The sequence below is a fragment of the Camelina sativa genome, chromosome 4 (assembly GCF_030686135.1).
Source record: "Camelina sativa cultivar CO46 ecotype springtype chromosome 4, ASM3068613v1".
Lineage (NCBI taxonomy): Eukaryota > Viridiplantae > Streptophyta > Magnoliopsida > Brassicales > Brassicaceae > Camelina > Camelina sativa.
Genome location: NC_141883.1, coordinates 20,706,408 through 20,944,999, shown reverse-complemented (window position 1 = coordinate 20,944,999; position 238,592 = coordinate 20,706,408). Strand labels below are relative to the sequence as shown.

General features: G+C 36.1%; 23 protein-coding genes, 2 long non-coding RNA genes, 2 other non-coding genes and 12 pseudogenes across 47 annotated transcripts; 21 read left to right on the top strand and 18 right to left on the bottom strand.

The window, feature by feature from the left end:
- The first annotated feature begins 4,421 nt into the window (after positions 1–4,421).
- On the top strand, positions 4,422–6,988 carry LOC104780806 (U-box domain-containing protein 30 pseudogene; annotated as a pseudogene). Its single transcript, XR_015596949.1, has one exon. The product of XR_015596949.1 is annotated as a U-box domain-containing protein 30 pseudogene (transcript).
- Positions 6,989–7,467: 479 nt separating this feature from the next.
- Positions 7,468–9,665, top strand: LOC104780804 (uncharacterized). Its single transcript, XM_010505345.3, has 3 exons — positions 7,468–8,199; positions 8,410–8,597; positions 8,870–9,665. Exons 1-3 carry the CDS (start codon positions 7,596–7,598, stop codon positions 9,395–9,397), a joined length of 1,320 nt encoding a protein of 439 aa, XP_010503647.2. The 5' UTR covers positions 7,468–7,595; the 3' UTR covers positions 9,398–9,665.
- Positions 9,666–12,328: 2,663 nt separating this feature from the next.
- On the top strand, positions 12,329–14,266 carry LOC104780803 (protein PHLOEM PROTEIN 2-LIKE A10). Of its 2 annotated transcripts, XM_087510448.1 has the most exons (2): positions 12,330–12,816; positions 13,000–14,266. In XM_087510448.1, exon 2 carries the CDS (start codon positions 13,238–13,240, stop codon positions 14,009–14,011), a length of 774 nt encoding a protein of 257 aa, XP_087366574.1. In that variant the 5' UTR covers positions 12,330–12,816; positions 13,000–13,237; the 3' UTR covers positions 14,012–14,266. The 2 variants fall into 2 exon arrangements, with proteins under 2 accessions (XP_010503645.1, XP_087366574.1); XM_010505343.3 differs by having other exon boundaries at positions 12,329–14,266.
- Positions 14,267–16,533: 2,267 nt separating this feature from the next.
- On the bottom strand, positions 16,534–17,665 carry LOC104780802 (phytosulfokines 3). The gene is made up of 2 exons (XM_010505342.3): positions 17,469–17,665; positions 16,534–16,869 (listed from the first exon to the last, which is right to left on the bottom strand). The coding sequence occupies exons 1-2, from the start codon at positions 17,583–17,585 to the stop codon at positions 16,747–16,749; spliced, it is 240 nt and encodes a 79-aa protein (XP_010503644.1). The 5' UTR covers positions 17,586–17,665; the 3' UTR covers positions 16,534–16,746.
- Positions 17,666–29,830: 12,165 nt separating this feature from the next.
- On the top strand, positions 29,831–32,551 carry LOC104780801 (uncharacterized). 4 transcript variants are annotated; one of them, XR_015596939.1, is made up of 5 exons: positions 29,831–30,306; positions 30,428–30,560; positions 30,913–30,983; positions 32,101–32,217; positions 32,301–32,551. It is a non-coding gene; the product is annotated as an uncharacterized LOC104780801 (long non-coding RNA). The 4 variants fall into 4 exon arrangements; XR_015596938.1 differs by having other exon boundaries at positions 29,865–30,306; positions 30,374–30,560; XR_015596941.1 differs by having other exon boundaries at positions 29,884–30,306; positions 32,098–32,217.
- On the bottom strand, positions 30,663–30,995 carry LOC147946033 (uncharacterized). The gene is made up of 2 exons (XR_015596942.1): positions 30,886–30,995; positions 30,663–30,716 (listed from the first exon to the last, which is right to left on the bottom strand). It is a non-coding gene; the product is annotated as an uncharacterized LOC147946033 (long non-coding RNA).
- Positions 32,552–34,599: 2,048 nt separating the features above from the next.
- Positions 34,600–35,412, top strand: LOC104780800 (basic leucine zipper 4-like). Its single transcript, XM_010505341.3, has one exon. The coding sequence runs from the start codon at positions 34,704–34,706 to the stop codon at positions 35,253–35,255; it is 552 nt and encodes a 183-aa protein (XP_010503643.1). The 5' UTR covers positions 34,600–34,703; the 3' UTR covers positions 35,256–35,412.
- A 16,701-nt stretch (positions 35,413–52,113) lies between these two features.
- Positions 52,114–53,542, top strand: LOC104780799 (receptor-like protein 44 pseudogene; annotated as a pseudogene). The gene has a single exon (XR_015596948.1). The product of XR_015596948.1 is annotated as a receptor-like protein 44 pseudogene (transcript).
- Positions 53,543–53,745: 203 nt separating this feature from the next.
- Positions 53,746–56,179, bottom strand: LOC104783966 (pentatricopeptide repeat-containing protein At3g49740 pseudogene; annotated as a pseudogene). Its single transcript, XR_015596945.1, has one exon. The product of XR_015596945.1 is annotated as a pentatricopeptide repeat-containing protein At3g49740 pseudogene (transcript).
- Positions 56,180–56,366: 187 nt separating this feature from the next.
- Positions 56,367–58,525, top strand: LOC104780798 (pentatricopeptide repeat-containing protein At3g49730 pseudogene; annotated as a pseudogene). The gene has a single exon (XR_015596947.1). The product of XR_015596947.1 is annotated as a pentatricopeptide repeat-containing protein At3g49730 pseudogene (transcript).
- Positions 58,526–59,308: 783 nt separating this feature from the next.
- LOC104780797 (GTP-binding protein At3g49725, chloroplastic) lies at positions 59,309–62,663 on the top strand. The gene is made up of 13 exons (XM_010505337.3): positions 59,309–60,016; positions 60,115–60,179; positions 60,279–60,341; positions 60,435–60,524; positions 60,603–60,715; positions 60,802–60,876; positions 61,014–61,158; positions 61,247–61,302; positions 61,393–61,443; positions 61,527–61,581; positions 61,671–61,727; positions 61,828–61,947; positions 62,036–62,663. The coding sequence occupies exons 1-13, from the start codon at positions 59,476–59,478 to the stop codon at positions 62,480–62,482; spliced, it is 1,878 nt and encodes a 625-aa protein (XP_010503639.2). The 5' UTR covers positions 59,309–59,475; the 3' UTR covers positions 62,483–62,663.
- Positions 62,664–62,693: 30 nt separating this feature from the next.
- On the top strand, positions 62,694–64,971 carry LOC104780795 (putative pectin methylesterase CGR2). The gene is made up of 7 exons (XM_010505334.3): positions 62,694–62,919; positions 63,344–63,504; positions 63,598–63,637; positions 63,731–63,769; positions 63,903–64,277; positions 64,364–64,419; positions 64,630–64,971. The coding sequence occupies exons 2-7, from the start codon at positions 63,382–63,384 to the stop codon at positions 64,780–64,782; spliced, it is 786 nt and encodes a 261-aa protein (XP_010503636.1). The 5' UTR covers positions 62,694–62,919; positions 63,344–63,381; the 3' UTR covers positions 64,783–64,971.
- On the bottom strand, positions 64,630–67,253 carry LOC104780796 (pentatricopeptide repeat-containing protein At3g49710 pseudogene; annotated as a pseudogene). Its single transcript, XR_015596946.1, has one exon. The product of XR_015596946.1 is annotated as a pentatricopeptide repeat-containing protein At3g49710 pseudogene (transcript).
- Positions 67,254–71,258: 4,005 nt separating this feature from the next.
- On the top strand, positions 71,259–73,295 carry LOC104780793 (1-aminocyclopropane-1-carboxylate synthase 9-like). The gene is made up of 4 exons (XM_010505333.2): positions 71,259–71,531; positions 71,624–71,755; positions 71,848–72,008; positions 72,106–73,295. Exons 1-4 carry the CDS (start codon positions 71,385–71,387, stop codon positions 73,076–73,078), a joined length of 1,413 nt encoding a protein of 470 aa, XP_010503635.2. The 5' UTR covers positions 71,259–71,384; the 3' UTR covers positions 73,079–73,295.
- Positions 73,296–80,325: 7,030 nt separating this feature from the next.
- On the bottom strand, positions 80,326–81,771 carry LOC104780792 (transcription factor RAX3-like). 2 transcript variants are annotated; one of them, XM_010505332.2, is made up of 3 exons: positions 81,495–81,771; positions 81,221–81,350; positions 80,326–81,096 (listed from the first exon to the last, which is right to left on the bottom strand). In XM_010505332.2, the coding sequence occupies exons 1-3, from the start codon at positions 81,628–81,630 to the stop codon at positions 80,430–80,432; spliced, it is 933 nt and encodes a 310-aa protein (XP_010503634.1). In that variant the 5' UTR covers positions 81,631–81,771; the 3' UTR covers positions 80,326–80,429. The 2 variants fall into 2 exon arrangements, with proteins under 2 accessions (XP_010503634.1, XP_087366572.1); XM_087510446.1 differs by having other exon boundaries at positions 80,326–81,058; positions 81,495–81,745.
- Positions 81,772–87,255: 5,484 nt separating this feature from the next.
- Positions 87,256–90,171, bottom strand: LOC104780791 (branched-chain-amino-acid aminotransferase 3, chloroplastic). 2 transcript variants are annotated; one of them, XM_010505330.3, is made up of 10 exons: positions 89,871–90,171; positions 89,656–89,753; positions 89,380–89,560; positions 88,798–88,977; positions 88,558–88,689; positions 88,352–88,450; positions 88,162–88,278; positions 87,936–88,031; positions 87,714–87,826; positions 87,256–87,584 (listed from the first exon to the last, which is right to left on the bottom strand). In XM_010505330.3, exons 1-10 carry the CDS (start codon positions 90,003–90,005, stop codon positions 87,467–87,469), a joined length of 1,269 nt encoding a protein of 422 aa, XP_010503632.1. In that variant the 5' UTR covers positions 90,006–90,171; the 3' UTR covers positions 87,256–87,466. The 2 variants fall into 2 exon arrangements, with proteins under 2 accessions (XP_010503632.1, XP_010503633.1); XM_010505331.3 differs by having other exon boundaries at positions 89,380–89,557; positions 89,871–90,161.
- Positions 90,172–94,108: 3,937 nt separating this feature from the next.
- Positions 94,109–97,671, bottom strand: LOC104780790 (leucine-rich repeat receptor-like serine/threonine-protein kinase BAM1). Its single transcript, XM_010505329.3, has 2 exons — positions 94,877–97,671; positions 94,109–94,798 (listed from the first exon to the last, which is right to left on the bottom strand). The coding sequence occupies exons 1-2, from the start codon at positions 97,452–97,454 to the stop codon at positions 94,377–94,379; spliced, it is 3,000 nt and encodes a 999-aa protein (XP_010503631.2). The 5' UTR covers positions 97,455–97,671; the 3' UTR covers positions 94,109–94,376.
- A 2,341-nt stretch (positions 97,672–100,012) lies between these two features.
- On the bottom strand, positions 100,013–101,886 carry LOC104780789 (COMPASS-like H3K4 histone methylase component WDR5A). The gene is made up of 2 exons (XM_087510453.1): positions 101,041–101,886; positions 100,013–100,688 (listed from the first exon to the last, which is right to left on the bottom strand). Exons 1-2 carry the CDS (start codon positions 101,713–101,715, stop codon positions 100,401–100,403), a joined length of 963 nt encoding a protein of 320 aa, XP_087366579.1. The 5' UTR covers positions 101,716–101,886; the 3' UTR covers positions 100,013–100,400.
- Positions 101,887–103,613: 1,727 nt separating this feature from the next.
- On the top strand, positions 103,614–108,316 carry LOC104780787 (kinesin-like protein KIN-8B). The gene is made up of 15 exons (XM_010505326.3): positions 103,614–104,038; positions 104,135–104,206; positions 104,351–104,467; positions 104,646–104,731; positions 104,844–104,988; positions 105,104–105,199; positions 105,475–105,566; positions 105,760–106,002; positions 106,081–106,231; positions 106,317–106,379; positions 106,458–106,691; positions 106,765–106,863; positions 106,948–107,061; positions 107,159–107,722; positions 107,830–108,316. The coding sequence occupies exons 1-15, from the start codon at positions 103,991–103,993 to the stop codon at positions 108,163–108,165; spliced, it is 2,460 nt and encodes an 819-aa protein (XP_010503628.2). The 5' UTR covers positions 103,614–103,990; the 3' UTR covers positions 108,166–108,316.
- Positions 108,317–109,016: 700 nt separating this feature from the next.
- Positions 109,017–111,469, top strand: LOC104780788 (uncharacterized; annotated as a pseudogene). The gene is made up of 7 exons (XR_015596943.1): positions 109,017–110,070; positions 110,181–110,248; positions 110,331–110,471; positions 110,657–110,698; positions 110,834–110,969; positions 111,067–111,168; positions 111,261–111,469. The product of XR_015596943.1 is annotated as an uncharacterized LOC104780788 (transcript).
- Positions 111,327–114,186, top strand: LOC104780784 (uncharacterized). Of its 4 annotated transcripts, none has more exons than XM_010505323.3 (9): positions 111,327–111,761; positions 111,886–111,991; positions 112,508–112,646; positions 112,745–112,853; positions 112,937–113,073; positions 113,164–113,300; positions 113,432–113,538; positions 113,617–113,744; positions 113,961–114,186. In XM_010505323.3, exons 1-9 carry the CDS (start codon positions 111,717–111,719, stop codon positions 114,040–114,042), a joined length of 990 nt encoding a protein of 329 aa, XP_010503625.1. In that variant the 5' UTR covers positions 111,327–111,716; the 3' UTR covers positions 114,043–114,186. The 4 variants fall into 4 exon arrangements, with proteins under 4 accessions (XP_010503625.1, XP_087366577.1, XP_010503626.1 ...); XM_087510451.1 differs by having other exon boundaries at positions 111,570–111,761; positions 112,494–112,646; XM_010505324.3 differs by having other exon boundaries at positions 111,573–111,761; positions 113,852–114,186.
- On the bottom strand, positions 114,162–116,758 carry LOC104780786 (homoarginine-6-hydroxylase 2-ODD-C23.3-like; annotated as a pseudogene). Its single transcript, XR_015596944.1, has 12 exons — positions 116,601–116,758; positions 116,356–116,471; positions 116,135–116,253; positions 115,726–115,789; positions 115,601–115,668; positions 115,363–115,421; positions 115,132–115,279; positions 114,996–115,015; positions 114,856–114,902; positions 114,687–114,767; positions 114,512–114,601; positions 114,162–114,422 (listed from the first exon to the last, which is right to left on the bottom strand). The product of XR_015596944.1 is annotated as a homoarginine-6-hydroxylase 2-ODD-C23.3-like (transcript).
- A 16,380-nt stretch (positions 116,759–133,138) lies between these two features.
- On the bottom strand, positions 133,139–142,314 carry LOC104783965 (homoarginine-6-hydroxylase 2-ODD-C23.2-like). The gene is made up of 12 exons (XM_087509090.1): positions 142,185–142,314; positions 141,938–142,053; positions 141,729–141,847; positions 140,966–141,029; positions 140,791–140,858; positions 134,219–134,277; positions 133,964–134,108; positions 133,844–133,863; positions 133,731–133,777; positions 133,582–133,659; positions 133,397–133,486; positions 133,139–133,308 (listed from the first exon to the last, which is right to left on the bottom strand). Exons 1-12 carry the CDS (start codon positions 142,312–142,314, stop codon positions 133,153–133,155), a joined length of 1,092 nt encoding a protein of 363 aa, XP_087365216.1. The 3' UTR covers positions 133,139–133,152.
- Positions 142,315–145,640: 3,326 nt separating this feature from the next.
- LOC104780782 (uncharacterized) lies at positions 145,641–146,567 on the top strand. The gene is made up of 4 exons (XM_019244304.2): positions 145,641–145,772; positions 145,860–145,949; positions 146,120–146,226; positions 146,312–146,567. The coding sequence occupies exons 1-4, from the start codon at positions 145,766–145,768 to the stop codon at positions 146,441–146,443; spliced, it is 336 nt and encodes a 111-aa protein (XP_019099849.1). The 5' UTR covers positions 145,641–145,765; the 3' UTR covers positions 146,444–146,567.
- Positions 146,568–146,780: 213 nt separating this feature from the next.
- Positions 146,781–152,097, bottom strand: LOC104780783 (homoarginine-6-hydroxylase 2-ODD-C23.2). The gene is made up of 12 exons (XM_019244303.2): positions 151,979–152,097; positions 151,761–151,876; positions 151,551–151,669; positions 148,675–148,738; positions 148,506–148,573; positions 147,990–148,048; positions 147,769–147,913; positions 147,656–147,675; positions 147,522–147,568; positions 147,359–147,439; positions 147,176–147,265; positions 146,781–147,089 (listed from the first exon to the last, which is right to left on the bottom strand). The coding sequence occupies exons 1-12, from the start codon at positions 152,013–152,015 to the stop codon at positions 146,937–146,939; spliced, it is 999 nt and encodes a 332-aa protein (XP_019099848.1). The 5' UTR covers positions 152,016–152,097; the 3' UTR covers positions 146,781–146,936.
- A 19,369-nt stretch (positions 152,098–171,466) lies between these two features.
- On the top strand, positions 171,467–172,242 carry LOC104783963 (putative B3 domain-containing protein At3g49610; annotated as a pseudogene).
- Positions 172,243–175,010: 2,768 nt separating this feature from the next.
- Positions 175,011–176,976, top strand: LOC104780781 (uncharacterized). Its single transcript, XM_019244698.2, has one exon. The coding sequence runs from the start codon at positions 175,011–175,013 to the stop codon at positions 176,832–176,834; it is 1,824 nt and encodes a 607-aa protein (XP_019100243.2). The 3' UTR covers positions 176,835–176,976.
- Positions 176,977–177,245: 269 nt separating this feature from the next.
- On the top strand, positions 177,246–183,997 carry LOC104780780 (ubiquitin carboxyl-terminal hydrolase 26). Of its 2 annotated transcripts, none has more exons than XM_010505319.3 (15): positions 177,246–177,453; positions 177,745–177,854; positions 177,969–178,565; positions 178,717–178,972; positions 179,353–180,032; positions 180,303–180,411; positions 180,656–180,834; positions 181,085–181,369; positions 181,450–181,657; positions 181,924–181,995; positions 182,473–182,688; positions 182,945–183,208; positions 183,297–183,438; positions 183,519–183,683; positions 183,770–183,997. In XM_010505319.3, the coding sequence occupies exons 2-14, from the start codon at positions 177,775–177,777 to the stop codon at positions 183,611–183,613; spliced, it is 3,183 nt and encodes a 1,060-aa protein (XP_010503621.2). In that variant the 5' UTR covers positions 177,246–177,453; positions 177,745–177,774; the 3' UTR covers positions 183,614–183,683; positions 183,770–183,997. The 2 variants fall into 2 exon arrangements, with proteins under 2 accessions (XP_010503621.2, XP_010503620.2); XM_010505318.3 differs by having other exon boundaries at positions 183,767–183,997.
- Positions 183,998–184,301: 304 nt separating this feature from the next.
- LOC104780779 (autophagy-related protein 13a) lies at positions 184,302–187,077 on the bottom strand. The gene is made up of 3 exons (XM_010505317.3): positions 185,324–187,077; positions 185,043–185,224; positions 184,302–184,807 (listed from the first exon to the last, which is right to left on the bottom strand). Exons 1-3 carry the CDS (start codon positions 186,650–186,652, stop codon positions 184,477–184,479), a joined length of 1,842 nt encoding a protein of 613 aa, XP_010503619.2. The 5' UTR covers positions 186,653–187,077; the 3' UTR covers positions 184,302–184,476.
- A 2,222-nt stretch (positions 187,078–189,299) lies between these two features.
- Positions 189,300–189,803, top strand: LOC109132604 (protein RESPONSE TO LOW SULFUR 1 pseudogene; annotated as a pseudogene).
- Positions 189,804–202,201: 12,398 nt separating this feature from the next.
- Positions 202,202–204,821, bottom strand: LOC104780778 (chloroplastic import inner membrane translocase subunit HP30-1). 3 transcript variants are annotated; one of them, XR_015596935.1, is made up of 7 exons: positions 204,151–204,708; positions 203,927–204,042; positions 203,645–203,768; positions 203,395–203,543; positions 203,256–203,318; positions 203,065–203,149; positions 202,202–202,682 (listed from the first exon to the last, which is right to left on the bottom strand). XR_015596935.1 is itself a non-coding variant. In XM_010505316.3 (6 exons), exons 1-6 carry the CDS (start codon positions 204,463–204,465, stop codon positions 203,119–203,121), a joined length of 798 nt encoding a protein of 265 aa, XP_010503618.2. In that variant the 5' UTR covers positions 204,466–204,821; the 3' UTR covers positions 202,844–203,118. The 3 variants fall into 3 exon arrangements, 1 of the variants encoding a protein (XP_010503618.2); XR_015596936.1 differs by having other exon boundaries at positions 202,202–202,664; XM_010505316.3 differs by lacking the exon at positions 202,202–202,682 and having other exon boundaries at positions 202,844–203,149; positions 204,151–204,821.
- On the top strand, positions 202,350–202,743 carry LOC104780777 (protein RESPONSE TO LOW SULFUR 3). The gene has a single exon (XR_015596937.1). It is a non-coding gene; the product is annotated as a protein RESPONSE TO LOW SULFUR 3 (transcript).
- Positions 204,822–205,146: 325 nt separating the features above from the next.
- On the bottom strand, positions 205,147–205,843 carry LOC104780776 (uncharacterized). Its single transcript, XM_010505313.3, has one exon. It carries the CDS (start codon positions 205,795–205,797, stop codon positions 205,357–205,359), a length of 441 nt encoding a protein of 146 aa, XP_010503615.1. The 5' UTR covers positions 205,798–205,843; the 3' UTR covers positions 205,147–205,356.
- A 2,782-nt stretch (positions 205,844–208,625) lies between these two features.
- LOC104780775 (uncharacterized) lies at positions 208,626–209,490 on the bottom strand. Its single transcript, XM_010505312.2, has 2 exons — positions 209,217–209,490; positions 208,626–209,130 (listed from the first exon to the last, which is right to left on the bottom strand). The coding sequence occupies exons 1-2, from the start codon at positions 209,310–209,312 to the stop codon at positions 208,786–208,788; spliced, it is 441 nt and encodes a 146-aa protein (XP_010503614.1). The 5' UTR covers positions 209,313–209,490; the 3' UTR covers positions 208,626–208,785.
- A 1,679-nt stretch (positions 209,491–211,169) lies between these two features.
- On the top strand, positions 211,170–213,688 carry LOC104780773 (NAC domain-containing protein 62). The gene is made up of 6 exons (XM_010505311.3): positions 211,170–211,660; positions 211,847–212,127; positions 212,223–212,444; positions 212,532–212,822; positions 212,919–213,110; positions 213,236–213,688. The coding sequence occupies exons 1-6, from the start codon at positions 211,483–211,485 to the stop codon at positions 213,437–213,439; spliced, it is 1,368 nt and encodes a 455-aa protein (XP_010503613.1). The 5' UTR covers positions 211,170–211,482; the 3' UTR covers positions 213,440–213,688.
- A 209-nt stretch (positions 213,689–213,897) lies between these two features.
- LOC109132683 (F-box protein At3g49510-like) lies at positions 213,898–229,705 on the bottom strand (annotated as a pseudogene).
- LOC147946032 (small nucleolar RNA R71) lies at positions 226,895–227,001 on the top strand. The gene has a single exon (XR_015597818.1). It is a non-coding gene; the product is annotated as a small nucleolar RNA R71 (small nucleolar RNA).
- Positions 229,706–232,413: 2,708 nt separating the features above from the next.
- On the bottom strand, positions 232,414–233,574 carry LOC109132636 (F-box protein At3g49510 pseudogene; annotated as a pseudogene).
- A 2,762-nt stretch (positions 233,575–236,336) lies between these two features.
- Positions 236,337–237,929, bottom strand: LOC104780772 (F-box protein At3g49510 pseudogene; annotated as a pseudogene). The gene has a single exon (XR_015596934.1). The product of XR_015596934.1 is annotated as an F-box protein At3g49510 pseudogene (transcript).
- Between the last annotated feature and the right edge of the window lie 663 nt (positions 237,930–238,592).

Sequence of the window (238,592 nt, the reverse complement as noted above, 5' to 3'; positions counted from 1 at the left end):
GTCACGTGACATTCCGAAGCTAAAATAGTTAAAATGGCTAAAAAGAATCAAAAGATGATAAATAATAGAATACGCATAGCAATGCAGTATATACCTTCTTTTATTCCTTCGTGCTTCTACTTTCGCAATTTTTCTAAAAAACTAAAAAGCTTGTTTCACACTTCTCTAACGTTATATTCAATTCGCTAAACTGCTAAAGATATAAACATATGCGTAGCAATGCAGTATTCATGTTTGTTGATGTCGTCATGGCCTCGAGTAGTACAATCGCGAATTTTCTCATATCATTAAGTTGATTTTCTTTTCAAATATATGTTTTGAGTCTGCTATGCCACAATGTAATCTCATAAAATGTTAAGACACAATTACACAAACTGAAACTTTTCTGTAACGGTTTCAACTTTGTTGTGTACAATAATATTTCTATTGCATTATAGTCATCATCATCATTGTAATTTGACAAACCAAAACCGCATTACGACAGTCAAGATTCGCATAGACGTCAAGTTTCTTTCTCATAGTTGAAATATGTCTGACATCACAAACTTGCTAGTTGCTACCATAAAAAGTTATGAGTGTTATACTGCCAGTCCAGTATTTTTTTTTTTAACATCTGAAATTTTATTGATAAACTTGGTTTCACACCATAAAAAGTTATGAGTGTTATACTGCCAGTCCAATATATATACCATAGAATGAGTACAATTTTTAAGGTTTTATATGATAAGTGCATCATGTGTTTAGAGAGCCCACTAATCTCAATCAAGTGTCTTTTAGTTATATTTTTTAGCTCATAAATTAACTTAGCCTATAGTCTTTTCCATACTCAAAACCATGGATTGATATGAGTATACAACGTGGACATGCGTAAATATCTTGTCCCAAACAAAAACTTGAATCATGAAATATAACTACATCTTTTGAAAGGTCGTGTCTACCACTAAACTACAATTTAATTGGTTGGTGTCAGTTCATTCTTATATAATTTGAAACCTATTCTTCTAACTTTGATTAAGAATATGAACTCCCAACCATTTATGCGTTGGAGAAAAGACTGTTTCTCATTTTGTGCCGAACAAGAACACCTCACATATTTACTACGCCTTAGACTATCAGTTTGTAGAAGAAACATAAACAAGTTCAACACAGCTACTTGTATAAAAAAAATTGTTCATTCCAACAAGGAAAAATACAACACAGAAATAGTAGTTGAATGTTTCGTCACTTCGTTTTCATGAAATTGTTACGCTTTTATTCGTAGGACCCTTTATAGTCACCACCACCACTAATAGTAAAACTCTCACCAAGTCATTTAGCACTCTCGGGACCGTTTTGTAAAGAGTTAATTCATTACATGTAAAATCAAACTATATATCCTATCTACCTATTGGTAATTAAATAATGATATCCCTATCAATCTCTCCCATCCCAAAGACTTCAAAAAAAAAACTTGATTACAAAACACGTCATATCACAAACATTTAAACACTTGCCGGTCCACTTTAGTATAATCTTAGTTTGACTAGCATTTTTATTTTATTTTTTTGTAATAATTATCATCAACTATGAAAATAAATTAATTTTGAATCTACAATTTCTTTTTTAATTTCAAAACTCAAAAGAATGGGTCCAGTAAGTAATTAATATATATATATATATATATATATATATATATTATTTGTGTAAATAAAATGAATTGAGAAATAAAATAGTAGTATAAGTTTTGGACAGCAAACTATGCAGTTATGGGTCAGTACTCAACTGCAACAAAAACAACACATGGTCTCTCTCTCAGATCTCTCTCTCTCTTTTTTTCTCTTCTCTATCGCCACTCCCATCAATTTCAAAGTTATTATTAATTTATCTTGATTTGGTAGAGAGAGAGATATGTTTATACTTTTAAATTCGAAGAAAACAATTTACTAAAAAATTTAAATTATAAATCACGGTTGGTTGGGTGGGGGGGAAGAGGCAGATGTGGACACGTGGTGGGCAAGGAGTGGGTAAAAGGAACAGTCAAAGGAGCCAAGAGAGGATGATCTGAGTCTGAGAGAGCGAGAGGCTTAATTAGTCAAAGAGAGCAAAGACAGTAAGACACTGTCACGGTCGAATACGGGTCTAGCTGGCTCTTTTGTTTCTCGTCCCCACCTCACTCTTCTCTTGTCTTTTTTCTTTTCTTTTTCTAATTCCAATTCCCATTTTTATAGTATAAATCTATTTAGTTACTTACTTACTTCCTTTTTAAAAAAATTTGAACCTTTTATTCAACTAAATTTCGTATCTAATTCAGCTTGAGTTTACATATACGTAATAGTATAATACTATTCATTGCATAAACTATGGTAACATGAAACTAGTTATAAAGAATTGAATATTAACAATGTTATTTTATAAAATGTTTAATTCGTTTAAAGATTAAATTTGTTATTTCTTTATTTTGTAATCGATACATTTTTAATCTTTCTACAAAAAAAATTGACACGCTCTTTTCATTATCTGCCAAACTGAGAAATTATTTCGCTATTTTAGAGAGACGATTGATTATTTAGCCATTTACAAAATTGTATAAATATTAGAAACAATTGTTATCATAAGGATGTGTCTTTTTTAACAATAAAACTACATTATGAACTGCGGTATATAATTTTTACATAATTTTTACATAATTTTTTTGTTAATATAATATTTTAATACTAATATTGCTAATGTACTATTCTGTTAATTTAGTGATTTGGTATATAATTCGTGGTATACCGCATACCAATTTTTGTTTAATATAATCTTAACTAAATCAGTTTGATTCGACATATTTAATATTGATGTTGTTAAAATTGTAAAATAAAGATTTAATCCGTTTTGAAGTATCATATTAATAATATTTTATTTTTTAGCATTATCAATTCAACCATGTAATGTCATATAACCCGTTATGTAATATAACTCACTTGTGTTATTTTGAAAATTTAATATGTTTGAATATTCATAAGTTTAAACTTTTCATTAAGTTTAGATATATCAGTTATAAATTATAAACTTTTTAAAATTCTATAATTTATTATATACGGTAAATTAACTATATATGTATGTTGAACTCACAATATTATATTAATTTAGTAATATATGTTCGTTTAAAAAAAATCAAATCACAATATATGCAGAAAAATACACATATTTATTCATTTTTTGTATTATACGATGATTCACTACATTTATTTTTTAAAATCAAAAAGAGATGATAAGAGAATAATTTTTTAATATGGAGTAAATCTTTTAAATATATATATTAATTATAGAACATTATATATATGAATATTTAAAATATTTTAATTCTGTTTGGTTATAAAGATAGTAGAGAGAATTAAATAAACTTGTTTGGGTATGAACATAAGCATTAAATGGCATTTAATAGTAAATGTTTTCGTAAATATATTTTTAAGCAAAAAATACTGCAAAAATATTAGTATAAATGGATACAATATAATAGTATTAAAAAAAAAGGTATTGGTTTAAGAAATTGCTTTGTTGGTGTTAGTAACGATGATGGAAATGATTAATTAAGAAATTAAACATAGCGATTATCGTCACACGTGCCCGACCTGTACGGGTTACTCTTCCCCGTGGGTCTTTGGAGTTTAGTGCTAAACTCTCTTTAGCTTTTTTGACTACGTGCCGTATTTTTCTTTTATATTTTTACTACTTTACCCTCTTTTTTTGTTTATCTTTTTTTTTCACAAACATCTTTAAAAAAAAAATTGGTAAAATTGATGATAATATAAAAAGAAAAAAGATGTAACAATATTTTGGGAAAAGTATTTATCCTTAGTTAGCGTGGATATTAAGGAAAAAAATAAGCTTTTTAGAAAGAGGGTTTAGAATTTTACTGTTTTCTTTTGACTACTTCAAAGGATATTCTGGTTTTAAATTTTAAATCCAAATATTTATTAAAAGGAATTTAAACTATTCAGTCAAAGTGTTTACGGATATTATTCCATACCTTATTTGAAAAACATATCTCATATCTCATCTCTTGTCTATTTTGTACTCCATACCTTATTTACACCTTGGGTGCTTTTTCATGGAAACATTACGTAACTTGGTAACTTGTAATCTTAAAGATAGGGACGAAATTGGAAATCTAAATTACTAAACTAAAGTTTTTCAAATGGTAATAAAAAAAGTGATATACAGTTTTATAATAAAACCGGGAGGTGAAGGCATGTGGTGTAGCTTGCACGTGTGGTGCGCGAGTCGAGAGGACTAAACTTGACCGGCTATAGCCAATGAATTACCCGGTCACCTTATCTTTAAATTTTTTTTATTAGATTTTCCACCCTAATCTTTCAACAAATCTTTAATTTTTCCCTTTCTTCTTTGTTATTTTTATTTTACCCCTTTTTATAATAATATTTTTATTTTGCTATGAAACAAAAACAAAACAATCAGTCACACACACTACTACTACTACTACCTCAGAAGAGAGGGTAAGAGAGAAACAAGAGAGAGTAGTACGAGCTCTTCGTCATTCTCACGAATTTTTCTTTCTTGTTTTCGTCATCTGTGTTTTCACAAATTCTCTTCCTTTTTTTTTTATTATATATAAAAATCTTTCTGAATTTGCAAAGTGCAAATCTTTGTACTAACTGGGGTGGGTTCTTTGATTTTTGTTTTTCTTCTTCTCATTATTAATGATTTCTCCTTTTCCTATTTCTCGAAATTTGTGGTGTAAAAATTTCACATTTTTGAGGGCAGTTGAGAGGAGGAGGGCTTCTTCAATCATGTGTTTATGATGTTATACATCATTAACAAGAGTTGAATGAATCTCCTTTTTTGACCGTTGAAAAGAGAGAAAACAAACAGTTAAAGCAAAGGAAGAAGATTTGTGTTGTTGTTTTGTTGAAACGCTTCTTTCTTGAGAGTTATAATAAAGAGACATGCGTTTCTTTTTGAGCTTTCTTTGTGGCATTGTTTTCCCCAAAAATGTTGTGAGTTTTGAGAGTCTGTAAACAACAAGAAAAATTGGATCTTTTTTTGTTTGGTTTCTTTAAGATTCTTTTTACAAAATGCCGATGTTTCAGCCGTTAAAGAGAGATGGGTTAATTGGATTTGAAGGTGGTGGTGATGGGCAAGTCTTAGATCTGGATACTGCTGTGAAAGATGGAGTTCTCGGTGGTGTTAATGGTGGTGGTGTTGTTGATGAGAAATTGGATCTGAAGACCATGGTTAAGGAGCTAGATTTACAAGATATACCTTCTGTTTTCATTTGTCCCATCTCCTTAGAGCCGATGCAAGATCCTGTCACCTTGTGTACTGGTCAAACCTACGAAAGGTCCAACATTCACAAATGGTTCAACCTAGGTCATTTGACTTGTCCCACTACAATGCAGGAGCTTTGGGATGATACGGTTACTCCTAACAAAACTCTTCACCATTTGATCTACACTTGGTTCTCTCAGAAGTATGTGTTGATGAAGAAACGCTCCGAGGATGTGCAAGGGCGAGCTATTGAGGTTTTGGGTACTTTGAAGAAGGCTAAAGGTCAAGCTAGGGTTCATGCGTTGAGTGAGCTTAAGCAGATTGTTGTGGCTCATCTTATGGCCAGGAAGACTGTTGTTGAAGAAGGTGGTGTCTCTGTCATCTCTTCTCTTTTAGGTCCTTTCACTTCTCATGCTGTTGGATCTGAGGTTGTTGCGATTCTTGTGAGTCTTGATCTTGATTCCGATTCTAAATCAGGGTTGATGCAACCTGCTAAGGTTTCTTTGATTGTTGATATGTTGAATGATGGATCCAATGAGACCAAAATCAATTGCGCGAGGTTGATTAAGGGATTGGTGGAAGAGAAAGGGTTTAGAGCTGAGCTGGTCTCGAGCCATAGTTTGCTTGTTGGGTTAATGAGACTGGTTAAGGATAAGAGACATAGAAATGGAGTCTCCCCTGCACTTGGTTTGCTTAAACCAATCTCTGTTCACAAACAAGTTCGAAGCTTGATGGTTAGCATTGGAGCAGTGCCTCAGTTAGTCGATATCTTACCGTCTTTAGACCCGGAGTGTTTGGAATCAGCTCTTTTTATTCTTGATGCTTTAAGTTCAGACATGGAAGGAAGAGTTGCTGTCAAAGACTCTGCAAACACCATACCTTATACCGTTAGGGTACTGATGAGGGTGTCTGAGAATTGCACTAACTACGCGCTGTCTATTCTTTGGTCTGTCTGCAAATTAGCTCCTGAAGAGTGTTCGCCTCGTGCTGTTGAGGTTGGTCTTGCTGCTAAGCTGTTACTCGTGATCCAGAGCGGGTGTGATGCAGCGTTGAAGCAGCGGTCAGCGGAGCTACTCAAGCTCTGTAGTTTACATTATTCAGACACCATGTTTATTTCCAAATGCAAACTCACAAGGACGATTCAATAGCAACAGTTTAAATCTCTTTGGCATCGATTGGATCATACAACACATATCTCAGCGAATATGAAATGGTAAAATGCGAGTTGCGAATTTGCCCCTACACCAATGTATATATAGATGAAGAGTTCGGAAGAAGCAAATCCACAGGGGAAGAAGAAGCTGGGCGGGTATGTAATGTTTTCATGTCGGTTGGGTTTGCAATTAGCATTGGGAATTAGAAAACTTGTGTAAAGTTACCACCTTTGGTTCAATCAATTTCAGAAAAAAAAGGAAAAAAGAAGAATTTGAAGAAAGGAACCATATTGTTAACCTCTCTACTTGGGGTTCTTTTGAGAGGTTGTTTTGCTTTTTGACCATTCACAACAGAAAAAGAAAAGAAGCAAAATCTTTTGACCTGAAGTTGTTAGCCTCTTTTGAATCTTTTGAATCCTTTGTTCTTTTTTTCATTCAAGCTTTTCTTAGATTAGGAAACTAGACTATAATAAGCCTTTGAGCTCATGGTTCATCATATCATTATTAGTTCATCATTGTTTCCCCAGTCTTTTCATCGTCTTAAATGTGAAGTAAATATCAAAAACGTGATTCTTGAAAAATCAATCACTGTTATTGCATCGAGTGACATACCAAAGTACAGTTTGATGTGAATTTTGATTCTTATCGAATAAGTAGAGCAGAAAATGTGGTGGAGACCAAAAGTCTGCATACATTGTGGTCTGAGCTACCACTGTTGTAATGAACAATTGAAAAGAAAGTGCGATTTGACAAGTGAATCATTCACAACAATTTCTACTGTTTTTTGCGCAAAAAAACACAGACTTGTATATCACTTGTGTCCTGTTTTGGAAATGAGAGACTGAGCAAATCTTGTGTATATTATACACACTGTGATGTGAGAGCTTTTGTCTGGACATAAAACTCTGTAAACAGAGTGGCAGTAACCATAACCTTTAGATGGGCTGGAATTTGACTTTATGGGCTTTTTAACAACGAAGCCCCGTAGAGTGACAGTAACCAAAAACCTTTGTCCTCTTTTGAAACGAGAGTGAGCGTTAATCTTATGGGCTTTTTTTAGCTACGAAGTCCATTTCATTGATTATACGACGACGTTTTCGTTAGCGGTAATGTTGTTGTTTAAGGTCACGATTGAACAACGAAACTTGAGAGACTTGCTTGTGAGAGAGAGATCCCAAAACTAAAACTATGGCATGGTTTGCTAGATCCATTGCAAATTCTCTGAAGATGGATGAGGATGAAGATGATGAAAACGAAACGACGAAGGCCAAATCGATTGAAGATTCCGGTTCAGATCAACCGTCTTCTTCACCATCGTTGTTGCAAACACAGTCTCCACGAGGCGTGAAGGAAGACATCTCCGAACTCACCAAGACCTTCAGAAGTCAGCTATGGGGTGTTGCTTCTTTCCTCGCACCACCACCGCCTTCTTCCTCTTCTTCTTCTTCCGATACGGCGGATCATGTTGAGGAGACTCGGAAGTCATCGGATCTCGCGGAGGGTGATGAGGATCTGATTGCTGGGATTAGGAACGATTTCGTGGAGATCGGAGGTAGATTTAGGACCGGGATCTCGAAACTCTCTGGGAACTTACCTGTATCGGAATTTACGAAGATGGCTTCTAATTTCTTGCAATTGGGATCGGAAGGTACTGATTCGAAGGATCGTGATGTTGCTGTTGGAGATGCGATTGGTGTGACTGAGGAAGTAGTTGTGTTCGCTAGAGATCTTGCGATGCATCCTGAGACATGGCTTGATTTCCCTTTTCCTGATGAGGATGATAACTTTGATGGTACGTTTTTTTCGAATTCGCAGTACATTGTTAATCAGAATCACACTTTCTGATTTGAATCTGTTAGGAAAATTGTGTGAGTAATTGAGGTTATTCATGGTTTAGATCATTATGGTTAGTTGGAATTGTTATAGATTTTGGGTTTTATTTTACTTTTGTGAAGGCTTTTAGTGTGTTTCATCATTGTGAAAGTGTTGTTGTTATCTTCAGACTTTGATATGACTGATGCTCAATTTGACCATGCGCTGGCCGTGGAAAACCTTGCATCGAATCTGGCTGCGTTGAGGATTGAGCTTTGCCCTGCATACATGAGCGAGTATTGCTTCTGGAGGATTTACTTTGTACTTGTGCATCCTATTTTCAGCAAACATGATGCCTTGATTCTCTCAACTCCTCAGGTAAGCTTTGATTCTCAACTCCACTGGTGTTCATTTTTTTTTTTTTTTTCCCCTCTGTTTACAAAGTTTTCGAGCTATATGGATGTTAGCTATGGTTTATGTTTCGAATTGATGATCCTTTCTGCTAATAATGAACTTTAATAGTAGCATGTGAACTAGGTCTACAAGTTTTAATGGTAGATTTGCCGTTTTTGTGGATTGCTTTAAATTAATAATGAGGTAAAGAGTGAAACTTCTATGATGTAAACCACTGATTTGACCTTTTCTTAAAGGTACTTGAATCAAGAGCACTATTATCTCACGAGCTGCTGCATAAGAGAAACAAAAGTCCAGTAGTGGTGCAAGAGAGTAGTGATACAGAAGCTGCTAGTGCGAATGTGGAACCTCTTTCTCTACCTACTAATCCTGCACCCAAATCAGAACCAGAGCCAGAACCTGTCAAGACCATCGCTGTCGAGACAATACATTCGAGTGAGACGTCTGAGTTTGAGACAGAGAAGCACACAGTCGAGAGCAAGGATGTACAAGTTGTCGACAAGCCTGTCATCGAAGAAAGACCAGCAGCAGCGCTTCATGACAAGCCGGTGCAGAGCCCAGTCACTGGTTCTTCACCTAGAGTAATTGATGTCCAAGTGGATGATGATGATGATGTTGATGATTGGTTGAAGGATGAAGATAATGCAGGAACTGTTAGCACCGCCACCGTCACCAACCATCTTGTGCAGGATGAGGATGAAGATGTAACCTTCAGTGATCTTGAAGAAGACGACGATGACGTGCCTGTGAGTTACAAGAAATGACTCCTAAATCCTTCAGACCACAAAGTCACTCACTATTACGCAAAAAAGGCTGCCACTGGAAGAATAATGTCCCACGGCTGGTCAGGTAAAGCGAGACGCAGAAAGAAATCAAATCGATGGGGCTTAAATGTTGATGACGAACAACATGATGCTGTATTTGTGTTTGTGACCCTCTCTATATGTTTTATTAAAATTAATGTTTTGTGAATAGATTTTGTAACACTGCCGTTTCAAAAAGAAAAATGCATGGCTTGTATTGTAAATAAAACAGCTCCAAATTGTGATGACGATGGTTATGGTGGCGGAGGAAATGTTATAGAGATGTCACAATATATTTATAATTTGAGCTTTTTTTTTCTTTCTATACGATTCCATGTTTGCCATGCTACACATTTTATAAAGTTAAAAAAATCTTATTTTCTTTACAAATATCAACAACTACATAGTCTGCATTTTTGGTCTGGAGATCGGGTTAACCAAAAAATAAAGAGAAAAAGAAAAATAATATGAGAATGCTCCGAATACATTGGAACTTTGATATGGTCGAAGAGAGAAAACATATATACTACTCCCTCCGTTTTAAAGTATAAGATGTTTTAGAGAAGTTTTTTGTTTTATAATATAAGATGTTTTAAGTTTTTATGCAATTTTTAAATTAATTTAGTATTTTATATTATGTAGTATTATTTCTGATTGGTTGAATTTATTATTAAAAATAAAAACTTTTTAATTTATATGTTTTAGTTAAAACATTTTATATTTTAAAACAGTTAAAATATTATTTAAATATGATGGAGACTGGAGGACGTCCGGAGAAAAAGAAGAAGATGCCGCGTGTTGCAACACGTGGAACAGAACTCTCTATTGGCGGTGAGAAATGTAGCTCTAACTTACAAGAGACGCGACGGCTCGCCTCTTCCAAGGCGTTTGGCAACTTACCGTCCACGTGTCTGTCTGTGATTTCACATTCAAATCTTTTCTTTTTGCTTTAAAATTATTTTGTTTTTGCTTCATATTCATTCATTATTTTCATTTATGGGATACACGAAATGGCCACCGCCTTTATCCACTCGCTTCAACTTGTAAGAATAGAAAGAAAATAAATTTAATTATGCATTATAAAAATATGAAAAAAAAAATACACGTACGTTTCTGCATTAAGTTTTATTTGTAAACAACTTCCTTTTTAATTGACTTCGTTAAAAAAAAAAAATGAAAAAACTATTGATTTAAAAATAGAAAAGGAGGTCATGAATGCAAGGCCGGCCTATTTACAATAAAGATCAAGAATTTATTCCTCTTTCTGTATCATATGAATTTTTAAAAAATCATGACAATAATACAGTATTTGTGATAAGAATATTATTTTGGACTTGAAAAATAAGTATGTGAATTTGGTGTATTCTTAAGCTCTAATCCACCGCTTCTCTATTCTTCTGTGTCGCTGCTACTGCTCGAAATCAATGATAATATTCAATGCTTTTGCTTTTCTCATTATATATATATATATATATATATATATATATATATATATATATATATTTTGTTTCTCTTATTATTATACTAGTAAGTAGTAAGTATACATCAAACATTTACATTTTCGAGTTAGATAAAATGACTTGTAAAATTCTACTTCCATTTCTATGGAAGGTTAGGTAAGAGTTTTCCATTTGACTAGAGAAAACTGCGACTTTTCGGCTCTACCACTAATTGTGGTAATACTAAACAGTCAATATGTGCTGCATCAGCATTATGGTAAGAAAAATAAGAAACAAGCGAGGAAAAAAAACTATGTAAATATATACCAAAAAAATAGGAAAAAAGTCAAAAATATCTTATCTATTTTTATTTAGAAATTTAATATCTATTTTTTTATTGGAAAAATAATATTCATATTAATAAAAATGTACAATTTAATAACCAAAAAAATAAATGTTGTCATTTTTATACCTACGATCTCTAACAAAAAAATATATTCTAATTATATCCTTATTCATTTATATTAATTATTAATATATAAATGAGATGAAATTAATTTTAGTTTTAATTTTATTTGGATAAAAATAATTATTATTGATATTTCATTTTATCATTATTTTATTTCTTTAACTAAAATTATATTACATTTTATTATCAAAATAAAAAAATGTCTTTGAAGTTTTTGAAAATTTGGAGATTTGTTATGTTAGTATAATTAGTTTGGTGGTTTAGAAGGTTAGTGTAATAGTTATAAGGTTTAAATCGTTACCTTTAGCCACTTTGAATGTTAATTATAAGACTTACCTGTCTTTGTTTTAAAAACCTAGTTTAATTGACTTTTTTTTTTTAATTCAGGTTTGGATCTAAATTGTAAATATTTTTCACAAAAACAACACCGAAAGACTGCCGAGCTTACTTCAAACTATACTCGAACAGAAATGGGATGCATCTTGGTCAATTGAACCAACAAGACAACTGAATGCATAGGGAGTCAGACTTATTAGCTGATAATGAAAGAATTTCTGTTCAAAAAATAATGAATACTATATCCAGAAAAGTATTAGTTGATAGTGTTTTCAAAGATTTTTTTATTTGATAATAAAATGTGATATAATTTGAGTTAAAGAAATCAAATAATGATAAAATAAAATATTAATAAAATTATTTTTATTCAAATAAAACTAAAAGTTAAAAAATTTCATATCATTTATATTTTAATAATTAATATAAATGAATAAGTATTATTTTTACAATAAAAAAAGATTATTTACTAAACTTTTAAATAAAAAATTAATGAAGTATTTTTTTTTTACTTTGTTGAAAGAAAAAAGTATCATACTATATCATAAAGTATTATTAGCACGCATCTATCACGACGACCATGAACTTTCTTGATAAGGGCTTTTTAATGAGTATATATATAATATAAAAATATTCTTTCCTTTAATGGATTGAGAGAGATGTGAAAGAAGAAGATGTTGAACTTTAAAAGACTCCATAACTGACTTATCTATCACCCAACAAAACACACCCATGCTTGAACCTTCCAATAAAACAACCCAATGGCTAGCTTACTTCTTCTATTACACGCATGTATTTGTCTGCATCATATCATATCTACTTGATTGATCAGATCAGATACCTGCACCTTCCAATAATTCACAATCTCTCTCTCTCTCTCTCTCTCTTTTGTTACAAATTCTGTTACCAACTTTGACGTCACCATTTTGAATTCTTATCCAAATTCCATTTCCTAACAGAATTTTCCTTTTTCTCTCTTTCTCTTTCTCATTCCTTCAAGATTATTGATTCTCCCACTTCTTAGTTTTTTGCTCTGTTTTCAAAATACAAAAGTTGATTCCTTTTCTCATTTATTTTCCCGGGAAAGTGCAAAAAGAGCTCTCAGCAGCTTAAAGGGTTTATCATGCTTAAGTCTCCGGGTACTAAAACTTCTCTCAAATAAAAAAAAGTTTCCATTTTTATCTTCTCGTCTTCTTCTTCGATACTCTCTGTAGTTATATGGATAAACTAGGAGTGTTGAGCAAAAAAAGGAGCTATTTTGATTTTGCTCTCAAGAACAAAAAGTGGATTTTGTTAGCAGTTTCTGGTTATGCTGCTTTCAGGGTTTATCATTCTCCTTCAGTCACCCAGAAAAGGAAACGTATCTCTAAGCTCTTCTCTCTTCTTCTCAACCTCGTCGAAGCTGCTTCTGACTCAGCCGAAGCCGTTAGCGTCATCTCCAAGGATCTCACTGAGTTTCTCAGATCCGATTCAGATCAAATCCCAAACAGTTTCAAACAGATTTCGAAGATCGCCAAGTCCGATGAGCTCAACTCTTCTTTGATCAGATTCACACAAGCTATGACCGTTGGATTGATCCGTGGAATTGATGATGATGATGGATCCGGGTCGGGTTTTACGAATCGGGTTTTGGATAAGCTGTTTACGAAATCCGGGTCGGGTTTTGCTTCCGCGATCGTTGGTAGCTTTGCGAGGAACTTGGTCGTCGCGTTTTATTCTTCTTCCTCTAGCGGCTGCGGGGGTGGATCTCCGAAATTGTTTGACGCGATTTGTTCCGATGATGGGAGGAGATTGATCGGCGATTGCGTTCAGCGTTTCGTGACTACTGCGGTTTCGGTTTATCTCGATAAGACGAGTGATGTCAACGTTTTCGACGATTTGTTCGCCGGTTTAACTAATCCGAAACACGAAGATAAGGTTAAGCAAACGCTAGTGACGGTTTGTAATAACGCGGTCGAAACGTTTGTGAGAGCGTCGCGAAAACCGGTTCAGTTGAACCGGTGTCAGGATTCATCTCAATCGCTGACCGTTGGATCAACGAAACAACAGACCACGTGGATCGATCGGGTATCGTCGTCGTTATCGGTACCGAGTAACCGGAAATACGTGGTGGATTTAACCGGGAGGGTAACGTTTGAGACGGTTAGATCGTTGTTAGAAGTGTTGATCGAGAGAGCGAATGGTAAAGTAGAGAGTTACGTGGAGAAAGTGAGAGAGAGAGGGAATGAAACGAGGAGATTTGTGAGAGTTAAGACATCACTACTTCATAGTTTATGTTTGTCTTTGTGTTTACAGATTGTTGAAGCTCCATGGATCCTGACTCCAAGAAACTGATTGTTATACAAGTTCAGGCTAAAAGACAAGAAACACTTTTGTGTTTGTTTGTTTTGTTGTTGGTTTACATTCTTGGATTCATCAATCAAAATTTGATGTAAAATTGTTTTTTTTTTTAATTTTTTTGAGAAGATATTAAGATTGTTTTTGACTTTTTTTGTTTTTTGGATAGAAAGAAATGGGTTGGTTTGAATGTTTTTTTTGGATTTGGATATTTGGATAATGATAAGTGTGGGACATTATTATTTGTTTACACTTTTGTGGATAATATATGGTATGGATATAGTTGCTGAGTGACGTGGTTGAGCCAAAGGCCAATACATGTTGTTTTATGAGAAAATAACAAGTTGATAACTCTCTCATCTTCAATTGATCTGATCATCTAACTTCCGCTCATACTTTATATACTACAGTACCAACTACACTCTCAAGTTGCAACATCTAGAGTCTATGTACACCCGATATGATTCTTTCCATATATATAAAATGAATCATTCTTTCCATAAATGGCAATTTCTAGTCGCAAGTATGGCAGCACCAACACACAACACACAGTATTGGAAAGTCAATTACAGCCTAAAATGTTTGAGACCTAAAGGCTTTAATTTGAACTCTTTTGAATTTCCATAACAAAACATAATTATATCCTTTGCTTATGATGAAACAACATGTGAGGACCTTACAGGAAGGTGTTACCGATACATGGTTTTGGTTCCATAGATCCAAGAGCAACCTTTTGATGATAGTTGTGGCGATTCTAAACATAAATCATCACTCTTTTCCAAATATTGCATCTATGATCCGAGCTTAAACAAATCAAGGACTCGCCAAAATTTTTTTTGAATATAATATTAAATTAATTCAAGAAAAAATAACGTTTATTTTACAAGTGGCCTAAAAGTATTCTGGAAAAACTAAGAAAGTAAAAACAAAGCAAAATATTCAAACTTGTACAGATTTCCCAAAGTTTATAATATCTCTAGGGGTATCAAAATAGTTGATCCAATCCAACTTAATTCATTATCCAATTAGTTAAAAGTAAAATGGATTTATGAGTTAACTCAACTCATTTAACAATTGGGTTGGATCAACCCATGAATCCATTTAGTTAAATGAGTTAGATGAATAATTGGGTTAACAAACTATAATATAAATTAATTATATTTAATAGGAAATAATTATAATTAATATTTATCATCATTTTCACCATCATCATCATTATCACCATCATAACTTTCTAGGTGTGTTTTGGCGAGAAAAATACAGGTTTGCGTTTTTGGCGAGAAATTTACGAATTTACGTTTTTGACAAAAAATTTACGGATTGCATTTGACGGGAAATTTATGGGATTTTTGCAAGAAATTTTACGGGTTTTCGTTTTGGCGAGAAAATTACGGTTTTGCATTTTTGACGGGAAATTTATGGGTTTGTGTTTTCGGCGGGAAAATTGCGGATTTACATTTTGGCGGGAAAATTGCGGATTTGTGTTTTGGCGAGAGAATTGCGGATTTGTGTTGGCGGGAAAATTATAAGTTCAAAATTTTGGCGGGAAAATTGCAGGTTTGGGATTTTGGAGAAAATTATAAATGATGATGATGACATCATGTTGTTGACTATGATATATATGTTGATATGATGTTGGTGATGTTAATATGATTATGAATGTATGATGATAATGATGATGATAGTATAACAATGTTAATGATGATGATAGTTACATGATGGTAGTATGATGATGATGATAATATGATGATGTTGACTATGATATATATGTTGATATGATGTTGGTATTATGATGATGATGATAGTATGATGATGTTGATGATATTAGGTTGATAATGAAGAAATTGATGGGTTAGTGATTAACTCATAAACCTATTATAACCAAACTCATTTGACTCATGAACTTATTTAATCCATCAACTAATTAGGGTCAAAATTTTCAACTCATTAAAATTCACAAATTGAGTTGAATTGGGTTAGCTCATTAATCTTGACTCATTTTGACACCCCTAAATATCTCCTAGATGTAAGCCAGACCGGTAAAGCCGCTTCATACCGCTCGCCAAAAAAATTAAACCAATCAATAATTTAAATATTAAGCTAACATGATGGCTCATTGGCTCTGATCATCTTTGCAAATCAACAACAGCTTGTCTCATTCTTATACTCATTTTCTAATGTCTCGCCACTCAAAATCACCTAATAAACTAGGAATCCAAATTACAGTTTTTTTTTGTTTTTCGTTATCAGAAGGGATAACAAAGTTTTGATTATTACAAATTTTGTTCTTAGAGGGCCTTGGCCCATAATGATTTGCATCATTTACTCTATCGGCCCAGTCAAAAGCTGCCGAGTCATAGAGAGGTGTCTAGAAAAGTAAAGTCTTCACTTCACAAGAAAAGTCAACTACTTATTTTTTGCCCAGTCAACGCGTCTAATTTTAGGACCAAAATACAGCTGGTTGCTACAACCAAACTCGAAAGTTCTTGTTCGCCGCAGAATCAAATCTTTGTTGTGACTTTATACAAAATAAATTACTTATTATATAGCTATATTAAAATCCATAATCATACAACAACGAGTGTGAATAATAAGAACTCTCTCAAATTAACCCAAAAACAAAACAAAAAATTAAATAGCAATAACAAAAACAAAACAGAAATTACAGAGTGATTGATATAGGTTCGATAATGTAAATATATAGTTAATTAACTGCTTTAATATATATAAATCTAAGGCTTGTGATTCTGAGTGTAAATATAATCGGTGTGCACCACAAGGGATCGTCTTATAAAGCATTCTTCTTCTCCAATTCCGTTGCAGCTTTCTTCTTCAACCATGTCCCCCTCAATTTCCTATACGTAAAAAGAAAAAATGTGCGTCATTACTAAATTCAAAGTTACTTCCGGTAAATAAATTTAGTACTCTTGTGATAACATAAAACCTATAACATGAGACAAATCGAAAGAGTGGTATATCAACACTTTAAAAATTTTAACGGGTAAATTACAAATATAGTTTTTAATAGATATTTATCGGAAAATTTTAAATTATTTTTTTTTATAAAATATATACGTACTTTCATACAAAAATACGACGAAGGTTTTGAAAACTCATCGAAAAATCAATCAAATGTTTTTTTTGGAAATTCTGTTAGTAATTTTTCATAGTTCCTTGAACATTCCTTCTAATGACCTGTGTTTTTTTAGTGATACTTCAAAAATCACGCATGCAAGTTTTTTTTTAAAAATTGTTATATAATACTTTAGAATTTTAGAGTAAGGCTTAGAATAATCTAGGTATTTGCAGCTTTCATATTTATAAAAATTTCATCTAGAATCGATCATGTATTCTTTCCATGCTAATGCGCCGAACATACACCGATGGATTCTTGGTTCTTGAAATATGTTTCGAGTTGAAAGATTCTGAAATAGAGATAAAGAAGTTAGCAAACCTTGACGGAGTTTTCTCTGGATGAAGCGGTGGTTGCCGTGGGAGTCAGCCTGGCTGCGTAGGTTAACGTAGAGCAAAGCAAGAGAGCGATGATGAAAATGGTTGTGAACTTAGCCATATTGATTTGCAAAGGAGAGAGAATGGTAGAGGGATGGAGAATTATTATTAGATGTGAGGAGGAATAGAAGATCAAGTCAAATTAGGTGAATTTATAGTGAAACTGAAACTGAAACACGAGTTGACAAACAGGGAGATGCTGCCAAATGTGAACCATAGAAACTTGTAAAGTATAAAGTTAACTACCTTTATGGCGTCATAAAACGATTCATATATATCGCTAGCTCAAATTAATTTAATTTAGTTTTATGTTAATTAGTAATAATTATATAAGAAGATTATTCATGCCGTGTTATATAGATTAATTTATGGCCCTACTAAATTATTTGATGTTGTTGTTGTGTGTGAATGATTGCTCAAAAAAAGCAAAATATCATGTGATCAGGGGGAAAAAGGTAACCGTTGGATAAGAAACTTTTTCTTTTTAATTTTGGAAAACATTGTAAATTAAACAGTGAGTGGGTATTAAACTTCTTTTTGCCGCTAAAGTTTTCAAAATATAATGTTTTAATGCAAAACAAAATGTTCATTTAATTTTTCGCTATGTTTTGCTTGTAATTAATAGGAGGAGATTTATAGCCGACCTAAGATGTATAATATAATGTGGAAATTAATCATAGATTTATATATAATATTATAAATGTGTGTTATTAAGAAAACATTTCGTCGAAGGTTGATGATGTATATATGAGCGGAAAAGATTCACCTAATGATTCTCACGTGCAGCTGAATGGAATTGAGCTCTGTGAAAAAAATAAACTGATGTAATCATAATATTTGACCAATACTTAGTTTTTTTACTAAACTAACCATTTTATCAAAAACAGTTGATAGAGTAGTTTTCATTTCCAGGTTATTCTAGAACGCCGTCGAAGATAGATAATAGAAGAACGTCATCCCACATTATTCCCACGTCATAATTGAATGCTGTTTTTGTTTGTTTCCACAATCTTTTTTATAGTAGAAGCTAACTACCTAAGGAACTGATCATATCAAACAAAATAAATATAACGAGCATATGCATAAACTCATATGTTTTGCATGTAATATGTAGTAATTAATAATAACATGTGATCTTTCTTTTGATAACCAACAAAAATGTTTAAGAAATAAAGATCATAAAGAAATGTAAAGGGAATACAATACTACGCAATGTTTATCAAAAATAAAATAGTGGACAAAGAAACAAAAGATAAACGCGCATGGCATCTTAATAATTAAGGCATTTGGTGCAAGATTCTGGTCAAAAGAATAGGGAATAGAGAGGTTAGCAAAGTCTTGTTACACTTTTCATCAAACATATAGTGAATATTTTAATTCCATTCACATTTATGCATACATCACAGATCCGAATCGAAGATCCAAACCGAATTCGTATCCGAAATTGTAAAATATCCTAGCGGATTCTAAATCTCTAAATCTGAAAATCCAAACCCGAATCCGATCCGAACCGAAATCCGAACGGGTATCTGAATATACCCATATTTTTAATATATAGTAGTAATATTTATAATTTTAATAATATAAGTGTCCAAAATATCTAGATTTTTAGATATTTTCGATAATTTGAAATATTTAAACTGTTTATTATGTTGTAAATCACTTAGGATAGATCTCCATAACCGGTCCATATATATGTCCAAGTCCACAAGGCCCATCGGCCACTTTACATATTCCTAGTCGGTTTTGTACTTAGGGTTATCTATCCCTATATATATATGTATTATTCGATTGAATCATTAATAAGAATACAAGAGAATACATTCTTCGAGTAACTCTACTTTCACAACACGTTATTAGCACGAGTTTGCCCTAAACTCCAACTGAGAAAATCCCTAAAACCCTAAACCGCCGCCGCACATAAGTTCGTGATTGTTCAAGCTCGGCGATCGGTTCTAGTTCGTGGTCAATCCGTGTTCATGATCAGCTTCCGTTCGTGATCAAGTTTTGTTCGTGACTAATCCGAGGTTCGTGATCAAACTCAAGGTATATTCGAGGTCTTTAGCTCCCGTATCAATTCCAGTCAACCCCCAAACGGTGTTAAGGTAAATAAATCGAACCTATCGGACATATACATATCGAACCTGATCTTAAATCTATTGGAACAATAAAAACTGCAATTACACAATCAACAAATCAAAACCCTAAAACCCTAAAAACTTTAAAATTCGATTGCTATGAGGTTTTAGGATTGTTTAGATTGTTTGCAATTAAACTGATTGTGCCTTGTTTAAAATCTGATTATTATTGATTGTTTGTTTAAAATCAAAACCTTAAAATCGGAATTGTTCTATGTCTTGCATGAAACCCTAAAATTAAAACCCTAGAAAAATCAGAAATTTAGAGAAAATATTTCCCTAAAACTTTTTTCTTAATCCTAAACTAGAAAAAGAAATCTTATCTAGAGAAAAGGAAAAATTGAAAACATAAAATTATTTGCATATTTCCTTGTTCATACTAGATTATATTTTTGTCTAGGATTGTTTCATGCATATATTAACTATGTATTAAAAGAAAAAACTATGTAATAAAAGACAAAAAATTATTTACTAAAATTGGCATAGTTCGGTCTTAAATACCGCATGGCCTAGACAAAATTAATTCCATGGTTTGGTCTTAAATACTGCATGGCCAAGACTAAAACAATTGGCATGGTTCGGTCTTAAATACCGCATGGCCTATACTAAAACAATTGGCATGGTTCGGTCTTAAATACCGCATGACCTAGACTAAAAACGATTGCATGGTTCAGTCTTAAATACCGCATGAAAATAATCGGGTACATGTTTTGTATTTTATAGATGTCCAAGATCAACAATCTCCAATATGCTGCACTTAATGTTTATGGAGACAACTATTTACAATGGGCATTGGACACTAAGATTACCCTGAAATCAAAAGACCTATGTGAGTGCATTGAGGATGATAATGATTGTACTGAAAAGAGTAGGTACAAGGCGGTTTTGCTAATACGCCATCATCTTGCTGATAGTCTCAAGAACCAGTACCTTACCATAGAGAATCCTCTTGACCTTTGGACATAGTTGAAAAACAGATATGGACACCAAAAGACGGTGCTCCTACCAAAAGGCTCAATTCGATTGGAAAAATTTAAGGATCCAGGATTTTAAATCCGTGGAAGAGTGTAATTCAGAGCTATTTAAGATAGTCTCGATCTTGAAGTTGTGTGGTAAGGAAACATTCTCAACCTTTCACACCAACAACATACTGCTTCAACAACAATATCGTGAAAAGGGTTTCAAAACATATGCAAGTCTAATCTCTTGTTTGCTACGTGCTGAGCAAAACAATGAGTTATTTCTAATGAACAGTGCAATGAGACCTCCTGGTTCTGCTGATCAACAGGTCAATTAAACCCAATGTGTACTCCACCATGATCTAGTGGTATCGTTGTAACACTTCAGGATCGAATCCACAGAGACCAAGCGATGCACTATGAAATTGTATAAATTTGAATTTAGCTAAGGCAAAAAGAAAGATTGTGTTTCAAGTAACCGATTAAAAACAGAAAATAAATAAGATTTTTGCAATCAAGGAAGGATATTGGGCGTGGGGAATCAGTTAGGGGATTACAATCACAAATTTAGTTGATAGATTGGAAAGCATTAGAAACCGTTCTTGAACTCAAATCACGAATGTAAAACTAACCTACTGTCGCAGCGTTAGTTATCTATGCAATGAATTGATTAAATTCTAAACCGTCGTTTGAATCTAGCAATCCTAACAAGCAATAAGTTCAAGTTTGATTTTGTTCACAAGGTGCCTTAACTTCATCTTTTGTTGGCTAAGGATCACCTTGCTCACATATGTTTTTTTCAAGCAATTCAACAACACTTTTGATGCCTAGATGAATTAAAACTGCAATCATAAACTAGGTAGCTAATCTAGTTTAAGCATTAAGCACAACTATAGATGAAGAACACAAAAGATCAATCCCAAATCTAACAACCTAAATTTAGAGAATCATAAAACCCCTTTTGAAACCCGAAACCCAACAGTAAACTACACAGAGATGGAAATCAAAGAACAGCAAATCAATGATGAAGAAAACATAATTGAATTGCAAAAGAATAGAAAATAGGGTTTAGAAATCTTCTCCAAAGTGTCAAGAAGGATTAGAGATCTTTTCCCAAAGTTTACAAGTACTCAAAAGCTGCATAGAATAAAAGTTATCTCTCTAGAGGTCGAGCCTCGTGCTTAAATAGTAAAAATAAAACCCTAAAAGTCGGTTTAAAAAAAAAGGAAAAGTTGCTTCGGGTACGGGATTGGGCGATCCCAAATGTAGATCGGCCGATCCTAGATGCTTTTCTGTGTTTGCTCCATCTGCTTGCTAGTCCGATCAGTCTTCACCAAATTAGCTCCAGATGTATGTCTTCATCCCCAAAACACTCAGTTTCCTTCCAAAGTAGCCTAGAACCTGTACAGACTCACAAAAGACTAAAAAGAATCTAAAATCTCACTTTGACTCAACAAAAGACTCAAAAACAAACCTTAAAACTATGGTTAAAACCTATAAAATACAGACACATCATCTGCCCCATTACCAGAAACTCACAAGGTTGATATGGCCAAGAAAGAGCCTAAAGAAAATAAAGAGTCCAACTACGTCCCGAGAGACAAGTATCACGGCCGTGGCCGTGGTAGAGGACGTGGTGGTCGTGGCAATTACCAAGGAAACAATTATGGTCATGGCCGTGGGAACCGATCAGACTTCGGTCGTGGTCGAGGTAGAGGCCGCAGAATTTTCAAACCGGAACATAAGGCCAAATCCATTTGCCATAGATGTGGTATGGAGAATCATTGGGTAAAGACATGCAGAACACCTAAGCACCTTGTTGATCTCTATCAAGAGAGTTTGAAAAAGAATCCAGGAGCTAACCTGGTTCATCTCGATGGTGAAGGAGATTTCGACCATGAGAATGAAGACCAATTGGATTATGAGACTTCGGATTGTCTAGGAGATGATAATTAAAACTATGGTTAAAACCTATAAAATACAGACACATCATCTGCCCCATTACCAGAAACTCACAAGGTTGATATGGCCAAGAAAGAGCCTAAAGAAAATAAAGAGTCCAACTACGTCCCGAGAGACAAGTATCACGGCCGTGGCCGTGGTAGAGGACGTGGTGGTCGTGGCAATTACCAAGGAAACAATTATGGTCATGGCCGGGGGAACCGATCAGACTTCGGTCGTGGTCGAGGTAGAGGCCGCAGAATTTTCAAACCGGAACATAAGGCCAAATCCATTTGCCATAGATGTGGTATGGAGAATCATTGGGTAAAGACATGCAGAACACCTAAGCACCTTGTTGATCTCTATCAAGAGAGTTTGAAAAAGAATCCAGGAGCTAACCTGGTTCATCTCGATGGTGAAGGAGATTTCGACCATGAGAATGAAGACCAATTGGATTATGAGACTTCAGATTGTCTAGGAGATGATAATTAAATTTAAAACTGTCTTAATTTAATTTCTATGTTTTATGCTTTGAATTTTATTGGATTATTATTTTGAATTATAATTTTGGTTTAAATTCAATTATTTTATTTCCTTCAATATATATATTTGTTTGTTTTATTCTTTATGTCTAAAACATAATTCTTGTCCATATTAAGAAATGGACGAGGAAAAGAACATACTTGTGGTGGATAGTGGATCAAGCCACTCAATTTTGAAGGATAAGAGATACTTTGTTAATCTCATTTTGAAAAATGCCAATATTAGCACAATAGCAGGTATAGCAAGCCTAATTGAAGGCTATGGCTGGGCTCATATTCTTTTACCTAATGGCACACATCTTGAAGTAAGTGATGCTTTATATTCACCCAGCTCAAAGAGGAGCTTATTAAGTTTCAAAGTTATTCGTTTGAATGGTTTCCATATTGAAACTAAGGGTGAAGGGAACCAAGAGTTCCTACATATTACTGAAATCACCCAAGGATCTAAGAAAATCCTAGAGACTATACCCGCATTATCTACTGGTCTTTACCATGCTAAAATTAATATGATAGAAGCTAATATGGCAATGAATAAGAAGTTTAATGAACAATTCACTTTATGGCATGACCGGCTTGGCCATCTGGGTTCTAACATAATGCGTAAGCTAATTATGAATTCAAATGGGCACACTCTTAAAGAGAGACGAGTTATCCCTAAAATTCTCACGTGTGTAGCATGTGCAAAAGGGAAACTCATTATAAGGTCATCACCAGTAAAAGTCACTAAAGAGACTTTAAATTTTCTGGAAAGGATACAAGGAGATATATGTGGACCAATACACCCATCTTGTGGGACGTTCAGATATTTTATGGTCCTTATTGATGCATCGACCAGATGGTCGCATGTTTTCCTATTATCCACTAGAAACCTTGCCTTTGCTAGATTGCTGGCCCAGATCATACGTTTGCGAGCCCACTTTCCAGATTTTCCACTTAAGACTATACGTCTAGACAATGCTAGTGAATTTACATCCCAAGCGTTTAATGATTATTGTATGTCCATGGGGGTAAGTGTGGAACATTCTGTGGCACATGTACATACACAAAATGGATTAGTTGAATCTTTTATTAAACGTATTCAATTGATTGCTCGATCATTACTCATGAGGTCGAAGCTTCCTGTGTCGGCTTGGGGACACGCAGTATTACATGCAGCAGAACTTATATGCATCAGGCCATCTAGTGAGCATAAATATTCGCCATCCCAATTACTAACGGGTCATGAGCCAGACATATCCCATCTAAAGACATTCGGGTGTGCCGTTTATGTACCTATTGCTCCACCACAGAGAACTAAGATGGGACCTCAAAGAAGGATGGGAATATGTGTTGGATATGATTCTCCCACCATTATTAAGTATCTAAAGCCAACTACGGGTGATTTATTTAAGGCTAGATACGTGAATTGTCAGCTTGCTGAATCCGAATTTCCTTTGTTGGGTGGAGAGACAAACAAGCTGGTCAAAGAAATATCATGGAATCAAACATCCTTGAATTGGCAAGATCCTCAGACTCTAGTATGTGAGGCAGAGGTCCAAAAGATTATACATTTACAAAAGCTAGCTAATCAATTGCCAGATTCCTTTGCTGACCCAAAGAGAGTTATGAAATCGTACATACCAGCTTGTAATGCACCAGTACGTATTGATGTTCAAAAGGAACACAATCAAGTTGCTACAAAGTCTAAGGTACGTTTGAAACATGGTAGACCAATAGGTTCCAAAGATAAGAATCCTCAGAAATCAAAGAAAGGTGCAAATCAAACCACGGTTAAGGAAACCATAGACATGGCCACGGCAAATCCTAAGGTACCGAATGAGGTTTGGGACGCTGAACCTCAAGGTCCTGAAGGTATTGATAATAATGAGATCTCAATAAACTATATCATGTCCGGAATTCAATGGAACTTAAAAGATGTCGACATTGATGAAATATTTGCATACAAGGTAGCACTTAAAATAAATGAGGATCATGAACCCACGTCCATATTAGAGTGCACTCAAAGACCAGATTGGTTAAAATGGAAAGAAGCCATTGACGTTGAGTTAAATTCATTAAAGAAAAGGAATGTGTTTGGTCCGATCTTAAGGACACCATTCGATATAAAGTCAGTTGAACACAAATGGGTCTTTGTAAGGAAGAGAAATGAGAATAATGAAATCGTGAGATATAAGGCCGGACTTGTAGCACAAAGATTCTCTCAATGACCAGGAATAGATTATGAGTAGACATACTCCCCTCTGATGGATGCAACGACTTTTAGATTTTTAATAAGTCTGGCTATAAGACAAAAACTTGACTTGCGGCTAATGGATGTAGTGACTGCATATTTATATGGTCCACTGGATAATGAAATTTATATGAGATTACCAGAAGGTATTGAGCTAAATGATAAGAAATGTTCTCGAGAACAATACTGCATAAGGCTAAACAAATCCCTTTATGGACTGAAACAAAGTGAGCGTATGTGGTACAATAGATTGAATGAATACCTAGCTAAAGAAGGCTATAAGAATGATCCCATCAGTCCATGTATTTTTATAAAGAAGTTTGCAAATAAAGGATTTGTAATCATAGGAACGTTGGATTTGGGTTTATTTTATACTAACCATAACAAAGAAGGTTTAGTTGGTTTTGCTGATGCAGGTTATCTATCCGATCCACATAATGCAATGTCTCAAACCGGCTATGTGTTTACACATGGTGGTACAGAAATTTCATGGCGTTCAATGAAGCATACCATTGCGGCCACTTCATCTAATCATGCAGAGATTTTGGCTATGCATGAAGCCAACCGTGAGTGTGTTTGGTTGAGGTCGATGACTCAACACATCATGACAGATTGTGGCATGGCCAATGACAAGGAAGCGACTATCATATATGAGGACAATACCGCTTGCATCACACAGCTCAAGGAAGGATACATCAAGGGAGATTGGACGGAGCACATTTTACCTAAGTTCTTCTGCACACATGAACTACAAAAGGCTGGAGAAGTTCAAGTGGTGCAAGTTCCATCTTGCGACAATTCAGCCGATCTCTTCACCAAGTCATTACCGACATCGATATTCAAGAAGCTCACGCACCAGATTGGAATGCGGAGACTCAATGACTTTTAGTGATGCTTAGAACAGGGGGAGTAATACGTGTTGTACTCTTTTTTCTTCACCATGGTTTTGTCCCAATGGGTTTTCCTGGTAAGGTTTTAATGAGACAGCGTCCCCAAGCGTATTACGGTGATCTCTTAGCATTTGCACGGTTATGTTATCCAAGGGGGAGTGTTGTAAATCACTAAGGATGGATCTCCATAAACGGCCCATATACATGTCCAAGTCCACAAGGCCCATCGGCCACTTTACATATACCTAGTCGGTTTTGTACTTAGGTTATCTATCCCTATATATATGTATTATTCGATTAAATCATTAATAAGAATACAAGAGAATACATCCTTCGAGTATCTCTACTTTCACAACATATTAGTAAATTTGGATCAAAAATACTCTAAATTTTCAGATATATTGTGTATTATAGATTAATTTAAACTAAATTAGATACTAAAATTTTTAGTTTTGTTAATTTTGGGTAATCCGAATTTGAAACCCGAAAATCCAAAATACTCGATCCAAACCCAAACGGATACCCGAATGCTCAGGCATACATCACACGTATCGTAAGCTTATTATTTGACGATTTCGATTTTATTCTTGTGATCACACATCTCATATACGAGATCATTGATTAAGTGAGTCGGTTCTGAACCGATCAATATATTCGTTCTTAAAACCAGATATGGTTGCGATAGTCGATCGATATATAAGTTTAGTCTGATATCTTTGGTTACACTGTTACGATTGAATTCAAGAACTAATTAAAATGGATTTACCGATATGAAAAATAAACGAGGAATATTATAATGTTGATGAGCATCTTCCAAAACCGAAAGTTAAAAGAAGAAAGTATTTTCAATTATTGTTGGATTAAGACTAAGTAACCCAAACATTCTTAATTGGGGTTAAAATCCAAACCCCAAAATATTCGTAATTATCTTTCTTTTTATCCAACAAACGAACAAACATATTCTTCTTGGGACGTGAATAATTCTTTCTTTTCTTTTCTCTTGCCATGTTTTAAAAAATACGTGAGTTTTTCTTACCAAATTTCGATAGCTATTTTCTTACTTAATTTTTCTCTGATTTTTTAATAAAAATTCTAGATAGTAAAGATAAATGTCATTATTCTTGATATGGTACGTTGAATTTAGCAAGAATAGAAAGTTCTTAATATAAATAATTATCTCATATCCGCTTTAGTCTTCTAGATAGATTTCGATGACTATTATGATTATCTAACGTCGCTCCAAATAGTTATGTAACTGCTGTGGTTTGATATTCAATGGTCAATATATATACGTGAGACAATTAAAACCACATGAAAAAAGTGAGGAAAAATAATGCTTATATCACAAATCGAAAATTGATTGACATAGATTGTTTTCTATATGGATAATTCATAAATGTCACAATTAATGAGAATGTATGACCAATTCTAAATCCATTTTGGACTTTTATGAGTGTTTATTTTATTTTTTTTGTTATTTTTTGGGTTCATGTCTTATTGTATTACTTAAACAAGAAATGATGAGGAGGTATAAGAAATTTTTTTGCCTAAAAATCTACCAACACATTGGCCGAACCTTGGAATGTAATGAAAAAACAAATTCTTTGATTACACTGAACTGACTGAAGGGTGAGAGAACCAGTGTCGGGGAAAAGATCTATAAGCTCATTCACGCAATTTGAAAAGAGATAAAACCATTTGAAACAGGGTCCTTGCGTTTATTGAGATTATCCAAGGCATCATGATCTTTCCGAACGTCCCAATAGAAGACTTTTTCTCAGTTTGTTTCTTGGTCTGAGATCGTCTTCCTCTTTCGTTTACGTTTTTCAGAAAGGGTTTAATTCTTTTTTGAATTTATGACTCAGCAAAAAGGGTTTCTCTATATACAGAACAAAATCGTATTATCTGTACCCCAATTTCTTATTTTTGGCCGGATCATTGCCATTTCAGCTTGTTTACATTAAAAAGTAGACACTTTTGCTAATGTAAGTTTGGAACCACAAGTTTTTGTTTATAAGGGGACTCGTGGGGTTAATAGGTTTTGACGTTCTGAAAATTCCCGCTTGCATGTGAACACACGCGAATCATAAAATGGTTCAAGAAGTATGAGAGTTTGATGACGTTCACATTGGTCAATATTACCTTATTCTAAAGAGATAATAATGACTATAAAAGTTTCGTAATCTTAAGACTTTTATTGAAACGATCAAAATGAAACTATATAAGATTAGATAACGATGTTTACATTAAGGAGAACAAATTATCAACATTTTGATAGTTTAGTGGTTTGCCTCGTTGGACTGTTTTGACTTAATTACTAAAAAAAATTCTACAGATCAATATAAATAAATAATTTCTCCGGATGAGAATAGAATTATTGAAGGAAATACCACAAACCCAATATTACGTACCTATCTCTCTTAATAAGCTCAATTGAGCATGATCTATCTCTTTGCCTTGACACTGCTAACAAGGAGAAGCAAAGGACCTTTCTGTCGACAAATTGTTAGATTAATTTCTCATAATTGATTCAAATAGTGATGAAAATAATGCATTAAATAAATATGTAGCATATGTTCAGCAAAATTTAACAAAATAGTTACAGTTTTTCCAATTTAGTTTTCTGTAGACTTGTATATCATTCGGATTAGTGAAGAGAGTGTATTACTAACTAAATGTAAACTAGTGACTGACCCGCACGTACGTGCGGAGTTAATTTTAAAAGCTGAATTTGTTATCACGTTTGTATTATATTACATATATTTATAAATGTACTTTTTAATAATTTTATTAAATTCATATTCAGAATTCGTACCAGTTAAGTAAAGAACATTACAGGAAAAAAAAAAGTAACAGTAAGGTGGTATGACTATTTCGGATCAGAAAACCCATTTCGTCCCATATATGAAATGTTTTTTCATCTCGTAACCGTTGTTTTAATACCCATTTGAAATTATATATTTTAGTCCAACAAAAAAGAAATATTTAAGAGATTTGGACCTGCACGTCGTTTAGTTTGCTTTCATCAAATTTTAATATGTGAGAAATGACAATCGCTTTAGATCGACACGATAACGAAGCAAGATCAGTGTGAACTGGATTAGTAATAAGCCAAATTAATTTTTATAAAACTCATGAACTATCAAATTGGATAAAAAAAATAACGCAAAACACATAAAAACTTCTTGAACCGGGTGACCTAAATATAGTTGTCAAGCAGGTCAAACCCGTCCACTATGATTGGTCTGCAACGGATTAAAGTAAAAATTATTTTTTGGTATTATTTCATATGTCATATAACACTTATACTATTTTAATTTTGCATGAAAATATAGTCTCCTAATCAGAGCCTAAATTAGAAAGAACTATAATTATGTGTTTTTCTGTGAAAATTAATAGTATTTATTATTGAATTTATGTTTGTTTAATTAGAAATACCTATAAATTAAGTGTGTTTTAATTGTATTTTTATTAAGCTTAGCTTTGCTAAAAGATATATATTTATAAAATACATCTAATAAGTTATATTTATTTGATTTGAGTTTTTCTAATAAATTTTCTAAATTGAAAATATGACTATTTTGTTTAATAAATAATTTTCGATGTAATGTAAATTTGTCACAAGTTATAATGAAATGCCAAATAATCTCATTGGATCTATGGTTAGTGATGACGCTTTGTCATACCCGTTACGGTGGTTCTTCTCAGCCTATGTCCTTTGAGTTTCTTTTTCTTAGATCTGGGTCGGTTCTTGTCTCTTAAAGATGGGTTTTGCCGGATCGGTTTCTTATCAACTCGGTCAAAGAGATTTCGATATTTTGTTGAAGATAGAAGTTTCTTCTGTTGCTTATCTCAATGCCTTAAGTTGTTACCTTTAAATTGGAGCTTCGATGTTTTCAATTCGGTGGTAAACACAAGAGTCATCGCACGATTTCATCTCGGCGAGAATTTCTCACCGGAATCGGCGCTCAACGGCTAAGGTTGTTGCCGAAAATCTTTTGATCACTCATCAGTGATAGCAAAATTATCTCATGGAGACCCGATAACAACTTATCAGACATGAATAAAATTTGATCGCATAGGTAAGATAATTTTATCGTTACTTTTTAGTAATTCTTTTCATCAAACTTAATTTTTATTTGCGAATAGGAGTTGGATATGGAAATAGATTTCTATGTTGCATCTCTCAAATGATATTTTTAGATCTCCTCATCGATCTCCAATCTCGCCTTCTCCAATACTACTGGATTGCTCGGTAAATTTCGCCATCGGCCACTCTAGTGTTACGGTAGAGATTTCAGTCCCAGGGAACATCATTTCCTTCACAACAAATCAGGTATAGAGGATCTTACCATCAATGATATGGTCGTGTAATACCCAAACTTTTAGTCAAAAGTTAATAATGTGGTGTATGTAAAGACTATGAACATGTTGCATCTGCAAAATCTCCTTCAAAACTTCTTCTCAACATATTTTCTTGTTGTCTATTTTGCTGATAATCAAATAGGAGTAGTCAGTTGTCCCGTGGTGCACCATATAATGTATCCTTAGCCGAAATAGTATCATCATAGATGTTGTAATGTTAAACAAAAGAAAAGAGATTATACATTACTTTAATATCAGGTGCATTAAAATAAGATATAAGGTCTACTTTTTCTCACCACTTCTACTTTCTGACGTATATGCAGAGGAGAGTTGATGAAGGCTTCAAAGAGGTGAAGGCTTCAAAGAGTGTGGAATTGTTCTCCTCTACTTTGGGGTAAGATTGTTATGCTTCACTAAACCCTACAAAAAGCAGATTGAAGAGGAACAAAACCACATGAATTTGATTGCGATACTTAGAAATCTGACTGTTAGAACTGCTAGATGATATATGACGCGTTGAAAAAAAAAATGTATAAGACGCAAATTCTTCACATTTTGAGAATTTTCGTTTTTGTCACAGAAATAAAATTCAGGCTTCTTCATTATAGGTTGAGAGATCTGTTTTTTTTTTTTTTTTTTTAGTGGGTTTAGAAGTCCATAGGGATAGAGATGAGTTAGGGGGAGGTATTGGTTTAGGATTTAGAAAGAATTTTAATGATTTTATGTTCTTGCTGATTGTTAGAATCATAGAAAATTGAAAGTTAAAAATGAAAGATTCTAAGAGATTGTTTAGGAAGTTTTTTAAAATCTTGATGATTTGTTTTTTCTAATCTCGTAAAATCTTTTTATTTGATGAAAGAGTTTTCATGACTTTTGTTATGAAGGAAATGATATAAAATCCTAAACCAATAACATAAAATTTGAATTCATTAACAATCCAAGATTTTTTTGTTTTACTTGAATAACATAAAACTTTTAATGACTTTATAAAACTCTTAATCCAATAACACTAGATTTATCAAGATTTTAGATAACTTTTTACAAATCCACAACCAATAACACCAAATTTTTAAAGAGTTTTTAAAAATCTTGATTGAATAACAACATATTTTACCTAACTTTTAAAGTCATTAAAATTCTTTCTAAATCCTAAACCAATACCTCTCCCTAAGTAGAGAAATTATCGGTGAGCAAGTTTAAAATAAATATCTAAAATATGGAATGTAATTAAGATTTTAGTTAGGGAATATGCCATAGATAAGGGTAAGGTGTAGTAATTAGGGGCAAAATTATATACTTTGAAGGTTTTAAGAATAAAAATCGAAGTAATTATGGATTCCCTTTAATGAAATTGACATTATGGTTTTCCTTATCTATATAAATCATAGTTGCGAATGTTTTGCTTAGTTTCTATTACATATATTCTCAAGATTTTTTTATATATTAATGATTAATATCTGTTTTCCTTATCTAAACTCTCATTTTCGGTTGAAATTAATGATTGATAGCAGAGGTAAGTTATTCTTGTCTCTGTTAAAAATCAAATAACAGAAAAGGTTTTAGCATTGAAGATGGAGATAATTTAGGAACATTATACCTCACTCAAGATTTCCGGGTAGATATGGCAGGTACAGTATATCGGTAATACATAATTTATTATGATTAATTAAAATATTCTTTCTTCCTAATTATTTTTTGAATTTGCTTTCAGGTTTTATGTTTCAACAATCTTGGACTAATGCCATAAGATGTATTCGTTTTATGGAAGTATTATGGGCCATATGTTTTAGCATTAACTGCTCTTCAATAATGCAATCAAGATGAGTTGTATCTTTATCATAAAATTTATGACAAAATTTCTTTCTTTTCTTTGAGAAGTCAGAGAATCCAATAGATCACCAAAATTCCAGTATTTGTATTTCTTCTGACTAGTTTTATATATTAAACGGATTTTTAATCTGATCAATGGTGATACAAACAATGACAGTAACACATATTTTTGGGTTACAAGTTATGGTTTATTTATTTCTTATTTAAACGTATTATTTTAGTGAAATAGACAACTAAAAGAAATTACATTCTCTACTGCTTAGAAAACTTACAAGTATAGCTTTTCCTCACTAATTCATGAAAAACACATACCTAATACCTTAACCGGTAGAACATCTTATTCGCACAAACACCTGCCTTATGTTATTTTCAGAACTATAAGTTGTTAGTGTTTTTTTTTTTTTGCATTGTATGAGTAAGTTGTGACCATTGGTCAGTTCTTTATAAGAAAGTTATTCTAACTATTGGTTGCAAAAAACTTTAAACTAGCTTTTTATTTACAAAAAAAAAAAGTTAAAGTGGTCGTGCACATGAAACATGATCTCCAACAAACTTGAAACATTATAAAGTCAGAAGAGTTTGATAATTAAGCTATGCTTTTTTCTGTTTGCAACTTTTGTGGTATTCCTTAGGAACGGCTTCTTTAAAACTGCTTTGCTGTTAAGAAAACTACCATGTAGAATATTCTCTATCTCTAGTCCCTTTTGTTCGTAGAATAATCAGCAATCATAGTAAGTATCAATCAAATTAATTCATCAGTCACGAAGAACTAATTTTTGTTTGTTTGGTTATTAACGCACATGATAAGCAACAACATTTTTAATACAAATTACTCAAATATACGTTTTTGATTCACGTCAATACTTAATTACACCCACAGACGCGCAAGAAAATATATAGTCCATCGAACTTTGAAGTTTGAAAGCCATCTTTACGTAATAGATAAAATAAAATCTTAGGACCGTCAATTTACTAAATATATACGACAACTTTTCGAAAGACATGTATTTAAAAACAAGACGTAATAACTAATAACATCGATTAAATCATATCACATATTGAATTTAAAACTCAAGATAAACGTTTTGTGATATAAAATTCAAAGGTGTATAAGCTTCTCTAATTAGATAGATCCAAATTCCCTTTTCTTTTGCCGCTTTAGTAACAATTTTATATTTACCCTAGAATATTAATCATGATTTTAAATACAAAAGTATGCCGACCAAAAAATGAAAATTTAAAATACAGTGGTATATATGCGTGCATATAACTATATCTGCATATTTATATTTTCTTCTTCTTTTATCCTATAGGTATAGGATGCTTTTTCATCTTTTGTTGGTCCATAACTTTATCTCCTGTCTCAGAACGTAGATTTCACTAACTATATTTGCAGTTACATATACCAGAAAAGAAAGGAATCTTACCCCCAAAAAAAAAACAAAACGAAAATATAAATAAAACATATGATTCCATTGTCAACTTTTGTAACGAGATTTAGACTTGCACATGTTGCAAAAACAAAGAACACAGCAAAAACAAAACCATACAATAATACCACAACTTACAAGACTTTACCTAAACCAGAATAAAACATTTTCTTTTAACCAATCATACTTTTAGCAAACACATGCATAACCATTTGAATATTAATTAAACTCTAGTATATACTATACAACAAAGTATATTTACCATATATACCACATCTCTTTTAGTCTTATTTCTTTTAGTTTCATACACACAAAATGATATTTTCTGTTAAAAAAAAGTCGAGTATTGTATGACAATTCTCTTAATTTCGAGATTTCAGCAGAGTCATGGTCATTTGACCAAATTCACTTGAATCTTTTATACCAATGTGCTTTGAGTTTGAGTTACACAAAAGATAATTACTTTGAGCAATCTGAGCCAGGTATGGGATCTCCAAATTACTTTGAGTTACATCTAATCCTGTGCCGACACGTACCCAACAATTTGTCTGATGGCTGATGCGACTAATTTTCTCATTTTTGGTCTTTCTCTTTTCTTTTTTAAGGGAAAAGAACTCAAAAAAGATAAAAAGAAAAAGAAAAGTTATTAGGAAAAAGTAACCATCATCAATATTATATATATTTTTACTACTTTCTGACCAAAATACCCTCGTGTAGGCTTGTCCATAAATACGAGCCTCCAACAATGCAATTCTTCCCTTTTCCCCTTCTAATCTCTCTCCCATCTCTTCAATTTTGATATCATTTGTGTGTTTTGTCCTTCTCTTTTACTTTCCGGTTAAGCATTAAAAACCATGATGTCTACTATTTCTCCGGTTTTCTCAGCTGAACCGAGTCTAGCAACCTTTGTCCCAGCTTTCGAAACCGGTTTCACCCCATGGGACATTTCACACCTCTTCTCGGTCTTTGACTCATCATTGGATCCAATACAGAGTCCGGCCCATGATTTTGCTTCTGTAAACCGGACCAGCTCAGACGTTGCTCCGACGGAGGAGAATACCCATGAACGTAAAAAGAAACGGAAATTATCGAACCGGGAATCGGCTAAACGATCAAGAGAGAAGAAACAAAAGCACTTGGAGGAGATGAGTATCCAGCTAAACCAGCTTAAAACTCAGAACCACGAATTGACGAACCAGCTCCGGTACGTTTCGTACCATTGTCAACGAACAAACACGGAGAATGAACGTCTGCGTTTGGAGAACCGTATTCTCCAAGATAAGTTGTTGAACATCAGACAAGTTTTGATGTTTCGTCAGATCGAACGAAGCTTAAACTGTTCCACTTGGCCATGCGACAACAGTACTGTTGTTACCGTCCAACAGGATCCGTCGATGATATACTAATCATGTAGTTTGAGATTATTAAAACGGGAACACCTTTGTAAAAAAAAATATTTTTTAAAATGCATGGATGTCTTATAACGTACGTTAGCAAATTATATTTCTCATTTTTATATCTATGTTTCAATTAAATAAAGTAATTAAATTTTCGTGATTAAAATTTTTAACAAAGAAATGGGTCACTGGCAGAATTTGTCGAGAACCTTTTTCAACTTGTTTTCTTTTTCAATCTTCTCTTTTAACTTTAATTTGTGTGAATATAATTTAACATAGTCATTGTATTTTCAAAATATAGCACGAGCGAATTATTAAATGAATGTAATTTCATTGTTTCAACATCTATATATACGTCATATAAAGTTATATCGCGTTAGTAAGGCCTCGTAAAATAATTCGATCATCAAAGGTGATTACTTATAGTAATTTAATAAGACGAGAATTAGGAAAACGAAGAAGAATTTGGTCAGCACAACTAACCATATATCCAAGCATAAATTCTAAAACGTCACTTTAATTTATAAAAGATTAATTATCCTACAACTTACTAGTGATCAAATTTTTAAAAATATTCCGGTGAAAATGATTAAAATGACGCGTGTGTCGACAAAAATAGATTGGTCTTGGGATCGTAATATATAATTTTGTTTTGTGGTCTAAAATACAGATTGCGAGACCTATGTCTTAATTAATTAGAGACCTATGTCCTAATTAATTAAAAATATATTTATTTGATGTAATGCTTTGTTTGAACATGATTATATGTATTTCGGTCTAAGTTAAGCCAATAAAAGCAAAATAAATGGGCATAATTAGTAATTGTAAGATATACAAGGTAAGAAATTTGGCTGATAGCTATAGAGTCGAAGAGACAGAGTTAGGTTGATGATAATGATGGTTTTATGACCAAATAGGTCCATTAGGCATTAGTCATGTACTAATTGACTACACTTAATTAAATCCTAATTAGCTAAATTATAGTCTTAATACACATACAAGGGCACATATATGTGTATATATATGTTCAGGAGCGGAAGTTTTAGGCTCTCACTAACCTTTCACGAGATATGGAGGCATGTTAGTAATAATACAAAGGTTATTTAATTAAATTATTATAATAATTTGCACATTAAAATACGAATGTTTATTTACTTTGCGGTAATGCATGAGAGGGCGAAATGAGGATTATAAAAACAAATAAAGATGTGGCCATGATTTGATTTAGATAAATAAAGATTACGGTGTAAATCACGACACGTGTTTATGCATTATTGTGTATTTTTCTACTTTTTTTGGTTCTCAAATGTCAGTCTAACCTATAATCGGCTTGATTGCAAACATTAGCTTAACTTTAAAGTGATAAAACAAATTTTCAGTAAGCTCTTTCCAAAACATTTGTAATTACTTTTTCTTGCGTAAGCTTTAATGGTTGTGATATGATATTTAAGGTTTCTTATGCACTGAATAATATCATCTGTTTCTTTTGATTATGCGCCCTCAAACTCTTTGTTATTGATGGATATGTTAAAAGATGGTGTCACGCTTTAAATCAGTTAAAATTTTAATGGATTATTGACGATTACACTCGTCCATATACTGTATATTGGTCAAATTTTGGTCCCACTTTCCATCTATTAACAAAAAGATATTTCTTTTTGTAATATTTTTGGTCATCTTTATGCTTTTGTGGAAGAAAAGAAAGATAAAAAGAGTAAATAAAAATCTGATTTTGATATTTAGACAACTTGAGAGATATTTTACTTAAGAGTTTGGAACCTTTTACATGATCTTGTAATTCGACGACAGATGGAAAAATAAAAAAAAAGGGGGTAAACTCAATAACTTGAAGATCTTTTTGTGCTCGTGATGATAAGACGCTTTACTCACTTTCACATTCAAAATATATATTGGAATAAGTAAGAAAAATTAATAGAAGAAAAATGAGATACAATGACTGAAATTAGAATGAGAATATTAATCTTTAACAGAAGGAGCTTTGCAAGAAACTAGTGATTTAAGACTAATCTTCTTCCCTTTAGAGACAACCTTATCATCGTCAATATTCATTTGAGTTGAACATTTTCTCATCGCGATAAGAAAGGATCATTATCATCATCATCATCGTCAAGTTTAATATCATTTGAACACTTTATCAACGCCATAAGGAAGGGATCATCATCGTCTTCTTCTTGTCCCTTTCCCCTCTTTTTCCATTTCATCATACATGATGATTTAACTACCGAGGAAGATCTAACCAACCGTTTAGATGATAACGGATATGATGGTGGCAAAGGTAGCAATGATGGTACCACCATTTTGTCATCGATATTTGACGTTACGTCGTCTATCTCTAATTCATCTTTATTTGATAGTGATGATGAATCTTGAGGCAATGATGCTGACAAAGGCAATTTATTTTCGTGAGAGGACATGGTTTTATTATGTGACTAGTAATCAAAATCGATGCATGATATACGAATAGACTAGCTAACTATATAACGTGTCTATATATTATACGATTTAGTTAACTTTTGAGTGGGGGATTGAGACAACAACTTGAAAAAAAAAAAAAAAAAAATTAAGGAGGTGATACACGCTTGTTATAATCTTATGGTTACTGAAATAAATTTTAGAAGGGCATGCACGGGACTTTCTTATTCACATTCATTACATAACGCATATCATACTTATGAGTAAATACAGAATTGGGCAAGTAATATAAGATCATCGCTTCTCCAAGAGAGCACATCATGATAAAACATAAATCAGTGATGGGTAAGTACTAACGTACGTATCTCACTTAGTGTAAGGACTAACAACCAAAACGATACCATTTTGTTTCAAGGCTCAAATTGTGCAAAGCCCAATAACACAAAACCTTCTCATCATATGCTCAAAGCTGTGCAACGGCTACCTACAAACGATAAAAAAAAGATAATTGCAGAGAAAGACAAATCCTCAAGTTATATGGCAATGACACTGAAAAATAGGTTTGAAATGTTTGGATCAGACGATGAAAATTGTGCCACGTGATGGTCATCAATCTCACAGCTGGCTTATTCAAGAACAATCTAGAATCTAGGTCAAGAACCTTGTCTCACTATAAAAACAGAACAATCCTGTAATCTCATCTTTAAACATCAATAGCAAAGAAACAAACTTATACATTTCGTTTCTTTTCTCATGGTATCAGAGCCAAATGGTTCATGAGTTTTACCTTCACAAGTCCATAGCTTCCGCTCTTTAAAAGAAGGCTTTCACCAAGTGTCTTGTCGGCGAAATCAAAACCGAACCGACACCAGATCTGCGAGTTCCAAAGTAAGCTCCATCGTCATCTCCCTAGACCATGTTCTTCTTTGTTGACTACTAGAGATATATCAAGTCGCGAGCTGAGATGAAGAGAACAGTTTTGGTTTTTGAACATCACGGTAATGTTTCTATATTCCCCTTTGGAGACAGAACATATGTCATGGTGGCTGGTTATAGATTCTAGGTCTGGAATCATGTTGGTTTGTCGTTTATTTGGTGGTTTTGCTGGCTGGTTTAGAATATAAGATTGAACTCATGAAGCTAGAATGCAAACAAATGGTCTTGGATTTCACAAGGATGGGTTTATGGCTGATTTTTTTTTTCTGGTTTTGTTGAGAGCACACAAGGTGTTTGTTAAAATGTCAAAGAGAAAGACATTGGTTTTATGCAAATTGTGGTTGGTAAATGGATGAGAAGCAGATAGCAAGTAGGATTTACGTAGTTGTGGGAAGCGAATTCTTCTTGTTCATAGACAGCTTAGGAGAGTTAAACGAGGTAAAGAAAACCCGGACTCTTTGTGAGACAAATAGGTCAAAAGAACCTGAGAAGTTCTCACACTAATGACTGGTTTTATGGTAAAGAGATGCTGCTATCTACATCACAACGATCTTGCTTCGATGACACATTCTCATGTAAGTATAGGACAGCCATCTTCAACCTATCTTTTGACCGTTTCATAGGTACCATGTCCTTGAGCTTTTCTCTCACTTTTTCACGAGTAACCTTCAACGACCCACAATGATTCTTCACGAAGTTATTCATAAAGGTCTTACTTCCAGCTTTGTTATAGTCAATTGGATAGTTGCGGCAGTTGAATCCTGTTATCAAGGCGTGTTCCCTGATACCATATCGGACGGGAACTCCATTTACAACGAACCAAACTTCCCTTTTCTTTTCAATGCATGTTGTTCGGAGAAGGAGCATCCACATGCCCATAACCTTGTAATTTCCGTCCCTTGGCAAGTGCCAAAAGTGTTTGAACTGTGAATGGTTCTCAAACCAATTCCTCTCAAACGTAGTGAGCGGATGCTTCAATTCATCAAAGGTTGTCAAAACTTCCTTTATATAACACCACATAGGTAACTTAATCTTCTTGTTATACTCCGCCGGTTTGAAGTGCATTTTTATAGGTTTTAGTGCTATCGGTTCATCATCATCGGAATCCTGCAACAAACAGTTGTATCAAGTATTACCAAGTTATACCAAACACTTAGTTCTACCAAGTAAAACCAAGTTTTCTAATACATATAGTTTTACCTAGATATACCTTTCAAACAGTTATACTATGTTATCCTAGTATTACAAACCCAGAAAAAAATATGTTTTCCCTACTTCTACATGGTCAATCAATCGGTACTACGTACCATTGCCTCGGTGGAGTCGCCCGAATCTGTCTCTCCCAAGGATGCGTCCAAATCTACTTCTCCTTCGCCAACGAGATCTGGCTCGCTCTCTTCTTCTCCTTCGTCACTTCCGACATCCTCCTCGTCTCCCTTCTCATCATCTCCCGAAGTCTCTGAGTCGACTCCCTCATCCTCTTTATCACTCCTTTCGACTTCATCCTCACCATCTCCATCACCAGCCGCAGGGAGATCCGCCGGCTGTGAACTCTCCCCCGGCTCCGAATCTTGTTCTTCCTCGGCAATTTTTCTCTTCTTATTGTTCTTCCTCATATTCATCTAACTGCTAACAATCGATGAGTCTCCACAATCGATCGAACAACACAACAATCAAACAGAGCAAATGATCTCTCGATTAGTAATCCCTAGTTTTTCAAGAAGAGAGAGAGAAAACCATTGTTTGAAATTAAAAGAAATAGTGGGGGTAAATAGATCCGAGAGAGATCCGATTGGGTTTGTGTTGGGTTTGTGGGTGGGGAAAAAACCATTAAACATCAATTGGTAGGATTTTATAAGGATTATGCAAATTACAAATATTTTTAAGGGTTTTCTGCAAATTACAAATTACAAAAAACCTCGCAATTGATTGTTCATATTGTTATAAATTGATTTGTCCTCCTCTTTCTCACGACCTTTCGATTTCTTCTCTTTTGTTCTCTCTCTAGAAAACGCTGGAGGAGTTGCCAGTCTAAGGTTTCTGCTCTTTCTTCCTCAGTCTAAGGTTCACTTCGAAGCCTTATTATTCGGATTCTCCGAGGCTTATGTTTCTTGTTCTCTTGCAATTGATTGTTCATAGTGTTATAAATTGATTTTTTTCTTCTTCTTCTTCACTCTTCTTAATCTTACCTAATTTGTTGCTAAATTTGTGGGTTTTTGTCTTCTTTTATTATCAACTCTTCACTCTTCTTCACTCTTGCAATGTTGCCACCAATTTTTATCAAGTTTTAAGAAGTAAAACAGCATAGCTTTCCGAAGTTTTACCAAGTTACTCAAAACACAAAACTAATTTCTCGCAATTGATTGTTCATAGTGTTATAAATTGATTTGTCCTCTTGCATTTCGATTTTGTAAGATTGGGTGGATAGTGTTATAAATTGATTTCTCCTCTTCTTTCTCACGACCTTTCAATTTCTTCTTTTTTGTTCTCTCTATAGAAAACGCTGAAGGAGTTGCCAGTCTAAGGTTTCTGCTCTTTCTTCCTCAGTATAAGGTTCGCTTCGAAGCCTTATTATTTGGATTCTCCGAGGCTTAGGTTTCTTGTTCTCTTGCAATTGATTGTTCATAGTGTTATAAATTGATTTATCTTCTTCTTCTTCTTCTTAATCTTACCTAATCTGTTGCTAAATTTGTGGGGTTTTGTCTTCTTTTATTATCAACTCTTCACTCTTGCAATGTTGCAACCAATTTTTATCAAGTTTTACGAAGTAAAACAACATAGGTTTTCGAAGTTTTACCAAGTTACTCAAAACACGAAACTAATTTAAGATATTACTACCAAGTTTACCAAGTATGTCAAATAAAAATCAACACAACATAGTTTTTAGAAGCATTGATAAGATTGGTTTTAGAAGCATTGATTTGTTCTCATTGCTTCACTCATATACTTGACTTGTGATTTTCAAATTGTTTATGTTGTGAGAATTGGTCGATTTTGGCAGGTGCAAATTGGGTGAACCTGAGATTCATTTGCCTCGTCCTTTTCGACCAGTGGAAAATGAAGGATCAGTCAACAATTATTCCAATTTTACTTATGTGCAGAAAGTTAAAGAGATTCTCCCTGAATCGTTGTTCACTCAGCTAGAAGCTACATTCCTTGGCCCCATCATCAAAGCGACTTTACGCAAAGGAGGTGGTGCACAATCAGAAGATGGCTTGGGGTTTTCAGGAAAGTTTCTTCATTTTCTGATTTCAAGACAGCTTAAGATGACAAGGGAAAATGAACTTTGGTTCCACTTCAACAACCAACCAATGAGATTCTCGATACAAGAATTTCACCTTGTCACTTGTCTGCCTTGCTCGGCAGCAGAAGTTACAGAACGGGTGGAAAATGTGTTAAAATGACATTGGCCTCTCCTTGAAAATAATACTCACCAGTTAAAAGATTTGGTAAACCAGTTAGAGGTCTGGTGTGAGAATGTTGAGGTCTTGGGTGAGGATGCTGAGGAAAGCAAGCTGAGGCTAGCTATGTTGATTGTTCTTGAGAGCATATTCCTGTTGCCATATGACCGTAGTAAGTTTAAGTTTCCGGAGATTATGTGACTGCTGCCAAACGGAATATCCACACTTATCTATGGGGAAAAGATTCGTTCGAGTTACTGGTGAATTTTGTAAACCGACTTCCAGACGACCTTATCACTGTTTCGAAGCTACATTTTAAAGGGTTTCCGATGGCTTTGTAACTATGGATGTTGGCTTCTGTGCCAGCATTAGAATCTACTTTTGCTCGATCCGATAATGCATCAGATTCTTTTCCTGTTTGTGGCAGGTACATATCTACTTCTCAGCCTCCTTATGCTCAACTCTTGAGTATAGAAAGAGAAACTGTTAATGTAATCAGTGTTCTTGGTGAAATCAATGAAGAAGAAGATGATCTTTTGCACTTGTTGAAGAGATGTTACATAGTTTCTAAGCTAGTTTGCAACAGAGGTTATATACTTGCTCAAGAATGCTTTTCTCAGCACCAAAAAGATCAGGAAGTTGGTAGACAAGTGGGTGATGATCAGGAAGTTTCACCTAGCCTTGAGGGTTCCACCCACTAGCTGGGTGATGAGGTTTCCGTGGGTGATGATAGAGGAGTTGAGGTTTCCGTGGATGATGATAGAGGAGTTGAGGTTGATGTGAGTGATGATCTGTCCATGGACAAGAACCAAGATGAGGATGGTCAGTTAGACGCAGACTTATTAGTTGAAGAATTCCAACAGCTTAGACCTCTTTCAGACATATATGCTGAATCTTCTGGGGGAGAACCCCTTATAGGAGAGGTTGATGTGGGTGATGATCTGTCCATGGACAAGACCCAAGATGAGGGTGGTCAGTTAGACGCAGACTTATTAGTTGAAGAATTCCAAAAGTTTAGACCTCTTTCAGACATATATGCTGAATCTTCTGGGGGAGAACCCCTTATAGGAGAAACTAATACTTTCAACCCTGCATTACCCTATATAACGAGATATGGACGTGTGACTAAAGCAGTAGTTAGATACTCTCCTAGTCGTAAACCAACAAAATCTCGCAAGGTCACAAAGATAAAACTAGTACAAGTGAATACTTTTTTGTGGTTTGGTACAATTTGCATTTACCTATGTCATATTTTTTGAATTTGCAGGATTAGAGAGAAAGGAGGGATCATTGAGACTCTGCAGTTTAGGAGGTGGTGGCATGTCTTTCCAGTCAAGTCGATGTCCTTGAAAAATTGTGTTTTGATTGATATCTTGTTGGTTGTTTAGAACATGTTGAATGATGAAGGATGTTCTTATCTTTTTTCTATGAATTTTCTTGTAGAAAGGTTCTGTTTTGTTTTGAAAGATACGAAGTAAGTGTTTGGTTTGCAGGAAAAAAACAACTCACTTTTACATAGTTTTACTAGTAATATGATGGCGAGGAAAATAACAGTCTCAACACCGGATTAGTCTTGGACCTTGTGGTTATTTGGGGGTCGTTGAGACGTGTAAATAAAGCAGTAGTTAGATACTCTCCTAGTGGTAAACCAAAAAATCTCGCAAGGTCACAAAAGTAAAACTAGTACAAGTGAATACTTTTTTGTGGTTTGGTACAATTTGCATTTACCTATGTTATATTTTTGAATTTGCATTTACCTATGTTATATTTTTTGAATTTGCAGGATTAGAGAGAAAGGAGGGATCAATGAGACTCTACAATTTAGGAGGTGGTGGCGTGTCTTTCCAGTCAAGTCGATGTCATTGAAAAATTGTGTTTTGATTGATATCTTGGGTGTTGTTTAGAACATGTTGAATGATGAAGTATGTTCCTATATTTTTTCTATGAATTTCTTGTAGAAAGGTTTTGTTTTGTTTTGAAAGATACGAAGTAAGTGTTTGGTTTGCAGGAAACAAACAACTCACTTTTACATAGTTTTACTAGTAATACGATGGCGAGGAAAATAACAGTCTTCACACCAGATTAGTCTTGGACCTTGTGGTGATTTGGGGGTCGTTGTCGTTTAACACCCCTCTTCCTTCTGCTATTTGCGAAGTACTCGGAGGATTTGTGGTGACTTGCTTTTTGCCAGTTTTATCTTAGTTGTGCTAGTTTTACTCTCTTATGTATACATCTGCGAGCAATGTTACTATAGTTAAAACTCCAAATTAAAAGCTAATTTTGGCTACACGTTGGGCTCACCTTAGCTGCGGTAGCTTCTTGTTTTGTGGTTGGACGCTGAATGAATCATCATCAGCTCAAGTGGAGGACTTTAATCATCAGCTCAAGCCAACTCTACTTAGATGATTAGGATTGAATTCTGGCTTGAGGTTGTATTAAACTTATCGGCTTTTTGTGATGAGTTTTACTTATGGAGTTTATAAGCTAACTAGTTAGTTTTTGAAAATGGTATATAACTAATCGGATGGGATGATCGATTACTTGAGAAGAAACATGAAGAGTTAGTGTACGGAAGTTTGTGTATTTGTAAGGTTTGAAAGGATTGCCTAAGATTCCTCAATATAGCTGTTTTATATTGGTACTCTTCACCATAGCTTTGGTTTGTTTGACTCTTTCACCATAGCATTGGTTATTCTAACCTTGGCTCTCCGTCTTTCCACGGCCAGATTCTTTGCGTCTTTGCCGTCTCCATCTCACAACTTCTTTTTTCTTATTTGGACAGCTTCAAGATACCTGCAACTCTCCAAAAACTCCATAGAATAGCGTCTCCCTAAGCCATTGGTATTAATATCTTAGGAAAACTATGTTGTGTTCATTTTTATTTGACATACTTGGTAAAACTTAGTAGTAATATCTTAAATTATTTTCGTCTTTTGAGTAATTTGGTACAACTTCGGAAAACTATGCTGTTTTACTTCGTAAAACTTGATAAAAAATTGTTTGGTAAAACATGATAAAACATAGAGAATTCTTAAGGGAAGTCTTACAACACATAGATAAAGAAAGATACGGAAGTCTTACAACGATGATCTCGCTCCGGAATTCAAAATCAAACACACCAAAACATTACTTAGATCCTTCAATTGCTTAAATATACATCATGAAAAGAAAAAAAGAATCTAACTTTAAACACCTGAGCATTGAGTAATGCTAGTGTGTATTGAGAGCTCTTTACCTGACGTGATTCTCTACCATATCCTATCCTCTAATTCGACTAAGTCCGCGATCAGAACCTTTGTCTTGTCCAAACGATGGAGGTATGTATGGTGTGAGACACTTTCTCTCTCCATTGATTGTCATAGAGCCAACCCTAATTAGCTTCTCGGCACCCAAGATCACCACTTTTCATCTCCATACAAGCTTGCACAACCGGGTACAAGCTTGCGCAACGATAATGTCTTAATTGTTGTTTGATCAGTCTTAATTGTTGTTTGATCAAGCAAAAGCCATTGTTAAAGCTTCAACTGGTTTGTCTTATGCTATTGATCAATGCTTGTGTTCGGTTCTTTTAAAACTTGAATCGGCTTGTGTTATGTGCTTTTGTTTGTATTCTGTTATTGATCAATGCTTGTGTTCTGTTCTTTTAAAGCTTGAATCGGTTTGTTGGGCTGATCAATGTAATCTATGTGTTTCTACCTTCTTGTGTGAGGTTAATTGGAGCAATGGCGACAATGATATCTGATTCATTGGGAGTATGTGAGGTTATATTTTTGAATGCTTGTTAGATATTTGAAGGCCTGTTGAATGCGTGTTCAGAATATAACCTAAGAACTGATCTATTTTTCATAATGTAACTAATGGTAACATTGCTCGCAGATGTGTATAGAAGAGAGTAAAACTGGCACAACTATGATAAAACTGGTAAAAGTGGCAAAACTGGTACTACCGAAAATAATAAAATTGAGAAAGAATTACAAAAAATGAATAATTTTTCAAAATTGATAATACATAATGTGTAAATGTTCTATAGGTTTTTATACTATAGATGAATAATTTTTCAAAATAATGAAAGAATCTCAACAAGTGTTTCCTTACACTTTTAATGTCACTTTGTAAATAATAACCAAGTAAAGATACAAAGTTATTGATTTACAAGTTTTAACATATGAATGCACAAAAAGCTTGTAGTTGTATGTTAATTAAGTTTAATCAACTGTCAAACTAAAAGAAATAATTTTAAGGTTTGGTATAACTAATCAAATTGAAAAATCCCTAAAGTACAACTATGGTGCAACTGCATTAATCGGTACAACTATGTGTGAACACGCAGTGTCTCTCCCGCAATGACTTGTGTCTCTTCATACTTAGTGATTCTAAACCTAAACGTTTGACTAGCTATGACGTAGTTTTAGGTATGTTTTTAAACAAATAGACACAACAACACAATGACTTGTGTCTCTTCATACTTAGTGATTCTTAAATGAACTAACACAAACCATTCTCTCCTCCTGACACCCGGTAAAACTGGAACAACTAAGATAAAATTGGTAAAAATGGTAAAACTGGTACTACCGAAAATAATAAAATTGAGAATGAATTAAAACTATGTTGTGTTCATTTTTACTTGAAATACTTGGTAAAACTTGATAGTAATATCTTAAATTATTTACGTCTTTTGAATATCTTGGAAAAACTTCGGAAAATTATGCTGTGTTTTACTTCGTATAACTTGATAAAAATTGGTTGGTAAAACATGATAAAACATGGAATGAATTAAAACTTAAGGGTTGTTTTACAACACATAGATAAAGAAAGATAGGGAATGGTCTCTCACCACTGAAGATTGTCTTATAAAAATAAAACCTTAAAAAATCCTACCAATTGATGATTATGTTTATGTTAATTTGGCAACACTAAAATTATTCTCAAAAATACAAAATAGATTATTCTAAAAAACTTTTCAACATTTTTCACTCTGCTTGTCTTCTCCCACGTTATGAGCTCTGCCTGGGGGAACTGGCGCACTCGTTCTTCCCTATGCAAGAAAATTGAAGGTTTTTACATTAGACATATGTGTTAACAGAACAGAACTAAACTAATATCTAGCAGCTTGGTAAAACTTGATAGTAATATTTTAAATTATTTTCGTCTTTTGAGTAACTTGATAAAACTTAATATCTTAGGAACACTATTTTGTGTTGATTTTTATTTGATATACTTGGTAAAACTTGGTAGTAATAATCTTACATTATTTTCGTTTTTTGAGTAACTTGGTAAAACGTTGGAAAACTATGCAGATTTACTTTGTAAAATAAGTCTTTTGAGTAACTTGGAAAAACTTTGGAAAACTATGCTGTTTTACTACAACAGAAAAAATGTTCGAGGTTATTACATAAGAAAAACTTTGGCACCCTCGTTCTTTCCTATGCAAGAAAATTGAAGGTTATTACATTAGACACATGTGTTAATAGAACAGAACTAAACTAATATCTAGATATCTCACTAGATCAACAGCAAAAATGTTCATGAGGCATAGAATTGCTTACTTTGAACATACGGTTGTGCGCATCTTGATGGAATTTGTTAGCGTAGTCGTATTTTACCGTCAGCTCCTTCAGTTTTTCTCTTACCTTTTCTGTTTCTCCCCTCATATCGGGAATGTTATGCGCTTCAGCTTTTCACACATGCAAAATATTTCCTTCTCCAATTCGTGCACAGCATGGAGGGTGTTCAACAGCTCAAGTATTTTCATATGCAACTCCGCTTTTTCCCTCTGTGAAATAAACCAAAACTTGAACATTAGTTACCCTTCAAGTGAATGATTTTACAGACAATAAGCAAAAGCCTACCTGATGCTGTTCTACAAATCTCTTGCTCTCTTCATCAGCATCTTTTTGTGCTTCCATAGCCATTAATTTTCGCTAACCAAAAGAGAAGATCAGAGGAAGAGACAGAAAAAATAGGAATTTATGAAATGTACTATGTAAAGAGTGGCTTAAAACTTAACATTAGTTACCCTTCAAAGTGAATAATTTTACACACAATAAGCAAAAGCCTACATGTTGATGATCTACCAATCGCTTCATTTCTTCATCAGCTTTCTTATCCTCTTGAATAACCATTGAGTTTCGAGAGAATATTAGAGGAAGAGAGAGAAAATAAGAACTTATGAAGCTTCGCTAGCCAGAAGAAAAGATCAGGGGAAGAGACTGAAAAAATAGGAAGTATGAAATGTACTATATAAACAGTGCAAAACGTGGTGACGTTTGGTGGGTGACGTTTGGTGAGTCAACATTTACATTAAATTGATTAATTAAGAACTAGAACTTCTTGGAAATTTGTGTTTCAACGCTTGAGAGAGGGAAAGAGGGGTTTTATGGTTTACGTTTCTAAAGGTCATGACGTTTCGGTTTGTGTTAGTTCATTTATAGAATCACTAAGTATGAAGAGACACAAGTCATTATGTCTTCCCATCTGATGTTGCCGACTCGGCCACTTTTGTTGCTACGTTGACAGCTTTCTTAAGGTTTTGCTCTGCTATCTTCTTTTGAGCTTTTTGCACATCATTATGCAAGGTCCAAAAAAAAAATACCCTGCCAGTTTCATATCCTGTTGATCGGAAACTACAGCAAAGTGAAGACAAAAATAAATAAATAAACGTATACCTGAAACAGAGTAAGCTGCCCCGGATGGACTACTTCCCTCCAGCCTCTCCAGCCTTCCCTCGAGCCTCTCCAGCCTTCCCTCCAGCCTCTCCAGACTCTTTTCTTGCCTCTCTAGCCTTTTCTCCGCAACATTATGTTGGCCGTGAAGTGATTGTCAATATACATTATGTCAGTATGTATTCTCAATATTATGTTATTTCAGATACCCTTGTTCTGTCAAAAGATCATCAAGATGAATATTAATGCATTTTCTGTCTGTGACCTCTTTGTTTATTCCATGGATTTTCCGAAAGATTGTCAAGCCTGCGTCCAAAAAGATATTTTAATACAATGGAATGAAGAATCATTGATTTGTGGTAAGTGCTAAAGTTTCTCTTAATATATTTTGGTATAGATTCATTGAAATATTTACAATCATTCTTCTTATTGTTAGATTGTAAATTTTAAGATGAATCATCATCAGCTCAAGTGGAGGACTTTAATCATTAGCTCAAGCCAACTCTACTTAGATGATTAGGATTGAATTCTGGCTTGAGGTTGTATTAAACTTATCGGCTTTTTGTGATGAGTTTTGCTTATGGAGTTTATAAGCTAACTAGTTAGGTTTTGAAAATGGTATATAACTAATCGGACGGGATGATCGATTACTTGAGAAGAAACATGAAGAGTTAGTGTACGGAAGTTTGTGTATTTGTAAGGTTTGAAAGGATTGCCTAAGATTCCTCAATATAGCTGTTTTATATTGGTACTCTTCACCATAGCTCCGGTTTGTTTGACTCTTTCACCATAGCCAAAGCCATTGCATTTGCGGTTACAAACTTAGCATCGTTGCTTTCACACCCTCTGCTAACTTTGCGGGGGAGTATTAGAGCCCACAAGAAAGACAAGCCCAAGCCCAATGTGATGACATGTAACTAGGGTTCTTAGCAAGATGAAAGTCATATATATAGTGATGTAATGAGAACTTAGATAGTAACTTTGAGAGTTGTCTCAAAACAACTCTCCCCTCTTCAATCTTATGAAATATCAAATATAGTATTGTTTGCTCTTGGTGACAACCTAATCTCTCTTTCCACTTTCTTTAGTTTCTTTGTACAATAAAGCTCCTAATGAGCTATGTTATATCTCTAGCTTAATAAGCTCTTTAAGAGCACAAATCTTCTTGTTTTGAGATTGTTATCGAATGTGGAGCCGTACACCACTATATAGAGCCTGATCAAACAACTTTCAGATGTCTCCGAAACTTGTGCTCCCATTGCAGTATCACAGCAAGCTCCTGCAACATGAATCATTTCAGACACAACGATAAACAACAATGCCACTCCAAATGATACATCAACACAAAGCATGCCTGACTCCAGAAATGAAACTGGTGATGAGAGTTTTGAGTGTACGGCAAGCTTAGATCTTGTTCCTATAGGCAACAACTCTCAATCGCTCAGCCACCAACGATGACATCTGCACGACTGAAGCTACAAGTGACTATTCTTCGAACATTTCAACACACCCGATGACAACACGATCAAAAGCTGGTATTAGCAAACCAAACCCTCGTTATGCACTACTTACACACAAAGTCTCATATCCAAAGCCTGCAACGGTAACTGCTGCTCTAAAATATCCTTATTGGACAGCAGCAATGAATGAGGAAATGAGTAATTGCAAAGAAGCAAACACATTCTCATTAGTTCCTCAAACACCGGATATGCATGTTTTAGGCTCAAAATGGGTTTTTCGAGTCAAACTCCATGCATATGGCTCTTTAGACAAGTTCAAGGGCAGACTCGTTGCTCAAGGATTCAAACAGGAAGAAGGCATTGATTACCTTGAAACTTATAGTCCAATGGTTAGAACAACAACAATGAGAGATGTTCTCCATTTTGCAGTTATGAACTGGGAAATTAAACAAATGGATGTTAAATCGCATTTCTCCATGGAGATCTCAATGAAGTTGTGTACATGAAGCAACCTGCTGGGTTTATTGATAAGAATCATCCAAATCATGTTTATCTTCTCCATAAATCTCTCTATGGCCTCAAACAAGCTCCAAGTGCTTGGTTTGATAAATTCAGAAACTTTTTGCTCAACTTTGGCTTCACTTGCAGTCTGAGAGATCCCTCTCTGTTTGTTTGCTTTAAAGGAACAGACATAATTATGAAGGATCTTGGCAAGCTTCACTATTTCCTTGGAATTTAGATACAATATCATGAAATTGGTTTGTTCCTTTCTCAGCAGAAGTATGCTGAGGACCTTTTGGCTGCTGCTTCTATGTCATCATGCAATCCTGTTGCCACACCACTTCCGCAAGGCTTGAATTGTGCAAACAATACCGTTTTGTCTCAAGCCTCAAATTGTGCAAAGTCCAACTTGACGTTGGTGTGCCATCAAACAATATTGTTTTGTCTCAAGGCTCAAATTGTGCAAAGCCCAACAACACAAAGCCTTCTCATCATATGCCCAAAGTTGTGCAATGGCTACCTGCAAATGACAAAAAGAAGATAATTGCAGAGAAAGACAAGTCCTCAAGTTGTACGACAATGACACTGAAAAATAGGTTTGAAGTGCTTGGATCAGTCGATGAAGATTGTATCACGTGATGGTCATCAATCTCACAGCTGACTTATTCAAGAACAATCTAGAATCTAGGTCAAGAACCTTGTCTCACTATAAAACAGAATAATCCTGTATTCTTATCTTCAAGCATCAATAACAAAGAAACAAACTTTCTACATTTCGTTTCTTTCTTCAAAAAGATCAGTAAGATATGTATTTGAGAGTCTTGGGTACATTTCGTTTCTTTCTTCAAAAAGATCAGTAAGATATGTATTTGAGAGTCTTGGGTGGTGGGGGGGGGGGGGGGGGGGGATAATACTAAGTTATACATAGACGTATTACAATTAACGTGGTCTACTACTACGCACAAGAATGAGGTTTTGCATTGGGATTTACAAAAGTTATGAACGGGCTGATAATGGGCTCACAAGTAAAACGATTCTTCGTAGAAAACTACACATCTGCATGATGTCAACTATTCAATTCAAAGAGGTGTTTACAGAACAATTTAAAAGTAAATCTTATTAATGAATTGTAAATGGAAAGTGAAAAGAGTGTGACGCAACTAAGGACCACTCCTACAAAAAAAATTATGTGAAATTGGTTTAGCTAGTGGCTATTTCTTGTTCGGTAAACAATATGCTTGTGTATGTAAAGCTTGTTTTAAACTCGCTATATCATATATGATATGACTCTCTCTACACATGGTTCCCAATTAGTGGACCAAAAATGAAAAATCTATAATTTTTTTATATAGAAAAAAACTTAGTGAATGGATGTCATGATTTTCTTTTTAAAACGATTTAACTAAATTTATTCAAAAAGTTGAATCTGTCACACTATAAAGATGCACATACTGTCCACTGCAATATTATTGTTCTTTAACAAAAAAAAAAAAAAAAAAAAAAAGAAGTACTAGTTACTTTTTAAGTAAGAAGACCAAAGAACAATTCTAATTTCTATTGTCAGTTGATCTCCTTACTAAAAAGAAAATGGATGGCATGATTAAGATCTAATCATGACTGTTGATTCTACACAATTTATACAATAATTAAAGTTGAATATATTCAGCTGAGTATAATTCACACCAAGGCAGAGACCAGAGACCAGAAGACCCAACACAACCAAATTCAATTTAATTTTCCCACCTCTTATCCTACGCATAATACCTCAGTCCCCTGCTACGACACGCCCTTACCCATTACAATTTTCTTCTGTGACCGTTTTTTATTTTTTTTGGGGTTGAACACACTAACCTCACCACTCACATGAAAGTTCCACTTTCTTCTTCGTCAACCATTTCGAAACCTCTCTGAAAAATCAATGGCGAGGAGTCACCGGTTTAGCAACCGGTTACTCCTTTTTATCCTACTAACATTAGAAACGGCACAACGTCCAACAACAGCCGATCCAAACGACGAGGCGTGTTTAAAAAACCTCCGTGAAAGCATACAAGACCCGGCGAGCAACCTCCGTAACTGGACAAACTCCGTCTTCTCAAACCCATGCTCAGGCTTCACCTCATACCTCCCCGGAGCTACCTGCAACAACGGAAGAATCTACAAACTCTCCCTCGCAAACCTCTCCCTCCGCGGCACCATCTCTCCGTTTCTCTCCAACTGCACAAACCTCCAGTCCTTAGATCTATCCTCAAACCAGATCTCCGGCGTTATCCCGCCGGAGATTCAGTACCTCGTCAACCTCGCCGTCCTTAACCTCTCGTCTAACTATCTCTCCGGCGAAATCACGCCGCAGCTCGCTCTCTGCGCTTACTTAAACGTGATCGATCTCCACGATAACCAGCTCTCCGGTTCGATTCCTCAGCAGCTAGGTCTCTTAGCGAGGCTGTCTGCGTTTGATGTTTCGAACAACAAACTCTCCGGTCAGATCCCGACGTATCTGTCGAACCGAACCGGGAGTTTCCCGAGGTTTAACGCGAGCTCGTTCGTAGGGAACAAGGGACTGTACGGGTACCCGTTGCAGGAGATGATGATGAAGAGTAAAGGCTTGTCTGTGATGGCCATCGTTGGGATTGGGTTAGGGAGTGGCGTGGCGAGTTTGATGATTAGCTTTACTGGTGTTTGTTTATGGTTGAGGATTACTGAGAAGAAGATGGTTGAAGAAGAAGGTAAGATTAGTCAATCTATGCCTGATTACTAAACTAATTTACGGCCAACGATTACTAAACTAAAATCATTCTTCATTTGTTGAGTTTTATTTTATTTTTCGTTTCCTATATAGTTTTTGTTGTTGTTATTATTTATGTTTTGAGTTATATTTTAAGGAATGAGAATATTCTTTATGGGAAGGTGAAGCAGAAGAAATAGGATAATGAATTAATTTAGTTAAACTGAGATATGTTTCGAAATAACAATGGAAAGGATTTGTGTATTATTGGTACTAACGGATAGTGCGGGATTTATTTTTTTTGGTTTGTTGAGAGACGAACAAGTGGACCAAAATACTGATTTGGGTACCTTGATGCCAGTACGTTGTGTCAGTACTCAGTAATAGATGAAACGGTGTGTTTTGTATTCTATAGATAAAAAAAATGATACAAGAGCTACTTATGATCATCATCATTCATCATTATCCCTCCCACTCAATCAAGAAGAGAACTCATGATTATGCTTTTTAAAAATTTTGAATTATCTTTCGAGTAAATTTTGAATAAATAGAATGAAAAATAAACCGGGTCGACCGGTTAAAACCTAAGTTTATTCGATTACAATCTCATCCAGCTGCAACCTCGTTGCTTCATAGCTCCTATTGAGTTCATAGCTTCTCTAGCCTCTTCTGCTTCTTTCCACAAACCAGCTCCTGCGTAAATATTCGACAGTTGGACATAAACCGATGGATCATTCTTCTCTTTCTCCATTAGTAACTTGGCAACCATCTTCCCAAGCTTCAAATCTCCATGAGCAGCACAAGCACTAAACAATGCCCACCACACATCTACACGAGACCCGATGCTCTTCTCGCTGATCTTTACCAAAGTTTCCGCTTCATCGAGGTGACCAGCTCTACCAAGAAGGTCAACTAAGCACGAAAAATGATCCACGTTAGGTACTATCAGACCGTGAGACTCCACCATTGAGTTGAAAATCTCGAGTCCCTCTTCGACTAAACCGGAGTGGCTGCAAGCAGAGAGGACCGCTGTGAATGTGGCTGCATCGGGATCTACCTCGCCTTCATCTCGCATGGCTTTGTATGTTAAAACCGCGCTCTCCCCTTCCCCGTGTCTAGCGTACGCAGAGATCAGAGAGTTCCACGACACAACGTCTTTTTCAGACATTTGATTGAACACTTCAAGAGATTTTTGTATAGTCCCACACTGAGAGTACATGTTTATAAGGCCATTACCTATTAATGTCGTCTCCTTGATTTGGCCGTGTCTAAGGACGTACGCGTGCGTTTGACTCCCGAGTATCAAAGATGAAATGCTTACGCAAATGCTCAAAAGGGTACTAAGAGTATAAGCATCAGGTAGGATCCGGACCTCTGACTCTAGCAAGCACGAGAACCTTTCCAACCCTTCAAAGGGAAACCCGTTATGGTAAAACCCCGAGATTATTGCGTTCCAAGAGATTAGATTCTTCTTCAGTGATCTTTCAAATATTAGGTCAGCTTTTTCTATCTGACCAATCTTCGAGTAAGCAGATATCAAAGCATTGGAAATTTCAATTTTTGAACTAAGCCCGAACTTGATTATACACGCTTGAACCATCTCCAGGGCATCTAAATCTAGAGAGGTTGCTAAAAGACTTCCGAAAGTAAACTCATCCTGTTTAACTCCTATTCTGTGCATTCGTTTGTATACAGACATCGCAGACTCGCCCAATTTTGCTTGGTTATAGCTGGAGATCATTGTATTCCAAGTAACCAAATCTTTCTCTTCCAATGAGTCGAAAACCTTATGAACAGCATCAAACTCCTCAAAAGAAGAATACATTGTCATAGTGGAATTGTTAACCAAAGTATAATCTTGATACCCTGTCTTGATGGCTAATCCATGTACTTGGTGTCCCATACCCACACATGAACACGAACTCATCACGCTAACAAAGCTTAGATCGGTTGGTCTAAGACCAGCTTCTAGCATTTGTTTAAACACTGACAAAGACTCTTCTCTTTTGAAACCAGCCAAACCATCAATAACCACATTAAAAGTGACCTGATCACGAACAGCAACATCAGCTTCTTCAAACACCAGACAGGCTTCACAAACAACTTGGCAATTGAAATACATTGTAATCAAGGCATTCACAACAGATGAAGCAACCAAAAACCCAGCTTTTATAACCAGCGGATGCACCTGCTTACCAAAATCCAAAGAACCATAGTAACACATACTCAAAACAGTAGCAAAGCCAAACTTGTCATGACTAACACCAAGCTTGTGCATTTCTTGAAACAACTCGAAACTCGTTCCGTAATACCCACTCTCTTTACAACCAGTGATCACAGCATTCCAAACAGCAACATCATCTCTCTCGGGCATTTTATCAAACACCTCAAATGCATACTCTATATCCCCAAGCTTAAAACAAGCACTAAGAAGCGTCGTCCATGAATAAACATCAGGCTCCTTAATCTCTTCGAAACTCTTCTTCAGTAAAACTAAGTTCCCTAATCTCGCATAGAGCGAGAGAAGCGTATTGGAGACGTGAGAGTGACACAATAAACCAGAGCGAATCGCATAGCTATGAACCTGACCACCAAAGTTGGTATCACGGAGGTGCCCAGCAGCAGTAATTGCTACGGAGACACTGTACTGGTCTGGTCTCAGAGTTGTGCAACGGTGAACATCGGCAAAAAGCTTGAGCGCGTTTCTGTTCTCGCCGGAGCGAGTGAGACCCGTTAGTCTCCGGTTTAAATTGAGCAAAGTAATCGAGTTCTCGGCTATGGCTGGTAAATTCTCTGTTAAACATAAAGCTTTTCTCATCAGTCATCTATAAGCTTTGAACCATATGCCAAAAACAGAGCAAAAACAGAGGAAAAAGGAGAAGACTTTATAAGACGAAACGGCAAAAACAGAGGAAAAAGGAGAAGACTTTATGAGACGAAACGATGTCGTTTTAGTGAGAGCTGTAAACTAAGCAGACGCTGTGTATTAAACATAGAGCTTTTCTCATCAGTCATCTATAAGCTTTGTTGTTGAATTGTTGTTGTTGAATAAAACAGAGCAAAAACAGAGGAAAAAGGAGAAGACTTTATAAGACGAAACGGTCGTTCTCGAGAGGGATGAGTAGATTCTTAAACCTAACCAAACGCTGTGTTCTTCTCTTACCATCGTCTCAAGCAAAGTCTCGAATTGATCTCATTTGCAAAAGGTTTCACATTTCCAGAGTTCTTAAAGACGGTTTCGTGGAACCAACAGAGAGAAAGGAGAATGGGGTTGGCTTAGTTTGTCCAGAAGATGAATTCGCCGGTGACGTCGAGAAGATATACAGGATTTTGCGGAATCACCATTCTAGGGTTCCGAAGTTGGAGCTTACTCTTAACGAATCAGGTATTGATCTGCGACCCGGGTTAATAGTAAGAGTGTTGAGTAGGTGTGGTGATGCTGGGAATTTGGGTTATAGATTCTATCTCTGGGCAGCGAAGCAGCCTGGTTACTGTCACAGCTACGAAGTGTGTAAATCGATGGTGATGGTTCTTAGTAAAATGCGGCAGTTTGGAGCTGTTTGGGGTTTAGTTGAAGAGATGAGGAAAGAGAATCCGGAGTTGATTGAGGCGGAGTTGTTCGTTATACTGATGCGGAGGTTTGCTTCTGCTAATATGGTGAAGAAAGCAGTTGAGGTGCTCGACGAAATGCCAAAGTATGGGTTAGAGCCTGACGAGTATGTTTTCGGGTGTTTGCTAGATGCTTTGTGTAAGAACGGTAGTGTTAAGGATGCTTCAAAGCTTTTGGAAGATATGAGAGAGAAGTATCCTCCGAATTTGAGGTATTTCACTTCGTTGTTGTATGGTTGGTGTAGGGAAGGGAAGTTGATGGAAGCTAAAGAAGTTTTGGTTCAGATGAAGGAAGCAGGGCTTGAGCCTGACATTGTTGTTTTCACTAACTTGCTTAGTGGGTATGCTCATGCTGGCAAAATGGCGGATGCTTATGATCTTATGAAGGATATGAGAAAGAGAGGGTATGAGCCGAATGCGAATTGTTACACGGTTTTGATCCAGGCGTTGTGTAAGACGGAGAAGAGGATGGATGAGGCGATGAGGGTTTTTGTTGAGATGGAAAGGTATGGATGTGAGGCTGATCTCGTGACTTACACGGCGCTGATAAGTGGGTTTTGCAAATGGGAGATGATCGATAAGGGTTATAGTGTTTTGGGCGATATGAGAAAGAAAGGAGTCATGCCATCGCAAGTAACGTATATGCAGATAATGGTGGCTCATGAGAAGAAAGAGCAGTTTGAAGAGTGTTTGGATTTGATTGAGAAGATGAAGCAAGTAGGTTGTCATCCTGATCTTCTCATTTACAATGTAGTGATCAGGTTAGCTTGTAAGTTAGGGGAAGTGAAAGAAGCGGTTAGGTTATGGAATGAAATGGAAGCTGATGGTTTAAGCCCTGGAGTTGATACATTTGTTATTATGATTAATGGATTTACAAGCCAAGGTTGTCTGATCGAAGCATGTAATCGTTTCAAAGAGATGGTAAGCCGAGGAATATTCTCTGCGCCTCAATATGGAACGCTGAAGTCGTTGCTGAATAACCTTGTTAGAGATGATAAGCTTGAAATGGCGAAAGATGTTTGGAGTTGCATATCAAACAAAAGCTCTTCTTGTGAGCTTAATGTAGCAGCTTGGACAATATGGATCCATGCTTTGCTCGCAAAAGGTCACGTGAAGGAGGCGTGTTCGTATTGTTTGAATATGATGGAGATGGATTTAATGCCGCAACCTGATACTTATGCGAAACTTATGAAAGGATTGAATAAACTGTACAATAGGACGATCGCTGCAGAGATCACAGAGAAGGTGATGAAGATGGCAAGTGAGAGAGATATGAGTTTTAAGATGTATAAGAAGAGAGGTGAGGAGATTTTGATTGAGAAAGCTAAACCTAAAGGGACTAAAGAAGGGAAGAAGAAAGGGACAACTCATCATAGGCTTAAGGGAGGAGGTGAACGAAGTAAAGCTAAAGTATTGTAACGTTATAACCTAGAGTTTCCAAAAGAAGCAACTTTAGATTCCTAGTTAAATCAAACGTTCATGCTTTTGCTTTGTTTCATTACATAGTTCGATCTATTTGTTCTCTTTGCTAAGAATAAACATGTAGTTGCATTCATTTGATCTCTTGAACTTGACTAAGATCGAAAGTGGCACTGTTGTTATTCGGAAAAGGATACATTCCTACGTAGCTAATTCCTTTGTGACGGTGTTATTTAACACTAGCCAAAATCGTGATACTAAAACGTTGTTGTTCATGCTTAGCATCAGAATCGGCACGAACTACCAGTTTTACGCACATTGTATGAAGTTTTTGGACAAACATATTTTACTTCAGGTAGGAGTTTGACATTTTAAGTATAGTTTATGTATCATCATCACAACAACAATCGTTCGTCTAGGAACCGCCATTCTCAATGTTATTTATTCTAAAGATGCTTAAAGTTAAGAATTTGGAGGCATTTTAAGTGTTAAACTGAACCGAGTTTATTAATTCAAATTCAAACTCAACTAATAAAATCTCAAAACCGAATAAATTGAATATGAAAAGATCTCAAAAAGCATAAACTTACAAAACTATTGATAAAAAGATGAACATTGCATATAATTAATTGTTTGAATTTTTTTTTAACTTTCCAAATAAATCACAAACTTTTGTTGATTATATCGAATAAAAAACGATATTAGATATCCGAAAATTTAACTTTTTATTCTCTATTAAGTATTAAAAATTTTCATTAGATAGTTAAACAAAATTTTGTGCTTTATTTGGTAAGTCAATTTAACTACTTAGCATAATTTTGCTAACACTGTGGTTTATTAGTAAAATCAACAAATATTTGTAATTTATTTAGAAAATTGATGGAACTTATATATTTAATTTACCAAATTTCTTTAGTTTTTTGTTAGTTGATGACTATTTTTGTGTGTGTTCTTTTTGACATATTTCCCAAATCAAAATAGACAAACGAACCGACCTAAAGTTTTAACACAAAGTCACAGCAACAAATATACGACGAGAAGCTTAAGATGCATTGTTCCGATGACGAGCAGACTTGATTTTTCCGAATGAGTAGTACAACAAGTGTCGCACTTTGCCTGAATCACTTGAACTTTGGTGATCAAGCAAGTCTTTTGTACAAGAACACCAAGATCCCACTTTGGAATCGTCAAAAACTTTCAAATCGTACCTCAATGTTGAGGACATTGTCTCATGCTCGGGACCGTCTTAGATCCGTAACGACATCATCGCCCCTTGCTCGTAACCATCTTAGGTCCAAAACGCCACCTTTGTCTCCTTTATCTTCTCCATTCTCTTCGAAACGGCATGCTCCTAAGACGACGAGCGAAGTAGAAGAAGACTCGCGTTCGAAAGATTCCGTTTTGCTATACCCTAAAGATCCTTCGAGCGCGCCTAAGCTCTTTCTAGTCCAGCCTCGTCTAACGCCGCCTAAGTTTCTTCAGGCCAAGCTTAACGAAGCGCTCTGTCTCGCGAATTCGCTTGAAGAACAGAGATATGGCTACTTTGAATCTGATTTCTTCGAAAAGGAATTGCCTTCTCATGTTGTTGTTCAAAACCCTGTTCGTAGATCATCTAAACCTCGCGCAGGTTTGTGTGTGTTTAGATTTTTTTTAAGAATCATGCCTTCCATGTGTTCGACGTTATTCCTGAGAGACAGATTGTTAAAAGTGTGTTTCGATTTTTAGATACTTATTTCGGGCCTGGGACTGTAGACAACATCAAATGCCATCTAAATGCTGAAGATTCTAAGGCAAGCAGCTAAAACATTTCTGTTTTTTCTTTTTCCTTTTTCTTTGGCTGGCTGTAATGAAAAGTTGAGTCATGCTGTTTACAATCTCTTGATGCTCAGGAAGAAGTTGATGCTGTTTTTGTAAACGCCATGTTGACTGCTATTCAACAACGGAACTTAGAGGTAATGCCACGAAACCCTAAGTTTCTTCATTTTTGTTTGTTTGTTTTCCTTATGTTTAAAGCTAATGTTGTGTCTTTGCATTTGACTCTTCAGCGAATATGGGCAAAACCTGTACTTGACCGTGTAGGCCTTATAATCGAAATATTTAATGCTCATGCGCATACAAAGGAAGCAAAACTACAGGTACTGGTGACAAGAAAGTTTTGTCTTTTACATACTAGGAAATGTTTACTGATAGCTGCTTGGTTCGTCCATTCACAGGCTGAGTTAGCGGCTCTGATGTACAAAAAGAGCAGGCTGGTTCGAGTGCGTGGTACCGATGGACGCCACTCTTTTGGGCAGTTTGGAGAAGCTGAAGTTGTCAGTGCCCGAGGGTGAATGATTTGTCTTGCTACTTTGCGTATTCCCTTTACTCTTTTGAATTTTGAGACATTGATGAACATGTAAAATTGTTGTGCAGGAGAGCAGCAAGTGGAACCGGCGGTGGTTTTGTAGGTGGTGCAGGAGAAACTGAGCTTCAGCTTCAACGCCGAAGGTAAGTTGATTTCCAAAGCTTTTCTCAGACCACATTTGCATATTCTATGTCTAATTGCTGGTTAACCGAAAGACGTAGTGCAGAGCTCTCTTTTCTATTATTTAATCTATGCGTTTAACAAAATTTTGATGCACCAGGATAGCAGACAGGAGGCTTCGCTTGTTATCCCATATTAAAGAAGCCCAGCGAACACGACTATTGCAACGTGCTAGACGTCAGAAAAGAGCGGGGCGAAAGTATGAGAGTGCAGCTACCATTGCTGTTGTTGGTTACACAAATGCTGTAAGTGTTTGAATTTTTCTCCCAAGGAGTTTTCAGCTGTTTTTAGTCTACTCTACTCTCTGAGTATTAATTAATCTGCTTTTGTTAGGGAAAATCGACTCTGACAAGTGCATTGTCAAAGAGTGCTCTCTACTGCAATGAGCGGTATAATTCAAATGGTTTCAAAACTATCTTCAAAATGTCAAATTTGAAACTGAATTCATAACTTTTGAATGCTTGGTCTGGTCTCTGCAGATTGTTTGCCACATTAGATCCTTCACTCAGGAGTGTCTATCTTCCTTCTGGGTAAGTTGATTTGTACTTTGGAAATCATAACTTTATGGTGCACATGAACTTGTATTGAATCGCAAGAGTTGAGTTCTTTTCAGAAATTTTGTGCATCTTAGTGACACTGTTGGATTCATATCAGATCTGCCTATACAGGTAATATATAACCTACTTTAATATCAATTATTCCTTTTCAAGTGGATATTTCACTTACTTTTCTTTTCGTGGGTGACGCCTTTTTGCAGCTGGTGGAAGCATTTCAATCGACTCTAGAAGAAGTTGTTGAAGCTGATATACTTATAGTAAGAGCTAAATAAAGAAATAAAAATCATATTCTTAAGTTATAAGTAGTAGTGAAAACTTCCGAAAGATCTTGGCGTTGATGTGATTGGTTGCCTGCAGCATGTGGTCGATTCGACAGCTCCAAATATCGAGGAGCATCGTGCAACAGTGTTCCATGTCCTTAAACAAATAGGAGTATCTGAAGAGAAGCTTCAAAATATGATTGAAGTCTGGAATAAGGTAGGATTGAAATAAACCTGTCTATACCAATACAAGTAGAAGAAACAAACCACCTTCTTTCACACTGGGGATTTTTTTTTTCTTGTAGATTGATTATGAAGTGGAGGACGAGAAATTTCTAGATGATGGGGAAGGAGAAGAAGAAGAAGAAGAAGAAGAAGAAGAAGAAGAAGAAGAAGAAGAAGCTGAGTTAAACGACGGTTTAAAAGCTGAAGAAACCGTTGATGAAGAAGACGAAATCAAAAACCAAGATGATGACACTGATGGGTGGCTATTGTGTGAAGATGAAAACGTCAGTGAGTCTGCTGAGATCTGGAAGGTTCCAGAAGTTGGTAAACTAGATGCTTCGGAGAAGAAAGGACCACACGTTAGAGTTTCTGCATTAACCGGAACTGGTTTGAAGGAGTTGATATATCTGATTGATGAAAAAGTGAATGTTCTAATAAAGAAGAGGCTCGACCATCATACGATAGTCGAAAGCAGCGAACTTGATAAGCGTAAATGGAGACCACCTCGTGAAGATGATGCGAGATAACTCCCCTTAGATCAACGATGAAAGAAAACAATGTTCTGTTTGTTTTTTTTTTTGTGTGCGTGTGTGTGCCACAGAACAAAAAGAAATGCATGTGGTTTTTTTCGAAACTGTGCATGTGTAATAAAAACGGCAAGATGTTTGGGTTGTTCTTTTTGGTTATATTAAAGGAATGGCTTTAATACGCCGTCGTTCTCGTAACAGCGCGTCGTAGAATCATAGCCATACGCGCTTTTAACAACAAAAGGGCAAGTGTATATAAATAAGTAGATAGCGATATTGGGGCAGTGATGTGATAAAAATTAACACTTCGAAGTCCCTTCTTCTTCTCTCCCTTTTAGTAAATTCATTCTAGTGAGGTGAAGCTCTCTCTTACAAAAAAAGTGCTCATTTTCTCGGATCTCAGATCTTAGATCCAAACCCTTTCCATTGATCCAAAGGTAGATTTTGATTTCTTCCTTCTTCTCGATTTGGGTTTCCCTTTTTGCGAGCTGGATCTATCTGTTGAAAATTTATGAATTGGGTAAGATGTTGCTAAATTGGGTTAACGAAAACGTAGCTAAAATTTCATGGTGGGATCTGAATAGGTTTCAGGTTTTATGTGTGTTTTGTTTGTTTCCAATGGATCTGTGTTCTACGTTGATGGGTTATGTATGTGGGAGAAATTAATTTGATTGCTTTATTCTTATTCCATGTGGTGAGTGTGAGTGTTAGCTGTGTTGATTCAAAATCGATTTGTTTCATAGTGAAATGGCAAAGAGCGTTGTTCTGCTTTGTGTTCTCTGTCTGGATGTTCAGTTCAATATAAAGGATATTGATTGATCCAATTTAGTGGGTGTTGTTGTTGCGTTTTTTTTTTTGTAGATCTATTTATTAGCTTGAGCTTGTTGGGATCTTTAGTCATGGCGAGACGGCAAGTAGGTTCAACAAGACGTGTAGGAGATGGTGGAAGCTTCCCTTTTGCTGGAGCTTTGCACTCAAAGTCTCGATCTTCTCCACTATTATCTATTTGCCTTGCCCTTGTGGTATGGTTTTTTTTCTTGCCCTTTTGCTGGATATCAATGTTTTATATATGGTTCTAACTATAAATTGTTGTTTTGTGTGTTTTCAATTTCTAGGGGGCTTGCCTTCTCATTGGTTATGCTTACAGTGGTCCAGGTATGTATATGATCATCTTAGTATTGTATACTATGTCTTTTTGCACTCTGTACAGCTGCTCTATTAACGAATTCATATTTTACTCCATCACAGGTATCTTTAAAAGTATCAAAGAAGTCAGCAAAGTTACTGGTAATCCTTATTTCTCATTGTTCACTACATGTGCTTAAGTTAATGCCTTCATTCGCAATTGCAGTTTAACCTGTTCAAATGCTTGACTCTCGGGTTTGACATTTTTTTGTTGCAATTGTTTATGAATTCGCAGGTGACTATTCTTGCACAGCAGAAGTCCAAAGAGCCATTCCTGTTCTTAAGAAGGCTTATGGAGATGGCATGCGCAAAGTCTTGCATGTGGGTCCTGACACATGCTCAGTGGTTTCCAGTTTATTGAAAGAAGAAGAGACTGAAGCCTGGGGTGTTGAACCATATGACATCGAGGATGCAGATTCGCACTGCAAGAGTTTTGTGAGCAAAGGTCTTGTACGTGTGGCTGATATCAAGTTCCCTCTGCCTTACCGGGCAAAGTCTTTCTCTCTTGTCATCGTGTCAGATGCTCTGGATTATCTCTCACCCAAGTACCTGAACAAGACTGTGCCTGAACTCGCAAGGGTAGCTTCAGATGGTGTTGTTCTTTTTGCAGGTAAACTAACATAAAACTTGGTAAAAGGTGTTGATAACAAAAGTATATGTTTTTGGTTTCTAACTCTTAAAATTCAATTGTTCTAGGTCTCCCTGGTCAGCAGAGAGCTAAAGTTGCTGAACTGTCTAAATTTGGCCGACCCGTAAGTTTACTATACCCTGTTTTTCTGAGTCCTGATGACTAGATTAAACCATCCTTCCTGTTATTGTTTAGTGGCATTAGCGTACTACTACTATGTAATTAGTCATTAGCACCTTTTCATGATTCAAACATTGACATTTTACCTATCTTTCTTTAAGACAGAGACTATAAGTACAAGACCTAATACTAACACTCTTATTATTGTTGGCAGGCTAAAATGCGTAGCGCGTCGTGGTGGAACCGCTTTTTCGTCCAGACAAACCTAGAAGAAAACGAAGCACCAAGCAAGAAGTTTGAACAGGCTGTTTCCAAAGGATTATACAAACCAGCCTGCCAAGTCTTCCACCTCAAGCCATTACACTAACCAGCAGCCTCCAAAGCCTACTGGTCCACACTAAAGGATATTCACACATCACACGTAGAGCCGCACCCAAAAAAGAATAGCGTAATCGATATTCTCCTTGTATTTTGTAACAAGTCAGTTTTTTTCTACTTATTGTTTGAATCCGTCAACACAAATTTTCCTATTCAATTAAATCATAATTATTATCAATTTATCACCAGTAATCACCACATGAACACTTGCCGTCTTTGAAGCAATGAAACCTAAGGTTATCTCTTACAATGATCTCTCTACCTGCAACTGTAGACATAAACTTGATTGCATTGTGACAATCCCCACATATTCTCAAATTCTTCACCACAACTAATTCCTCTCCATCTCTTGTCGACATCAACCCAAAAGCCACAGCTAGCTTCTCGCTGTGATGTCCTAACCGCATCTCTTCTTCTCCTTCGCCTGCATCATCCTCCTTCACCATTGCCCATTTCTTATCCATCACATACCCAATTTTCTTCATCTTCTTCATCATCTCCTCTAGATACTCATTCACTTCCCGTATCATCGGATGAGACCAATCTTCTGCCACAAACACATGCTTCTTCTTCTTCACTTCAATCCAACTACATCCCGGCTTCTTCCTTATCCTTTTCCCCCTCATTGATTTCCTCACAGAGGCCATCTCTTCCCATTTCCCTGCATCTGCATACATGTTTGCTAGCATCACATACGGTGTGGCAGCTAATGGTTGCATCACCATAAGCTCATTAGCTGCTCTCTCTGCAAGAGCCATGTTTTTGTGTTTTCTACAAGCACCGAGCAACGCGGCCCAAGCAACAGAGCCTGGCTTATACGGCATTGCATCAATGAATCTCTCAGCCTCTTCTAGCTTCCCTGCTCTGCCTAAAAGATCAATCATACAAGAATAGTGCTCAGCCTCTGGTTCGATCTTGAATGTCTCCTTCATGGTGTTAAAGTACTTCTGACCCTCCTCGACTTTACCACAGTGTGCACAAGCAGAAAGAACAGCTACAAAGGTTATATTGTTAGGTGCAATACCCGAGTCCAGCATCTGTTGGTATAAAAGCAAAGCTTCTGTTCCATGTCCGTGCTGCGCATAACCTTTAATCATACAATTGTAAGACACGGCATTAAGTTCCATCATTCGATCAAATACACGCCTTGCATCTTGCAGGTTTCCACTTTTGTAATACAATGAAATCAATGCGTTGTGCACAGAGATTCTATTCGAAGGGATGTGAGATTTGATAGCCAAGCCATGAATCTGCTTTCCCTGAGAAGGAGAGGAGAGATTTGAGCAAGCGCTGGTGACACAGACAAAACTGCAATCATCAGGTCTGTGTCCAATACGTTGCATCTGTCTAAAACTCTTCACAGCTTCTTCAGAGAGTTCCTCGTTCATTGAATATCCAGAAATCATCGTATTCCAAAGAACCAAATCCGGCGATAGGATCTCTTGAAACACCTCACATTCAGACATACCGTCACGACCCCCACATTTCGAGTAGAAATCGATCAAACCACTTCCCACGTGTGAATTCTGGTGAAACCCTGCCTTGATCAGCTTACCGTGGAACTGACGTCCACCTATCAAACAATCCAAGCTCGTGAGAGCATTTAAAACACTAGCCAATGTAAACATATCGATCTTGAACCCTTTAAAGATCATTTCTTTATACAAATCTAAGGCCTTTGCTCCTTCCTTGTGCTGCCCGTAAGCCACAATCATCGAGTTCCACGAAACTTCATCTCTTAATTCATCCATCCCACAGAACACCGACACGGCCTCTTTCAAAAGCCCGCCTTTACTGTAATACGTAACAAAGGCGTTATTCACAGAAGAGTAAGAATCAAACCCTCCGGAGACAGCGAAACAATGAAGCTGCTTTATCAATTCAACACGGCCACAGCAAGCTGCTATCAACCCTGATAACGTAAACCCATCAACCTCAAATCCCAATTCTCTCATTCTCATAAACAGAACCATCGCTGCAACAGTTTCTCTAGTATCAGCGTAACCCGAGATGAGGATATTGTAAGAAACAGTGTCCGGTTTCGGAATTTCGTCGAACAACTGACGTGCAATATGGATTTTGGAATCTTTCGCGTAAGCTTTGACGATTACATTGTAAGAGAAGACATTGGGTTCTTCCGTGGAGTCGAACGCGGCTCTTGCGTAGGAAAGACAACCACACTTGGAGTAAAGATTCACGAAGTGGTTTGAGAGGTAAGTGGAAGAACCCACGATGGACTTCACGTAGAGCGCGTGAAGTGATTTCCCAGTGAAGAGATCTCTCTCCGCTACAGATTTTAGTAGAAGGTCTCGAAAAGATTTGAACTTCCATGGCGTCTGGTTCATCTAATAGTTACTACTACAAGTGATTCTCAGAGATTGTATGTAGTAATCACTAATCACTCGGTTTCTACTTTCTCGCATTTGCAGTTCAAATTTTTTGGGTTTACATTTAAAGGGTGGTCCCTTTACATTTATTCACCTTTTAACATTTAACCAATCAAAATCTATAATCTAATAGAACAAATACAATATCTATTTTTTAAATATTATCTATATAAAAAAACTAATAATATACTATCGAATTTTTATTTTACAAGATTATACGGTGGGTTTGAGTTTATAAAAAAAATAAGGTTTATATTTGACAATCAAAAAAAGTTTATATGTGGATTTAAGTTTATAAATGAGAATTAGAGTTAGATTTTATAACCAAAATAGATATATGACGGATTGGATTTATAAAAGTGGAGTAGGATTTAGATTTTACAATTAACGAGATTATGTGTCAGTTTAAATTTATAAAGAAAAATTAGGGTTTAAATTTTACAATTTTAAACGTGATTATATGTTGCTTAAATGAAGAATAAAATTTAGATGTTATAATTAAACAAAGTTATTTATCTGTTTGGGTTTATAAATGATAATTAAGATTTAGATTTTATAACTAAATGAGATTTTATGTCGGTTTGTTCAACTAAATTAATATTTTTATTATGATTTTTTTAATATGCTTCATTTGTTTAATTTATGTTTAAATGTAATATGACATGGTGCAATATTGCAATTCCATTAGCTGATAAAACAAGAGGGGGTAACGGTTCACCACTGGGTGATAAACCTAAATATTAGTCGTTCTGTTTTCAGAAGAAGAGAATTAAACAAAGTCATAGTTTAGTTTCGGCTCTTAGTCTTTTCAGTTTAAAGCATATATTTTATAGATTCATTTACTTTTCTTATTTTTTGTTATTACTATTTTGCACATCAATTTCGTTTTTTTTTCTAGGGTAAATTTAGAAAATATCCTCTTTTTATTTAGATTTTTGCAAATACCTTTTTTATTATTATTTTTAAAACAATTTTTAAATACGTAAAATTAATAATATAATCTTTTTCAGCCCCGACGCTGACCCAATGTAAGCACCATGTCCAATCCAAATTCATTTTTTTTTGTTTATATTTTTACCCTAATTATTTAATAAATCTGAATTGAATTAATAAAACTATTTAGATTTTAACCTAAACTTAAACATGTTGTTACCTTCTTCTTTTTTGGCAACTCATCATTGCTTTTCCAGTTCTCTTTAAAATCTAGTAAGTAATTCCAATATCCAGTGAGTAAAAATTTTATTTTTCTCCTAACAATGTCTTATTTTTCCTAGTATTTTTTTTTCTATAAAATCAGTTATATCAATCGATGAGTTACGATAGAAGGATTGGCTAAAAATAAATTGTGACGATGATGCAAAAGAACTATCGCATCGGATGTAGACGATGTGTAAGTCAACCCTGATTTTACTTAAACAGTAATAATTAACCAAAAAACTATATTTTAAATACCAAAACAATTTATTGGTAGTAATTAAATATTTAATTTTTACAAAGTTGTTATATAATTAACAATTTTAGAAATTTATGATCCTAAATATTTTTTAGAAAATAATAATGAATAACAACATTATACCGATATTAATTCATGTGTTATTATCATGGTATAGATTTTAATGATTTATTATTAGTAAAAACTAAAAACACATTAAATAGTTTAATTTGTAAGTTTTTGTAAATGAGAATCATTTAATTGAGGCAAAATTTGGTGAAATGTTGTGTTGAAAAATGGGCTTGGAGCGTTGATTATTTTTCTTTATATAAAATGAAATATATTAAGCGATAGACTTTCTAATATATTTATGTAGATATTATCTTGTATTTTTAAATATATAAAATCAATAAAACATATTTGTGTTAATATATATATATATATATATTACTATAATAATTATTCTTTCGAATTTTGTTTATTATTTATTTTTTAAATTCGATTTTAGTGTTGATTACTAAAAATGTATGTTTAAATTTAAATATGTAAAAAACTGTTATTTTAAATATAAAAGTTTTAATTTTTATTAAAAATAGAAAATGAAGTATTTTTCAAGGTATAACTCAAAAACATATACTTTTCAAAATGACTCTTTTTCTATATGTGGATTTATTCTGAATAAAAACAACTGGACAACAAAATCACTCTATATGTGGGATTACCCTTTTCTTTTTTTAATAACATCCATCCACAATCTATGTCTTAAATCTCCAGTATGCTATTTTGTTTTCAAAATATTGGTTTTATCTGAACTATGATGACAAAGATATATACATTCTGACTTGATTGAACGAGGAAAATTTTATTGAAAAAAAGACTCAAATCAAATCTACTTTTTATGTATGCGGATTCATTCAGAATAAATCCACATAACTCTCAAATGATTTTCTAGTTAATTATGATGCAGAATTATTTCCATGCACTGTCCTTAATGAGGGATATTTCCATGCACTGTCGTTAATAATGGTTTTATTCAACTCATTAACATTTTCAGAATTTGCCCTAATAGATTTATAATCATAATCATAATCATAATCATATAATTTATTGAAGGTGTTTTTGAGTTCATTGAAAGAACTAAGAAAAGACAACTCATTCATTGGGTTTATCTTGTTATGTCATCGTTAAATCAACAACAACACTAATAGTAATTGATCCAAATTTTGCAAACCTAATCAAAAACTAACTAAACAAATAGAGAACATCTATATCTCTTCTTCTTCGATCACCTTAACCATAATGACTTTATCAACTCTGATTAAAAAATAGAATATATTTTATTCGTCTAAATCATCACATTAAAAAGATGGCTGCCAACATATTTTGTACAAAAAATTCTTAAATTGATATTAAGGATGTATTAAACTTTTAAAGAGATTTTGAGGCTAAATTTTATATGTTTTCTGTATATCATACTAATAAAGAATATTCAAGATCTTTAATCTGACTTTCTTGTTATGTTATTGTTTTATAGTTTGATTAATAATTGTATAATTATATGGAGCGGATTCCTTTTTTTATGGTTTACGTTTTCTTCGGCAAGGTAGCCAATTTTTCAAAATATCCAAACTCGATCTTCTTGATATTTTTTCCAACAATTAATTTAGATTACGTATTTTATCCATAAAAAGTTGTTTAGAGATTACGAATACATATATACATTTATATATTTAATAATGTGTAATTCATGTATTTTTGGTGAGTGGAAATTAAAGCATCTGTAAAACAAAACTAAAGTCATGGTCTTTTGGGTTTAGTCCCATATCTGTTCTTTTTTTCTTGTTTTTGGTCAAATTTCCCCCACTAATTAAAACCGTTTATTGAACTCGAGCTTAATTAAGTATACGACCATACCATAGTAACAATTATAAACATTTCAGATTATATTTCAGATGATCCCCGAAATACAAGGTGAAAGTACCCCCAACACATTATCATGACATTCGATCTAAAAATAGTTTTTGTATTGTTTTGGTCGCTAATTCACTATCATGCAGTATGGGCGGTGACAGAAAACGCGTTTTATGGAAACATTATTTTTATTTGACTAAGTGTAAAGCTTCACCAATCATTATTGTAGACTTTATAGTTGTTATTTTATCTCATGTGTTTGTGTAATATAAAAATTTCATAGTAATATTATTAAACTTCCTCCGAAATTTTAGAACATTTTAGTCCAGTTCTATGTATTAGCTATGCCATTTCACACAAACTATTTTTAAAATGAAATGATTGAATTTAACTTTATATATATAGACGTAGACATAAAGATATGTTTAGATTTGTATAAGATTAGCAGAATATATAAGAGTATATGTAATTAGGTATAGAACTAAAACAGCAAATCGACACTTTCAATAATAGTATGTTGAATATTCTTTACTACCAAATCTTTGATTTTTTTAAGTTCATGAAAACAATAAATGATAACTGATAAATTATTAGTTACGTCAAGTGAAAAACGGAAGTTGTCTCTCCCACATGTACATGACGAGACAATTAAACTAACTTGTTCAAAGGAAACAAAAAAAAAAAGTATATATACCTCCCACAAACCTCAAGCAACTACACTCCACATCTCACTTTTCACCAACTAACTAAATCCTAATTAATATAACATATCTCTCACAAGACCGTTCTCTCGTCCTTCATTACCATCTTTCATATCAAACCAAACATTCTCTAATTAGTTTTCATTCTTCTATCAAGAAAATGAAACAACTGTCGACAAAGGTGACAAGCAATGCTCATGGACAAGACTCTTCCTACTTCTTGGGATGGGAAGAATACGAGAAGAACCCTTACGACGAAATCAAGAACCCTAATGGGATTATTCAAATGGGTCTTGCGGAAAACCAGGTAACTATAACTTCGTGTCTTTGACCGATATCGACAAATCTTTGTTGTATTTATTTTTGTTACTTAATCTATATGATATTTTTTGTATGCAGCTATGTTTTGATCTCATAGAGACATGGTTAGCTAGGAATCCGGACGCAGCGGGACTGAAGAAGGACGGCCAATCCATTTTCAAAGAGCTTGCTCTCTTCCAAGACTATCATGGCCTACCCGAATTCAAGAAAGTAAGTAAATGATGTTTTTCTCTTGAACTTATCAATAATAAAAAATATGTAACTTAAGACACGAGTAGCTTAATAGTGTCTTTTGTCTGTAGGCTTTGGCAGAGTTTATGGAGGAAATAAGAGGAAATAGAGTAAGATTTGATCCAAGCAAGATTGTCCTAGCTGCTGGTTCAACCTCTGCTAACGAAACTCTAATGTTTTGTCTCGCGGAACCCGGCGATGCTTTCCTCTTACCCACTCCTTACTATCCAGGGTAATTTTTACACCCTAATTAATTAAGTTAAAGATATTCACTTTCTTATTTCCCAAGAAACATGAGCTGACAGTATTTTATTCGCTTATGTATACAGATTCGATAGAGATTTGAAATGGAGAACGGGGGCAGAGATCGTACCTATTCATTGCTCAAGCTCTAATGGGTTCCAAATAAAGGAGTCAGCTCTCCAACAAGCTTATCAACAAGCTCAAAAGCTTGATCTTAAGGTCAAAGGAGTTCTGGTTACAAACCCGTCTAACCCTCTTGGCACTATGTTGACCAGAAGAGAAATTAACCTTCTCGTTGACTTCATTTCTTCCAAAAACATTCATCTCATAAGCGACGAGATCTATTCAGGTACCGTTTTTGGGTTTGAACAGTTTGTGAGTGTCATGGATGTCTTAAAAGACAAGAACCTTGAGAACAGCGAAGTCTCCAAACGAGTTCATGTTGTTTATAGTCTTTCCAAAGATCTCGGTTTACCGGGTTTTCGTGTTGGTGCAATCTACTCCAACGACGAAATGGTTGTTTCCGCTGCAACAAAAATGTCAAGTTTCGGCCTCGTGTCGTCTCAAACACAGTACCTTCTCTCTGCATTGCTTTCAGACAAGAAGTTCACAAGTAAATACCTCGACGAAAACAAGAAAAGACTCAAGATTCGTCAGAAGCAACTCGTCTCCGGTCTAGAAGCTGCAGGGGTTACTTGTCTTAAAAGCAACGCTGGTTTGTTCTGTTGGGTTGACATGAGACATCTCTTGGACACAAACACATTCGAAGCAGAGCTTGAGCTCTGGAAGAAGATCGTATATGAAGTCAAGCTAAATATTTCACCCGGTTCATCGTGCCATTGTACTGAACCGGGTTGGTTTAGGGTTTGTTTCGCCAACATGAGTGAAGATACACTCGATTTGGCGATGAAGAGGCTCAAAGAGTACGTAGAGTCAACAGATAGTAGAAGAATGATATCTAAAAGCAGCCATGAAAGGATCAAGAGTTTGAGGAAGAGGACTGTCTCTAACTGGGTTTTCCGGGTTTCATGGACCGACCGTGTACCTGTTGAGCGATGAAACTAAATTCATCTTCCCAAGTTAAGACAAAGCAAATCTTCCTATACCAACTCATTTTAAAAAATATAATTCGTTTTTTAATATTGGGAAAATGTATATTACATTATATACATTTTCTTGAATATTATTCACTATATTTTTTTTTTTTTAATATCACTATATTATATTCATTTCTTTATACTATATATGTTTGGCTGAGAATTTGTAAGCCAGTTTTTTATTTGGATGTAAGTTGTACTATCATTAAGTGCACTTGATCCAAATTTATTTGTAATGGCTATTTATATATCTATCTCTTGTAATGTCAATAAAAGCTACGTGTTTATCCATGAAAATGTTAATAGATATGTCCATTTTCTAAATTAATTGTTTACATGTAATACTGTAGTTCATAAATTTTGATATCTCTTGTAGTGTACAAATATCAACCATGTACGTATATATATATAACACACACATTAATTTTATAATTTGTAACGTGTAATAGGTTCTCCTTTGACTCAAATGATCGTTAAGTAACAGAAACTAGTTAAATTGCAACGGAGAAAACCAATAGAATACATAGTCAAAGACTCAGTCCTAGGCCAACTTAGTTTACTTTAATGGAACAAAATATATAGGAAAGCAGTTCGGAGTAACATATAGAGTACAGAGTACTCCTAAATCTGGCTTCTAAGTTTTTTAAAACAATCAAAACACATGAAAGTTAATTTCGATTTGTTCAAAATTTCTTTTTGAGTCAACTTCTCGTTTTTCACTTATCAGCAATAACAGTACTTTATCAATATATTATGAATCAAGTAACTCTTTATTTAAAGTATAGTCGATCATTTATCAATTTATCATATACCGGTCAAAGATTATGATGCTTTTTTTCGTAGACATGATATTGTCAAACTAAATTATTCCAAAAACTACATGTGCTTTGTAACCTTTTTGTTGGTACTGCTACGAACGAAATAATCGAACTCATACTACGTAGATTTAATAAAATATCGTTCATCAACTTTTTTCTTAATAAAAAAATAAGAGAAATAAAATCTAACAAGATATCCAGTATGACGATTTTGTTCCCTTCTGTATCAAAACCGGAGAAATCGGCCGTTAAAGACATATAATGATCCTTACATGTGAGATCATTATATTGGTCGTTGGGTTGTACAACATAAGGTACTTTCCAATTACAGAGATAATATAGACACGTAATATTGATTTTGAGAATTTTGGTTGATATTCTTATGATCTGAGAATTTCTAATCAATGATGTTATTGATTGCATACGACCCATCCAGAACTTGGTCTTACTAAAGAAAATACTAAATTTCGAGATTTGTGATGTGGTCTCGATATGATTCAGATCACAGATATCTATAAGAACAAGCAATCTGGTCGGTTGGTTTTATAACGCTAGATCGAAATCGTAGATTCACATATTTTAGTTGGGGAATAATCCCTTGTCATTGTTTGACATTTGTTCAAAATAAAACAAATTCTTAATTATACATTTTAAGCTTTAGTTAATGTAAAGTTATTTTTTCAAAAACACATTAACATGTTAAGTTTGAACGAAGAATGCAGTCAGGTGGGTTTCACGAGCCTAGGCCATAACTTGCACATGCCACCCCATGACATATGAAAGTACAATAGAAAAATATATAAATATCTAGTCTTCTTAATGTATGCATGAACCATAAACTAATAAAATTGGGCCACAAAGGCCTTGTATTAGTAATCAGCTTTCGATTAATTTTAAAGACGGATACATATATTGCGACCAAAACTGGTGGGTGTAACGAGAAAAGTTTTTGGAGGCCTTTCAAAATGAACCCAGAAAACAAAACCAAAGCTTAGAGCTCTTATGCTAAGGTTATGAAAATCATGCATGGCCAATACATAATATAGAGAGGGGTGAACCAATTGTGAGGTTTCCATATGGAACCAAGTAAGTAGTAATGTAGTATACTAGTTTATAGTTACGACACATACATGGTTTGCTCTATAATTTCATAACGAAGAAGTTTTCCATAAAATATGATTACCATGTAAAACTGGATTATATCTGTTTGCTGCCATAAGCTAGCTGAGCAGATGGCAAGAAATCGTCAAACACTAAAACAATTCGATTATTCCATTTACACTATCCTCTTTTAACTAACATAAAATTCCGTTCCCACAGTAAAGTATTCCAATATTTTCTCTAAGAAACAGATTTATTTTTTCTCTTTTTGACGTCCAGAGATTTCTTTCTTTTTAAGAAAAAGACATTTTTTCTAAGCAAAAAACTTTGGAAAATAGAATTAATTAACGTGCTAGTGAGTGTCGACATCGGGTGGATTATTAAATCAAAATTAATTATGTTGTAAGAAAATCCTTTTGATTAGTTTTATTTGACAAAGTCCTTTAATTGTATTTAAGCATGCAAGCAAATAACTTTCGTTTTTTATTTGTCGCCCAGCATATGTCGCCGAGCCAATCAAGGTTTTATATGGCTTTGTTTACATATACGTCGAGGGGTTTTTGACAGAATGTATAAATTAGTAATCTATTACTTAAGGGTTATTTTATCTAATCCACTTAGTTTTATACTAATATAGATTTCGTTCCTATATTCTTGAATTTTTGTTTCTTGATTTCTTCTTCTCCGTTATTATTCTCTTTTCTTTCTTTTCTTTTTGCTTTATAGCTTGACCCAATACGGAGATAACGATATATATTATATAAAAGATTCGGCAATGTTGGAACTTTTGGATTTGTTTTTGTTAAAGTGGAATTTTTGGATCTTATGAATAAAATGAATTAATAATAAGGTTATAAATTATAGAACATGCAATATATAAAGTGTAATTTTTTGTTACTTTTCTTTTGGTGTGTATAATACACTTTCATTTTTTATTTAGACTATTAAAGTTATTAAAAAAACTGTTGTCTTATAGCAGTCATTTTTTTTCTTTCAAATTATAATTAAAAAAAATTAGAAGCCGATGTAGGATTAAAAATTATTCAATTTTCTCCTCTTTTTTTTCCAACTTCAAATGTCCAACAAAGAGAAAACAACCAGCTTGAAAAAAAAAACAGTAACCAAAGTGAAGAAGATAAAGAAAGAACTCTCTTCTTTAATATATCTGTTTTAGTTATTTGGAAAGATTACTTGTATTTTAAATTTTGTTGACATACACATGATAATATGATATACGTACATTTTCATGCATTTTACGTAGCTAGCTCTGGAAAATGTTCAAATTTGTGTTACGGTAAACTTTCTTTTTATGATGACCTTTCTTTGAAAATAATTTAGTCTTTATGGTAGGTAAAACATGATTCAAAGAATACATATACATATATATATATATAAATATATAAAGTGTGTGTGTGAATTGTGTAATATCACTACAAAAAAAGGTGTATTACATCAATTAAATTATATCACAAACTAAATGATACTAATTTAAATTACTTATTGATAACTGATACAAAATATCTAATTTAACATCAGTTAGGATAATTGATATTAATATTAATTTCTTTGACATCAATTCATCAAAACTGATGCAAATTTATATTAGTTTGTATCACTTTCAAAATATTGATACAAATATATATATTCCCATCACATGAATAATTGATGTATTAACTAATTTTTACTAACATCACTTATAATATTTTTTTTAAATTACATCAATAAAAAATGATGCTGATAAAATTTATATAAATTACGCCAAAGTTAATTATGCGATTTAGTTTCGACTGTTAAAACTGATGTATTTTTTACCCTTAATTTGCCTCATTTAAAATGGTTGACACTAATAAAACCAACTTTACTTTATTAAAAAAAAGAAAATATTAAAAGAATAATGTTTGCATCGATTTTTCAGTAAATGATAGAATATATATCCAATAAACTGAGCGGTAGTAAATTTTTATTGGGCGAGAGATTTTTAGCAAACAAATAATTGTTATTTACTAGTTTCCTTAGTTAACCGAAATTTATGGCAAGAAAAAATCTTTTTGATCAATATCTAGCAGTTACAATATCTTCCAATTTAATATTTTTGTTACAATATCTAACATTTACAATATCTCCTAATTAATAAAACCTACTACGAAAACCAAACCTTATAAAAAACTTCTCCTCATCTTCTATGTCAGTCATATACTTATGTGAAATCAGATTTCTTTGTGAGTCCAGCTTTCTCTGAATAAACTCCATTTTTCCGGTGAGGATGTTGAACCTCTCGGTTAAAAAACACTCCTGTTGGCATCTCAAAGATTTTTATTTTTAAAATGTGATGATGACGTAGTATTCTTCTACTTGTGTCTTACGGAGGAGACATGTGCTTCTGGCGAAGATTGGGAGTGAATCCAACCGGAACTTTTTTCCTCCACGGCAGTCGCCGGTGCAGCAAACGAGAAATCTGTTTTCTTGGCGGATGGTTGTTTTGGTGAAGGAGAGTAATTAGGGACGGCAGTGGCTTGTTGAGAAGAGGGGGAGTTTCTTGACCGCAGAAGCAGTGGTTGTTATGACAAGGCTTCAGATTTTGGCCGCTTGAGTTTTCATAATATCTTTTATTATCCTATTCTCTATTTTTTTTTCTATTAAGTAATTTTGTTGTTTTGGTCAGCTATTATAATTTTAATTATTATTTTCGTAATTGTACATTTGTACTACAATTTCTTCAGTTATTTTATTTTTAGTTTTAAATATTTTTGTAAATGACTCAATTATCAAAATTATTAAAATTTAAATTAATTTTAACATCGATTTATGTAAATAAAATAATTATTAAAATCAAATAATCAAACCAATAGAAATATATAAAATCAAATAATTATTAAAATTAGTTTTAATATCAATTATTTATAACTGATAAAAATATTTAACATCACTTATTATAACCGTAGCAAATATTTATGTTATTTATATTAATTGATGCAAAATTTAGATCACTTTTTGTAACTGATGCATGTTAACATCATTTAAGAAAAGCGATGTAAATATTTTGTATATTAACATCAGTTTGAAAAAATTGGTACAAATTATTTGCATCAATAAAAATGTAAATCATTTGTTAAAGTGATGCAAATTAAATCTGATACAAATATTTAAAATAAATGATGTTAAACAATGTAGTGTATGTCCATGCCTATGACACATTCTGCAGTCCACTGAACTAATGCAAATGGCTTACGTGCATGATTTTCATCACTAGGTCCCTTTTTCCCCAAATCACGATTAACAATATATAATTACATACATTAGGATAAGAACTTTTCCACGCGTCTAGAAATTACGACTCCACTGGAAGTACATATTTTAAAAATTTTGATAACAAATTTCAACTACATTCATATATACAAATAAAAAGCATATACTAATAAGATTTCTTATATTTGAATGTATCGACAATTTCATTATTTGGCAGTATGTAATGCAACACTAAAACAATATGAATATATGATATTTACTATTTAGGGACTTCATGGGTGCATGGGTTTATACAAATTATACGTATTAAATTAAAGGAGAATAATTGCATAATTATGTTTGTCATTTTGCTGTTTGAAGAGAATGTTTGGAACATCCAAATGACTTGTCTTTCGGGAGACTAGTATCGTAATACTCTCTTTCTTATTTATAATTGATCTGTTTGTTTTTTTTTTGTCTAACCATTGGGTCACAACTGACCGGCCCATTAGCCAAATTTCTATATTCGTAGAAACCGAAATTCGATCTCATGTGTGATAGTATCTTCTACAAATGGATTTACCTCATGCAACTGCGTTAAGATCATTTCACCATCTGTTTTTTTTTTGTAATACGATCTTTGAAAACGTCATTTAATTTCTATATCATCCCATTTGTCCTATACAAGGGAATATACGAAGATCAAACATAATATCTTCTTTTGTGTTGAACCGTGAAGTCTAGTCTACTCCTAGCTTCTAGGACTGAACGAATTGTTTGAGATCAACAAAAGATATATCTTCTCTTTTTAATTATTCTCTACGTATATGTATTTATACTTTTTTTGTTTTTTTTTTTTTTTTTGGTAAAAGGTATATGTGTTTATACTGTTAACTTCTACATATAAACACAAGTTTTGGATGATTTTAAACAATAAACGGGAAAAATAAACTTGTGCATGTTTGAAAGAAATTTGGAATGTCTCTTAAATTAATGTCATGTTTTTTTCTACATAATATAGGCGAACTCAATTGTTGTTTACCGAAAATTACACTGGACAAATACAAGTTTTGGCACAATATATTTTCAAGCGACAGTGTCACTTTAGGACTTTCTCAAATTGATTTGATTTTTGAATAGGCAAACGTATGTGCCTAACTCGTAAGAGAAAACAGAATTTTCGTATGACATCATCATTTGATTTTGTGAGGAAACAAGAAACAGACTAGTGACTTGCTAGGAAGAGAGAGAGAGGTGATGTCTTTGAGAAGTTCAGAGTTGCACACATTCATTTATTTGGTAATCAAAACTTTTCTTTTTTGTCAAATGGTTAGGTATTCTTAACCTTATTAAATCCATATATATATATATATATTAACTCTTAATTTTTATTAACATCAATATGGTTTCCAGCTAAATGCTTTGCACAATCCGACATCCAGGTAATAACCCTAACGAATCCGAGGGGATCCTAATTATACAACAATTATTCGAAAAAGTAGGATGATCAACATACAATCAATGAATCCAACCACATACATGTGGATCGATCCGACCATATATATACGTGCCAAGAACCCAAAAGCATCATTTAAGAAAAAAAAATGTATTCCGTCTGTCTCTAATACATTTATGTTTTAGGATTTATTTTTGTCTCTCAAAGATTCATGTTGTAGAATAAAAAACTAAAACAATTATACTACTTTATGCTTTTTGACACATGTCATTTGTCTATTAGTTTATGGTTTCTCTATCCACCAAAAAGTAATTATAAATTAATTTACAAATAAAATTTAAAAAAAAAATTTAAGTGTGATAGTGTTGAAACATCAATCTATGTGAGACAAATGGAATATATAAATACACTTTGCCCAATATGTATTATCATTATATATATAGATGGAAAGTTGGAAACGTAACACGTGATGATCCCATATAACATGCACATTACAAAGTTCTTACTTTTTAAAAAATAACAATAACAAAATTTTGTCAAGTATGTGAATGCGATTACTTCGTTAGGATCTCTCTTGTAGGAGTTCTACATAGACATATCAATAAAAAGTTTTGAAAATAGATCGTTATTCCATATATATATATACTAATATACACGTACCCTATTACCCCAATTAATAATAATGACGTACGGTTCATGTTGAGAATAGTTAATTAACAAAATTGCTTCGAATCGGAATAAACAAGAGAGCTAATGTCCTCCCAACTAATGGTGCTTTGATCTGCCGAAGTACTTGTGGCGGCTCCTGAGAACAAGTCGATGGTTTCGGCTTGGAAATTCCCGAACCACTGATGATCAATAATTGTGTTAAGCAACGGAGAGTTTGCGTTGGTGGTCAATATCGAGTTCATGGGGAAACCCTCTCCTGATCCTAAGTGGTTATGATTAGGATCTAACAAGAGTTGAGAGAAGGAGAGATGATCAAAAGCGTTTGTCATCGAATCTTGATGATGATGATGAGGGTTTGCCCTCTCCAGTTCTTGATCTTCGATCTTGACCATGATCGCTGGCTTAATATCTTCTTGGTCGCAGAACGAGTTGGTTTGATTCATGACAAGAGTTGGTACATGAACGAGTTGATGATGTAGTGGCCATGTGAACATTGCTTGGTCTTGTCTCATCATGAAAGAAGTTTGAATTTGTTGTTGTTGTTGTTGTTGTTGTCTCTTCATCATCACCATCATCTCTTGCTGCGCCATACAAGCTTCTTGAAGCTCCTTGCGTTGTTTGCTGATAAGTTTCTTCTTAAGCCTTGTGTTCCAATAGTTTTTTATATCGTTATCTGTTCGTCCCGGCAATTGAGCAACGATTATAGACCACCTTTAAACATCATCACATAACTACGTAATTAAGAGTTTTCTCAAGATTTTCACCCAAAAAAAAAAAAAGAGTTTCCTCAAGATATTTTGACGATATATACATGAATAACGTATATGAATAGTACCTGCTACCAATGGTAAGATAAAGGCTACAAATGATGTATTCTTCTTCCTCAGAGAAGCCACCATGCTTGATGTTTGGTCTAAGATAGTTAAGCCACCTCAGCCTGCAACTCTTCCCACATCTCTTCAACCCTTAATTAAACCAACCAAGAAATGATTATATAAACAAAAAGCCTCTTTAATTTAATTATCAATTATTCTTTACTAAAGAGAGATAGATCAGAATCATCAAAGATACTACTATGAACTTAAAAATAGTTAGAAAAGTATTAATACCAATCTTGTGAGGCAAAGCGATCCAATTGCCTCCTGTGCCATTCTTTTCAATGTAGGATTTGAGCTTTGCATCTTCCTCAGGAGACCAAGGCCCTTTCTTCACGTTCGCTTTGTCACAGCATGGTGCTCTTCCCATTCTCCTTCTCCTAGTGAAGTCTTGTTCTTGATCTTGGTATTGTTCTTGATATCTGCCTTTGTTTATCCCTCTCTATGACAAAGATTATATATGTTGGTGGGTATGATGGTGCGTAAGCTATATAGGGAAAATATTATGTGAATGCAGAAAAGAAAAAAGGAGGCTATATAATAGCTGGAGGAGATGTCAAAAAGTCTTTGTAAGAAATTATGTCAAAAAGTAGGGAAGTTTTAATAAAATTAAAATAAAATTAAATTAAAAACCAAAAAGTAACTTTTGGGAATTTTTAATGTTATTATTGTAATCCAACAAAATTAAATACTTATACAATAGTGAGAAATGGCAGAAAAGATAAGGAAGACTATTGCACACGCAAGTCGTCAAAGAAATTTCTCTTCATTTCTTCCTAAATATATCGATACGTTCAAACTCAATTATTTTGTCTTTCAAATCATGAAAAACAGTTACATGGTTTTGACAGCATCTGCTTTAGGCCACATGTTATATTGTAGTTTTTTGGAGTAGTTATTAAAGAATTTCTCTTAGCAAGATGGTTATGTAGGCTCAAAATGCATTCAAGTTAGTGGGTTCGAACCCCAAATAGGCATTATTTTTATTTTATCTTTTGTTTTTAACTTTTAAAATTATATAATTTATAGTTCATAAATTTAGAAAACACTACGTATAAAAATTGCTTTAGGCCACTATTTTCACTACGTATAAAAATTGACAGCACTTTAGTCTTTACACTAAAGTTACTTATGATAAAGTAAATATATATATATACATTTTTTTTTTGGTCAAAATATATATACATTATGAGGGTCTTTTAACTACGTCTTTGCGGTTGAAAATGAAACGATGGGTACCAAAATTGGCTAGATCAACAAAATTCGTTATGGTAGGTCAACAAAATTGCCAAACCGAAGAAATTCTACCCCATATCAGGTAAACTAATTTATCCTAGTTTAAAACAATAATAAAGAATACAGTTACTGTTTATAGATTATAGAGTACTTATCAAATTAGACTGTTTAACTGAAATATATGAATTAACTACACAGTTACTTACTAATCATCATCACGTAGCATTTTGTTTATTTATTTCCGTTGCATGTTACAATTAACTTTCTATTGTATTAGAAATGGTGTGATTTTAACAATCACGACGAACATTTCCACGTATAACTCCATAATGAAAAACATGATATATGGTTGTTCTTGGATACATCCAAAAATAATTTACAGAATTTAATAATTTTCCTCTATAAAAAGTAGTCAAAAGTATTCAGGACTCAGAAGGCTGATATACCGGTGTGGTATACATTCTGAAAAATTTTAAGTTCTAATTATGAAATTAGAAAACATCCGAGGTTGGAAATATTAATATCTAACTATGCAATATACAACATGCACATTTGGCTGGTTGGATTAATGATACTTACAAAAAAAAATTTGGGGGGAGTGATGTTTGATTTGTAATATTTTCTTTTCTCTAATTTTCATGATTATTCTAAGGTTTGCAAAAATATGAAGTTTATTGTTTTACTAGCATATTTTACTTGTGCATCATATAGAAAATCTTCGTCAAACTCAAAAACAATCTCTTTCCAATTGGATTTTTGTGAGTGATTTTGCAATAGAGTGAACTCAAAATTCTAGAGATGGAATTCAAATCGTTTCCGTTCAATCTGGCATCGTTGCTGAAAAACAATTGCAATTAATCAGTTTTTATATTTGTTTACAAAATAGTAATGATTTGTTTACTCACTCGTTTAATAATAATGATTTGTACTGACTAAGCTCAAAAGGGTGGATCTTTATATATTATTGGGTGTTTCAAAGTCTATGTGTCACGTCAAAACTATATGTAAAATATAGATATGTGATACAAATATAATATATTAATAATTAGTAGTAAATTGTTTTTTATGTGATAATTGTTATTAGGACTTACGAGTGTTCATCCATAATTAAAGAAAAAAAAACAGATTTGAATTGAATATACTCATTTTATCTATATCCAAAAACTCAGAATATCATAAAACCAAACCAAATATGAAAAAACAAAGTATACTATCATGCAGTTCGTACTGATGGCGAGATTCCGTTTCCACACTATAAATGGAGGCTTGATAAGTGTCTTTCCTTCATCAACTAAAAAAATCAAAGAAATTTAGTACTTGCACCTATCCTCTTCCGTTAATGAAGTAGATGAAATAAATCAGAAAATAGATTTTATTTAAGAATGAAATTTTATTGGAACTGTCCATATCCGGTTCATCTTTCGGAACCATATCAAATCCCAGATTTGATAAAATATGATGAATTGAGACGGTATTTTGTAAATACTAATTAACTAATTTACTGTCTTTCTTAGTTAAACTTAATAACCGACTCTTCTCGAGGAACATAAAAGGTTGACTTACGTTGAGATTTGACATAAAAGTTTTAAAAGTCAAAAAAACACTTTGGACAAATAATGTCATAAGTGGTTTATTGAGATTTTTTTTCCACTTTATATATGTCATTTTTATATAGAACTATAAAGTTTATCACTGAAAAAGTAAATAAAGTTTTGAGCTTTATAAAGTTAAGGGAAATTTTGTGAAGATTTCAAACCATTACCCATTGGTAGGAATTGGTCTCGTTTCGTAGGCCATCTCTTTTTTCCAATTTTCATATAATATATAAAACACACAAAAATCATAAGAACTCTGCTTTTATCAGGATTCTGCCTTCTCCAACCAATTCTACAGGTCTTACTTTCCACAAATAAAACATGAGATACTTGCTGTTAAAGGCCGGTTGTACGGGCATCCTTAACGCTACATCAGTTGTAATGGTATTAGGGAAGTTAAAATATTTAAATAATAGTCTACACTTAAGAACACACCATTCAACAGTTTTTGCAGAAGACCAATTTTCTATTTCTTAAGAACAGTTGTACCCACTATTCAAAAATTTTATTATTTTAAAACCCTTAAGAACACACCATGTGTTGTAGCGATGAGAATGGTCTAAGGGTGTGTTGGGTGTGTCAGTTTGCCCTGGGCGTTCGGCGGATTCGGGTTATTCGGGTCGGTTTGTTCGGTTTTGAGAAAACTCGGTTTTTGGAAAATTCTGCCGAATTGAACCGAAATTAAATTCAGTTCGGGTCAATCGGTACTCGGTTTGTTCGGGTCGGTTATTAGGTTTTAAATCAGTTCCGAATTTAAACTGAATTTTTTTCTAATTCGGTTAATTTGAACCGAATAAACAAAAAAAAAATTAAGATAATGGACAAAATTAATAAAAAAATTTACAACCCACCAAAATAACAATAGACCTCATATACCCGGTCCAAAAACAAACTAAGTCCAATAGTTACAAGTCCAAATGGACAGATCCATTAGGGTTTTCCAAAAATGATGATCTGCAGCGGCGAACTATGACGGCGAGCTGAGCTGAGACGGCAAAGCTGGAGAGATCTTGGGCATGCATTTTTCCCCTACCATCATGAAAATCGATTACATCAACCAGTAGAACTAAAATCATCAAACAGCAAAGAACAATAATTTCGATTTTATAACAACGAAAATAGAAAAGTTTAATAAAGGATGGATATATCTAACTTACAACGACAAGAACACAAACACAACAAAGTTAAAAAGATCCATAAGATTAAAAGTTGAAACTCAAACCCTAGAGTTCTCCAAATCGGATAAGAAGTTATCAATACATAGGAAGAAATTACAGAACAAAGAATCAAACATATAATCAATTAAATACCTAGAAGAAGAGTTTACCTTTAAGAAATTTTACAGGTTGAATCTCTGATAAAAATGTTCTTTCTTAACTGCGAAAGAGATTTGAGAGAATGAAAGAGGATGTAGAAGAGATGAATTGATAAAACAGAAAGAGATGTGATGATTATTGATTAGATCGGAGAATAATGAACTTGTGAAGCTTTTCTCAAAACAAAACTAGGGTTAATGGTTTATGGTTAGGCTTATATATGGCTGCAGATTCTAATAAAACCGATCGGTCCGATTACCAAACCGAACCGAAATCTGATTACCCAAAACAGTTGCGCCGAACGGTTTGATTTACTCTCTTTGGTTTGTCCAGGTAACCAAAATTTTCGGGTTGTCCGGTTCGGTTTTTTCGGTTTTGACCGAACGTCCAGGATGAATGTCAGTACACTGGTCCTGTTTTTTTTTTTTTTTTATCTTTTTTTCTTTACATTTTAGAGTCTTAAAATTTTAGATAATTGTAAAATATAGTCTATTTTTTTAATTATTAAATATCTAAGTCTATAATTTTTTAAACCTTCAATATAGCATAGGGCGCCCAATAATTATTTGATTCGAGCCTGGCGTTGACAGACACCTTTTATAAGGCTCAGTTCGGATTGCATGTGTTAGTTCTACATAATCTCTATTGCTTGGTAATCTACAAAAGCCTCGCTTGCATTGCATATGTTTGTGTTTCTGTTGCTTTGTTGTTGACTTGAAAAGTCATCTGACTCTTTTTCAGGTTGACTGAGATGTTGCTTTGTTGGATTCTTCTTTTGTGACTCACTACACTATCAACATCCTTATATCATACCTTTCTAGCAAGACGCCATCGGAGGTTAAACAATTCTTTATTGAGCTTTACCTTTCAAGGGACAACCTCAACAAATTCAGGCCAGTACACGGTAAAATCAGGGTACTCTATTTTCATACAACACAACCTTGGTAAAAAACTGAATCAAGCATAACTAAGTTGAAAAGCCAGGTCTAGAAAGTAAAAGCTTCAAGAAAAAAATAAATGTTTCTTGTAGCAAACTCTATGAGGTTGTGTGGCTGCAAACAGTCGGCTCGTGGACCACCTTTTTCAAATTTGATTAATAATATATGGAGTTTTTGAAGTAAAAAAATAAAAATAATATAAACATCTACCTTATAGCCTATTGATTTGTAATAATGATATAATTAGATTACTAATCAAGTTTAAACAAGCATATATGCATGTTGTTGACCAAAAAATAATAATATGAATATTAATAATCTTAGAACGATAGGATGATTATAGCTTTTTATTATTATTAATACGAATATTAACCCAACAAAAAAAAAATCCAAAGGCTACGTGAAGAGGTTTGAATATATTGAGTAGGCATATTTTTAAAAAACAATCTGCAATAATTTGGTCTTTTTGGCTACTTTTATAATTTTATTAAGGACCCAATAAAAGTCTTTTGGAAGTACTCTAATGGTTATAAAAAAAAATTGTTCCCATGAAAAAAACACACCATCTCTTTTCCTTTTCTATTTAACTACTACATTATAAGACTTCAGTAATTCAAGTCATCCTCACTACTTTTTATATTTAGTCTGTCTAGTAGATAAGACATGTTATCATCTCGTAATCATGAGATAATCATGACATCTTTTCAAGTCATACCAAGTCCAAGTCCACGCTGCTAATTAGAGACTTTAAGATTAAGGCTTGTTATTATTTCCTTTACTTTTTGCTTACTGATAAGTTCTGGTTTAAATCTGATGTTAGATATCAATTATGTCTCAGAAATAGTGCTGTAGACTTGAGGAAAACCATTGGATGTTAACATGTAATCAGAAACAAATATATGTAAACATGTAATCAAAAACAAATATGTAAATATAAGATTATTTGTAATGAGGTAACAACATCTACAGATATTGAACCATCTAAGTCGTAAGATCTGAAGTATTAGATAAACCAGATTCTAAACAATCCCAACTTATAGTTCTCACGAATCAGAATCACAGACCATAGGAAATGAAAAGCAAAACCAAGAAGCCGAACTGACAATTGCACTTTGCCTAGCTTAACTCAGATTCACAGTCCAATTCATGTTGTCTTCAATCAGACCCATCTGCAAGCTTGTCAGGACGGTGTAGAGTTGCTTCGACACAGTTCCAAAGGTACCTTCTCCGTAAGACACTCTGCGTTTCAGAAAAACAAAAAAAAGCTCTTATGACATACAAAAAAAAAAAAAAAAAGGCGAAAGCTTTACCGCTTTTTAAGTTTAGCTTTTGATTAATATGGGAGATACAAAGAAATAAAGGCTTTACCTTTTGCCTTTGTAGGTAACACTTCCAACTGGAGAGACAACCACAGCAGTCCCTGTGCAGAAAACCTCGTCTGCTTCTAATAATTCATCCACTGTCACATTCCGTTCCTCCACCTGATACCAAATAAACATGCACCGTGATCACAAGCCAGTAGTGTAGTGCTATGATCCACTTTAAAGATGCGAGTATTGTTGAGAATCTGAAGAAGGGGAGAGAGATTACCTGAAACCCTTGCGTTCGAGCCACGTCGATTATACTTTTTCTTGTAATCCCCGGTAAAATGGTTCCTTTTATTTCAGGAGTAGCAATCACATTATCCTGAGAAAGAAAAATGTTGGTAAATAATCTCATCTCCTACGCCTTAGAAATTTAGACTGCTAAAGGGATAGACATCTTATAGACTTTACAAGGCATCATCAGATTCCGAAAGATTCGTTTTTTTCCTTACCTTTACGATGAATATATTGCAAGACGAGACCTCTTCAAGAAATCTTTTGTAAACGCAATCAAGATACAATACATCAGAATATCCTTTAGCTTTTGCAATCGACTGTGCCTTCAGTACCTAAATTATGAGTTGTATGTGTTAGTTACAAAACCTGGTAATCAATATATTCAAAAAATCAGCTTTTACTTACTGCAGCATAATTGCCGATGGTTTTAACACCTCCGGTACCACCAGGAGTTGCACGGTGAAAATCATTTTCCACAATCAAATTGATCGGTGCGACACCTTCCTGACAGCATAATATAAATCCGTATCATCATTTAGAGAAAAGGAGAAACATACAACAAATCTTATCTTAGATATATGGAATTGATCTAAAGAGGAACTCTGAAAGACCTTGAAGTAGTTCCCGACAGGCGAAACATAGATAATGAAAGTATATTCTGGTGCAGGTGCAAGACCAAGAACAGCTCCTGTACCCATAAGCAACGGTCTCACATATAAAGAACCTTTACCTAGAGGTGGAACCTAAAAACAAGACATCAACACACATGTTACAGTCATAACATCAAACAAAGATATAGATAATTTCCTCTGCATATCGGGACAAAAACATAAAACTGTGTGATTCATTACCCAACGTTTGTTTGCTAATACAGTTTCTTTCACAGCTTCGACAAACTGCTCAATGGATGGAGCAGGCATACACATCCTCTCAGCACCATTTCTCATACGGTTTGCATTCTCCTCAGGACGAAAGAGGAGGATATTATTACCATCTTCCTTTCTGTAAGCTTTTAGCCCTTCAAACAATCCCTACAAACAAACAAAAGAAGAACTTGAACTAATAAGACTCATGTAATCCTAAATTCCAACCAGCACACAAACACTCTTGGCATCTCTCATCATCAAATCCTCATTATATGCAACTAACATAGCAACTACGAGATCAGACTCGTTGACAGATTGTGTAACCATGTCAAAAAATCTGACATATCCTTACCTCAACCTCCTAAATTTGTCTCGACTAACATAGATTAAAACTCTTTTCATTGAACTAATTACAGTAAAGTAAAGGACAGGACTTTAAGAAACTATGAAACAAAATCGACAAAATTTCTCACATATTTTCAATTACTTAACCTTAACCACAGAGATTAAGCTCGTTAAACAGTAAAGGAGATGACTTTGAAGAAGAAAACTATAAAAGAAAGAAACCTGTCCATAGTTGAGTACACCAGCAGAAGGGCTGACTTCAATGTTCCCAAAACGTTGCAATTCACCTTTTGAGAACTCTCCATCGATGTTACATTTCATCACATACATGTAATCAGTCGGCTTAAGCCCAAATCCAATGTTATCCCAATCTATATCGGCTAATTCAGACACCTCCGTACTACTAATTTAGACAAAAACAACATATATAAAGTGGACCTGGATGAATTTGGAACAAATAACCCCCAAAGAGATGTTGATTCTGATTCCATAACAAACCTGGAAGAATTGGAGAGCACAGCGTTGCATCGAGTAAGAGAAGCACCACCATTGCTGACACTTGACAAAACAGAGGAAGAAGACGAAGAATGCTGAAGCTGTGGATATAATCATCGGAGAAATGGGTTTAGATAAAAAAAAAATGAAGATGGTAACATTTTGAGGAATCGATAAAACAGTAGCAAGAGAGAGAGAGAGATAGAAAAAGAGTTGACCTTGATGGAGGAAGATGACGGCGGCGATAAGTTCCGAGTAGAGGAGGAGAAAGAGTGGAGACGCGTGGAGAAGGCGCGTGAAGGACAAAGTAGGTAATTTTGATTAAGACTCGGGGAGATTACTGCTCTCTCCATTGCTTCTGAAAATGTTTGCAAGTGTTTGTTTATGTGTTTCTTCTTCTTTGATAAAGACGACAATGTGGGGGGGAGACGGAGGAGGAGGCTCTCTCTCTCTCTCGTGCGTTTCGTTTTTTTGCTTTTTTAGTCTTTACCCTAACAACACCTTATTTCAGTTTTATTTGTTGTAAATCAATTCTTTTATAAGATTTAAAAATAAAAAATAATAATAATAAGGTACAATAATTGGAGGGTATTAACAATCATCCAAATTAAAAATATTATTCCAATAGTTTATAATGATACATAAATATACTGACATTAGATTTGATTATTTTTAAATCAAAAAATATATATAACTAGATGAAGACCGTCCGATGTGTTTTAAATTTTATAAATTAATTAAATTTAACAAAAATATATTAAAATTTGTTATACGTTTTTTATAATTTTTTTTTGTTATAATACACTGATTTATATCTATTTACAAATCTTTATGTATGTTACTATTAAAAGTGTATTTTTTTTACACCTAAATATACTTTATGTTAAAAATATATTATTTATCACCACCTAGAAAATGTCGATATAAACACATTAAATCAACTATTATATGACCAAAACACCAATTTAATAATATTATTTTTCACATAATTGACCAAATCCAAATTCAGTCACCACAACACCAGTAGTAGACTCATCATCACAAGAAATCATCAATAAAACTTAGTTATTCAAATTTCAAAAGAGTTGAGATAACAACTAAATCACAACTTCAAAGCTTTGGTTAAATCACAAACTTCAAAGCCTTAGAGTAGTCTTGAATTTACATAATGAAGCAAAACTCCACAAGGGAGTAAGAGATTTTGAAGCCAGTGGCGGAGCTAGGAAATCAGTGTATCAGGGTCAAAAAAAAATTTAAGGGGTCAATTATATAGTTCAGTTTTTTTGTAAGGGTCAATTGTGCTATTTTTCTAGGGTCAATTTGATTTTTTCCCTAAAAATTCAACTAATTTTAAAAATTCACCAGGATCATTTGACCCACATGATCCTATATTGGCTCCGCCCATGTTTGAAGCTAACTATTTCTTTGCATAAATTAAATTTTTTGATATGAAATGAATCTAAGGAGGTTGCTTGAATTGCTTCAAGTACCTGAAACATATAGATCATTAAAGCATTGTAAGATCAGATTTTTGTGTGTAAGAGAGTAAGAGACCTAAGTTATTGCTTACTTGCAACTTGGAGACATTTTTGCACAACTTTTTCTTTTTTAATTTGTAAAAGTAAATTCATTAATATTCAAGCAGCAGAATGATAAAGTTCAAAACACGCTACAAAAAACAACATATTATATCACATAAATAGTATCACAAACTAAATGATATTGTTTTAAATTACATTTAATAACTGATAAAAAAAAGATATTAACATCAATTACAATAATCGATACTATTATTAATTTGTATAACATCATTCATTATAACCAATGCAAATCTAAATCATTTACATCACTTTAAAAATATTGATACAAATATATAAATTTACTTCTCTTAATAATTGATGTATTTATTAATTTATATTCACATCACTTAGAAAATGATACAAGTTTTATGTCATTTTATAAATGATGTTAGCAAATAGCAATACATATATTTTCAAGAAAAAAGTAATTGGATAAACATATGTTATTTTTGTTGTAATCAAATTTCTCCTATTAAATATTAACTTTTACACATGTCAAAATCTGATATTGATAACTTGACACATGTCAAAATTTTGTTAAGTAACTTTTACACATGTCAAAATCTCAGATTAATAACTTGAAATGTGTCAAAATCTTGTTAATGACTAACTTTCAAAACCCAACTTTATATAATATATATATACATTAAATAATATATATATATATATTATATATATGTTATTTTGATTATATAATATAATATATATATAATATATAATATAATATATATATATATTATTTTGATTACCCTTTCAAATTACATTAATTTATTATTTTGATTATCTTATTTTTCTTATATTATGTTAATCACTAATTTTAACACTTTAAACCTTTTTATACTTTAATCAGTTTTTTGTATAAATTTCTTTTTACTATATGATTATAATAAATAATAATTGCAATTAAGTTGCAAATATTTTTCTTATTAATTGCACATATTTTCCTATTGAAATTACTAATTTAATAGATAAGTTTTCTATTAGAATTAGTGATATAATATATTACTTTTGGTTTTATATACTTTTAAAAAATATTAATCCTAATCCTTTTATTTTTAAGATTTTTAATTTTCCTAATAATTATTAAATAAATTTTCTTTTTACTTATGTCAAAATATAATCGATATACTTGACACATGTCGCGACTATATGAATTACTAACTTTGAAAACTAAAGTTTATATAATAAGATTTTGGTGTCCAAATAAATTAGAATCCACACACATGAATCCATTGATATAATTTTAATAAAAAGATAACTTAATCAGTGATTCAATAAACCTTACTAGTATTTAATTTATTTACTCTATATTAATCTACTAATCGGTTTAACTGGAATTAAACTGGAATTTAGGAAGAATATTGGTGTAATTACAAACATAGAAAACAATTGTAGTCCAAATATTTACAAGGAAAAGATTGATTGTGTAAGATATTATTTTATTAGGATATTTTTTTGTAGTTGACTAAGAGAAAAATATAGTTCTTTTTTGTGGGTTTTTTTTCCTAATACTCCACTAGGAAAGACATGAATTATAAAATAGAAATCAGAAATTGTACAAAGATTAACAAAGAAAAGTGAGAGTTTTTGACAAAAAAAAAATAAAAAAGAAAGAAGAAAATGAGTGATAATACAAGAGAAAAAATAAAATAAAAATAAAGCTCAAAATTAATGTAAGACCGAAAGTGGTTTTGCAAAATACAATAAAACTAAAATGATTGATTTGCTCACCATTTTCACCAACGACTTAGATACGTTCAAAAGAACACGTGCTTCATGCGTTTTTGTCAATCCCGTCTTGAAGGTATATAATGGGCCTAACCCAAAACAATCTGGAACGAGCCTAAAACTCAACACAAAGAAGGGTGGAAGATTATCTGAACTAGTGAAACGACGTCGGGTATATCTATATTCAGAGTCCAGAGATGTGATGTTACTCTATTTTGTTTAATACTCTTTTTGGATTATTGCTCTTGTTTTGTTTCTTTGGTATGTTGAACTTTCCTTGATTTCTGAAGCGGAACGAATCTGTATTAACAGCATTTTGGATTCTCTTACCAAATGGTGTGACATAACAATGTCTTCGTAAAACCAATGTAGACTGAAGAAAGAAAACAAACGTTCCAATTCAAACACAAAACTACAAATATTCTAGTTTCTGAAACATCATCAGAGTATATATATATATATATATATATATATATATAGCTCTTCTTGTTGTTCTTTTTCTTCCCCTTCATATTCTTTGCTGCATATGTATCTAACATTCGTTTAAGTAGATCGAGTTGTGATGGACCTCGGCCCAAAAATGGTAGAAGCTTATAATACATCCAAAAAATCATTAACTAATATTCCTATTGTTCTCTTTCGTCTCTAAATTACAGTCATGGTTATCGAAGAAATTACTAGATATCAAGGAAAGCAACAACACCTAAGGATATGGTTTTTGATGGGTCAAAATCAAAGTTGAATATATGGCTTATAATTAATGAGAATGAGTTGTCATAAATGCTTCTACTAAAATTAGATTTTTGCTTCAAGACAAGGGAAGAGATTTTGGAAAAAAATCTTAGGACCATCTGAATTCATTAAGACACTACCCATACATTTTGCAATAATTCTAGAAATTGTGAGTGAGCTTTCACTTTCTCCCCCTTACCTTCAGTCCCACACACACACATTCATACCTTACTTTCCCCCTTCTCTGTGTTTTTCTTTCACATGGAATGTCTTGTTGTGACACAACAGCTTCAACGATGAGATACAATCCAAAAGGGTAATTAAAGCAAAGGTGAGAATGGAATATGTAATGTCCCAAATTCCAACATCATTTAAAGACAACGGAAACACTAAAAAACAGTGTTTGCTTGAGATTATTAAACCAAATAAAATTCTTAACTAATTAAGAATCAAACCTTAATGTACATATTACAAAATTCCTACCAAAGGATAAAACTACTCGAATACTTGTGGCAACGTTAATAGAAAGTAGAAACGATACAACCTTGAGACTTTGAGAGTTTTTAAACCACTGAGACTTGTTTGCCTTAACCGAATCAGAGAAGGAGGGGCTAAATTAAGTAGTTAACTCCAAATGTCATTAGTTGAAAATTTTTATACCGAGACGTCGGAGACAAGGAAAATCTAATTACTGAGGAGATCCGGTGGACTTCCTGAATCCGGCGAAGATTCATTCATCGCCGGAGCTTTCTCCGTCACGTCTGATTCCGTCTCCAGCTGCTTCGTTAGAGGCATCTTTGGGATCTCAGCGAGAATCTGAACGACTTCGCGCATCGTCGGCCTCTCCACCGCTTGTTCTTCAACGCATAGCAACGCAACGTAGAAGACGTGCGTTACTTCGTGAACTGGTACGGAAGAGAGTCTAAGATCGATTACTTTGAGCACACAGTCTTTATTTGAATCCGTCATGCTTCTAACCCACTGAACGATATCGACGCCGGCGCCAAACTCTCCGACTGGTTTTCTCCCGGTGATGAGTTCTAGAAGAACAACACCGAAACTGTACACATCACTCTTCTCATCTACCTTCAATGTATACGCGTACTCTGCAAGTCAAGGAACAAAATAGTTTCAGAGATTTTTTTACATTCACCAAGTGTTTGATTAAATACTAATGTGAGTACCTGGAGCGATGTAGCCATAGGAGCCGGCAATGGCGGACATACATTCAGAAGTGCCGGAGTCTTGTAAGAACTTGGCGAGACCAAAGTCAGCGACGTGAGCTTCAAAGTTGGAATCGAGGAGGATGTTGTTGGATTTGACATCTCTATGAACGATCAACGGGGAACAATCGTGATGGAGATAGCAGAGACCTTTGGCTGCTTCAAGAGCGATCTTGTAACGTGTGTCCCAATGTAAATGACCTCCTTTTTTGCCATGAAGAACCTCTCCTAGGCTACCATTAGGCATGTACTCATACACTAGGAGATTCGTTTCGTGGTTAGAGCAAAAACCAAGCAATCTCACTATGTGTCTGTGTCTGATCCTTCCTAGCGTCTGAATCTCGGCGTTGAACCCGTGATCGTGGGAAGATCCATGGGACATTGTAGCTAATCTCTTGACAGCGACTAAGTCACCGTTAGGCATAGTGCCTTTATAGACAATCCCAGCACCGCCTTTACCGATGATGTTATCTTCCTTGAGGGAGTCCAAGACATCGTCACAAGTGAAGTCTAGTCTCTGGAAAGCAGTCAATCTCCATGCCTTGGCTTCACTCGCATTTCTTAAGGACCGAGCTTTGATTATGGCCACTATAGCAAACACCATTGAACAAAAGAGCAATCCTAGGACGAGTAACAGTTTCGTAGTGGCAGATAAAGGTTTAACATGAGAGTGGTGAGTTCCTTTGCCGCAAGGACCCAAATACGGACCACAAAGATCAGAATTACCCAAGAACGATGTGTAGTTGAAGTAACTGAACTGCCCAGTGCTTGGAACTAAACCAGAGAGATTGTTGTAAGAGAAATCAACAGATGTCAAACTCTGCATTGATGCTATCGACACAGGTATCGAACCAACGAGATGGTTTCTCGAAAGATTCAAGTAATTCAAGATCCTCATACCAGTGATCTCGTTAGGAATATCACCTGATAGCTCATTACGACTCAGATCAACAAACGTTAGCAGCTTACAACGACTGATGTCCGGTGCGATCCTACCCGAAAACAGATTGTGGCTAAAATCCAACTTAGATAACTGCTGAAGCCTCCCAATCTCCGGCGGAATAGGACCAGCGAACTTGTTACCATCAAGGAGTAGTTTTTGAACACCGGAGAAGTTTCCAATAGCTGTAGGTAATGAACCAGAGAGCTGGTTATTAGACAGACTAACCTGACCAAGGTCACTAGACACGCCTCCGCTTACTGGTAACTCTCCGGTGAGGTAATTGTCTTGGAGCTCCACTTGAGATAATTTAGGTAACCCGAAAAGCCCCTTAGGAATCGACCCGTTGAGAAAATTCTGACCCATCCGGATCCGGGTCAGAGACTCACATTTGCCAAGCGAATCCGGGATAGAACCAAACAAGAAGTTGCCGAGAGTGATTAAAGTCATTAACCTGTTACCGGCGCACATATTCGGCGGCAAAGTTCCGGTGAGTTTGTTGGATGAGAGATCAAGAATCACTAATCTACCATTATCCCCTAGCTTCTGAGGGATACCACCGGTGAAATTGTTCTCCCAAAGCTGTAACACTTCAAGCTCCGGCAGTTCACCGATGAACTCAGGTATAGCACCGTAGAGCTTGTTCCTGAAGAGATTCAAAAGCGTTAAGTTCTTCAGCTCTGAAAAACTCGTCGGAATCTCGCCGGTGAACATATTGTTAGACAAATCCATCGATTTCAAGCTTGAAATCAATCCCAGCTCTGAAGTTAACGGTCCCGAAAACGCGTTCACTTGAAGAAACAACGTATCTAGGTTCTGAAGCTTTCCAAACTCCGGCGGAATCGCTCCGGTTAAACCGCAATTAGCGGCGTCGAACCGTAGGAGCTCCGATAAATTCCCAATCTCCGGTGGAAGACCGTCTTCAAAAGCGTTGTAATACCCGATGTAGAGCTCGCGAAGAGTCGTTAGGTTTCCGATCTCCGGAGGGATTTTTCCGGTCAGCTCGTTTCCGGAAACGGCTAAGTACTCGAGAACAGGCCAGGTTCCGTACGTCGCCGGGATTTTGCCGGAGAAGTAATTACCACCGAGGTGAAGGTGCCGGAGTTGCGTCAGGTTCGTGATTGAGAGCGGCAAGTGTCCGGTTAAGTTGTTGTTATACAAATCGAGAACACGGAGGTTCACCAATCCAGAGGAGAGTTCATCGGGATACGAACCGTTGAAGACATTATTGGAGAGATTGAGAAGACGAAGCTCGTAGAGGTTTGAGAATTCCGGCGGGATAGGACCTGAGATCTGATTAGCAGCGAGCGATAGATTCTGCAAGAGAGGTAAGTGAGATACGTCGGAGGAGAGAGTACCGGAGAGGTTGAGACCAGAGAGGTCGAGAGAGGTCACGTGACGGCGAGATACGTCGCACGTGACACCGGTCCATGAACAGAAGGTTGTTGTTGAGAGGTTCCATGAGGAGAGGAGTGGTGAGTGGTCGTCGCCGGTGAGAGAGGATTTGAGTGAGAGAAGAGCGTTGAGTTCTGTGATTGGTTTAGCGACGGTGAAGGTATGAGAAATGTGGAGGAGGAGGAGAAGTAGAAGAAGCTTCATGGCTCTTTTTTTTGATTTTTCTCTTTCTGTGTAAGTTAGGGTTTGGTTTAAAAAGGGTGATAGTGTGGTGAGGGTAAGTGAGGAAGATGATGAAGATGGCGTGATTTTTTTATTTTATTTTATTTTTGTATATTTTTATGTTGTAAATTATTTCATTTTTTGGATTTTTCTTGGAGGGAGATTTTTTTAAAGAATATAAACCATTATTTAATTGCATAAAGTTTCTGAAAATAGAGTAGGACACACTAATTATAAATAAAATCTTGAAAATCATTTATTTTACATAAATAGAAACATATGCATGTAATGGATTTTTAATGAAACATGGGATTAGAAAGGAATGATAAAACGATAATTACATGAGAGAATGTTACAACTAATTTTCGTTTTTTGGAGCTTTGTTGTTTTGAAACGTGATGTTACCATATCTTGACAAGTTCCTCCAATATAGGAGTAGTATTTTAATACGTCACATATGTAATAATGCAATTATCAAGGCGAACTATAAAATCATAAAGTTGTTTTAAGAAATTTTTTTAAAAAAACCATAATAAAATAATTAATGAATAATGATGAACGGTCCTGATGTTATAATTTGACGGAAAAAAATATACTCTTTCCCTTTTTAAATATAAGATATTTTAATTAAAGCACTTTGATTAAGAAGTTTTTACTTTTAACAAGTTTAATCAATCATAAACAATACTGTATGATATAAAATATTAAACTAATCTAAAAGTTACATAAAAATTGAAAACATCATATATTATGAAACAAAAAACTTATCTAAAACATCTTATATTTTGAAACGGGGGGAGTATGAGCCTACCACTCGGATTCACAAAATTACAGATTTATCGAGAGACCCGCTAATTAACGAAATGGAGTACTATTCCAAAACATTTAAAATTGGATAATTAGTTTAAATGACCAGAATTACCGTTGAACGGTATTGGGTAAATCACATTTCTACCATGAAGGACCACAACAAGGCATGATCGACACAAAAACCAGAGAGCCAGCCAGTCTCTGAAAAAGACGAGAACAACCCTGAGTCCTGAGCTGAGATGATGATGACGCACGGGACCTGTTAAGAGTCTCGAGAGATGGGTAGGGATACGATCGTGATTTTGTATTTGTGGAAGATGATGAGTCAGTAAAAACAGTCCTATGTGCATCATTTTCATCTTTTTGCCAGTTTACCACTGTCTTCACTGATCAACAATAATGGTTTCCTTTGTCTACTGAACAAAACATATGGCTTTCCATATACATTATTTCTATTTTTTCCCCTCATTGTATTATACTATCTCACAAATTAATTTAATTTAAATTTAGGAACTAAAAAAAAAAAGTAGTACTTATTTTGATTTATTGGAATGAGAATGGATAGCTTAAATATGGAATACCAAAAATTAGATAACCAATTGGTTTTTTTTTTCCTTTGTCACTAGACGAGTTTAGGTATAAAACTATAGGCACTGGAATAAGTCGTACTCATATTAGGTGAATATTTGTTTTCTTCTTCATGGACCCGGACCAATAGAATAATTTTTTCATCTGCAACGCACTTCCTTGCACTAGATAATAAACTAAAATTAGTGAAAATTTTATAATAAAGGTCCCTTACAATAATGAAGGCACTTTCGAATGATAAGAATGGTCTACTTTTTTTGTGTGTGTGTAAAATTGGGAAGATGTATATACTTTTGGATGGGTGTGTATTTAAAGAGTCATTTGTTAAGCTTGATTTCATATTTGGTACCAAATCAAATATACTTTATCTAACTAATAGATTACGTTAGCACTTAATCTTAACAATTCTTGTTTGCTATGACAAAAGTATTAACAAACTATAACTAAGACATACGAACTTAATAAATTTTACATAATCTCGAGTTACATAATGAGTCATTTTGACCAAAATAGTGTTGAACAATCGAATAACATTGGATTTATTCATTTAAGAGAAGGGAGGAGATGAACATATTACTAGGGTTACATTCCTCTGCTCTCCCCAATGTCTTATCCTCTTATACAAGATTGTGACTAATCGACTATCACATTCATGAGTTCAATCTTTACTCATTTTAAGTTTTCTTTTTATTTTTTATTTCAAGAATTTTTACACAAAGAACCAAAGCAAAATTTTGAATCTTTGTATGTTTTGGGAGAGACAACAAACAAGACTCAGTCCTTAGGAACTGTTGCTTTCTGTTGGTTTGAATCATGCAAACAGAAAGACACGCTGTAAAAGCAACCCACTGTTGTAGCTAAAAGACAGAACAAAGGTCACAAAGTCATCTTTTTGTTTTTTTGGTTTCGAAATTGAAATTATAAAGAGTGGGTTCAATTTTTCAGGTGGTCCTTTCAAAATTTGTAGGGATAAAAAAAACTTTACGATAAAAGTGAAAAATGAAAAAAAAAATACATATATGGGACAGGACCAAAGGGACCATAAGCTTCATCATCATGTTCATGGCCCAACCAACTACCATACATTATCTACATTTAGTCATATATGTGTACTTTGACCCATGAACTACCCATCAATACGATTCGTATGAACAATTTTTCCAACCCTGAAATAGTTTAAGACCAATAGAGTTGTAGGAAACACAGAAGCATGGCATCAGCTTAATACATAAAATGTTTGAAAAGAGAAAACCTGCTATTGAAGTGTTTTGCTCGCTCTCTCAAGTCCCTTTGGACTTGCAGGATTCAAGGGGTTTCTCTTTGCCTTTAGACTTGCCTAAATAGTTCAGAGTCACACAGGGAACTATTACAACGGTCTCACATTTCTTGTGTAAACTATTACAACGGTCTCGACACGAACCAAAAATTGGACTTTTACATAATGAGGCAAGAATCAATCTAACAAGATCAGTGAGCAAAAGATGATTACAGCTTTGACGTAGGAGGCATGTATGAAGAGATAGTGTTGTTTCATTCTTTCTTCTGTGTCCAAATTTTTACAGACTTGTCAAGTGAGCCTGATGCGATCAAATTCTCTGTCGGGTGGCAAGCTACAGTCATAACAGGCTCAGTATGGCCCTCAAGTTTCTGAAGCAGTTTCCTGGAGTTTAACTCCCACATGTATACACAATTATCCTCGGATCCACTGACTATCCGCTTTCCATTTGTGACAGAGAACGCAGAGGAAACACAATACTGTGAGTTTACGTGGCCAGTGTATGTTTTGAGAAATTTCGCAGACGAAATGTTCCACAACCTCTGCACATTTAAATATCGTGAAGAGATCAGTGCATTAATAACGTTGCATGAGAATTTATCCTCCAATGTCCTCTTATAGATGCAAATAAATCAAACACCAAAAGAAGATATATCTTAGAAGCCACAACCCTCTAGAATCAATAACAGAACTATACTAAAGCTACCAACTTTTTGCTTAAAAGAGAAATAATATCCTTAACTAGAAAACACTATTGCAAATACCTTTGGATTGGCTTCTCTCCTAAATCAAACTTCTATAAACACCTAGAATCTAACGCTCTACTCAAATCTTCATGCTTTTCTCTGAGATAAATTCAGCAAAATCTTACAATATGGAGAAGAAGTTACTCACCAGGGTATTGTCCAGTGTGCCAACGAGGATGAACTTGCCATTGGGAGAGAATCTAACAAAGGAAACAGGAGGATTCTCATCATCAATCAAAGTTTTAATACAATGCCCAGTGCCAGCATCCCATATACGACACAACCCATCATAGCTACTAGACACAATAAGAGACCCATCTCGATTAAAATCAACATCAGTAACAGGATCAGAATGCGCGGGAAGAACTTTCAAACACTTCCCAGTAGTAACATCCCAGATCCGAACCGTTTCATCGAACGAACCAGATACAATCATGTTCGACTGAGGATTGAAATTAACACAGAAGGCGTAATTGGTGTGTCCGATCAGCGTCTTGATCAACGAGCCGGTTTCAACGTCCCACAGCTTTAACGTTTTGTCATCGGAAGCGGAGGCTATAAACCTCGCGTCTGAAGAGAAGGCCACATCGGAGATACCGTACTCGTGGCCGGAGAATTCTCGTGCAGGCTCGGCGATGGGGTTTCCGTCGGTGTTGATTGTGTAAGTGCGGAGGCTTTTGTCGGCGGAGGCGGAAGCGAGGAGGCGACCATCGGAGGAGAATTTAACGGAGGAGACGGCGCGTTCGTGGGTTGTTAGGGTTTGGGAGTGGACGTATGGAGTGAATGATGCTGTTGCTGTTGTTGCTGGTACTTCTTCTGCCATGGGTAATAGTAAAGGAGTGTATTTTTTTTTGGGAATTAAGAAGATTGAATTTGGGAGATTTAGGGTTTTTGGGAAAGGGAGGCTTTGGTCCAAGGAGAGAGACGATCCAGTGTTCTTTGATAAACCCTGATTGATTTAAACCAAAATTGTGGGGTGTTTTTTGAAATAATTGGATAGTATAGGGGTATCTTTTGAGTTTTACGTAAATTAAAGTAGTTTCACGAGCAGCTCACGTGCGCGATTTCTATGCTCAAACTCTCAGACTGGTTCAGAGTCTTTAGAATCTTTTATTCTTTACTTTACTTCCTCTGAACACAAAAGCTTCATTTTTAATATTTTTGTTTAGGTTAATGATACTACTTTCCTCTAATTTTTCACTTATGAATTTTTATAAAACAAGAAGAAAACTCAAAAAAAAAAAAAAAACTAAGAAAAGAGAGATTAAAGTTTTTGCAGCTTTTCCTTAAGTTTATAGCTTTAATTAATCTTAAGTTATCATACTCAGAACCATATTTATATTTAATGAGATTAAATCTCTTCGACCCGAACAAATTAATTAGTTTTCATTTATGTTGTGGTGTTTTCAACTTGTAATTGGACAGAACAAGCTATATACTAGATTTTAGTGTTTATTATCGACCAAACAAATCAATATCGAAATGATATTAAATTTTGATTTAAGTCTTTATTATCGAGCAAACAAATCACGAACACAACTAACAAGACTTGCAACTACCACCACTGCTCATTTTTTGTGTTTTTTTTCTGTAGTAGTATTTCGTTGGAACGATCGAATCTGAACTTCACAAAGTAAAAAATTTATGATTTTATTATACGAAACGATTTGTAAAATGTAAACTCGCACGAACACATGGAGAAAAAACAAATCTCGTTGCCTCGTTAAACCCAAAAAGCTTACATAACAAAATAATTAATACTCCTATAATTCAGTTTTCATTTTTTGGTATTTATTTATTTATTTATTTCACTTTATAGCATATGATTATATAATCGATCGCGGTTTGCTTATTATGTTGAACAATTGTTACGTTATCGTACATACGTTATAAATGAAAAGTTAGCCATGAAACGAGCTCCTTGATAATTTATGGTACATTGATGAACCGGATCGAGTCTTCGGTGAGATAGATAATAAAACTTCAAGTTATACAGAACATGCATATTAAATTATAGATAAATTTGGTGTGAGTGAGTACCCATACTTCTATGGGTGGGTAGTAGTAGTAATGCATTAATAAAATAAGGAAAATATTTGTGTCATAGTATAAAATTATGCATTCGTTGGTAATGTGCATGATGGCTGAAGTAACACAAAAGAAATAATGTTTTATTGATTTGTATGATTTTGGAAGATAATCTAGCTAAACGTTAGTACGAACGTTGTCGGTTAAATTCACATTGTGAGAACACGCCTTGTAATCAAGATTTTTTTTTTTTGTCAAACAACGAAAACATATTTTAATGAAATTATTTGTTTTAGCAAATAAGTTGTAAAACGTCACGTCAGCTTATCTCTCGTATAAACATATGGTATTAGATAGCACGTCGTGTACACAGTTCACAAAAACTTCGTCAAATTAAATTAGTTAAAAAAATCAATTTGATAACAAAAATCCAAATTGAAAAGCTGTTCGACGAAGAATTAAAATGGCTATTAATCAATTAATTGGATATGTAATAAAAAAACTTATAAGTTAAATAATAATACCCGATCCACAAAAACCACTCTACTTCTATATGTGAAAGCTCGCTCAATCGTTACCGTTCAGATACAAAAATCAACGGCGATGATGACATTACCACATCTTAAACAAAATACACCGTCACACATGTGACTCCTTTCTTTAATATCCCTCTCGCACGATCTTTTTATTTTTTCCCTCTTCTTACACAAAAATAAAAAAATGTTTATTAGAAATCTCTGAAGCAAAGAGCATTAATTGAATTTTAATTTTTCCAGCTTAAATTTTGAAACGGTGAAAATTTTACAGAGAGAGAGAGAGAGAGAATCTTGAAACTATCAAACATTTATTTGAATTAATTCTTATCCTTTTTAGCTCAGCTGAAATTTTCATTCTTCTTCTTCGCTTCACATTTTTTATTTTATTTTTTTCAATTCTTCGCATATTTTTAGGAGTGAGTTTGTTGTTCGTCTCTCTCTGATCGTTGTGTGAGAGAGAGAGAGACTCTGTTTAGTTTTCCCGGAAAATTTTAACCTCGCATTGGGGAAATTCTCGCTTTATACGGACGAAAAATGCCAAGCATTAGAGCTCCAGCTGCGAAGAAGACAACTACACTCACGGTTAGCTCTGTCACCTCCTCGTCGTAGATAATTTCCGGTTTAATCCGTCTGAATTTTATTAAACCGGTTTGATTTCTCTGTGTGTTTTCCGGGTAGGTCGCTGTGAAATGTAGACCGTTAATGGAGAAAGAACGTGGTAGAGACATTGTTCGTGTGAATAACTCTAAGGTCTCTTTCTGAATTTTTGTTTATTTGATTTCTTCACTCAGTTCCTAATTTTTTTTTTTTTTTTCCACAGTTGATGATTCTAGCTCGCTCTTTATATTTTGGAAAATCTCGACCTAATTTTTGTTTTGTTTTTCGATTTTTCAGGAAGTGATTGTGTTAGACCCTGACTTATCGAAAGATTACCTTGATCGGATTCAGAATCGGACTAAAGAGAAGAAGTATTGTTTTGATCATGCGTTTGGCCCTGAGAGCACGAACAAGGTTTTTGAATTTCTTGGATCTGTGTCTTCTTGTTTATGTATTTGAGAATTTTTTTTTTCTGGAAACTGTTTAGGTTCGTAGTGCGTGTGTATGTGACTCTTTTTTTTTTGAAGTAAGTGAATGAAGTTGTGGGTTTATTTTTAGACTTGTGGTTTAAGGTTTGTGTGTTGTTTTTCAGAATGTCTATACGAGTATGTCTTCTGTGATCTCTGGTGTTGTCCATGGACTCAATGCTACAGTGTTTGCTTATGGTTCAACTGGAAGGTATGTAGTTATGTAAATGATCTCCAATAGTATTCTTTAGCATATTCGAGTTGCAAAAGCTACAAGAACATTCATGTTTTGTTATCTGACTCAATGATGCAATTTTGTTTAGTGGCAAAACATATACAATGGTTGGAACTCGAAGTGATCCTGGATTGATGGTTCTCAGCTTGAATACCATTTTTGATATGATCAAGAGTGACAAGAGCTCAGATGATTTTGAAGTGACTTGCTCATATCTTGAAGTCTACAATGAAGTAAGGCTAGCTTAGTAGTCTGAAAACTTGGTTATTGTTGTTTGTTGTGTAGTGTGCTTTCCATTATGTGGTATTACTCTTTCTCTTATAATAATTAATCTCGACTGCAACTCAGGTTATATACGATCTGCTTGAGAAGTCATCTGGTCATTTGGAGCTCAGAGAGGATCCAGAGCAGGGGATAGTAGTAGCTGGCCTGCGATCAATCAAGGTCCATATGCTTTTCTGATCTCTGTTAAACCTGATTTGGAGAGATCACTTTAAAACCTGATTCTAATCATGTTGTGTAGCAGAATATATAGTGTAGTAGTATGGTTTAGATTAAGAGAGCTTTCTCTGCCTTCCAGTTTGTATCAGTTAGTATTTCTATTAGAATTCTCTGCCGATGACGAGGAAAACCAGCCTTTTATCCTTGTTTCATTTGCTCCATTGAAACCTTTTCGGCATTTGCATCTTGGGTCCTTAGTCAAAATGTTTATTTTGTAGGTCTTTTCTGCAGACCGAATCCTTGAACTGCTGAACTTAGGGAACAGTAGACGGAAAACTGAGAGCACGGAGATGAATGGAACGTCATCAAGGTGAGTGGATGCCACCTTCTGAATAAGCTGTTAATGTTGGAAGCTTCTCGCTTGTAAATCTCTAGATCTCACAGCCAAATGGTTTATTTCCTTGAGTAATTTCCTGCATCGAAATGGAAACATTCTTGAATTTTTCTTGAAAATGAACTCGTGGTGGCCCATTACCTATATGTACTTCCCTGTCAATTACCAGATCCCACGCAGTTCTGGAGATTGCAGTAAAAAGAAGGCAAAAGAATCAAAATCAAGTCATGAGAGGGAAACTCGCCCTTGTAGATCTTGCTGGCAGTGAAAGAGCTGCTGAGACGAACAATGGAGGTCAAAAACTGAGGGATGGAGCTAATATTAATCGCTCACTCCTTGCACTAGCAAATTGCATAAACGCTTTGGGGAAGCAACACAAAAAGGGCCTTGCTTATGTCCCATACAGAAACAGGTATGAGTGGATATGTGATCTTTTCTATCTTAGATTAGTAATCTTTTTCTGGCTGATAAAAACTTGTCTAATTTTCAGCAAACTTACACGGATTCTTAAAGATGGTCTGAGTGGGAACTCCCAGACAGTGATGGTTGCAACCATATCACCTGCTGATAGTCAGTATCATCATACTGTGAACACATTGAAATATGCTGACCGAGCAAAGGAGATTAAAACACACATTCAGGTGACAATAAATTTCATCTGAATAATTCTAGTCGACGAGATAATTGCTTCACAAGTACTTACTATTCACTTTTCATGCATTTTAGAAAAATATTGGTACCATCGACACTCATATGTCAGACTACCAACGAATGATCGATAATCTTCAAGTAAGTTAATACTTCTGTCTACTTTTGTTACAAAATGAATATAGTAGCAGTAAATAACTCAGATATTTGGTTTCATAGAAAGAGGTTTCTCAGCTGAAAACACAACTAGCAGAAAAAGAGTCCCAGCTAAGCATCAAACCTTTTGAAAGAGGTGTCGAACGTGAACTTTCGTGGTTGGATGGTTTAAGCCACCAGATAAGTGAAAATGTTCAGGACCGTATAAACTTACAGAAGGCTTTATTTGAGCTTGAGGAAACTAACCTGAGAAATCGCACTGAACTTCAGCATCTTGATGATGCTATTGCGAAACAGGTTTGGTGATAAAGCTTCTCCTAATTCAAAAGTCAATATATTGCATTACTGTAACTTCTTCTCTGTTTTATAGGCGACAGAAAAAGATGTAGTCGAAGCTCTAAGTAGCAGACGACAAGTAATACTTGATAATATCCGCGACAATGATGAAGCCGGTGTTAACTACCAGAGAGTAAACCTTTTTCTTTATCATATGTTTCAACTCTACACTTCATCATTGTCATTGCAAATCATCCTTATATCTTCATTTTTACAGGAAATTGAAGAAAATGAAAGACATCGCTGCAAACTACAGGATATGCTCAACGAAGCAATAAATAACAACGGAAACAAAACTTATCTGCATATTCTCAATCAGTATAAGCTCCTGGTGAGTGAAGTAAACAAAGCAAATTCTCATTATCTTGACCCTGAAGTTCTTACACAACTGATTCAACATTTATTGTTGTTTCTTTTTATAAATGTAGGGGATGGGTAATACCGAACTACAGTTTGAAATGGCAATGAGAGACCAAATCATTTACAACCAAAGGGAAGCCCAAAGAAACCTATGGAATTTGCTAATGGGTTTAGGAGTTGAAGAGAAACAAGTGTTTGACCTCGCTGCAAAACAAGGAATCACAATTGAAGACTGGAGTAGTATGGCGTCGTTTCCAGGACTTCCTTATCGGAAACAAACACCGAGTTTCATACCTGCAAACATCCCTTTCATGGGCCACTCATATTCTAAATCCTCCTGCACTTTCCAGAGTTATCAAGACCCTTCTTCGAAAGGTCAACAATGGGCTCCAACTCCTACTTTATGCAGAGAGGAACACCACAGCTCTTACTACTTCATGGGACAGGAGCCACCTGCATTTGTCAATGTCAGGAAAAGCCACGATGGTTGGGTTGGTGGCAGCAGACCAGCTTCACGAATCGACACAGGAGGCAATCATCGCCGAGTCTCTTATCCACAAACTGTGAACAATTCTTCTCCTCGGATGGTCTCTTCCCATATAGGTCCCAACTTTTACCAGGCTCCTCAAAGGGTACGTATCATAACACTTCATTTTTTCTTCAGATGCGATGAGGTTAATTTCAATCTCACTTATTCGGCTTGTAAAACTAACATTCTATATGTTTTGATTGCAACCAGGAAATGTTGGCTAACACAACAAGTCCTTATGGTAGCCCGCGAGCTGGACTCATCAACGTGGCCACCACCCCAACTGTGCAACCTTTCTATGGAAGTCCCCGTGCTGTCACTGTGAGAAACGGTTCATACAACAACAGTCCACGCGCCCCCAATGCAGTTTCATCCAATGGTGCAAGAAACCAGCAGCAACGATCGTATGGAACGAGCCCGCTCTCAGGAACCAAAGGCGTCAAAACCTCTTCGTACGGACAGGACAGCCACACAAAGTTGTACAGAGGAGGAGGAGGCACCAAAGGTCACAGTAAAGGAAACAAAACTCAACGCCAACAACAATGACATCTCTAAAACCAACACACACTTGAGTTCGATAAGGAGTCAGTTTCGAGGCTCAGTTTTTTAAACGCCTCACGCTCTCAGTCACATGACTCTTTTTTGTTTGTTTTGTTTGTACAGCAAATTCCACGGTATTGATTTCTTCCTGATACGATTGATGTGTGTATATATATGGCGAAAAGGTTATAAAGAAGAGAGAAAAAAAACAATTTGTCCATTTTGACCCCAAAAAAAGGCTCACCGAACCATTGTTCTATCGACAACGAATAACTTAATTAATAGCAGAGGGACAAAGAGCTTAACCTAAACGACGTCACTTTGCCAAAATCTTTAAATTGGGTCGAGTCAAAATCTAAAAAACCCCTAATCGACCTCCTCTTCTCCGCCATCTGCACCGCCGGAATCGACCTTCTCCGGCGTCACTTCGGCTTCCTCCGAGCTTCGCCGGCGTCGTCTACCAAAATTCCGTCCGTCTCTCGTTTTCTCTCCTGGAGAATCGAACTCTGGTTCATATTTTATCTCTCTCTCTTTGTTTTCTTGGTGGATTGGTTTGTGATTAGTTCAATAACGTTACAGTTCCGATTAACTCAGTCTTAGTAGATCATTGCGGTTAGGGGTGTCAAAATAGTTCCAAATTTATGGATCAACCCAAACCAAACCAATCCAATAAGTGGGTTTTAACAGATTAATGAATCAAAATGGTTTATGGGTTTAATGGATTGGATTGAAATGGATTAAAATAAAATGGTTGATGAGTTAATTAAAACCAAACCAAACATAGTTGAATTGATTTTAAATACCAAATTAAGCCCATTTTTCTTTTAATTAAATGAGTAAACCGAATTGAACCAACCAAATTGAACAAAACCAAAATATCTCCTTTCTTCTACGATCTCAATTCACACTTCTTCTTGACGTATTCAAGCTTCTTCGACGGTTATGAATGATTTTTCTTCTTGGTTTCCCTACATTTTTGGGTTTGATCGATTTCATTAGATCAATTTAGTGTCTGATGAGATTATGTGAACTGGGTTTTGGTATATGGATTTGTTTCGGTTAGGTGTTTACAGTTTGTTGTGTGATTGAGATTTCTGAGTATTGGTTTTGGTGATTATGTGTATCTTAAGGTGTTGTTCTGTATATTGGTTTCAGATTATGTATGTATCTTAAGATGTTGTTGAGTTAAGACTTTTGAGTAATGGGTTTTGATGAGTAATTGAGTATGGATCTTAAGATATTGCTGAACTGTGATTCTGAGTATTGGTATCAGTCTATTAGATTAGTGTGTATCTTAAGATGTTATTGCTAATTTTACATTGTGAGTATTGGTATCAGATTAGTGTGTGACTTAAAACCACCATCATTCGGAGGTGAAAGTTTTCAAATTCTGTGGATACTTACTTCTCTTTGTGTTAAACTTTTCTGGTTTCAAATGTGTGTTGCAGAACTTCTATAATTTTAGGATACTTACTTCTCTTGTGTTGGTGATCGTTTGTAATTTTAGGATCTTGATTGATTCTAGCGAGTGTGAACCAGAAAGGCAGAAACACACTCTTTCTTCTCTCTTACGCTTTTGTCTTGTTAGATTCTCTAAAGACTGAATTTGTAATTATTGATACAAATTGGAACTTTGCTGTTTGTGTCGTGATTGCAGAGCCTAGCTGAAATTGTATAAAATTTGCGGTATTGGATTACCGAAGCTTCTCCTGTTTGAATTTCCGACTGAAGAATTCATACTTGGGCATGCATATGCTTAGTTAGCGAATGTTTTCTCTGAATTTTTTTTCTTGTGGTTTTAGCTTTGACACGATGTTACATGTGTTCTTCTAGAATGAAAGACAAAGAAATGGATACAAGAAGCGAACAGAAGAAGAAAATTTACGAAATTTTCAAAGACTTTATGACGGGGTAAAAATTGTTATGCTTTGGATCTCTTACATTTATGTGCTTTCAACTTCAAGTACGTGCTATGTCTCCACTCTGAATCTTGAGATCTTGGTTATTGTGATGATAATTAGAATCACACAGCTTGAGGAACTAGAGAATGCTGCAAAGACCTTTCTTCTACGGTTTCAACAATCACTCAGTACGTTTTCTTTTGTATAACCTTCACTGTGGATTTGCAGTCTTTCTATGACATTTGTTTCTTATGACATTTACTATTTCAGGTTTTCTTCAGCGCCCTCCAATGGTTACTACCTCCAAGTTGGTCGAGAACATCATCAGTAAGAATGAAACAAGACGGCTTAAATCATATTTAGAAGCAGGATGTATTAACATCCATGATGCTGCAGAAAGCACTAGAGCTTGTAAGTTACTTTCTCAACTCGTCTGATTTAGTAAGTCCCAAGAGGTATGTGAATAGTTTCATGTTTTAGGAACATTCATCTTTTCGTTTCCGCTTACACATTGCTCCTTTTTTTTTTCTTGCACTTCGTTTTCCTGACTTGGTCTTCCGTTTCTTATCTGAAAACAAAAATACCGGAATAAGCAGTGCATATATCCCTATCAGGAATTTCTGACCACGCAATCAAAGGTAATGTATTACCATCTATTGCCATTAGTTACTCTGTCTCTATAACTTGTTTTGTCATTAGTTACTATTTCATGTCTTCACTCACTCCCACATAATTACTATGCCTTTTTGATCTTAAAGACGTGAAAATTGCAGCCAAAAGCTTGTTAATTGAACTCGAGCATCTCACCGATGAAGCAGCCCTTGCGATTGAGACTGCCACAAAGTTTTCCGTACAGCCAGATTTAAAGACTCAAATGATGATGAATTGCAACAAGTAACAAGTGATGAGGTAAGATGTCAACAGAATCTGTTCTCGGGTAAACTAACTTACATCTTTCAAAACGTTTTCAGAGAATAACAATGTAGTTTGGGTGTGTTTGTTTTAGGAGAACGAGACTGAACATTTCTCTCAAGAACCTGAGGTTACAGAGTACGCTACACTTATTGCAGTAGTTTACAGTATGATGAAGCAGAACTATACGATGCAGGTGTGTGCAATTTGAACCCTTCTTCTCTTCATGTTTGATCTTTAAAACCTTAAAAAAACTCACTGAAGAGAAAGAAATGTGTCTGATTTCAGGAAAAGATTGTGCGATCGCTTAGTTTGAAGTCATCATCAGATGAGCTAGAGACTTATAGTCTGATGTGGTCATTGCGTCCGTTTGTAGAAGATGAGATTGTGAACAGAGCTTGGGAATGGATTTACTAAAAACAAACTCTTTTCATCCAATTACCAATTTTGTTTGATTCATTGGGGACAATGAGCTTATACCATGTGATTTACTTGTGTTTTACACTGTCATAAACCATCACACCTTTGTTCAAAAAAAAAAAAAAAAAAAAAAAACCATCACACAAGTAATTATAATGGGCCTATTTGGATCCATTTACTAAGATAAGCCCATCAGAAAGGGATTCTGTTTTTTTTTTTGTCCCTGAAGCAAAACAAACAAGTTCGTGTGCGGAGATCTAGCCGGCGGCGGCGTCTTCGAATTTTTCCGTGGCTGCGTTTGACGTTGCCACGAAGACGACGAAGATGGATTACCAGAACAAGCTTGTTCTTGCTCCCATGGTTCGAGTGGTAAGTCTAAATTGTGAAATTTGTTCCTCTTTTTTTTTTTTTTTTTTTTTTTTTTTTTTTTTTTTATTAATTCGTTGTTCTCGCTTTCGTCTTTGCTTATTCCGAGAGGTGTTATTTGGTTTAGGGAACGTTGTCGTTTAGGATGTTGGCAGCTGAGTACAGCGCTGATATTACCTACGGTGAAGAGATCATTGATCATAAGCTTGTTAAGTGCGAACGCCGAACTAATGGTAAACTCTTTGGTGTCTTCTTTCGTGGTGTAGTTGTGAATTTTTTTGAATTGATTCATTTGGCTCTCAGATTCTCTGCTAGATAGCTTATTTGGTATGTTATGGTCGCTACATTATACTTCAATAAGCTTATTTTAGTACTGTTGGGGTTGTGTATATTAACGTTATCTATCTCACTTTCTCTTATTGTTGAAGAGAAAGCTGAGAGAGATCAAACTACTGCGTTTATTCGTTCCGAACTAAGAAAGGATGAACAGAAGTATCTAGGTTTTGATAAACTCTGTGTATGGCTCAGTATGGACTGTTTTGTATGATAATGCCTTCAACTTTATATTGAAAGCTGGCTTCATTAGCGCATCTCTTTGGCAGATATTTTATACAAGTTTCTTGGGAGAGACTTAAGCAAGAGATATTCTTCTTTGGTTTTTCTCTCTTTATCTTCATGATACATATAAGGTGGCTGCTATTGTGGTTCTTCCTGATTCTCGAATTCTTATTGTAGTTCTCCCTCTGCAGTTGCTTTTGGGACAACTGAGTTTGTGGAGAAAGGAACAGATAATGTCGTCTTTAGCACATGTGAGGAAGAAAAAAATAGGGTTGTTTTTCAGATGGGAACTTCTGATGCTGTTAGAGCACTAAAGGCTGCTGAGATTGTGTAAGTTTAGTCGTATTCGTCACATTGGTTGCAAAGAGTCAATGCTCCGTGTGTGTTATACCAATTTTGAAATTGATTGTTTTTGTTTCATCATTTAGGTGCAACGACGTTGCAACTGTTGATATTAATATGGGTTGCCCCAAGGCCTTTTCTATTCAAGGAGGAATGGGTGCTGCTTTATTAAGTAAACCCGAACTAATTCATGATGTAATACTCTGTTGATTCTTTTGCATATTTGCGCATTTGTTTTTTACTGATTGATTGCTCATGTGGTTTCTTCTTCATCCCAGATTTTGGCAACACTTAAGAGGAACTTAGACGTGCCGGTTACTTGCAAGATTCGATTATTAAAATCACCAGCAGATACTATTGAACTGGCTAGGAGAATTGAGAAACTTGGTGTACCAGCTCTTGCCGTACATGGGAGGTAATGTACACCACTATTAGTTGGTTCTCAATCCTTTAAGCTGTTTTTATAAAAGTTGTTCATCGATTTCTCCATCATCAACAAATACAGGAAAATTGCAGACAGGCCAAGAGATCCAGCTAAATGGGATGAAATTGCAGATGTTGTGGCAGCTTTATCCATTCCTGTCATTGCAAATGGTGATGTTCTAGAATACGATGATTTTTCTCGCATTCAAGCTGCAACAGGTACATATGATAAGACTTATTGAGTTCAGATTCAGAAGATTGATTAGCAAATATCACATAACAAGTATCTGCCATGTACTAATGATTAACCCTTCGATATTGCTGGTTTTTTTTTTTTGGTTCACATAAAGGCGCTGCATCAGTGATGGTTGCAAGAGGAGCTATGTGGAATGCTTCAATTTTCTCTCCAAAAGGAAAATCTCACTGGGAAGATGTGAAAAAGAAATACCTTAGAAAGGTAACAAAGAAAAAAGAGTAAATGATAAATTTTCCTGGGTATGATATGATTTTTAGATTTCGAGATATTGTGTTGCAGAGTATCTTGTGGAATAACGATGTTAAAAGCACAAAATACACGATAAAGGAGATGATAGCGCATCATTCTTGTCTTGAACTACCCGAAGGGAAGTCTATCAACAAAGCGGACACTTTAGAAGATCTAGCGTAAGTTAACAAACTTCTTACTTAATCTTGCTTTATACAAATTAGACAAGCTCTAATTGGGTTTTACTAGAGAAGGAATCTGATATCTAACCAAATTGAAACTGTAGTCCACCGGGATCTTAAGGATCATATATAGTGACTTGAGCCTTGAGTCTCTCAACCAATTTCGTTTAGTTTTCAAGTCAAATATTGTTGTGGTGGGTGTGGATATTTCAGGCGGCTTTACGATTTGGAAGATTACTTTTGGACAGTGAAGAATGTTGGTCCCCTGACACATGACTTGCTTCATGTTTTGTGATACTGAAAGAATACGCCATATCTTTTTGTAATCTCTTTTGAATTCTATATATATATAGGAATCCCATTGTCTTTACTAAAACTAGCCGATTGGTAAACAAACTTAAGTTTTTTCTGAAGTATAGAAATCAATTTATTTTTATTATTTTTTGTTTCATTTGATTATATGAAATCCAAAGTACATGTGAAACGATATGACCATCCATAGTCCAACCCAACCACATAATTAATTAACTGTGCTCTACTAAATTTGAAAAGGTGGTCAGGATTTTAGAACCAGATACTCTCCATAGGCAACTCTTTCGAAACTCGGGATGTTCCTTTTCCTGGGTGCTTCTCTTTGAAGATATCCAATGGCTCTACCGCTGCGTTGAAGTTAGTCTGTTTGAACATGATCTAATTAATTAAAACCATGACATGTTTCCAAATTTCCAAAGCCGAATGAGGAAAAATGCTAAAGTTTATTTTACCTCGTAGAAGAATCCGACGCAAACACGGTATCGAGGAGAATTATTGATCACTCTATGAAGTGTGGATTCGTAAACCCCGTTAGAAAGAATCTACATATACATATATGATTCAAACATGTTTTTTAGGAATCATGAAAGAAATATTAGAAAGAGATGAGAAGAAACAGAAGTAAACCTTTAGCATGTCACCGATGTTGCAGACAAATGATCCAGGGATCGGAATCACTGGTATCCAATCGCCGGCCAAGTCTCTCACCTTTTCAAGGTAACTCTTTACCATTTTTCATACAAATATATAAATAAGATCATATAGGCAAATTAAATTATATTCTCTTATATATTACCTGAAGAGCAGTTTTGTCATCATCTTGATTTATAAGCGACAACAAGCCTGCCAAGTTATGAGTTTGTTTTGGGATTTAATATTTTGAAAAAAAACTTATGAATATATATTCAACTTTGATTTGACTACAAGCTTACTTACCATAGTCAGTGTGAGCTCCACTCTAAGTGAAAAAAGAGGAGACGAGTTATTACTTTACTACGTACAACTAAATATATGATGATAAAGTGAAGTGAAAGTTTTGTCCAAGTAAAATAAGAGCAATGAGAAAAGTTACATTCCGATAACGTTTTCTTGGTTGTTAACACCTGGATAACCAAGAACACGCATAATCCAAAAAGGGTCTCTCATCATCTTTCCTTCAAACTCATAAGGTGATCCACCAAGGGCTAAAGAGATTCCCCTTAAGATATTTCTAGAAAGATCTATAAACACGACGATGACATAAATATTAACAACTTAATTGGATGCATAAAAGAAACGTACGTAAAAATTAAGGGTAAATCACCTGTGCACAGCTTAATATACTCCTCCATCAACGTTTTGTACTCTTGGGGATTCTCTGGCCTTCAACCAGGTGAAAAAAAAAGACGAAGATAAATTAATTAGCCTGAATAAGACGAAAACTCAGTAACAAATTAAAATAGTACTATGATATGATTGGTATAATATTTTTACATTTTTCATGTTTTTAAACGTGATTTTGCTATTTTACCATTCAGACTTTTCATTTAGTTTTGCCATACCACTGGTTTGGCCCTTCCATAAATTTTCCAATGTCCCCGTACTTCCCATCCTTAAACTCTTTGTAACACTGTAAGAGAATAAAACCATATCATCATGAGTTTGTCAGAATCACTACTTGGCTTACATCAATGGCTTCGTGCATATCTTGTTTCCCACTCGTTAAATTTAGTCCGATACTCTGATATCCTCTGCATAACTCAACATCCATGAATGATCTTCGTTTTTTACCCGAATGGAACAACATCTCTTATTTTTTCTTACGTACTAGTTACGTACTACTTCGAGAGCTTTAATTGATAACCATAATTTTAGAAAATATATGTATATATTAAGTTATTAACTACTAGGACCATTTGACCCTTTGTACAAGGTGCTTGAATCGAACTCCGATGATGAAGATACGTAGAAAGTAGACTTTAACCATGCATTGACTTTTAAATAATGACATTAATTCGTTATGATATTAATTATTTCGTTCGTTATATATAACAACTTTAGTGATCATATTTTGAGAACAATGGAACGTAACAAACCTGTATCCAGCCGCTGGAGTAATCTCGATCTTAAGTTTTTCTTCATAAGGAAGCTCGAAAAATTGATGCGACATCACTCTCACTTTCTTTATAAGATCCTACGAGATTCCATGACCAATCTGTTCAACATTCTTCGACCAAAATCAAACCCTTTTAATATATATAAAACCCAAATAAAGAAAAGTATTTCATTAACGAATTTTTTTTTAAAAATTATATACCACGTAGAAGAATCCGGCGTCCCGACAGGCACTGTCCAGTTTTCTCACAGCCTCCGCCATGCGGGCATCCTCCGCCATGTTGAAGTCATCGCATTTGACCATTAAAGGACTGATATCTGCAAAAACATTATTGTCTCAAGCATTTTAGTTAGTTTCCTTGAGATCTTATATGAAAACTTTGATGATGATGATGAGAGCGATCACATTTGCTGAAAAATAGTCAATTCACGGTTTCGTATCCATACCTATAACTTGTAGTACGGATTCGTAGTTCGTCGCCATTTCGGATGCTACTTACACAATGACGGAAATTGCTTTGTACTAACAACATATATGAAGATCGTAATAAAACTCTCTGCTCTTTGCAATCATTTTATAGTGCAACTAGTTTTTGAACCCATAATTTTCATAGTGCAAACGGGCCCCTCCCACGTGAGGATATGCATGTTTGTGATTTTGTTTATTTTCTAGCTAGACCTAATTAGGTAGCTAGTAATAAATTATAGCTCAAAATTAGAACGAACAAAACAAGTTGCAAAACTAATTAGGTAGCTAGTCAAATTCTAGCTCAAAAATAGATAGAAATATATATTCTAGGTAACACACTAATTAGGTAGCTAGAAAAAAAAATCTAGCTCAAAACTAATTAGGTAGCTAGTCAAATTCTAGCTCAAAATTAGATATAATTTTTCTTTCTAATTTTAGTGGCAAATCTGTACATAATAGATGATTTAGCGGGGATAATTTAAAAACAGCGTCATTTAAAAAAAACAGTGTTTTAATTATCTAAAAAAATTTCTGAAACTTTTCTGGCAATTATTGATTTGAGATTTGAATAGAGTTTTAAAAACTTTAAATATTATGTAAAATATGTTGTTATTAGATCAAAATTTTATTAAAGTCCGCTAAAGTTTAGTGTTATTAGTTTGTGATTTGTAAAAACTCATTTAAAATTTTAATAAATTTGGGTTATTGGATTCAGACTTTTATAAAGTCATTAAAAGTTTTGTATTATTTAATTAAAATAAAATAATCTAGGATTGTTAATGAATTTAATTATTATGTTATTGGTTCATGATTTTATACACTTTCTTTACAAAATAAAGTCATAGAAATTATCATAAAAATACAAGATTGTTTGGATTTAGCATGTTGGATACAAATACTAAGATTGAGCAACCATCTTTTGTTATGTCGTTAATAAAAAAACAATTGGTAAATCCAATCCCTTGGGAAAAGTAGGAACTTGTTTTGTTTCCTAAATCTAGCCCTGGGCATATTATCCGAACCCGAATCCCGAACCCGTATCCGATCCAAAGTAGATGGTTCAGTTCGGGTTCGAATATTGTATAAAACCCGATCGGATTCAGTACCTCTGAGATTCGGATACCCGATCGGCCGATCGGGTTTGGGTAATATCCAAACCTGAATGTCCACCCGAACTAATTCGAATTAAATGTAAATACATCTAAAGGGACTTGAACCCAGAACCTTGAGCATTTAAGGATGTATCTTTAACTATTTTGCCATCTTAGTTTCCCTGTCCTAACATGAAACATTAAATATTTATATTTATACAAGTGTTCTAAAATTTATATATAAATAAAATTAGTTTTTTTTTTCTTGGTTCATGGTTTGTTTGAGTTCGGGTATACTTGAATTACCCAAATCCGAACGGGTAATACCCGAACCCGACCCAATAGTATAAAAAATCCGAACAGATTCTATATGTCTAAACCCATAAACCCGAACCCGATAAGGACTACCTAAATCACTCAGGAATTTGTTAACAAATGACTAAAATGAGTTTTCTTATATTTCACAAATCTAAAGTTTAGAATTCTAATTTCTGGTTTGATTTGCAAGAGCACTGTAATCGCAAAGATTTGCACTTAACAACTGATGGAAAGGCACCTATCCCAATTTTTAGACTACAACCAGAAGCAAAGGCAGTATTTTTACGATGGCTTCAAAAGGATGTTAAATTTTAAGATGGATATTCATCAAGTTTATCTAATTGTGTTGATCTAGCTAGAGCAAAATTAACAAGAATGAAAAGTCATGATTGCCATGTTTTAATGCAACGATTACTTCCAATTGCGTTTGCTGAGCTTATGGATAAATCTGTACAAGATGCATTATCTGGTAAGTTTTCAATTTTGTTTATTATGTGTCTGTGTTCTCAACTTGATGTAGCACATCCTTTTCGTATCACATAAGCTTCTAAAGTTCTCTGTTTTCTTTATTGTTTTTGTTAGTTTTCAATTTTGTTGTTGATATTTCTTTGTCTCAAATTTTTATTTCTTTTAGATTTTTCTTTTTAGTTTGACTTAGCTGCTCTATAAATAAAACCTCTAATACTTGTAAAGAGGATCATCCTAGAATTGAATTAATAAAGAGTTATCTTACAAATCTGAGTTTTGCAAAGAAGCGTATTCTTTCAAGTCACAAACCTCTGTTTTTGTGTAGCAAAACAGAGTTTTTCCTCTGCTTTTCATGAAGAAAACAGAGAACCCTTGTTTCTTTAGCTTCCCGGGAACGTAAGAAACAAGTCATTTTTTTCTTTCTTGCTTCCGCTCCATCACAACTTCTACGGTTACGTTAACGCAAAAATGACATGTTAATCGTAATGGAGCGGAAGTGTTGTGTATGTTTTAGCACTTTACGTTATATTATAGTTCTTGTGTCGTTGTTGGTGGTGGGTATGTTTTAGCAATTTTTTATGTGACGGTGTGTTAATCATCCGGTTGGTTGTGTTTGTAGGTGTTAGCTTTTTTTTTACGACCATAGTTCTTTGTTTGTTATTGTAATTCTCTTTGTTTACGTGTCAAGTGTTCTTTATTAGCTTATTATAACACTATAGTTCTTTGTGTTTTTTTATCTCTTTGTTTATGAGTCAAGTGGTCTACGTCTAAAGCTGTGATATACTTCTCCACTAATCTGTTTAATTTTCTATGGTTAGAACTTTATTCATCTAATGATCTTTTTTTGTAGGTGCTAGCTTATTTTTTCGAGATATATGCGCAAAAACTATACACAAAGATGGTGTTGCGATGCTGCAAAATAATATATGTATGGTTCTTTGTAATTTGGAAAAGATATTTCCTCCATCCTTTTTTGATGTTATGGAGCATTTGGTGATTCACTTGCCACATGAAGTTAGTCTTGGCGGACCTGTGCAGTTTAGATGGATGTATTGTTTTGAACGATACATGGGCCATCTAAAGAAAAAAGTAAAAAATAAGACAAAAGTAGAAGGATCAATTGTTGAACAATACATCAACGAAGAAATTTCTACTTTTTGTATTATTACTTTGAACCACACATAAAGACAAAACATCAAACAGGAGATCGACACTATGATGGAGGTAATCAAGACGATACTCATGAGTTTGATGGAATTCCAGATATATTTTTTCAGACAGGAAGGGGCAGTGGTAAAGAAATACAGATATGGCTCCAAGATAAAGATTACCATATTGCACATACATATATTTTGCAGAACTGCGATCAATTAAGATCATTTGAAAGGTATGTAAAAATAATATACACATATGTACTTTAATTTATATACTAGTAGATTGAGTGTAATAAATCATAATTTTTTTTCATGAATTTATATTTATATAGGTTATTTGATGAGAGCATGATTGCGGCTATTCCTGGGATTACTGAAAACAATTTAACCGAGCTTAGAGAAAAAACATATTCAAGCTGGTTACAAAAACATGTAAGTGTTTTTTTTAAATAAAATAAAATATGTGCATATATGTTTGATAAGCTTATATTATACATGATTTTTTTTTGTAAGCTTAAAATGTGTGCATGTATCGTGGTTGTTGAATATACATGATTTTTTTAAAACAGGTGGAAGATACCTTGAACAATAATTCATATCCAAAGTGGTTGTTGAGTCTCGTTCATGGTCCAATGGTTCAAGTTACTTGTTGGCCAATGTATTTTTGTCGTGGATATATATTTCACACATATCATGGGAAAGACAAAAAGAATGCCAATTATGGAGTTTGTGTGAAAGGTGTAACATCTTCCGGCTCAAGTGAAGAAGCTGCTGAGTTTTATGGAGTATTGAAAGAGATTTATGAGTTGCATTATCCAGGACCAGTTGATCTTAAAGTCGTGGTTTTCAAATGTGATTGGTATGATTCAACCATTGGGAAAGGTATACGAAAAAACAAGTCAGGGATCATTGATATTAATGTTAAAAGGCATTATCAAAAGTACGATCCTTTTGTTTTGGCTTCACAAGCAGATATCCAAGAATGACTCAACCGAAAAAAGATCAACAATGGGAAGCAGCAATTATGATACAGCCAAGAGGAAAAGTATTGGTTGACCAAAATCTGGATTTCACTGCACTGCAACATGATAACACTAATTCTGTTGTCCAATCTGATTCATTGCACGTTGAGACACTATTATATCCAGATGGTCAACCAGAAGATCTTGATGATCCAATACTAGAAGAAGAAGTTGGATCAGATGCTGAAGATGGGAATTCTGATATCGAATTAACTACTGACGACGAATGTGAGTAATAATTTTCAGATTGTTTTTTTGTCATTTGAACTCTTTTGAAAAAATTGTATTTTCAGCTCTCTTTTTTTTCCATTATTGAAACTATTTTATTATTTAATTGGAGTAACAAAAGTGGTAAAAACTATGTCACAATTTATGACTAACACACAAAGGTAACTAATATAGTGACTAATTTTGACCAGGTAGTTACAAAATATTTGTAACTAAAAGTGACGTAAATATAGTCACAAAAACCGTATAATTTAGTTACCTTATTTAGTAACAAATCCGTATTTATATTTGTGACTAAATATTTTGTAACAAATTCGACACAATTAGTGACCAAAATTAGTTACCTTTTAGTCGGTCATAATATTATAACTAAATAGTGACATAGATATGACCGTTTTAAATATGTCACATTTTCGTATCTAAATCGTCGTAATATTATGACGGAACAAACGGTCACAATTTTTCAAGGTATGGCAAGCTGCTAATCTAGAAAAGAGTCAGAGTGTGTTTTCTCCTGATGGTGTTGGTGGTGAGCTTAGGTTGAGTAGAGTCTCTGAATCTGTGGTTAGGGAAGCTTCAAATGAGTTGTTGGTTTTGGCTGAACTGCCATTATTTTTTATAGAGTGCCTAGCTTGGAGACATTTCTGTGCTAAAGTCCAGTTGTATAAACCTCACTCTCAGAGAACAGCAACAAGAGATATTGTGGAGTTGTTTGTTAAGAGGAAACCAGCTATGAAGAAGGTTCTTGGAGAGAATAAACAGAGGTTGTCTTGACAACCGATATTTGGGTTACACTGTATATTGGAAATAGTTATATGGTCATAACAACTCATTATATCGATGCTTGGTGGAAGTTAAAGAAGCTAATCATTGGTTTCAAGAATGTTCCAGATCATAAAGAGTCAACCATTTCGAAGGTTCTTATGGATTGTATGGAAGAGTGGGACATCAAGAAAGTCTTCTGCATCACAGTAGACAATGCCACTGCTAACAGTTCAGCAATAAGGATATTCAAGGAAGCATTTACACAGCTTAATGGGAATGATGCATTTATTCTGAAAGGTGATTATTTGCATCTAAGGTGAGCCACTCATATATTGAACTTGATTGTTAAGGAAAGTCTGCAAGAGGTAGATGACAGTGTGGCTGCCATCAGGAATGGAATTAATTTTCTGAGAGCTTCAACGAACAGATTGAAAGCATTTGATCTTCGAGTGGAAACAACAAAAGTTAAACGGGGAAGCATACCTTTAGATGTCAAGACCAGATGGAACTCTACTTACCTCATGTTAGAACAAGCTTTGAGGTTTAGAGTGGCATTTGAAAAGATGGAGGCTGAAGACAAAGTTTACAATGACTACTTTGAGGAAAAGGTGGATGGGACAAAAAGGGTTGGACCAGCAATCAAAAAGGATTTCGATGCAGTTGAGAGGTTGGTTCAGTTTCTTGTTATCTTTTACAAGTCTAGACTAGTACTATCAGCTTCAACTTCTGTGTGTTCCCATAAAATATACAATGAGATAGTTACCATCCTAAAAAACATTACTGCGCTAACTACAAGTACTGGTCCTGATGCCAATTTAAGATGGAAAGCATTGGTTATGTTAGAGAAATTAGAGAAGTATTGGGATCCTTTTGGAGAGAAGGTTGATATGAATAAGTTGTTGATAGTAGCAAGTATATTCAACCCAAGAAAGAAGATGAAGTTTGCTCAGCTTTGTTTTGACACACTTTATGGTAAGAATAGTGTCGAGGCTACTCATCTTCATGATTAAGTCTTGCAAATCCTTAAGGATATGTTTGCAGAGTATAGTGTGTTAGTCAATAGAAGTGGCAGTGGTGGATCAGAGACATCTACTCAGTCCCAAAGGGCAACTTCTCAGTCTCAAGAGCAAGTTGGAAGTGATTATTGTGAGAAAACCGTTGGTTATGAAATCATGGAGAGTATCTACAAAGAGGTGGTTAAAGAACTAGGAATTAAAGATTCATCAAATGAGTTGGATTTGTATTTGAAAGAAACTGTGGAGAATCCGAACCTTCTAAATGGTGTTGAGTATGATGTGTTATCTTGGTGGAGGATCAATAGCCCAAAGTTCATGGTTTTATCACTTATTGCTAGAGACATACTTGCAATGCAAGTGTCTTTAGTAGCATCGGAATCTGCATTTAGCACTAGTGGGAGAATATTAAACCCACAAAGAAGCTGCTTAACCCACTACATGATTGAAGTCTTGATGTGCACAGGGCAATGGATGAAATGTGAGATTCATGTCAATGAAATGGGAGTGATAACAATCCAGCAACTGCTTGTGGATGTGGAGTTGCAAGATGATCTCATGAGAGGTAATATCTTCTCTTAAACTCTTTTAACTCGTATGTGCTTTATACTTTCTATTTTTGACAATTGATCTTTTGCTTTGTTATGTAGAGTTTGATCCTGAATTCAACTTGCAAGGACTGTACAGTGAGTTCCAATTTCAAATCAAATTTTAAGTTTGATGTCTTTGATGAAACACTTTCAATTTCTTACCACTGAACTAATAATCTTTTGTTTTGATATGTAGAGTTTGATATGCTGAAATGAATCAACTCGCAAGGAGCCAAGCCAAGGAGTCAAGGACGGTTTCAAGTAGCTTTAAATTTTTAAGTTTTAAGTTTCAAGTTTCAAGTTTTATCTTTGATGTCTGAAGTTGAACTTCAAGTCTTTGATAGTTTGATGTCAGAATTGGTCTTTGATGTTTGATGTCTGAACTTTGAGAGTGTGACTTTTGTTGATCTTTGATGTTTGATGTTTGAACTTAGAAGTTTTAAACTTGTCTCAGTTTTTTTTTTCCTTTTCGGGTATTATGCTACATTTCGGGTATTATGCTACATGTCGGGTACAAATGGGTCCATTTTACCGAAACAAAGTTTGGGTATTCGAGTTTCGGATACGATTTGGTTCCAAAAATTACAGAACCGAACCGACCCGGAACCGAGAAGAACCGAACCGAATCTTCTCGGTTCTTAAATGGATAAAAAATTTGCATAACCAAAAAACCCAGACCCGGTCGGTTCCTATCCAGATCCGACCTGAGGATCCGAATGCCCAGGGCAAGGCTACACACCAATATAGGCACAATTCATGGTTCAGACCAAATAAGCCCATATGAAACAAACATTTACAACATGGTTCGTCGTATTCAGCTGGGAAATCGATCTCGAAGCTGACTAGCCGTAAGCAGGCGGATCTGTATTTTGAAGGATAGAGTATGCTGCTGTGAAACTGTGATATCTCTCTGAATATAGCTCTGTTTGAAACGAAATTGAGTTCTACGGAAAGCTGGTTTTTGGGGCAATCCGTAGATGGGTTATTTATCTTCCAGTTCGTCGGGAGCTGTCGGGAAATCGCCTTGCAAGGTGGTCGTTCGGATGGTTGAACTTTTTGTTGATTTTCTGTTTTGTCTTAGCTTTGGGAAAAAGGAAAAACGTAGAACTCTTGTGTAAGGTTCCCCACAGATGGCGTCAATTGTAGAAACTGGGTTTCACACAATGAATTTGTTCGAAAGGGGGAAACAAATTCACTTAAGAACTCTCGCAAGAACCGAATCAAAGCTAGAAATTAAAAGGGGATTAAGATCTCTTGGAAAACAAGCTAGGGTTTTGCTCAAGAACCAAGAAGAATTAGGGTTTTCTATTGATTGCTCGATGTTTTACAAGGAGGGGGTACCCATCTATTTATATGAATGCATTGATTACAATATAAGTATATGTTTCCTTAAATCTCGGATTGAAGATATGGTAAATTTCTTTTTCTGATGATTAGATCGGATTTAGGAGGCGGTCTCGGAGGTCGGTCGAGTGACTTCGCCGGACTTCTGCTCTTTTAGCTGGCCCAAAAGGGGTTCTCCGGTTTAGTTAATATACAAGATTACTCGGTTTACCTTCGGTATGTCATGGGTCCTAAATCATGCACTAACATTGATGCAGCTCGCCCTGTGATCAATTAAAGGTACACGTATTCACACTGTATTACAACGTAGTTTTGTGTAATGAGGTTAGCTCAAAGGCATGGCAACGTCAGATCATTGAGATGAGACACACATATGTCGAAATGCTTCTCAAACCCCTAAGTGATGATGTAAATTAATAATGCAGTTACTGCACTGCAGTATGATGTAATGAATACAAATGCCAATGCAAGCAGAAGTGTATCTTCTATTTAACACAATACATCTATCTTAATATTTTTGAAGTACATTTTTGTGTCATCCTCTCTTATCTTTGTATCCAAATAAGTCTCAACTAAATTATCTACAATCCTTACAACCAAACACAATCATTTCCTTATTTGATAATATTAATTTCTTAAAATATATCTATCTAATTTAAATCAATATGTTAGATTAAAATATAATTCTCCTTTCATTTTTATTTAATCTTATATTTTAATTACATTAATTACTATTTAATACATAAAGTTAATAAAATTTTAGATTTTTTTAGCATATAATGTGATTTGAATTTTATAAACGGATATATATTAAAACTTATCTTAGGATATTTGTAACCAAACAAGTATATCCACATATAGAGCTCAGAATACATTTTTGGAGTACAATAGGGTGCCGTCACTTTTTGCCAATTTTGGGTCGGGTTTTTAATTAAAATTATAACCGATTCAATTATTCGGATCCTCCTTAAGATTGCCGAATATTTTGGGCCGGTTTTTAATCCATAGCATACTTATTGACATCCAGTTAATGCCAGTTAATGCCCATTGTATCTTAGGAAAGATATAATTTGCATGCCGAATTTTTAGGACCGAGTTTGACAAAAAGAATTGATAACCCAAATTATGTAATCACATCCTCTTATTCACATCCCTATAATATAGCAACTAATTCAAGATGAATACATCTTAGGAAATATCTAATTTGCGTTTAATAAACGATTACATATTTGGTAAGATCTTATTAGATTTTAAATGTACACTATTAATCCAATAATATCAATTGAGAATCATAATAAGAATATGTCAGATCATCATTCCTAAATCATAACTAACAAATCGTAAAATGTATATTCTCAACTTGCGAATCAAGAGTTTCTGCAAAACTCTACTTACAACCGTTAACAGTATATATATCAACAAAATAATAGACCCGTGGTGTGCCACGGGGTAAAACCTAGTTGATATTAAAAAAAGAGCACAATGTAAAACAGAAGAAAACAGAACAAGTTGCCTAGACTTTGCTATTAATGGTCAATACGGTTCTTCAACAATGCAATAAAAAGTTTCAACAAGTATAGAGGTGGTGAAGAACTCAAACCGGAAAGAGACAATGATGAAAGACCCGTTATCACAGCTGTCTAGTCAAGAGGTATATTTTGTCAGCTCTATAAAGACATAAACATTTCATTTCAATCTCCTTAAAAGAATTAAGGACATACCCTCAGCAGGATCAGGATGCAAGTCATCTTTCAAATAGAAACTAACAGCGAGTCCTAAAACACCTTGAACAAAATACACCATAGCTAAAGCAACATTGTCCGGTGATATAATTCAACACCATAAAACATGGTTCTGCTACTAATACTTCTTCCTTTATTATAAACGAGGCTGTGTTCTGTGTTCTAATAATACTATTGTAGTATCTCTGTCTCCTTATACATTCGTATTCCACACATCTCCTTGAGCTACACCTACACACATTTCTCACATTAGAAACCAGACAAGAACCACAAACAAATAAAAGAGCCTGCAAATAAAAAATAAGGATTCCAGTTCACTGAACTGCTCGAATACCAGACAAGCCGAATGAAGAAACACACAGTACATCCAAAAGCACTAGTTAAGTTATAATACTTGTTGAGAATCGCAGACCCCGATTCACCTCTGTAGTGAACCACATACCGCGACTCTGCCCCTATTCCTCTTCTACTTCACATATCAGTTTGCATAACATAAACATAACACAGAGATTTAACGAGTTCCCCTCATGCAGAAGGTACATCTCGTGTGGGAACCTTCTCCCACAAACATTCACTATCAATCAACCAAGGTTTACACTAGTGTTACATATACAAAGCTTAGAGAGTAACTACAAAGAAACCTGAAGAAGAAAACACATAGTATATGCTTTTCTTCTTCCCCTCTCATTGTCTCTGATTCAGCTCTCCCCTCCATGTATAACCCTGAAACACCTCTAGAATCCCAAAGAAGCAGCTCCACCTTCGTCTCTCATCAGAGTGTCCTGAAAACACCTTAAACCTAGACAAGGTTATGCCTGCCTCTCAGCCCTTCGACCCCAGCCGAGCTTCTACTCTTTTATCATGGTTCTGCGCACAACTTCAAGCTCCATGTACGATGCCCTGCGCATGCTCTCTGCACTGCACCCTGCGTCTCTGCATCTGCCCTGCACAGCGCCCTGCGTTGTGTCCTACAGCCGCCACCAATGTACCACCAGCTTCTTTAGTGCGTCTTTGTGCTTACCACGTTCTTCTTCAACCCTAGCTTCCCTTATATAGTGAAACCCTAGAGCTTATGTCGGTTTAGCCCTGCAGGCCACACAATCCGGATCTTGTATGGGCTTCACATCAATATAGGCCCAGTTCATGGTTCAGACCAAATAAGCCCATATGAAGCAAACATTTACAACAAACTCCACCTTTTGCTTCATTTTGTCCAACTCACAAAATCCCCTTTATGTTGATTCTTTCCTAAGAAGAAAAAACAAAACTTTCCTTCTCTGTAGAACCTGCAACTTCCAATGATCTCTATCTTCGTCAACCTTAGGAATTTTTCAACTCCATCTTCAGAAACTTCAAGAGATTCACTACTCTCCCTCAAGCTTCATTCTCCTGATGACTGTAATCGCACTTGCAAAAGAACTCTGACCACTGAACCGACATCCTTGAAGAAACCTTCACAACCCTTATCATTGATAATCAATACAGAACACAACCAACGTTGATTGTTCTTTGTGTCCTCCAATGTCATCCTCTGACATTGCTCTGAAATTCTCAGCACCTATCGAATCCTTAGACTATCTCATGACTGTCACTAAATTTGAACTTTCTGAAGTTTCAGTCTGTTAAGCCATACAACTTCACCCTTGTTCTTGACAGCTTCTCTGAATCACTTACGATGCTCTTCAGCTGTTCCAAAAAGTTTGTGTAACTCCTTACACGAATCATCTTCTTCAACCTTGTTTGTCCTGGTCTTAGAAACACTTATGAAGACCTTTACTTGATTCCCCTGTTACTCACAACAGCTCCACCTAGAACCAGAACTTCTGATTCACCCACAGGTAACACCTGACTTGTAGAACTTTGGTCTTGAAAACCCTTAGAACAATTAAAGCCTGAGATATCAACCTCTCAGCACAAATCATCACAACCTTTTCCATGCCTTCAGATAAGTACCACAGACCTGTTATCATGATTGTATATCATTTGTATCCGTCTGCAACCTGATTCACTTGGTCGACCTTTGATTCCTCTCATGTGCACTGAGCTTGAACCAAATTTCCTTGAATCCAATGAAGAACACATGAATCATACATGCTTCAAACCTGAAACAATCTTTAATTCATCATGTAAACAATCTCAACTCAATGCATTACTCCTGAGATTGAGTTTACATCCCATCTGTTTAACCAACTGAATTTTGAACCCAGCCTGTATGATCTGACAATACAACCTCTTGCTCAACCTCATGTTAAAACGGATGTCCGACCAACAACTTTTGAACCTCTGCTAGTCTCTCTGTAACAGCCTTTAGTGCTTCAATCTAGAATCCTTGAAGCCACACCTGCTGTAACATAACCCTGCAATAGTTCTTCATAATTGCAGACCTAACCAAGAAGAAACTTGGTACCAACATCATACTTTTTCTCACCATTCATCAATACAACTTGACATGTCTTCACCCTTGATGAATCCTCACTTAACCTCTATATAAGTGACTCTTGAGAAACTTAATGATGTTACTAGACCCACTAGTCTTCTACTAGTCTTGTCTATCATAACCTGCATCTTTAACCAACAGAGATCTACTTGAATCTTCCCTTTATACTCACAAGCTTCCTTATTGAGTGTTATTTACAGAACACTTAAACTTCCTACAAGTGATACCTTCAGAAGATTCATCCACCAGATCATCTCCGTAGATGCAAACAGGCGAACCAAAACTTTTTGTTGATGATTCTCTTCTCAATGCAAAACCTAACCCCAGTCACGTTGCGCCAGCCTTGTAGATTCTTGCACTTACTTGCAAACTCTTGCACAGTCCTGCAACGTCTACAAAAGTCTTCTAGAGATTTTAAGTCACCTTGAAGAGAAAACTCCACCTTGACAAAGAAAATCTCACTGACTGCAGCTTTGACTCTTGGTACTCTTCTGCATTCCCATTCACGGTAAACGTACCTAGATTGTAGTCCTTTCAAATATCTCACAACCTAATCCATTCCTGAGACTGAACCATTCACCCAATACCTCTCAAAACTGACCACTTCAACATAAATTGTCTGGTCCATCTTCATACTCATCTGAATCTTCGACACAACTTGCTGAACTAACAACCCTCTTACACACAGATTCACCTCTGAAGGCGTCCCTTTAATAAATCTGTGACTCCTATAGTTGTACCTTCAACCAATTCCCGAACACCACTACACAAACTTTCAACAACCGAAAACTGACTTTTCAATAGTTGAATACGTCTACATCCTTGTGTTCTCCTAGTGTCTAGATTCCCTAAACTGAAACAGTTTTGAGTATTCAGAAGCTTCAAAACAGAACATCACAAGTACCTTGTGACCACAACGGAAACTGAACTCCTGTTTCGATAAGTTTGAGCCTTTTGGATGATGCTTTGATTCCCCCTTCACAGCCATGTGAAAATCACCTTCACATACCCATCCATGAACCTGAATCAAACACTACAGATAACTCCACCTTAAACTAACCCCATAATTGATTTAACCTTTGATCAAGAACACCTTCAAGATCATGAGTCTTCTGCAACAGTCTCTGGATCCTCCTTGTATGCTTACAACGTCATGCCTGAGTCTGTGAATTCCTGAGCCTGAGCTCTGATACCACTTGTTGAGAATCGCAGACCCCGATTCACCTCTGTAGTGAACCGTATATCGCGACTCTGCCCCTACTCCTCTTCTACTTCATAGATCAGTTTGCATAACATAAACATAACACAGAGATTTAACAGAGTTCCCCTCATGCAGAAGGTACATCTCATGTGGGAACCTTCTCCCATAAACATTCACTATCAATCAACCAAGGTTTACACTAGTGTTACATATACAAAGCTTAGAGAGTAACTACAAAGAAACCTCAATAGGAAAACACATAGTATATGCTTTTCTTCTTCCCCTCTCTTTGTCTCTGATTCAGCTCTCCCCTCCATGTATAACCCTGAAACACCTCCAGAACCCCAAAGAAGCAGTTCCACCTTCGTCTCTCATCAGTGTGTCCTGAAGAAACCTTAAACCTAGACAAGGTTATGCCCGCCTCTCAGCCCTTCGACCCCAGCCGAGCTTCTACTCTGTTATCATGGTTCTGCACACAGCTTCAACTCCATGTACGACGCCCTGTGCATGCTCTCTGCACTGCACCCTGCGTCTCTGCATCTGCCCTGCACAGCTCCATGCGCTGTGCCCTACAGCCGCCACCAATGTACCACCAACTTCTTTAGTGCGTCTTTGTGCTTACCACGTTCTTCTTCAACTCTAGCTTTCCTTATATAGTGAAACCCTAGAGCTTATGTCGGTTTAGACCTGCAAGCCACACAATCCGGATCTTGTATGATCTTCACATCAATATAGGCCCAGTTCATGGTTCAGACCAAATAAGCCCATATGAAGCAAACATTTACAACAATACTAATAGATGAAGCAACTACGAAGAATTGGGGAAGAAACCCAATCCAGAAACGACGTGAGAGTCACAGAAAGATAAATCATTAATGACCCAACTACTTCCATTCCATTTAAGCAAATTGACACAGGTCTCCAAAAAAGAATGCTAGAACAAAAAACACTACGGTGATCATTGAACTACACAACACGCATGCAAGGACCGAAAAAAATTAGACAAATTCGGTCTCTAACCCTCTATTGAGATAAAAGTACAACCAAACCTTCTCTTCTCTTACGAGTGGACGAAAAGGGAAGTAATAGACACTAAACAGTTTTGAAATAACATATCAATTCGAAATTCTCGCAGTTTTTTTTTGTATCACAAAATCAATATGCTATTGGAAACAAACAAATATTGATTGAAGCAAATCGATTGAAGCAAACTTGGAAATCGATAATCTAATTGTGTATTTTTGTTCTTGAATTTAGTTATCCTAAATAGTAGTGAAAACTTGTATAAAGTTCAAGAGAGCAGAGAAAATTATGAGTTATGATCTCTAATATTGTTAATAGAAAAATAAGAAACGGAAAATTATGTATGTTTCAGGCAAATAAAAAAAAGTTCATGTATTTTTCTGGCAAAAATAAATAGTTTGTGTTTTTTTTGGAATTTTTCTTTAAAATAATAACGACGTCATAATGCCGTTAACGGTCGTAACGGAGACGAGGAGAAATTGGAAAAAGATAATAGTTCGTGTATTTTTTATCACCTAAAAAATAGTCTGTGTATTTTTCTGATAATGAAAAAAGTTCATGTTTTTTCTGCCAAATATTAAATAGTTGGCGTTTTTTTTTGAGAATTTTCCCATTATTTCTTATTTATTAATTTTATTTTTGTTGTCGCCTAGAACAGCTTTTATTTATTGTATTAAAAAAAGAAAAATGATTGCCAGTTACTTGAAGTATAGGCCAACTAATGGCCACACATACAAACAATATAAATGTCTTGTTAACTACGTGAATTATTGTCATCACATAAGGACATCCATAAACAAACATAGGTTATGTGTACAATACCATAAATATTCAACTCCGGTATTTAGTTGGCTAGAATCCGGCATTGACCAGTGTTAACCGGTGTTGATCAGTATTGACCGGCGTTGACCAGTATTGACCGGCATTGACCAGAAAAAATATTTAAATATATTTTTTTTCCTAAAAATAATAATTGTTTTGCTTTTATGTAATTTTGATAAATAAATAAAAAATATAAATGATTTGTATAATTTGTAAAAACAAAATATAACAACAAAAAAATACTAGATAATTATATACCAAAAAAAATTAAAAGTTTTATGAGAAACAAAATTTGTGGTATCTAGTAACTAATTTTGTTAATACATAAAATATACCAAAACAATATAATATAACTATACCACTAAGATTTTATGTGTAGTAGATATTTTCATAAAACTATAACAAACATATACATTTTTCTTTTAAATTCATTTTTTATTTTGTAATTTCAAAGGTAGGGGTTTTAAATATTTTTTTCCTTTTTACTTATTTATAAGATTATGTCATTTGAAATATATCCAAGGCATTGCCAACTATTTCTTTGATTTTACAAAACCAACCTTTGATTTTACAAAACCAACCTTTGATTTTACAAAATCAACTTTTTTTTAATTATGTCTTTCATGTAAATAAATATAATTTTTATTATTTCCTTCCTTTCTTTTTCTTATTAAAAAAATAAATAGTTGGCAATGTCTTGGATATATTTCAAATGATATAATCTTATAAATAAGTAAAAAGATAAAAAATATTTAAAACCCCCACCTATGAAAATACAAAATAAAAAATGATTTTCAGAGGAAAAGATATATATTTGTTATAGATTTATGAAAAAATCTACTACAAATAAAAATTTTGGTGGTATAGTTTTATTATATTATTTTTGGTATATTTTCTGTATTAACAAAATTAATTACTAGATGAACCACACATTTTGTTTGTCATATAATTTTTCATTTTTTGGGTATATAATTTTTTTTCATATAACTTTTTGTTGTTATATTTTTTTGTGTAATTTATACAAATCATTTATCTTTTTATTTATTTATCAAAAATACATAATAACAAAAAATAATATTTTTAAGAAAAAAGAAAAAAATTTGAATATTTTTTTCTGGTCAACGCCGGTCAACACTGGTCAATGCCGGTTAACACTGGTCAATACCGGATTCTGGCCAACTAAACACCGAAGTTGAATGTTTATGGTTTTGTACACATAACCTATGTTTGTTTATGAATGTCGTTATGTGTTGACAATCATTTTTTCTATTAAAAACTCGAAATCCAAACTCCAAAGCCCAACCAACCATGTTTAACTGTTTTCCACTAGATTTGCAAAAGTGGCCTGGACCTTGTTAATGAGATTTTGTCCATAGACAACTCTTTTGGCAATTTGAGATGTTACTAATTTTCTCGGATACTTCTCTTTGAAGATATCCAGTGGCTCCACCTCCGCGTCGAAGTTAGTCTGATTCATTCAAGATATATTGGAGATAAACATGATTCCAAATCCAGTTGAGGAGAATACAAATGAGTGTTCACAAGTTTTTCAGTACCTCGTAGAAGAATGCAACACAAACACGGAATTTAGGAGAGTTATTGATCACTTTATGAAGTGTGGATTCGTAAACTCCGTTTGTAAGTATCTGCATATACACATGTGTACGTTTCCCAAATGTTTTCAAGTATTGTTCAAACAAAAAAGCAAGAGAGGTCAAAGAGGGAGAGAGAAGAAACGAACCGTTAACATGTCACCGATGTTGCAAATGAACGATCCAGGGATCGGAATAGCTGGTATCCAATCACCGTCCACGTTTTTCTTTATGTTTTTTTTACCAATTTTGAAATAATAACAAAGTTTGGCTATCATCAAATAAGTCCCAAATATACCTGAAGAGCAGTTTTATCATCATCTTGATTTATAAGCGTCAACAAGCCTGTAGATTTTTTTTTATCATCAGCTATGAAGAGAGTGAACTTGATTCGAGCTCAGGATTACTTACCATAATCAGTGTGAGCTCCACTGTAAGTTGAAGAAAAAGAACAGAGAAGACGAGTAACTACAAAGTGATCAAGCTGATCATAAAGTTAAAATGAAAAGTGTTCGTAGTATATAACATTACCATCCAATAACATCTCCTTGGTTAACACCTGGATAACCAATTATACGCATTACCCAAAAAGGGTCTCTAAGCATCTTTCCCCCAAACTCATAAGGTAATCCACCAAGTGCTAAGGAGATTCCCCTTAATATATATCTAGAAAGATCTGTAGAAAAAAACCATGAAATGAAGTTATAAACTTTTAAATTTTACTGAGATTTTTAACAGAAAAAAAAACTTTTACTGAGATCCAAAAAGGGCTAAAATTAAACACACCTGTGCATAGCTTAATGTACTCCTCCATCACATCTTTGTACTCTTGAGGATTCCTTAGCCTTCAGAAAAGTGGTCACAAATATACACATAGAGAAATATATATAGTTAGAAGAAGATGAAAACTCATTACCAAATTAAAATACTACGATTTGACTTGTACATTGAGTTCTAATAATATTTTAAACGTAATAATATTTCACATTTTTATTAAGTGAAAACTCCCCGAAACTTTTCTCCCAGACACTATAATCGAGGAACCCTTACCGCAGCTCTCCTCCGACGCCGGCGAAGAAAATCTTTACCGGCGTCGGGATTTAATCCGAATCTCTCCTCTTTGTTTTCAATCTCGTAGTCTAACTTTCTTCTTCCGTTTGTTTAAGCTTTTGTTCCCCTTTTATCTCTCTTTAATCCTTTTCATCCACTTACCTCCTTTAGACGATTTTCAATCCAAAGAAGACAGTTGCCGGCCGGAGTCTCCCAACTCTGTACCACTTCAAAACTTTTTCTCGGAGATGAGATCTGAAGACCCAAACTTTGCCAGATCTGGATTTCTGTTTAACCAAGAGGAGATCTTAAACCAGGTTCCTTTGATGGAAGGAGTAGATCCGCTAGGACCATCAAATGTGCCTTGCCTGGTGGAGTTGTCGACGGCGCACGACGGTCTCCTCATTTTGGTATCGAATTCCTGTACCGGAGAACTTAAACTCCTAGGGCCCCCTTCGGATGCATCAAGCCTCGCTTTAAACCCCCAATCACCTTCCCTCCCCTCAATGGAGATGTTTGAGCCCCTGAATCAGACATCCACTCAACCCCGCCGCTGCGTGAACCCTCCGATGCCCCCGACCGTGAAACTAGGTTTTCTGCTGTTGGGCCCAATCTTCTCTGCCCGTTAAGGTTCTTGAGCCCCATTACCAAAAGATGGCTTCCTCGATCTTCCTTTGCTGTTATCCAGGTTTGAGCGGAATTCCAATCTTTTCCATTCTAGTCATTATGTGTGTGGATTTATGGAACCATTTGTTCGAAGACTGCATTTGGAAGGTAAACCACCATTGTTGCTAGTTTGGCTAAGGAATTGTATAGGAAACCTGCTTTTAGATCGACATATTGATTCTACTCTTGAGGCTAGAAGCTTGAATGAACTCGGCATTATGATCCATACCATATGGCGCTGTGATTACCGATGGTTCTTCAGGCCCCCTTATTCCTCACCCCGTATGCTTATCGAGACCTCTAAACTGCTTTGTATCAACTTGTTGAAGTGTCCTCCTAAAAACCTGAAGTTCAATGGCATTATGACCTCATCTCCATTACAACTATCAGCGTTTTACACCGAAGCATAATATCTTCAGAACCATCACCACCACCTGGGTTATAACCCACCGAATCTCTGCCAAGGCAATGCTGTTGTTTCTGTCTCTCTCATCGGAGAGCTTGTTGGCCCTGATTCACCTCTCAACGTCACAAAGTCGTATGACCGTGACTACTTTGTCAGCTATCGGATTCTTCGATGTTGATCAGTCTTGCAACCTTGATCTCACATGTCTCAGCTTGCTTCTTAACGACTACCTCACAGCTCTCTTGGATTATTGCTTGATGTTTTCTATCTTCTTGTTTATGACTTTGGGGAAAGTTTATCTTTGTAATCTTTTTATCCTTCTGAACTCTGGAATTCCAATTCCTTTCTTTTGTACTATTTCTATTTGAATGAATGGAAACCTATGTCAAAAAAAAAAAAAAAAAAAAATTATTAAGTGATTTCCTATATGCCAATAGTTTTCACATTATTATTAAGTGGTCTACTATAAGCTGGGCAAAAAACATAATTACAAAAATCGAAACGTCGCTCTACTCTATTAAAATCACGGCTTATTAATATTATAATTACTAGGCAATCGACTAAAACATTCAAAGTATTAAACTTTCGTTCAACAAATAAACTGAGCTAAGTTTCTCAGCATGGGAACCTATGAATTCTTCTTATGTTTCTTCCTGCTCTCTCTTTCACTCTATTTCAAAGATGCATCTTTATCTGATGTACTCTTTTCAATGCCTCACTTTCTCTAGACTATTGTTCCTCGGTAACATGTTTGAAATGGGTATCTACAAACAAAGTTATCTCCCTTACATTATTATATTGTATGGTTGTCCACGTGATGCATGATGTATTTTTAGTTATTTATATAATTTTATTGATTTGTGATTATTGATTTTATTGTTTGATACATAAATCGAGTATAGTTTTCATTCAATTTTATATAAAAAATAATTTATAGGTGTGATTCTTTATATATGGCAGCAAATTAATCATTTTTTTTGGTTCTTTGAAATGTTGGAACAAAAAGGTTATTATTTATAATAAAATTTTGTTCATCTTGTTATAAGAAACATTTTTTTTCTCCAAAAGAATGGACGAAGAGAACAAATTCCATGTTACTAAAAATTCATAAAAATATCCATTAAAATTTACATATTTAGTATCTAATTAATACCACAATTCTCGAGAAAAATTCTCAAACGGTTTCTAACATCATAAAACTGAACACATATTACATATAATTATATATTTTCTAACTAACTTCACTGATAAGATTTTGCATTTACATATATTTATAATATGAAAAAGTAAATTAACTATAAAAAAAATAAGCAAAACATAAGTAAAATATTTTTACATATGTGTTTTTATAACAAATAAAATAGACTTTTAGATGTCATACCATCTTTTTATTGCGACGTTATCATTTTATTAGTTCATTAAATTTTCATATAAATTTTAAATACAAGTTTTCAAGTTTCACATGGTTATTCATCTTCCTTTCAAACATCAAATATATTATATAATACTCTATTAATAAAAATAAAAGATTAAAAAATATGAAATTGGATTAGTATTTTATACTGTATAATTGCTTTATGTGTCTTAAAATATATCCTTAGTGAAACTAATAAAATTTATATATTACAATTTAATAAAATGGAACATGTCAAAAGATTATGAAACTGAAACAAATATCAGCTTCTCATATATTGGATTTTGTGAAAACCTTACTTTATTATATAAGATGTTGTATAAAAATTACCTTATCAGTTTAGTCGCCTATAAAAGTATCTCGTTTTAAAGATAGTATAAATTCTCTATTTGTTTTGAAGATATCAAACCATAATTTAGTTTTGTGTGATAATTACACGGACTAGATCATTTTGGTCCACCTGCCTTCCTTATAATGGAACCAGAAGAAGAAGCAGCCAAGTTTATGCAATTCTTCTCAAAAATGGGAATCTTGTACTTAGAAATTCTTTTAGAAATGTATTCTGGCAGAGCTTCGACAACCCGTCAAATACATGACTGCCCGGAGCTAAGATAAGGTTTGAAACGTGAAGAAGCGTCAGTATTCAAGGATGTAGAAGTGCAAGGCAAAATATTGAAGATTGTGGATATTTTTTTTTCTTTTGGTATAAGAAAAAAATATAAAATATGTATCTAAGCTGAAAATTTGAAAAACAAAACTTTAAAAAGGATTGAAAATCAAAAAGCCTTATATTGACCACTAAAAAGGTAAAATAGTGTGGAATATTAAAATAGTTTCTATAAATTGTGGCCTAGAAATTTATTTTATTTAGTGTGAATTGGCTTTAGACACTTGCCTTTTTTCTATAAGGATAGACATGGCTCTGGACACACGTTTCACCAGTTGGAAAAGTAAAACAGATCCATCAGCGGGTCAATACACTCTCAGTATTGAGCCTCAGCCTAGCACAAGAAATTCCTTCATCATGGTTTGGAATAATTGAAAGCCCATACTGGAGGAGTGACGTATTGGTTAGCATAAAAAGAAAATTTCACGTTACTTATGAAATCGAACATCTGGGTTTGTTTGATTTGGCGATAACCAAACCTAACTGAACTGGTTTGTTTGGTTATCGGTTAGTTAAAGTATTTCTAAATAGTTGTCAAAAAGAAACTCGTAAGGTTCTCGAGTCAAAACCAAAATTCGGAATCGATTATTTTTAGTTACATTTGGGTATTTTTGATTAATTTGATTCGGTTAAATTAGGTATTGGTGAAACATCTAAACAATTCCCCGAACCGAAAGCAAACAAATCCAAATTAAACATGTTTTGATTGGTTTAACCGAGAGAACCGAAACGGTTAAACAAAAAATCTCAGTTTGAGTCAAAATCTCACCATTAAATAAATGAATCAGCTGTGGTCGGTCGGTATTTCGGGTGATTGCAAGTTGCAACTGTGATCTGCCATTAGTTTAGCTTAAGTTTAACCAGTAAAAATTTTAAGCATCGCGTGAATAAATCGGTTTCAATTATTCTTACTTCTTTAGATTGGTTTTAAAAATAATTAGAACTCAGACCCCAGCGATATCGCGAAAGAAATATTTAAAACAAGTTAAATTAAATTTCAAATTTAGATTTATATCTTATAAATTCGTTTGAAAATATATTATAAATAACAAAATTAAAAATTATCTCAATAGAAAAAAAATAATAAGTAGGGTTAAAACTTTATAAATATTAAACATATATAACTGTGAGTTTAAAAAACACATCCATCAAAATAAAAACTTATAATAAAAAAATAATATGGTAAAAAGACTCAACTCTAGTTAAAAATTATTAAATAAAAAATTTATAATGAATCGAGTCAACTCTACTTATATTAAGAAAAATTATTAAATAATTTGTATGTATTATAAGTATAAGATATTGTATGAAAAATTATTGTAAAGAGTAACAACTATCATAACAGTTATTGATATTTATATTACTCATAAACAAATAATATGACGAAGTAATCCTAAGTGAGAATATCAAACCAACGATTATAATAAGTAAATGTATTTCTGTTAAAATATATTTTTTAAAAAATAAATGTCATCTCGAGTGAAAATTTATCAACCAATAATTATAATAAAATACATAACTTCTAAAAATAAAAGATGAAATAGTTAAATCTTAAAAAACACATATTTTATGAAAATTTACGATAAGAAATGCAATTGTAAGTTACATAACTAAAGCTGACTAAATTTCTATATGACTAAAATCTTTAGTTAGATTATTGAATAATAGTGAATATTAAATATTAAAATTCATCTTATTTAAATTCAACATAAAACGAAAAAAATTGTGTCAGCGAACAATGATTCATTGATTTGTTAGTTATCTAAGAAGAGACATAAACATTTTAGATAAACATAACTATTGGAACAAAAAGACGTAAATAAGATATGGTGAAAAGACATAACTCTACAATGAACAGAAGCAACCATATGATTTTCTTTTATGATAAAAGACACAACTCTACAATGAACAGACGCAACCGTTTGATTTTGTTTTTAAAAGAAAAAAAATATTTAATGAAAAGATACGACGAAAAATCGCAACTGTTAATGTCATTTATTCAGATTGTTATTATTATATAGTTTTTTATTGTAAAATACACAATTCTACAATAAACAGACACAACCGTATAATTTTTTAAAAATAAATATATTATATAGATATTTTATGGTGAAGGACACAACTCTACAATGAACAGACGCAACTGTATGATTTTTTTAAATATATATATATATATATAATATTTAACGTAAATATCCTCCTTTTATATTTAAGTGACGAATCAGAATCATTGCTTTTCTTCTAACAGTTGAAATTTTATCTGGAAAAGAATACCATTTAAAATGATTCATTTCACATTTACTACAATTAAAGCGTCCAACACAAATGAAAAATATACAAGATAACCATATAGCTTGAGGATATCTTTTCATATCTGGACTTTGTAGTAATGTTAATGCAACATCCAATTCCGATGTATGCAACCCATATAAACTGTTTTTAAATAGAAGGCATATTCATTTAATCCAAAAGTCAAATCCAAAAACTCACTATATAATCCACCTATCTCTTGGAAAAAATCCTAAGTATTTTCATTAAATTTTTATATTGAAAATTACCTAAAAGTTGTAAATTAGATTCACCATTTCAAAAATCTTTTGTTAAATCAAGAATTAGAGGAATTTCTTTACTTTTAAAAGAATAAATGCTAGAGAATAATTTAGAAAGCTGTAAAAACTGTTAAGGTTGAAACTTTATTTTATTTTGTGTTATGGCAAAATGAAAACAGTTCGAATAGACAAATATATATAGATGTCAAAAGATACGAATATTCGAATAAACACAACTCTATAATGAACAGTTGCAATTTTACAAAAAGAAAACATTACAATGAACAGTTGCAACTTTTCGTAATGAACAACTGCAACTTTTCCTAGAACACACAATTGAAACTTTTAGCAATTTTGAAAAATTATCTAAAATGTACAATTGAAAAAACACAACTTTTGATGGCATTTATTTGGATTGCTATTATATATAGATTATGTGGGTATTCTTTTGAAGAAAAATATGCCTCTATTCTAACAGTTTGCTATTCATATATAGTATGTATCTACGATTAATAAACACAAGTTTTTGGCACTTTCGTTTTAAGATTTCTTTCAACACAAACGTATATGCAAAAATGGAGAAGAAAAATTCAATCAATCACTTACCACTGGTTTTGCCCTTCTAAGACCTTTCCGATGTCCCCAAACTTCCCTTGCTTCAACTCTCTGTAACACTGTCTTCGTCGCGGTCCATAAGAGAATAAAACCATATATCCGTTATATAACATCACTACTTATAACACATCACTCAAGCCAAAAGCTAGTCGTAAGACAAACTTACATCAATGGCTTCGTGCATATCTTGTATTCCACTCGTAAAGTTTACTCCAATTCTCTGATATCCCCTGTGCAACAACAACACATATGAGTGATTCTATAGTCGGAAAGACCTTTTGTTTTCTGACGTGTTCAATTCGTAAATCTTCAGTTTGTGTTTTTTTTTTCTTTTCCGGAAACTAGTACGTTAGTAATGTAAAAACAAATCTACCAATGTTATTTCTAGATATTTAGAGACGATAATAAAACCATTTTAACACATAATTGTTATGTATAATAGGATTAGAATATTAGGTACATAATAAAAATGTTTTTTCGATAATACAATCATAATCGCATGTGCTGTATGTAGATTGATTATTATGTATAGTAGGATTAAATCAATAATAATAATTTAGTAGACGACAAGAAAAATAACCGTCTTCCAGTCAATTTATCAAATTCAAACATCACTTTTGCTTATGAACATTCGGTGTAATGCGGATTCAGTTGAATTTTGAGTTTAAAAAATAGATTATACTACTTTTTATATAAAATTGCAGAGGCCAGGAAATATCTTGTTAATTAATTGTACCAGGCTAGCAGCCTGTTAGATCCTTTTTGTTTAAAGTAAACAATTTCACCAGCTGAGAACAACTTGTTGATATTATGATGATAATCTTATAATGTCTCGTTCGTTATCAAACATTGAACAAAATAGCAACGATCGGTGGTACCAAGTTATACCAACATTGCTTCATATAATATGGAGAGATGTGGAAACAAACCTGTATCCACCAGCTGGAGTAATCTTGATCTTAAGTTTCTCCTCGTAAGGAAGCTGGAAGAACTGATGCGTCATCTCTTTCACCTTATTTATAAGAGCCTCCGATATTGCATGACCAATCTGAACCACATTCACCAACCCAAAAATCACTCTTTAATATTATTAATTAAACACTATAAAGTAAACTCAAATTTCGAAAGTTTTTAATACCACGTAGAAGAATCCGACGTCCCGAAATGCCTTGTCCAGTTTTTGGACAACTTCCACCACCCCGGTATCCTCCGCCATGTCGGAATCGTCACATTTGGCCACTAAAGGACTGATGTCTGCAACAACATTATCGCATTAATTTAGTTTCACTGGCATTGGCATATTTTATATATATGACGAGACGAAATTGAAGATATTATTATATATTTGCTGAAAATAATGAGTATATTTACTGTTTCGTACGTACCGATAAGTGGTAGTAGGGATTTGAAGTCTGTCACCATTTCGATATCAAAGGAAATGTTAGAACACGTTTTGCTCTTCTTACGTACGTACGTATGTAAAGACTGTTTCAATTCACGATGATATATTACCATAAACACTTAAACAGCTATGTCATTAGTTTAAATACCCACTGATTAGTTGTCCCCTAGGATTTCTAAAGGCCCGATCTGGAGCAGCCCAAGTGGCGAATGTATATTTGTGATCTGTAAAAAATATATATACACTTATACAGTATATCTATCTAATATATAATAGTATGAAAAGGTTTTTTCTAACTTTTATTCACGTTGCAACATTTGACATTCTCTTTTAGTGACACATGTCATCTTTTATTAATATTTTATTCTTTTAAAACAAATTTATATCATTTCTAATTCCAAATAATCATATTTCTCTTCTTAATGTTGGTATAATTTACATATATTTTTAAATCCATTTTTATATCTTAAGTTCTTTTGTTAAACAAAATCAGATTATTTTATAATAAAATCTCATATTATATATATGATACAAAATATAATATTTTATAACATTTACTAATAAATAACTGATATTTGATACATCTATTTTACACATTTTCCTTACATTTTATTTAATTTGTCTTTCATCCTTTAAAGTAAAAAAAACACACACACTATTTTATAATAAAAGAAAATATCATAATAAAAACCATATCTTGGATAAGAAATGAAATAGTTTAAATACATGACTATGATTAAGCTTTTATGTAAGTTTATAAACCTTAATTTTTACATGTTTTAGAATCATATAATATTTTCTTTCGTTAATTGAGTAGGCAATAAAGTTAGTCAGCTACACACTTCAACTAAAATCCTATTAAATTACGATAAATTACACAACAATAGCTTTTCCTTTTATATCAATACACATATCAACATAAAAGCGATCTTGTCAAGAGCATTTCAGAATTGTTGTCATGTTTAAATCATATATATATATAAGAAGATTTTCATATATGTTGACTTCCTTGATTTTCTATCTATTTATTTCATTAGAAAATTGTAAGTGACATATTTAAAATAGTATTAATTAAATCATTAAGTTTGATTATTTCTTATATGGAAAATCTATTAAAATTTTATATTTAATATCATGTAGTGGGTTACAACTTGCTTTTACTATGCATTAAAGAGAGTTATAATTTCAATAACCATGCATTGAAATGTATTTAGTCTATGCAGATATTTATGTTACAAAAGTTATGACACCAAATTCCATAATTCCCAAATTTGTAACTGTTAATAAAATATTTTGAACCTAAGAGTAACATCTATCTAACATTCAAATAGCGTACGTACATATAGCTATAGGTAGACATTTACTTAAATACTTAGACTCATATTTACTTTCAAATTCTATACATGTTATAACATATATCATCAACATTGCAAGAGAAAAAAAAATCGTCATGTTTCTTGATTATGATGGTACCCTTCTCCAATCCTTGATGATCCAAACAGAGGTCTGATGTCTAGCATTATAAAAAGGAAGAATAAAAGGAGAGGTTATTTAGACCCCTTCTACCTTAAGTTAGTGAACGATTTAGATCTGTGTAAGATCTATCTGTGGGGTACTCTGTCATTTAATTACTGCTTAGAGATTCTCGAAGACAAGATGGCAAAGCGTTCCGAGCGTCCCGAGCATTCCTTGGATAGTTGGGCTTTACCCTGCTTCATTACTTCGTTAGAGGTTTCTTTCTGACTTAATTATAGGGGTACTGTGTTAAAGAATGCTCGGGACGCTCGGAACGCTTTGCCATCTTGTCTTCGAGAATCTCTAAACAGCAATTAAATGACAGAATACCCCACGGATAGGTCTTACACAGATCTAAATCGTTCACTAACTTAAGGTAGAAGGGGTCTAAATAACCTCTCCGTTCTCAATATCTTCATTATCCTCACCCATCCCCTCTAGTATCTTATATTATATTTGGAAAAACAAAAAATTACAATTTGCTAGTAGCTTAAATACTTTATGACGGGGTTAATTTGATGAATACGAAAAGGTTTATTCGTGTTCAAATAAAGAAAAACTTACCCAATACTATAAAAATCATCACGTGTAATTTAGGTTAGATGATAATACTATAAATTTTTCAAAAAGCAATGGGCTCATAAATCAATCCCTTGATAAGAGAGCCAGAGCACACTGCGGGTAAAAAGAAAACGCATAAACTCAACTAACGCTGGCAGCTAGCACATATTCTAAGAATACGGCCGCCTGCGTTAGCTTGCCACTAGATAGCTCTTAGATCTCTCTCGTATCAAACTATTGACCAACTTGTCGAGAGATCAGATTTTTTAAAACAATATAAACTTAAATGAGTATGAAATGCACGAGTAAAAAAATAAACAAAGCATGTACATCTTGGATATCTAGGGACTAGGATAACTAAGCTAATTTCTTACTTAGTATGCTTTTTTAACTTATAGCTAGCACGACACTATGTGGATTTTTTCGTAGATAACAAATTTTCTTGCTAAGAAAACCCAAATTTTAATCCGCGAGGAAGTTAAGGACTATAGTGGCCGCTAGCTGAAATATCATACCAATTTGGTTTTGTTTTAAGTCTAATGTTGTTGTGTGCGGTGGATGTTTCAGGCAGCTTTACAGATTGAAAGAATAGTGTGTAAACTTTAATAGTTCGTTTAATTCAATAAAAGAGCTAGAGTTCGAAACTGCGGAAAAAAGAAAACGCATAAACTAATTAATTCGCTAAACAAGTTCGTTTAATTCAACAAACGGTCAAAGCGTAAGGTACACGGCACTTCCCACGTAGTAAGAATGACACGCTGGCAGCTATAACACTTATTCCTAAGATACGGCTACCGGCATTAGCTTGCCACTAGTTAGATCAAAACTATTGACCAATTTGTCCAGAGATCAGTTTTAATATATATATATATATATATATATATATATATATATATATATATATATATATATATATATATATATAATTAATTGAAATGCACGAGTAAAATCAACAAAGCATGAACACAGAACACCTTGGATGATCTAGCATAATTAAGTTAATTTCTTACTTAGTATGCTTTTTTACTTACTAATTAAGAAAACCATCCGCGAGAAAGTTAAGGAGTTATAGTGGCTAGCTGAAGTATCATAGCAGTTTGGTTATGTTTTAAGTCTAATTAATGTTGTTGTTTGTAGATGTTTCGGAATGGGTGCTGCTTTGTTACCTCCCATGTACGAAAAAAGCTGGTACACCAAGTTTCTAATTAATGTTTTAAGTCTAATTAATGTTATGTTTTAAACCTAATTAATGTTGTTGTGTGTAGATTCATGATGTATGGCTCTGTGAATTCTTCTTGCATATTTTTGCATTTGTTTCTTACTGATTGATTCCTCATGTGGTATTTTCTGCATTCCAGATTTTGGCAACACTTAAGAGGAACTTAGATGTGCCGGTTACTTGCAAGATTCGATTATTAAAATCACCAGCAGATACTGTTGAATTGGCTAGGAGAATCGAGAAACTTGGTGTACCAGCTTTTTTCGTACATGGGAGGTAATGTACACCACTATTAGTTGGTTCTCAATCCTTTAAGCTGTTTTTATAAAATTTGGTCATCGATTTCTCCATCCTTAAATACAGGAAAATTGCAGACAGGCCAAGAGATCCAGCTAAATGGGATGAACATTTCAGATGTTGTGGCAGCTTTATCCATTCCTGTCATTGCAAATGGTGATGTTCTAGAATACGATGATTTTTCTCGAATCAAAACTGCAATAGATACACGATGTACTTATAGAGTTCAGATTCAGGAGATCTATAAGCAAATATCTCATAACAAGTATCTGCCATGTACTAATGATTAACTCTTCGATATTGCTGTCTTTTTGGTTCACATAAAGGCGATGCGTCAGTGATGGTTGCAAGAGGGGCAAGGTGGAATGCTTCAGTTTTCTCTCCAAAAGGAAAATCACACTGGGAAGATGTGAAAAAGAAATACCTTAGAAAGGTAACAAATAAAACCCTTTAAGAGTAAAAAGATAAATTCCCCTGGTTAAACTATGACTCACAGATTTTGAGATATTGTGTTGCAGAGCATCTTGTGGAATAACGATGTTAAGAGCACAAAATACACGATAAAGGAGATGATAGCGCATCATTCATGTCTTGAACCACCCGAAGGGAAGTCTATCAACAAAGCAGACACTTTAGAAGATCTACCGTAAGTCATTCTTGATTAGTCTTGATTTATACTACTGACACAAACTAGAGAACGTATCTGATATAACCAAACCGAACTGTAATCCAACTGGTTCAGCTTCAAGTCTAATGTTGTTTGTTGGGTGTGGATAGTTCAGGCGTGTTTACGAGTTGGTGATTACTATTGGAGAGTGAAGAACATTGGTCCACTGACACATGACTTGAATCATGTGTTATGATACTAAATGCAAATCTTCTTGTAATCTTATTTGAATTCTTTTATATAGAGGAACCCCATTGTTTTTACTCAAAATTAGTAAATTACTGAAACTAGTCGAATGATAAAACAGTACACACACTATATAGTAGAATTTTATTTATTATAGACTTAGAGTACATAAATCACATTACAATTGCTGTATTATTTTTTTATTATCGCCGACAATTTTATTTCGTCATTTTATTGAAACTCGAAATCCAGCTTAGGTTGAACAACGTCCAACCAACCATTTTAAGTTTTTAACTGCTGTCCACTAAATTCGCAAAAGTGGCTTGAACCTTGTTAATCAGATGCTGTCCATAGACAACTCTTTTGGCAATTTGAGATGTTACTTTTCTCGGATACTTCTCTTTGAAGACATCCAGTGGCTCCACCTCCGCGTCGAAGTTAGTCTGATTCATTCAAGATATGTTTAAAAGCATGACTCCAAATCCAATTGAGGAGAATACAAAAGAGTGTCACAATTTTGTTTTAGTACCTCGTAGAAGAATGCAACACAAACACGGTATCTAGGAGAGTTGTTGATCACTTTATGAAGTGTGGATTCGTACACTCCATTTGTAAGTATCTGCATATACATATACGTTTCCCAAATGTTTTCAAGTATTGTCGAAACGAAAGAAAGAGAGGTTAAAGAGGGAGAGAAGAAGAAGAAACAAACCGTTAACATGTCGCCGATGTTGCAAATAAATGATCCAGGGATCGGAATAGCTGGTATCCAATCACCGTCCACACTTTTCACCTATTAGAAGTTGCAAAAGTTACACTCTTACGGTTTTGCTTTATTTTTCTTACCAATTTAAAAGAATAAGCCCAATAAATACCTGAAGAGCAGTTTTATCATCATCTTGATTTATAAGCGTCAACAAGCCTGTAAAATAATACTTTTTTTTAGACCAAACAAAAGAAACCTAAACTATGAAGAGAGTGATCTTGATCCGAGTTCAGAATTACTTACCATAATCAGTGTGAGCTCCACTGAAAGTTGAAGAAAATCAAAAGAGAAGACGAGTTACTACAAAGAGATCAAGCTGATCATAAAATAATAGTGGTCGTAGTATATAACATTACCATCCAATAACATCTTCTTGGTTAACACCTGGATAACCAATGATACGCATCACCCAAAATGGGTCTCTAAGCATCTTTCCCTCAAACTCATAAGGTGATCCACCAAGTGCTAAGGAGATTCCCCTTAATATGTTTCTAGAAAGATCTACAAAAAACCATTAAATGAAGTTAGAAACTTATAACTTTAACTGAGATCCAAAAAGGGCTAAAAGTAAACACACCTGTGCATAGCTTAATGTACTCCTCCATCACATCTTTGTACTCTTGAGGATTCCCTGGCCTTCAGAAAAGAGGTGACAAAAATACACAAAGAGAAATATAGTCACAAGAAGATGAAAATACTATGGTTTAGACTTGTACATTTTTTTCTAATTATGTTTTTAAAACGTAATTCTGCAATTTATTTAGTTTTCACATTTTTGATAAGTGATTTCCTATATATAGTTTTCACGTTTTTATTAAGTGGTCTACTATAAGCTCGACAAAAAAAACATAATTACAAAAATTGAGTCACTCTACTCTCTAAAAATCACGGTTTAAACGTTTTATAATTATTCTGTGAGAATTCTTTAGAAGAAAAATATGCCTCTATTCGAAAATTTTCCTATCCATTCATATATAGCATGTATCTAAATTAATAAAACACAAATTTTTTTTGGCCTTTTTGTTCTGATGTTTTTTTCCAACACAAACGTAATGAAAAAATAGAGAGAAATAAAAATCAATCAATCGCTTACCACTGGTTTTGCCCTTCCAAGACCTTTCCGATGTCCCCGTGCTTGCCTTGCTTGAACTCTCTGTAACACTGTATTCGTCGCAGTCAATAAGAGAATACAACCATATCAGTTAGTTAGAATCATGATTCATATCACTCAAGCCAAAGACTAGAGTAAGACAAAAACTTACATCAATGGCTTCGTGCATATCTTGTTTCCCACTCGTAAAATTTACTCCAATTCTTTGATATCCTCTGTGTAACAAAAACGCCGCCTATGAGTGATTCCGAAATATAGTTTTCGTTTTCTAACGTGTTCATCATTCATGATTCTTCGGTTTGTGTTTTTTCTTTTCCGGAATTAGGCAAGTAAAAACACAAACCTACCTTTGTTTGTGTTTCTAGATATTTAATAGACCTATCTATATATAATACTAGAAAGTAGCCCACGCGATGCATGGTTTATGTATGCATTAATAATTTTAAATATAAAATGAAGTTTTTATTCAATTATATATAAAATGTACAGATATAATTGTTAATATATATCGTAAAAAATAATATTCATAATACTACGGTTCAACTACAATTTATAATTTATATATGTTATATAGTATTTTATAGAAGGGTCATGAAAAAGAGGAAAGTTAAAGTACATATTACTAAATATTTTTGATTACAATATATTGTTGAAATTATTAAACAGTATGTTACTATAGTAATAAGATCATTACTTATAGCAAAGTCAACTATATATGGTATTTTCTTAAAGTAGTTAAGATAAATTATTTTTTTTTTTTACTTTTTTGGAAAATAAAAACTGATAAATAATCTAGAAAGAAAAATGTAAGATCTTACTTAATTATTTTGATAGATAATTTTATGTTGTCTTATATATTAATTTTATTGTCATCATCTAAAAGTAATAGTTAACAAAAAATAGTTTTATATATGATAAGTAAATTTTAAAATAATTTATTAAAACGATATCACAAAACAAATATCTTATACAATAAGTTTAACCAGTTTTTATAAAAAAAATCTTGAAAAGAAAAATGTGTGAAATTTAATATATATTTTTTTATTTTCTATATATTGTCTCTATTTCTAATCATTTTAATATAAATAGTATAATTAACAATAAATTAATTTTTGAAATTATTGTTTTCTGTTATATCATAGGGTGATAAAACAATTATGTTATGATACCATTAAGTTTTTTAGTATATATGTTTTAAATACAATCAAACTGTAACTTATAAATTACTATTAAATACAAATTTAAGTTGTGTATTTAATACAATATATATGATTATTGAATATAATGTGAGTTTTTTATATATTAGCAAATATTTAAAATTTTTAAATTATTCTATCATAAATTAATTTGGTTTCAGTTTTTTACTTTTAAATGTATGAAACCACTTTATAGTAGTAGGACAATTAGTTACAGCAAAGTTAATTAAATTTTGTATGTTCGTTAAATACTTAAGATAAATTTATTTATTTATAGTTTGTTTTTTTTGAGAAAAAAAAAACTGATAAGTATTCTAAGAAAAAAAGGTGTAAGACCTTACTTTGATAGATAAATTATATTATCTTATATATTAATTTTATTTTCATATATAAAAGTAATAGTTAACAACAAATAATTTTATAATATGATAAGTCAAATTTTAAAATAATTTATTGAAAAGATATCACAAAACAAATATCTTAAACTCTAAGTGTAACGAATTTTTTATAAAATTCATGAAAATAATGTGTATCAAATTTAATATAAATATGTTTTTTCTATAAATTGTCTCTATTTCTAATAATTTTAAAATAAATAGTATAATTAACAATAAATTAATTTTGAAACTATTGTTTTCTGTTATTTCATGGGGGGGGGGGGGGGATAAAACAATTATGTTATGATACTATTTTTTAGGACATATGTTTTAAAGATAGTCAAACTGTCACTTACAGAATACTATTAAATAAAAATTTGAGTTGTGTCTTTAATACATTATATATGATTATTGAATATAGTGTGATATATATATATATATATATATATTAGAAAATCTTCTATATTTTTTAATTAGCCTATCGTAAATTATTTTTGTTTCATTTTTTACTTTAAAAGTATGAAACCATTTTCTATTTCTATTTGGTTTCAGTTTGTTTATATTTTTTTAGTTGGGTTGATCAGTATTTTTTTTATAGGTTTTATGGTGTATGATTTCATTATGAAATATATTAGATGCTAAAACCAAAAAATGGAAGGAATATATTTTTGTAACAATGTTAAAAAAAATTCAAAAAACAAACTACACAACAATTATCTTTTTTTAACAAACTATACACCGCATAAGATACAAATAAAATAAAGTCAAATAAAAAATAGAATGTGAATTTTAAAATTAATGATGAAAATGACATACGTCATAAAAATAGAGTGCCAAATGTCATCTTGTTAGACAAAGTTAGAAAAAAACTTTTCTTATTATATAAGATTGCACTAGCTAGCCAGGAATATTTTGTTACTTATTGCACCAGCCAGGAATCTATAGTTTCCTTTTTGTTAAAGTGAATAATTTCACCAGGTGAGAATAACTTGTTGATAATATAGGGGCTATTATTGGAAAGGTGATTTCTAAATTCATATGGAATTGTAAATTCTAAAAATCAAAACACATGGATTTTGAAATAACATGTTTTATCCTTGGATTTGAATCCTTCTATTTTACACTTTCAAGTCCATACAAATCCATGTAAAACATATTGTGGATTTTGAAATCCAAAAACAAATCATTAAATGAATAACATGAGATTTTAATAAGTATTTGTAAATCATAGAACCAATAACACATAATTTTGACAAGTATTTTAAAATCAATGATTGAATAACAAATAATAATTATTTGTTTGGATTTCCAAATCCATTAAAATCATAAAACCAATAACTCCCTCATAATGTCTCGTTCGTTGCGAAACACATAGAACAAGAACAACGATCAGTGGACCGTGGTAACAAGTTACCAACATTAGTTCATATTTTGAGATATATATGGAAACAAACCTGTATCCACCAGCTGAGGTAATCTTGATCTTAAGTTTCTCCTCGTAAGGAAGCTGGAAGAACTGATGCGTCATTTCTTTCACCTTATTTATAAGATCCTCCGATATCCCATGACCAGTCTGATCCACCACATTCACAAACCAAAACCAGACTCTTTAATATTATAAAACACTAAAAGAGTATAAATTCAAATTGCGAAAGTTTTTATACCACGTAGAAGAACCCGACGTCCCGACATGCCCTGTCCAGTTTTCGGACAACTTGCGCCACCCCAGCATCATCCGCCATGTCGGAATCATCACATTTGGCCAGTAAAGGACCAATGTCTGCAACAACATAATCACATTAATTTCGTTTCCATGGAATATTATATGAAAGTGAAGATTTGCTGAAAATAATGAATATAATTACGGTTTATGAGTACGTACCGATAACTGGTAGTAGGGATTTGTAGTCTGTCACCATTTTCGATATTATGGAAATGAAAGAATCGTTTTGCTCTTATGTATGTTTATGGTAAAGACTGTTCTGCGATGATATATTACCATAAACGGTATGTCACTTGTTTATATACCCACTGATTGATTGCCCCTTAGGATTTTCTAAAGGCTAGACATGAAGCAGCCCACGTGCGAATGCAATTTTTATTTTTTTTGTGATCTGGTTTTGTCATTAAAATAAAATTGTAGTGATAATTAATATTCTGTTTTACAACTTATTTAGAATAAATTACAATTCTTTTTAGTAGCTTTAATATTTTAGATAAAAAAATAATTACTCAAATCTTATTATCACGTGTAACTTAGCTTAGATGATAATATAAAGAAAAATAAAGACAATGGGATAATCTAATCTCAGTCACTTGATAAGAGCTTGAGCATCTTGTGGAAAAAAGAAACCGCATATACTCAATTGACTAACACAAGTTCGTTTACTCAACAAACATGATGAAAGCATAAAGTACACGGCACTTCCAACGAAGTAAGAATAACACGTTGGCAGCAAACACAAATTCCAAGAATACGGCCGTCGGCGTTTAGCTTGCCACTAGGTCTTGGATCAAACTATCGATCGAGCAATTTATCCGGAGATTAGATTTTTGTTATATAAAAAAATAAATTCAGGAGTATGAAATGCACGATGAAATATATGATAATGATACGCATAGCGAATTAATCATTATTGTCTCGATGAACTATCGTAAGCTACGGGCTATTAACAGAGTAAGCATATACACCCTTGATGATCTAGCATAAGCTAATTTCTTACTTCATTTATAATTAGTATGATGATTTTTTTTACTATTCGCACGATGTGGATTTTTTTGGTAAATGACAAATCTTCTTGCTAAGAAAATCCTAATCGTAATCTGTGGGGAAGTTAAGGACTATAGTGGCTGGAGTATCATGCCAATTTGGTTTTGTTTCAAGTGTGATGTTGGTTATGTCTGGTGGATGCATGCATGTATGAGGACTCAGCGGTATTTAATAAAAACAAAGATTAGTATTGGACAGTGAAGAATATTCGTCTCCTGAGTACCCATGTGATTTGCATTAACTTTTTTTTGATACTTAAACAAATTAAAAGGCTAGAATAAGGAATATTCCACTAGCTAGACTCGAGTTAGCTAGTTTAGCAGAGTTCCACTTGAATTTTTCAATTGTTTCGAAACAAAGATGGGCTACTCAAGCTGATTAAGTCGTCATAGTAAAACAAAATGAGAAAGAATTTTCTCGTATACTATTCAAGATGGGATATTTTTGTTAATAGACGCATTATTATTTTGTTGGACCCAATTGAAAATCCAAGTCTCTTGGCTAAAGTCAATATTGGTGCTTGTGGCAACTTGCAAGTAGCTCCTTAAGCACGGGACAGTGATCAAATGCACTTCCAAATTTACAAAAAAATAGTCAAAAATTAAGTGCGTAGAATATGCTTTCTACTTTTTTTTTTTTTTTAAAACAAAAATAGAATAACCCTATCTGAGAAAAAAAAACTGAAATGTTTAGGATAAAATCAAATTGAATACCCCTAAAATTAAAATAAAATCATTAACTGTATTGGACCTAAGCCCATATGATTAATAAATATATCAGGGGTCGAGAGTTTTTATAAGATTGATTAAAGAGTTTGCTTGGCACGTTCCAAGTGTGTTATTTTGTGTGTGGTGTCTCTATACCTTATTAATTGGTATCAAAGTAGACACTTGATAAAAAGTTCTGGTATCTTTTTCAACAAGTGAGATCTTGCGACTAGGGTATGGAGAAATCAATGGAGTTTGTTGCGTTACAAGGACCATTGAAACTGGATCCGAAATGCTTTGGTTACTGGAAAGTTTCGATCAAGCAGGCCATCTCGAGCCTCGACATGGAAGCTTGGTTTGCAGTGGAGGACGGCTGGTCACATCCTACTGAGAAGGATGAACAAGGTGAACTGGTGACAAAACACAGGAAGAAGTGGACAGCTGAAGAAAAGGCAGAGTCCAAGCACAATTCACATGCGCTGACAGTCATCTTCAAATCTCTGCCAAGAGACATCTTCAATCAAGTTCAAGGATGTGTGTCAGCCAAGGAGGCGTGGGACATTCTGATCGTCACGTTTGAAGGCACATGAAGAGTTAGGCGCACAAGGCTGGACAATCTTGCATATGACTTTGAAAACTTATAGATGACTGAAACCGAATCTGTGGCTGATTATAGCAGTCGTTTGAGTGGTATTGCACAAGAATCTGTTGTTTTGGGAAAACGATACAAGGACAAGAAGTTGGTCAAGAAGTTCCTCAAAAGTTTACCTGACAAGTTCCAACCTCATAGATCTGCTATTGATGTGTCTCTGAATTCTGATGAGCTCAAGTACAATCAAGTCGTTGAGATGATGCAGGCGTTTGAGATGCAACTAAAGAAGAAAGAGAAGATGAACGCAAAATCATTTGTTCTGAAAGCTATAGAAGAACAGAAACTTGCTGAATCTCAGGAGGTCGCAGACGAAGAAAAAGTGGGTCTGTTGGTGAAGAAGTACTTTCGTAAGATGGAGAGAGGTCAGCAAAAGGGAACAACGTCACTCACAAACGCTGATTCTTATAAGGGGTTCAGGAAAGGTGATAAGCAGGAGCGTTAATGTGCTGAGTGTGAAGGGTATGGGCATTACAAGGTTGAATGTCCAAACAACAAACGTAAGAACTCTCTGCAATGCTATGGGTGTAAGGGTTATGGTCATACCAAGACTGGCTGTCTGTCACAAGGGAACAAGCAGAAGTCTTACATCACATGGAGTGAAAGTGATTCAGATGAAGAAGATAACAAAGGTGAAATTCTGAACAATTTCGTGGCTCTGCTGGGGGTCGTTGAGGAAGATAAAGAATATGAAGCCTTGTTGTTAGAAGAAGACTTAGACAAGAAGGTTGAATCTGATTCAGATGGAGAGGAGGCTGACTTGTCAATGGAAGATCAGATAAGGCTCCTTATCAAGACTGTGTTGCAAAAGACTCAACACATCAGTGAGTTGACTGCCGAGAGAGATACTCTTCAGATGAATGTTGCAATGCTTTCTAAAGAACTGAGTAAAGAAAAAGCCAAGTCTCTGCGTCTTGAAATGCAATTGGAGGAACAACTGAAGACCATCAGGATGCTAAGTAAGGGTACCAAAGATCTGGATACTTTACTCAGTACTGGACAACCAAGCACCGTAAAGTGGGGTCTGGGTTATCAAGGAACCAACTCAGACAAGTCTACTCAATTTGTTAGAGGGCAGAATTCTGAGCCGAAACTGAAGGAACAGTTTCATGTTACATCAACCGGTCAATATAATCAGTTCCCTAAAGTGAATCTGAATCACAGGCGGATGAGTGTGCAGCATAGGTTTCTGAGAAGATAGTCGTATGACTCACATGGTTATCAACAGCCTGCTCAGCGCCCTGTTCACCTCAGCAGAAGGAGAGGATGTTGGTATTGTGGTCATCTAAATCATTATAAGGCTCAATGCTACAAGTTTCAGAATCGTTTATCAAATCTGGTGCAGCATGACAACTTTTATCCAGCTGTTAGAAGAGTTAGACAAGGGTATGCTAGAAAAGATGATCTCTACTGTAATGTTGCATATACAGCCGATAGAACTGAGGTTGATCAGGCCAAATGGTTCTTTGATAGTGGGTGCTCCAGACACATGACAAGTGCTCTTGACAACCTGTCTCATATAGAAGATGTTGCTGGTGGAAGAGTCACGTCCGTAGATGGAGGAAAGGATACTATCCGAGGAAAGGGTGCAACTAGTGGTGACACTCAACCACATCTGAAGGATGTATTCTTGGTTGATGTTTTGAAGGCTAATTTGATCAGTGTCAGTCAGTTGTGTGATGAAGGCTAGGATGTTACCTTTACCAAGAAGGACTGTAAAACGGTTGATCAACAAGGGTCTGTAAAACTCAGAGGAAAATGATCTGGGAATAATTGTTATATGTGGAAATCTGAAATGCTATACTTTAATGCAACCGCTGAGTTGAACACAGAATTGTGGCATCAGAAACTTGGTCATCTGAATGTTCGCACAATGCTGAAGTTGGCAAACCAAGAAGTTATAGTGGACTGCCTAAGCTAAAGAGCGACCCACATTTCACATGCGGTCCATGCAACAAGGGCAAGCAGATCAAGGCATCTCATGGTCCTTTAACAGATATTCGCACAAGCCATGCTCTTCAGTTGGTTCACATGGATCTGATTGGTCCTATCCAAGTTCAAAGTATATATGGCCGACGATACATCTTTGTGATGGTTGATGACTTCACTCGCTACACCTGGGTAAGATTTCTTCGTGATAAATCTGATACACTTAAGTGCTTTCGTATACTTCCTTTGCAGATCAAAAGTGAAAAGTATTCAATCGAAACCATTCGGAGCGATCATGTGGGTGAGTTTCAAAACGACAAGTTTGAACAATTCTGTGGGCATCAAGGCATTACTCATCAATACTCTGCACCAAGAACAACAAAACATAATGGAGTTCTTGAATGTAAGAACAGGATGCTGCATGGAAATCAGGTTCCTCATCGGTTCTGGGATGAAGCGGTGAACACTGCTTGTTATATCATCAATAGTGTATGTTCGTCCCGGGACCACTAAGACTCCCTATGAGCTATGGAAAGGGAAGTCGCCAACCGTACATTACTCCCATGTGTTTGGATGCCTGTGCTATATTCTGAATGATAAAGATCAATTGGGTAAATTTGACTCCAAAAGTGATGAAGGCATCTTTTGGGCTATTCTGGACATAGCACTGCCTTTCGGGTTTACAACAAACGCATGCGATCTGTTCAGGAGACTGTCTATGTTGTGTTTGATGATACTTCCTTCCTACAGATTGCAGTGGTGCCTATCGTCTCCGACAAAGACCTGGTAACTGATGATGAGAAGTCTGAGCCAGAATCTACCAGTCCTATTGTCTCTGACAGGCCTGTGTTATCTTCGGATTTGGTCCCTGTATCTTCTCAGGTTCATCGTAATCACTCCTCTACTGATGTTATAGGTACGATTCAGAGGGTAGAGTTACCAGAGGAAAGCAAATTGACTTTGCTCAGCTAGCTGGAAAGAAACAAAAGGCTGTTGTTTTGGAGGTTGTTTCTCAGGACTCTGAAGTAGTGCAATTTGTATGTTTTGTTTCTACCATTGAGGCCAAAAATATCAAGGAGGCGCTTCGTGATGAGTTCTAGGTTGCTGCTATGCAAGATGAGCTAGAACAATTTGAACGGAGTGATGTATGGGAACTCACTCAGTGTCCTGCTGATGTCAATGTAGTAGTGGCTGCATTGTGAGGAACAAAGCAAGGTTGGTAGCCCAAGTTTATTCTCAAATCGAGGGAATTGACTTTGATGAAACTTTTGTTTCGGTAGCAAGATTGGAGTCAATCAGATTTCTGTTTGGTATGACAAGCGATCTTAAGTTCACTTTGCATCAGATGGATGTTAAAATTGCCTTTCTAAACGGAATACTACAAGAGGAGGTTTATGTGGAACAACCAAAAGGCTTTGAGAACTCTCAGCATCCTGAACATGTTTACCGTCTGAAGAAAGCCCTGTATGGTCTAAAGCAGGCACCACAAGCGTGGTATGAGAGGCTGACTACGTTCCTTATGGACCAGGGATACAATCGTGGAAGTGTGGACAAAACGTTGTTTGTTCTTAACAGCAACAACGATCTGATGTTTGTTCAGATCTATGTAGATGACATTGTCTTTGGTTCCATATGTCAACCTCTGGTAAAATAGTTTATGGAAAGCATATCTTAGGAGTTTGAAATGAGGATGGTGGGAGAGCTGAGATATTTTCTGGGATTGCAAGTTGAACAATCGGCTGATGGGATCTTTGTATCTCAGAGCACATATGCTAAAGAGTTAGTGGAGCAATTTGGATTAGGAAAGAGTAAAGAAGCAAAGATTCCTATGGGCACGAATGACAAACTCTCAAAGGATGAAGAAGGAGAATATGTAGATGAGAGATTATACAGAGGAATTATTGGAAGCCTGCTGTATCTGACTGCTAGCCGTCCAGACATATGTCTGTCAGTAGGGATCTGTGCACGCTATCAAGCCAAGCCCAAGATGTCACATCTACTAGGTGTAAAGAAGATCATCAAGTACATCAAAGGGACTGTAGACTTTGGTATTTTCTATACCAAGGATACCAACACCGCTCTGAGTGGATATTGTGATGATGATTGGGCAGGATCTGTGGATGATCGTCGTAGTACAAGTGGAGGATGCTTCTTCATGGGCAATAATCTGATATCCTGGCACAACAAGAAGCAAAACAGTGTTTCATTATCAACTGTTGATGCTGAGTACATTGCGTTAGGAAGCTGTTGCACACAGCTCATGTGGATGCGTCAAATGGCTTCTGACTATGGTATGGATTCTGATACTCTTTTAATTCATTGTGATAATTTGAGTGCAATAAATATTTCCAAGAATCCGGTTCAGTATTCAGAAACCAAACACATTGATATTAGACACCACTTTGTTCGTGAATTAGTTGAGGCGAAACTGATTGAAATTGACCATGTGAGCATTGATTTGCAGTTAGCTGATTTATTTACCAAGTCTTTCGACTTCAACAGATTTGTGAATCTAAGGAAGTCCATTGGTGTTTGTGAATTCTAACTTATTTGCCTGAGCTGTGTTGATCTGAGACAGGAACGTGAGCTATGACAGATCATGGAAATCCTAGAATATATAGAAGATCAGCACTTTGAAAGCAACTGTAGTAAATAGCTGCCTGTCATGCCGGTCTGTCCGTTCTGTCAAATGTTGTCATGATTTATGGAGGTTAAAGAGCTGTGAAGAGACATGCACATACATTCTCAGAATTAATGATCTGATTGGATGACAAGTCTGGAATCAGTGATTGAAAAATCAAGTGATGTCACTGATATTCAAGATGGTGAAACAGCTATCAGAAGGCTGAGTTAAATATACAAATATATATATATATATATATATATATATGCTCTTCAAAGAGAGAATCTCCAGCTGCCTTAACATGTTGGATTGGACTGCAGACTAAAGGCATGCCAGTGTGAAAGACTACCCACATGCAACAAATCCCTGATTTTCAATAATTCAAGAGGTTGTGATAGCTCCTGACAAAGGTTCTGAACAAGTGGTTGACACAGCAAAGGTATGTGTAGTGTATTGTTCTGTCTTATAATATATATATATATATATATATATATATATATATATATATATATATATATATATATATATATATATATATATATATATATATAAATTGTTTTTGCTCACATGTGTTCTTCTCGATCTGGGTGTTTTCACGTTCATCCTTAGTGGATGTGTGTATCAGATGTTTTAGTTCATGGACTGATTAAGTTTCCTTTAAAGGGGTGAAGAATGTGATTTATTAAGGTCCTGTGATTAATGCAATTGAGATGAAAAAGGAAAAATTCGATGTACATTAACAGATTCATTGAGTGTTTTCAGGGTTGAGATGTTTATTGGGCCGAGTCACTACAGCCCATTAGGTCACGAGGGTGTATAAAAGGAGGGGCTAGGGTTTTGAGTTTTCCTCATCATCCTTGCGATTTCAATTCTTTGTCGATTAAGCTTCTAACCTCTCTTCTTTCTTGATTTTGTGCTCTAACCCTTGATCATCATGAAATCTGTCTTTAGTGGCTTCCACTATGATTCTAGTTCGGATGAGGAGCTCCACACCCCTCCGTCAACCTTACCTCCGCCGTCTCCTCATGTTCTGATCGATCCTACCACGGTGATGGTCATCTACGAGCCTCAAGACGAGTCGACTTCGGCAACCCCGGCACCGAAGAATCCGCTGCCCATGCCTGCTTTCATCGATGCCGATCACGAGACATGCAACTCTTCGTCTTCTCCGTCAAGGAAGAGGCCATCTCGGTTTCCGGTGGTTGATCTCACTGATGATGCTCTTGTGCCTGCTCTGTCGAATCAGGGGATCTCGTCTCGTCTGCGCAAGAGACAAATGACTGTTGATGCTGACAGCCGCGACTCCAAGCGTTCGTCTCTTGGCAAGGACAAGGGTATTTCCACCTCTCGCGGCGCTCCCTCTAGGGAGTTTGATTCAAAATGGTTCATATCCTCTGACGCTGCTCATAGGTATGGTTTCTTTGCCTCTCGAACCCTTGCCTCTGAAGTTTGCTACTCTTTGGAAGTGAATGATCAAGCTAGAGAGCTGATTGATCAAGCCGGTCTGTTGCGAACCGTCACTCAAGTTGGGTCTTATGATTCTGATGTGGTCTATGAGTTTTGGGCGAATCTCCGAATGGTTAAGGTTGAGGGTGAGTCGGTTGATGTGCTTGTCAGAGATTGGGTTTATAAATTTTCCCCAAGCCGCATCAATGCATTGTTCGGTCTTCAATATGTTGATGTGTGCGAACAACGACTGCAGACAACTGCTATTTTGGAGGAGGACCTCGCTCTCTTTATGTCTGGTGGTAAAGTGAAGTCCTGCAAGCTGCTTGTGTCAACGGCTATCAAGGACCCAGTCATCAAGGATCTGCATAAGATATGTTGTAGCAACTGGTCTCCCACGGTGAATACTGGGTACTTTTCGACAAACAGAGCAATGGTGAGCTACATGATCATGCATCGCATTCCTTTTGACTTTGGGAGGATGATCTATGATCAGATTATCCAGTTGGAACTTCAAGCTTAATCAGGTTTCCAGTTGTCGTTTCCCAGTATCATTCATCAGCTCTTGGAAGCTCAACGACCTGTTCCGAGTCTTCAGCCACATGACACGAAGAAGACCAAGGAGAAGAAAACCGCTTTTGGTCCTACGGAGTTTGTTCTTCAGAGTGGTTTATCTGCAGAGCACAAAGCCATCCGGTTGGCAATCAAAATCCTGCAAGACGCCTTGGAAGCTGGTAAGTAGTCACTTCTATGTGTGCACTTCTCTGTTGTTATTGATATTTTTGACTAATCTATGCCAAACAAGCAGGGGGAGATGAGTCTGATTCAGATGCTTGAGGGGGAGTTTGAGCTGAGAGGGAGCTGTTTGAGCTGTTTTTATTTTTGCTGCTCCCTGTAGTTTTATTTTTCAGACTTGTGTCGTTTTGGAGTGTGAGACTTTTTCGGATTTGTCTGACAATTTGATAGGTCTTAATGTTTATTCGGTGATTGTTTAACTGTCTGTTGCCTTTGAGAGATGTGATGCATTGTTGGTACAGTTGTGTCTGCTTTTGGTTGTTGTTGGTTGTTCGTGTTTCGACAGGGTAACTGCAATGGATGCTTGTTTGATAAGTTCAGTAAAAAAAGGGGAGATTAAAAGTGCATCAGAGCTCTGAAGGTAACAATAGGCTGTGAAGTGTCTCAGAGGTCTGATATGCTGACGTGGTGTGACGTGCTGATGTGGAGAAAGATTGTGGGACGCGATGACAAGATGCGTAAGAAGGAGGGAAGAAGAGATCAAGATATACTCAAAGATATTGAGAGTATATTTGATTAGAAGAGATAAGAAAGAATATTTTCATAGGAATAAGGAATATTTTCTTTTATTTAGGATACACAAAGATCTAGGTTAGAGATCGTTTGTGTGGGTATAAGTAGACTAGGGCTACCGCAAAAAGAGCTAGCACTCGTGGGATAAACTTTGTGAGATTTATAAACCTTCAAGCAATCACAAAAAGGCTTTGAAAGTGAGTGTGTTTTTTTAACTCTTTTAGATCTACACAGGGTGTTGTGTTAGATAGATAAGAGAGTGATCTTAGTTTCAGGTCTTGTAAGAAACTAGAGTTTTTATAAGATTGATTAAAGTGTTTGCTTGGCGCGTTCCAACTGTGTTATTTTGTGTGTGGTGTTCTCTATACCTTATCAAAGCTTGTTGATCAGGGTTATTCGGATGCTGAGATTGCTCAGAAGCTTGAGGAGGCTAGGGTGAATCTTGAAGTTGTTGCTGCTGCTGATGAAGAGAGTGTCGTATGACCCGAAGATCTTTGATAACACCCATTAGGTTTCTGCAAAGGAAAGTGAAACAGATGGAGGCTTTTGGAGCTGCACTAGGTTTAGCGTGATTAACATTGTGCTATAAACAAAAAAAGTTGGTGTATAATTTTCAAACATGTAATTAGGGTTTCTGTTTCAAATAAGTTAGTATTATGGCGAAAATAAAGAGCAAACGGTAACCTAATCTCTATCAAGGATTGAGCAAAGTATTAATTAACTTACGCACGCTCTAAATACTCGGAGAACTTGTATGGTTTAGCTGTTATTCTTTGTTATCGTGTGATGATATTTTTTTTTTATCTGATGTAGAAAAAAAAATCATATAAACTTGACTCCCTGATTATAAAATCAGTACATAATTCCATTTAAACTTTTAAAAAATTGAATTGAGATTTTTGAAAGAGGATGAGTTTTAAGTCGTCGTAGTGATCCAACATGAGAAAATACAGTCAATTACCATCCCGATGATAGTCCATCATTAATGTATTGAACTATTCGGAGAAGATAAGCTTATCAACACTTTAGATTGTGTTGAATCTAGAATTCACACAATGAATTTGTTGGAGTAGGGAACAAATTCACTTAAGATCTCTTTTCAAAACTGGATTAAAGCTAAAAAATAAATAGGGGTTTTGATCTCTTGAGGAAAAAGTTAGAGTTTCTCTCAAGAACAATGAAGAATTAGGTTTTTTGCATTAATTGCTGGATGTTCTTTACAAGTAGGACGTATCCCTCTATTTATATGAATTCATTGATTACAAGATAAGTCTATTTTCCTTAAATCTCGGATTGAAGATATGGTAAATTCCTTCTTTTGATGATCAAGCCGGGCTCAGAGAGGCGGTTGAATGACTTCGTCGTGCTTCTGCTTATAGGCCCGTTTAGCTGTCCCAAAAGAGGGGGTTCCTCGGTTTAGTTGGTGTGCAGAGTTACTCGGTTTACCTTCGGTTTAGGTTGGTATGTCGTGGGTACTAAATCCCGCACCAACAATTAGTCCCCCCAGTTCGGTAGATTCGATTATCCATTCGAGTTTCTAAACTATAGGAACAAATATTCGATCTAAACTTTAGGAAAACTGAATTCCGAGTATGTGCACCATTGCAGTTGCTAATCCAACTTGAGACGTGTCGTAGATCATGATGACTTTTTGTAAGTTGGTCGCTCTCTTCATTGCTGACCAGCTAGCTCGCAATTCCGGACTGGAATCTCGGAGGTCGGAAGTGGAAGCTCAGTCTTCGCAGGCCATTAGGTTTGTGATCTCTGAAATGAATGATGATTCAGATCGGGATGGTAATTGAAACTAGATGACCTCATGCTGACATTGTTGAAGATATTTCACTTTCGTGCAATGGTTTCAGTTCGGATTCCCGATAATTATTATATTTGGAACTTACAAGCTGCGAGACGTCTCTCGGCTTACATCAAGTAATCTTACGTTTGCTAATAATTTGGACATAACTCTGGGCTCCGTAGGTGGGTGGTTTTGTCCCAAGCAGTGTGTGCTTTTGCGGGGAGCGAGATACTGGGCTCGGCTTATCCTCTTTTGCGGTTTGACGCGAGTCCAGCATCTGAAGACGAGCTGAAACTGAAGCTGTCTCAGGATGACATGAAAGTGAGGTGTCTGAGGACGAGCTGACACTGAAGTGTCTGACGACGACTTGACACTGAGGCGACAATGGACGACCTGAAAGTGAGGTGTCTGAGGATGACCTGACACTAAGGCGTTAGAGGACGACCTGAAACTGAAGTTGTCCGAACACGAACTGAAAAATTGTCTGAAGGATGAACTGAGAAGTTTTCTGAAGACAAACTAAGAAGTTGTCTGAACGACGAACTGAAACTCAAACTGTCTGAAGACGAACTGAAAAGTTGTCCGAACGACAAAATGAGAAGTTTTCCGAAGACGAACTGAGATGTTGTCTGAAGGATGAACTGAAAAGTTTTCTGAAGGACGAACTGAAAAGTTATCTGAAGGACGAACTGAAAAGTTGTCCGAAGACAAACTGAGAAGTTGTCTGAAGGACGAACTGAAACTCAAGTTGTCTGAAGGACGAACTGAAAAGTTGTCTGAGGACGATCTGAAAAGTTGTCCGAGGACGAACTGAGAAGTTGTCTGAAGGACAAACTGAGAAGAACTGAAAAGTTGTCTGAAGACGAACTGAAAAGTTGTCTGAAGACGAACTGAAAAGTTGTCCGAAGAGGAACTGAGAAGTTGTCTGAAGGACGAACTGAGACAAATTGAAACTCAAGTTATCTGAAGGACGAACTGAAAAGTTGTCCGAAGACAAACTGAAAAGTTGTCCGAAGACGAACTGAGAAGTTCTCTAAACGACGAACTGAGACGAACTGAAACTCAAGTTGTCTGAAGGACGAACTGAAAAGTTATCTCAAGGATGAACTGAAAAGTTGTCCGAAGACGAACTGAGAAGTTGTCTGAAGGACGAACTGAGACGAACTGAAACTCAAGATGTCTGAAAGACGAACTGAAAAGTTGTCCGAAGGACGAACTGAAAAGTTGTCCGAAGGAGGAACAAAAAAGTTGTCCGAAGGACGAACTGAAAAGTTGTCCGAAGACGAACTGGGAAGTTGTTCTGAAGATGAACTGAAATCGAAGTTGTCTGCAGATGAGCTTCGGGGCTTTTGCAAGAAATAAAATTTTTATTTTTATTTGGAACTTTACACGAGGCGGGAAGTCTCCCGGCTTACACCGAGTAATCCTTATTAGGTAATTTAACCCAAGCGTAAATGCGCTTTTGCGGAGGGCGAAGTGCTGGACTTCGGCTTCCTTTGTTCCAGCTCGGAAGTTGGACAGCAAAACAAAAAGACTCTGGGTTTGGCTTACATATCCGTCCGAGCTGGAACTTGCGAAACAAAAAATACTCTGGATTCGGTTTATCTCTCGACTAAGAGTTAATGCGTTGTGACGCAAATCGATCATCTGGCCAGGATGTCGATGAAAAGTCAGTTCGGTTCCGAACTGTTGAACATACATATATATACGTAGTAGTTTTTTTTTTTTTTTTAAACTCGCACGTTTTCGATGCGTAACTGCAGCATTAAATGCGAAAGCGGTTTCGCAATACAATCTGATTGGCGAAAGAGACCTCGAGACTCAGCGAATATGCCCTTGCAATCTAATTGGTGCAAAAATCTCGGGACTCAGCGACTATCTCCCCTCCCCTTGCAATAAATAGGATGAGAAAGGGTTCGCTGAGCATTTCACATCCAATTTTTCAGAAAAACAAAGTGCAAGATATGCCGATAACAACTCGATCCGCATGGTTGAGGGAAATTTGTGATAAGTTTCGTGAAACAACTCAGATTTAGGCGAGATCGGCCGTGTTGGCACGATAAGCCTCACGGCTTCACACTGATATGCAGATCGCCTACTGGTTCTATCGGGATCGCTGGGACGATGTGAGACGATCTGGTAATTGCGGATAAGCTGCATTTGCTCTGGAAAATTGGTCATAAGTTGAGATAGAGAGAACTGATTGAGACGTGGTAAATCTTTCTAGAACGATAAGTCTTGGGGCTTCAAACTCATATGTAGATCAGCGTCTGGTTCCTCTTATAACGCCAGAAAGTTGTCTTCAAAATTTGATCTTTTTTGACGGATCGGATCTGTGATTTAGGGTTTCGACAGATCACACCAGTTGAGAGAGATGTGTGATAAATTTGTTAAGACAGCTCGGATTGAGGCGATCTCGATCCATTAGAGACATAAGCCTCAGGGCTTCAGATGGATATGTAATACGGCACCTGGTTCTCCCTAGATCGATGGGAAAAATCGTTAAAAGTCGGAATGACGAGCTGACAGCTATAGTTTCGAACAGGATGTGTCTGTTCCTCAGATAGAGTGATATCTTCTGTGAAACACTGCTGATTGAGACGAGGTCGGTCTCATTATAAAGATAACCCTCGGGTCTTCAAATTTATATGCATATCGACTCTAGGTTCCTTCTAGATAGGTGGAAAGCTGCTCTCTAATTTGTGTGCGAGCTGATAGCTTGGTGCTAGACCATTATTGGAAGATAGGCGATCTAGGAGAGAAACTAGAGAGGTAAGTGACAAGCTGGGTGACCTGGTGAGGTAGGGGACAAGCTAGATGACCTGGTGAAGTCGGCGACAAGCTGGACGACTTGGCTAGGTCGGTGACAAATTGGACGACTTGGCGAAATAGTCGACAAGTTGGGCGACCTAGAGAGGAAGGCAACAAGCTGGGCGACCTGACGAGGTAGGCAGACTGCTCGCAAACTGTTAGTTAGGGTCTTAGACACACTGAACGAAACATGCAATAACTCTTAACTCATAACGGTGGATTCAACCAAGGTCAGACTTTCCAAAAAGCTGACTCCAAGGGCTATCCGTGGATAGGTTATTCGTAACCTGGTTTATAGTACTTTGTCAGGAAATCGATCCCGAAGGCTGACTGGTGCGATGAAGGCGGATCTGTGTATCAACAGATTGTGTATGCTGCAGAGAAACGGCGATATCTTTCGACAGACATGTCCGATCAATATGAAACCGGTTTCTATGGAAATATGACTCTCGAGGTGATCTATGAGTAGGTTATTCATAGACTAGTTTGGCGGAGTCGTCTGGTAAATCAGCCCCGAGGTTGACTGGTCGGAACCCGACAGATCTATATTAATTTCAACATATAGAATATGTGGTAGTGAAAAGGCGACATCTTTCTGAAGAAAACTCCGATTGAAACGAGGTTGAGTTCTGTGGAAAGTTTATTTTCAGGGCAATCCATAGATAGGTTATTCACGACTTGATTCGTTGTACTCAGCCGAGAAATCGATCCTGAGGCTGGCTGGTCGAAAACAGATGGATCTTTATTTGAAGGATAGAGTATGTTGCAGAGAAACTGCGATATCTTTCAGAGCAGAGCTTGGATTGAAACGAAATTTAGTTTCACGGAAAGCTACTGTTCGGGGAAATCCATAGATAGGTTACCCGTCTTCCAGTTCATTGGGAGCTGCCGGAAATTCGCCTTGCAAGGTGGCGGTTCGGATGGTTAAACTTTTTGTTGATTTTCTGTTTTGTCTTAGCTTTGGTAGAAAGGAAAAATGTAGAACTCTTGTACAAGGATCCCCACAGACGACGCCAATTGTTAATCTAGAATTCACACAATGAATTTGTTGGAGTGGGGAACAAATTCACTTAAGATCTCTCTCTAAAAACTGGATTAAAGCTAAAAAATAAAGAGGGGTTTTGATCTCTTGAGGAAAAAGTTAGGGTTTCTCTCAAGAACAATGAAGAATTAAGTTTTTTGTATTAATTGCTGGATGTTCTTTACAAGGAGGAGGTATCCCTCTATTTATATGAATGCATTGATTACAAGATAAGTCTATTTTCCTTAAATCTCGGATTGAAGATATGGTAAATTCCTTCTTTTGATGATCAAGCTGGGCTCATGGAGGCGGTTGAGTGACTTCTTTGGGCTTCTGCTTATAGGCCCGTTTAGCTGTCCCAAAAGAGGGGATTCCTTGGTTTAGTTGGTGTGCAAAGTTACTCGGTTTACCTTCGGTTTAGGTTGGTATGTCGTGGGTGCTAAATCCCGCCCCAACAAATTGGAAGATATACACTAAAAGAAAACATAGCAGTTTCCGACGGTAAAATCAGTTGGGGAAACGGTCGGGAAGAGGCATTTCCAATCATTTACTGACAACGGTAAATCGGTCAGAAATCGCTGGTCGGAAATTGTTTTGGTTAGAAATTGGTCGGAAATTTCCGACCGAAACGTTGGTTGGATTTTCGTTGGATAAAATCGGTCGGATTTCGGTTAGGAAAATACCGACTGATTTCCAACGGTATAAATCGGTCGAGACTATATTACCGACCGTTATACAACCGTTTTAGTTTCCAAGTGATATTCCGACCAAATATTTTCCATGCGATTACCAAAAATATTCAAACCAAAATTTTATCAAATTAAATTAAAATACAAATAATGAAAATTAATTAAAAATAAAAATAAACTAAATTAATTAAAATCCGAAAATACTAAAAATATATATATAAGTTATTGTTTATAAAATCACATTAAAAGATTCTTAATAAAGCGTTAAATCCATTTTTTTGACATCTTACAACAAAAAACTAGTTAACATAAAACACTCAACTCTAATTTTGAGTTTCATCATCATCTTCATCTTCATGTGGACGACACTCTGGGAACTTGTTGAGAAGCTTCTCAGTAACATCCTTCAAGTATTGAATTGTCTTGGTATTCTCCTCTTCCTCCTTAACTAACTCAGAAATTTGGGTGTATGTTTCTTCTAACTTCTTGTCTTTATCCAAGTTGGGTAGGAAGGGAGCATCTAACTCTTCATGGTCTGGAAGAGATCCAAATCCAAATCGGTGTCCTTTTTTTTGGGTATTGCCTGAGAATCAACCATGCATAATGTAAAAAATAGGGAAACATCATGTTAAAAATCAAATAGTTAAGAAGTTTCAAGGATCCAAGTATTGATGTAAGATAGTAAAAAGCATGTTAAGAGTGAAAAAGAAATCCCCGCACCTTGCCAACCAAATCGTTTATCTTAGAACAAGAGAGCTTGATAGGCTAAACCGATCCATCTTCAAGTGGCTCTTTAGATTGGAGGTCATGCACCTGTTCTTCTAAATTCTCCACAATCTGCTTAGCCTTCTTGTAGACAACCTTGCCAGTTTTTTTACTTTTATAAACATCCTCAATGAAAGCCAGCATATTAGGCTCTACTCCACCATTTTCGAGAGTCTTATATACATGGAAAAAGAACATGATTAATATGCATTGGAATGATAATTCTTAAGAAATGTAAAGAAATTAAAACTTACCATCTCATCTTTACGCCTATAGAATGATTTAGCTCCATTGAAGTGCATTGGAATTCCTTCATCATCTGAGTTGCTTCTCCTTTTTTGTGAGTTTGTTGCTGCCAATCCTGCAACTTTCTCATCACGCCAAAGAGTAATGTACTCCTTCCATAAATCATCTGACATATGTATAGGTTTCTCTTTATTGCATTTCCATTTGTCTTTCCACTCAGCTAAGTTCTTAGAGAAAGAATAGGCAGCTTGTTGGCCACTCTGATTCTTGCCTCTTCCACCCCTCGCGACTCCATCTGTTCGTTCTGCGGCACGTGTTTCAGGTTACGATTCATAGTATCTGGCGGGAACATAATGCTCGTCACCATGGTGAAGCCCCCACCTCAACCTCCAACTTATTCCGCTTCATTGACAAAACGGTCCGCAATCGGCTACTCACGTTAACGACCACCGGCTACGAGAGTGGTCTGCAGTATTGGTTTCACACCCATCCCATCTAATCAGTTCAACTTTTATCCCTTTTGATGTATTTTGTTTTGTTTCAACAACTTTTTTGAAGAATTTTGTATAACGGTTTTTTTGGTGAATATAATTTAACATTCATACAAGAAAAAAAAAATAGGCAGCTTATTTCTCAAACCCCCTCTCAACTATTTTTCTTATGCTGGGATCCCAGTTAAACTCTTGCTGAACAAAAAAAAAAACACATGAAGTAAATAACAAGAGAAAAACATTATGTGAATCAAACATATATTATAGAAGGAGTCTTACCGCAAAAGCTTTAAACCACCGTTCTTTAGTCTTAGGGGAAGAGAACGATATGTCAAGAAAGCATGTTTGACATCCGTTTTTTGCATTCTCAAGATAGACTTTGTAATTACACCATATGGATCACGCTTAAACCTACATAAAACCAGTTAATGACATCAATGGGCTAACCTAATCTATACTAAGAAATCTTACATATAGGTTTAACTTTTAATTTACCAAATAGCAAGGAGCTGCACTTTGGGATGAAGATACTTGACAGTTTCACGTCCTGGAGCAATGAGAAGGTCCTCCACCGAAGCTGGTGGAACAGAACCGTTTGCAGCGGCTGCAGGAGGAACATTGGTTTCAGAATCTGGAATACTACATCCCGATTCTTCACTTGTGAAAGGCCTAAAAAAAGTGTCGAACTCTGGTGTTGAGCTACTAAATTGTTGTGACACATATTGGAGAAATGCATCACGGTTGAAGTTCTACAATGAGAAAACAAAGCTGTTAGTCAAAAATAATTAAAAATACAACAATTAGACATTGAATAAGAGAAGTGAAAATTATGAGAAGTCTAAGTTCCATCATTGCCTTATACATTGAATAAGAGAAGTGAAAATTATGAGAAGTCTAAGTTCCATCATTGCCTTATAAAGAACAAATAACCTTTACATCGGCTTATAAAGAACAAATAACCTTTACAACGACATTCAATTACTAAGGTTTCTTTAAGAGTTATCGAAGTAATCTCTTGGATGTAAAGATGAACAAGATGATAAGTGGAGCCTAACTCTAAATATATGATGATGGGAAGCCTAATAAGGGTTTATTGATCTCTGAAGAAACGGAAAACTAACCGGTGGTGGGATTGGTGGGTTCGTCATGGAGGAGCGGCGCCAACTAAACAGTGAACCGGCGGCAAGCAAACGCTGAGTACACGGTAAGCAACGGTGGATCTGAGAAGAGGCAAGAAAAGAACGTCTTTCCAACCGATTACCAACGGATTTAATGGTCGGTAGTTTAGTCGGTAATTTCCAACCGATATCCAACTATATGTATGTGTCGCTAATTTCCAACTGATTTCCAACCATTTTTTATTTGCGTTACTTAACGGTTGGAAAATGGTCGTATTATAAGCCGACCAATATATCGTTCGGAATTTGGTCAGGATTGGTGATGTTTTCTTGTAGTGATAGAGTAAAACTATATAATTAGATACTTAAATTAGTTTGACTCATTATTGTAGTATAATTATCCTCTTTAAAATGAAATATAAATATATAAATTAAACTAGACTAGTTTATTTAGATAGATCCTATGAGATTTTCTATGATTTATCATCAAAAAGATTTAAGGGATAGATATGTTATAAAATCTGAATAACCTTTATATATCAATACTTCGTAGTTCGTACATATCATTTTAATTAGATGTTGAAGAAGAATCTTTTCTAAATATTCAAAGGTATCTGATTACTCAGTTATAATAACTCTAGCTAGTTTATCCACCAATGTATTTAAATTGAAAATGAGATACAATTAGTTACTGATCACCGTGAATATCACTAAAACAAAAAAAAATTATATAAACCAAAAACCCTAGGGCAAAGAGAGGTAATATCATTTCTTCTCTTTCTCTCAGTTTCTTTTTCTCTATTTCGGTTCAATCACACCGCTGCGGGGAAGGAGATGACTGATGCTTTCGAAAATTTGCTGGCTGCAGTGGGTATAATATGTGACGCAAAGGAACATCGTCGTCTTGCAGAGAAAGCAAATGATGACTCTGAGGAAGAAGTAGAAGAAAGCGAGAAAACTGTATTCCGGAGAGAAACAAGGTCGTCGTCTTTGGTTTAGAAGATGAAGAAGAAAATTGTGATTCCGAGTGAAACAAAGTCGTCGCTTTTCTATCGTTTGGAGGAGCTGGCACGCATATCATGTGAAGAAGATAAACGTCGTCTTCTTGCAAATAGCGAGGAGAGCCTCTTGGATCATCTCCCACAAAAACCAAGGTCTTCGCTGAATACATTTTTGGTAAGAGTTACATACGAAACCATGAAAAACTTACTAGGGTTTCTACTTGTTTATCATCGCTCCTCCTCGACACGGCTGAGTCGGAGAATACGGAGAACAGAAAGCGCAAGAAGCGTGCCGTGCCACTACAGAGTCTTGTTAGATCCAAGATAGCAAAGGTTGCGTCTTCTCCACGGCAGGAGAGAGAGACGCCAGAGTGGCTTCTCGATGTGATGAGAGAGATGAGGGGAGCCCAAGGACCGATCCGGCTGATCTATGTGAAGCCTCTGACCCCGAGTGACGTCAAGCCAGGACCGAGCCGTCTCTTAATACCTTTCCAGCAGTTAATAAGAAACGACTTCTTGACTCATGCAGAGTCTCAAGCCATATGGAATGGTCTCGGAACGATTCTCGTGAATCAAAGGTCGGAACAGTGGGATTTACGTATTAAGATATGGGTGATGAAGAAGAAGAAAGACTCTCTAAAAGGAACCTTGAACTACTGTTTGAATCATGGCTGGAACGACGTTGTCAAGGGTAACAGATTGAAAGCCGGAGACAAGATTTGTCTTTGGACTTTCAGGTGCCGTAGAGTTCTCTGCTTTGCACTTGATACAGAGTAGCTCGTTCCTTTTTAAATCCGTGATATGTTTCATTACAATGTTTGAAACCATTTTAACTTGGTTGATTTGATTCCTTTTCCTTAGACAGAGTAGAGGATTTTGGTCTAGTAGTAGTATTAACATTCTTGCAAGTCTTATTTAAGGTGTTTTGATTTTCCTTTTTCTCATTAGTAACTTAGCCTTCTCTGGTTTGGTCTACTTTAGGGCCATAGGCATGTGCAACAAGTGCATTTGCACTGGGACTATACTAAATTTACATGTATTTGAAGGCCCAAAAATATATTTTTTTTAAATTTTTTATATGTAATTAAGGCCTATTTTGCTGATGACATAGTGTAAGAACATAGGACTCACTCACCTATGTTTTGCTGATGACTTGATGGTCTTTGTGGATGGTCAACAAAGGTCGATAGAGGGGATCATTCAAATCTTCGAGGAGTTTGCGAGACAGTCGGGGCTCCGAATTAGTCTGGAGAAGTCCACACTCTACCTAGCCGGAATGACGGATGAACAGCGGGATCAGGTCTCTGCTAGTTTTCCCTTTGCCACTAGCCAACTGTTGGTTCGATATTTAGGCCTCCCGCTTTTAACCAAGCAAATGACAACATCTGATTATGCTCCACTCCTGGATAAAATTCGACTGAAAATCAGTTCCTAGACTGCTCGTTCTCTGTCATATGCGGGCCGTCTCACCCTTCTCTCCTCTGTTCTTATGAGTATTACCAACTTTTGGCTATATCCATATCGTTTGCCTGCAGGGTGCCTTCGGGAAATTGAGAAATTGTGTGCTACTTTCTTGTGGTCTGGTCCGGACCTTAACCCCAAGAAAGCAAAGATTGCTTGGGCAGACATTTGCAAGCCGAAACATGAGGGAGGGTTGGGTCTGAAATCACTTGTGGAGGTAAATAAGGTCAGTTGTTTGAAGTTAATTTGGCGGATCCTCTCAAGGAAAGATTCCCTCTGGGTGAAATGGATTTGGACGTATTTACTACCAAGGGGATCCTTTTGGTTGGTTACGGAAGGTTCTACTGCAGGGTCCTGGATGTGGAAGAAACTTCTCAAGTACCGGGAAGTGGCTAAGGCACAATATAAGGTGGAGGTTAATAATGGTGCTTCAACATCCTTCTGGTATGATGTTTGTTCGCCATTAGGACGGTTGATTGACGTTGTGGGAACGAGAGGGTTCATAGACCTAGGGATTCTACAAGAGGCAACGGTCCAAGATGCCTTGCGCACACACAGGTCTCGACACCATCGACTAGCTATTCTAAATGATATTGAACGCACACTTCATGCAACTAACCACCGCAACACTCGATTACCACTTGCTCCTGATATTCCATTATGACGATCTCAGGGCGACCGGTTCTCCAAAACCTTCTCCTCTCGGCATACTTGGCATAATATTCGCAATCCACAAATGCGTGTCGACTGGTATAAGGGGGTCTGGTACACCTATTCCACCCCCAAATAATCCTTCCTACTCTGGCGTGCGGTCCATAATCGGTTAGACACTGGGGATCATATCAAACACTGGTCTTCGGGGCAACAAGTTAACTGTGTCCTCTATTCCGGCATGGAAGAGACAAGGGATCACTTGTTCTTCTCTTGTTCTTACGCTGCTGCCATTTGGAAAGATCTCACACAACCTCTGCTTTTGACTCATTACTCAACGGCCTGGAGCTGTCTGCTCCCACTGCTAACCTCTCAAACTCTTCCATTCCTCCGACGGTTCATACTAAAATATGTCTTCCAAGCAACTATATATCATTTGTGGCGCGAGAGGAATGCTCGGCGACATGGTGAGACCCCTTCTCCGCAAGCTCGGCTCATCCAATACATTGACAAGAATGAACGCAACCGTCTCAGATCAATCCTCGATCACCGTTATGACGACGGCTTACAATTCTGGTTCTCTACAAGAGCATATGCTCGATCCTCCATTCCCATTTAAGCTCTAATTCTTCTTTTATTTTCCAGCTTTGTTTGGCAATTATTTAAAAACTGAAGCATTCATTGTACAAACGTTTTTTTTTACATTCTTTCACAAAAAAAAAAAAAATTAAGGCCTATTTTTCAAAATTGAACACAGCTATAAATTTTTTTTGCAATTTTTACACCGGCCTGCATCAATAACGTGTAAGTGTTTTAGGTAGATTCCTTCAATTTCATACGATAAAAAATCAGGAACAATTTTTTGTTGCCAAACGCCTTATACATGCATTTTCAAAAAGTGTCTAATACACTAATAACTCAAGTTGTAATGTGTAATCCAATCTCTCCAGTTCTATAGACTTCTAGAGATAAAAAAAAACTCTAAATAGCTACCAAATTAAAATAGCTATAACCGTATTGAGCCTAAGCCCATATGAAACCTAAGCCCATATTTGGGTAGAGAAATAGTTAAACCTCTCCGCCCGTTTTGATCTGAGAGACACTCTCTCTATCATCATCGTTCGTCGTCTTCGTCTGCGTCTCTGGAGCACGCATCGGCGGACGATTATCATCTTCTCTCATACACAACACTTGGTAAGATCTGTTCTCTTTTAGATTTTGTTTGGTATTACCAAGTGTTTGGTATTATACACAACACTTGGTAAGATCTGTTCTCTTTTAGATTTTGTTTGGTATTATGCTGTGATTAGTTTCGATTTAGGGTTACTTCGTATCGATAGATCTTTCGATTTGAATCTGAAACCCAAATTATCTTCGCGTTTATTTTTTTCGTTTTAGGGTTCGCAAAGGTGATTTGATTTTAGAATTCGAGGATGTACAACGGAATAGGGTTACAGACCGCAAGAGGATCAGGAACCAATGGTTATGTTCAGACGAACAAGTTCTTTGTGAGGCCTAGAACTGGTGGTAAGCCTGTTAATGGTGGTAAAGGGTTTGAGGATGACCAAGGTACTGCTGGTTTATCTAAGAAACCCAATAAAGCTATCCTTGAGCATGACCGTAAGCGTCAGATTCATCTTAAGCTTGCTATTCTTGAAGATAAGCTTGCTGATCAGGGTTATTCGGATGCTGAGATTGCTCAGAAGCTTGAGGAAGCTAGGTTGAATCTTGAAGCTGCTGCTGCTTCTAATGAAGAGAGTGATGGGACTGGTGACTCGAAGATTTCTGATACTCAGACTCATCAGGTTGCTGCGAGGAAAGAGAAGCAGATGGAAGCGTTTCGAGCTGCGTTGGGTTTGCCTGATCAGCAACAGGTGGCTGAAGAGGGTATTATTGATGATGAGCCAGCACCTGAGGCTTATCAAGGTAGATTGAAAGAGAGGCGGGAACATTCGTTTTTGGACCGAGATAGTGGGAGGAAGAAGCTTGATGAGGATTTAGATGTGAAAGATGATGGCAAGGTTAAGGAAAGCAAGAAGCAGCGGGGTGATGATGAGATGGTTGAAGTGAAGCGTCACAAGAAAAAGGAGAGCAAGAGGAGAAGACATGGTGATTCATCAGATGAGTCTGATGAACATGAACGTGACCGTAGAAGGCGCTCTAAGAAGAAGGCTAAGGGTCGTCAACAAGAAAGTGATAGTGAAAGTGACTCTAGCAGCTCTGATTCTGATTCTGAGTCTGACTCTGACAGTGATGATGGAAAGAAGAGAAGAAGGAAGAAGGCTACAAAGAAACGCAGTAGAAGCCAAAGAAGTGTTTCTTCTGATTCTGAAGAAGTTGAGAGTGATGACAGCAAGAAACTTAGAAAGTCTCACAAAAAGAGTCGACCCTCCAACCGATCCGGTTCTAAAGAAGTAAGGGATAAAATTGATGAACAAAGCAGAGCTGGACGAAAGAGGCATGATTCTGATGTTAGTGAGCCTGAGTCAGAGGATGATAAACAACCACTGCGAAAGAAAAAAGAAGCTTACCGTGGAGGACAAAAGCAGAAAAGAGATGAGGAAGACTTGGAGTTCAGTCGTTCAAAAGACAGTTATAGAGATGGTACTAGTGGCAAGAAAGCTGCAAGAGACTCTGATGACAGTGAGACTGAGTATGAGAACAAGAAACAGTTGCGCAGTAAAGTAGAAGCTTACAGTGCAGGAATGAGCCAGAAAAAAGATGAGGAAGAGGCTGTGTCAAAGCATGGCAACGACGAGTCCATAAGTGATTCACGTGGCAAGAAAGTTGCTAAAGACTCTGATGACAGTGAGGCTGAGTATGAAAACAGGAGGAAGCTAAAGGATGAAAGTTACCAACGAGGAAGGAGACACATAAGAGAGGAGGATGATGACTACAATAACAATGGGAGGGACAGGTATAGAAGTGATGATGCTGTTAAGAGACATGGAACAATTGAAAAAGAGGATAGGTATAGAGGTCGAGCCATGGAGGAAGAAGACAGCGATAAAGGAGATGATGACAGGGGTAGATACAGACAGAGACGTGAGGAGGATGAGGAAGACTATAAGCGTGGCAGAGATAGGTACAGAGGTGATAAGGAGGACAGGTTTAGAGGTGACGGAAGGCGTGCGAAGGAAGATGAAGATGATGATAGAGTAAGCAGAGAGCGTGAATACTCGAACAGGGGTCGAAGTCGTTATGATGATGACAGATCAAGTGGCAGCAAGAGATCCTCCTATGGTGATAAAGCTTGATGATTCTGTTTCATCTCATATGTGTCTTTAAAGTTTCTTAAATGTTTGTTGTATTTTTATGGGTTTGTCACAACTCACAAACATAATCCTTGTTTTTTTTTTTGCTTGCAAGACGTTAATTAAGGGTTACATGTTGGTCAAATGTTCGATCTCTGAGACGTTAATTAAGGTTTACATGTTGTTGATCAAAAGGGTGTCGCACAGATTTGGATGAGCCAAATCTCACACACAACACCTGGCTCGTTCTGGGTTAATTTTGGTCAATTTAGAGTTATTAGGACATTAAATGCACATATCTAAGTTTAGCTTGAGAGTTTTTATGGTATGAAATCTCATGAATATGGGATATAAAATCTACCATAATTGTAATATAAATCTTAGTTAATTGATGAGTTTTAGCTTTTTTTTTTCATTAACATGTATAATCTGAAATAAGAGAGCGCGGGACGAGAGAAACACAACTGGGGGGAACCAAAAAAAAGTGAAATAGAATTAAAGAGGAAAAAAAAAAATAGAATTCGCTGAGGGAGAGAAGACGAAGGAGTTGAAGAAGACGGAGAAGCTTGAGCTCTGGTGAGAGAAGCTCTCTACTTTGCTAATCAACTCGTTGAATTCTCAGGTACTTTCCTCTTCTTCGCTCTCGCTCTCTCTCTTTCTTCGTTGTTGTTGTAAATTCTTGGGTGATTATAATTTAATCACTGTTCCTTTATCGATCTGGGTTTCGACCTGAATCGTTTTAACCCTAGATGCGATTCTCATCTCCTGGAGTTTGCATTTTTGATTTAGGGTTTTTTTTTATTTTCTTGAAACGCCGAGATGAATTTCTTGTTCTTGTTTCGAATTTCTCGTTGAATTGGAAATCGAATGGTGTTGTTTTAACAAATGTTTGCTGTGATATTCGTTTTTCTAGGGTTTTCGATTGTTACTGGGTGGTGATACAATGAGTAGACCTAACACCCGAAACAAAAACAAAAGACAAAGACCATCAGACGCCGTTGATCCTTCTTCTCAGATTCTCCGGTACAATTATATAACACAACCACCACACCTTCTTCAACATTAAGCCTCTTCGTAAAAGCTTGCATTTTACCTTGTTTCTTTTTCATAAAAATATGTTTTTTTTTTTTGGTACAGGAAAATTCACGAGGCAAATGATGTGACTGATGATGACATTAACCAACTTTTCATGATATGGAAGCCAGTTTGTCAAGGTTGTCGTGTTAACACTCGTGACAATCCCAACTGCTTCTGTGGGCTGGTTCCACCGGTTAATGGAAGCAGGAAATCGGGTTTGTGGCAGAAAACGTCTGAAATCATTCAGTCTCTTGGTCCAGATCCGACCTTTGATCTCCGTGATTCTGACTCTACACCGGCTGGTCTCACCAATTTGGGTGCTACTTGCTATGCCAACAGTATACTCCAGTGTCTGTACATGAATACTGCTTTTCGGGAAGGTGTTTTTTCTGTCGAGGTTGATGTCTTGAAGCAGTACCCTGTCTTGGATCAGATTGCTCGGCTTTTTGCGCAGTTGCATGCTAGCAAAAAGGCTTTTGTTGATTCAGATGCTTTTGTGAAGACGTTGGAGTTGGATAATGGGGTTCAACAGGACACCCATGAGTTCTTGACATTGCTTCTTTCTTTGCTTGAGCGTTGCTTACGCCATTCTGGAGTTTTCAAGGCCCAAACAATAGTTCAAGATCTCTTCCGTGGTAGTGTCTCGCATGTGACCACGTAAGATTGAGCTTTTTTATATATTTTTAAGAAGATTTATATGGTTTTAAAGCAAATTAGTATTTTTTATCTGAGTTATGTAAGTGCAAATGTGATGAATCATATTTGATTTTTCTGGTGTCATTGTCATTTGTTGTTTCTTGTCATGCAGGTGCTCAAAATGTGGAAGGGATTCCGAAGCTTCGTCAAAAGTGGAAGATTTTTATGCCCTTGAGTTAAATATTAAGGGCCTCAAAACTTTGGATGCTAGTTTGAATGATTACCTTAGCTTGGAGCACCTCAATGGCGATAATCAATATTTTTGTGGAAGCTGCAATGCTAGAGTAGATGCCACACGATGCATTAAGCTGCGGACACTACCTCCAGTTATCACTTTTCAGCTTAAACGATGTGTTTTCCTTCCTAAGGTGGTTTCCTCGATCTTAATATGCCTTGGTTCATGAATCAATTTTAAAGAGAAAATTATCTGCACTTGTTTACTTAATAGTCAATTCTTGTGATTTGCATAAAAATCCAATCATATTCCTGCATACTTTTTATCAACGAGAAGCATCTTTACATCTTGTATGTCTTTGTGTGTTACAAGTGCTGAGGTGATTTTCTTGTATGTTATCGTTGGCTGACTGAGTTATCGAAATTTTACTCATGGTCAATTCTCATTCATTTTCCTTCTCTTGATACAGGCTTGCATGTTTTTATGCTTGTCTCTAATCATCATTTCTGTCCTATTTAATCTTAGATAAACTTACTAAACTTCTCATTTTCTTTGCCTTGATCATCTCAACAGACAACAGCTAAGAAGAAAATTACTTCCTCATTTTCCTTTCCTCAAGTGCTGGATATGGAATCGAGATTGACAGAGTCTTTGCAAAATGAGTTGATATACGATCTCTCTGCTGTGTTAATCCACAAAGGAAGCGCTGTGAACAGCGGACATTATGTTGCACACATAAAAGATGAAAAGACTGGCTTGTGGTGGGAATTTGATGATGAACATGTGTCAGAACTGGGTAAGCGTCCATTCAATGAAGCTTCTTCTTCCACTCCACAACCCGAGAGTAATGGTGGGACTAGTAGTGGGAATACCACAGATCTCATTCAGTCAGAGGTTTTCTCATCCAGTGATGCTTATATGCTGATGTATAGTTTAAGAAGCGGTAAACAGGAAAATCAGGGAGGACAAAGGGAAAATCCTATTGACATAAGTAAAGGAGAAATTGGTAGTGTTCAACAGCTTGAAGGTCTTCCGTTACATCTTTATGAATGGATCAATACCATGAATGCAGTATTCCTTGAGAGTTGCAAGCAGTTTACTTTAAGAAAAGAAAAAGAATTGAATGCTTTGACTGAAAGAAGGCAAGAAGTACGGACAATACTTTCAGAAGCTGCTGTTCAGTCACTTGAAGAACAATATTTTTGGATCTCCACAGATTGGCTTCGTCTATGGGCTGATACCACTTTGCCTCCGTAAGTAAAGCTTTCTCGTACATGTATTTGTTGTTATTCTCTACATGCATGTGCCATGGCACTGCTTTCAACAGACGATGCATTTATGTCTACAACAAAATATTACATCGTTCAGCTGCATCATCTAAGATTTATTAGAATATGATAGCGACTTTTGTACCTCACACCAAATAAGTTAGCTAACTGGTTTATCTGATTTTCTATTTAGCAAATCAGATCACATCCACACCTTTAATTGTTCTTGATTATATTTGTTCTTGTATGATGTAGCGCTTTGGACAACACCCCTTTACTGTGTTCCCATGGGAAAGTTCTTGCCTCAAAAGTGAACTGCATGAAGCGAATATCTGAACTTGCATGGGCCAAGTTAGAATCAAAGGTATGCAATAATAAACTTTGTGTGACTCATGGGTTAGTTTCATAGCTTTTTTCAGGACAGAAATTTTCTTGTTTTTAATTTTTGCATAGCAGCCATCGTTAACCAGTTTTTAGAAAATTTCATAGAATCTAGATTCCAGTGGACAGATTTCTGTTCAAGTATCATGTGCAAGAACTCTTTGCTGGATTTTTCGACACTCTTATCTCAACACTTTACTGATGCGATCATCTTCTATTACGTTTAGTTCAATGGTGGACCAAAGTTAGGGAAAGGGGATTACTGCAGGGACTGCCTTATGGATGGTGCTCGCATGGTTGTCTCGTCTGACAGTTATAGGGATCGGAGAACATTCATGAAAAGCATAGCAAGTGATGTTCTTTCGGGAAAGTGTGAGGACGGAATGTATTATATCTCTAAAGCATGGTATGTATCCCAGTGTCCTGTAAGTTATAGGTTTCTGATAATACCATTTTGCTTCTTTGTGCGTATTGACAGCTTGATGTATATGCAGATGACCCTTTAATTTATGTACCACTTAATTAATATTATTTTGTGGGGTGTTTCCACAATTAGCTTGTTCTTCAATAGATGCTATTGAGACTAACGCTAACCTACTACACTAAATCTAAGTTTTAAAATATCTAGCTCCTAAAGCGTAATAGCATGTTTCCAGGTTGCAGCAATGGGTAAAAAGGAAAAACTTTGATGCTCCCACTGAAGCAGATGCGGGGCCCACAAATGCAATTACGTGCAATCATGGAAAGCTAATGCCAGAACAAGCGCCAGGGGGCAAAAGAGTTCTAGTTCCAGAGAATTTCTGGTCATTCCTCGTGGAAGATGCTCTAAAACTGATGCCAGAAGATACGGCAGATTGTACTTGTTTCCATTTGGACTCCAGCCAATGTTGTCACTGCACAGAAGAACTTTCTGAGACTGCCTGTTTCGAGGATTCACTAAGGTAAACCATGATTAGTTATTATTTTTGTTGGTCGTGATACTCTTTTAAGTATTTTTTTTACCTTCTATCTGATGCAACAGAACATTAAAGATGAAGCAGCGCCAAAATCACGAGAAGTTAGCCACGGGAAAGGGTATACCATTAACGCCGCAATGCCGATATTTCTTGTTACCATCTCCGTGGCTAGTGCAATGGAGAATCTATATTAACATGACTGGAAAAAATAGTTCGTCAGCTCCTGAGCCTGAACGTCTTGATGGAGTCATTAACACTCTCAAATGCAAGAAGGTAAGATTTATTTCTCGGCAGTGAGTAGGTTTCCAATTTCTGGCAGTTGAATTTTGTGGGGTAAAGCTCTATATGGACAGAAAAGCTTAAATCTAAATCGGTTACCCTGACCGCTTTCTCTGTTTCCCCTCATAAAACTATTTTAATATGTGTTAGTAAACGCGGGTAAATATAAGCTGTCATGTATCAGCAGTCCTTATATCACCTTCGCACTTCCAGTTTTGAGCATAAAACTAATGGTTTGTTCCTATGGTTGTTTGTTTCAGCACACACGCCTCCTTGAAAGGCTCCCTGAACTTATCTGCAAACGTGGCTCATTTTTTCAGAAAAATCCATCTGTAAGTGCATCATATACCGTGAGATAATTCCCAATCTATTTTGAAACCGTTTGAAACAGTAAGCCAATATCGGAATGGGGAACTGATAAGTGTTCATCAAAAACAGAGAGAGGCTTCAACAAACACTTGTCATGAACATAAATAACTTGTTTCTGTAGAAGTAAGGTTAGTATAAATAAGAGGTTAATCAAGTGTGGAGAGGTGTCGGAGTGTTTTGGGACTGGTTTTGGAGCTTGGGAGAATGTACCCTTGTTACTGGTTCTGATGGTTTGGTTCCGTGGTTCTGTGGTGTGATTGCTGTTTCACTGAGAGAAATAAAAGAAATCATGTTCTGAGTTCAACAAATTTGTATTTTGATTGTCAATTCAGTTTACATCCGCTCTCGTGTTCTGTGGCTGTTTTTAGTCTCAATCAGAGACTTGAGATAGAGAATGCTGACGTTGATCTAATCCTAGTATTCTTGCACCTCTTTTCTAGACTGACAAGCTGACAATCATCTCTGAGCTTGATTGGAAATATTTCTGTGAGGAGTGGGGAGGGCTCATGGAGGATGGAGTATCTGCTCTTATTGAGGTTGGTGACAATACAGAGCAAAGTTCATCCCCAAACGTCATTGATCTTGAGAAGCATTCTTCTCCTGATGATAATATGGACATCGATGCTCGACAGCTTATTCTAAGGGCATCTCCAGAGGTATTTGCATTATTGTGTTCCAATACATGTAGCAGACTATCAGTTATATTTACCTCGAGCCTTTTGTTTTTGTCAACATCTTGAGCTTGTGAAATATTATTGAATGGCAATGTTGGCTTAGCATTTCACATTGGTCTAGATGCGTTACGTTATGCTGTTTTTTACAAAAGCAGTTGTGATCAGTTGCATTCGCATTGATTATCGTATGACTTACATGAATAGATTCACATTTAACAGGATCTTTTGTTTTCGCTAGATTTGTGAGGAATGCATAGGAGACAGAGAAAGCTGTGAGTTGATGCAGAAACTTAGTTACTCTGAGGGAGATGTATTTGTCTGCCTTGTGCGTGGAAAAGAAGCTCCAAAAGCAATGTTAGAGGTATCTGACACCAGCTTTGAGGTGGATCGGCGTACTTCAAAGCGATCTCGGAGAACAAATTATGGAAACCTGACAAGTCTGAAAGTGTCTGCAACAACGACTGTGTACCAATTAAAGATGATGATATGGGAATTACTTGGGGTAAGATTCTTTTAGACGTAGTGTTTTTTTCGTTTCAGTAGATTACTTGCAGATACACAACAGAACGGGGGTTATATAATATATGCAGGTGATGAAGGAAAACCAGGAACTTTACAAAGGCACAAAAGTGATTGATCAGGAATCTGCAACCCTTGCAGACATGAACATATTCCCTGGTGACAAGCTTTGGGTGAGAGATTCTGAGATGCATGAACACCGCGATATTGCTGGTAACCAAATTTACCATTATTTTGCTGTCTGGTCAGTGAGATGTCCATGAAAAATAATGTTCATCTTGATGTTTCAACAGATGAGTTATGCGATAAGAAAACGGGAGGTCAAGATATCGAAGAAGGGTTTCGAGGGACGCTATTGACTGGGGATATCTCTTCTAAAGCCTGTTAGGAATTGTATTTTAAGATCAAAGTGTAAAAACAGAATGTGTGAGAAAGAGTCATTGGACCATCTAGAGGAGGTAAAAAAACTCATAAGAGCTACTTTTGATCGAAACTATAATCTATTCATATCTGCGGTGTCTTATGTTTTTGTGTTTCTCAGTAGTTGTGCAGGAGACAGAAGAGACATTTTTTGGGTCAGTTTTTTGTGAAGGCAAGCAGGGCTTTGGAGCTTTGTTTTGTGTGTAAAAAACAAACGCAAAGATTTGGGGAAAGCTTGCACTAGCTGAATTTGTGTAGATTCAAAGGCTTATTGTGGATGGCTATTCGAAGCTGACTTTGTGTGTGTGTTTAGGTGTATACTTTATCTAAATGAGCATTGCGTTTTAAACTCTCTCTCTCTCGTTGAAGCTAAAGAGTAACCGTGTGTGTTACTCATCTAGTGACTTTTTGCCCTAATAATCTAATATGTATATATATGAACCAAACTCATGAATCCGGACGTTAGTGTTTTTGTTCACTTGATTATAGATGAACTCTGCAATGTCACAAAACGAGTAATTCTCCGGTGAGCTCGGTTTACAGCATTTTTGGTATTTCATGTTTCATCCTTAAGCAGGTGTCACTGACGAGAAAAGTAAGGATTTCTCTGATCAATCAGCAACAACAACAAAAAAAAACTGTACAAATCTCACTACTTTACAGTGAAAAGATTCAAGTTTTATTTTATGTGCATATTCAAAAGCAAGTTCTCTCACAGAAATTAAAACGTGATTGCTCTTTGGGAATATACAACAGAGTTACGTTATTCGTCATCAAATCCATATTTACAAACATACATTCGAAATTTTCTTGATCGCTATTTGGTTTGGCTCAGTGGACACGAGTTGATCCAGATCCACTCTTGGATTTTGATAGAAGCAAATCTTTGAGCTGCTTGTAGTTTCTCAGCTCCTCTAGTGCATCTGATGTGCTTCGAGCCATCGAAAATTCAGATTCAGTACCTGACACTGACACTGATACTGAACCTTCTCTCTGAACCCCAGACATTGATGCCATGTAAGTGCTTGAATCTTGTCGCAATGGTGGTGCTGTCTTTAGCATGTGAACCAGAACACCAACCGCTGCGTCCTGTGATGACTTTCTCCCTATAGGTAGCGACTGTGATATAGAGCTTGAAGCTTTCCTCCTGTCAAGACTTTGGCTGCACCGAGAAATTTGCAAAATTTATGTCATTATGTATTACCAAAGACTAATATTCCTAAATTGACAGACAAAAAATGATAAAGAGACGAAAGTAAGAGAAAGGCCAGGTACAGATTGTCAATGTCAACCAATTTCACATTACACTAGACATCTAACATACGAGTGTTTTCGTGATGACATCTTGTCATTGACCAGCTCTCTATGTAAAGATTTCAGAAAACTAATCCACGTACCTGTACTGAAGTCCTGACTCATCAACATCATCGAAATCAAAAGGGCATGAACAGTCAGGGTCATCCAAGTCGTCTTGGGACGATAATCTACTGGGGCTCCTAGAAAACCCGAATCTTGGTGAGCCACTTGAAGACAGAAGCCCTGAGAAGCGGCCGGAATCGTATTTGCTGTCCTTTGACAGCTGAAGAGTATATTAAAAAACATATCAGATAAGGCAATGCAAAACATTGTGATCAGGTTCTTCTATTAAGAAAGACACAAAAAAAGAGAGAAGCATAACCTTCTGGGCAGGGTACTGGTTCATTAATCCAGAAGGAGACTCTCCGCTTCTCGAACTCCTGTACAATGCAATCCCAGGCAAAGAATCCTGCGAGGAAGGGGAGCGCCTTGTGCTTTTGGGGGAAAAGGGAGGAAGTGGATTCCTACTTGGCTCAGAGAAGTTAGATGAAACGTATCTGTTGAAAGTGGCTGAAGAAGGAATGGTCACTGGAGCAGTCCCTGGCCTCACATTAATCCGTGGACTGTTACTCCCAGAAATGTATCTTGGAGTAGAGGGAGAACCCGATGGCGAAAAAGGAGGTGAAAGCTGGTGACTGTCACCAAAACCATCTGTACGTGACCAGTGGAAATCGTGTAAACCAGGTGAAAACTGATGTGACTGAGCAGGCGAAAAAGATTGGTTTGGTGTTGGGAATTGAGCAGGAGGTCTGTGAAAGCCGCTGGTCCAGCTATGTGGACGTTCAGCAGATGAACCAGTCAAAGGAGGACGACCAGCTCTACCAATAAAAGATGTGCCTTCAATACTTTTCCCTGGAGACGGGAAAAACCTCATGGGATCAGTAGCAGGACTTCCAACATAATCGGTTATAATTCTTGGAGGCAATGTGATGTGAGTATCAAGATTGAAATCAGATAAGTCAGAACGGTAAGTAACAGAGGCACAAAGCCGACCAGGAGGCACATCAACAGGAGCAAAACGAAACTCTTTCATAGTTTCAGTCACAGGACCAGAGAAAATATCACTGAAAGACGAAACCTTGTAAACCAGATCATAACCAGAAGAGGCAAGAGAAGAACTAAGCTGCCTAGAGACACGATAAGCAGGGAGAAGCCGAGTCTGAGCATAAAGAGAACGCAACATAATGATAGATTTCTTGTAAACCTTCTGATAACGAGTCACAGAGTCAGAACTCTGAGGAGACATAATCAAAGGATTCTCATACTGAACAACCCACCTCTCAATCACAGTCTCAGCTGGTCTAACAACAGAACCATCACCATCATCATCATCAGTGGGGATGGTGGTGGGATGAACAAGTATGATATCAATAATCATAGAATCCAAGATATTCCTATGCCAAGAATGCAACTTCTCTAACGCAGCGGGACGATCTCCCATAACAAGATTGAACCATTTATCACTTTTCCTAACGTTATTATTAAGACCTGCTCCTGATGATGATGATAAACAACGATCACGAGTACGACCACGAGATTGCAACGAAGGGATTCTGGAATTCAGAACTATGTGTAATGCCTTTGGGAAGAAATGAGATACGATCTGCTCTAATCTCCCTACATCCGATGGCAAATTCTCTGGGAAATCCATTTCCACTACCAGAAATTTCTAAAAATAATCAAAACCAAATCCCTAACAAATCTACAAGTGATCTACGAGAATGGAGATCACGGAATCGTTTTTTTTTTTTTGTTTGGGGAGAAGGATCTAGAATAACTAAAGCTTTCAGGAGAATGTGTAGTAGAAACTGAAGGAAATCAAAAACACAGATGAAGAAACTGAAGAGCAGATTCGAAAGAGTTAGGGTTACCGTGAGGAAGATTTATTAGAAAGATCTGAGACGTCAACCAAACCAACGATGGCGTGAATGTGTTTTACACGCAGATGATTATGATTTGATTGATGAATGAACAAAATATACCAAAAAAAAAAAACACATTATACGATTATTTTAGAAGAATATACTCTGTGGAAATTAGATTACTAATATAATTAAATTCGACTTTCGTGAACGCAAAACCAATGAAGAGTAGCCACGTCTTTTATTCTCTTCATTTGAAAAGTTATGACTTTACCCTTCTCTTATCAACTTAATTACAAAGAGACGATAGGGTCGTTTAACTCTAGAGGTGTCAATCGGGCTGGCCTGGCTCGGTCCGGTCCGAAACCCGTAAAGCCCACATATGTTTGAGCCCAGTCCAACCTGAAATATTTCCGAGCCTATATTTCAAAGCCCGAGCCTGGTTCTAACAGGACTACAGGGTTTTTCGCGCTTATCTTACCGATCAAAAAATTAAACTTATAAGCCTTAAAAAGTAGTGTTTGAAGGTGTACTATAAAACAAATCAATCAACAATTTAATAATTCATCTATATTCACTACAACCAACTTAATTTAATAGAAAAAATTTAAAGCTAAACAAAATTTCGATACTTTAACCAAATAAACCAATATATAATTCATATAAAACATCATAGATAAAAATTTTAAAAGTATTAAGTATGGTAATAAAGTAAATATGAAAACTAGGATTAGAGTTTACAACTTTATTTACAATAAATTATTAATCAAATATTGCAATCAAACAAAAAGGTACAAAAATTTTTGTTTAAAGACTTTTCGGGCTAGCCCGAGTCCAATCGGACTAAGCCTGAAAAATCCTATTGCCCAAACGGACTGAACTCAAAAAGCCCAATTTTTTTTGAATATATATATTTAAGTCCGAACCCAGTGTTTTTCAAAACCGGGCCGGGCCAGCCTGCGGGTTCTTGCCCTAATTGACATGCCTATTTAACTCTTTACACTTTACACTTATGTGGTTGAAGACGGTGAAGTATACGCACCAAGTCTGCTAACTGTTATTTTATGGGCTTAATGTTTTGACTTTAGGCCCAACATTTCTGAATAATCGTATCAAAATTTAAATATTTAAAATATTTAAAATATTTTAGGGTATTTAAATCTTTTATTTGGTTTGAATGGTAACTGCGGTCAGGGCGTCCAAATCCGTCTGCGGTCTAGACCGCTCTATTTTTGGAGTGGACTATAGACCGTTGCGGACCAATTCTATTTGTATGTAAAAATGGTCCGCACTTAGTCCACAGCGGTTTTGTCTCTGCTTTATTTGGACCGCATCACTGCAAACTACATTTGCTGAATGGTAAATAAAAAGTGGCCTAGTCTGCAGACGGATTTGTCTGTCCCAACCGCTGCAACCATTCACGCCCATAGATTGCAATATATTTCTTAGCATAATGGTGTTTTTTCAAATTGAATTTTCTTATGTGTTGTTGTTTTATTATAAAATAAATTCGATTATATTTAGCTATATAGTTTTGTATTTTGTGCTAATATTGTTGTTGTGTAAATATGTAACAAAGGGTAATGTCACATATATGCATCCGATCCATTATCTTTTTATTTGTGCAAAATATATACGGTACATTAAATTTTCCGTTTAATAGTGGTTGTGTAGATGTTGGTATACGGTATATTTGGTCTTGAGACCATCACCGTTCTAATTCGATCATAACAAGCTATATACCAACAGGTAACATAATAATATTAAGGGGATTTTCTTTTCAAATTAATAAACTTTAAATATTTTGAAACAAATTTTCTTATCACAATAAAGTGAGAAAACTATAGTGATTGGCTTTAGACGTCACTCAAAGCCCTACTTATTCAATAATGTAATCGATAAAGGTCCACATACACATATCAGACTCTGATGATTAGACCAACATATATTTTTTTTTCTATGACAAGATAAATTTGTACATGTTTGTGTAATTGTAAACCACGGGACGTAATTGATTGCATACTATGTTATGTTTATAAATTAACCTTACATATATTAATTTTCAAACTAGTGAACCACATGCATGGATAATTAAGAACTGGAAATTTTCGTAATAAATTGTGTACATCTGATTAATATTTGAATTGGAACCTAAACCTTAAATTCAAATAGATTTTTTTTTTGAAGATTCTTAAAACATACAAATTATTTTCTGGTAGGTGTATGTCTTCAAAACTTGACTTATGTTTATTATTTCCCATAATAGTTACATTCAGAAGCCATGACGACTATGTACATAAGTTTTAAACTTTTAATTAAGTTAAGGAGAAGGAGAACATATACATTGACCCAAATAAAATACTTAAAGAGGAGATACATTGAACCTAGACATACTAAAGCTACACAAAACGCCTATTAAAGAACATCATCAAACCCTAACACTCTACAAAGATACAAGTAAAAAAAAAACCACCATACAGAAACTATACAATTAAAATTAACTAATGGCGAATAGAGGAAGCTACGTGACCGTGTCAGCGGAAGAGATGGAGGCGCTACGGAGGAGAAACATGGAGCTCCAGAGAGAAGTGGAGGAGATGAAGACGCAAATGATTCAGCTGTGGCAGCGGACGGTGGTGACTGAGGAGGCGGAAGAGCGGCTCTGCTCGCAGCTAGCGGAGTTGGAAGTCGAGTCTTTAGATCAGGCACGTGACTATCAGGATCTCATGGACCAAATCTCTCGTCTCTCTTCTTCTTCTTCTTTCGTTTCTTCATCATAGATTTACTTCCATTTATGTATCGTTGTGTATGTGTACAGATACGTTTGGTATAAATTATATATGTATGTATATTAATGTATTATTATTATTATTTATAAACTATAAAGATCGAATGGATACATGTTATGTTTTTAACATGAATATATGAAACGGTGCTATCCATGTCTAGTGAATAAGTATTTCTGATAATTTCATAATTTGTCTTGACTTTTTGACAATCACAAAAGATGTCTATGGGACCAAATAATATTTTGGCAATGATGTCATGCATGGTTTCGTAATGATTACGGCTAATACTAATTCCATGGAATTTTACATAACCATGAACTTCAAAGGAATCGTCGAGGAGTTCATTATATTGAAAATTGAGTTTTGTCATTTTTCATTTGAGTGTAAACACAGACTTTCATTTAAAATGAATCGTCACATACATATCACAGCAAATAATATTAATAAACAGACTCGGATTTATTTTTTAATTGGTCAATGGAGACCGTAATAGTTTTTACGGGACGTAAAACGTGAAATTGTGTAAGGGTTCCATTGGTTGAGGCCTTGAGGGTCATATAACTCATATTATTTTTCTACTTAATTTGTAATATAAAAATCTACTGCAATATATAAAGATAGTAAAGAGGCAAGTGTTGACGTTCGATTTTGACGTGCTGTTTTGTTTTGCTATTGATAAAAATAACTTAATAAGTAAGTAGATGAGTTTTATCTTGCTATATTAACAGGAAAGTAGAAATATGAAAGTAACCTTAAAATGTGTAAAAAATTACATTCAATTGTCACTAAAAAATTTAATTAAAATGAATAAATTAATTAAATAAATATAATTAATTTCAAACGAAAATTGGGGACACATAAAATAAAATAAATTATAGAAAAGTAAAAAAAATCTATTAGAATCAAAACTAATTCGTATTTAAAAAAAATAACAGTTAAGATTTTAAAAATCTAATCGAATAAAATCTATATAACTACAAATTTTATCAAAAAGATTTTAATTTCCAGCACAGGTTAAAATTTTTATCAAAGATTAAATCTAATAAAATATATAACAGTTTCGTTTAACAGCTTAGATTTTAAAATTTATAAATAAAAAATAAAAGATATAGATATAGTATTGTTTAAAAAAGTTATATTTTTATTTTAGTCACCGTTCTTTAAGAAAATAAAACTAAGTTGAGATTTGAATATATTTAATGCTTGAAGTGCTTATTACAAATAAGAAAGGGAAATCACAGAAAAAATAAAAAACAATGAATATTGTTTTCAAAGAGGTTTTTTAGAATCTTCACTAGCTATATTTGGTTGTTCTTTTTACATGTTAGTTATATCTTTTTGCTTATTTCACAACTATAGCAAGGATTACGTTTAATTGACAAACGTTTAAACAATTTTATTCATTACATGCAATATATATATTTTTTACAATAGAGTACAAGATTGGCTCAAATAAGCCAATGTAAATATTTTATTGACAGGTTTTCAATAAACATTTTTAAAATGCAAAAATTTTAATATAAGCAAACTGAATTTTTAATCACAAATCTTTATAAATAACATAATAATAAAATAAATTATTAAAAAATTTCATCAAAAAAAAGGTTTAGTGTGCGTGTTTCATGAGTTAGTACATAGTTTTTGATTAATTTAGATGACGAGATTGTAGTAGTCCTTAACAAATAGCTCTATCCGACAAGAATATTCCATTCGTAGACTTAAATTGTTAACTTATCTATATTTTTAGTCAAAAAAATGAATTGACTCGATAACTTATCTATATTTGTTTTGTTTTTTGTTTTTTTTTTTCTTTTTCTTTTCTTTGTTTTGTTTTATTTTATTTTATTTTCTTTTCTTTCTTTTTTTCTTTCAGTTTCTCCTATTATCAAAAGCTCTCCCCACCACTATGAACTTCTATTTGTCTGGTGTATATGGACATCCTGTCCAAAGTGAACGCTATTTTTTCTGTGAACAATTGGAAGGGTTGGGGAGAACAAGAGTAGAGCCTTGATTACTTGTAGGGGATTTCAATGAGATACTCAATAATTCAGAAAAACAGGGAGGGCCTCTTAGAGATGATTGGAGTTTTCGTGATTTTAGACATATGGTCTCATCTTGTAACTTGAAAGATTTACAATCAAAGGGGGATCGCTTCTCTTGGGTTGGAGACAAAACCATATTATTAAGTGTTGTTTAGATCGATCTATGGCGAATTCTCGATGGTGAGCTGAACATCCTAATGCTGAAGCAGAATTTTTGGAGTTTAATAGTTCTGATTATAAACCGATCTTAACAAGTATAACTACCACCTCTGCTCCAATCTTCAAACCCTTTCGTTTTGATAAACGATTACTACAAATTGATGATTTTGGCAAAGTTGTGGAACAAGGGTGGAATTCATGCAAACATAACAACTGGTCTTCTATAACTGATCAAATAGCAAACTGTCGACGAGCTATGGCCAAAGGAAAACACAATGCCAATTTAAATGCATCAGTCCGCATTGATACCTTTCAGGCAGCTTTGAACAAGGCAATGGAAAGTCTGGATTTAAGACAGAGACGGAAAATACCAGAGATACAACTAAATCTCCTCCAAGCATATCGTGATGAAGAGTACTACTAGCATCTAAAGAGCAGAGACAATTGGTTGAATTATGGTGCTCATAACACTGCATATTTTCATGCAAGTACTAAAACTCGGTATGCAAAAAACTACATAACCTCAATCAAAGACGATCTCAACAACATATTCCAAGGTGATCAAGAAGTAAGACAACATGCTCAAGATTTCTTCACAAAAACATACACTTCAAGTGGTATCCCTGTTTCTCCTATTGACTTTGGAGACTTCATTCCTACGGTAACTGCAAGCATTAACGAAGATTTAACCAGAGATTTCACTTCCAATGAAATTTTCGAAGCAATCAGTTCCATTGGAGATGATAGAGCACCAGGCCCAGATGGACTTACTGGCCGTTTTTATAAACATTATTGGCCACTTCTTGGCGAGGACATTATTAAAGAGGTCAAGGAATTTTTTGCAACATCTTACATGAAACCAGGTATCAACCATACAAATATTTGCATGATACCAAAATTTGAGCAATCCAATACCCTATCGAATTACAGACCTATTGCCTTGTGCAATGTCTTATACAAAATCATTTCAAAATGCCTTGTGAACCGCCTTAAGAAATATTTAGATGCTATTATATCAGACACTCAAGCTGCTTTCATTCCTGGTAGATTGATTACTGATAACATTATGATAGCTCATGAGGTTATGCATTCATTAAAAACTAGATAACGAGTATCTACAAGTTATATGGCGGTAAAAACAGATGTAAGCAAGGCTTATGATAGGGTTGAGTGGAACTTTCTTCAAGTAGCTTTACAACTTTTTGGTTTTTCGGATCAATGGATTAGTTGGATCATGTCAACTGTACGATCAGTTTGATATTCAATTCTTATAAATGGCAATCCACATGGCTTAGTCATTCCTGAACGAGGGATTCAACAAGGAGACCCTCTCTCACCTTATCTTTTCATCATCTGTGCTGATATGATGAGCCATTTAATCAATTCCAAAGTTAAATCTGGTGACATTCGAGGTGTTCGCATCGGCAATGGAGTGCTTGCAGTTACTCATCTGCAATTTGTCGATGACTCGTTATTTTTCATTCAAGCAAATCAAAGGAACTATCAAGCATTGAGGGATGTCTTTGATGTATACAAATATTACTCATGCCAACAGATCAACAAAAGTAAATCTTTAATTACCTTCGGAGCAAAAGTCAATGGCCAACTACATAACCGTCTTAAGCACATTCTTCGAATACCAAACCATGGAGGTGGAGGAAAATACTTGGGCTTGCCAGAACAATTCAGGAAGAAAAAAAAAAGAAATGTTTAACTATGTCATTGAAAGAGTCAAAAACAGAACAAGCTCTTGGAAAGCAAAATATTTATCCCCTACAGGAAAAGAGATTTTAATTAAATCTGTGGCCATCTCAATGCCAGTTTATTCCATGTCATGTTTCAAACTACCAAAAGGCATCACTGATGAACTTGAATCGATCCTAATGCGTTTCTGGTGGGCTAAAGGAAATCAAGAAACTGGTATACCATGGATTGCATGGGAAAGGCTTCAATATTCAAAAAAAGAAGGGGGTCTTGGATTCAAAAATTTGGAAAAGTTTAATGATGCTCTACTTGCAAAACAAGTATGGAGAATCATAAAATATCCAAACTGTCTCTTTGCACGTATAATGAAAGCTCGTTATTTCCATGATGAATCAATCTTAGACGCAAAACAGAGAAGTAAACAGTCCTACGGCTGGGCATCCTTACTGGCTGGACTAGATGTTATTAAAAAACGTACACGTCACATTGTGGATGAAGGGAATACAATCCGGATTGGACTAGACAATTTGACTGATACTCATCCTCCTCGACCGATCAACGGTATCCAAGATAATATGTATGGGTGTCTTCAAGATTTGATTACTACCAATGGCACTTATCGTCAATGGGATGATGGCAAACTTCAGACCCTAGTATCTCATCTTGATCATGAAGTGGCATTATAACAAAACGGGAGAATACTCTGTCCGCTCGGGATATTGGTTGTCCACACATGATCCTACCTCAAACGATGTACGACCTTTAATACCACACGGTTCTATCCGGTTGAAAAACATTTAATGGACCTTACCAATATTGCCAAAGATAAAACATTTTTTATGGCGCCTATTATCAAAAGGTCTCCCCACCATTACACGGCGGAATACCAGAGGATGGATACTCAGAGATAACTCAGGTGCTTCACTTGGATGGGGAGCTTCAAGACCACCAAATGCAAATTCACTATTGGAAGCAGAAGGAAAAGCTCTTCTCATAGCCCTACAACAAACGTGGATTCGCGGTTTAACTTCCGTCTTTTTTGAAGGAGATTGCGAACAACTTACTAACATTCTGAATGGATTATCTTTCGATATATCAATTGATGGTCTTTGTCAAGACATTTTGATTTGGGCTTCTAAATTTCATAATGTTGAATTTATCTTCAAGAAAAGATCATGTAACAAAGCAGCTCATCTTTTGGCCAAATTTAGTTGTAGTAATTGTAATTTTTATTTAGATTGTTTTCAATCGTCTGCTTGGCTATATGAACAAATGTGTATTGATTTTCAGCATTCATAAATAAAATTCTATTTTGATGAAAAAATAAAATAAATAAATTGACTCGAATCTTCATTTTTTTGTTTCAAGATGTTTTTCTTATTCCCAAACAAAGTTGAACCAAATTAGCATGGATTAAACCGAAGTGAACCGAAATGAATATTGATAAAACCGGAAAAGAAAGCAGATACATTGAACCTGGACCATATAGGAACACAATCAAGTTGTGTCGTGTTAAAATGTAATCATCCCACGACCCACGCTTCGAATTTTATTCATGTCGTTACTATTTTTGGCATTTTTTGATAATTGGATTTGGGGGAAATCATATTCTTGATTTTTTTCTTTCTTTGGCTTTTTCCCGTATGATATTTTTATTTTATCCAATGTTCATGATTTTGATCTCTCTTAAAAAGATGAATCTGCCATTCTAGTTGGATTAATCTGTCTCCGATATCGACCGTCGAGTTTGACAGTTTACCTAGCTATATAATTTTTTATATATATGTTGGGTGACCAAAACTGCAATAAACTATATGCTTTCCTATACAATTTAATCCTAATAGGTCCAGAAAATAAATAATCTATTATTTGTGACCATATATAGTTTGAGTCTATAAGATGGTTATAAACGTTGGCCAAAATTAATGGGTTTAACGAAGGTATGAACTATATTGGTACTTGGTAGATTCAAATAGTAATTGAGTATAGCACAGACGTATTTGATTGTGTGGCGGCCATTGACTTTGGAGAACTAGCTGTGGTCCAGTGTGGAGGCACATCGACGTGATTGATGATGTCACCTATCATTTTGTATACTCTAATGATATAATACTACTACTCCACACGACGTTCACAGGTTTTCTATAATTTGAATACAAAAGGACATTTTGTTCAAAAAAAAAAAAAAAAATACAAAAGGACATCAACATTGGTTTACAACTTTTCATTGATATTTTTTAACACTAAAATAGTATATCTAATTATCATCGTTAGTCTTTATACCTATGTTGGTCACCCATCTATCCTTATAAGGATAATACTGAATAGTATATCTAATTATCATCATTAGTCTGATATATCTATGTATATTTGATTAATTGGTTTATATAGAAAAATAATTTTCTAATTTTGTGTGTTTACACTGTGATAATTCATATCTAAATTACGTATTTTCTGATAACAGTATCTAATTTCTATCTAAAAAAAATCGAGTTTCGAAAGGGAAAAATTGTAGTCACAAAATATCCTAAACAGTTGCGAAAAAAATCGAGTGATCGTAAATACATGTTCCATGCAATTTACAAATACAAGTCTTCAAAATAAATTTTACAAGAAAAATGGAGAACCGCTGGTTCCCTGTTGGTCGTGCTTCCGCCCTGAGTCCCAAGCCTCCCACCGCTGGTGGTAGTCCGCTCCCACCTTCCCCACCACCCGTTTCCCCTGACCCTCCAGACCATTCACCCTCTTGTACCCTCTCCAACTTCCCTCCATTGTCCTCTTTTCTTGCTTCGAGCCACAAGTCGAAACTTCTCTCGCCTACTGCTAATCCTCAAAGGCCGGCTTCGAAAGTTTCCTCTGCACTGGGAGCGTCTTCTGCCTCCCAAATCACTACCGATGTTGTGATGCAACCGGTTGAAGACTCAATTGCTAATCTGCCTCGATCTAACCCTAGATCTGATGCTACTGTTCAAACTCAACACACTGCTCCCAACCAAATTACTGAGAATGAGAAATTCACTGTCCTCACCCCCAAATCCACATCCCCTTTACTCACAAACAAAGCTACTACTCGCCCCACTGCTACACCCCAACAAACCACACCCACCCCCTCCAACCACCCCCAAACCCTCTTGTGCCACACAATACTGTTCCCCCTGAACAACCTCTACCTCGAACTGGTACCCCTTCTCCTGAATCAGGGCTGCCCCAAATCCCTACTGTCGCCACTCAGTCGGGCGCCTCAACACTTGTTGACAAACTCCGCAGAACAGCTGACAAGAAACTTAAGCGATTGACCCCAGTGTCTTACACATCTACTGGTCGTCCCACTACCCACATCCCTGAGTCGGTTTTCCTGAAAGGAGCAGAGGCCCATAAGGATTTCATCATCTGTGTCTTCAATGGTAGACCCCCTCTATTTCACCAAATCCAAAGTGTTCTAAACCATATGTGGGGAAAAGGGCGCCGGCTTGAAATCCATGTGAATCATCTGTCCAATTCGGTTTTAGTCAGAATACCTAATGAGTTCATCAGGGAAAAGGTTCTAGAGAAAGGCATTTGGTATATTGGTGACTCCATGTTCCAAACTGCTCCTTGGGCCCCTCATTACTCCTCTGCTACTCCACCGTTAGACTCCATTCCTCTTTGGATCCACTTGCATGACGTCCCCTTGGACCTGAGAACAATAGAGGGCATAAGCATTGTAGCTGGGTTAGTGGGAGAACCAAAAGAGACGGATGACTTTACCATCAATCTAGTCAGCCTCAAAGTGTCCCATGCCAAAGTCTTGGTCGACCTTACTAAAAAATTACCTGATGTTGTTGAATACACTAGGGATAATGGTGAAGTCGTAGAAGTAGCCATCACTTATCCTTGGCTTCCTCCCTCGTGTTCTCATTGCCATGAAATAGGACACACTGCTAAGAACTGTCTTCAACTACCTCCCCCACCTTGTGCTCCGCCTACAACTAAAGCTAACTCTATCCGACTAGAGAAGCGGGTGACGACGGATGCTTCCACTTCACTAGTTATAGCAGCTCCTACTAATGCTTCCTCCTCTATGCGCACAAAGGATAATACACGCAAGAATAAAATTACTGGCAAGAACAACAGTCGTGCCACTGAGAGTGCCCCCCCCTCCAACTCCTTTGCTCCCCTGTCGTTGGACCCAACTACTGTTCCCATCCCGGAACCAACTACAGCCCCTGCTGCTACTCAAACCTCCATCCAACCTCCTATAGGTCCAAACCTTCTTCCCTCTTTGCCCTCTTCGCCCCAAGCTCCCATACATACCAAACCCTTAGTTGCTCCGAGCATGTTGCCAGCAAAAGCACCAGACCCATCTCTTAACCTCCCTATGATTATTGGCCTCCCTGCAATCACTACACCCTCCGGACTCCCTTACCCCTTCTCTCCTCCACCAGATAAACAACCACCTCAATCCCTGAAGCGCTCTCGTTCTCACCCGTCCCTTATTAGCCCTACGCATTCCCCCCCCCTCTTTTACCCCCAGCCACCAACCCTCTTTTGTCCACTAACCCTCTTTTGTCCTCAGCCACTAACCCCTATACCATCTCTATTCCCCCTATGACTAAGCTACTGTTGGAAACATCACACCAATCAGGTGTGCCTCGTACTTGTAATTAATGAATACTAAACACTTTTTTTGGAATATCCGAGGTTTAAATGATCTGGATAAGCATAAGCCTTTTAGTAGTTGGCTTCGGAGTTACCAGCCGCTTTTTGGAGCTATTTTGGAAACACATGTAAAAGAACTTAATCTGAACCGAGTAATGACATCGGTTTGCCCTGGATGGAACTATACTACGAACCACTCGTCTGATGAGGATGGTCGCATCATCGTTATCTGGAAGGACCCTGCGTTGGTAAGAGTGTTGCATCAGTCAAGACAATCCTTAACTTGTGAAGTCAATATTGCCAATAAACTTCAGTTTGTCTATACATCGGTCTATGCTTCAAATTTAAGGGAAGAAAGAACGAACCTCTGGGTTGAGCTCTTACGTATTCAGCAGTCTTTCTCTCTTGACACCTGTCCTTGAATTGTTGGAGGAGACTTCAACCAGATCATTCATCACAATGAGCATTCTTCTCCCTCAGTCAACAGCCTATCCCCACCAATGTCGGAGCTGAAAGACTGCATGTCTCAAATGGACCTATTTGATCTTCGTTTCCAAGGCCCTCGTTTTTCTTGGAGCAACAACCAGCCCTCTAACCCCATTGCCAAGAAGCTTGACCGTGTCCTTGTCAACAACCACTGGATCACCCTCTTTCCAGATAGCGTTGTTACTTTCCTTCCCCCTCTACCATCAGACCATTGTCCAAGCCTAGTTGACCTCACGTATCAACTCCCCAAAGCAGGCACCCGCCCTTCCAAGTTCTTTAACTACCTCACTAAACACCCTAACTTCCTCCAGCTGGTACATGAAGCTTGGACTCAGGCCGGAAGCTTTGCTCTCAATCTTACTGATCTCTGCTGGAAGCAAAAGACCATTAAGGGAGACCTAAAAACCATAAATCGAGAGAATTTTTCAAAAATACAAGAGCGAGTGAGTGAAACTAACCGTTTGTTGCAAGATGTGCAGGTACATGCCTTAAATCAACCATCACAACAAACTTTCCAGCTTGAAAAGGACCTCCACGACAAATGGACGTTTCTGAGGGACATTGAGGAAAGTTACTTCAAGCAGAAATCACGAGTGAATTGGCTCAAGGAGGGAGATCTCAATACCTCTTACTTCCAAAAAATTTGTCAGGCTAGAGCAAGTTACAACACCATCCGGTCTTTCCTCCTGGAATCTGGTGACTTATTACTGGATCCATGTGAAATGAGTGACCACGCCATAGCTCACTTTACTTCAATCCTGTCGCCAAACCACTCTGTTTCACCTCCGTTTTGGTCTTCCCAGGAAGTGTTACAATCATTAAACCCTTACCGCTGTTATAACGCCCACTCTCAAATGATGATATCCATTCCCACTCTTGAGGAGATAGCAAAGGTGATGATGAAGATCAATCCGAACAAAGCCCCGGGTCCCGATGGTCTCTCTTCCGGCTTTTACACATCCACCTGGGGAATCCTAGGCCTTGAAGTCACTGCAGCAGTCACCAACTTTTTTCACACTTCCTTTTTGTCGGCTACCACAAACGCAGCTATCATGACACTAGTCCCTAAACACCCTGGTGCTTCCAAGATTGTGGAGTACCGTCCCATCTCCTGCCTCAACACGCTCTACAAAGTGATATCCAAGTTGCTAGTGGCCAGACTCAAACCTATCCTCCCTGATCTGATACTCCCTAACCAAACAGCATTTGTGCAGGACAGGCTTCTGCTGGAGAACACCATTTTAGCAGCTGAACTAGTCAATGGATATCATAAGGCTGCAGGTCCCAAGCGCCTAGTAATCAAGGTAGACATCGCCAAGGCTTTTGACACCATCTCATGGGACTTCCTGTTCAACTGTCTCAAGGGGATCTCTCTCCCTGACCAATACTTACGGTGGCTTCAAGCATGCGTCTGTACCACAAACTTCACCATCGGGTATAACGGAATGGTTCATGGCTACTTTAAGGGTAAGCGTGGACTCCGACAAGGGGATCCATTGTCTCTTTACCTGTTTTGTCATAGCAATGAACACCTTATCATTAATGCTGAACAAGGCAGCGGAGGAGGGAAATTTTAAATACCATCATAACTGTGACCAGGCAAAGCTAACTCACCTTTGTTTCGCTGATGATCTTCTTATCTTCTCTGATGGCTCGCTCTCCTCGGTCCAAAATATCCTGCAGGTCCTTAAGGAGTTTGAGAACAGATCTGGTCTGGCCATTAGCCTCCACAAAACTTCCTTCTTTGCGGGCGGGCTATCAGAGCTAGAGATTGACACCATTAAACTCTCAACGGGTCTAACTCATGGCTGCTTACCAGTGCGCTACCTTGGAGTCCCTTTCTGCACCAAAAAATTGACACTACAAGACTGTGAGCCCCTTTTGCAGCAAGTGAAAGGAAAAATCAATAATTGGTGTTCTAAGGACTTATCTTTTGCAGGACGCCTGTTATTGATCAACACAGTTATTGCAGGACTATCTAACTTATGGTGCTCCTCTTTCGTACTCCCCAAGAAGTGCATCTCCAAAATCCACTCTCTCTGCAGTGCTTATCTCTGGAAAGGTTGTGCCGAGGGACATCACACTGCTCGTGTTGCCTAAAATACTGTCACCAAACCAAAAGACCAAGGAGGCCTAGGGATACGGGATCTTTTCTTCTGGAACAGAGCTTGCTCCATCAAGTTAATCTGGCTTCTTTTCTTCCGATCAGGGTTAGTGTGGGTTGCGTGGTTCAAACTCTATTTCCTCAAGGGTCCGGTGAACAAGTTCTGGACACTGAAGAAGCGCCAAAACTACTCCTGGATGGCGAATAAGCTACTCAAGTTCAGGGATGATGTTTATAGCTGGATAAAGTTAAGGGTGGGCAATGGTGTTACCTGTCGATTCTGGTCTGATAACTGGTCTCCATATGGGAAACTCTCTGACTATCTGTGCTCGGGAAGGGACTCACGACTGGGGATCCCATCAACTGCAACACTCCAACAGCTCTTCCTTCGTGGTCAATGGTTGCTCCCTCATGCACGGACTTATAATCAGGTTTCTCTCCTAACCCACCTTACAACACTTACCTTAACAGATGAAGAGGATCGATTTGAATGGGAAGTAGAAGGCAAGGTGTATACACGATACTCAACTGGGCTGGTTTATGGTCTCCTTCGGTCTGCTTCCCCTCTTGTACCATGGGCTAAAGCAGTCTGGTTCGCCGGCGGGATCCCGAAGTACAAGTTCCACACTTGGCTACTCACCTTAAACCGTTGTCCTACTCGCGATCGTCTCCTGGGATGGAGACTACAAACAGACCCACTTTGCCTTCTATGCAACGCTTCGCCTGAAAGCAGAGACCACCTGTTCTTCAACTGCACCTACGCCTTCGCTATCTGGACTCAAATCGCCACTAGATGCCAATGCTAATCCTATCCTTCCTGGGATACGACACTGGAACGCATGCAATCTTTAAGGGGACCCGAAAGCTTTGACTCGTCTAACACTATTAGCCTGGCAGTGTACATTGTATCTTCTTTGGGAGGAACGCAATCGTCGCCTACATCATCGTCAATTCCGATCAATTGACGCCTTGCTCCGACAGGTGGACTCTATCATCCGTAACAAGATTAAAAAGATTAGGGAATCAAACCCTTCCTTATCATCGTCGATGTTCGATCTCTGGTTCTCAAGTTAAGACGTTGTACACCCTACGACGTTTCACTATTCCATCGGCTACAAACCCTATCTCTAGGTTCTTACTAAGCTCTTTTGACTATTGTGTTGTATTATTGGGCTCATCTTTTACTAGATTCCCTAATCTAAACTCTAAAACGCTGGACTTTTGTAACATTTTATTTCTCTTTGCATTTAAATAAAAACCTCTTTCAAAAAAAAAAAAAGTCTTCAAAATAAAAATAATTGTAATAGTCATTGCATGTGTTATGCACCACGTGTTGTTACTTCTCTAAGACAGGAAAATGATGTCGACAAAACAATGAAGAAAATAACAGATACATTGAACCTGGACACTTTAAAATTCCAAAGACCAAAACAAAAAAAATGGCTATTAAAAGGATCTTCACAACACAGAGGGATAACAGTTTAACACAGAAACAGCAAACACCACAGAAAACACTTTTATTCTTTAAACCACAAAGCAAAAAACAAAAAAACTATTCAATTTAATGGGGAAAGGTGGAAATTATGCGACGGTGGCGACGGAAGAGGTTGAGGAGTTACGGAGGAGGAACGGAGAGTTGGAGAGAGAAATGGAGGAGATGAAGAAACAGATGGTTCAGCTGTGGCGGCGGACTGTGGTGGCGGAAGAGGCCGAGGAGAGACTCTGCTCGCAATTGGCTGAGCTTGAGGTCGAGTCTCTAGATCAGGCGCGTGACTATCAGTCTCGTATTCTCTTCCTCATGGAGCAAATCTCCCGTCTCTCTGCTTCCTCCCTTGAAGTCGTTGTTACTAATTCATAGATTGATGGATATGTCACTGACCTGACTTCGTGCATCAAACTATATTTTAACAAGATTGATTGAGACTTTTTTGATTAACGATAATATAATTAAAAGTAAATGAGAGCTTCACAACAGCAACATAAATTAGGTAGAAAGAGCATCAAACTATATTTTAACAAGAGTTTATCCAATGCCTTTTTTGATGATTGGCGAGTAAATTTGTATGAACCAACTATATATATATATATATATAATCATCTTATTCTCATACAGAGCATAAATGTGTTCTCATTATTCTGAACCTATATAATCCATTTCGATTGATGATGAGAGTATTTTAAAATTTTAAAGAGAATCAAACATTGCTAGAGTAGTAGCCGAAGAATCCAACAAGAGTTCTTCTTCTTAGCATGAGCATCTAAAAGTAAAAAGACATTACATTTTGTCTTTAATAGATTCTGGTGATGACCATCTAAGACAAAAGCCTCAGTGACTACTTTCGTTTGCCCTTTATCTCCGGGTCCCTGTACTCCAAACAACAGAGAATAATGATAGCTCGATCAAATTCAAGAATTCTACAGATTCCTCCTATATTTGATCGATGGAATAGCAGAGAAATCGGATTCAAACCTCTGGATATGGTCTAGAATCATAAGTCTTGGCCCTGGTGGTATGCTCACATCTCTTAGCGCGCTGGATACAAAATTCACCAACTTGAATAGCTGCTGCTACATAAACAAAATCTTGAATAGGATAATTCTGATTATACCTATCAGTGAGCAATGGCAATGTGGGATCAGTTAAAAGTCCTTTCTTGAAGTTCTTCTCGTATTTTTCTAGACCAAGCTGAAGAAGCATAGTTCTTCCTCGTGTGTAAAACGGGTCTTCAACGCTCGGTTTAGAGAATCTTTCTCCCAACTAGAGACAGAGAAGGGAAAAACAGAGTTAAGAGCAAATGCTAATAATATACAGTTTCATGAGTAGCATTGGTGTCAAGTCTCAAAATTTTGAAAACTTGCCTTAAAAAATATCCCTTGGAAAACAGCAAAACCAGCAGCGGTGGTGATTGCGTTCATAGGTTGTCCTTGCAAGCCTTGGCTCACCAAAGAGTATGCAAATCCAGATCCTAATGCTGCCACTACGCTGCAAAATTTAAATCATTACTGTCTTTAACACTCTTCACTCACAATGATAACCAAACTCTTAAGACTAATCCCAAATTACAAAACCTTATCAAGACATCTACACACAGAGATTACAAATATTAGTGACTGAAGCAGCTCACAGGAGTTGAAACTTACGCAGATTCAATATCCTCTTTGCCTCGAATCCGCTTCATGACTGAAGCAATTCCAGCATTAACACCGGTAATGGCAGCAAAATTACGAGCCTGAACCCAAGGTCCACCCACAAGTGCCTACAGATTCATTCACAGATCTCTCAATTCACTCATACCTCAATTTACAACATTAACTTTATTTTGAAAGATGGGGATAAGGGTTTATATATGGGAGTGTATTAAAACCTGAGCTTGTTTCATTGAAGCTATGGCTTGAGGGTCAACGCCGCCAGCCTGAGGCATTTCAGGAGAGAGTGTTCCCATGAGACCACCAATGAAAGCTCCTTGGACACCGCTCATGGTTGATACGACGGCGGCTTCCACTGGTATTGATTGTTTCGATAGCCAAGTCTTGAAACCAGTTTCTACTTCCTTGAATTTGACCTGGAACTGCTGAATTGGATTCTGCTGATCGTTGAATAGACTCGCCATCGCCATCATTTCTCCGCCGCTTCTTCTCTGACTCTGATCTCCTCCTCCTCCGCCGCCGCTTACCCCCATATCTATTTCTCTCGTTTCGTTTCTGTTGCGATTTCTGGAGTTTTTTTTTCTTTTTTTTTTCTTTCGGTTCTCTGCTTCTCGTCTTATCTCCCTCCTTCCTTCTCATATTTCCCATTGGGTTATATACGATTACTTGGGCCTATTAAGGCCCATTTATCGTCTTTGCTATTTTTTTCTTTTTCTTTTTACTCAGTTCTGATATCTAAAAATGCTCAATTTCTCCGTTACTTTGTCAATGGTAATATGTGCACAGATTTATGAAAAGCTGAAGAAATGTGCATGGTAGCAGATTGTAAGGTACAGAAGACTGTCTCTATATTAGATGTTGGATTTGAAAGAAAAGACAACTTCAGAATTTGGAATACTATCATTTGATCTCTTCATATACCAAAATGCTGATCTGGACCTTTTGCCTATTTCACACAAGTCGAAATGTGACAGTAGTCTAAACCATACCTAAAGATTTTGATGTCTTAACAATGAGTACTAACTAAGGAAACATCATTCATATTCAAAAATGGATATATTAAGTAAAGAAAGTAGTAATTGTAAGTATATGCTACTACAGTAGTATACGTACCAGAATCATCCTTTTTGGAATGCAAAGAAGAGCACCACCTGTTGAGGGGGAAGTCTCCCCCTACGTTAAATACTACGAAAACAAAAACGTCCAGAAGAGAGTGGCAGAACTATGAAGTCTCTCTCTACGTTAAATACTACATAGATAGTTCAACAATACTAAGATAAAGTACTTCTTCAGACAGAGAAGCTAAGCCTAGTCTCTCTGGAAGAGCGCATAAATATTGTCTCTTATTGCATAGTTGAGATATAGAAAAAAAGTAAGTTATTCTAGGTGAGATAAAAGAAGATAAGCAAAAGACCAACAAAGATTTAGTTCATCTCCATTCCATCTCCAGCTTGACTGCAGATTGGGCTCACAGCAGCAAAAGACCTCTCGAAAGGAGAAGAAAGAAACTGGACATCACGCCGAACACGCTTAACGCAGCTTTCAGAGGGCTGACTCTCATCATCAAGCTTCCTCCGGACTCCTCTAACCGCGTGCTCCTCATCGGAAGAAAGTGGGAATATCCGACCACTAGCTCGGCACAAAGAGTTATGGTTATCATACAAAATCCTTTGGTTGCAGTTCTTGTCACAGACGTGACTCAACCCAGTTAGTCTGCAACGGTACATATTCCCACAAACATTCTCATTCTCGCATTTCCAATCACATTTATGACACGGATCGGGTCCATCGATACCAAGTATAGCAGACAAGTAAATAACATTGGCCGCAGAACCAACCACTGAAGATTTTCCAAATACCTCCATTGTACTTCACTTCTCAAACCGTCTTCACACTCTACATAACCCCCCAAAAAAATCGAATAAACGATTAATATCTCTAATTGTCTATACACAATCAATTTCGTATTAGATAAGCTCAAAATCACATGTGCTACATATAAATATGTTAATCCTAATAGGTTTAGGAAAATTTCATAAAGTCTTAAGTTTGTAATATGTTAATCCTAATAGGTTTAGGAAAAGATAAAACATATAAATATAGGAGTCTATGGAGAGGTGTTCCATAAGACTTGAGAAAAGAGAGATTTAGTTTTTGAGAGAGTTTTCTAAATCATTATTAAGAAAAGGTGTTCTTATATTCTTCAAGTTTATCTTTTAGAAACAACATCGTTCTCAACACGTGTTACCATACCAATGGGCTCATATGGATTTCGATGCGCAGTTACATCTGGACACGAAGGGATTTCAACCCATTGTTGTAAAGCTGGATTACCCACGAAGGATAGATATTTGAAATTCTTAGTGTAGCCACAATAGAGACTAAGCCAAATCAATCCATTGGAGGAACCTGCCCAGAAGCAATCATTCGTAGAGAGATTCGGATGCGGTCGAAAAGGCGCGATATAAGAAACTATGGATTTGGGAAGACCCAAGCCAATAACTTCTGTGATGGGATGATGATACTCTAGTACGAGCATGAGCGACCAAGAGGACAAGGAGTACAATGGGTGCAACGAGACAAAGAGACTACGAAAATACGTCGAGTCTATTACCGATTTCAATGTTTTACATACCAATTTGCATTTGGCGATGCTTTTCAATGGCAATCGAGCAATTACGTATATACCTCCACCAACATCGATACTGGGAGTGTTGTTCTTCTTCCCGTCTCCGTTGGGATTGTGCTAACTCTCATCATAGGGTTAGGGTTTCCCATGGCCAACTATTTGCGCATTCTTAATTTTTTTTTTTTTTTTGGAGGAGTATTGCTAACCTTTTTATATGGGAAAAGCGATCTGTAACCCCTTCGTAAGTTTCATATAGCACCACAACTACACAAAATTTAAACCTCGATCTCGGTCCACACAAATCGGAAGTTCGAAACCTCATAACACATAAAATCAAAATTCATAACCTAAAGACACATAAACACGGTTTATGTTCGGTTTACTACTACCTAGACAATCCACATTAGGACTAAAAAAACCGGATTTAACCTCAGTACAACCCGAATTTAAGATCGAAATCTCTAAATCTCAGAATTGAAGAACCCAAGATTTTGAGAACCAATAAATCTAATTGATTGGTTTGTTGATGGCGATATTCATGATGATGAAGTCGAATCATCCAACCACGTTGCAAATCATCTCAGTCACCACTCACCACCACACGATGAATCTGATAGTAAGGAGAGCCTTCTCAAGGCATTGTCTTTCAAGTAAAATTGTCTCAAGGCACTTTTAGTCAAGGATGAATGAGATTAGAAGAGACAACAGGTCTGTTTATTATTCTCTTGTATGATTCGGTTTGCTCAATCTCTGTAACTATTTTTCTATGTTTTATATTGCTTTTTGTGTTCTCTCCAATTATTTAAATGATAATGCACCATCTTCTCAACCTGCAAATTCTTTGTTATAAGCTAAGCAATGATAATGATTCACCAAAATGAGACAACATTGAGACTCTACATCACTAAGTTTGTCTCTTCTGCGAACGATGTCATGCTTTCCCCCAGGATCAATGCGGGAAATCCTCTGCTGCAATCGTTTTCACTTACAACAACACTAATCCAACTTCTTATTGAGTTTTACAGAAAAAGTGGACCAAAATTGAGATTGACTTAAATCCAACTTCATATATCCGCAATTCTCTTTCAAATAACGTGTTCTCAGAAGGTTTTTTCTCCACAAAACAACGGGAAAAATTCTTCAATTTCTTCTCTCGACAACGAAACAGAGAATTTCAATTTCATAATCGATACTTCTCTTCACGCCAATTTCAATTCTGACGGTCTTTGCCGGTGATTCAACATCATGTTCACTAACAGCTCTTCTCATCCTCAGATTTTACGGCAGAGCCGCCGCAAATACATCACTGTTCCTCGCTCCTCCTCCTATAAGCTTCTCGTTCAAAACGCCAGCAGCGGAGACGTATCTCTTTGTTTTGTGATCCGGAGATGAAGAAAGAGGAAAAGGAGATGGTTCAGGCTTTAATTTTGGTTTAGTATTGGTTTTAAGTGGTCAGGTGTTTAATTTTGGTTTAGTGTTGGTTTTAAGTGGTTTAGTATTAGTTTAAGTCATAAACCAATAAATTCATTGTTCGTGTGTTATGAGGTTTTTAACTTTCAAATTATGTGGAAACTGGACTAGAACTTCTGATTTGTGTGGCCAGAGATCCAGATATGAATTCTGTATAGTTATGGTACTATATGAAACTTTCGAGGGGGATACAAATCGTTTTTCCTTTTATATGCGTAGTTAGGATTTTATGGGCTAATAATTTATTGGGCTTTTTACGTTGCATTTATGATTTCACGTTAAATTGAAATCTTATTGATCATTTAGATTTTTTTTATTCATTTCTTTGACGACAAATTGTAAGAATTTTAGTTAGTTAGTTAGTTTTTTTTTTTTTTTTTTTTTTTAACAATAACACTGCTGATCACGTTAACTGTACAAGGAAGGAGCAGGACTTACACAGCTAGCTAGATTTAGTCTCCAGGGGGATTTGCATCTTTCAATTTGTTGAATTATATGTTTCAGAGAAACATAAAGCAGATCGAGATCTTAATTCACACACGATAGCAGATGGGCATGCATATCGACTTAAGAAACGTTGGTTAGCAAATTTCATTTAGCAAAACTGATTTATATTTAATTGAATTAAAGAAGAATCATTGTGAAATACAAAGAACAAACAAAGCCAAACCAATCTGGTAGTAACAAATCAAATCAAATATAGGTGACATACAACAATGACATTCAAATTACTTTCACAAATTTAATTATATCATTAAGCGGTGACAACAGCTTCTTTCTCTTCTTGTTTACTCTCCTCCTTTACTGGTTCAGCCTCAACAGTTTTCACGGCTTCCGCCTCAACCTCAACCTTTTCTGGTGCAGCTACCACAACCTCATCGACCTTTTCTGTTGCGGCCGCTACGTTCTCCACTTTCTCAGGTGCTGCTGCTTCACCAGAAGAGGAAGACTCTTCCACGGCTGCAACCTCTGGTTCAGAAGCAGGAGTTGTTTCCTTGGTCTGCTCGACCTCAGATGTCTCCTTAGCTTCGACGGAAGTTGTTTCGGTGGTTTCAGTCTCTGTCTGGTTCTGTTTCTCACCGCTTTCTGTGTTGTTCTCCTGTGTTAACATACCAAAAAGATCATAACCTGTTAAAGCGGTTCTGTGACAAAACCTAAATTTTCATATTTAAAACCTAGATTTACCTTGGCTATTACGGTTTCAGAGACAGGCTTAGGAACAGAGCCTTCTTCGTTGTTGTTCATGTCTGATTCCTTGGGTCTACTCGCACAGCCACCCATTATTATATTTTTTTTATTGTTTTTGTGATTTTTGGTTGGGTGTAGGCTGTGGAGTTTTATTTTTCTCTTCGGTTTATTATTGTTGACCCGAGGATTGAGAAAATGAAGTGAACATGATCAGGGTTATATAGATGTGAAGATGCATGATTCCGAATTTTATGGAGAGCCTCTGGTATTTTTTTTGTGTATCTGTGGTGTGTTGAATAATTCATATGGCTAAGAATAGAGTTATTTACAGATCGGGTAGGAACTTATATTAAGAGTTATGCGGAGAGTTAAGCGTAAATTTAGAGATTTCTGTGTTTAAAAAGCTTCATTGGTATGGTCAAAGGTATGTAAGTTTCGTGGACCTCTCATCTATTGTGCTCTATTTTTAGTCGGTCGACTCGATATATACATATACATACTACTACGCACAATATTAATTCGGGTTTCTTTGATTCTAGTAAATTGGAAAGAAAATATTATTTTGCCATATGCCACGATGGAATATGAAAACGATAAGCAGTTTTTTTTTTGCTATAGCATAGTTTTGCTGAATTACGTTTCATATCGACTTACATTATGTAACCTTTTTTTGTCGAGTGAGGAACCTTTCTTTCTTTTTTCTTTATCTTGTTTGTGTTTGTAATACGTTAAGAATGGAGCTAATTAATTAAGTAAATGACAGTGAAGAAGATAAAACTTAAGTAAATAACAATAATGTGACTTATAACGTTTAACAAGAACAAAAAATGTGACTCTCAAATAAATATATATTCAAAAACGTATTCAGTTTAACCAATTTGGTAAAATTCATCAACTCGTTAGTAACTTCAGATGCACATATAGAAAATCACATGTTGTAGAAAAATAACACATCTCAGTATTTGAACGACAATTTTATTCTTATTCATCGAATGTATAAAATAGTCTGACAACGTGCTTGTTGCAAGTGAATCGTACATATACATTAGAATCGGGGACAATGCACGAAAAAAAAAAATTACTAACGTAGGATAGTGTGCTCCATGATCGTGTTTACGAGTTCGAGCAAACGAGAAACATTCAAAATCCAAAAAAAAAAACCCAAAATGCTCAGAGAAATAAATATAAAAAGATTGTGCTTGTCGCTATTGGCTCGTTGGTAGCATTCAAGCATGGGTCAGTGCTTGTGACTACGAGCCCGAGCGATCGACCACATATACCAAACCAAAACAAAAAGAAAAAAAAATATAGGGTAATTGTCATAAATATCATTAAAATAAGTTTTTATTCTAAAAATGCTATAATTTAGTTTTTTTTTTCAAAAATATCATTAAAATATATTTTTTTCCAAAAATACCACATAATTGAACTAAAATTCTAATACTAAAAACTAATTTCTAAATTCTAAATACTAAACCATACTCCTAAAAACTATACCTTAAAACTAAATGTGTCAACCCAAACCTAAAAAAAAAATTCTACATCCTTAAAAATCAATTTTTTGTATTTGTGGTAATTTTGGAAAAAAAACTTTTGTGATATTTTTGGAAAAAAAAAACTAAAATGTAATATTTTTGGAAATTTTTTTTTTAATGGTATTTAAAAGAATTTCTCAAAAATATACTGTATATATATATAAAGACATTTCCAAAAAAAGTCAAGAAAAGCGAAACTTCCCACAGAACTCACAAACAAAGTGACATGCACCGAAGCTTCCTTTCCCGCTTCATCCACATGTCATTATTTCATTCGTTTTATGACATTTTTTTTTAATATGGCAACCACTTTCTCAACTTTACCCCTTCCTCTTGCGTTAATATCCCAAAGTCCCAAAAAGGGCAAAATCGTACATCAACACCACTAAAACGCGTAACGTACTTGGTATAGCGCGTGTAACACACTAAACCTCTCCACGCGCTGTTATCACCACCACCCTCTCTCTTTATAATTTCTTCACAAAAGGAAAAAATCAAAGTTCACATCTTCTTCTCTTCTTCCTCACTTTACCAAAATCACCGATTCGAGTTTTAGGGTTTTTGTTTTCTGATATTTTTTAAATTGTTATCTTCTTCTTCGTGATACCTTCGAATCGTATCTCTGAGATATATATAAACAATAATTCTGATTCGTAGTATCTGGGAATCTTCTTCAATCTTGGGTGTTCGATTCGTTCAAAAAAAAACAAAAAAAAAAAGCCGATTCAATGAATCAGAATCTTGAATTTCTATCAATGGATTCATTACCAGTTGGATTAAGATTCCGTCCCACTGACGAGGAGCTGATCCGTTACTATCTCCGTAAAAAGATCAACGGTCACGATGGCGACGTCAAAGCTATCCGTGAGATCGATATTTGCAAATGGGAGCCTTGGGATTTACCTGGTAACCCCTTCTTCTTCTTCTTCTTCTTAGAAATGCTGTAACTTTACGAAATCTTGAATTAGTTTCGATGTTTTTTTGATAAAGTCAGTAACTTTAGGAGTTTTAATCTGTTTGATATAAGTTTAGTTTGTGTCGCTGAGAGATATGATTAAAAAGATGTGATTTTGGTTGTTTGTTTGTTTGTAGATTTTTCTGTGATCAAAACAAAAGACTCAGAGTGGCTCTTCTTCTGTCCATTGGATCGGAAGTATCCTAACGGAAGTAGACAGAACCGAGCAACTGTGGCAGGTTACTGGAAGGCGACAGGGAAAGACCGGAAGATAAAAAACGGTAAGACTAAGATTATCGGTGTGAAGAGAACTCTTGTTTTCCACGCTGGTCGTGCTCCTAAAGGAACAAGAACCAATTGGGTTATTCATGAGTATCGTGCCACGGAGAATGATCTTAGCGGTACTAATCCTGGCCAGGTAAATGATAATGCACACTCTGTAGATGTGTAACCATTTGGAAAACTGATTTGGTTATGGAATCTTGATCATTGTGATTGTGGTGATATATGCAGAGTCCGTTTGTGATATGCAAGTTGTTCAAGAAACAAGAACTGAATTTAGCAGAAGAAGATTCCAAATCGGATGAAGCTGAACCTGCTGTCTCGTCTCCAACTGTTGAAGTATCTGAGGTCAGTAAAACAGAAGACGTGAAGCCTTATGACATTGCAGAGTCTTCTCTTGTAATCTCCGGAGATTCTCATAGTGACGCTTGTGATGAGGCTACAACTGCCGAGGTGAAGACATTGTCTTTAGTTGTTTCTTCTTAGATGATTGTCTTAGTGTCGGTTTGAAAACTAAATACTTTTTGTTTTGACATGCAGCTTGTAGATTTTGATTGGTATCCGGAATTGGAGTCCCTGGATTGCAAGCTGTTCTCCCCATTACACTCTCAATTCCAATGCGAGCTTGGTGGATCCACATTTCAGCCTGGCTCAAGTAATTTTTCAGGGAATGAGACCAACAACTTCCAAGTTCAGACTCAGTATGGTACAAATGAAGTAGATACATATATATCCGAGTTTCTTGATTCTATTCTTCAGAGCCCAGACGAGGATCCAGAGAAGCACAAGTATGTTTTGCAGAGTGGCTTTGATGCCGCAACACCAGATCAGGTACATGAAGTTTCCTCAAAACTCATAATATCATTGGTGTATTCATTAAGAAAACTGAATTACATAGTTAACTCTTATTAATCTACTTGATTGCAGATTGCGCCAGCTTATCAGCAGGGCTCAGCAGTTGGCATGAGCAACGATGTTTCAGTAACGGGGATCCAGATTAGGAGTCGGCAGGCACACCTCTCAGGTTGCACCAATGAGTATATAGCGCAGGGAAATGGCCCAAGAAGGCTGCGTCTGCAAACTAACCTTAATGGCATTGACTCGAAGAGAGACAGAGAGGTGAGAATCACACCCACCTTCTTCATAAATTACTTTTATTTCTTGGTTTCTTTCAGTGGGATGTGGTTTCACGTAGCAAATTGGAATCGAACTGTGACATTAATATTAATCTTAATGCTACGCAGGCTGAGGACACAGTTGGAGAAACTATGAAGAAAGGCTGCGGAAAGCTAATGAGAACAAAGAACAAAACCGGTTTTGCGTTTAAAAGGATTATGCCCCTGAAATGTTCTTACGCTGGGCTTCTTAGGGCGGCGGTAGTTGCAGTTGTGTTCTTGATGTCAGTCTGCAGTCTAACCGTTGACTTCAGAGCATCCGCAATGCCATGAGAACTGGAACTTGCATCTGCTTACCCTGAGAATTGAAACTTTCTTCTGTATATATAGTGCTCGAACCTGGATTTTGCTTTTGTTGTTGGTTTCAGGCTTTCGCTTTAACCGGTACCAGTTTGTAGTTTTACATGTAGTTTTAGGCTTGTAAACGTCATGAACTTATGCTATGAAGAGACCAAGAACCTCTAGTTGTACTTGTTTGACTTATTAGAGTTGTTACATAATTAAAGGTTATGCTTAATCCTATTTTCCTTTCGACTCTTTGACAATGAAATAAATAGCAATGATGATATATTACGTACATGGCAGGCCAATAAAAAACTTACTCGGGAAGGCAAACAATGATGATGATACCTTCAATATAAAAAGATCTTCAAACTGAACCAAGATTTCAAAATGGAACTTTGAAGTTCAAAACATTACACTTGAAAAAAAGCTAGTGAAAATGAAAAGGACTAAACTTGCAGTTGCACTAAACTTGGAACATAAGATGAGCACACAAGTTTGCCTGGACTCCCCTGGGAAATCGTAACTTCTCCGATATTGACAGATTTGAATCCATCATCTCCAACGATGTAAGCCATTTGATAGCGACAGGTCTTGGTCCCACTGTTATTAAAAAACACTGCTACTTTCTTCTCCTCGTCAATGAAGAAGCTCGTAGGCAAGTAAGTCCAAAGACAAAAGACTAGTGACATATCGAGTGTCAAAAAAGTCCTCCAAGATACCACCTTAGGCTCAATCTTAGTGGAAATTCAAATTTTGTATGTCCTAATTGTGTCCAAGTGGTTGTATAACATAGCGAGCTTCTCATCTCTAACCCAAGAGAGAGTCATAAATTTAAAACTAGGAGAGGGAGGGCCAAACGGCGTAGGCAGACGTGGTCCAAATCGCTCTGTAGTGAAATCAAAACATAGTAAATAATCTTTAATGTATGTTATTTCTGTTACCTTTTGACCTAAAAAGTAAGTGTTTCCCTTCAAAGACACGCCAGTGCCATAAAACGGCGCGTCCCCGTCGGGATTGACTTCAAGAACCCTCCATGAATCAGAACTAAAATCGTAGACATCAATGTCCCTTCTTTTACCATGTCTGCTTCTCTTGTCATCATAGAAAAACCTCAAGATTTTGTGGTTACGGTTGTTGTTGTCGTATCCGAGAGCAAAAATGTCACGTCTGTTGAATTTGTTTCTGAGTTGAATCCATTTGGTTTGCCCTAAGTACGGATTCCATACAACGAGGCTCCAGTTGTGTGAAAACGCATATTTGTGGCAAAGTCTAGTTAGGATCTGTTTGTATGAGCATAAAGTAAATAACACACAAGCTTTGTTAACGGGGTTCGGTTTTTCCTACATCCCCGGGACCTAATCCAGAACAAATTCACTAGAACAAGATAGCAATTACAACTGCATATGATACAAGCACTACTATGCCTATCGTTCTTTTCTAGATGAATAAACCATCAAAAGATCTATCTATCTTATTGATGGGGCGACACCACACATCTTGTGTGCATCTCTCAAAACTACCTTGAAGCGCGCAAGTCTTCATGAAGCGCCTTCTCGGTATTTATATCAATTGCCCAACCCCTAGGGTTGGCAACTTTCTGATACTAAGATTTTTGTGTGTCTCATAGTAGGTTCAATTAACCTTATGCAGTTGTAATACTTAAGGTGTCAATCCAGTTGGGAATCTTTACTATCACTCAAAATGAAATCAAGAAATCACAAGTTAAGCCAATTCAAAAAGAGTGTTTTTATGTCTAACAATCCTAGAGTGATCAGAATGCAAAACGGAAATGAGTCACATAACTAGAAACGAAAATGTATGACAAGAAGCGAACAAGAATAAGTGGAACCGAAAACGATTCTAAGCATGAACAAACGAAACAGTCTCAAGAATGTAATATCAATCAAAAAGATAAAAGTCCTATGGATGGGAGTAATTGATGTCGGTGGAGTCTCCTAGTCTACAGAGTGTTTAACATACGACAAGCAAACTATCCCTAAACAATGAACATCACAACTTAGCTAATCCAATCTCTTGACAAAAGCTACTCAAACTCAACCACTTCCAAACCTAGCTCTCGCTAGAGAAACATGATCAAGCATGGCATGAAAAACAAGTTCATTCACGTCAACAAACATCCTAGACAACTAATCTCTTAGGCTAGGAACGTATGTCTCTGGCACTAGTTGGTCAGACATTTCATCAAACACCTTTTGGGTGTGGAAATGTCTCGAACCTAGTTCCAATTGATCAGAGAGAAACTAGTAATTCTAACACTAGTCCAGAAGGGAATCATACAAATCATGCTTAAACACTCTACATCCTAAGATCCTCCACCTAATCTATCCCTTCCCCAAGAACTCTAGCACTACTCAGATCCGGAAATCATCACCAAAGACATAAATCCAGAAAATATTGAACAAAGCATAATAAGATAGACAAGAATGAGATGAACAACTTTGCAGAAGAAATCAAATGCAAAAACTAAATGGATTAAAAGATATCTGGATACAAAGTCTCAAACGTTTTAGGTGGCTAGGTAGAACCTTAAGAACAAAACAAGAATAAAAGATAAGATGTCCTAAACCAAGACTTAACAAAATGTATATATAGTAAAAACGTGTGAATCCCTAAAACTTAAAACGACAAGATAGAGCGTCGGTTCGGGAGTCTCCTGAAGCGTGTCAGACGGAGCGTCTTCCTGGCATGCGTGATTACGTCTGTGTGCGTCCAGTGGCTCGATTGGTGTGAGTTGGAGTGGTTCGAGCCGTGCGAGTGAAAATGGCTCGAGCATGGTCGGTGAAAGTGGCTCGAGCGTGGTCGGTGAAAGTGGCTCGAGCTGAGTGTATACGCATCTACTAAAACGATGATAACTATTGAACCACACCTCCGATTGGCTTGAAATAAACAGCATTGGAAAGATGACTCAATTATCTACAACTTTGATGAAGACGTCAAAAGCTGAATCCCTAGACCGGTTGCTCGAGTGATGGCTCGACTGAGTGGTCCGACTGGTGCCCTGAGAGTGGCTCGATTGCGTAGGTTGAGAGTGGCTCGATTGTGGAGGTTGAGAGTGGCTCGATTGTGGAGGTTGAAAGTGGCTCGATTGTGGCCGCTGAGAGTGGCTCGATCGTGTGCATCTCCGACGTCTCCTAAACATCTGAAATACTTCGAAATGCACAATGCATGCAAGGATGATGCAAAAACTTCCTAAACATGCAAAGTGTATAAAAGAGGTTCTAAAATGATGCAAAATGACTAGTTATCCTAGCTAAATGTATGACAAATGCATGCTAAGGAGATGCAAAATATTGACATATCAACTCCCCCAAACTTATTCTTTGCTTGCCCTCAAGCAAACAATCAAGAACAAAGTATGGAAGAGAAGTGTGAAGATGGGGTCTCAGAACCTAAAACATGCTGGATAGAGTAGTTAGAATCAAGGTCCTTGTTTTTAGTTCTATGATGCATGGTGAAAAAACTTTAATTCTTTAATCTACACATTCAATCCTATCAATCATTCCCTTTAACATTCATTAACAGAGAACCGTGAATCAATCTAAGCAATGTCATTGAACTCATTTGGCTAGGGCGAAAGGTCAGAGACATAGATGGTCTCCTTCTCAAGTGGTTTTATCAATACAGAACAAGGTTCTCTCACGAAAAGGAGTTGAGCTTAAAAGAAGGCTAAAGGTTGAAACCAACTGATGCATACAAGAGCAGCACCCTGTCTACCCAAAGAACATTCCAAATCGAAGTTGGTCCTATCTCTACCCTTCATCAGAAACTTCATCTCAAACCCATTCTTTCATTTTTTAGACTCGGTCTTAAGAGGAGCTCAATTCTTATCATTCTAGCGGATTGGGAAATCTTTATTATCAGTAAGGTTCTTTTTTTTTTCTTTTCTTCTAAGGACTCTAGACATCTTAAACATTTTACTTTCTTTTCTTTGTCTAATCTTTTCATTTTATGCCCAGAACCAGTAACTCATTATTTTGCTCAACCCAAATCCTTTACTAGACTTGTAAACCTTGAAAACACATCCCCCTCCTAAAGACTTTCTACCCTTTACTTTCTTTTTACTCTTCACTTTTCTGCACAAATCCATACCCAATGCCCAAGATCGAGTTCTCACCTAGTCCTACTAGTCCGGATAATACGAACTAGAACTACACAGGATTCTACTCTTGTCGGTTAAAACCTAACACTTTCTAACAAGCTCAACTCGGAAAAAGGCCTGACACTCAAGAATACAATTGGCTTGAAAGAAGGGTTGGTTAAGGGTGCGGGGAACTGTTCCAAAGATGGGAATCAGCTACTTGGATTAACAAGGGTGGTAAAAAGGAGAAAGATAATCCAAGTATGTATGTGGTATCCATGAGTTCAATTTCAATGCATAATAGGATAATTGCAAGTCAGGATTAGGTTCAGGTAGATAAAGAATGATATCAATTCAAAACATGCTTCAATCTTACAATTTCAAGTTCAATCAACGTGCATCAAAGAACTAATAACAAGGGGCTTGATCCTATCCTATTGAATCCAACATGCTACCAAGGTTACAATCATCATCAACCCCTATGCTAAATGCAACAACCCTATATGAATGATACTAGACTCAGTCCTAATATGCAAGTGCAAACTACATGAACACTCTGTTTTTGTGGAAATTTTCGAAATTTTTCAATTTTTTTTTTTTGGTTTTTCTAATGCAAATATATAGATGCAGACTTAAACATGATATGATGCAAAAAATTTGAAATAAGAATCACAAGACACAACATAAGATACATCATCTCAAACCCTCCCCCAAACTTAAATTACACAGTCTCTTGTGTAAGAAAAATTTGCAGAAGGATTTAAGAATCACAACAGAAACAATGCAGGAATGAAGTGGTATATACAAGGGAAGGTAGGAGTACCTCAATAGTAGAAGAATGAGTCGGAGCTCGCCCAAGGAGTGGGTGCGTGATACTGGCTCTGTCCTTCACCGTGTTCGGGATCCGCGGGAGTGACCTCAGCTGGTTGGCCGAGTTGCTGTTCAACCGCTTGCGTGTTCTGATACATGTTCGGCTGCTCGTCACACTGCATGTCATCGACTCTGGACTCTCCATGGTCCGATTCTAGCACAACTACCTCGGTAGGTGGATAATCGCCTTGATGTTCGACCTGCTGCTCAACCTCTTGCTCACCTTGAGCTGCGGAGCGACGCGCTGATCGACGACTTGAAGAGGCTCTAGAACCACGCGAACCTTGTCTCTTTCTCTCCCGAGATTCATGTGACAAGTGGCGTGAAGGGGTGGGTGTAGGTTGACGCTCCCTAGGCACATAGGAAGATTGACGTGCTGGGGAGGGAACCGGAGAGAGTGTTCTCTGATGAGTTAGCTCGAGTGTCACGGAGGCTTGTCCCGGCATGGGTCTGGTGTCCTCGGAGATAGACCTAGGGACGGCGGTAGTGGAAGTCGAGCAGCTAAACTTGCGCATGAAGTTTGTCATTGTCTTGGTGAAGCTGCTGAACGCCTTGTCTCTGATCTTCCCCATCGCTGAAGCTTGTTGAGGCGTTCATGAGCTGCTCTGACTCCCTTAGCTATTCTCGGGTCTGAGTACTCTTCGAAGTGAAACTGCTCAGGGCGGTACTCAACTTCGTCTTCCTCCATCGGTTCTGCTCCTGCTTCTACAATCTCGACCCGCGGCATCTCATCCCCAGGCTCGTAAAGAGTGTCCGTGGGAGGTATGAACCCTACATTTTCACCCCTCAAGATAGTAGTCAGCTCGATGCAAGGCAGGAGTAATCTCGAGTTGCCGACCTCCGGATGCACAAACTTGTCAATCAACCGTCCCTGCCTCAAACCCCGCTCCAGAGTGCGCTACTGTCGCAGGTTGTTCACGTCGATCCAACGTGGTGGGTGTGGCTCAGATAGTAATGGAACACCAGCTGCCTCGAGAAACCATGTTGCCACGCCGCCCATACACATCACTTCGGGAGAGTGTTTGCTGTTGAGTCGCGAGACCCAAGTCTTGTATGACATCATGTAGTTGAGGAGGTAGAGCGAGACGGAAGTGTCGGACGTGTCACCTTGCAGCTCGGTGCCGTCCATTGCCTTGAATGAGAGTCCTTTGAGTGCTAGATCAATCATCTCGAGCTCGCCGTTCGTGATGTATCCCTTAATCTCCTTGGCATAGAATGCATTGGCCACCGCCTTCTGGACGTAACGCAACACTGGGCTTCTCAGGTTTAGCGCCTTCATTTTTGACGAAGTGAATGTAGACATGCTTCCAATCGTCACCTAGAGTGCTGATAATTCGTGCCTATCGAACTGCGGCGTAGTCCCCGTTCTGCCGGGAAATCCAAAGATCTCTTCGATGGTTCTAAAAGTAAGGGTGTAGAACTGACCATGAACGCAAAATGCAATGTACCCCATCCCTCCATCAGACATCATGCCTGGCTCATCCGCGTATAAGTGCATCTCCAAAGTAGAAAGGAACTGGATAGTCTCCTCTTTGTATCCATTCTTAGGGGTGTTCATGAGTCGCTCCAAATGGCATCGCCTAAATAGGTACTGAACATCCTCCCCAATCCCTAATAGCTCCATCGTCTCAGGATGCGGATATCTCGTTCCACTAAATTCACACTGTTGGAACAGCTTGTAATACTCGTTGGGAGTCAACTTCGTCTCGGTAGATTTCCATCTTACAGATTTCCTGGGAGCTTGTTCTGAATGCAGCTCAAGTTCCTCCTGTTCATAATCACTGCCTTCCTCTCTTGAGTTAGAAGCTTGTGCCGGTCTCTTCCCGCGACTCTTGCTCTTAATGAGCGGATTGGCAAGTCTGCTTGATCCCGCTGCTTGGCCTGAATCCCCAACAACGACGCCGACCATGTTTTTCATTTCTAGGAAACGCCTCGTCATAGACTTAGGCGATGAGCGCTCTCCTGCCTTACGACCATAGGCATCTCTCATTTCCTCTATTATCTCAGCACTCTTTCTGCTCCGCTGAGACATCATAAACTCAAAACTAAGCAATAATATGTTAGTGCACAAATGATAAAAGGAAATATGAAGTTTAAAACTTGAATGTGCAAAGAGAGATCCGATCGAGTGGGTGACAAGGTTGATTTGTTGACTTGATCAGGATGGTGGTCGGCTCGATTGGTGTGATTGAAGACGGCTCGATTCGTACGTGGAGATGCGGGTATGAGGACGACGGTTCGACTGATGTCTCGAGTGATGCTTGTTCGTCAGGTCGAGTGGACTGGTCCTGATGCGAGTAGTGACGAACGACAACGACGACGAGAACACGTTGGTGGGGCGGGTCTTCGACGATGGCTCGATTTAGGGAGTTCAAGATGGCTCGATTGACGCTATTCGGATTGGTGTGCAGCGGACGCGTCGAGTGGTCACGAGAATGGCTCGATTGACAAAGTGTGGTGACGGCTCGATTGATGCTTCACGGGTGTGAATTGAGCGAGGGTGTGTTGTGCAGGTCGAGTCGTGTGTTGCAGCGAATAGAGGGCGACTCGATTGAGGACTCGATTGACGACGTGAGGGGCAGCAATAACGACGGCTTGATTGGTGTGGTTGGGAACGTGCTGATTGCTGAACTCACCGGTTCGAGTAAACACGCGGAGACTCGAGCAAGGCGGATCCGAGTTGTGCGGCATCGACTCGAGTGACAGTGTGGTGAAGAGAGAGCAGCGGCGGTGATGATGTTGCTTGAGGCGGTGTGACCTTGTTTCTTCTTCAAAACGGGTAAGGAGAGACTAAGAATGAAAGAGTGATGAAGCGGAGTGAATGTCGTGGTTGGTGAGAAGAGAGAGTAGTGGGAGATTAAATAAAGGGATGGTGAAGATGAATAATTGTGATATGTCGTGCAAGTGGTGCAAGGGAGAGTGGTGGTGGAATACTGTTGGAGATGATGGGACACAAAGAAGGAGGTGATGTGTTTTGAAGGAGGAGACAAGAATCAAAGGGGGAAGCTTTCACGTGGAAAAAAGAAGAAATTCGTGGGTGGTTGAGAAACAAAGAGTGTGGGGTCGCCCAATTGTAAAGATTCCTCTCTAGATATTTTTCTGTTTTCACATGACCAATACACTTTGTCTGACTCTTCCTTTCCTGTATTTTCTTTGTGTCCTCTATCTCTTCTGTCACCATACTTGACTTGACTCTGAACTCACTCATTTAACTACAAATTTTTTTCTGTTGCTTACACTCCCTTCTGTAGATTCCTGAACACTAGAAAACCAAAAACAAAAATTAAAAACACCAGAATCCTAAAAGATAATAATTACAGTGATACCTTTGGGACTTCCTCCCAAATGAGCTTGTTTAAAGTCTCTAGCTTGACTTTTCAGCTTTTTATGCCTTTTGGGGTTCATAGAGGAGCACAGAAGACCCCTCTGGTCGGACTTGATCAGCTAAATAATTCTTGACTCCTTTACCATTTACAGTGAACTCGCTACCATCCTTGTTCAGAAGAGTGATGGCTCTGAATGGCAGAACTTCCTTGACGTCAAAAGGTCCAGACCACCTTGACTTAAGCTTTCCAGGAAATGACTTAAGTTTGGAGTTGAAAAGCAAAACCTGATCTTCAGTCTTGAGCTCCTTGACAACAATTTTCTTATCATGAAAATTCTTGGTTCTTTCTTTGTAAATCTTCGAGCTCTCATAGGCATCAAGTCGGATTTCTTCCAACTCATGTAGATCAAGAGTTCTCTTAGTTTGAGCTGTATCATTATCCAAGTTCAGCAACTTGATTGCCCAAAGCGCCTTGTACTCAACCTCCACAGGGAGATGAAATGCTTTACCATATACCAACTGGAATGGTGTTCTGCCTATTGGTTTCTTGAACGCTGTTCTGTACGCCCAGAGAGTCTCGTCCAGCTTGACAGACCAATCTTTCTTCGAAACCCCGACAATCCTTGACAGAATACCCTTGATTTGTTTGTTCGAAACTTCAACATGTCCGCTGGTCTGAGGGTGATACGCAGTAGACACCTTGTGTTTGACACCGTATTTCTTCAGCATGCTTTCAAACACCTTGTTGATGAAGTGAGTTCCACCGTCACTGATCACTGCTCTGGGTATCCCATACCTTGGAAATTATACTTTTGAACAGCTTCAGAACAACCTTGTGATCATTGGTAGGACTGGCAATGGCTTCAACCCACTTAGAAACATAATCAACTGCCACCAAAATATAGACATTACCATTTGATGGAGGGTTGAAAGGTCCCATGAAGTCTATGCCCCAAACATCAAATATCTCTACTTCCATGATCGGATTCTGAGGCATCTCGTTCCTCCTTGTGATGTTGCCCATCCTCTGACAAGCATCACACTTGGTGATGAAGCTATGAGCGTCCTTGAATAAGGTTGGCCACCAGAGACCCGATTGAAGAACTTTCTGAGCTATCTTGAACGTGGCAAAGTGACCTCCATAGGTGGAGTCGTGACAGTGCTCAAGCACTCCCTGTACTTCTCCTTATGCTATGCATCTTCTGAACATACCGTCATAACCTCTCTTGTACAGATAAGGTTCATCCTAGAAGTAGTGGTTGACCTCTCTGAAAAACTTTTTCTTCCTGTAGGGATCCATGTCATCAGGAACTTCTCCACAAACCTTGTAATTCACGACATCTGCATACCATGGTGCAGTCTTAGAAGTGATCGACATGCATCTGATTCTGAGGTTCTCAACCCCTGTGTCATGCATTCGCTCACAAACCTGGGCGACCAGAAGTTGTTCCTCAGGCATTGAGTCGTCAATTGGAACAGCATCTTCAATCCTCATTCTTGACAAGTGATCTGCAACTTCTTTCTCTATGCCTTTCTTGTCAACTATCTCCATGTCAAACTCCTGAAGTAGCAGAATCCATCTCAGCAGTCTCGGCTTGGTATCCTTCTTTGAATAGATGTGTCTCAAAGCAGCATGGTCGGTATACACTATGACCTTCGAACCCACAAGGTAACTCCTTAATTTTTTGAATGCAAACACAACTGCTAGGAGCTCCTTCTCTGTGGTAGCATACCTTCCTTGAGTCTCGTCCAAGGTGCGACTTGCGTAGTAGATGACATGAAGCTTCTTGTCAATACGCTGTCCGATAACTGCTCCAACTGCAAAGTCTGAAGCATCACACATAATCTCAAATGGGTGATCCCAATTCGGAGCTTGCACTATGGGTGCTGAAACCAAGGCCTCCTTGATTTTGCTGAAAGCTTCCAGACAAGCTGCATCAAATTCAAACTCAACCTCCTTGCACAGCAACCTTGTCAAAGGTCTTGCATTTTTTGAGAGGTCCTTAATGAATCTCCTGTAAAACCCAGCGTGTCCCAGAAAACTTCTGATGTCTTTCACTGTCTTAAGAGGTTGAAGCTGAACCATGACCTCAATCTTAGCTTTATCAACCTCAATTCCTTTCTCAGAAATCTTGTGTCCCAGAACGATCCCTTCTTCAACCATGAAATGACACTTTTCCCAGTTCAGCACCAGGTTCGTCTCCTCACATCGCGTCAATACCCTGCACAAATTTAACAAACAAGAGGAGAAAGTGGAACCGTATACAGAGAAGTTATCCATAAACACTTCCACTGACTCCTCAATCAAATCTGAGAAAATTGAAGTCATGCACCTCTGAAAGGTGGCAGGAGCATTGCACAAACCGAATGGCATGCGTCTGTAGGCAAAAGTGCCATAAGGACAAGTAAATGTTGTCTTTTCCTGATCATTTGGGTGGATTGGGATTTGGAAGAATCCACTATACCCATCAAGGAAACAATAATAAGGATGACTAGCTAGTCTTTCCAACATTTGATCAATGAAAGGCAGAGGAAAATGATCTTTCCTAGAAACAACATTCAACGTCCTATAATCAATGCACATCCTATGTCATGTGATGGTCCTAGTTGGAGTTAACTCATTTTTTTCGTTTTTTATCACAGTTATGCCTCCCTTCTTAGGTACACAGTGCACTGGAGATACCCAAGTACTATCAGAGATAGGATAGATAACTCCAGCATCAAGCACTTTTAAAATTTCTTTCTTTACTACTTCCTTCAGGTTAGGATTCAATCTCCTTTGGGGTTCAATGCTAGCATAAGACTCATTTTCAAGATTGATCCTATGTGTGCAAAGACTAGGTGAGATTCCCTTGATATCATTTAAAGAATAACCTATAGCCTTTTTATATTTCTTAAGCTCAGTTACTAGCAACCCCAATTCATCATTAATTAAACTAGCATTCACTATGACAGGATAAGTAGAATTGGTTCCCAGAAAAACGTACCTGAGCCCGGAGGGGAGAGTTTTGAGTTCTACCTTTGGAGCTTTCAGTTCTGACCAATCGTCAGCATGTGAGTCTGGAATGATCACGGTCAAGTGGGAGGGGTGCGACTAGATCGAGCGGGACGTCTGTGTCTCGAGTCGGGTCTTGTCGTCGGTCGAGTGGGAGAGATCACATTCTGAACTCTCTGTCTCAACTGCATGTACCTCCTCTACGTCAGATAGCTGCTCGAGTTCCTCTGATCCATCAGTTTCTCTGTGGAAATCTAGCAGATTCTTGTAACAAGTGGTCTCCTCATGCAGGAACCCTTATTCTCCACCCTTGGTCAAAGAAGTCTTGAGATGATCCTCCTCAGCTAATTCCTCCAACAACTCATCAGCCAATTTATCCATCTCTTCAATGTAGAAGACTTGTCCTCCTATCGTTGGCTTCTTCAAGGTATCCTTGATGTCAAACTTCATAGTGAAGTCGTCGCCCAGATTGAGGTCAATCTTGCCATTTCTGACATCAATGATGGCTCCAGCAGTCGCCAGGAATGGTCTTCCTATGATCAGAGGATCTTTTGGTTCTTCATCCATCTCCAGAACCACAAAGTCGGTTGGCACTTCCACGTCTCTGATCCTGATAGGTAAGTCCTCTAAAATACCATGTGGAAGTCTCACTGATCTATTGCAAGGATAAGGGAGATGTCGCAACCCTTAAACCTTGTAAGACCCAACCTCTTAGCCATAGAGAATGGCATCAGATTAACTGAAGCGCCAAGGTCACATAGACACCTATCAAACGACATATGTCCAAGGGAGCAAGGTAGAGTGAATGATCCAGGATCCTTGAGCTTCGTGGGTACAATCTTCTTCTGGATGATTGCACTGCACTCAAGACTGAGAACCACCATGCCTTGAACTTCTTTTGATCTCTCCATTAGTAGGTCCTTGAGGAATTTCTGGTAGTGAGGAACAAATGTGAATGCATCCAGAAATAGCATCCTCACCTCAATCTCCTTAACTTGTTGTTCGAACATAGTTTTGTATTTCTCAGTAAGTTGCTTCTTAAACCTCACCGGGAATGGTAGAGGAGGCTTGTATGGTGGAGGTATGAATCTCGCAGGTTTGTCATCAGGAACAGCAGGTTCCTTAACAGCTTCAGGTTCGGGCTGCTTCACTGGCTCGATTGGATCTTTGACTGCTTCGACTGGGTTCTCCATCTGAGCATCATCCTGAACAAAATCCTCCCCATCTAATTCCTCACTATCCTCAGTGACATCGGGAACTCCCTATCTGGGAGGCAATGTTTTCTCACTTCTCAGCGTAATTGCATTTGCAAACTCCTTGGGGTTCTGAACAGCTTTTCCTGGGAATTGGCCAGACTTTGGTGTAGAAGTAGAAGCAGATTGGCCTTCCATATACCTTATCTTCGAGTTCAGAGCTTAAAATTTGGCGGTCAGATCATTGTAGGAACATTCCATCCTCTGACTAAGATCAGCAAACTTTTTAGCAGTATCCATAGATCCGCTAGCTTGACCCTGAAGAAGTTGTTCCATCATGTGCTTCATTTCTTGATCTGGGGCTGGAGTAGGCTGAACTGGTTGAGGGCAGAATCCTGGCGGTGGTCTTGATGGAGCCTGGTAACCTTGCTGGAATTGTTGTTTGGGACCGAATCCCGGATTGTAAGGCACAAAAGGTTTTTGTTGACCTTTCTGTTGTTGTTGAGGCGGATACACCTGATCTTGTGGATTGGCAACATTGTTACTTCGGTAAGACAAATTGGGGTTTGCCTTGTATTGGTTGTAACCTTTGTTGTACCCACCCTGATTCTGGACATAGCTGATCTCCTCAGCCTGCTCACCCTCCCCATCTGGAACTTGGAAAGGGTCATCCTCAGATACAAAGTGGACGCTCCTCTGCTGGCTTAGCAAGATACGGTCAAGCTTCTCATTGACATTCTTGAGGTCTTTCTTGTACTTCTCCTCAGACCCAGCGTCGCCGCGAACTGTGTGGTCATAGTCGTCATTGTAGTTGCCATCAGACTGAGCGAGATTCTCCACCAGTTGCCATCCTTCCTCAACCTCTTTGTTCAGGAAATTACCATTAGAAGCAGTGTCAAGCAGCATACGGATCTTTGGTAGTACACCACGGTAGAGAGTGCTCAGCAGTGACTCGTTGTTGAAACCATGGTGTGGACACTGGCTATGGTAACCCTTGAAACGCTCCCAGGCTTCACAAAATGATTCTGAGCTCTTCTGAGTGAAGCTGGAAATCTCATTCCTGAGACGTGCTGTTCTGGAGTTGGAGAAAAACTTGGCCAAGAATGCTTTCTTGCAACCATCCCAGGTGGTGATTGATCCCTTGGGGAGGTTTTCTCCCATTGATGAGCTTTGTCTCCCAGGGAGAATGGGAAGAGGCGCAACTTGTAACCATCCTCACTCACGCCGTTGATCTTGGTGAGACTGCACAGGCGGTCGAACTCGTCCAAGTGGTCGAGTGGATCCTCCATAGGCAACCCGTGAAACTTGTTTCCTTGGATCATGGAGATCAGACCACTCTTGATTTCGAAATTGTTGTTCTACACGGCGGGAGGGACAATTCCAGCACGCTGAGTATGAGTGTTCGGTGCATCCCCAACACCAATGTTTCGCGGTCCCGGATGTGGTCCATTCGGTTGTTCCATTGTGACGGGTGCGGGATGATCAGTGAGTTGACGAGCTTGTCGTGGTCTTTGTAACCGGTTGATATCGTCGATAGCAGGAAGGAGGTTCTGATGTCCTCTTGATTTGGTGTGCATGCAACGTTGCAATCAACAGGTTCCTGAGATGCAAAACATACAAGCAGACAACCAAAACAAGTCAGTACTCAGAATGATAAGTGGGATAGAACTTAATCTTGCAAAACTTGAAATCTTAAATATGACAAAACAATTCCCAAATGGCAACGGCGCCAAATTGATACTAAGATTTTTGTGTGTCTCCTAGTAGGTTCAATTAACCTTATGCAGTTGTAATACTTAAGGTGTTAATCCAGTTGGAATACTTTACTATCACTCAAGATGCAATCAAGAAATCACAAGTTAAGCCAATTCAAAAAGAGTGTTTTTATGTCTAACAATCCTAGAGTGATCAGAATGCAAAACGAAAATGAGTCACAGAACTAGAAACGAAAATGCATGACAAGAAGCGAACAAGAATAAGTGGAACCGAAAACGGTTCTAAGCATGAACAAACGAAACAGTCTCAGGAATGTAATATCAATCAAAAAGATAAAAGTCCTAAGGATGGGAGTAATTGATGTCAGTGGTGTCTCCTAGTCTACAGAGTGTTTAACATACGACAAGCAAACTATCCCTAAACAATGAACATCACAACTTAGCTAATCCAATCTCTTGACAAAAGCTACTCAAACTCAACCACTTCCAAACCTAGCTCTCGCTAGAGAAACATGATCAAGCATGGCATGAAAAACAAGTTCATTCACGTCAACAAACATCCTAGACAACTAATCTCTTAGGCTAGGAACGTAAGTCTCTGGCACTAGTTGGTCAGACATTTCATCAAACACCTTTTGGGTGTGGAAATGTCTCGAACCTAGTTCCAATTGATCAGAGAGAAACTAGTAATTCTAACACTAGTCCAGAAGGGAATCATACAAATCAAGCTTAAACACTCTACATCCTAAGATCCTCCACCTAATATATCCCATCCCCAAGAACTCTAGCACTACTCAGATCCGGAAATCATCACCAAAGACATAAATCCAGAAAATATTGAACAAAGCATAATAAGATAGACAAGAATGAGATGAACAACTTTGCAGAAGAAATCAAATGCAAAAACTAAACGGATTAAAAGATATTTGGATACAAAGTCTCAAACGTTTTAGGTGGCTAGGTAGAACCTTAAGAACAAAACGAGAATAAAAGATAAGATGTCCTAAACCAAGACTTAACAAAATGTATATATAGTAAAAACGTGTGAATCCTTAAAACTTAAAACAACAAGATAGAGCGTCGGTTCGGGAGTCTCCTGAAGCGTGTTAGACGGAGCGTCTTCCTGGCATGCGTGATTTCGTCCATGTGCGTCCAGTGGCTCGATTGGTGTGAGTAGGAGTGGGTCGAGCCGTGCGAGTGAAAGTGGCTCGAGCGTGGTCGGTGAAAGTGGCTCGAGCTGGGTGTATACGCATCTACTAAAACGATGATAACTCTTGAACTACACCTCCGATTGGCTTGACATAAACGGCATTGGAAAAATGACTCAATTCTCTACAACTTTGATGAAGAGTCAAAAGCTGAATTCCTAGACCGGTGGCTCGAGTGATGGCTCGTTTGAGTAGGTTGAGAGTGGCTCCATTGTGGAGGTTGAGAGTGGCTCGATTGTGGAGGTTGAGAGTGGCTCGATTGTGGCCGCTGAGAGTGGCTCGATCGTGTGCGTCACCGACGTCTTCTAAACACCTGAAATACTTCGAAATGCACAATGCATGCAAGGATGATGCAAAAACTTCCTAAACATGCAAAGTGTATAAAAGAGGTGCTAAAATGATGCAAAATGACTAGTTCTAAACCTTATAAAACTTCAGTCACTTATTAGAGATTTCACCACATGTTCTAAACCTTATAAAACTTCAGTCAACACAACATCTTCATTGTGTTCGGACGCATAACAATAAGCCATCGCAGTGATAGACTCGAGATATCTCAACTTGATCAGTATTAGGTATACTTATTTGCTTCATTGATGGATCAGCCAAGTCGTATTCGCTATGGATTCTTTGAAGATCTAATCTCAAGGAACAAACCCTAGAATCTAAAACCATGAACTCCAGAAACTGATGATGATTCTTTGATGCTGCTTTTGTACCACAGATGTGATCTTTCGTTAAAGCGTTCCACTGTTTACAAGTAGATCTCACTGCGCTTATGGATGTCAATGGAACCCTAGAAAAGATCTCACCAACTAAATCATCTGATAGATCGGATACTTGTTTCATTCTTCCTTCAATTTTTTTTTAGCTATTTTTGTCTAGAGATTTGGGCAATGTTCTTCAATCTGCTGCTGCCTTTTTTATGTGTCGATGACGAAACGCGGAACCCCAAATTCAGTTTGTAGCTCATATTAATAGGTTTGTCGTGTTTGTGTTTTAATTGGGCTTGTAATAACGTTTTGCTTCGGCTTAGGTTCGTTTAAATGGCCTATTATGTGAAAAAGACATAAAACTGGATGATAATGTACTCTCTTTGTGGTGACTTTTCATCTGCCTCCGCAGATCCATCACTTTCGAAGAAACTAAGCTTATTATTATCTACGTAAGTTGTGTCTCTTTTGTTACTAGAATCTCTGGTTTCTCTTCTGTCATTTGATTTTTGTCGTTTCATCTTTGTTTTTTCTGTTTTGGTTTTCAGTTCTGTTTCAAGGAGAGGAACACAAGATTTGCAACTTGCAGCTTCGTGTCAGTTCTTCTATTTGTTCAACTCATCGTTCTCTGTTGCAGTATCTTACGAGTATGTTTCTTCAGCTCTTCACTTCTTATTATATTCACAAAAAAAAATTTCTTTCCAATCATTCGATCTAAAATTCAGACTTTAGTAATTAAGTAAGTTTAGGTACAGGTTTTACTTTTAGTATTTGTCTGTTGAATTTTTGAATGTGTATCTACTCTTAGTTCCTAATTTATCCAATTTTTGGATTTTTCACACATATTAAAACTTGATTATAAATGTAGGGAGGGTATTTTTTTTTAATTTACAATTTTCTATAACTCTAAAGGACTCTAAACCAATAATATTAAATTGTTTTTTTTTTTTTGTGTGTGTGGAGCCTCTTGAAGTTTACAATTTATCGATTATAACTAATCAATTAATATTGCAATGAAAACTTAAAAATTGGATTTTTGAAACAAAAATATTTTCCAAAAATTGGATTAATAAGGAAATGAGGGAATATAATACTATTAACAGTGACATGTGAAAGACTCAGCGCACTTGATAAATTTGAATTTTTCAAAGTTAAGGTTCTTGAGATTTTTGGGAAATTGAATTTTTTTTGGGAAAATGGAAGATTATGATTTAATTAGCTTGCCTAGTATTAAGTGTGTTTAATTGTAAGAGACTAGCAAGTTTGGGGATTTATTTGATCATCCTTGATGAATTTTTAAGTGAGTTTTTGTGAAATGTTTTGGTTGTTTTGTGACTAGTGGTCTTGTGATTTTGCTTATTAGAAGAGTCTTTATTAGGCTTAAACTAGTTACTCCGTCCTCTAAACATTTTTTTTTATATAGTGGGTTGTGTGTCTGTGTGTAATGTTTCTTCACGATATATGACTTTTTTAATTTTTCCACTTTGATCTTTGCAGCATCTTTGATCGCTGATGAGTCGTGATATGACCCCACCACCACTTTGGAAACCGCTGTATCGCTGGAGACTTCACCTCCTCCCAGTCATCTTTAGACAAATGGTCTTCTTTGTGCGGTTGAGTATACTCAAATGCCAACGACAAGTGGATTTTCTCAAGGAAAATGGGAATCTATTTTTTGGGGTCGCGTTGACGAACTTGCTCGAGTGCGTGGAAACCATATATGGTGGTGCCATATGAATGCGCTGAACCATAACGTTCAATCTTGGCTAGAATCCACAATGCCTGCCCCCATCTCTTACGCTCTGATGACTGTGATAAAAGTCATAAATGACAAGTCTTAACACCTTTTGTACGAGTTTTGTACGAGGTGAATTGACATGTTTTTACGCTTTATTTTTCTCTCTATTGTTGTTGTCTTAACTTTCTTGTGATTTACTTCTTAGCTTCCTGTGAGGGCGTATAATTGATTGCTTTTCGTGCTGTTAGGGTTTGGTCATCCAGACGATTGTACAGCCGTAGTTTTTCGCTCTTAGCATCAGAGAAACTGCTTTGTTTTCGTGGTGCACTCAAATCCCGGGACCAAGGTCTTTGCAATCAATGAATTAGTTGAGGTTCGTTTGTTCTCAGAATATTCTTCTTTACGCTTTATCATAAGAAATACAATATATATATAAACTACTAGATCGTAAAGTGGTGGTGGTGTTTCAAAAGAGAGATCAATCATATCAACACAGTAGCATACACATTTGCAGTTTTTGGAATCTGACTTATTAACTTTCGGCTGCTGTTAAGAGAAGAAGGTTGTGTTGTTCCACAGACAATTCAGGAAGTCATAGCACATTTTGCTTTCTCTCTCATTCAATGGGTTTATAGGTGAGAACACTTTTTTTTGGTTTACTTATTCCCTAGCTAAAAAGTAATTTGAGTTCCATACAATGCTCTTGTGTCTTGTCTTTTCTGGAAAATATGTAAAATGATTTTTTTTTTTTTTTTTTTTTGTGGTGATAGGTTATTCCGCAAATCCGTATTTGGTGATGCTGATCTACTCGAGTTGAAATATATACACAGGTTCTTCTTGCATATATACATGTGTGTTTGTTTGGGATAATAAACAGTACATGTTTTATTAACATATTAGAAAGCTATCAAGACGGGTCCGTTTCTCTTCAAAGCACCTAATCTTGTGCTGGAAAGGCATTTAGTTTTATGTTTTAACGGAGATAGTTGGAATGACATTTGTTTGATGTTTTAACCGAGACAAACTGAATTATGTTCGTAAGTCTTTTCTTTTCTCACGACAGGTCATCCAGGTCAACTTGATTAAACCTAATTTATCCTTTAGAGTTAAACTTGCAGTTGCACTAAACTTGGAACATAATAAGAAGAGCACACAAGTTTGCCTGGTTCCTGTAGAGGAATCACAATTTCTCCAATGTTGACAGATTTCAATTATCCATCATCTCCAACGATGTAAGCCATTTGGTAGCGATAGGTCTTGGTCATATTATCAAAAAACACAGCTATTTTCTTGTCCTCGTCAATGAATAAGCTCGTAGGTGGAAAGTAAGTCGAAAAACCATTGACTAGTGACATATCGAGTGTCGAAAAAGTCCTCCAAGATACCGCAGTGGGCTCAATCTTAGTCGAAATCCAAATATTGTATGTCTTAAATGTGTCGTAGTGGCAGCATAACACAGCGAGCTTCTCATCTCTAACCCAAGAAAGAGTCAAACATTCAATACTAGGATAGGGAGGGTTCAACGGCATAGGCAAACACTGTCCAAATCGCTCTGTAGTGAAATCAAAACAGAGTAAATAATCTTCAATGTCTGTTATTTTTTGTTACCAAAATCTTCATCTTCTGGTTCCTCTGTTACCTCTTCACCGACAAAGTAAGTGTTTTCCTTCAAAGACACGCCACTGCGATAAAAACGGTATATCCCCATGAATCAGAGCTAAAATCGTAGACATCAATCAATGTCCCTTCTTTGACCGCGTCTGCTTCTCTTGCCATCATAAAGAACCCTCAAGATTTTGTGGTTACGGTTTTTGTTGTCGTATCCGAGAGCAAAACTGTCAAGTCTGTGGAATTTGTTTTTGGGTGGGATCCATCTAGTGTGCCTCAAATACGGATTCCATACAACGAGGCTCGAGTTGTGTTCGGCGACGCATAACAATAAGCCATCGCAGTGATAGACTCGAGATAACTCGACTTGATCAGTATTACTGTATTAGGTATACTTATTTGCTTCATTGATGGATCAGTCAAGTCGTATTCGCTATGGATTCTTTAAAGATCTAATCTCAAGGAACAAACCATAGAATCTAAAACCATGAACTCAAAACAGATGATGATTCCTTGGTGCTGTTTTTTTACCACATGTGATTTTTCGATATAGCGTTCCACGTTTTACAAGTAGATCGCACTGTGCTCAAAGATGTCAATGGAACCCTAGAAAAGATCTCTCCAACCAAATCATCTGATAGATTGGATACTTTCGTCATTCTTCCTCCAAGTTTTTAGCTTTTTTGTCGAGAAATTTGGGCAATGTTCTTCAATATTCAGTTTGTACTTTGTAGCTCTTAATAGGTTTGTCGTGTTTGTGTTTTAATTGGGCTTGTAATAACGTTTGCTTCGGCTTAGGTCGTTTAAATGGGCCTATTATGTGAAGAAGACATAAAACTGGAGGGTTAACATTCTGTTTATTCTCAACTCAAGTGCTGTACTCTCTTTGTGGTGACCGGTGACTTTTCATCTTCCTACGGAGATCGATCACTTTCGAAAAAATTAAGCTTATTATCTACGTAAGTTGTGTTTCTTTTGTTACTTGAATCTATGGTTTCTCTTCTGTCATTTAATTTTTGTAGTTTCATCTTTGTTTTTTCTTGTTTTTGTTTTCAGTTCTGTTTCAAGGAGAGGAAGAGACGAAAACACACAAGATTTGCTACTTGCAGATTCGCGTCAAATCTCCTATTTGTTCAAATCATCGTTCTCTTTTGCAGTATCTTATGAGTACGTGTTTCTTCACCACTTCACTTCTTATTAACTTGCATATTCACACATTTTTTAATTGGTTATCATCTGTTTCTCGTATATAGATTATATATATTGTTAAAGCAACGTTTACTATACATTTGTTTGCAATTTGTTTTCTTTCCAATCATTCGATCTAAGACTCAGATTTAAATAATTCAGTAATTTTTACTTGTGTATATATAGTGACTTTGACTCAGACTCAGATTGAACGTTTTAGTGTATATATAGTATTAACAGTGACTTGTGAAAGACTCAGATTCGCACTTGTTTCCTTTTGTCTAGGATGAGGCCAAGGCAAGAACCAACCCGAGAACAGTTGGCGAAGATCGAAACACTTAAACGAGAACTAAAACCGGTTGCTTTTGTGCCGCATACAACCGTGGATGTTACCGGACACAAAGAACTGTTGGAAACAGTGGGATTATGGGACTTCCTAAACCTGGATTTCAAGCAGCACATTGATCGCGACATGATAGTCGAATTTATAGTTCTTTATAGCTCGGATGGAGCTCGAAGATGCAGCTACGCCCGGGGACACAAAGTGAGTGTAAAGATCACGGAGCTAGCAGATGCTTTAAAGTTGCCTAGGGACTCGATGATAATTGAAATCCCAGAGGAGCAACGGGAACTCTTGGAAAGTGAAAGCTCCGTACAGTTCCTGGAAGAAGTAGTCTCTAAGTGGATCTTACTTCCTAATGATGGTATGGAAGCTGTGCGGGATTGTGAATATTTCAGAGGATACAAATGGAGTAGACTACTCTGGGAGAGGGTTAAAAAAGAATTGGAAGCGGATCCTCCTGGTGGCAATTTGTTCTATGCATCACACCTGCAACTCCTTGTTAACAATCAGATAGAGAGGATTTGTAAAAATAAGGACAAGAAGATGAAACAAAAGAGGGATGTGCAGAGGAGAAGTGGGTCAAAGGTAACTGAGGCTGTTGATGAAACCCAACTCAAAAGCGGGTCCATAGAGCGAAAGAAAAAGGAATCAGAAATGACTTTGAAAGCAGAAGATGGAAAAGAAACTGGAGGCAGAAATAGCTGAGAAGAAGAGACAGAGAGAAGAAGAAGAGAGAAAGTTGGAGGACGCCAAAAGACAGCTGGCTGCACTAGGTCCAGGACAACAAAGAGAGGATCATAAAAAGCTAGAAGCATTGGTCAATCGAGTACTACAATCACCAAAAGAAACCGTTCCAGGGCATTCGATTACTAGGACCCCTGATAGGATATCAAAAAGTACTGACCAGAGAGCTTCTATAGATGATTCCGAGGTATGAAACTCTTCTCATATCTCAGTGACTTGTACTACAAGTTATTTAGAGATAAGATTATTTTCTTGTACATTAATTTCTTGTTTTCTATTCTTATTTTCATTGGATTTTTGTTTTTGGTTTATAATTAAAGGCTTATCCTGATCTTCGAAACTTGGGTCGCACCCACTGCTGTATATACCGCATCTTGGTCTGGTTGAGGACTCATGTCAACCAAGCGGTGGTGTACATCATCGTGTTACATTAGTTGAGTTAACTGACGATGAATGCACAACCAATAATGGAGATGAGAGAACACATATGACACTAAATCATGAACATGATCCTATGCAAACATAAGACCCAGATAGGATGTCACAAGTTCTGATGGAAAACTCTCCAAATGCAAAGGCTAAAGATCAGTATCAACTGAAGAACGGATGGCTCTTGTTGTCAAATATGTGAGGGCAGTACCTGGTCTAGTTTCGATGACAGAGCTTTACTGGGGATCTCTTGACCTAATTGCAACAAATGATGTCGTGCGTGGTTTATTTCTTGCTCTCCCAGATGATGAGAGAAGCTACCTTTTCTGAAGCGACAAATCTACAAAGTCTCATATTGATCTTTTTGTTGATTAGCTTTGGTTTTGTTGACTTGATATTTTTTGTAACGTTGATTTACTGCAGAAGCAACAGCTTTCAGCTCACAGTTAATCATCGTCAGTTTACATTATCCATATCTACCAATGAACCTGTTGTTTATGTTGAGTGTATCTCCACTTTTTAATCTCTGAGAGCCTACCGTCGCTATGTAATTGTAGACTAACTTCTTCAACAAGACAGCAATTTGTTACTCGCTATGTGATTCTTGTGTAACTTGTAGATATAACTAAGTAAATAAGCTTAAGCATCTGCTGTATGCATGGAAGAGAAAACTCTGCATTAGAGTTTTTTTTTTGGGTAAGGAACTCTACATTAGAGTTACAACACAACATTTTGTTCTTAACTAATAAATTATAACTCAAAATTAAATTTCACTTTATACTACTTAAACACTGTCTTTTTATAAAGATACTGAAATCTCGGCTGATTTAACATATTAAATCAGAGTCTAATATTGAATTCAAGCCCATGTGTAAAATCTGATGTTTAGTTATCACTTACCATACTTCTATCAAGTATCAACTATTACTTCAAACTAAAAGCAGTCTTTTTTTTGTGCAAAGCAAGAAAGAAACAAATAAAAGTAATAAAAAAGGACTAAACTTGCAGTTGCACTAAACTTGGAACATAAGAAGAGCACGCAAGTTTGCCTGGGTTCCATATGGAATTTGAAAATTCTCCGATGTTGACAGATTTGAAGTATCCATCATCTCCAACGATGTAAGCCATTTGGTAGCGACAGGTCTTGGTCCCACTGTTATTAAAAAACACTGCTACTTTCTTCTCCTCGTCAATGAAGAAGCTCCTAGGGGGAAAGTAAGTCGACAACCCATTTAGAAAACCATTGACTGGTGACATATCCACTGTAAAAAAAGTGCTCCAAGATACCGCATTGGGCTCAATCTTAGTCGAAACACAAATATCGCATATCTGAAATGTGTCGGAGTGGCTATTTAATACAGCGAGCTTCTCATCTCTAACCCAAGATAGAGTCATATATTTAAGATTAGGAGAGGGATCATGGTCAAACGGCAGAGGCAAACGAGGTCCAAATATCTCAGTTGTGAAATCAAAACAGACTAGAAAATCTTCAATGTCTTTTACCAACAGTTCACCTGCCACTTCGGTTGTTACCTCTCGACCCAAGAAGTAAGAATTTCCCTTCAAGGATACACCAATGTAATCAAACGGTGCATCCCCGTCCGGATTGACATCAAGAACCCTCCATGAATCAGAGCTAAAATCGTAGACATGAGTGTCCCTTCTTTGATTGCGTCTGCTTCTCTCGCCATCACCAAGAAACCTCAAGATTTTGTGGTTATGATTGTTGTCGTATCCGAGAGCAAAAATGTCACGTCTGTTGAATTTGTTTCTGAGTTGAATCCATTTGGTTTGCCCCAAGTACGGATTCCATACAACGAGGCTCGAGTTGTGTTCGGCGACGCATAACAATAAGCCATCGCAGTGATAGACTTGAGATAACTCGACTTGATCAGTATTAGGTATATTAATTTGCTTCATAGATGGATCACTCAACTCGTCGTCTTCGTTGCGGATTCCTTGGACATCGAATCTCAAAGAAAAAACCCTAGAATCTGAAACCATGAACTCCAGAAACTGATGACGACTCCTTGATGCTGCTTTTTTACCAACGATGTGAATTTTTGATAAAGCTTCCCACTTCTTACAAGTAGATCGCACTGCGCTTAGAGATGTCAATGGAACCCAAGAAAAGATCTCTCCTACCAAATCTTCTGGCAGGTCGGATATGGTCGTCATTCTTCTTCCAAGTGTTTAACTTTCTCAAGAAATTTGTATTGTTCTTCTTCAATCTGTTGTGTTCAATGATAACCTTTTGCTTTGGGGCTAAGGTTGTTTAAATAGGTCTATTGCATTTGAAAAAATCCCATTAAAGAGAAATATAAATTAATATACATTTCACTCACTAACTTATTATTATCTCATTAGAATGTAGAGATTTCTTACACTGAAATTTACCTTATTTTAATGTTTATCCAAAAATATAGAGAGTTTACTTCTTATCCAATACATTTTTAGTATCTCATTAAAGTGTAGAGATTTTTTTAATTAAAATTAAAGTTTTTAATGTTTATTACTTCTTATCCAATATTTTTTTTTAGTATCTCATTAAACTGGAGATTTTTATTTAATTAAAATTACTTTTAATTTTATCCAATAAGTTAGAAAACTTACTTCTTTCCAGTAAATTATTAGCATTTCATTAAAATGTAGTGATTTGTTAAATTTAAATTACTTTAGAAACATTTTCTACCTCTCATGAAAAACTTTGTTATAAATTTATAATAATTTAATATTTTCACTTCATGGAAACACATATAGCTAACATTAAGAAAATGAAAATTAAGTTTGGTGTAAAAATTAATAATATTTTTTATAGTATCTCATTAAACTGGAGATTTTTATTTAATTAAAATTACTTTTAATTTTATCCAATAAGTTAGAAAACTTACTTCATGGAAACACATATAGCTAACATTAAGAAAATGAAAATTGAGTTTGGTGTGAAAATTAATAATTTTTTTTAAAAATGAC

What these genes read in the sequence shown, in the direction of transcription:
- LOC104780804 (XM_010505345.3), top strand. Translation starts at nt 7,596, where the DNA reads ATGGCATGGTTTGCTAGATCCATTGCAAATTCTCTGAAGATGGATGAG. An exon ending in TGAGGATGATAACTTTGATG is followed by an intron (nt 8,200 to 8,409) that starts GTACGTTTTTTT and finishes TGTTATCTTCAG; the next exon opens with ACTTTGATATGACTGATGCT. An exon ending in TGATTCTCTCAACTCCTCAG is followed by an intron (nt 8,598 to 8,869) that starts GTAAGCTTTGAT and finishes CTTTTCTTAAAG; the next exon opens with GTACTTGAATCAAGAGCACT.
- LOC104780803 (XM_010505343.3), top strand. Translation starts at nt 12,896, where the DNA reads ATGGATAAACTAGGAGTGTTGAGCAAAAAAAGGAGCTATTTTGATTTT.
- LOC104780802 (XM_010505342.3), bottom strand. Translation starts at nt 17,585, where the DNA reads ATGGCTAAGTTCACAACCATTTTCATCATCGCTCTCTTGCTTTGCTCT. An exon ending in CCAGAGAAAACTCCGTCAAG is followed by an intron (nt 16,870 to 17,468) that starts GTTTGCTAACTT and finishes TTTTACGTATAG; the next exon opens with GAAATTGAGGGGGACATGGT.
- LOC104780800 (XM_010505341.3), top strand. Translation starts at nt 34,704, where the DNA reads ATGATGTCTACTATTTCTCCGGTTTTCTCAGCTGAACCGAGTCTAGCA.
- LOC104780797 (XM_010505337.3), top strand. Translation starts at nt 59,476, where the DNA reads ATGAGTAGTACAACAAGTGTCGCACTTTGCCTGAATCACTTGAACTTT. An exon ending in ATCATCTAAACCTCGCGCAG is followed by an intron (nt 60,017 to 60,114) that starts GTTTGTGTGTGT and finishes TTCGATTTTTAG; the next exon opens with ATACTTATTTCGGGCCTGGG. An exon ending in TAAATGCTGAAGATTCTAAG is followed by an intron (nt 60,180 to 60,278) that starts GCAAGCAGCTAA and finishes CTTGATGCTCAG; the next exon opens with GAAGAAGTTGATGCTGTTTT.
- LOC104780795 (XM_010505334.3), top strand. Translation starts at nt 63,382, where the DNA reads ATGGCGAGACGGCAAGTAGGTTCAACAAGACGTGTAGGAGATGGTGGA. An exon ending in CTATTTGCCTTGCCCTTGTG is followed by an intron (nt 63,505 to 63,597) that starts GTATGGTTTTTT and finishes TTCAATTTCTAG; the next exon opens with GGGGCTTGCCTTCTCATTGG. An exon ending in TGTCTAAATTTGGCCGACCC is followed by an intron (nt 64,420 to 64,629) that starts GTAAGTTTACTA and finishes TATTGTTGGCAG; the next exon opens with GCTAAAATGCGTAGCGCGTC.
- LOC104780793 (XM_010505333.2), top strand. Translation starts at nt 71,385, where the DNA reads ATGAAACAACTGTCGACAAAGGTGACAAGCAATGCTCATGGACAAGAC. An exon ending in TGGGTCTTGCGGAAAACCAG is followed by an intron (nt 71,532 to 71,623) that starts GTAACTATAACT and finishes TTTTGTATGCAG; the next exon opens with CTATGTTTTGATCTCATAGA. An exon ending in GCCTACCCGAATTCAAGAAA is followed by an intron (nt 71,756 to 71,847) that starts GTAAGTAAATGA and finishes TTTTGTCTGTAG; the next exon opens with GCTTTGGCAGAGTTTATGGA.
- LOC104780792 (XM_010505332.2), bottom strand. Translation starts at nt 81,630, where the DNA reads ATGGGAAGAGCACCATGCTGTGACAAAGCGAACGTGAAGAAAGGGCCT. An exon ending in CGCTTTGCCTCACAAGATTG is followed by an intron (nt 81,351 to 81,494) that starts GTATTAATACTT and finishes GGTTTAATTAAG; the next exon opens with GGTTGAAGAGATGTGGGAAG. An exon ending in TATCTTACCATTGGTAGCAG is followed by an intron (nt 81,097 to 81,220) that starts GTACTATTCATA and finishes TGATGTTTAAAG; the next exon opens with GTGGTCTATAATCGTTGCTC.
- LOC104780791 (XM_010505330.3), bottom strand. Translation starts at nt 90,005, where the DNA reads ATGGAGAGAGCAGTAATCTCCCCGAGTCTTAATCAAAATTACCTACTT. An exon ending in CGTCATCTTCCTCCATCAAG is followed by an intron (nt 89,754 to 89,870) that starts GTCAACTCTTTT and finishes TTATATCCACAG; the next exon opens with CTTCAGCATTCTTCGTCTTC. An exon ending in GTGTACTCAACTATGGACAG is followed by an intron (nt 88,978 to 89,379) that starts GTTTCTTTCTTT and finishes GTTTGTTTGTAG; the next exon opens with GGATTGTTTGAAGGGCTAAA.
- LOC104780790 (XM_010505329.3), bottom strand. Translation starts at nt 97,454, where the DNA reads ATGAAGCTTCTTCTACTTCTCCTCCTCCTCCACATTTCTCATACCTTC. An exon ending in CTATGGCTACATCGCTCCAG is followed by an intron (nt 94,799 to 94,876) that starts GTACTCACATTA and finishes CTTGACTTGCAG; the next exon opens with AGTACGCGTATACATTGAAG.
- LOC104780789 (XM_087510453.1), bottom strand. Translation starts at nt 101,715, where the DNA reads ATGGCAGAAGAAGTACCAGCAACAACAGCAACAGCATCATTCACTCCA. An exon ending in GCACACTGGACAATACCCTG is followed by an intron (nt 100,689 to 101,040) that starts GTGAGTAACTTC and finishes TTAAATGTGCAG; the next exon opens with AGGTTGTGGAACATTTCGTC.
- LOC104780787 (XM_010505326.3), top strand. Translation starts at nt 103,991, where the DNA reads ATGCCAAGCATTAGAGCTCCAGCTGCGAAGAAGACAACTACACTCACG. An exon ending in GCCCTGAGAGCACGAACAAG is followed by an intron (nt 104,468 to 104,645) that starts GTTTTTGAATTT and finishes GTTGTTTTTCAG; the next exon opens with AATGTCTATACGAGTATGTC. An exon ending in ATCTTGAAGTCTACAATGAA is followed by an intron (nt 104,989 to 105,103) that starts GTAAGGCTAGCT and finishes ACTGCAACTCAG; the next exon opens with GTTATATACGATCTGCTTGA.
- LOC104780784 (XM_010505323.3), top strand. Translation starts at nt 111,717, where the DNA reads ATGGATTACCAGAACAAGCTTGTTCTTGCTCCCATGGTTCGAGTG. An exon ending in GCTCTTGCCGTACATGGGAG is followed by an intron (nt 113,074 to 113,163) that starts GTAATGTACACC and finishes CAACAAATACAG; the next exon opens with GAAAATTGCAGACAGGCCAA. An exon ending in TCGCATTCAAGCTGCAACAG is followed by an intron (nt 113,301 to 113,431) that starts GTACATATGATA and finishes GTTCACATAAAG; the next exon opens with GCGCTGCATCAGTGATGGTT.
- LOC104783965 (XM_087509090.1), bottom strand. Translation starts at nt 142,314, where the DNA reads ATGGTAATATATCATCGTGAATTGAAACAGTCTTTACATACGTACGTA. An exon ending in ACGTCGGATTCTTCTACGTG is followed by an intron (nt 141,848 to 141,937) that starts GTATTAAAAACT and finishes AATGTGGTTCAG; the next exon opens with ATTGGTCATGCAATATCGGA. An exon ending in GTGTTGCATTCTTCTACGAG is followed by an intron (nt 133,309 to 133,396) that starts GTACTGAAAAAC and finishes TGAATGAATCAG; the next exon opens with ACTAACTTCGACGCGGAGGT.
- LOC104780782 (XM_019244304.2), top strand. An exon ending in CATTCCTGTCATTGCAAATG is followed by an intron (nt 145,950 to 146,119) that starts GTGATGTTCTAG and finishes GTTCACATAAAG; the next exon opens with GCGATGCGTCAGTGATGGTT. An exon ending in AAAAGAAATACCTTAGAAAG is followed by an intron (nt 146,227 to 146,311) that starts GTAACAAATAAA and finishes ATTGTGTTGCAG; the next exon opens with AGCATCTTGTGGAATAACGA.
- LOC104780783 (XM_019244303.2), bottom strand. Translation starts at nt 152,015, where the DNA reads ATGGTGACAGACTACAAATCCCTACTACCAGTTATCG. An exon ending in ACCTCAGCTGGTGGATACAG is followed by an intron (nt 148,739 to 151,550) that starts GTTTGTTTCCAT and finishes TTTGTTACACAG; the next exon opens with AGGATATCAAAGAATTGGAG. An exon ending in ATGATAAAACTGCTCTTCAG is followed by an intron (nt 147,440 to 147,521) that starts GTATTTATTGGG and finishes AACTTCTAATAG; the next exon opens with GTGAAAAGTGTGGACGGTGA.
- LOC104780781 (XM_019244698.2), top strand. Translation starts at nt 175,011, where the DNA reads ATGTACAACGGAATAGGGTTACAGACCGCAAGAGGATCAGGAACCAAT.
- LOC104780780 (XM_010505319.3), top strand. Translation starts at nt 177,775, where the DNA reads ATGAGTAGACCTAACACCCGAAACAAAAACAAAAGACAAAGACCATCA. An exon ending in TATTATATCTCTAAAGCATG is followed by an intron (nt 180,835 to 181,084) that starts GTATGTATCCCA and finishes GCATGTTTCCAG; the next exon opens with GTTGCAGCAATGGGTAAAAA. An exon ending in TGATATGGGAATTACTTGGG is followed by an intron (nt 183,209 to 183,296) that starts GTAAGATTCTTT and finishes TAATATATGCAG; the next exon opens with GTGATGAAGGAAAACCAGGA.
- LOC104780779 (XM_010505317.3), bottom strand. Translation starts at nt 186,652, where the DNA reads ATGGATTTCCCAGAGAATTTGCCATCGGATGTAGGGAGATTAGAGCAG. An exon ending in ACCAGTACCCTGCCCAGAAG is followed by an intron (nt 185,225 to 185,323) that starts GTTATGCTTCTC and finishes TATACTCTTCAG; the next exon opens with CTGTCAAAGGACAGCAAATA. An exon ending in GAGTCAGGACTTCAGTACAG is followed by an intron (nt 184,808 to 185,042) that starts GTACGTGGATTA and finishes TTCTCGGTGCAG; the next exon opens with CCAAAGTCTTGACAGGAGGA.
- LOC104780778 (XM_010505316.3), bottom strand. Translation starts at nt 204,465, where the DNA reads ATGGGGGTAAGCGGCGGCGGAGGAGGAGGAGATCAGAGTCAGAGAAGA. An exon ending in AAAGAGGATATTGAATCTGC is followed by an intron (nt 203,769 to 203,926) that starts GTAAGTTTCAAC and finishes TAAATTTTGCAG; the next exon opens with CGTAGTGGCAGCATTAGGAT. An exon ending in TTGCCATTGCTCACTGATAG is followed by an intron (nt 203,319 to 203,394) that starts GTATAATCAGAA and finishes TTTTGTATCCAG; the next exon opens with CGCGCTAAGAGATGTGAGCA.
- LOC104780776 (XM_010505313.3), bottom strand. Translation starts at nt 205,797, where the DNA reads ATGGAGGTATTTGGAAAATCTTCAGTGGTTGGTTCTGCGGCCAATGTT.
- LOC104780775 (XM_010505312.2), bottom strand. Translation starts at nt 209,312, where the DNA reads ATGGGTGGCTGTGCGAGTAGACCCAAGGAATCAGACATGAACAACAAC. An exon ending in CTGAAACCGTAATAGCCAAG is followed by an intron (nt 209,131 to 209,216) that starts GTAAATCTAGGT and finishes ATGTTAACACAG; the next exon opens with GAGAACAACACAGAAAGCGG.
- LOC104780773 (XM_010505311.3), top strand. Translation starts at nt 211,483, where the DNA reads ATGAATCAGAATCTTGAATTTCTATCAATGGATTCATTACCAGTTGGA. An exon ending in GCGGTACTAATCCTGGCCAG is followed by an intron (nt 212,128 to 212,222) that starts GTAAATGATAAT and finishes TGATATATGCAG; the next exon opens with AGTCCGTTTGTGATATGCAA. An exon ending in ATGAGGCTACAACTGCCGAG is followed by an intron (nt 212,445 to 212,531) that starts GTGAAGACATTG and finishes TTTGACATGCAG; the next exon opens with CTTGTAGATTTTGATTGGTA.